Consider the following 288,358-nt stretch of genomic DNA (forward strand, 5'->3'; position numbering starts at 1 on the left):
CCCTAGATTGTGTCCCCTAAGCCAAAGCCACCACATTCAGCCTTCATCCAACCTCTGTCTCAAACATGAATCCCAATATGTATGGTTGACACAATTATCCTTACAAGTCTTGTTTAAGAAATACGGGGCTAGGAGATGACTTAGGCAGTCCCGGGCTTGCTACACAACCCTGAGGACCCATGCAAAAGTCAGGTTCTGCCTCAGGGGCCTGGAATCCCAGCGACCTGATAGCTAACCAGAGCAGTGGAAACAAAGTTCCGGTTTAGTGAGGAGACTTTGTTGCAAAAGATAAAGGAGGGCCAAGGAAGATGGTTCAGCTGGGAAAGGTGCCTGCTGCTGAACCTGACTGTAAGTGTGATCCCTGGAACTTACAAGGTAGAAGGAGAAAACAGCTCCTGCAATGTGTCCTCTGATAAACACACACACACACACACACACACACACACACAGACACACACACACACACACACACACACACACACGTGTGAGTGCACGTAAGTGTGCATGCTAAGTAAATCAAAATAAGTAAAGGAAAAAAAATGTGGACACCAATAAAGAACGACATCCTGACATCAACCTCTGGAGCCCTTCTTCTGTTCACAATTCCTACTCTAGCTATATTTCTCAAAGCAAGCAACTCAAAAGACAGAGCACTAATGCAGATTCCTCACAATTGCCTCAAGCCACGGAATCAGGAGCTCTGAGGGGGGCAGAGCAGAGACTCTACCTTCCTGGTACCTTCCCCTAGTGACACCTATGCACACCTGAGTCAGTAGCATCTAGTTCGTCAAAAACTTAGCTCAGATCTGTCCTTCTCTTTGCCTCGAGCTGTGTTGACAGCAGGCAGCCCCCTTTGTCATCATAACCTGGAATGTCTATCTTCTTTGCTGTCTGGAGGGGAGTTCCCTCAGCCTGGGCTTCTCACATTCTAAAATCCACCCCAGTCTTCTCAACCCCCTGCTCTGGAGTTTCAGTGTTCAGCCCCACATCCCTAATGATGTCAAAAGGCACTGGGATGAGCTTCCTTTCTTTATATTCCACATTCATATTTATCTGAATTTCAACAAAGAAAATTAAACAAACTGAAACCATCGGATCCAAACGTGGGACTCTATAAGGCAAAGTGGGGCTTGGGAAAAGATTAGCACAAGGAAAAGAATCAGTTTGGGGTTTTTATTGTTTGAGGCTTGTTTTTTTTTTTTTTTAATATTAAATTATAGCTCAGTTGGTAGTGAATGAAAAGTCTTGAATTGGACAAACTTTGCTCTGCCTTGTCCTCAGCTCAGCCGTAATTATGCATTTCACAGCCCTGAACATTGGCGCTTTCCATGCCTTTCTGCCAGCGTTGCCCAAGCTTGGCACACCATGTCCTCTGCAGGTATGTCTTTGAACATGACCTACACTTTTACACTCAATGTGCATGCTGCCTTCTTCCAGGAGCCTTCCTGGATTCTCCCAACCCTCCTAGCACAGCCTGGTTTTGAACTTCCAACCTACTTTAGTACCACTCATTTGGAACCAAATGACCACGCCAGTGTCTATATGCAGCAGTTTAGTGTCCTTTCCCTAGAGAAATGCAAGCCCCTTGAGCATAACCTGTGGCCTCTTCTTTATCCCTGGGTTCCTTAAAATGGTCGAGTTGCTAGTAGGATTTGATCACATAAGAGGAACTCAGTGAACAGGTGAGTACAGAGCCAGCTGAGATATTCCACAGTAAAGAGAGGAGCAGCTGCTTTATGCTCTCCAAATGTTCTACACATCCGATTTCTTCAGGCCAGGTTTCAGAGCCATACCTACAAATGGACATGTCTCTTCATTTCTTCCAAGAGGGGAGCACAAAGGTTTGAGCGCAGGAAATTCTCCCTACAGCTGTGATGCTGTGGGGGTACTTGGGTGACAGACATGGGGAAGGTGGCCCTTTGGCACTTGTCTCTGTTTCCAGCCTGGTCATACGTGTTGCTGGGATCCCCATATTCATCTCAGAGAGCAGCCACAACATCCCTGAGTCAGAACCAGCTCCATGGTTTGATTCATTCTTTGGGCTGCTCTCGGTCTTGTTTTTAATCTGTCCAGTGCCTGTCATATCCAATTCACACTTGCTACAAGGCAGAAGAGATAATGATTTTGAAAGCACTTTACGTTATCGCACACAATAAAAATGTCAGGGCCACAGCATATGAATCTGCAGGGCTAATAAATAGCCTGGGAGGCCAGACAGGCTGTTCCCCACTGGGCAAACAGTGAGCAATAGGAGGTGAGGGATCAACCTCCAACCCACCTGTGCTCGCCATGCGACCTTGGGTACCCACTTAACTTCTCTGGAACTCAGTGTCCTTGTCTGGAAATTTTGCCTGTGCACTAGAAGATCTGGTCTAGAGCCAAATCCAGCATAAATGTAAGAGCCTTGGAGAATAGCTATCAAGCAATGAGCTAGATTGCACACTTCCCTAGAAGAGCTGAGGATCTCTGTGGGTAGCATCCTGTTCTGCCCTGCGTCTGGAGTAGACCCCCATTCAGTGTTACCAGAGACACTCTGAAGCAGCCTTCCAACTGGAACATGCATGTGGAAAACATGGACCTGCTGTTCACCTTCACTGTTCTCAGCCCACTGTTTATTCCTGCTTAGCACCTCCTGCAGATGCCCCACCTTCCTGCTACTCAAAGTGTTCTTCCCCTTTTTATGCAAAACCACAGATGCTTAACACTCAAGTCTGTTTCTGAAGTTAGTAATCCCCCCCCCCCCCGCCCCTTTGGGCATCACCATGGATAACAGTAAAATGACAGGGGGCCAGAAGGGAAGGAAAACTGAGTTCAGGATCCTACAGTTTGCCTGCTGTCTAACGTGGAAGGCACGGATCTCTTAGAGCTCCTCGACTCATGTGGTTTACTAGGCTTGCCCTAAGAGCCCTTTAGTAACCATGGTTCCCAGAAGGCTCTATCACAGCCGGGAGCATAAAGGAGCAGTTTCCCCCCGCCCCATTCCCCCTAAAACTCCCTGTCCTTGAAAAATACGTTTAAAAATATGCTGTAAAGTGATATGCCAAGGACATGTGCACCCTTCTGACCCCTGATATTCATGAAGTTATCTGTGTTTCCAGCAGAAAGTGATTCTTCTGCAACTCCTCAGTAGGCAGCAGAGACAGCTCTGTGCAAACCAAAGAATCTTGAAAATATAGTCATCCCATAGCAACACTTGCTCCAGATAGAAACATGCAACACATCTGAAGACAGAGCCATTCATTTCCTAATTTAACATTGTTTCTCCAAGAAGAGACCGGGTGGGGGAGGACTGCTTTCTCTCACCGTCCAAGTGCCAAGGTTGAATGCATTTGGTTGAAGGTATATGGGCAAGGCTTTTTTTTTTTTTTTTTTTTTTCAAATTCCTAATACTTGACAGTTATAATCAGTTAACAATTAACTCAATTTCAGAAATAGTGTTTGATCCTACAGTGTCTTGGCAATCAAACCATGGAAGCATGTCATCTTAAGATTCAGAGTCCTGACTTCCTATAATCACGAACAGAACCCTTTTTTAAAATACAGCATTCTAAATAGATGGGCAAAACTAGCTGGCCTGGTGTTTCTGGGACTCAAACCTTCTTCTTGTATGTCAGCAGACGAACTAACCAGTGATTTAGGAACAAGGGGGGCTTTCCACCAGAGGGATCTATAAAGCTACTCACTGGGCTACCTAGAACAACGCCAGGATGCACAAGAAACCTCCAGTCTGAGCCCCACGTGTCTCTCCAAGGACGGAGAGACTCACCCACACACAATCACTCAGCCAGCCCACCAGGCACAAGCAGAAGGTAGCAGGTGCCCTCCGCCAAGCTTTGCACCTGCGTTCTGGGGCTCTCCCAACTTGCAAGCCCCCTGTACTGCCCATTTTCCGGAGGGCACAGAGGGGCCAAGGGACAGTGCCCACTTGACACATCTCATATTTCTTATCCTAATGTGTATGTCTCTCCAGCTACGAAATGAAACGTGCCTCTTTAAGGAAATTCACACACACACACACACACACACACACACACACACACACACACACACACACACCCTTGAGCCCCATGACCAATCCTGAGGCAGCAAGTCTTTTCCTGGGACCCCGGGCTCCTGGACGTGGAGGGGCTGGACTCACCCAGTCCTCGAAGTGATGGCTCCCATTCTGCAGCAACTCCTCGAATTGGATGGTGCAGTTGGCCACGAAGTCGTCGTAGCCTATAGGAGCATCATGAAAGACAGCCAGCTCGATCTTGCGCCCATTGCACACATCAGTGACGAACTCATCGTGCCAGGCCGGGCTGTTGGTCTTCTGCTTGGTGGCTGTTTGGCCGATGCGCGAGTCGTCCACGTTGAGAGCAATGTAGGGGTCCAGAAGGAAAGTCTGTGGCCGGGGTCCCACTGCATGGCGTAGCGACCAGGCTGTGGGCTTCAAGCTCACGGCCTCGCAGATTTTGATCTTAAGAAGGCCATTGAACACTACCATGGTCGGGGCAGGGAACTGGAGCCGGGGTCACTCTGTCCGCCCCGAGGGCAGGAATGAAGAGCAGGCAGCAGGCGCGCTGGGAGCCTGGGGGACTCCTGGGTCCCCTCTCGCCCCACCCCACTCTCTCGTTACACCTTGTGGCGCTGCGCCCTGGCGCCGGCGATTCTCAGTGAGTGCATGTATTTCCTCGCCGGATTCCTAACGGAAAACAGGGAGGGGGGAGAGCTGGAGACGTCCGTTTTTGGAGCAAGTCTCTCCCCCCACCACCGGAGACACCTCCACGGGGGGAGACGAGCTGTCGCCTCCGCTGCAAGCCGCGGGGGCTGTCTCGCTGCTTCGCTGGTTCTCCGGGTCCGTGTGCGGAGAAGCAGGCGCCGCGCCCGGCGCTCACCTACCTTTCCGAAACATAATCCCCCGGCAATTTCGAGTCCCGGAGGGGGAGGGGGCGGCGGGACGGGGCGGGGACGAGAACCGGGGGCGCAGATTTCAACCCGGATCCTCTTCGCCCACCCAGCGCCTGCCTCGGACAGCGCGGGGCGGAGGGTGGACTGAAGGATGTGCAGTCTATCCGGAGGGATGCATGTCGAGAGGAAATGGTCCTCCCCGGAGCCAAATTTTTTAAAAATCCACAAGCCTCACAGTCAGCCGGGCCGCCGCCTCCTGGGCCAAGCAGTGGAGCACAGCAGCCGGCGATCGGGAGGCGCCCGGCTCCCGGGATCTCACATCCGCGCGGGCTCGGGAGGTAGAGGTGGCCGCCACTCGGGCTCGGGGCGCAGGCCGGCACCCGGCGGTGCGCAGCGCGGCGGCGGGGCAGGGACTGCGACTCGGCGCGGCCCCTCCTCCCGGCCGCCGGCGCCCGCCCGCCCGCCCGCCCGCCGCGCTCCCCGCGTCCGCGCTCTCGGCTGTCGCCGGCTCGCCGCCCGCCAGAGCACTCAGCCCGCGATCTCCTTCCCTTGATCGCCTCGCGAGCGATTCTCCCTCCCTCTAATGCAGGAAATGCGCAAAAGACGTCAGTCTGTGTGAGTGTGTGTGTGTGTGTGTGTGTGTGTGTGTGTGTGTGTGTGTGCACGCGCGCGCGCGCGCGCCACTGTTTGGGGAAATAGAAAGTTTTGCCGGTTGGGGGAGCAATACGGGAAAAGTGAGCTGAGCAGAAAACAGCAGCGAGCCGGCCAGCCCGGTCCGGTGGCAGCGACGCGCGAGGGAGCTGAGGGAGGACTCCGCCAGGGTCCCAGGAAGGTGGCGGCTGGGATCTGGGGGCGAGTGTCGCAGGCCGAATCTGTGCGCCTCTGGTCCGCACTGGGAGAGCCGGGTCTGCACCCAGAGAGCGGGGAGGCCGCGCATCTCTCGCTCACTCTGCTGCCAACACTATCTTTTAGAGCCGGGGCTGGAGGAATGGAGGGGGTCGCAATGTCCCAGAAGACTCAGCACCTTTCCCCACTCTGCCTGAACCGCGGCGGTCACCAGCCGCCCGCGGTAGAGCTGGCCTGTCTGTCACTCTGTCCCGGGATTCTCTACTGTGCCGCGGTGGGGGAGGGGGAGACCCGGACTGTTGAGCTCTTTTGCTGGGTGTGAGTTTTGAAACCTAATTTTCCTCTTCCTTTTCCTTGGGGAGATTTTCGCCTCTGGGGATCTGTCCCGGACTTGCTCCGATTGCAAGAACTTGTTGACAAGTGAAAGCCTGGTAGAACCCCGGCCCGGCTCGGTTCGAGTGTCTGTTTATTTCTCAAAGTGACTCCTCCTACACATGCGGGACCTCGCGTGTGCCCCTTAAGGGGACGAGGCTCGGATCCACGAGCTGACAGCGGGCGTCCGGGCTGCGGGAAAGCCAGCTGCGCCCTCCTGGGGGCCGGTGGCTGAATCCATGCTAATTTCCTCCATAACCTTTAAACTCTCTCTCTGGAAGCGGCGGCGGCGGCGGCTGGTCACGTGAGGCGAGCCCTAGGCTGCTGGGGAAGAATTTCCTCCGCCCGGGATCGGGACCCGGGAAGGCGGCGGGCGGGAGACAGCCCTGAGCCAAGGGGACTGGGTAGAACCTAGCAGGGCCGGGCGGAGTGCGCCAGGCCCCGGGAGCCGAACAGCGGGAACTTCCAGCCTGCGCCCGGGAAGGGGCTGGTCCAGCAGCTCCGGGCTGTGTGAGTGGAAAAAGAAAACCTCCGCCCTCACTCGTGTGCCAAGGCAAGTCCGGCTGTTTGTAGGGATCGTGAAAAGCTGGGTGTTTATCTGGCAACTCTGATAAGTGTAGACCAAAATGTACAAACTGCATCCCGTCCACTTTTTCCTCTGTGAAAAAGGGTTATCATTCCCTGTGGCTTAAAGACGAGGCAAGAGGCAGTCTCCAGGAACGCCATATCAAGTGCAGTACAATCCCCACCACCACCACCACCACCACCACCACCCCGGACACAAACACACACAGCTCAAGAGTTTCACTGGCATCTGGCAGATCTCCTCCCAAAATCGAAGCGTGCAGTCACGCCCCCCCCCCCCCCCGCCATTTACTGATATTAGTTGGAGAAGGTCCTGTTGCATGGGATAACTTGGTGTACAGATGGTGATAAAAATGCAGCGTTGGGGACGATTATGATCTTAAGATCACTAACACTTAAAAATAATAATTTTAAAACTTCCTTTCAGGACATGCAGTATTTAAAAAAAAGTAATGGCGAATGAGAATTTATCTTCAGAATGTGTGTTTAGGAAGCAGACCCGGTGCTAAAAAACAAAACAAAGATTCTAAGTTTAAAGAATGCCAAAAAGCTCATTAAACAAAAGAGTATTTAAGTCATTTTTTAAAAAGTAAAAGGTAGTGTGAGGGCTGGAGAGATGGCTCAGAGGTTAAGAGCACCGACTGCTCTTCCAGAGGTCCTGAGTTCAATTCCCAGCACCCACATGGTGGCTCACAACCATCTGTAATGAGATCTGGCACCCTCTTCTGTACACATAGTAAATAAATAAATCTTTAAAAAAAAAAGTAAAAGGTAATATGGATTTCCAGGAAGAACAGAACATGCCATTTTTAGATCATTTTAAATAGTTCCAAACGTACAATTTGCTTTACTTAGTTTATTGCCACCCATTAAGCTTTTTACCTGAATGGAATGTTTCATTTGCCCTACCCTAGTCCTGGGCCTGCTAGGCAGTCAGCAAGTCAGGGATTTCTTACACTTAGAGATCTTGGCTTAACTAGTTAGTGTTCCTGACTTAACTAGTTGGTGTTTCCTACGGTCTTGCTAACTTTACCCATCAGACCCTATCTGACACGCAGATAGACTTGGCCTAAATCCCTTCTTTGGGGGCATATTAAACAAGAAATTAGTTTGGCATCAAAGAAACAATGTGAACTTTTGGTATAACTTACCCCTTCCCCTTCTCTCCCCCACACCCTGCTTCCTGCAGGCGAACATATTAAAAACTTAAAATATAGGAGTCATTTGCCATCTCTATGACTACCTTAAAACAGATAAGCCACATGCTGCCAATACTGTTACCCTGCATCCTGGTTAAGATTATAGGAGAAAAAAAAAAAAAGTGCCTATCTCTTAAGAGACTATCCATGTACAACAATCAGACTGCCACTCTCGAGGGTAAACAGTATTAGTCTGCTTTCAATTACAGGTCTTTTGCACGGGGAATACAAAACACTTGGCGAAAGAAAGAAAGAAGAGAGAGAGAGAGAGAGAGAGAGAGAGAGAGAGAAGAGAGAAAGAAAGAAAGAAAGAAAGAAAGAAAGAAAGAAAGAAAGAAAGAAAACGCCAGTAGTATATTGGATGCAGCTTTATATTAAAAGGGAACATACTGGTGCTCTTCATGAAAGCAACTGCTCTCATTATGTCCTTATTCTTAAACAAATCTCCCAACTTCCCACTCTCCAGCGTAGCCACAGGAAGATTCCCCAGGAACTTTATGAATATGGGAGACAGCAGCTTGTCAAACACCCCTCCCCCACTCTGATTTCAAAACAGGGTCTCTTGTAGCCCTGGCTGGCCTAGAACTCTGGCTGGCCTGGAACTCCCGGAGATCTTCCTGTCTCTGCCTCCTAAGTGCTGCGATCAAAGGCATGTGCCACTACAGTATAAGGGAGCATTATTAAATTTACCTGGAGGGGAGATCCATCTAAAATAAGCCGCTTCAGACTACAAATGAAAAGGAAAACAGGCCCTTGCCAGCTAGGGCTTAGAATGTAACTTCTGATCATAATTACTACATGGTTCACCCTTCTCTTGGCCCTGTATACAATGTAAAGGACAGGAAGGCAACTGTATATGCATTGAGTAAACTGCCCTTTTAGATTGTAACCATAGTCTGGTTATTTCATAATCTTTGAGAGAGGGCAGAAGAGAGGAAGAACAGTGAGGTAAGAATGTAACAAAGACAATCAAGCTGGGGGCATGGAGAAAGGACTGATATAATATAGTACAGTGCAGTAAGCCTACCCAGGGCGGCACAGTCCATGTCGCAACCACAGTTCCAGGAATAGGAGCAGCATCCCTTGCCTGCAGGGGCTTAGGGAAGTATCATCACTACCAGTCCCTTTGAGCCAGAATTCCATCAGCAGCAGACAGGGAAAGACATAGGAGGCAAGGAGAGCAGACCATGAAGCATGGGGGAAGGAGCATCTAGAGTGGCTTATTCAGGAAGGAACAGGAGGCAAGGTGGGTAGAAACAGGTCCTAGGGCTCGCAGATGGCTTTGAACTTCTTCCCAGAGAGACATTGAACATCCTAGTGGTTGGGAAGTGTTGCTAGAATAAATTCTTTTAAAACACAGTTTGATATAACCCAAGGGTGTAACTCAGGGGTAGAGCCTTTTCCGAGTGTGTTTCAGGGGGGCCCTGGGTTCACCCCCTAGAACTGCAGTGAGGAGGCACAGAGAGGATAGCAAATGGATGTTTTTCTCTTCTGTAACTTTGCCCCAGCAGACTCACCTCAAAACAGGGTACCAGAGATTCACAACTGAAGATGATTTGCACTCTGCTCAAGAACAAAACCTTCTGTGGGTGTTGTTTAGATCTGCTAAAGGCAGCAAGGAAGGAGGGGCCAGAACCTTAGAGGCGTGTGTTAAAGTCTGTGTCCCTGCTGCTGGCCAAGTCTTGCCATTTAAAGGCACTTAATGGGCCTCGAAAAGGTCACCATGATCAGTGTCTATCGTCCATCCCTCACAGGCTCCACTGAGAAGAATTCAGCCACCTGGGCCTGGGGATGGCACACACACTGGCAGAATAACAGAAGCCTTCCCTGGCCTTGCCAAGCCAGCTCCATCCCAGCTCCCGCACACTCCCAACTCTGCCCTAGGCTCTCTGTGGGCTGGCTTCTACCTGGCCTACCATGGCTAATTTGGGCCCTGGCTCTACTCTGAACTCCGTTGCTGTAATTCAGAGGCCAACTTTCACTTGAACCTGCAAGGAGATAGTCACCCTATAAAGATTAATGGCCACTCCATAAAGATTTAAAAAATGTATGCAGGGAAGTGATAGCTTGATACCTGCTTTCAATAGTTCCCTAGAATGACAGCCCACTATCTAGGACTGTCTGCTCCTTTTTCTTATGTTGTTCTGTGTCTAGAACCTTTAAATACCCACGAATCCAAAGGTCTTTACTAAGGACTTGCTATGTAATAGATTTCAGGGATAGAGGGCTGGGTATGTGGCTCAGTTGTAGAGTACTGGTCTTGCATGTGGGAAGCCCTGGGTTCTGTCCTCAAGAACACACCCACCCTCCCACTCCCCCCCCCCCCCCCCACACACTCTTCTAGGTTGGGTGCTCTGGAGAAAATAGCTGTTGACTAATTCCTCCTCAGCCAAGGAGATGACTAGATCATTTCATTTCATTGTTTATTACTCAGGGTGGAGGCGTCATTGGTTTAGATGAATTCGGATGTGCTGCTGGCTGCCACAACATGGTCAGCAATCCCCAGGTGGCAAGACATGTGACACGTTGGTGGGAGCTCTGCCCCATCTAGCATCACCCTTGTCCCTGTGTCCAAGCTCAATGAACATAGCTGGTGACAGGCACAGAGCAGGGGCTGTCTGGAGGGTCTTCCATAGGCAAAGAGTGCTGGGAAACAACTAAGTCTCTGCTACTCACCAGCTGATAGCTAAAACCAGTAACATAATGTGACCCCTCTCATCTGACTGCAAGGGGGCTGGGCAGTTATACCATCTGCACAGGCAAGGCTCTGGAGTATTGAATGAAGAGCCCTGGAGACTGCTTTTGATATTACTCTCAAATGACCAATACAGTAAGTCTGTATCCACTGTGGTAGATAAAGAGCTCAGCTGGTAAGTGTCATAAAGAGTGTGGAGCATGGTCTCAGCCATGATCACAGCAAATTTGGGGCTGTCTGGTCCCCAGTGGACCTGAGCCACCACATAGTGAAGACATGGGTGACATGGGAAACCAATGTTCCCCCACCATGCTCCCTTCTTTCCTTCATAGGTCACTCTACAGGACCCAGAGACCCTTAATGCCACACTAGAACCAAGACAAACTAAGGAGACAGCCATAGAGCTGAGGGGACTTGTTTGCTTCTCTGCAGGATATGACAGAGAACTTTATCTATCTTTATTGTTAGGAATCTGGGACTAAAGGAATCTGAGACTTGCCAAAAAAAAAAAAAAAAAAAAAAAGACAACAAAAGAAAAACACTAATTAGAGGTCTACACCCAAGTATTAAACCTCCTAGTTAAATTTACTGCTAAATAAATAAATAAACAAACATTGTCATACTGGAACCAATACAGCATCGTTTAATGATGGCAATGTCAGTTACATTTAATTCCTTAGTAGCGATATTTCTGCATACCCAAGGTCTGGGCTTATCTTAATTTATTGATTCTAAATCAAACTGACCTTATACCAGTATAATATAATTCTTATAATAAAGTACTTAATATATTATGATAACGATATACTTATGCCCAAAGGGTCAGTGGAGTTCTTGTGTTGTAGTGGTGGCACACACCTTTAATCCCAGCACTCAGGAAGCAGAGGTAGTTGGATCTCTGGGAGTTCGAGGCAAGCCTAGTCTACAGATCGAGTTCCCGGGCTACATGAAGAAAAATCTAGTCTTGAAAAGCTGGGCTGAGGGGGACTTAAACCAAAATAACTCCTCTCTCTCTCTCTCTCTCTCTCTCTCTCTCTCTCTCTCTCTCTCTCTCATTCAAGACAGAGTCTCACTGTGCTCTGGCTGGTCTGGAACTCACAGAGTTCCTCCAACTCCTGACTCCTAACACTGGGAGCAAAGGCATGCACCACCCTGCCTGGCATAACCTTGTTATATTTGTGCATCTTGACTCCTAACACTTCTAGATACATCAATGTCGGCATATGGCTTCTGACACCTGTACAAGTGTAATAGATGCTCCCATTGGCTTCTCTGCCTCTAGCACACTCTGGACATCTAGCTGATCCATTTCTACTTTCTCACCTACCTTTCGGGATCAACAAGGGCTCCAGGGTAGGGAATATTGCTGTTTATCACTGATAAGAATCAGGCACAATAAATGTATTACCAGAACCTGTTAAATCTACTCATTCTGTTGCTAGACCTTCCCTTGGTAAAGGCCCTGGTCCTCCATGGACAGGGCATCCCTGTCCAAGCTGAAGCTAGGGCCCCCTTCTGGAACTCTCTACCACTTTCTCCTTTACCTCTTTATTCATGATAGAGTTATTTGATGCCTGTCTTAATCTGTTACTTCCCCAAAAAAAGGTTTAAAAGTCCAGAGACGCAAGCATGACTCATTTTGGAACTCCCAAGTATCCTAATGATTCTTCTGTGATAATGCTACTGATAGGGTTCTTAGGGTGTCAAGAGTCAAACAAAAGAACTTTTTTTGTGTTTCAAACAAAAGGACCTTTTTGTATTGATAACCTTTGCTCTAGAAACTTTTAAAGAAAAAAAAGGGGGGGGGTGTTATCAATGGCTTTCTTGTAAGTTCTCCATTGTTTCTCCAAATGCCTGTTTGGCCTCAGTTGGACCAGAGAGGGCCTGGGCAGCATCCCTGGCCAGCGCCCACATGCCATGCACAGCTCTGTAAGCCCATGGCGCCCTCTGGTGGACGCTGGCACAGTCGCTGCTGTGAGTTGAGCTGAGGAAGAGGACCATCCCTTTTTGCCCTGGTTTGCTCTGGCTTCTCTCTGTTAGATGCTGAGTACCCCACCCAGTTCACAGTCCAAACCAGCAATGAACAGATTGGGGAACGGAGTCTAAAGGAGGTTCCAGAGGCTCTGTCATCTCGTGCTGAGCATCTGCACAGTGACTGGGCAAGGGAAAGAGTGCTTTTTAACTCTACCAGGGCTTTTGGAAGAGGCACCTAACCCAGGAGAAGGTGATCCTAGGAGAATTCTGCTCTCATGTCACGTGTACGCCATTACCCTCTCTTTCCCCCCACTAGTCGCCATCTCAAGAAAATGCTGTTGTTCTGAGATGCGGTCTCATTCTGTTAGAGAGGCTGCCTTAACTCAAGTCTTCCGGCTGGCCTCGAACTTCTGATCTTCCTACTGCTGTGCCTCCAAAGTGCCCGGATTGGATATGCACCATCATGCCCATTTTTCACCTACTTTGGATACAATGCTTTTAACCCTTCTTCACTTCACATTTCTCTGCTGCCTCCGCTCAGCCTCAGTCCTTCCTCCTCCCATGTCTTGAGTTCCTTATTTTCACTGTCTCCATTTCTGCACTGCCTGCCCTCTGCCCACCCACGGTGCTCACTCTCCCATTTCCACTGTCCTCAGCCCCGGTTTGTAGTCTGCACCTGACCTGATGGAGCCGAGCTCTGCAGAGGACGATGTAGGGTCCCCTCCCTCCCTGGTTTCCATGACATCTGAGCTCTCCGTGCTCTCCCCCACCTCCTGGCTTCTCTCCTCTTGTTTCTTTAGTTTTCTCTTTTGGCCTTCCTCTCTAGTGCATCATTATTCCGCAGGCATGATGCTGAATGCCGGGATAAAGGCTCTCTGGAAGAGGGGAGGTGGAAAAAGGACTGGAGGATGGACAAACGTCCCACCAACTGCACAGAGAACTGAAAATGAGAGTTAACCCAGTGTGTGTGTGTGTGTGTGTGTGTGTGTGAGAGAGAGAGAGAGAGAGAGAGAGAGAGGCAGAGAGAGAGACAGAGAGACAGAGAGACAGAGAGACAGTGGGACAGAGAGAGATCTACAAGGGGGCTCATGAGAGGGGAGGAAGAGATCTTCTGAGAGGTGAGAAATAGGTTTGTGGGTGGCATGAGGTAGGACAGCTGGCAGGGAAGTAACCGCAGGAAGAAAGGGAATTAGAAGGGAAGAGGCACCAGTGTACACAGGGTACAATGAGTGTCACATGCACATGAAGGTGGCAGGATAAACCTATTACTGTGTACTCTAACATAAAAAGTTAATTTTTCTTGTAAAAATTTGTTGTGGCATTTGTTTTGTGGATGTTGGAGTCAGAGGGCATCTTTCACTGGCCACTTCCTTCCTTCGACCACATGGGTCTCCACACTCCAATTCTTGTCATCATCGGGATTGGGGGCAGCTTGCCGGTCCTGAAAAGTTAACTTTAAAAACAAGGAGGGGACTTAATCTAATGTGCTGGCTGGGTTTGTTTGTTTGTTTGTTTATTTGTTTTGTTTTTTTCCTGTAAACTTGACACAAGTTAGGGCCATCAAGGAAGGGTAGCCCTAAGGGTGCTAACCAGTAGAAAGACGACACCGCAGTTAAGAACATCTAATGTCTTTGCAGAGAGCTGGCATCACCCATGTCCAGATGTGTGGGAGTCCTAGACCTCTAGACACTTGAGGCCTCTCTCTCGGACCAGGTTTGTCTACTACATCTAAGCCACAACCAGAGGCTCCCAGGACATCTTACTGCCCTGTAGGTGAGAGCTGATGCCAGGTCGCTTGCTGGGATCTTCTCTTTACATTCCACTGCAACCTGGCCTGTGGATGCTGGAGCGGTCAGAACCTGACCCTCTTCCCCACCCCACTATCCCACCTCTGGGCTCTTGGGTCTCTCAGGGTCTCTCATGTTCTCACCTCCCAAAGGCACTTCCTTTTCTGAATCCATCTTCCTTCACCCTCCAACCCTCCCCTCCTGTCTTTTGGAATCCGTGGCACTGCGCTCGGGTTAATGTCTGACCATCTGACCAAGGAAGCTTTTCTAGGAGGCTGAGTCTTTCAAACAGTCATAAACTGACCAGGAAAGCAAGGCTGATTGAGGCTGTGTTCTTGGAGGGTGGGGACAGAGGACAGGGCCTTTCTTCTGAGAGACCCAACATTTTCCCAGAGATCTCAGGGGAAAGCCAGCAGCCCTGTCTGGGATGGTCCTAGTAACCTGTAGGACTTGACACCTCAGGGCCATGCATTATGAGTTCCTAGGGGATCTGGTGAGGGGAAAGAAACGGAGGCTTTCCTTGCCTTCTCCAGAACTCCTACCAGTCCCCTTTCCTCACCCAAGTCCGGCACATGGGTTCTCTCCAACAGGACTCTCTGGTCCTACCTGTGAGTCTCAGCATTGACAAAGTTCTTCGAGAAGATTCCATTGATCCCCTCGCTGCAGCTCTGGAGTCTCAGGTTGCCATTGCTGGTGTCCTGGTTGCCATGGCTGGTGTCCTGGTTGCCATGGCTGGTGTCCTGTTGCCATGGCTGGTGTACTAGTTTGCTTTGCCCTAGAACAGTATTTTAGCAGCACTAACATGGCTGAAGCCTCACTGCCCTCATGAGCGTACTCTTGTGGAGGAGTACTCTCGCCCAGGGCTGGCTTCTGATTTGCTGCTTTGTTTACCCCTTCTGTCCTTTGCTCCTCTCTCCCTCCTCCCTTCCCTTCTTTCCTGTGGCAACAGGATTTTACTATGTAGCCCAGGCTGGCCCTCCACTTAAGATCCTCCTGCCTCAGCCTCCCAGTGCTGATTGATAAAATTAAAAGCATGTATCACCAAGTCAACATCCTTTTCCTTTCCTTTTCTTCTCTCTCCCTTTCTCCTCCCTCTCTCCCCTCCTTCCCTTCCTTCTTTTCTGAACATGTACTCTACCACTGACTTACAGACTCAGCCTCCGTTCCTAATTTTTACCCCTCTTGCATTCACCTTCCCAAAAGGCCTATTAAAAGTGTTTAAGCTTTAGCTCCCATGAAACCTGGGTCCGCTGTGGCCTTTCTCTTATTCCCATTTAAATATGGTTGGTCCCTTCCAAAACTCATACCGGAGTTTGTGATGGTTATTCTTGATTGTCAACTTTACTGACCTCGGAATCATCATGGAAACATACCTCTAAGGACATGTATGAGAGATCTTTTCCCCCAAAGGACTTGACTAAGTAGGAGGGCCCCACCATGAATGTGGGCCACATCATTCCATGGGGCCAGTCTCGGACTAAATAACAAGGCTACAGTGAGAGAGCATCAGAGTTCCTCTCTCTGCTTCTTGAATGCGGGCATGATGTGAGAAGCCACCCTATATGCCTACCGCCATGATGGATTGAAGACAAGCCCTTCCCTCCTGGAGGTGCTTTGGCCAGGCATTTTGTCCCAGCAACGTGGCTAGTAAAGAGTTGAATCCCCATTGTGAGGGACTCGCCAGGTGAAAGAAACTTGATTCAGTACTGCTATTTAGAAATGGAAACTTAGGGAGGTGGTTGGGATTAGACAGGGCATCAGGGTGGATCCCCCAATTGGATACTGGCGATTTAAATTTTTTAACTTTCTTTTTTCCGTGTGTGTGTGTATGTGTGTGTGTGTGTACGTGCAAAAGGACACAAGAGGTTAATATTAGATATTTTTCTCTACCTCTGTTTTATTTATTTTCTCTCACTAAACCTGAAGCCCACTGCCACTAGACTTTATGTGAGTGCTAGGGATCGGAATTCAAGTTCTCATGCTTCTACAGCAAACATTTTACCCACTGACACTACCTTAGTATTGTTGTCTTTATAAGAGGACACACACACACATGCATGCATGCATGCACATGCACGAACTGATGCACACACGCACGCATGCACGCGCACATGTTTGATCTGTCTCTTGTCAAGTGTCACCTCCAATTGATTCAGCCAATCAAGAAGCCCATTCTCCTGATGTTGGAGTAGAACTCTGAGACCAAATAAGCCTCTTTGCTCTACAACTTCCCAGCCTGTGACAGTCCGTTACAAGCAACAGAAAACAGAAATGCTACACCATGGCTGGCAAGCTCCTTGAATTGGAGACTGTGTGTCAGATTCCTTGGGACACTGCTGGTGTCTTCAGCACATACTAGGCTCCCAGTAAACACTGGAGAGATGAAAGAGTGAAGAGAGACGGTCCTTAGTGTCCACTTAGCTAATGTCTCTCACAGAGAGTCCTCAGCACCGTCACCAGGGCAAACCAACGGCTGGCCTGGAGTGCCTGTCCCTCCAACATAGCCCAGTTGGATGTTTGGGACTTTGTTCTGGGACCCTGAGTAAACTACCCACCACTTCAAGGGCCTCAGTATATAATCAAGTGTAGACCATACAGAATGACCGGCATGTGGAATTAGGGATAGGAACAAGTAACTCTTAGGAAATGCCCTCCCTGGGGAACATTTTGTTCTTAATCCCTTTATCACCAGCTGCCAGCAACTTCTTCCCCTAAGGTGACTCATGGAACACAAAGGGATTTTCCTTGGGTCTGGCATCCTACTAAGGACAGCCACAAGCCCAGGTCTGAGTCGCCCCCACCCCCTGCTCTGCTCATCCCTGAAATAAGAGACGAGGCTGCAAGGGGAAAAATTCAAGGAACCTATGTAATGATGAAAATTAAAACGTGAGAACCAGCATGGCTCGACAGCTTCCCTATGCAGCCGAGGCCAAATTCTCCCATTGTCTCACCTAAGCCCTGTTTGTGCGTCTCCCTAGGATGACTGCCAAGAAGCAGTTATTTCCCGGTCCCGCACAGGACAAACCACAGCAGAAGTAAACTGAGTCACGGGCCAGAGTCGACAAGTGGTAATAAGAACTGTAGCCCAAGTCCGTGTCCTCCCCGAGCATGACCTCGAATCCCTAAGCTTCCACCCAGACTGGTGAGATGTGCCCCTCAGTTATCTGCTCAGAACCGGAGTGCAGCCGTGTAAGAATGAACCGCGATGCCGCACAACTCACCTTGTCGTCGCTGTGGGTGGTCTCCAGGAACATGCCACAGCTTAAAAATCACCAGCAAATGTGTTAGGGCACATACATGGAGGGTGGGGTTGGAGAAGCAAGCCTTTTAAAATCATTTCAATACAGGTTTCCCTGCTCTTTCACGGCAGTGATAGCAAACCACTATTGGCTGAGACTCCTAATCAAAACAGACCAAAGAAATAGTATCGCTTAATTTCTCTAAATTTTTTAAATCACATGTTAACATTATAATCTGAGCTTTAAAAAATGAATTGTTATAATTGCTGAGGTTTTAAGATTTTAAAAGTTGGTTATGTATATGTGTGTGTATGGTGTGTCTGTACATGAGTGCAAGTGTCTGAGGAGACCAGAGACTTCAGACTCCCTCTGGAGCTGAAGCTGGAGCTACAAAGTGGTTGTGAGCCACCAGAGGTACTGAAATTGGACTCTTGTCCTTTGCAAAGGAGTACGTGCTCTTAACCTCCGAGCCATCTCTCCAGCCTGCAACCAATGATACCCCTGCGCCCCACCCTAGAACCAACAATTCTCCTGCTCCACCCCCGCCCCCTCTCACACACAGATGGCCTTACCTCTGTATCCCCAGCTGACCTGGATCTCAATGTATAGACCAAGTTGGCCTGGAATTTGAGATTTGCCTGTCTCTTCTTCCTGAGTACTGGGATTAAAGGCCTCCTCAGGCATTGTATGTATGTGGTACACAGACATACAAGCAGGCAAAACACCCTTTCACATAAAATAGAGGAAATCTTCCATTAAAATAGTATATTACATTGGTTGGTTTTAAAATGTTGGACAATCCTTGTCTTCCCAGAATAAAGTACACTTGGTAATAAGATACCGATTGTTATATATTTCTCTTTCCAGTTTACTGTAACTGGAGTTTTGCTGTGTCCTGCCTGGCCCGCGATCAGGACAAATTTCTTCCATTCATGTCTCCCAAGTAAACACACAGAGGCTTATATTAATAAAAACTGCTTGGCCATTAGCTCAGGCTAACTACTGACTAGCTCTTACACTTAAACTCAGCCCATTTCTATTAATCTATATGTTGTCACATGTTCCATGGCTTTACCTGTGTGTCATTACATGCTACTCCCTGGATGGTGGGCTGGCATCTCCTGACTCAGCCCTCCTCTTCCCAGAATTCTCCTTGTCTGCTTGTCCCACCTACACTTCCTGCCTGGCTACTGGCCACTCAGCATTTATCAACCAATTAGAGCAACACATGTTCATAGCGAACAGAAAGACATCCACAGCAATTTACCAGTGTCTTGTTGGGGACTTTTGCATCAGTATTCTTGAATGATACTGATCTAGTTTCCCCCCTTGTTCTTATTTCCAAATGTAAGCATTTAGTGGTTGAAATGTCCCTCTGAGGGCTGCTTTAGTTACCTAATTTTCATTTAGTTCTATAATATTTTTAAATGTCCCTTGACATATTTTTCTCTGATCCATGGATCAGAGAAATAAATAATTGAAAGAGTCACAGATATCTTCCTGTAATGATTATCCTAGTCATATATCATATATTATTTTAAATATAAATTGAGGTTTATTTTATGATCTAGGATATAGTTTGTGTTAGTGATGGTTCAAGAGCTCTTGAAAACACTGTAGACTGAGCTGTCAGGATGACTCCGTTGATAAGGATGCTTGCTGACGGACCTGATGGCCAGAATTTGTCCTGGGAACCCACATGGTAGAAGAGAACTGGCTCCCACGAGTTTTTAATCATCACTGGTGTTTTGTCACACCCACAGGAAGGTTGTGGATACAACACAGGAACCCTGGCTCCGAGCTTCAGGGCTTCCATAGGAAGAAGAACACATTTGGCAGATTCATCCCCTCAACTGAACCTGCCCGGGTGATCCAGGTAGCTGGAAAATCTGGAAGAGGTGAGAAAGAAAGCTGGGGACAGAGAATCAATGCCTTTTGTACAAGTATCTCATGATTAACTGGGCCCCAAGTTAATTAAGTAAGAAAAATCTCACTTGAATCCCATAGGGACCACCTAAAATAAATAGTAATTGTGTACATGGAAACAGAGGGTCATGGGTGGGGGGAGCATTACACACATAATCGCACAGTTCCGAAATGTGGGAAACAGAGTCAGGTCGGTCTATTTGAGTCCATGTTTTCTAGATTAGGGATTGCTACCTTCGGCTGGAATCCTGAAAAGTCTCTAGAATGAGGTCAAAGGTGGCTGAGGACACTGGCAGTGACACCAGCCTTCCCCGGCCTCCCTGGCAGCTTTAGCCGCTCCAATCCCTCTGGTCACTCTGCTCTGGGTTTGTTACTGCCCAGGTCTGGTGATGGGCACAGGTATGAGCCAGTTACCTTGCAGAGGTTCTTGCTTTTGACCTTTTCTAGCCTACATCCCCCAGGCCCTAGCCCACACCCTCTGGTCCAGAAAACAGAATATCCTGGAAAAGGCATATCTGTCGTGTTTGTACTGGGCAAGGAGGTCTCAGGTGTAGATTAACTGGGAACAAGCCCTAGTCCCCCTTTCCTCAGCCCTTGTGAACAAAAAAAAAATTTTTTTTCAATGAGCAACAGTTAAGCTTTAAAGGGAAAAAGTTAAGCAGACAATTACCATAGAAACACAATGTCTCAATCCCTCAATTTCCTGGTTATCACCTATTTCTCTCTTATATCCCACAGTTTAGGAAGATTATCCTTCCTTTCAACTCTCCTATCTTCTTTAGACAACAATTGTCCTTTACCCAAGAAAGGAAACTGTCCAACTATTCAATTCTCAGATCAAGTAAACACACACTTGTTCCTTGAGTTAATAAGCATGGTTGAGAAGAAGCAGGTGGAGAGCTCTATTTGGGAAAGGATTCTGGAGATGCACGTTAAGGCTGGTTTCCTCTTCAGTGGTTTGTTTGCTCTAATTAGCTTTGAAGTCTATCAAAGGCTCCTCTGGTTGCCTCCCAGACCCATCAACTCACCTACAGCTCAATTTCCCTATGCCATTTCTCTTAGAACAGGGAGAAGATCCAAGTTTCCAGGTCCCTGTCTGACGAGTTACCAGCTGTGTGAACTGGAGCGAACCCCTTAATGTCTCTGAATGCCAATGTTTCCATCCTACGAAGGAAGCAAGTCATCTCAAGGAGGCTTGCGAAAGCATTGAAAATTCCAGAGGCCAGTGCAGATGTAAATAACAGCTTTGTGAAAAAAGAAAAACAAATAAACAAACAAAAAGTTGTTCCTCCAAGATGACAGCTGTTGTTTATTATGTATACAGTATTCTGTCTGCACGTCAGAAGAGGGCACCAGATCTCATTAAAGATGGTTGTGAGCCACCATGTGGTTGCTGGGAATTGAACTCAGGACCTTTGGAAGAGCAAACAGTGCTCTTAACCTCTGAGCCACCTCTCCAGCCCGAGAGAACATTTCTTTGTATTTCAGGTAAGAGCTCATCTATGAGCCACTCCAAAATGTAGGTGTGTCCTAAAACTGTATCCCAAACAGGGAAAAATGCCTTCTGGTGTCCTGAAGGAGCTAGCTTTTCTTTCTCCACACAGACTTCCTAGAACAACACTGCCGAGCATCATGAAGCCTCCCTCCTTCAGGAACCATCTGTCAGTTCTTCCTAAGGATGCCCTTCTCATGTGGATCAATTATGTTTGTTAGAAAATGGCTCTGAAATGAGAATCTGAACATGCTTCCACCTAGCATTTTGCCTGTTAGGTCACACAGGAGGTCTGACCTTCATAGCCTGCAAGTCTCTCGTACACACACACTGGGGCCTTGTTAGACTCCCTCATCCCAGACAAGACACCTGAAGTGCACTCCCCACCATCTTAATTAGCTTTCTATTGCTATGAGCAAGGCAACATATAGAAGAATTTATTCTGGACTTCCAGATTCAAGGGGTTAGAGTCCATGACCAACATGGCAGTAGGCAGGCAGACATGGCCCTGGAGCAGTAGCTGAGAGCTTACATCTCTTCCTACAAGTACCAGACAGAGATAGCTAACTGGGAATGGTGGGAGCTTTAGAAACCTCAAAGCCCACCCCCAGTGACATACTTCCTCCAACAAGGCCACACCTCCTAATCCTTTCCAAATAGTTTCACCAGCTGGGGACCAAGCATTCAAATATATGAGCCTATAGGGGCTGTTCACCTTCTAACCACCACACCCACACAACAGAACTTCCAGTTCCAGTGCCCACCTGATGATGGTCCTTGGGACACACTGAGGTTGTCAAGGTCCCTTCAAGTGTTCGTGGGTTAGTCTCCTGTTGCTGTGAAATAAATTGCCCTAAACCCTCATGACCTAAGCATACATCATATTGTTCTCAGACTCAGGAATCCAGAGATGGTTTAGCTGGGGGGTTTTACTCTGGCTCCATCATGACGGCCCAAATGTCATCTGATCTGGAATAGATGGAACCTAAACCACATTTCATCACTTCTGCCAATATATCATCGCCAACACAAACAAACTCAATATCTTCCAGATTCAACTTGGTCTGTCAAATCAGAGTCAAATGTAACTGGTAGACAGTTAATTAAGAATCAATACATAGTTGGGTGTGGTCATCCATATCCATTACCCCAGTGCTCAGGAAGCTGAGACAGGAGAATCACCATGAGTCTGAGGCCATCCTGTACTACACAGTAAGTTCCTTGTTAGCCTAAGCTACAGAATGAAGTCCCATCTCCAAAAACCAAGCCAACCAACCAACTAAACAAAGAAGCACACAAAAAAAACAATAAATGCAAGCCTTTTAAAGAAGGCAAAACAAAATGAAAGGAACTACCTGTCATTACTAGTATTGTCCAAAATGAAATTTCAACCCCGTTTTATTCAGCACCTTGGCATAGTTGGTGTTCTCATACATCACTCAAAGAATGGGTGAAGAGAAAATGGCACAGGTCATTCATTTAAGTCTCCTTCTGCTACTTGCCCCAACCTAGCAATGATGTAACATTTCCTGCCAAAAATGTTCTTATTCTTTGTTGATTTATGTTATTTTATTTTATCCTCTGGAAAGAATCTCAAGGATTAAGACAATCTGGAGAATACAAGTATGTATGGGAATATAGGTAAGGAACAACAGAGCTGAGAGGATTTCTATTGCACTTTCTTTTCTATCTTGCATTTCAAATTAAGCTAACTATATTAAGAAATGAAACATTCTGAGCTCTTGCCTAGCAAGCTCAAGGCCCTGGGTTCGGTCCTCAGCTCTGACAAAAAGAAAAAAAAAAGAAATGAAACATTCTGATAACAGATCCTAAATTAAAAAAGGACAATTGGACAGAAGTCTTTTGGACCCTACTAGGTTGTGCAGATCTCTTCAGTTTCCCACTCGTTCTTAATGAAAGTCTGTCAACACAGAGACAGTAGGATTGTGTTATTGTGTACACTGTTCTTCACCCAAAGTCTAGCACGATAGCTGGCCAGGGACATACTCCAGTTGATATCATCCCTTCCTCCCAAAACACCAGTCTCCTGTAAATGCTAACCAGATCCTTACTGGTTAACAATTAAGTTCAAATGTAACTTTGACCCATTTTTTTCTTTACTTTAAAGTTTGCTACAAGGCATGGAATACTTTCATATGATGTTCTACTTTGATTAGCTTCTGGCTTCCAGAAGAACCTTGAGCAGTTTCTGGGTTGGGGACAGGTAAGAAGAAGAAAAAAAAAAAAAAACTTTAATTGGTGCCAACACACTTGCCAACAAGTCATGTTACCATGATGGCTCAAACATAGAGAAGGGATCACAGGCAGTGACTAGAAGACTCAGGCGTGTCACTGATTCATGCCTATTGATGGATGGTATTTACCTGAGCAAATAGCCATTCCACAAGCCACTCCGAAGGTTATAGACACACAGGTAAGGTCATATTAAAGTGAGCAGAATTAGTCTCAGTCGGCCTGAGACGGAAGGATAACTGATGTCAGGCCTCAAACAGTAAAAACATTTAATAGAGTTGAAGAGGAATTTGCAAGGCCAGAGCTTTCCAACTTAGAGATGGAATCCAAGTCAGTGCTAGTGGGTGTGGGAAAGGGCAGCTTCTGGGGCAATTAGCGTCAATTCCTGCTGGCTCTTGTGGTTCACTCTTATCAGCTGGCCAACGCAAACCAAATCAAGCATTAAGGCTTTCAAAAGTAAAATGAACAACTTCTGTGGCTTATGCAGCTGCAGTATAGACAAAATTTCTAGACTTAGACCAGACCTACTTTTCCATAGATTTACTCTTTAACTTGATTGGTCATTTAGGGCTGGGAACATAATGTTTGCCGGGTACACATGATGAGGTCTTCAGTTCCATCATTAAAAAATAAAAAGAAGTTGGTATCTTAACATGGAACAAACATGAAATGGTTCTTTCAGTGATTTTCAAAGTTAAAGAATAGAAATTTGGGCAGGCGGTGGTGGCGCACGCCTTTAATCCCAGCACTTGGGAAGCAGAGCCAGGTGGATCTCTGTGAGTTTGAGAACAGCCTGGTGTACAAAGTGAGATCCAAGATAGGCTCCAAAGCTACACAGAAAAACCCTGTCTCGAAAACCAGAAAAAAAAAAAAAGAATAGAAATCTGTTCTAATCTACAGAATATGTAGTATTCTTACTTAAATACTAGGACATAAATACTGCTCCTACCTCTGCTTGCTCTTTCTTTCTTGTGTGAGACCGAGCCTCATGTGTCGTGTGTCCCAGGCTGGCCTTGAATTTGATGCATAGCTAAGGGTGATTTTGAACTGAGTTCCCGCCTCCTCTCCTCTTCCGACTGCTGGGCTTAAAGACATATACCACCGTGGCTGGTTTTACGTGATGATGCTTGAGATCAAACCCAGGGCCTCATGCATGCGGAACAAGCGCTCTACCAACAGATCCACACCCCAGCCCTTTTTTGTGGAAGAGCTCCAGGGTCCACTGTGGCTCCCCCCCCCCACACACACACCGCACACAGTCTACTCCGTGAGACAATTCTCCCACGAGCCTTGTGCCAGATGTCTTTGTTCTTCCGGGGCTACTTGGCCCCTCTCTATAGCCTCTTTGCTACCCCAGGAGCCTGCCATTTGGAACAAGGGTGTCCACCAGGTTTCTTCTCAGTTTTTTCCCTACAGATAGTGGGCAGAAAATCAAAAGAGGGGGATTGGATAGTGGTATTACTTCTCGTCTACTTTTAACAATCTAGGTTGCTTGTGTCCTTAGGCCAAAAGCCACTGTTTCTCCCCAAGAGGCCAACTGTATAAGACTCCCTGGAGCTGTAGTAAGCATTCCCTCCTTTTGCCCTTTCCTGCCCAGGGATTGTAGTAATATTCTCTTCCTTCCCTCTGTGATCTCTTCACTCAGTTCCAGACCCTTGCAAACAGTTTGAGACTCTGACTAATAAACTCTCCTATAGGAGATCTGGCTGAAATTTGACCAAATTAAAAAAAAAAAAAAATATGGCCTCTAAGCCAGGGATTGAAAATGGGTGTCTGGTAAATGGGCCACATCACAGTCATTGAACTCTGATTAAAAGGCATGTTCCCTGAGAAGCAGGGGTACAGCTCCACGTTAGAAAGCTTGCCTGGCCTATGTGAGCCCTTGGGCCCTGGATTCAAGTACTTTTTATGGGAAGGATCTGGAATTCAGGCAGGATGGTTGGTGGGGGTGGGGAGCAGATGTCATTGTGCTTGGAAAGCCATGCAGCCTACATCTGGACGGATCAAGCAGAGGAACTTGTCACAAGGGAACAGTATTTTAAATATTCTGCTAATGAAACTAAAGGTTTTTATTTCTCCCAAACCAAGGGACTGGAACATTATTCCAATTTCCACTGGGATGCTAACAAATCTCATCAGGGAGCCAGACCTACAACTCAGAAAACTCATGCAAGATAATGGCTAGTATGGATTTGTCTGCCAGTGACTAAGGGGCCTTCTCTCTGGAAGAGAAGTCCTTTAAAAATATGACATGAACCTCAGAGGTCAACATTATAAACATGAACTGTTTCAGATGGAAAAATGATTATCAGAAAATTTCACTGCCAATGCCAATAGCTAGGAAAACAAACAAATGAAAATCAAATGATAAGCTGGGGAAAAGATTCATAATCCATATTAAAGGGCCTTTCAATGATCCTTTCTGGTGACTTCTTCCATTCTACAGGGTTTTGAGGGAAGTTTGCTGACTTTTTTTACACTTCACTGTTGCTGGAAATGTTGCTGAGTCCTTAAAACACAATCATACAAACAAAACCTCAGCTGTTTTTGTACAAAGCATCTAACAGCTACCATGTGTTAACCAGCTTTCTGTCATTGTGATTGAAATGACTGAAGTCACGCCATCTTGTCCTGATCTTACCCTAGCTTGACCTTACGTCTGCTTGGGTGCTTTTTAGTTCCTGACCCTGAACAGTCACACTTTGGCAACACATTAGGAACTTTCCATGATCCTGACCATGGTCCAAATGCATGACCAAAATATCTACTTAACGTATAGCACAAACAAATGTCACCAGGTTCCCCTGAGCTACACCTGACAATAATGTCACTGTGGGTTTTGGCTTTAAAAACTCTGTACCCCTGAATTTTGTGCCAAGAGTTTTTCTGAGGCATTAGTCTGCTCCAGTTTAAACAAAGAACTCTAGCACAGCCTTATATACATGGTGATCTGTAACGTTCTCACCTGACCTATAGCATAATAAACATTGTGGACAACTCATAAAGAGAAAAAGTCTGTTTTGATCACAGTTAACAGTTCTAACCCATGGCTCATTGACCACATTGCCTGTTGCCTTCCAGTAAGATAGGACATCACTATGGGGATGTGTGGTGGAACAAAACCATCAACAGTCTAGCCAACAAGCAAAAGAGAGGGAGAGAGGGTCTGCACCCCTTTCAAGGCCATATGCCGATGACCTGAAGACTTCCGGTTAGGCCTCACCTCCTAAAGGGTCCAGCATCTCCCGTTAGTGCCACTGTGGGGATCAAACCTTTACCAAGTAGACTTTGAGGGAGATTTAAGAACCAAACTACAGCTTGAGGTTCTCCTGCCCATCCTTTGGTGAAGATATAAGCCAGGAAATAGCTCCCTTCGGCCAGAAAAGTCAAAGAGGGAGACAGAGTCAGGGAGGCAGCTAGAATTCAAATGAAGAGCTGGGAGGCAGGGGCAGGGAATCACCATATGAAAGAGTCTCCAATGATGGTTCTTCTGTGCATAAACGTTGAGAAACATTAGCTTATGACTTCTGGAAACAGACTGACAGTTACAGGAACTGTAGACCTGGGGTCTCCAAATTGACAAATCTCACAGTAGGAAGTTATAAATGGCCCTCACACATGCAATTCCTTCTTCTTCTAAAGTCTAGCTTCAGCATCCAACAGCAGTTTTCTGATGAACTATCTGGACTTCTTCATATTCAAATCATGGGCTTGGCAGTTTTGAATCTACCTGCCAGTGACTCTCTTGAAGGACCCTTGGATATGTTCAAATTTTCTTTATAAACAAAGAGGAATTGTTTTTGTTGTTGCCTGACTTCTATGTTTACTTATAGTGGCTGACTTTTTCCTCGGATCTCCAGGCAAGCTTTAGTTATTAAAGCACAAATAAAATATCACCACATGGTGTACAATAGCATTATCCCACAGCAAATATAAATCAAAATGCTAAGACAATACTTTTAAGTATCTAATGGCATGGTAAAAAAAATGATATGCTCAAAAACATGACAATATCAAATTCTGGCAAGGATATAGTTCAAGACTATATTAATTACTTTTCCATTGCTATGAAGAGACACCATGGCCAGGGAAACTTATAAAGGAAAGCATTTAATTTGGGCTGATGTTTACAGAGGGTTAGAGTCTATGAGTATGGCAGTAGCTCAGAGCTTACCTATGATCCATAGTCTGAGGGAAGAAGGAAAGATGGAAGGATGGATGGAGTGAGAGAGAGAAGGAGAGAGAGAAGGAGGGAGGAAGGGAGACAGAGGTAGATAGATAGATAGATAGATAGATAGATAGATAGATAGATAGATAGACAGAGACAGAAATACACACACACAGAGAATTGGGATTGTTATGGGCTTTTGAAACCTCAAAGCCCACCCTAATGACACACCTTCTCCAACAAGGTCACACTTCTTAATCCTTCCCAAACAGTTTTACCAACTGGGGACCGAGCATTCAAATATATGAGTCTATGGGGGTCATTCTCATTCTTAATTCTTATGCACTGCCAGTGGGAATGAAAACTATTGCAGTTACTGTGCTAAACAACTTAGTAGTTTCATATAGAATTAATCACATATACCACATACTCAGAAATCCTGTTTTTAAATATTTATTTACTCAAGAAAAATGAATACATATGTCCACACAGACACATGCACAGGGATACTCAATCAGCATTATTCATAATGGTCTTGAAGTGGAAATAATTCAAATGTCCATCTGATGAATGGATAAACTACAGTGACCTACAAAGTGGTATGCAACTGATTTCCAAAGGAAATGAACTACTAATACATGCAGTGAAATGCATTAATCCCAAAGGCATTATATACATTATAACAGCCTGAAATGATTAGCCTATGAGATTCTAATTCTATGGCACTCTGGAAAAGGCAAAATGATCAAGGATAGAGAGCAGATCACTGATCCTGGCTGGAGGGCCCTAATTACAAAAAGAGTAGCGTGTGTGTGTGTGTGTGTGTGTGTGTGTGTGTGTGTGTGTGTAGGTGTATGATGGTAGTGTCTCATAACTTAACCAAGGATGCTGTTTATTATACTGTTGTCTGATATTTTATTTGTGTTCTGAAAAATAAAGCTTTCTTGGAGATCAGAAGGCAGAGCTAGCCATTTGCTAACTATAGAGGCCAGGTAGTGGTGTCACACACCTTTAATCTCAGCATGCGCGAGGAAGAAGCAGGAAGATCAGGAGTTCAAGGCCACTCTGGGCTACACAGTCAAAAAGAGAAACAAAGCCAGGCAGTGGAGGCTCACATCTTTGATCCCAGCACCAGGGTGGTGGAGACAGGAATATAAGGCAGGTAGAGACAAGATCACCACCATTCAGTCTGAAGATCCATAGAGACAGGATCCCCCTTAGTCGGTCTGAGATTTGTAGAGGAAAGAAGTCTCTGGTGGCTGGCAACTCCTGATTCTGCCCTTCCTCTTCCCAGCATTTTTAGTTTGGTTGCCCCCACCTATACTTCTTGCCTGGCTATGGGCCAATAAGCATTTTATTAAACCAATTCCAGTGACAAATCTTTACAGTGTACAAGAGGGTTATTCTACAGCATTTCCCCCTTTTTGTCTAACTAAAAAGGAAGGTTTAACTTTAACATAGTAAGATTATATACAAGAAACATAGTTATTAAGTAAGAATTACAGTAACACTATCTAATCATATGTATTTGGCAAAATTAGAGAAAATACTTAATTATCTATCTTATCATGGTGAGTCTAAAGTTTTGTATCTAATCTCTATTATAACTAAAGAAAATTGTAATTATACAACTCTATGTGCTTGTTAGAATAAAAAAGTTGAATTTTAGCCTGATATGATAATGTACTTCTGTTTAGCACTCAGAAAACACTGAGGTAGAGAGATCACAAGTTCAAATCCAGGCTGAGCTACAGAGAAAGACTCTGTCTCTAAGAACAAGTTGAGATTTACTTTATGTAAATTATAACTTAGTGAATTTGGCTTAATAAGTGCACATTTACTTAGACATAGACTGATCTGATATACAATGTTTTTCTGAATTGAAATTCTAGTTATATGAATACTTTAGTATTAAAATTTTTAGTATAAGAATTCCTCAATTTTTCAAATAACCTTTTAAATAAGATTTGTTATTTTTATTTATGTATCTGTTTGTGTATGTCCCTGTATATGTATATGTATGTACACATGTGCAGGTTCCAACAGAGATCAGGAAAGGGCATCAGACACCCCTGGAGTTGGAGTTACAGGTCATTGTGAGCTACTTAACAATATGTGCAGGGAACCAAACTCAGTTCCTTGGTGAGCATAGCAAGGCTCTTAACCATTGAACTATCTCTCTAGTCCCTTCAGTAAATGTTTTTCAGAATTATTTGCTAAATTTGCTAAGCTGGAATTTGGGCCCAAACTACTAGATATATCTAAAAACCCAGTTCAGTTATATAGAAAGCCCAGATGTGTCCCCTTATGGTTAGTCTAGACAAAACTAACTTAAGTCAAGCCCCATTCACTATGCTATACCATTCACCTCGTCTCTGCCCCTCAGTCAGCCATGGCAGCATTAGGATCTGAAGGAGCCCTTTAGGGCTCCCATGCTTGGGTCTCAGACTGTTTAGAGGACTTAGACCTTGGAGATAATCCCTAATGAGAAATTTACCAGGAGGAACTTGTACAATATGTCTAATTGCAACCAACCAAATGTCTCCTACCATGCATGTTTGCCAGACAAGTGATGAGTGGAACAGTGGACCCCACAGTAGGTACAGTAATTTATCTACTGTTTATGGTTTTTTTGTTTTTTTTTTTAGCATTAGCCCACAGAGATCAGAAGAGGCACCGGGTCTCTTGGAACAGGAATTATAGTAAGTAAGCTCCTATAAGCTTAGCTATCTCTAGAGCCTCGGTGAGTGTTAATTTGTTTCTAATTGTATCCAGTACAAAATACTTTGGTGTATATATATAAAGAACCGGGATAACACATTGCAAATTCCAAGTTTTGGGCTCAAAATAGAAATTACATTCTATAATATAATTCAATGTGTAGGTCTCATCACTCAGTTTATGTGAGAAATTTAAACGTATGTAATCCTTTTGATCCCAGTTCCTTGAAAAAGCTGTACAATTAACTTCCTTAGGTTTAATTTATGCCTCCTCCAGATGTTTAATATTTAATCAAGGCTCAGGATTTTGATTCCTTGAATCTTTCTTCTTTTATAAAGGAGACTAACAAGCTTTCAGAGGTTAAAAATTGGTCTTAACGTTAGGCTATCACTTTTGGATTACACTGATGCTTCTGGTCTGATTGAAAGAGTAACATGAGAGGGCACAGGCCAAGTTTGAGAACTTCGTCCATCAGTCCAGTTTACTTAAGACTTAAAAAAGGTATACCAAGAAACTCCTTTCTCATTTGTGAGACAGAGGACAGTCTCATTTTGTGTACCAATCTCTAAGATTTTTTTTCAATAAATCTCTAAATTACTGGCTGAATTCTTCAAAGAAGTTCACTGGGCCAATTTATTTTACTGTCTGGGGCTGAGAGCTCCTGATGAAATGGGAACTAATATGCACATTCATGAAATAAGCCCCATTTCAATTTGTGCATTGTATAACTTGAAACATTCTTCCATTATGACAATTTATAGTTGCCAGGTCTCCCCAGAGAAACAGAGCCTAAATGATTGATATAGATAAGATACGTAAATAGGTAGGTAGATAGACAGACAGTGGATTTATTAACGGAGTCGGTTCATGCAATTATGGAGGCTGTCCTGCAATAGTTGATCTACAATCCAGACAATCAAGGAAGCTGGAAGCATCGCTCACTCTAAATCCAAAGGCCTCAGAAGCTAACCTGGGAAGCTGGTGAGCAAAAGGATGAAAGTCCTACTATTCCAAGGTTATAGACTCTGGAGTATAGCATCCTGAGGCAGGATAACAGGGGTGTTCCAGCTACAGGAAGCAGAGTATTTCTTCCTTCCTTCCTTCCTTCCTTCCTTCCTTCCTCCCTTCCTCTCTTCCTTCCTTCCTTCCTTTCTTTCTTTTTTCTGTTTTTTTTCCCCCCTCCGAGACAGGGTTTCTCTGTGTAGTTTTGGTGCCTGTCCTGGATCTTGCTCTGTAGCCCAGGCTGGCCTTGAACTTAGAAAGATCTGCCTGGCTCTGCCTCCCGAGTGCTGGGATTAAAGCCATGTGCCACCGCCGCCCGGCTCAGAGCATTTCTTTTTCCTTCACCTTTTTTGTTCTATTATGACCCCGAGACAATTAGGCAGTGCTCACCCACATCATATGGAGGATCTCTTTCGTCTGCTAAGTTCAAATGTCACTGTCCTTGGGGAACACTTTGACAGGCACACAGAGAAATAACTCCTTTCCATCTAGTGGGTGTCTGTTAATTGAGTCAGGTGGACATGCAAGATCAATTATGACACTAAGTGATTGACCCTCAGGACAAAATTGTTTGCATTTTCACAAGTACAGTGTGTTTTCAATGATAGTCGTACTTTCTGTGCAGCAGGAGTTTCAACCATGTTTCTAGTACGAGGGAAGGTTTTCTTTACTCTGGTCTAGGGGTTGGTCTATTATTTTACTGAGAATTATTTATCAATCATTATTTATTACCATACTGGTAGGAAATGGGGTAGGTTTTTTTTAAAAAAAAAATCAAGGCCTAGTTTTTAGATCCACGTAACATAGAATTCAGTTGGTAGAGCAGCTGTGTCTAAATTAAGAATTTGTGTTTGGCTGGAGAGATGGCTCAGAGGTTAAAAGCACTGGTTGCTCTTTCAGAGGTCATGAGTTCAATTCCCAACAACCACATGGTGGCTCTCAACCATCTATAGTGAGGTCTGGTGCCCTCTGCTGGCATGCAGGCATACATGCATGTGGTACACAGTATACATACCAAATCAATAATTAAAAAAAAAAAAGAATTTGTGTTCACATGAAACCAATAGAGAACACAGTTTTATTACATTTTGAATGGACAGATAGGACCTATTTAGTGTTGGGGAGGTTCAATATTTATAGAGCAACTACTAGATATATCTAATGTCTAGTTCAGATATATAGAAAATCCAAATATGCACGCCTTTAATCCCAGCACTCTGGAGGCAGAGGCAGGTAACTCTTGGTGTGTTTGAGGCCAGCCTGGTCTACAGAACGAGATCCAGGAAAGGCGCAAAGCTACACAGAGAAACCCTGTCTCGAAAAACCAAAAAAACCAAACCAAACCAAACCAAAACAAAAACCCAAATATGTTCCCTTATGATTAGTTTAGAGCAAACTAACTTAAGTCAAACCACATTCATTATTCTGCCATTCACCTCTTCCCTGTAACTTGACCAGCCAGGACAGCATCAGGACCTGAATGAGTTCTTTTGAGTTCCCATACTTGGCTTTCAGACTATTTAGTGAATTTAGTCCCTAATGAGAAATTTTCTAGGAGAAACTTGTATAAAGGTTCTAAGTATTGTAGAGGCTCCCAGAGCTGAGACAGAAAAGACCTTTGCTTTAGGCTGGTGGCATATGGATTTCTTATGAAGCAAAGTAGATGAATGAGTTTGAATCCCGGGTCTACGACTTAGTGTGTGACCTGAGGTGAATTTTCTTGCCTTTTTTAGTTTGTCTTTCTCTCGTGTATAAAAATGGGATTACAAATTCTCATCTAGTTCCTATGTGAATAAATACACAGGAACATGCAAAAAGAGTTAGTTCTATGCATAAAGCGGGTAGTCAATAATGGTATTGTTATTATTTAATGTTCTCCCCAGAGATATCAAACCCAGAGAAAGATTTGACAAAAAAGATAATAACACACAAATGGTAATAAACCAGTGAGGACCATGGGACGGTGAGCTGTGTGTTTTGGGATAATAAAATAAGTAACATTCAGATAAATCACAAAAAATGTTCTAATTTCTTCAGGACTTTATTGCATAGTCTCAGGTGGGTATCCAAAGAATCCCTGTGAGTATAAACCAATGAATTTCTTGGAATTCAGTACTTAAGATCCAAAGGTAAATAAGAGATTGGGCAAGAAAAGACATTTTAATGGTGGGGCCTGATTTGTACTTAAGTGATTACAAATTCCCCTTGACAGTTTGTGGTGGGAGTGGCTCCCTTGCAAAATTCCAAGGGAAATGTCCTTTGGATAGTCTTGTTTGCTTTTGGAGTAAGCCACCTCAGACATATTTTAGTTTTAGATGATTCTTCCCCAACATTTATTCTTCCCAGATGTCTGATGTCTAAAACCTTACTAGTTTTATTACTTTAGTATTTTTTTTTTTCTATATTCCAATTGGAAGGCAAATAATCCTGTGGTTGGTCGAAGTTCAACAATGTGCTGGTCCACACCCACTCTCCTCCTCATTGTGTAGTGTGGCTATTACTACCTGCTTAACTCAAGCCACGAATCTAGCTGGCTTGCTTGGTTTGTATCAAGTTTCTAGAATTGTTTTCAAATTTCTTCAGGGAATGAATCAAGTAGAAATACTTTGTAGAGCCAAGCCTTTAATCCCAGCACTTGGAAGGCAGAGGCAGGTGATCTCTGAGTTCAAGGCCCACCTGGTCTTGGTCTACAAAGCGAGTTCCATGACAGCCAGGGATATACAGAGAAATCCTGCCTCAAAAACAAACAAGCAAACAGAAGAAAGAGACATACTTTGTATAACAGCCATTCACCTGGACCCTTACTATCTTCTCTACCTTAAATGTGTCTGGCACATTGCAACACCAAAAGAAACTGAATACTAAATAGTACATTTAAGACTTGATCACCTGCATTTTCATCCTGTAATATTGTGTTCTCTGGCAAATAATAATAATAATAATAATAATAATAATAATAATAATAATATTGCAGGCCTGTGAACTGAGGAGCAGACTGGGATTTCAGCAGACAGTTTTGGATCTTCTAGAACTAATCGCAACAGGCAACGTAAGACTGGAGGTTAAGAAAAAAAAAATGTTCCAAAGAAATCTTAGGAACTTATCTCTAGTGGCCAATGGCTTAACACAATTTGGTTTACTGAGTTTAAAAAGAGCCCTGCTGTTCTTCCTATCACAAAAATTATCTAGCAAAACATATGCTCTTAGGATGGATCCGCAACCAAGACCCACTCCTGGATCATTTCAATACCTTGCATTTCATTACCGAGTCCCTGGTAAGGAGAGATAAGTAGAAGAAAGCTATTTTCTAGACTCTTCTAAAACAAATCCATCTTAAAAAATTTTAAATTACATTTTACTCACATATATTTTTATGTGTCTGTGTGGATGCACATGTGTGGAAGTCAGAGGACAACTTGATGAGGCTGGTTCTCTTCTCACCTTGTGGAGTCTGGGGTCATTAGGGTTAGTGCCAAGCACCTTTACTCACCGAGCTGTCTTGTCAGCCCACCCATGTTTTTTTTTGTTTTGTTTTGTTTTTTTGTTGTTTTTTGAGACAGGATTTCTCTGTGTAGTTTTGGTGCCTGTCCCGGATCTCACTCTGTAGACCAGTTCGGCCTAGAACTCACAGAGATCAGCCTGGTTCTGCCTCCCAAGTGCTGGGATTAAAGGCATGTGCCACCATCACCCAGCACTCCCATGGGTTTTTGATCTGTGAAATTATTATTTGAGACAGAATCTTCTGTAGCCCAGGTAGGCCTCCAACTATGTAGGTGAGGATGATCCTCCTATATACCTCTCAAGTGCTGGGATTCCAGGCCATGCTCTGCTTGATCTATGAAATGCTAATCTAGATGAACAACTAATTTAGTTCTCTAATTTAGAACTTGATTTCTTATGTTGTTTCTGCAAGTTTAGAGTTTAGTGGGGCTGATTAAAATGATGGCACTGGAAAAGATGCATCATTTTTAATTTCCTCTGGGAACTGACTTTGAAATGTAGTCAAAGTAGGCAGGAAGAATTGCTGGAGAATTCTTATAAATGACCAAAAAAAAAAAAAAAAAAAAAAAAAAAAGAAAAAAAAAAAGAAAAAAAGAAAGAAAGAAAAAGAAAAAAAAAGTGGGATTCAGGGTATCACCATGGGTTTAAGATTAGTCTCCTTCCTAACCCAGAGAGCATGGGAACTTTCTGTGGTTTAGGGTGTAGCTTCTGCTATTTTATTCACATGGGAACTATGCAACAGCTTAGGCATTTGATGTCACAAAAGGGACAACTAAACAAAAACCTGCCTCCTCGTGGACAAAAAGTTCTTTAAACCTAATTTAATTAAAAGGCAGAAGCTATGTTTGTGTCAGAACAACTTTGTGTTGTTGGTTCTCTCTTTACATGGGTTCCAGGAATCCATCCTGGCTTACCAGGCTTACTTGGTAAGCAAATTTATCTGTCACCTGAGCTTGATCACCAGCTCTATTTTTATATTTTGAGCAAGGAAAACAGGGATATTGAATGTAAAGGAAAATGTGCCAAGGCTAGTTTATCAGGGATGTGGTCACTGCATTTTTCTCGGGACTCTGAGTGTGAAATTGGGCAGGGTTTCCACTCTCTGAGAACGACCTGTGTTGGTCTCAAGTTAACAATCCAGTGACTATTATTTCCATGTGCTGGGTTGTCTTGACAGGTTGGATAGAGAGAGGGGCTGGGGAAACAGGTCCAGAGGCAAAGTGCAATTTGTACAAATCTAAAAAGTTTCTCAGAGGGCTCGGCTTCCAAATGGATGTACTTGGCAGTATACCAAACTGCCGGAGACCAGAGTAAGATGCAGATGACTCTCCAGCTAGTCTCTCATTAAGCAAGGTTCCCCATGGGGTAAATGAGGACTTACCAAAGGCAGAAAAATTCAGACATTTCATAGCGTGGTGCAAAATCTATTATTTCACAGTTTAGAAAACAATGAAATACGCTATAAACATCCTCGTGGACGTCATTTAACGTTTTAAAGTGACAATAGAGCCTAACTTTCTCTCTCTCTCTCTCTCTCTCTCTCTCTCTCTCTCTCTTTCTTTTTTGTTTGAGACAAAGTTTCTCTGCCTAACTCCTTTTCATTTCCCACTACAAATGAATGATGCAATGAAACGAACCATTTCTGAGTAAAAAAAAAAAAAAATAGATGAGTCGCGCTTTGTGGCTGAGACAAGATGACTGTGGCGTGTTCGAGGCCAGCAGGGGCAACGTGGCGGGAGCGCTCCAGCAGAAGTGGGCTATAGCGTGAGATTCTGCCTCAGTTCGACAACAACAAAGAAACCCCCAAAGCAAAAGTTAAGGGTGGGTGAAAAGAGCGGAAAGTAGTCCAAGGGAACCCAGAAAATAGAAAACAAAGAAGCGGGCGCTCGTTTGCCAAATCTTTACCTCCTCCCTGGGGTAAGGGCGTACCCCAATTCCCTGCAGACTCAAGTTGCGCCCCGCCCCGCCCCGGTAGTCCGCTCTGGGAAAGCAAGGCGGGACTTCCGGCATTTGAAAAACTTCCGGCGGGAACCGGAAGATTCTGCGACAGAACTCCAGTCTACTGACTCGCCAGGCCGGAAGGTGAGGTTTGTGTCTGCCCGGGCGGCAGTGCTTTGGTCTCGCTCGAATCTGTGTCCGGGCCCCGGTATTTTAGGGGCCACTTAAACGTTGTGAGTGCTCGTTTGGGAAGGAACAATTTTTTAAACCAAGTTTTGCTACCTTTTAGTATCAGCGGTCTGTCTCAGGATCTACACCTGGAAAATCTGTCACCTGGCGCGTCCTTTAATTGCACAAGCTGTTAGAGCATGACAGGCGTGAGAAAGCCAGGGCGAACTTTTTTCTCTACCCCATAGAGTCGGAGGTGAGGGAGGAAGCCCTGCCAGATCGCGGTGCTCGGAATCACAGCTTCAGAAGTGCCCTGGGCACCTCGGAGGCGCTCCAGCAGTGGAGGATGAATGTCTAGGCAGCTTGCCTCTGTCTTCTCACATGGCAGCTTGTCTTTAATATGCCATGAGAAACGAGGATAGTGTTGGTATTTGTGGCTCTGAGTTCTAGGACCATTTCATCCCACTGGGTCTCAAGATTCTCATTCATAAAAGAACACAGCAGGGCTTTCTCCTCGCCAAGGCTAGCTGCAGCTCTCCTGCTAGGATTTCCGTTGTTGGCTTTTTTTTTTTTTTTTTTTTTTTTAATCACTTGAGGAACTCTGCTAATATTTGAAGCACTTTTGTCGGTTCCCTCAGGGAAACATTTAGATGCCTCTTGAGTTCTCCCTCTTTTCTCTTAGAAGTTTACATGCTGTTTTTCCTTTTTACATATTAGTGGTGTGTGTGTGTGTGTGTGTGTGTGTGTGTGTGTGTGTGTGTGAGAGAGAGAGAGAGAGAGAGAGAGAAAGAGTCTTTTCTAACTATTTTCACTTTCCAGAGTTTATAGTTTCCACCTTAGTGACCTCACAACAACCTCTAACTTGGATCCCTGCAGAGATAAAATAATTCAGAAGAGGGACTATTTCTAATCACTAAAGAATGGGGGCCTTCTTATGTGTCATCATCTTTTCCAAATAGCGGTGAATGTTGTGCATGCACTGCCTAAGAGTGATAGAAAATGTGTTTATTTTCTGTACAGAGACCATATTTGCACATATATTTATTCAGTAAAAACTTACAGATCAGTTATTAAATTCTGGGCCCTTGGGTATTGAAGTAAAGCAAGCGTTTCTTTTTCCCCTGAATTTACTAAATTGAGGGGATCAGACAGAAAACAGAGTATTGTACTTTAAGCTCGTTTTATATACTACTACATACAGGATAGAAGGGGAAAAACAGGATAGAAAAACCCATTTTAGGTAAAAGAAGAAATGTGGGGTGAGAAGTAGCCAGATGTTTGGAAATAGGATTAGAGTACTTCAGGTAGAGTGGACCTGATGTGGTAAAGATTCATGGGGACTGAAAGACGGTGATTAGAAGCAAGCAAGTAGATGAAGGAGTAGATGGGGTTAGGAATGGAATGTGTCAGCCCTGAAGAACGTCTTAGTTTTGATTCTGCAGAAGCACAAGATGGAAAGTCACCGAGTGTTTACAGAGCATTTTAGGAATGATCTCAGGGAGATTGGGTGGTAGGGGCAGGAGCAGAAGAGCTTGAAGGCCGCTGAGAGGTTACTGAAGCAGTTAGGCAAGAGCTAGAGACTGCTGTGGGTTGTGTCCCGTGTTACCCTCCAAATTCATAGATTGGGAGGTACCTTTGCAGGGTGATTTGGATTAGATGAGGCCATAAGGGTGGGGACCTCCGTGATGACACCAGCATAAAAGGCAGAAGCAGAGTAAGCTCAGCCATGTGATGCCTTCTGTTTTGGGATACTGCAGAAAGAAGGCCTATTCCCCAGTCTCTGGAATTATGAGAAGGAAACTTGTTTTAATTAATTACCCAATCTCATCCTCTGCTATAGCAGTAGAAGACAGACAGAGGCTAGGGGCTCACTGGAGATGCTGATGAAATAAGATCTATTTTGGAGGGAGAATTCATGTTATTTACTAGTAGATTGTATATTGGAAATGGAGAAAGAAAAGATTCTCAATTTTGGCTTTATAAGTGGCTCTTTGGTGAGCACAATCTTGATTGTGAAATGTGTGTACATATGTCAACATTTAGCAGATTTGAATATTTTATTTATCTACTTATTGAAGAGGTAGTTCAAACTATGTGCTTAGGGAAAACTTTAAAGGCCCATGGTTAATCTAAATATTAACTATGATGGTTAATCTTGGTTGCCAATTTGACAGACCTGGGAAGAAGGGGCCTCAGTTGAGTAATTGCCTCCATCTAATTGCCCAAAGGCATGTCTGTCTGTGGAAGAGAGCCATCCCACTATGGGCAATGCCATTCCTTGTACAAGCAATGTGTCCCTTATACAAGCAATGGCTTGGCTTGTATAAGAAAGGTAGTGGAGTGAAAGTCTGGGAGCAAGCCAGTATGTGGTTTCAGCCTCCAGCTCCTGCCTTGAGTTTTTGCCTTGGCTTCCCTTGATGGACTGACTATAACCTGAAAGAGGAAATTTTTTTGACACCAGTTTCTTTGGTCATGGAATTTATCACAGCCACAGACAACCAACTAGGGCATTAAGCTACCAAGGATTTGCCTTTCCTAATTTAAACACCTTCCTTTTAAGGCTGAAGTGTAGCAACAGACTTGGCATATAGTTATGTGTTTTGAATTAAGATATAATAATTCTCCCTTTCAAGACCCCCCAGTGGAAGTCTGAAATGTTTAGTAATACTAAACCCTACATATACCACGTATCTTCCCACGTATATATACCTCTGGTAAAGCTTAATTTATACATTAGGTACATTAAGAGATTAACAACTACTAACAAGACAAAATAGTTTTAATTATATTGTAATAGAAGTGTTAGCATTGCTATTCATGTTTTGGGGCCACACTTAAGTATACAGATAACTTGAACTCAAGTACTGTGATATGTTGACAGGTGAGATGACTGCTGAGTGACTGACATGTAGGAATTAGTGTGTACAGATGACTGCTGGGCAGGGGGCTAGCTAATTTGTGCTCTTGGCTGGATAGAATAGGATGGAGGTTTTGTTTTTTTGTTTTTTGTTTTGTTTTTCAAGACAGGATTTCTCTGTAGTTTTGGTGTCTGTCCTGGATCTCACTCTGTAGACCAGGCTGGTCTCGAACTCACAGAGATTCACCTGGCTCTGCCTCCTTGAGTGCTGGAATTAAAGGCGTGCACCACCACTGCCCAGCTGGATGGAGATTTTTTTAAAAAGGTTTATTTATTTATTTATTATGTATATAGCATGAATGACTGCAGGCCAGAAGAGGGCACCAGATCTCATTACAGATGGTTGTGAGCCACCATATGGTTGTTGGGAATTGAACTCAGGACCTCTGGAAGAGCAGTTATTGCTCTTAACCTCTGAGCCTTCTCTCTAGCTCTGGATGGAGATTTTTATCCTGCTGCTTTAGAATAGTGTGCAATCGAAACCTATTGATTATTTATTTTTGGAATTTTCTGTTTAGTGTTTATGGACTTGAGTTGACTGAGATAATTCAAACTGTACAAAGCCAAATTTTAGATGGAAGTGGTCTGATATTACTGTGTTGATTGGGATGATCACAATGGTTGTTAAGTGAGTGGAGTGTGGGAGGGATGCTTGATGGGGAGCTTGGCATGTTTAGATTGTTTTTCCATTGTTTTCTTTGAAGCAGGCTCTCATGTAGCACAGGCTGATCTTGACCTCTGATTTTTTTGCCTCTTCTTTCCAGCACCTTTAGATTTTTATGCAGGGACCAGGTCCTCCAGGGAAGCATCTTCCATGGAGGACAAGAATCTAGCTGGTGGCTGTTTGTTTGTTTGTTTGTTTGTTTTTTGAGACAGGGTCTCATGTATCCTAGGCTCATTTTGAACTCACTGTGTAGCTGAACACAGCTTTAAGGTCCCTATCCCTCTGCCTCCACCTCTCAAGAGCTGCCCAATCACGTTTGGTTTATAAGGTGCTTGGGATCAAACCCAGGACTTCATGCATGCCAAGCTAGCACTCTCCCAACTGACCTATATCCATCCCTATCACTCGCTGGTGACTTGGGGGTTTTAGCATTCAATTGGAATGGTTTGTATGTAAATAGTTGCATTTGTTGTCTTCTAGTCTACTGACTCTGTTCTGGAAAATAAACTCCTAGACTTTTTTGTGGGTCAGTTGCCTAGTAACCTGTGGGCTAGGGCACCTAGAGGAAGATCCTTTTGTCAAACAGACACATTCAGCCCCAGATCTCTCATCCTTGGTCCTCACAATTTCAGCAATCACTTCTGTTGTCTGTTTGTCCTTCCTCTTTCCTCCTTTCTTCCTTCCTTCCTAACTTTTTTTTTTTCCAGACTGGGTTTCTTTGTGTAGCTTTGGAGCCTGTCCTGGAACTCACTCTGTAGACCATGCTGGCCTCGAACTCACAGAGATCTGCCTGGCTTTGCCTCCCGAGTGTTGGGATTAAAGGCGTGAGCCACTGTCGTCAGGCTCTTTCCTAACTTTTTAAAAAGTAAAAAAAAAATCTTTTTTAAAGGTGAGACTAAAGGCTAAATTGGTTTGGTTCTAAAATGTCTCAATTACTGGCTTGGGATTTTAATTTTTATCTAGTAAAATCTGTGAAATCTTTTTGGCTTTGAGTTTTGAGATATGCCTGCACCATCTGCATTTTCTCATCCTATTCAACATTTTAAAGAGTTACCTTTGCTTTTTGTAGAACTTTTAAAGCTTTGTTTCATGTGGTTTAAATCATTTGACATTTTAGATCGTGGTTTGCTCCCTAGGAGGGTATGGAAGTTAAATACTTGCTTTCCTTCAGAGGAGCAGCTGGTTGTCTTGTTCCCATTTACAGAGTGAATGCATGTTCTTCCCTGGCTTGGTTGGAATTGGCACTCTTGTCAACCATCAACTTCCTCTTACTTATTTATTTATTGATAGGATCTTAGTGTGTAGCCCTGACTGGCCTGAAACTCTCTATGTAGACCAGGCTGGCCTGGAACTCTAGAGATCCTCCTGCTGCTGCTTCCCGAGTGCTGGGATTAAAGGTGTGCCACATTCCTATTCAGTTCTCTTTTTACATTTTATTTTTATTGTGGTAAATTGTCCATAAGAAATCCTATTTGCCTGTTCCCTTGTGATAATAGCTAGAACTACTTACTTGAGGTAGGATGACCCTATAACCATAGAAATTCCTAACAGAGTGAAGGACGAGAGGGGAGAGTGTCCTGTGTGCAGCTGGGAGGAAACTGTTTTCCTTCTGTCCTTCTGTTTCTTTCCTAGCACGGTCTGCCTCATTAGTTCTGCACTCACTGGATGGAGCTGCTGAGAAATCATGTTCCTCTTTGTGACAACTGGTTTAGTATTTGTCTGTGGTAGTACTTCCTCTTATAAGTGGTGTTAGAACCAGAGACTTACAGTATCCCACTGGTCCAGGGGCTCGTCTCAGAGATTCCAAACATGCTAGTCTAAGGCAGTTTTTATGGCTTGACAGACATTTTTGGGGGTAATAAATGTTATCAGTTTAAGTAAGTGTATTTGCTAATTGTATTCTGTGATGTCTCTTGTCATTTGTCTTGTTTTGTGTGTGCTGAGCCTTTGAATATGGTAAATATTTTTGGTGGCATAGTGGTTAATCGTTTATATTGCAAGAGGATGTTTGTTTTGTTTTAGGAATAACTTTATTGTTTACTCAGTTAATTGGCATCATTTGTTCGACTCCTAACTTTGTGAAGATACTTCTGCTTTAATGTCATCAGAAGATACAGAAGAGAAAAAATATTTCTTATATTTGACAAATACTTTAATAGATGACTTATAATTTGTTGACTGGTAGTGTCAACATAAACTGATACTTGTGAAATACTCATTTAATTTTAAAATAAACTTATTACCCCGTAGCATCTTGTCTTTTTTTAAAAAGATGGCCCCACACTCCTAAGGCATTTGAGGCTGTTGGAAGGCTGCTGGATCCTCTTCTGATCAGCAGGCTACATCCTATGGGAAGCCAGTGTTTGGGCTTGTGAATAAACCTTATGTTTTTCTCCCCTCTATGGCATTTGTAATAGCAAAACTTTTGGAGTGTTAGTTTTGAATGGAGAATCATTTTGTAGCCAAATGAAGTGACAAAACTATTCATGTCACACTGACTTCATGTTCTATTTCTTCCAGATGTCCTTATTGCCAAGAAGAGCAAAAAAACAGGCTCAGAATGTGGAATCCCAAGATGAATTTTCTTTCTTCTCTGAGTTGTAAGCATATTAGTATAATATGTTGTTGCAGGAATTGTGACTATTCTGTCACTTAGAAACCTAAGTCATGTGGGTTGAAGAAATGTGTGTGTGTCCTTGTCATTTATCCATACAACAGCTATTTGTTGAGCTCCTGCTCTGATCCAGGAAAGAAAATAGCTAACTAAACACATTACATAATATTTACTCTGGAACCAGGCTGAAGGAGGGCATGCTGTTGTTTACATTGCTTTAGAATTGTGCTCATAATTTTTACAGCATTGCCACTGTGTGTAGTGTCATCTTTTGTTGTGGGGGCTACCTGATGCTTTGTAGAATGCTTAGTGGCATCTGTGGCCTTTTACCACATAGATGCAATAATCAAAAATGTCCTTAGATAATGCCAAATGTCCCAGGGGCTCCAAATCATCCTCTACTGAGAATCTTTGCTATAGAGTGTAGTTGGAAATGTCCTGTTCTGACCTCCCAGTCTCAAATAACTGACTCAGAGGCTGAATATGAATTATAAATATTGGCCAATAGCTCAGGCTGGTCACTAGCTAACTCTTACATTTAAATTAACCCATATTTCTATTGATGCTTTGCCATGTGGCTCATGGCTTGTTACCTCATTTTCTACACGTCCTGCTTTCTCGCTGACTGGCTGGCTGACTGGTTGGTATTCTCTTTCCCATCGTCCTTAGTTTGGTTGCCCTGCCTATACTTCCTTCCCAGCCATTGGCCAATTAGACTTTTATTAAACCAATTTGAATGACAGATCTTTACAGTGTACAAGAGGATTATTCCACAGCAGTAGAGTACCATATAGCATATGCCTCTGACATTTGTAAAGAAATAAGTGATTGATGTTAGTATTATAGCATTATAATACTATTATAGATAAAATAATAGTATTATAAGCATATAAGTATTATAAAGTGTAATAGTATTATAAGGTAAAATTAAAGCAGATCAGGGGTTAGGAAGCATGCTGTGTGTTTGTAGTAGGAGAGCATTTTGGATAGAGCAGTAATGGTATTATTTGGAGGATATGCCAAGAGATCCATATAAGATTTTCTAGGTGCTGTGGCTTGGATAAATGTCCCACAAAGGTCACTACCAGGGTAGTGGTATTTAGAGAGAGTACTTTTAAGAGTTGGGGGCTAGTCTGAGGCTCTTAGGTCACTGGAGGCAAGCCCTCCAAGAGAATTGTAGCACCTTGGCCTGTCTTCTCCTAGTTTTTACCTCAAGATGTGAATGTGTTTCAGCACATGTTCCTGCTTTTGCCACCTGCTGTTGTTAGCAGAGGCACAAGCAACGGGGCCACCTGATTTTGAAATTGAACCAAGACAGAGAGATAAATAAGCTGTTTATTAAGTTTATGTCAGTATAGTGACCCAAAGCTTACAAACATGGGAGTGCACTTTGGAGTAAAGATTTAGATTATGTTACAAATAGAGAAAACAGCAAATACAAAGACTTCAAGACAGGGATGAGCTGGTGTGTTTGGAGACCAGCAAGAGCAGTGTGGTCAGTTTGGAGCCATCATATCAGAGAGTGACAGGAAATGAGACTGGAATTGGTGGGATCTAAGAGTCTATGAGGAGGTGCTAGGACTGTGTTTGACGTAAGTTGGAAGCCACTGGAGGGCTGTGGGCAGCCCTCTGACCTCATCTGGCTTACGTTTGTAAAATATCGTTACGGTTTCTTGGTGTCACAGACTATGGGGACAAGAGTAGAGGTATTAAGATGAAGCAAGGAGGTTGGTGTAGAAGTGGAATGGTGAGAAATGGTCCAATTTGGCATATTCCTGAAGGTGGAGTGGAAAGATATGGTGATGGTTACAGACTTTCTGAGAAGACTGGAGGAATGGGGAGTGTTAGAACCAAGAGTTCTGTTTTGCACTTGGCAAGTTGGTGGTGATTGCTAGACATCTAATTGAACGTGGATCTGCAAGGGGAAATGTCAACTTGGAGCTATAAAATTGAGTTTCCTGTTATGATCTATAGGATAAGACAAACTAGAGAGAGAGAGAGGGCTGAGGACTAAAGACTGGAGAATTTCACCATTTCGAGGTTGGGGAGAGAGGAAAAGGTCCAGAGGACTAAGGAGAGGCGTGGGAAAGATGTGCTTGCTGTACAGGATGCATGAGTGCCAGGCACTGCTGACAGCTCTCACGGCGCGGGGGATGAGCATTGACTAGCTGCCTTGAGCCACTTGCTGTGTAACAACTGATTTGGGGCGATTGTGGTTTCTCTATAATAATGAAAATAAAATCCTGTACATTTAGCAACCTACCCATGTGAAATACGGTTAGTTCGAGGTCCTGCGTGATAGGTGATGATACAGGAGGGTAGAAGATGTCCTGTTTGGTTGACAGTAGGAGGGGACTCTAAGTTCTTTTGTGTTGCCCTTGCCTTTTCCTTTCCGCCTTCCCCTTCCCTTCTCTTCCCTTCTCCTTCCCTCTGTGTGTGTGTGTATAGGGTGTAGGTAAACATGGTCAGAACTTGTGGTCCTCCTGCCTTCAGACTCCCAAGTACTCAGAGGACTGTCTGGCAGAACACAGGTTTAAATGGCGGTTCCCTTTGACTCTACTGTTGGAGGGGTTTTGGTTTAGTCTCAGGCTGCTTACCGACCTCTGAAAAGAACTCTTTGATGATGTCAGTGCTTTGGCCTGCCATCGTTAGGTTTTCTTGGAACATAATTTAGCTGAGAATTCATCCAGTGAGGTTCTTACCTCTGGACAGAACTGAGACCCTTCAGGAACTCAGACAGCCTCACTGTTTAATCTGAGGTCATTCTTCCCACCTGTACTGACCTCTTTAGGGGAAATAGAGTGAACCAGATGGGCGGAGGGCTGTGCTCTCTCTGTTCCTGATGTGGGTTTGATTCTTGTTAGACAAGCAGTGTGGCTGCCCCTGACCCAGTCTATTCAGGGCACAGAGCTGTGGAAGGAAAAAGAGTCAGTAAAATAGTTAGCTGAAGGTCTTAGTGATGGCTTTTTATGCAGTTTAGGGTATTTTAAAAGCCATTTCTCAGTCCTTTCATTGGGTTGAATAACTTAGTACATTTTAAATGGATTTGATTGGCATTTAGGAACCTAAGTGCTTTTTACTGTTAAGACTGAAAGGCTCACATTGACAAAGGTGCGACATGACCCAGTAAGTGCCTTGAGGTAATGGTTGATTTTCTGTGTCACGATGGTGTGTGTGTGCTTATCAGGTGGGGGAAGGAGAGTGGAGAGACTCGTTCATGATAGTGTGTGGTAGGGAGAGGGCTCTGATTACTGTTCACTTCTTAGTAATAATTGTGCATAGCCTGTGCCCATGTCACTCCACTTCCAATTATCATTTAAGAATCATATGCCTCTTTTGACCTTTGTCATTTGGTTTCATTTTTTCCTGGAAGTTCTCCTGTCAATTTACTTCTAGGTCATCTGGCTCTGAAGAAGATGACAAGGAAGATAGTATCTGGGAACCTCAGAAGAAAGTCCCCAGAAACCGTAAGCAGCCTGCTTCCAAGGAATCCAACCGTAAGCAAAGGCCTCGGGTGAAGAAGAACACCCCTCCGATGGATGATGTATCAAAAGACGTGGCTGTTAAGGAGGAGTTGGTAGGTGGTGTTGCTAGATGTGGGGAAGGCTACTGTATTTTCCAGATGGGGAGGGACAGTTCCTTTTTCTTTATACAGAATAGGGCAGAACATGTAAATGACAAAACTTCAGGGCAGTGGTATCCCCTGTCTCCGTCTCAGCTAGGTGAGGAAGTGCTGGTTTGGATCGTGATGTCAGCAAATATCTGTGCATATTGTTAGCCAGGCAGCATGCTCAACATTTCACTCCGAAGATCTTGCTTGATCCTTACAACCATTGGGAATGACTGTGGTAACTATCCTGATTTTATAGATAAGAAATCTGAGGCAAGAAATGTTAAGTGACTTACTCATAGAACACAGCTAGTGAACGAGGCAGCTTGGTTTCTAAGTCTGCAGTTCAAAAGCCGATAGATATGCCTCTCGGGTACTTTTATATCGTCCATGCTTGCTAGAATGATGTATATACACGGAGTGCTGTTTTAATAATTACTACTTAGAATAATCATCAAAAGGAGGCTGAAGTGAGGATTAAATAGTTAGAAGCGTGCCTGATGAAGCATGGACTGGGAAGAGGGACTAGACAAGCCCATTTCAGTTTGTTGATTGCCTCTGTGGTCACGGCTCTCTCTGGTCATCAGAGTCACACTTGCAGGTCATAGTCGTGTGGAGTTAAGGTGTCTGAAGCAGCCATCCATCACACAGCAGGCTCTCTTATCATTGGGGCCGACACACCCAGGATCTGTTTGTTGACTTTGCTTTGCTTTATTATAGATAGAAGAAAGCTGATCATACTTGGTTTTTTGTAGGTGTTTTTTTTTTTTTCCTGTTTCTTTGATGACTTCCTTTATGGTAGATGCATTCTTTAGTTATGCCAGCTCATAGGACTTGTAGACTCGTCATTTTATCTTCTTATCTCTGCTTGGATCCATTATGTTTTGAGTGCAGGTGTAGTACTCAGAAAACTGCATTTTCAAGTATACACGTGGTGGTTGGCCTTGGGTAGAAGTGTCCTTACTGTGGTTCTCGGTACTTACTGTCAGTAATTCTGGAAAAGTCCTTGATAGCAGTTTAATCTTGAGTGAAATGTTCTTGTGGGTTGTGTTGGTACCATCTGTGTCTCTTGAATGATGGACGGGCTAGCCTGTGACTGTAAGCCCCTGGAGGGCAGCCCTTGCCTGATCGCTACCACCCCCAGTGCTGAGATGGCGGTCAGGTAATGTGGCACATCGGTAGGAAACAGTGGTGGTACAGATTGCTTCCTGGGTATCTCTGTAGGCTGCTGGGCAGGCCCCTCCTAAAGAAAAAGGATGCTGGCCATGGTGCTGTACACCTGTTATCCTAGCACTTGGGAAGCCGGGGCAAGAGAATTGCTCAGAGTTCAAAGTTAGTCTGGGCTCCATAATGAGTTCGAGGCAGCCAGGGCTATAATGTGAGACGCCATCTCAAACAATATAAAAAACAATTGAGAAGAAAACTTCCTGCCTTTGGCTGCTGCTGCTCTGTTTCCGGTCCCCCATTTTCTGTCTGAGCAGGTGGCAGGTGTAGTCTGCTGAATTTTGCAAGCATGTGGATGCTATTCTCCCTCTAGATGGTTGACTTTGATTGTATTATGTTTGTTCATTTATCAGTTTATTTATTTATTTTTAAGTCAGGTCTCATGTAGCCCAGGCCAGCCATATGACTGAGGATGACCATGAACTTCCATTCCTCTTGCCTCTACCTCCCAAGCTCTGGGATGACAAGCATGGGCTACCATGTCTGTTTTTTATGAGGTGCTGGAGCTCAAACAGGGCTTTGTGTATGCAGGGCATGGATGCCAGGCAAGCTCACACGCAGAACTGAGCTGCATCTCTAGCCCCCGGCTACAACTTACCTTGTTTCTCTGGCACATGTAGACCTATCGTTTACATGTTTTGTGAAGTTAAACTTTATATGTAAAGGATCCACATGCTATTATAAGAAACAATAGCGAGGGATTCCATATACCCTTTATCTAGTTTTCCTCAATGGTAAAATTTTAGTGTCTATGTTAGTGTAGTTAAGTATAGTGACCAGGATATTAACACTGGTAAAATCCTTTGTTTATTTAGCGTTCTCTGTTTTCCATGTCTTTATTTCTGTGTGGGTATTGGTATTTAGCACTGTACAGTTTTATTACATGTGTGGGTTTATATTACTATTGAAAAGATCTCTCATGTTGCCCTTTCTTTTCTTTTTCTTTCCTGAGATAGGGTTTCTCTGTGTAATCCTGGCTGTCCTGGATCTCACTGTGTAGACTAGGCTGGCCTTGAGCTCACGGAGATCCACCTGCCTCTGCCTCCCAGGTGTCGGGATTACATGTGTGCAGCACTGCCGCCCCCAGACTTCATGTTGCCCTTTAGTATCCACACCACTGCTCCCCCTCCACCCGCTCATCTCTGACTCCTGGCCAGCTCTGCTCTGCTTTGGAAAGTTGTATAAATGTACTCATTTGTTTGTAACTTTGGGATGGGGTTTTCCCAACTTGGCATAGTTCCGTGGAGATGCATTGTAGTTGTTTTTATATGTATTGATAATTTGTTCCTTTTCACTTCTGAGAATATTCCAGGGCAGTTAGTTTCTAATCTTGTAATTCTCATGGTTTCTTTTTGTGGTTTCATAGAATAGCCCTGTACCTATTGTTGGTGCCGATTTGGAAGAGAAAAATCACAAATTGCATATGACAAAGACTCTGAAAACTGCAGCAAAAAAACCAAAAACCTCAGGTCAGAGGGCTAAAAAAAAGTTGAAAGTTGATGAGGAGACCAGCCAGCCCAGTCCTTTAGAAGGTGGAAATAACAATATGGAGACACCATCAACAAGTACCACATGTGAAGATGTGTGTAAGAAGGAAGAAAGTGAAGACGACTTCACATTTGGTCAGTCCCCTCGAAAGAAGATGAAGACCGAAGTGTGTCCTCAGGGGAGGCCTGTCAAGTTCCCCGAAGGTGCCAACAGCATTAAAGAGGAGGTGGAGATGAACTGGGACATAGTGCAGGTGAGTGCAGCCTTGTGTCACTGTGTGCTGTGAGTCCTGGACTGGCACACATCTCTGCTCACTAAGGGAAGTGCTGGCAGTTTGCAATTCACTTTTTCAGTTTGCCAGTGATTTCTGGAATCAAGCTTTGGCCACTATTTCTGTTCTTGGCTGTACTGTTTTGTAATCTGGCTTATCAGCAGCGGCTCTTTTGCTGAGAACTGTGACTTCAGTCAAGAAAGGTCATTGCCATGGTTCGTTGTTGCACGTCATGGTGCAGGTATTCACACCAGCAGACGGAGGCCTCAAAGGCTCGTTGCTACATTTTTGTTTTGAGTTTGCATAGTATTTATCCATAGAAAAAGTATGACTAGGTCATTGGCTGTTCATGCGTTCAATATATTAGGAATAAGACCCAGCAATGTTTCAAAGACAAATTCTTTAAGAAGTCTAGCATGAGTGCTGGGCAGTGGTGGCACAAGCCACCCTGACACCCAGGCAGATCTCTGTGAGTTTGAGGCCAGCCTGGTCTACAGAGCAAGATCCAGGACAGGCACCAAAAGCTACACACAGAAACCCTGTCTCGAAAAGCAAAAAAATAAAAATAAAAATAATCTAACTTGAGGATTTCTCCAGGTTTCCTTTCCTTTCTTTTCTGCCTCCCTTTCCTTTTTAGCTACTTTGGGGGATGATAGAGGAGACTAGAAGGGAGGCTCATTAGCAGTGAGCCTTAACCTTGTCTGCTCCAACACATTCTGGGGCCATATCAGGGTAGATGAGGGTGATCTCTTCCCTGGATGTCCTAAGGGCATTCTAAGTGGACTCTGCTGTAAATAGCTGCTGTAGCACCCAGGGCTTTTGGGGTTTAAGACTAGGGCTGTTGGACACTCTTGTTCTTTAGAGGGACATGTTTTGGGCCATGTTGCTTTTTTTTGTTACCTATAGACTGTCACCAGTAGTTTTTAGTCATGTTTCTTCTCTTTAGCACACTAAGGCGTCTAGACTGTTGCCTTGCTGATTTCTCTGTCTTTTTACTGAAATGCACCTTGCAGAAAGTCATTGAGAAACAGGTAAATGGCTTTCTAAGTTTTTCTTGGCATTATTCATTCAGATCTAGTAGACAGTGCTTTCACAGAACAGGTCATAGACCACCGCACTGAATTCATTCTGAAGACTTGAACTTCTTTAAACTCCCTCCTTGGTCCAGAGCTGCAGGGGCAGTGGACACGCCCCACCTCCCTTGCCTTGCTCTTGATTAACACTGCTCAGCTGATTGCTTTTACCAAGGTAGATCCACCTCTGGTAGTTGACGATGCACAGGAGGAAAAGAGGGTTTCAAAGTCCTTGAAGTCTGTGACCTTTCAGACATGGTAGTAAGTCATTCAACTAAAGAGATGCCTTCTGTAGGACACTTTGCTTTCTGTCTTGCCCCCTCATCTTTGTCATGGGAAAAGAGATGAATATAGCCCCATCCTAGCTATTTTTCTCTCGATTACAAGGCATAGAAACTTAACTTTCTGTTATAATTTTACATTGGTTTATTTAGAGTGTTGAGGGGGGCAGGATTCTGTGAAGATGATGTGATAGGCTGCCTAAAAGGATGTCCTTCAGGTGAGATAGGTGTCTTTAAGGTCCAAAGAATGTAAAGCTGTGAATTTCAGTGATGACTGGACTCTTGTGACAATTTACACACACACACACACACACACCCTGCTCAGGTGTTTGCTTACAGGTCTGTAATCGCTGATAGGTAATAGGTTTGTCATTTATTTATAATTGACTTCATGAGCTAGGCTCCATACTATGCACGTTAGTATATATTTTTGTTATCATTGTGCATTAGAAGAAATAAATAGGTAATCTAAAAACATCAGTTATAGTCAGGAGAATAGACAGAATTCTTATTTGTATAGTAGAAGCTAAAGAGAACCTATCTGAAAGTTAACAAATTACTGACAGCTAACATAGTGTGGGAGTTCATAGGTTGTATCCTTTTTCTAACAGATAGTTGATTCCAGATTTTGAGAGATTTTGTTCTGAAATGTGTTAATGTGAACTTTTATTCTTTCAATTTTAAATGTTTTTGTTTCTTTGAGGCAGGGTTTCACTCCGTAGCCCAGGCTGGCCTGGAACTCAACTAGGTAGCCTTGGTCCCAAATTACTGATTCTGGGATTATATGTGGGAGCCACCATGAGCACCAGCTTTATATTTTCTGTTAGCAATGGTTACTTGAGTTTGCTAGTAAGTTCTCTAATGCTGGTGAGAGTGCATTAAACAAGGCATTTTGTAGTATACGCTCTCTCCTGGAGAGAAAGGAGGCATGAACTGTCTAGAATGAGGAGGGAAGCATGATGAGGAGCAGGTACCTGGCTGCCAGCGTGAGGGCCTAAGCAAAGCAGCAGGACTCTCCCTCACAAGCCAGAGCAGCAGCATCCATTGTTCATCCCAGTATCAGCCGGAAACTCGCTCACTCGTTTTAAGACCTAAGGATCATTTCACAGCCATGGCCTACTTGGAGGGTATAGATATACTAGTTTTTCCTTTACATTCCAAGCAGTTTTCCCTCCTGTTAAGTGGAAATGATTTTACTTTTAGTTGAAAACAAATTTTAAATATAATACATTCTGATCTCTCTTTTCTCTTCCCTACACCTTCTCCCAGATCCTTTCAAACAAAACAAACAAGAAACACATCCCCAACACAAAACCACAAAAACAGAAACCAAATCTACATGCATAAGACCAATAAAAAAAATGCCCAAAACAAAAATGGGACAGAAAGTCTACAAAAATGCCATTGAATTAGTTTTGTGATGGCTATCTACTCCTCTTGGGCATGAGGCCTACCCTGAAATGTAGTTCATATACCAAGTGAGACTCTGTTGGAGAAAACAAATTTTTCTAGTTGTTATCACTTGCAGATAGCTTCTTGGTTGGGGCGAGCCCATGTCCACTTGTAGCTGAAGGCCTGCTCTCAGGGAATCTCAGGGAATCTCAGCTCCGTGTCTGTGGTTTTGGAAGGCTCTGTTAGAGCTGGTTCACCTCTGCTGAGCAGCCTGTTGGCAGTGGTGTTAGTCAGTCATATTTCAGGTAGAGAAATTACCCAGGAAACCAAGTGGGAATTTACATGCTTATTTCTTCTAATTTAACCTAACAAACCCTTCCCTAACTTTAACACTCCAGGCAGTTCTTATTTTCTACATGGACTTCCTTTTCTATGCTTTGTAAATCTCAGCTCCCCACACTAAAAACAAACAAACACAAAAGCCTTCGTGAGACAGAAAGTAGTTTTGTCTTAAAACTGTATTGCACCTTCCAAATGTAGCTGAGAATAGTGCAGGTGGTGCAGGACAGGTAGTGAGCAGAGTCGGTAATACAAGTCAGAGCCAGCTCTCCCCAGTCAGCCAGCTATGTGTGCATTGGGGGTCGAGCGTCTTGAATATTTACATAAAGATCAGACTGAAAGAAATGTCTTTAATGTGCACACCTTCTTCCACAAAATAAATGTCCAAGTTTCGGGGGTGAGCCTAGGCAGGTGCAGCAGCTCCGTGGACCGTAGTGACGTTGGCTCACTCAGGGAGGAAAGCAAGCAAACCCTTTTCGTGGCTCTTTTCCCTTTGCTTGAAGAGATGGTAAGAGATGAAGTGCGTGCAGACGAAGACAAAAGTAGAGCAGGAAGTGGCGGGAAAAGGGACCGGTGTCTGAGCTGGTGACCCCACTGCCGTTCTGCGTTTGTATAGGTGCAGTAGTGCTGGTGGATGGAGCCCCTTTGCTCGGGAGAGGTTAAAATAGTGTTTGTATTATTGTAATCTAGTTGGTGGTATTGTTTCAGGCTTTAACATGAACAAACCTGGATGTATTCCATACACATATGAGGTTGTCTAGGATGTTCAAAAGTCTAACCAAGCTATTTCCAGACTGTAAACAACAGAATCCCTTTTCATATGCTTTTTCAAACCCCCCCCCCCCCCCAACCTCTTTTCTGATTTCTGGCAGTGTATTTTAGATGTTCCCACTCTCGTCTTTACATAGCATTTGTGACACAGTGTCATAATGAACTCTCTGGGTCAGGTGGTGAACAGTAGGAATCAACGGCTTTTCAGAAGGGAGCTGTTCAAGTTGCTGACTTGATATGATTCTGAATAGAAAATTCTCTCCCTTTTACTCAGTAGTGAGCCATTGAATTTGATGTTCACTCTTTTAAAGTGCAGATGTTGCCGGGTGATTAAAGCTGTAGTGGATTTGCTGAAGCCCAAATGTTCTCTTTTTAACTGAGGAGATGGGCATTTCCCCTTTAGCGCTCTTGGGACACTTGGGGAATAGGCATCTTTCTGGATGTTTCCGACAGCTAGAGGGCAGTGTAAAGGCATTCTGTCTTACCTGCTGCAGTGCTCAGGAGAGCAGAGACAATTTAAGTCCTCTGTACTTTTGCCTGATAAATCCTTCGCTTTGCATACAAACTGAATTTTTGAAGAGGAATATGGCTAGTGGGACTTGGGGCAATTTACTTCTTGGGCTCAAGTTTTTGTGTGTATAAAATGAGAATAATATTCGTCTATCTCATATACTTTAAGTGAGTTAATGCTGAGTGTGTAAGCACTTAGAACGTAGTAAGCCTTATATAGGTATCAGCGTAAAGCAGCAGCACAAGTCAAAGTCAATATTAAAGAAGTTAGGGTATTCCTCCCTGCCCCCCCCCCGCAGTTCTTTCTGACTGTTCCTTAATAAACACACACAAGTGAATACAGTGAATACATAAGTAAACACGTAATTAATGTGAGTACTTTAAAAGTGAAGACTACAGCCCCTGCCCTGCTGTCCACACCATGCAGGCATGCTCTCTGCTTTCTGTTGGTGTTTGCCTCATTTTAGGCCTTACCCTAGAGTTTCTGACTCAGTGTATTTTAGATGGGACCTAATAACTTTCATTTTCAGTTCAGACTGAACTACTACTGTAGTCCACAGAGCTCATGGGTTCCCAAGTGTAGCAGGTACAAGTTGACTCGGCAGCTGACCTGGAGCCATGAGAGATCAGATGTTGACTGGCTTCTTTCCCAGTTAGCTTTTTGGAGAGAGGATTGGTTTTTACTTTTTTTGCTATGCTGAGAATTACACCCAGGGCCTTATGTATACTAGGCAAGTACTTTTTCACTAAGCTGTATTATAACAGGTCTTTCTTGTCAGACTTTCTTTGGACTGCCAGCCCCCAAATAATGACATGGGGACTTCTTATTAATTATGAAAGCTTGGCCTTAGCTCAGGCTTGTTCCCAACTAGCTCTTATAACTTAAATTAACTTGTCTCTGTTAATATATGTTTTGCCATGTGGCTCTTTACCTCTCCTCCATTCTGTACGACCAACTCTCTCTGTCTGACTGGCAAAATCCTCATGCCTAGATTCACCTCCTGAGTTCCTCTCTCTGCCTGGAAGTCCCATCTCGGCTCTCCTGCCTAGCTATTGGTCATTCAGCTTTTTGTTAAACCAATCAGGTGCCTTAGGCAGGTGAGGCAAAACATAGATACATCTTTGCCCAATGTAAACAAATATCCAGCAACACCTGGGATTTTTTTTTTTAAATGTCTTGACCATCACCGGATTAGCATGGCCTAAGATGCTTTTGAGTTAGAGGCTAAGAAAGCCATCATGTTCAAGAGTGGAGGCTGGCAAGCAGCTCATGGCTAAAGGGTGTGGTGAGCCTCAAGAGTGAGTGAGAAAGCCCAGCATGTCAAGGGAACATACTTTGGCATAGGTTTTTTGAAAAAGACATAGAAAGAAATGCTTTTTACAACTCAAAAAATGGTAAACAGTGAAAATCTGGAAGTTAGTACATCAGGATAGGGGCTTTTTTCTTTCTTTTTTTTTTTTTTGAGACAGGGTTTCTCTATGTAGTTTTGGTGCCTGTCCTGGATCTCACTCTGTAGGCCAGGCTGGCCTCGAACTCACAGAGATCCGTCTGGCTCTGCCTCCCTAGTGCTGGGATTAAAGGCGCACGCCACCGTGCGTGGTAGGATAGGGGCTTTTGAGAAGGGTAAATATATTATCTTATTAAGGAAATAATTATTCCCTCCACCTCTTTCCATGTTTTCAGGTAAATCAGCTTTTCTGGGGTTTGGGAGGTAGATTCCTGCCAGGTGATTGATAAGGCCAGCTGAAATTAACTTCTCATGGAAGAAACAATAGAATGCAATAGTCTAATCTCTGTAGCAGATCAGAATATCATATCTCCCAGGGCCAGAGGTATTCCATTCTTTTGGCCAGGACACCTAAAGAGGGAAAGTCGCGGTTACCAGGTCAATGCGGGGTGGGTCCAAAGCCAACCATGAGGGAAAGGTCTGCCCTCAGTAGCTTCCAAAGCTACTAATTCCTGTCTAACTGTCTAACAGTAGAGTGGATTCCAGATGCTTCGGGACATGGGTGATGGTTTTGACCAGTTAAATGACGTGATCTCGTGTTTCCCGGGCTCCTCCTGGGAATAGGAATGGATGAGATGGAGGGCCTGCAGGGAGAGAGGTTAAAGGCCATCTCAGTGACAGAGGCTGGAGTGAGACCACTGTGGGGCTGGCGAAAGGAAGAGAAGGAAGGGTGTTGTGCGACTGGAGTTGACTGATGGGACTTTGCGTCTGGACGGCTTTTCTAGTTTGAGCAGGTAGCACCGGAGGAACAGGAGGCTGTGTAGGTCTGAGAGGAGGGTCACTTTAAAATACGGGTGGACATGCCCAGTGGGTTTCTGGGAAACCGTCTTAAATAACTGGCTCTGGGTCTGGTGGTAATGTGGAGGAGAGTTGAGCCTGGAGATGTGAATTTGCTATCCTCACCAGAGATTTGATATCACCTCTTAGAATGACTGCTAAGATTTAGGATCAGTATTTAAGATGCCTAGAAGGTGAGACATTTTCATAGTCTCTGGGGTTCTGCCATTTACTGCATCTGTTGTTTGGGAAACAGTTCTGTCATACCTTCTGGCAGGAGTTTCTTCATCACCATCATCATCATCATCATCATCATCATCATCATCAGATGATGATGATGATGATTTTAGATAGGGTGTTACTTCATAGCCCAGGCTGGCCTCAAACTCCTGGCGGTCCTCCTGTCTCAGCCTTCCAAGTATTGGGATGACAGGCCTCACTGTTTATCTTTCTTTGCAGGTTTTATCTGAGAGAACTAATATCGAACCTTGGGTTTGTGCCAACATCATTCGCCTTTTTAATGATGACAACACAATTCCCTTCATTGTACGCTATCGAAAAGAGCTCATTAATAACCTCGATGCCGATTCCTTGAGAGAAGTTCGCCAAACCCTAGAAGAGCTTCGGTGAGAAACCCGAGGGAGGAAGGGAGGGGTGGGTGGATCCCATGGAGACAGAGGCTTGAGTGCATGAGGGGAAACGAGAGGAAATGAGGACTGTTGGGATGGTCCAGTGCTCTGTTTTTATTCATCGCTGTCAGTTAAATGCAGTCCTCTTTTGCCAGGGCAAGTCGGGTCTGTCTTCTTACTTAGGCCATGCATGCCTAGGCTGCATGCTTAGCTTGGGCATATGTATCTATGGGAGTTGATGGGCATCTTTTTCATTGACATGATTGGCTGTAATGGCAGAATCGGGACTGCTAACAGGAAGCTAGACATGTTATTCTAAGTCTTCACCAGCTTGTATAACACCATCCTCTTACCACTCCAGAATCCCCGATGGAGGGTTCTTGCCAGTGTAGTTAGTCTTTAACCTACAATGGAGCGACTTAATTTTGCAACTTCATGATCATCAAAACCATAAGCATTCAATAGAAATTCTACTTTGAATGTTTTAAATTTTATTTTTTTTTAATCCTGGGCTGGCAAGATGCTATAGTGACTTTTACTATGCTGCTCCCAGTCAGCCATGTGATCGTGAAAGAAAATGATACTCTACGGTACTGCCAGTGATTTTTTTTTTAGGATCAGATATTGCCTTAGTTTCTTCTTCTATTGCTGTGATAAATACCCCAACAAAAGCAACTTCAGGGAGAAAAGGCTTATTTTGTTTGCAGTTCCAGGTTTCCATCACTGTAGGGAAATGAAGGCGGCAGGAGCTTGGGGTCAAGAGCCTTGGGTTAATATATGAAAATGTTGATACTCAACTCCTTCATGCTACCAATGCCACTGCTAGGTAGATTTTGTAAATGAGAACAGGTAATGAAGTAAGATTGTGAGTATGACATACACAGCAGGATTGCATGTTCACAGTGAAAAAAATATTGGAAATTAGAGGAGCTGCTGGGCCTGCCCTTCCTCTTGCCTTGTCTGTGTATCTTCTGTATTGATTCCTAGAATCAGCTCTTCTCCATGGAATCCAGTTCTTTGCCAGTGGAGAACAGTATTTAGAAATCAGTTCTGAGTGCTAAGTGTGCCCATCCTGAGCACCACTGCTCCAGCAGCAGTGAGCATACCTAATAGTCTAAAGAGCCAGGTGTCCAAGTGACATTCTTAGGATTTCAGTGCTTAGGAGGAAAAAAAAAAGATGAGCTGGGGCTAGCTTGTGGTAGAGTGTAAAGAAGCACCCAGAGAGTAAGAGGGGCAAGCCAAAAGCATGTAGCAGTTAGCTTGAACTTGAGCAGTACATATGTCACAATGGTGAATTATAACCACTAAGTAAAAAATAAGAAACCAAGTCTGTAGTGATATGAATAAATCATTGAACACATCAGAAGTTTAGTGAAGAATAAGATAGTCTCAGAGTATCCCTACACAAAACACATATTGGTTACAGAGGGGAAAAGAGAATACTTATATCAGAAACCACAGTGTTATCTTCTTTGTTAGTAATAGGCTACACTGTAATCTTTTGTCTCTCAAGGAGGTGTAGTAAAAAGAACAGTCTCACTTGCATGCTATTCCTGCCAGGAGCCCTCAGAGTGTAACTGTAAGGTGACATCCCAGGAGCCCAGACTTGAAGACACTACAAAGTAATGAGTAGGAAGCATTTTAAAGTCTGAGATTTTGAAATCCAAGAGAGCCTGGAACATTGCTTCAACCCAGAGATTGTGTCTAACAGCCAGCTATGCTAGTGAGAATCCATGAGGCCTTCACCAGCACTGTTGCTGAAACCTTAAAAGACCTCAGGTTGGGAGGGAGAGCATAGTGATAGATCAGGGTTACCTGCCGGACACTGATGGGTTTATTGTGATTTATACATTATTCTTTCTTGGAAATGCATCCTGAAGTATTTGGGGGTGAAGTTACTGTCAAAGATAAAGCAGTGTTGTGTTATTTGTTTACTTTCCCTGCACCCTTTCTGTAATGTGATTATAGAAATTTTATTTTAATTTATTAATTTCAGGGCAGTTGCAAAGAAGGTTCATAGTACAATCCAGAAAATTAAGAAGGAGGGGAAGATGTCTGAGTGCTTGCTAAAAGCCTTGTTGAACTGTAAAACATTTGAAGAACTAGAACACGTGGTAAGGAACTTTATCTTTTAATGTAACATCTCTTAATGCCTGAATGTTTATGATATGGGATCTTTTTAATCACTAAGAAAGAGAACACTGTAAAAAGCTAAAGCCATTGGCCACTGGTATTTAGTCATCGGGGTTTTTATCTTTAGTTGGTACATATTTACTGAATGGCCTTTTGTGTGTGCTTGCCAGGAACTTGGGTTTACACATACAGTAGTAAATAGTTCTTGCCCTCAAGGAATTTCTAGTCACGTAAGGAAGGAGAGTAGATTGTACAAGCGTGGAATGCAAAGGAGATGACACAGCTGGAGACCAAGACATGAATTCTTTAGCCTGTAGCTGGCACAGCTGCCATGTGGTTACTTGCTAGTTTTTACATCTGTGTGCTTAGTCAACCACAGGTGGAAAATATTTGAAGAATATTGTCTGTATTGAACAGGTACATACATTGAAAAATTACCCACCCCTAAATAATTTAGTCTAACCAGTGTTTACATAGCACTTACATTGTCTTAGTTATAAGTAATCTAGAGGCGATTTATGTTTACAGGATGCAGTACCTAGGTTGTATGGAAGCACCACTCCCTTTTCTATAAGGGACTTGGTATTCACAGAGGCCAGTCCCTCATGGATTCTGTGGTAGGGTTGTTAGAAGCTATGAGCCTGGAAGAATTCACTTTAGGAAGGGTTTGTGGATGAGCATGTCAGGGTTGACCACTGGGAAACAGCAGCTTTTGAAATTTAAGTGAGGAGGCCAAATCTAAAGGACATGTGGGAAAAAATGATCAGAGATGTCTGAAGGGAATCTGGAGATGATGGTATGTGGAACAGAAGGAAGAAGGCTTGCGAGTGAGGTGATGAGGAGTAGGGAAACTCAACATCCAGACGATGAGGTTTTAAGATGAGTAAATCCAAGCAAAGATTTCATAGAAAATTATAAAGATAAAGATCTGACACATAACACCGATATTGGTTGTAGTATTAAGGCAACTCCACGTAGTTAAAAGGGAGGTTTATTTTGTGGGGTAACTTACAAATGAAGGGATAGGTTACAGGGTCCAGGAAAGGTGTAGCTCAGTCCAGCGTTGTTCTCTGGAAAACGCTGCTCAATCTACCTACCTCCTGCATCCAGGATCCAGGAACCAAGAGCGCCGGCACATCCTGATCTTCAGGTCTTAAGGGCTCATGTCTTGACCCTACCTACAAGGTGTGACGACAGTTACCGAAGCCTCAAGGGGTGTAGTACTTCCAGGTCAAAGCTGGACCAGCTACCTACTACACACCTCCATAGTCTTAGGTAGTTAATATGAGTTCATCTCTGAGGGGAGAGGGCAGGGCAGAGAGAAGGATTTCTGTTTCATTCTTAGCATGCCCTCTAACCCTTCAGCCTTGTTTTCATTTTGGCTTTGAAAACAGACTCCTACAATATGTTCTCTGCCTTTTTTCCTAGTCTGCTCCATATAAAACAGGGAGCAAAGGCACCAAAGCCCAGAGAGCAAAACAGTTGGGACTGGAAGGAGCAGCATGGAAACTTCTGGAAAATCCAGGGCAGCTCAACCTGCTTTCCTACATCAGGCCTGATGTTCAAGGTACTGGCTTCCGACACGATGTCAGCCCTGTTGCTGCGTAGCGTTTAGAAAGCAAATACTGAAGTCCAACATGTTTTCACTAATGACCGTATGACTGTCTGTTAACAGCAGGTAAAGAGCAGGTGATTGTAACAGATGTGTCCTGGCCAACCCTTGGCTTCTGACAGCCTCCCCACTCTGGTCTTTTGCCTGTCACGCCTCTGCCATTCTTCTTCATTTGCAAGTGTATTCTCACACACACGTTTCCCCAGTTCTGCTTGCTCTTTCATGAAGGCATAGTTTGCAGGGTCTGGGAAAGGGATGGCGCAGTCTGGCGGTGTTCTCTGGAGAACTCTGCTTGGTCTACCTCCAGCGTCCAGGGTCTGGAACCAAGAGAAGCCTCGCCTTTGGATCCTGGGTCTTCAGCGTCCTCTCTCAGCCCCGCCTTGTAGGCGTGACCATTACCAAAGCCTCAATGGGGGTTGGAACTTCCAGGCCAAGGCTGGAATGGCCACCCACTGCATCTCCCCCTTTTGTCTAAATAAGAAGGTTCTAGCCTAATACAAGAGTATATACAAAGAGATGGTTATCAAATATTGTCTAGGAGTAATGAGGGATAATGACCTAGATAAGATGCAACTACAATCAATGCAAACAAATAGAAGGTATTGGTTTTATTATTAATTTATTAGTCTTTTAAGAAAACTGACATTTTACTGTTAATTGAAATCACTCCATATCCCATGATGATAAAATTCTCCTATTATCTTTCAAAGCCTTTGTTTTATTTCTGATATATTTTTTTAAATCAAGTAACTCAGATCTCCTCTTCAAAAAGAATTTTAGTACTTCTGGCATGCACAAAGTACAAATTGGAGCCTGCTCTTATATTTCTAAGTAATAAGGGGACTTTTTCTAAAATTTGCTTTCAGCTGTATTCTGGCCTTTTCATGTGAGAGAGAATGAGACGGGGCACAAGAGAAAGACTTAAAAGATTACTGTTCTTGTTTTTTTGTTTTTTTTTGCCTTACTGTTCAGTCTGGACATGAATTTGCTGTTTTCTTGCCTCATCTTCAAACTGAAATTACAGATTTCTCAAAAACATGGATTCTTTTATGTTTAAATAATTATATGTATTAAGATATACAGTGTTTTGATACATATGCAAAATAAAGTACTTTTTGTAGTCAAACAAAACTGACCTGGAATCAAATTAATATGTGTATTGTCTCACACAGCTACTTTTTTCTTCTTTTGGTGGTAAGAGCACCTAAAATTTATTTTCTTCACCAAACTCCAGTATGCTATATAATGAACGAAATCCTTATGCTTGTGTGTTAGATTTTCAGGCTTATTTAGCCTGTACAACTGCGAGTTAACTCTAACTCTACCCTGTATTTTCCATTTCACTTCTAGTTTCTCTTTGACTTTCTGTTGATTCTTCAAACTGGGAGATGAACATGTCAACAGGGGGCAGTCTATGATAACAAAATCCATACCATGTACAGAACGATGGAGAAATACAGTGCACCAGCCATATTCCAATGGATGGGAATTTATGATCTTAAAAATTGAGTGTATGTGTCTGTAAAATATAAATTATCTGTTCACAGAAGCATGCACATTTTAATGTTTGAGAGAGGACAGGAATGTAAAGGATTATTTGAAGTTAGAGGTAGATTAAAATTAAAATTTTGTTTAATTTTTAATGCTTATGTGTAGTTATATTTTCAGTGATTTACATTTAGTTTTTTAGTTTTTCCTTTGCTATACTTTGCCTTATTCAGTTACACTCTTACAAAGTCTAATTCCGTTTCCTCTCTGGGCCCGGTGCTGAGGACTGGATCCAGGTTCCTGTGCATCATTTCCTTTGGCAATCCAGGCTTTTCTTCTACTGATAGCATTTTGTATTTAACGATGGCTGGGTCTGAGCAGCCACTGTAGTGGGTGGGGATGGTCTGCCCACCATGGAGAAGAGTTACAGGAGATTTGCTGCCGGTTTTTTCTTGTGGCTGATTCTTTGCCTTCTGTTTCCCGTCTTTGGTATAGTGGTCTCCTTGATTCCCAGGTATACTGCATTCCTACCGAACAGGCCTTTGATACCCATCTCTCTTAAAAACTTCTTTTGTTCTCTGACAGGTTCATCCATATAGACAGAGACCATATGCACCTCAACTCCCTACTCTTACTTCCCTGGAAACCCTCAACATGTGCTCGTCCCGCCTTCGTCCCTCATGTTTCCTCCTTTTGGTTTTGCTTTGGTTTTTGTTGCTGTTGTTGTGTAACTCACTGTGTCCATCACTGCTGCCTGCTGGGATAGTGACTGATCCTCTTGGCCTGACCTTTGCAGGTGACCATAACTGCAGTACAGAGTCCTGAATGCAATGGCCGTGGCATGCCCGACAGCACTTCCCAGCGCTCTTCTCTGTCTCCACTCGCATGCTCTCTCTGCTCCACTTTCCTGGTGTCTGAGATCTGAGATGCACAGGGTCCGTTAGAGGGTGAGCACTCCGCGGTCCTTACTCTCAGCACTTAGATTAGTGTGGAGTCTCCATGAGCTTCAGCCCCCTGCAGAGACTCTTCTCCGGCCGAAGTTAAAAGCAACACTAATCTGTGGTGCGGACATCAATCCTGACCCGTATCCCTTTGGATTGTTACATGTGGCGATATATGGGATGAATGATGGTTGACGCCGGGTACTGGCACTTCCGGTCATGTGACTAGTTCAGGGCCAGCATCGACACTGTTTCTTACAGACGTGGGGTGGCCAACTTTCTCTTGGCTTTATTCTAACTTCAAATACAGGAGCAGTAAGCTGGGAGCTCACACCCTCAACCACAGTGTGAAGCACAGAGCAAACTGAGTGTAGAGTAAGGCTTTAACTCTCGAAGCCGATCCCAGTGAGCACTTCTTCCAGCAAGTGTTCAGAGGCCTGAGCCCAGGGGGACATTCTCTGCCAAACCACCACAGGCCACTTCTTAAATTTTGTCCAACTGTTTCTTCCTTCTTGCTTCCCCTTACTCTTCATGCTCTCCACATATACATGGTCACTCTCAATTCTATTGCCATGTTGGTTTTCTCTAAAGAAATATTTTAATAATTCCATCATTCATCAGAAATATTTTTAGAAACCATATATTTTTGGTTTGTGCTCTCTCTCTCTCTCTCTCTCTCTCTCTCTCTCTCTCTCTCAGTAGAAGACATTTCTTACTTGCTACAGACTAAGAACTCAATCTGAATGAAAACCTATACTATACCGAAGATAGGTTTTGTTCTGGGATCCCAGCATCTCTGTGTTGATGGGCCTGATGGCGCTGGTGCTGTGAGAAGGCCTAACTACAGACGAAGTATTAAGAAATGCTGGCTTAAATGTCTCAGATTCTGTCACTGTTTAGATTTGATTATTTGATTTTCTGGTTCACTGTTCCTTCTTGGTCTTGATTTTACTGAAATGCTCACCTTGGAGCCTGTAGTAGAACAACCAGGAGCGGGGGCTTTTCCAGCGTGAACACAGCTTTTCCAGTCTTTCTGGCTAGAGCAAACAGGCATGCAGTAGGAAAAGGCTGCCCAAATGGCTGATGACTTCTCCCTCTCTCTTGAGAACCACTACTCCAGAGAGGTAACTTAGGGACTCCCCTTAGCAGCGATTTTCAAAAGCTTTTGTCAGAATCATCTTTGATGCACCCATCGTCTGAGAATCTGCAGTTTTGACCCAAGGACAGTCCTTAGACTAGCATAATTTAAAGACTTTTGAATGGTGTTCTTCCATGTGATGAGGGTTCCAAAGTCCCTTTGTTGCATCCGACTTGCCCTTTCCTTCTGTTTGCTGCTTGCAGGAACAGTTTTCTTTGTAGGCCACTTTTAGTAGTGACTTATCACCTTGCTGCTTTGATTTCTCCGTGAGGATGCTCTGAGGTGCTTGGCTTGTGTGATGAGGATGCTCTGAGGTGCTTGGCTTGTGTGATGAGGATGCTCTGAGGTGCTGGGCTTGTGTGATGAGGATGCTCTGAGGTGCTGGGGGCTTGTGTGATGAGGATGCTCTGAGGTGCTGGGGGCTTGTGTGATGAGGATGCTCTGAGGTGCTGGGGGCTTGTGTGATGAGGATGCTCTGAGGTGCTGGGCTTGTGTGATGAGGATGCTCTGAGGTGCTGGGCTTGTGTGATGAGGATGCTCTGAGGTGCTTGGCTTGTGTGATGAGGATGCTCTGAGGTGCTGGGGGCTTGTGTGATGAGGATGCTCTGAGGTGCTTGGCTTGTGTGATGAGGATGCTCTGAGGTGCTGGGCTTGTGTGATGAGGATGTTCTGAGGTGCTGGGGGCTTGTGTGATGAGGATGCTCTGAGGTGCTTGGCTTGTGTGATGAGGATGCTCTGAGGTGCTTGGGGCTCCAGGTATTAGTGCATAGTGAATAGTTTTCTTAGCTCAAGATCATCCAGGGAGAATAGTAGCACATGACTGCATACTGTGTGCTGTAAGCGTTCTAAATCCTTAGCATATACAGGTTTCCATATTATAAGGTAATTTGTCACTGAATTTTTCCCCTCTATAGAAATTCTTTTAAAATGTAAGTAGAATTCTTATTAATTTCAATTCATGTTTCTTTACAGTAAGTACTACTTCTGTATTACCACAAATTATTATAACATAACCAAATAGGTATTTTTATCTTTTTTAATTATGCCAGAATAAGTTTGTTGTTCTGTTCTCTTTGGTTTTTCTACCTTTTACTCATGAAAACTATGTTCACAGAAAAAAATACATATGACATTCAGTGTTTCTGTAATTCAGTCCTTGATATAAATCAACAAAAGCAAAATGCAAATGAAATAATAAAGATGAGAAGTGAGAGAACACAATGCAGATGCGCTTTTGTCAGCATCTGAGTTGATTCCACAGGGCCGTGCTGTGTCTGAATTAGCCAGTGGAAAGTGCCTGCAGCCATTTCACAGACTGCCTGTGGACGGTTCACTGGGAAGATGAATACCTAGTATTGCCTTTATGAGATTGAGAAATTCAAATGGGTCACTTACAACCTGAAAATGCCTCATGCTAAAATAGCAATATTAATAAAATTGCTTGAAAGGGTAAATTTTTGTAACCCATAAAGTTCCATATTTGGGATATGATTCATGAATACATGTTTCTTACAACATTTAATCTTTGTAACTACATGAGGGAAATAATGATTACTCCATATTTATGGGAAACTGAGGCAGAGAAGGCAAATAACCTCTTCCAGGTTCCAGAATTGTTAAGTGGTAGAGCCAAGAGTTAACCAGCTGAGTCCAAAGCTGTGTGCATGGTGTGTTAGGCAAGGGCCGGCATATTGCTTCTAGAGATGTGTTTCTTTGGGTATGGAAGTGAGTCACTCCCATGATGCCTTTCTGTCCTAAATTTGTTAATTTAAGGTTTTTATATTAACTGGAATTTAGTTTAATATGTCTAATTATAGACCTTACAGCCAATCTTATACTTCCTGCTTCTGGTCTCCCTCTACCCTCCTAAAGGCCTTTCCGAGCTCAAGGATATCGAAACAGGAATACAGCACATTTTAGCAGACATGATTGCTAAAGACAAAGATACACTCGACTTCATTCGGGACTTGTAAGTAATTGTTTTGGTGGCTTTCTGCTTTGTGGGACTCATGCTATTAAGGTCCCATGGTTAGCGTTAACCCAGTGTTCATTTGAAACTGGTTTTCAGGCTTTTTTTTTTTTTAAACTAGAATTCTTTGTTCAAATGACAAAGCCCTAATATGTAAAGTAGTTAAAGTTGTTTTAATTGGATTATGGGAAGGGGCCTATCAGAGGCTCTGATGAACATAGTTTAAAGCCAGTGCTTGACATGGTGTGTCTGAGAGGGGTGGATTTGTGTTCCTTCAGAGTAGGTAGTATTGCTTTTGCTGTGTGGGCTCCGTTTACAATTCATTTCCAGGATTTACCTGTCGTTCGTTCGTCCTGTGTCATTGTGGTGAGATATCTGATGTAAACAACCTAACGGAGCAAAGTTGACTTTGGCTCACAGCTTCAGCGGGCTCAGGCCACCATGGTCGAGAGGCGTGGTGGAGCCGAGCAGTTCACATGATAGTGGCCCAGAAACCTGAGCAAGGGAAAGCAGTGCTAGCTGGCTTTCTTCTTTTCCCTTTTATTAACCGTCTGTGAAATCCATCCCTCATCATGGGACGGTGCTGTGCACATCCGTGGTGGATCTTCCCCAGTCCTTCCTCACAGGCATGCCAGTGTCTTAGGCGTGCCTCACTAATCTCTTGGGTGTGTTTAAATCCAGTTAAATTGATAAACCAATCACTATGCCTGAGGTTGGGTTGCCTTGGCAATGTGTGATGCCAGGTGTGGATGGAAATACTGACGGAAGTGCATAGCTCTGGAGAGAACAGCTGTGGCATCACAGTCTAGCTTATGAGGTTAGAAGAGGCTTTGTGAGAGCCCACTGGGGTGACCGTTTTTATCTCCTCTTTCACCCTGTATCCACTAACGCCTGCAGCCCCAAGCACCTCAGAGCATCATCATACAAGCCCCAAGCACTTTCCTCCCTCCCTCCCCACCCCCTTCCTTCCCTTCATGTGCCCGATTTGTGGTTTTGGTTGTGAGCCTCCCCTTTAACAGCTAGGCATCTCTCTGACCCAGTTGTTTTCAACCTTCCTAATGCTTCACTTCTTTAATAGAGTTCCTCATGCTGTGGTGACACCCAAACATTAAATTATTTCATTGCTACTTTATACCTGTAATTTTGCTATTGCTGTGAATTATAATGTAAATATTTCATACACAGTCCTGAAGGGTCAAGGCCCACACGTTGAGAAGCACTGCTTAACCCAGTGTACCGTTTTATAAATTGTCCTGGTACTCCTTTTGGCCCTTCTTTTTTATCTTTAAATTGACTGTGACTGCTGAATTCATTAGAGAAGGGTGACCAGATGATTGGTTTGATTCTCGTCAATCATTTCAGTCTTTTCTGTTCATAGAGACTATCTGAACTCAAGCATTTTGGATGGTTTGTGTTGGTGTATAAATTGATTTTCAGGGTCTGTGCTAGTATGATTGTTCAGTTGTTTTGAGACAGGATTTCCCTATTTGCCCTGACTGCCCTGGAACTTGCTATGTAGACCAGTCTGACCTCTAACTCATAGAGTTCCCCTGTGTTGAAATTAAAGATGTCTGGCTGGCAAAGAGTACTTTTGATAGGGTAGTAATGCCAGTTTCTTATTTGTGCATCATTAACTGAATTTCATTTTGTAATGGTTTAATGTTTTTTTTTCTTTCCTTCATTTCATATAAATGTGTAAAATGTAAAGCACACATAAGTGTTTGTTTGTTTTTTAATATTTGTGTATCTGATCAGGTGCCAAAATAGATACATTTCTATCCAGTCATCTCTTGCAAAAGTTTCCTCAAAAAAAGTAAATGAGAAAGATGTTGATAAGTTTCAACTTTACCAGAACTTTTCCTGCAACATAAGAAACATCCACCACCACCAGGTAAATAAGAATACTGCCTCTGATAGTGATCTGATAATGATAATACTTCATTCAGAATTTACATGTTTTATGCCAACTATTTTATTGACTAGTTTGTATAAAACTTGTAAAATAGTATCATAATTTTCTGACTTCACAAATGGAGAACTGAAGACCCCGGGACATTAGTGACACTGAAAGTTTTCTCTAGAGCTGACAGTGTGACAACCCAGGTGACCTGCTCTTGTCTGGTGAGGCCCATCAGCCCCGCTTTCAGTGCGCTGAAATGTGAGCGCAGGTCCTTCCCAAGACAATTGCAGTCCAGTGCCTGAGTGAGGACACAGTGTAGGTGGTCTCATTTGGTTTTATGAACCATAGTCATCATATCTCAGCCTTCTAATGTCATTTTCAGCTTATCTACCTAGATGTCTATTTATTTATTTTACTAGATGTGGTCGTAGGCTGTATTCTGTGCAGAATGTAATTTAAATAGCACAGTGGCAGGAGAGGCATGACAATCAAAATAGTACTGGTTTATCTATTTACATAAGTAGTTACCATAACCAGTGTTCTTTATTTCTTTATATCGCTTTGAGCTGTAGTGTTTTGTCATTCCAGCCTTAATGACACTAATGCTTCATGGAGAGCAGGTCTAATAGAGTCAGACTCCCATAGATTTTATTTGACTAGGGAGTCATAATTCATTTCTCTTTTAAAATTTAACTGTAGTAAAACGTTCATAGTACAAAATGTACACTCTTCACCGTGTACATGACATTTAGTGATTTCACAATGTTGTGAACCAGCTATCCCCAAATTTGAATGCTGTTTTTGATTTGAGAAATCTGATGCCAGTCTAATTCCCTGTGCCCTATGAATGCTAAAGATGTCCTGTATTATTTCATTTCTTCCTTTTATTGGTTTTATGGTTCTTTTGCGAGGCAAGGGGATGATGGTTTGAATCAGAAGACTGCCAGTATTCTCCCAAGGCAAAAGTTCTCATTGATCATTTTAAAATTATTTTTTCCCTGTCTACATTTTGCGGCCTGTGTAGAGAGGCTAATGAATTCTTTACCTTTTGTGTGATCATTATTTGATTATTACAGTGTACCTTTCAAAAACTATGGTTATGCAAACATGAACTCACCGTTTTTCTCATTGGGCATGACATGCAGAGTTCTCACTCACCCCACAAATACTTCTTGAGTACTTTATGTTGTGGCGGCTTTTGGAGCATAGAGAGGACATGGCCGTTGCCCTTGAAGATTTGAAGTAGTTCACTATTTTTTAAATACTCTTTCATTTTTATTTGTATAATTGTTTTACCTGCATGTATGTGCACCACATGACATGCCTGTTTGCCCACAGAGGCCAGAAGAGGAGACTGGGTTCCCTGGAACTGGAGTTTACAGTTGGTTGTAAACCTCCATGTGGGGGCTGAGAACCAAGCCTGGGTCCCCTGTAAGAGCTGCAAGAGCTTTTAACCACTGAGCCAGCTCTCCAGCCCTGTTCCTTTTTCTCTAAGGTTCCTTATTTTACCTTTTTGTCCACTGGATTTGTCATAGGTGATGAAACACGTAATTTATAATGTTTAGGTGCAATGTAGCTATTTCCCCTAGTAATAGACTACAAATACAGGATAATAAAACAGTGATTTTTTTTTTTTTTTTTGGTTTTTCGAGACTGGTGCCCTCTTCTGGCCTGCAGTCATACATGCTGTATACATAATAAATAAATAAACCTTTAAAAAAAGGCTGTTTCTTGGGCTGGAGAGATGGCTCAGCAGTTAAAGGCTAGGCTCACAACCAAAAACAGTGATTTGTAATACTACCTACAGTGAGGCTGAGGGCATAGTTCTGGTAAAAAGTGGTTGCCTAGAGTGTGGGAGGCCCTGGCTTCTTCCAGTCATTATTGCGCGCGCACACACACACACACACACTGTACCAGTGATCATATAAATTTACTAAAATTCATTTTTCAGAAATGACTTTGGTATCATATTTTGTCCGTGTGTGTGTGTGTGTGTGTGTGTGTGTGTGTGTGTGTGTGTAAGTAATACTTTGTTTCATACATGTCATAGCTGAGTTAGTGGATGAATTTACATTTATGAATGATACAGGCTTCTGGAGATGACAGTGCTCAGGCCTGAGAAAGCAGAGTGGTTTTAGAACGTTAGTCTGAAAAACACTCTTGTGTCTTAAGAACTTGTAGGTTCTTGCGTGCCTGAGGGCTGCTGCCGGGTCACAGATAGTTTCTAGTCTCTGAGGTAGTGAACCCTCCTTTTCCCTTCTGTGTAAATATGTCAGAATCTCACCCCTCCGGAGACTGACGGACGAAGTGCCGCAAGGCTGTGGGCCGCAGCACTGCAGTAAGGAGCCGCCGTCGTCTAGGTCAGTTGGCCCTGTCTCTTGCTCTCGTCCTCTGCCCATCAGTCCTCAGCTCTGGACCGACACCCCAGCCTGCCTTCTTCCAGGAGCCCTTCCTCCTCTTCTTCCAGGAGCCCTTCCTCCTCTTCCTCCTTCTTCTTCTTCTTCCCCTAACTTTTCCTCTTTCCCCCCCCCCCCCCCCCTCCTCCTTCCAGGAGCCCTTCCTCCTCTTCTTCCTCCTCCTCCTTCTTCTTCCCCTCCTTTCCTCCCCCCCCCCTGCTCCTTCCAGGAGCCCTTCCTTCTTCCAGGAGCCCTTCCTTCTTCCAGGAGCCCTTCTTCTTCCAGGAGCCCTTCTTCTTCCAGGAGCCCTTCTTCTTCCAGGAGCCCTTCCTTCCTTCTTCTTCCAGGAGCCCTTCCTTCCTTCTTCTTCCAGGAGCCCTTCCTTCCTTCTTCTTCCAGGAGACCTTCCTTCTTCCAGGAGCCCTTCTTCTTCCAGGAGGCCTTCCTTCTTCCAGGAGGCCTGCCTTCTTGTTCTTTTCTGGTGCTTCTGTCACTATTGACCTCCTTCCTTTGCTGATTTTGGTCTGACTTCCTTACTGCTATTTTCTGTAGTAATTCTGCCTGATCCCACTACAGAGCTATAGCTTAAGTTTCTGCCTCAATCTCTGATTTCTGTGTTTAAGAAAATATGTTCAACTCTCAGTTGGAGTGTTTTCATCAGGAAGGGCTGCTGGATTTTATCAGATGTCTGAATCTATTGAGATGATCATGAGCTCTTTTTAGTCAGTTGACATAATTCAATATATCAATTGGTTGTAGGGAGTATGCCTGTGTGTGTGTGTGTGTGTGTGTGTGTGTGTGTGTGTGTGTGTGTGTACACATGCTTGCTTGATGCGGTCAGTAGGATTCCTTGGAGCTGGAGTTAGAGGCAGTTATAAGTGCCTGATGTGGGTATTGGGGACCTAACTCAAGTCCTCTGAAATAGCAGCAAATGCTTTTAGGCACTGAGCTGTCTCTGCAGCCTCTCATCTTAGCTTTCGAGATAAGGTCTCTCACTAAACATGGAGCACATTGATTTGGCTACACTGGCTGGCAAAAAGCTCCTGAATCTTGCCTGGCTCTGCCACCCTGGTGCTGCCATTACAGGCACAAGCCTCTGTCCCCTGCCTTTATGTGGGTTTGAGCGATCTTAACTTGGTTCTCATGCTTGTGTGGCAAACACTTTTCCAACTGATCCATTTGAAGAAAATACAAATTATTTTTCATATGTTCTTTTGTAAATAAAAAAATAAAAATGATACTGCTTTTGGCTATAGGTGCTTAATTTGTTTCATAAATGTAGACTGGTTAAGTTTATCATTGTTTCATTGATTATCTGTCTTTGCCATGTGTTTGTGTCAGATTCTGGCCATTAACCGTGGAGAGAATTTGAAGATACTGACAGTCAAGGTCAACATTTCTGATGGAGTGAAGAATGAATTCTGTAGGTGGTGCTTACAAAACAGGTCTGTTTATGTCTATCCATAAAATTTACTTTCTAAAATACTAAACTGATATTATTGCCTATTGATATGAAAAGATGTATATTCTGTTAAAAAGGCAAGTGACAACAATGTATATTATTTCTATTTTGCATTAAAAAAGTAAGTATGGGACAGAGAAATTGCCCAGTGGGTAATGGGACTTGCTGCAATGAGTGTGGTCCCTAGTGGGAGAGTACCAATTCTCAGGAGTTGTCCTCTGTGTGTGTCTATTAAATTAATGTTAAAAAAAGTATGTTTGAGACACATACCTAGCTAGAAAATAATCTGTGAAAGGGATAAGAGATTATAAAGGATGATTGTATCTGAGGAGAGGACTTTTCCTTCAGTATAGTCAGGTGCTTTATAAAGCGATCATTGACAACATGTATGTGATTTTGGTTCCATAATTATTATGGAGTCAAAAAATCCCTATTACTTACTGAACACAAAACTAAAGAAGCAGCAAGAATAAAAGTAGCTGCAAGACAAGGAAAAAGAATGCCCAAGAAAATTCACAGTGACTAGTGCTGTAGAGGCTTGGGTAGGCATTAATGGGCTTCTCAGAAAGCCTGAAAGCATGAATCCCAGAACCAACAGGTAGTGCTCCCTTAAAGAGAGCCCCAGGGAGGCTCTTGGGAAAGCACTTGGGAGACCTTGTTATCATGGGATACCAGGTGACAGCCCTCACATCTCACAGCCACTGAAGACTCTCCACTGACAAGATGCAGCAATACTGACGGTTCTGACACAGTGTAGCCCTGAGCTAATAATATGTGAGTTTTCAACAGCAACAACACCACCACCTTAAAAATCAGACCTATAAGAATGAGAATATAAAGAAAATATTTTCATGTGGCTTTGTTGTACTTCAAACTCTTTTATTGAAAAAAGGAAAACATGTAATAACTTTGGTGCAGCCTAAGTGCACAGTATTCAAAGTCTCGAGCCATGTCCTTAACCTATACCATCACTCGGTGCTCACTGACTCACCGTGGAAGTGGAGAGACCTGCCAGCTCCACGTGAGTGAGTACCTTGCCCAAGCACACTGTAGGTATAGCTCTGTACCATACTGCTACTGGGCCTGTTCTGTGTGTAAGTGTGCTTAGGTCTGTAAGTCCCATTTTGTTAGACTTGATGCAGTATATAATGTAGTGACAAGCTGTACAGATTCACAGTCTGCCAGCAATCGCCCATCCATATAGGCTCATGTAGGTGCACTCTGTGAGGTTTGCACAGTGACAGCATCACTTAATATATTCTTCAGAACCCACCTTTATTATTAAGTGATATATAAAGTATCTTGTTATGCCATTTGAATATTTCATAAAACATGTTTTTCCTTGTGAAAAAAGCAAATTAACAAAAATGTCACCTATACATTCATGTCTGATGTGTTTTATCTGCTAAAAATTGAAACACTAATGTAATTTATATCATATTACAGTATAATTGAACAAATTATATGTGATTTATCTAAAATACTTTGTACAGTAAGGCTATTGAAATAATGATTAAACTTACCAGATGTGTTAAAAAAAGTTAATTTTTAAAATAAAACTTCTCATCTGTTAATAGAAGCTTTGAAGATACCAGCTATGTTTATATAGACTTTTAAAGACTTTTAGTTTAAATTTTGCTTTATGTCTTGGAGCCTCACAACAGCCTATTTGAATGCTACAGCAGATTTTATAGCTACCATTTGGTTGAGAAAGCCAATGCAAAGACATAAAGTGACTCACATTGCTGCTGTTGTGGATTTTGTATATGCTGATTACTAGCCCCCTTGGGAGAGCTTGCCGGGAAATCTACTAAAAAGTTAGATCAGATGTTCTTTAGGAATTAGCACTCTCCTCAACATCATTCTTATGTCAGTTCGATGGACGCCAGTTTGCTTAAAACCAATTCCATCAAGGAACAGCTTGCTGAATATTCAAATAATGCTATGAAGGCAGCTATCAAGTCAAATAGGGGTCTGTGTTAGTAGATAAGTTGCATAAGCAGTTATGCTGAACCCTTACAATAGCATTCTGTGTAACTATTTTGAAGATATTGAGATGGAGCTAAAGTTGAGATAGAAACAGAAGGTTAAAAAGACAGTGTGTTAGCACTCAGGAGGATGAGGCCAAAGCATTGTGAGTTTGTGGCCAGCCTGGGCTATATAGTGAGACCTTGTCTCAAAAAAGCAAAAACAAACCAAACCAAATACCACCCCCAAACCAAACTCAAAACAATCCAAAGATGATTTGTAGTGACCATTTACAATAGCATCTCATTGGTAATGAGTCATCTGCTTATGTGTGTAGAAGGAAATATCTGAGGTGATAAATGGTTTACCCCTTAGCTCTGATGTGAGACTTTTAATGTTCTGTCTTATGTTTTTCTGTGTAATTATAATGTTTTAAAGTATTTTATTTGTTAATAATTTCATATATTTATACAATTTATTTTGATCATATTCGCCCATCATTGTCTTCCTTCAGCTCCTTCTAGTGTCCTCTATTCCATCTCCCTCCCAGCCGCCTTCGTTGTTATTAGTAACCCTCTGAGCCACACGTGTGCTTCACACACGAACATGAGGATAGGGCCATCCATTGGCATGTGGACAGCCTACTAGTGACATCCTCAAAGGGTAGTGACTGCCTTTCCCTTACCACTATCTACCTCCATAGCTCCTCCAAGGTTGGGGCCACACCCCCTTTCATGCTAGAAGTTTGACTGGCTTGATTTTGTGCAGGTCACCACAACTGCTGTGAGATGATGTGTGCAGCTGCCATGGCATGTTCAGAAGTCAGCATTTCACAGCTCTCCTCATCTCTGCTTTTACTCTGCTCTCTGTCCACTTTTCTGTGATGTTCTCTGAGCCTTGAATGGGGGGTGGGAACTCAATACAGTTGGTCGACCTACAGCTGAGCAGTCATAGTTGATCAGCTTGGCACTTTGACCCATTCTGAGGCTCTGCGTTAACCACTCCCTGCTGCAAAAAGAAGCTTCTCGGACCAAAGTTGGGAGCAATGCATGAGTATAAATATATAGAGTTAGAAGGTAGTTTGACATCATAGGTTCCTCTCTAAGGCCCATGATCTCTTTAATCAGAGACTTTTGATCCAGACATGAAAGATTTTTGATATGTTGTGTTTTCATTTTCATTCAGTGCTAGGATTGTTTTGTATTTTCCCTCTTGATTTCTTCAGTGGTTGGGTTATTCAGTAGTGTATTGTTTGGTCTTCTGGAGTTTGTACTTCTATAGTGTCTATTGCTGTTGATAGGTAGTTTTATTCGATTGTGGGCAGGTAGAATACAGTGATAGTTAAGTTTTCCTATATATAATGAGAATTGTTTTTGTCCTATTTAACATGGCTGGTTTTGGAGATGACATTTACTGCTGTAGAGAATTACTTAGAAAGAACCAAGAGCAGAGGCAGAAGATGATGGCAGCTTAGACTCGGGTGCTAGCAGTGGGGAAACCGTAGATGGATTTGAGCAATCTGCAGGATTGGCTGGGCAGAATTGACGCATTCTTATAACTTGAACAAGCTAGATGATGGCATTCTTTAGCATTATACGATAGCATGTTCAGTGCTGCATACTTATGGTAAGAATGAGTTAACGAAGATTTTGTTACTAAGTTAATTGCAATAGCAAGGATTTAATGAGTACTAAACATGGTATGTAGGTCTGGGCCCATAGCAGAACAGTTCCTCATTTGGACGTGTTGCTGGTAAGAGGGTAAATGTGAAGAGAATTCTGAGCTTGTCAGATGATGTGAGAGTCCAGTAATCCAAGTTTCTGTTTGCTCTTTAAACAAAAACATGTGTGCGGGATGGTCTCAGCAGGTTCCTGCTCATGACTTGGATTGTGTAGCAGCAGTTCCTTTCTGAGCTTACAGAGTTGTGTGTCTGACTTGTTGAGTAGATTTCTAGTGTCTGACCTGTGCTGCTGTTCTTCCTATAGAAACAGGTTTAAGGGAAACCGCTACCTGTAGCCAGTTATGTAAATGTAGAGCCATGAAGGTTGACTGGAGAGAGCCTGTCATTTTCTTACCTAGGAAAGTGAGGAAAGCATACATCTTTGCCAGAGTGGAGGCTGTTTCGTTGTATATGGCTGAACAAAGTATGTTTTCCTTGTCAAAAACATGCAGTTGAGGGCATAGGTCTTTTCAGTTATTGCCAATCTTTCCTTTCTGGACCATGCGGGCTTTGAAGTTTTGTGATTATTCTTATTATTCTGGACTTTATTGAATGTGGAATTTGGGGTTGGTGAAGTCTTGCAAAAGTTTTTCAGAGGTGTGTGCCCGTTGAGTTATAAAAATAACCATTAGTTTTTGAAATGGCATCCCATAATCAAATATTTTCCTACCTGGGCTATGGTAAGAAACATGGCTGTGAGCTCACTGTATTGTTGCAGTACTGCAGTCTACTCAGCGCAGTAACTAGGTCCCGGGAGGACAGTGAAGGAGTCGACTTGTGGAAGAAACAGAAAGGGATCTGTGCAGTGTGTGCAGTGCGGCTAGCTCTCCCCTGCAAGATTGGTCTACAGGGGAGCTAGCTGAGTGGGCGTAAGCAGTGCAATGCATGTACAATGTAAACATTCCCATAGCCTCTTCACAGGGAGAAGAGCAGAGTGCTCTCAGCTATGGGAGGATCTTGTGACTTGAATGCTCCACCAGGGGATGTGGCTTTAAGACGACAGTTAACAATCATTTCTAGCTTTTTTGAAAAATAATGGTAAAAGTTTGGAGCTTAAAGGGAACCACCCTTGTAGATATTGTATGTATACATTATACAAGAAATCACTCTGTTAGTCCTCTAGTGTCTAAGCACTGTTCTCCTAGCATGGTGTCCCGACCCAGAACTATGTTCTCCTGACTCACCAACCGTCATTACATGATGTAATGTATGAGACCCTTCATGAGCTGGCCACTGCCAGATTTTCAGCCTCATCTTCTCAAATTGATGCTATCATTTGAATACCTTAGCATTATGAACTTGTTTGTGTGTAGTTAAGGCTGCTTAACTCAGATTTTGCTTTTAGCTAGTACAGTGTATTGCTCTTATCCATACTTCTGGGTGTTCTGCATGTTTGTCTTTTTAGATTTCTACTTTTGCATCTTTATGGTATACATTGTATATGTGTTTATTTATTTTGTTTTGAGACATGTAGTTCAGGTGGGCTCACTATGTAGCTGAGGCTATCCTTGAACCCCTAGTCTTCTTGCCCACAAGTGCTGGAATAGCAAGTGTATACCACAATGCCTGGGTATAACACTTGTCTCCTGGATAGCAGTTTGCTGCTCTTTGTCTCACTGTGACCAAAGCACTTGGCACAAATGACTGACAAGAAGAATGGTTTACTTTAGGGTCAGTGATCAAGGACTGTCGGTCCATCAGGGTAGAGGTACTGCATATGATGGCAGGGGAGCAAGAGCTGGTCTCATGGCCTCAGACCAGGGGGCAGAGAGTAAGCAAGGACGGGGAAGTACAATGATCAGAAGTCTACCAGATGACCTCCTTTCTCCAGCCAGGTCCCACTTCCTGAAGGTTCCACAGCCTGCAGAGTAGTGTCCAAACCTGGGAAGCAAAAGTGCTTGAAATATGAGTCTATTGGGAACATTGTGGGTTTAAATAGCATGGGACTTGCATGTCTGATTCTTACCCACTTCCTTCCCACCTCTCAAGTAGGGAGGACTGTGGGGAGTAGCAGATTTTTGGTGGAGAGAATGATGTATTATGTGTCTGGCCTAAAAGCACATTTGTTTAAATTCGAAAACAAAACTATATGTTGCTGACCTAACATCCTCTAGAAGGGTTCATTTATTTGCTATTGTGTGATCTTTAATGTGTGTTCACTGAAGTTTCATTTCCAGCCTAAATTATGGAGAGGAGATTACCTTAAGGTACATTAGCTTTATTAAAAAAGTATTCATACTTTGCTAATGGCTTCTGCGGAAAAGGGCATTGAAGGGAAATGCAGAAATGCTGGGGGTGTGTGGAAACATGGAGCCTATGGGGCTAGATTTGTCCTGATAGTTTCTCTTTGCCTTTCTGTTCTTTCTCCAGTGTCTAATTAGTTATATTCAGTGTGCATACATGCTCCTGGTCAGGCAATGTGGCCTGGACTAGAGGTCAGCCAGTGTGCATACATGCTCCTGGTCAGGCAGTGTGGCCTGGACTAGAGGTCAGCCAGTGTGCATACATGCTCCTGGTCAGGCAGTGTGTCCTGGACTAGAGGTCAGCCAGTGTGCATACATGCTGCTGGGCAGACTGTGTGGCATGGACTAGAGGTCAGCCAGTGTGGCCTGGTCAAGGAGGTCAGTGTGCATACATGCTACTGGGCAGACAGTGCGGCCTGGGCAAGGAGGTCAGTGTGCATACATGCTGCTGGACAGACAGTGTGGCCTGAGTAGGAGGTCAGTGTGCATACATGCTGCTGGGCAAGCAATGTGGCCTGAGCTGGAAGTTAACTAGTGTTCATGCATGCTGCTGGGTAGGCAGTGTGGCCTGGGCAGGAGGTCAGGTTGTCAGCAGTATCCAGATGAGGTTCCATAATGGTGCCACAAAGTTGAAGAATTCTCTTCTTTGTAGAATTGGGATAACTTTGATTTTATGGGTTTTGAGCTAAAATAACAAAGATTTTATTTGTTTATTTATCTTTTAAAATGTATTTAAACAAGATTCACTGCGGGGTTTGTTTTGTTGTTGTCGTTGTCATATGTACTTAGTTTTAAATTGTGTCAAACTTTTGGACAGCACTCACCACTGTCCCTCATCTGAGGATGTAAGATGTGGGGAAGAAGAGGGTGAAAATCATTAAACATGTAAACCCTACTGTAAGTGACAGAAACACCTTGATCAGTGGCTTGCACAACAAATGTGAAAGGAGCCTGTGGAAGAGGTGACGGAAAGAGCTCAGAAGGGGGTGAGACCAGGGTCCGCTTAGGATAGATACTTGGGCTTTAGAGGAAGAACCTAACTTTGAATTGCATTGGCTTTTTGTTAATTTGAGATATATAAGGTTTAAGTCAAAGTTTGCTGCCGAGAACAAGAGAGCAGCTAGAAACAAGGTCCATACAGGTCCTCTGTGCCGCCTCCTTTCACTCTCATAGAAGAGAGGGGGAGATGGGAAAGCTGCTACAAGGAAGCACTAGCGGCTGAGTGGCATTGCATGAGCAGCAAAAGTGCCTTTTCTCAGAGCCCTAGAGATGGGATTCAGGAGTTAACAGGCCAGGCCCTTCATGGGGCTGTCTTCTGCAGCTTTCTCCTGGCACAGAGTGATAGGGAGACAGGGCAGGCTCTACTGGATGACTTTATCTAATGCTGATGCTCTCCGTAGCCCCATCACAGATGCCTCACAGGAGGGCTAGCCTTCCAAATGTGGTTTTGGGGATGGGTGAAACTCAGTCTCTAGTGCTGTAAGGATGGTTTCGTGTCTTTCAGATGGCTCAGGAGTTTAGCCTTCACTAGTAATATTTGGAGAGGACAGTCTCAGCAAATTTGAAGGCAGTAGAGTTTGTACAGTGAATTCTAGGGCCTCTAGTGCTATTATACACAGAGAGATCCTGTCTCAAAAAAAACAAACTCCTCCAAACGAAACAGCAATCTCCCCCCAAGAGATGCTCCCCTCCACATGTCACATGATACCTTTCAATGCCACAGCCTCAGCACCGCCTCTCCCAGATTATCCTTCTGTGGTTTCGATAAAGGCTCTCCCTGACCCCAGGTCCCCTCTTCAAGCTGCCCTTTCATGGTCTCTCGTTGGCAATTCAGTTTTATCATGAGCTTTTCCTTCTTGTAGGTGGAGGCCACGTGGCTTCGCACGGCCAGAGTTAATGAAGATCTTACATAATTCACTGGATGATGCCTTTAAACGCCTTATTGTTCCTCTCCTCTGTCGAGAGTTCAGGTATGTATCCTGTTTAATTCTGTGTACTGTTTACCATTAGGTATGGTCTTCATGGAGTATGGAGAAAATGTTTGTTAATATGAACCAAGCCAAAGAACTTAGTCAGACCAGGTGTTCAGTGTGAGCCTTGGTATTAATTTGTAGATTCATTCTCATGCATAGATCTCACAGCATTCTTCTTAATTGTGATACACTTTTTAGTCCTGAATACAGTGTCGACACACCTTCCGGCTCTGCATTGCTGATGTTGCAGTTTGACAACCATGCCAAACCTGATTTTATTGATTAGAGATCTGGCTTGGGAAAAACAAACTGAGAAGTTAATGGAGAGGTTACTTGGAAGCATTTGCTGGAGGTAATAGAGCCAAAGAAAGCATAAGGAGCTTGTGAAGAGTGAGACAGTCTCACTGTTGTGAGGAGAGAAAGCAATTAGGCCTGGTCCTCTCCAGTGGGAATCATCTGATGAGCAATGACAAGCACTGAGGAGGAGACTGAAGGAGCTATGCCAGTGGGCTCATGGGAGTTCTGTGGATAGCCAAGAAGATGCAAGAGCCTTGAGGTGGCAGACCCTCACTGTCTTGATTTTCTCTAGCTGTGTCTTGGTAGTTAAGTTCCAGACTGCACGGTTTCATGCAGTCCTTCGTGTGTACTGTAGAGCATCACTTTTTTTCTCCTTTTGTTTCTTCAAGACAGGGTTTCTCTGTGTAGTTTTGGAGCCTGTCCTGGATCTCGCTCTGTACAATCACAGATCAGGCTGGCCTTGAACTCACAGAGATCCACCTGCCTCTGCCTCCCGAGTGCTGGGATTACAGGTTTGCGCCACCATTGCCTGGCAGATCCTCGCTTTTCTTGAAACTTCAGCCAGGCTCCCTGGGAATAGTGGTATTGAAGCTGTCTGGTCAGCTCACTGGGCTTTCTAGCCAACTGGTGTTTTACTGTTCCTCCCTAGTACATTAGGTCTCTGCGTTCAGACTGTACAGAACAGGGAACGAACATCGGAAAAACAAGGAGCTTCGCCGCTCAGTTTCTGCTGCCCCATGCCACTCTACCTTTGGAGCCTAGGTGGCCTACAGATGCTGCTCTGTTTGGAGCTCTATATCATCTGTGTGATGTAATGTCTCTTCTTTCCATGCTGTGGCATAAACTTGAAGAGATCTGTCTTTTATTTATCCATGTATCTATGTGTGTGTGTACATGGTACACATGCCGGTGCTGGTGTGCAGTGGCAAGAAGAAGGTGGTGGATGTGCTCTGTGTCCTGCACATGCTTCTTTGAGGTGGAGTCTTTCCCTGAACTAGGGCTTGTGTTTGCTCTAGGCTGGAAGCCAGCAGGCCTTAGTGACATCCCTGTCTACACCTTGCTTGGGTGTAGCTGGCGTGAAGGCATTCAAGACACTTGGCTTGTTATGTGTGTGGTACAATCCCAACTCCAGTTGCCATGATTATGTATGTAGCAAGTCATTCATTCTATTTTGAAGGGGAAAACAATCTTATGTACATTTTCAGTGTGATACTTCTTTTTCTTTCCTTGTTTTTCCCTGTTTCATTCAGCATCCAGTGGTATTCTGACATTTTGCTTTGAATGATTTTGTTTTGACTAAGCAGTGTGTGGGATTCTGTAGGACACAGTCCTTTTTTGATTTGCATTGTGGATAAACGAGCTTGTTCCTCTTTTAAAACACCTATGGTAGAGCAATATAGCTTCTTTTAGTTTCTAGTTAGTTTGCAGACATTGTCCAGAGCTGGGTCTCCTTAGAACAGCAGCTGAGAAGGGCAGGCAAATATGGCTGTACTGTTGTTTTGAAGAAAAATAGTATGTTTCTTTAATTCAGAAGAAATTTATCCTAAAGATAGAAAAATTGATTTCTGTGGGTTTTGTTCATTTTGTTTATATTAATACTTCATTTCTGTCTGGGCTATGGTTCCGGTGCATGTCTTCAGCCAACATGCCTGGGTTTCTGTGTGAGTGCTGAGGACCTGAGTCAGACCCCCATGGCTGCTTGGCAGCTACTTTACCCAATGAGCCATCTCGCTGCCCCACCTGACCATCTAAAAATCCCATCTCATTACTTCACAGTTGTCTATGTAAGATCCTCCCTCAGGTCTGTGTGCCCAAGGGAAACTTGACGCTCTTCAGAAGAGCCTGATGACTTGGGGCCGTAGGGTTTTATCTCATTCTTCAGTTGCTATGTCCTTGCCCTTTCTCTTTCTCTTAGCATGTGAAATCACTTTCTGTTTCTCCAAAGAGCGGTGACCCTCCTGTGCCACTTGGGTAGTGTGCGGTGTCTTCTCCAGGCCATCCCTCTCCTGTGCTATACTTACTTGTGCAGCTCTCATGCACCTGAGCTGCTCCTGGCTCGGGCCTAGCAAGCCTAGCACCCCCAGTGATTCAGTCTCTCCTGTTGATGGTTCTGCTTCTTCCGTCATGCAGCGGTCTTGGGGCAGCCATGGGGCCTTTCACCTTTGGATCCCTTCAACCAATCCAGGCTCCTTGAAAGGACTGCCAACCAGTGATTTCACAATGAATGAAGCTCAAAAGGAAGACCTAGACATACTTGTAATGATACTTTTTGTCTTGTTTGCAGAAGTCAGATAATTACAGTGAAATATTAGAGAAGATGAGAGAACAGTCTTGACAAACAAAATTAAGCCAGAGAAGCAAACTGTAGCAGTGTGCATCTTCACATATGGAGTTAATCCCTCCCCACAGAGAACCCAAACATGCTTTGAATTACTTTGAACTCAGTTTTCTCATGGCCAATGACATGTATTTATTTGGTCCACTAGAGAAGAAATACTTGTTATGACATCATTCTTAGGAATTTCAAGAGATGACACATTGAGAACTTCAGATTTCCAGCTGCCTTTAAGCCCATCATTGGCTTATATTTTCATCCTACAAAGTCTTAAAAGCCCACTTGTAACAGCTTCTGGGTAAAACAGAGGCATCATTACACGAGCCTGGTTCTGTACTAGCTCTTAGGATCTGTGGCATTGTTGAGTGTCCGAGAATGACAAGCAGGTCGATGTGGAGAGGAATACAGACAGTGGCATTGGGACATAACGTCAAAATACTGCACTAAAGAATGTTGTTGTGGAAGCTGCCTGTGGCCTTGTCCTTCTTGTTTTGTTTATAATTTTAATCATCTGATAAGCTTTAATTTGACTTGCAAATCTCTACAGGCCCTTTCATGTATATACATGCATATTTAACTCGTGACTTGTGTATGACTGGGCAGCTTCAGAAGATAGGTGTGAAGACTCAGTTTGCTTCAGAATTGTTTATGGTGGTCATATTGCCATGGTTAGCAAAGGTAGACTCAGTGTAACTCAGGGATGGATGTTTACCCCAAGGACTCACTGCACAAAACAAACGGTGCCCATTTTCTGGAATGAAAATTTGGATGAATGAAAAACTAAGTATTTTTTGTGTCATCCCCCGCCCTCCCTGCATTTCTAAGAGCCAAACTGTCATCGGACGCAGAGAAGCAATCGGTGCTAATGTTTGGACAGAATCTCCGCCAGCTCCTTTTAACGAGTCCTGTTCCAGGGCGCACCTTGATGGGAGTGGATCCTGGTTACAAACATGGATGCAAACTGGCCATCATTTCTCCTACCAGTAAGTCTTCAGCTTGAAATAGGAGACTTTGGGGATTGATCCCAAGTTTCACTTCATAAATTTCTTGAAGATTTGGAAATAATGTTTGTTTTTGAGGCTTAGAAATTGTTTTCTCATGGGGCGATGGGAATCAGGGTGTTTCCCTTATTTCTGGATCAGAACTCTCACAGACAGACCATCATTTCCCCTGTGTGTCAGTGCAGAGAAATATATTGAGCATTAACTAGGGTCAGACCTGAACTCCTTTTTTCCTTTCCTTTCCTTTCCTTTCCTTTCCTTTCCTTTCCTTTCCTTTCCTTTCCTTTCCTTTCCTTTCCTTTCCTTTCCTTTCCTTTCCTTTCCTTTCCTTTTCTTTCTTTTTTTTTTTCTTTCTTTCTTTCTTTCTTTCTTTCTTTCTTTCTTTCTCTCTCTCTCTCTCTCTCTCTCTCTCTCTCTCTCTTTCTTTCTTTCTTTCTTTCTTTCTTTCTTTGACAGTTTCATATATCCCAGGCTAGCCCTGCACTCTCTCAGTAGCTAAGGAGAACACTGGCGAATTTTCTGCCTCTATAGGTGCGTGTCATCATACCTTGCATGTGTGGTGCTGCACTTCAAACCCAGGGCATGCTAGGCCAGCATTCTCCCAACTGAGCTATATAGAACCCCGGGTGCTCAGACTTGAACTTTTAGCTCTTATCAACTTTAGTTCTTTATGATGTATTCTAGTTATCTATATCATAAGATAATTACATATGTGTACATGGTAAATTCATATACATAATTATCAGATATTTTTACAGCTGTGAATATTTAGTTAAATTTTTTTTTCCTGTCCCATATACTTACCTTCCTGTGACTTTTCTTTCTGCATTTCTGTGGTTTTTTTTGAGAACATCTTCATATTGCCTGAGAAGTTCCATGTTATTACTTTTTTTTTTTTCTTTTCTTGAGGCAGGGTTTCACTGCCCTGGCTGCCCTGGAACTCAGAGAGATCTGCCTGCTTCTGCTTCCTGAATGCTGGGATTAAAGGTGTGCACCACCACACCCTGGCTTCTATGTTGTCTTTAAAAAAAAAAAAAAAATTATTTATTTTATGAATATGAGTGCTCTGTTGACTTTATACCAGAAGAGGGCACCAGATCTCACTATAGATGGTTGTGACCCACCATGTGGTTGCTGGGAATTGAACTCAGGACTTCTGGAGGAGCAGCCAGTGCCCTTAACCTCTGAGCCAGTCTCTCCAGCCCTGTGTTGTCTTTTTTTTTTTTTCCGAGACAGGGTTTCTCTGTTGTAGCTTTGGAGTCTTTCCTGGAACTTGCTCTGTAGACTAGGCTAGCCTCGAACTCACGAGATTAAAGGCGTGCGCCACCGCTGCCCAGCCTATTTTGTCATTTTTGAGTTAGTTGATGAAAAAATTTCTCAGTTTTTGTCTGAAAAGTTGCTTTTGTTTTCATTTTTAAAGATTTTTTTATGGCTAGATTGATTAATTGGTAGTTAAAGATACTGTTTCAATTTTTTGGCTGATAGCATTTTACCCTCTGTAATAAGCCCAGAGTCTTTTAAGTGTTCCCGTTAAAAGGAATATCCTAGCCCAGCAGAGGCAGAGGCAGGCAGACTTCTTTATTCAAGGCCAGCCTGGTCTACAGAGTGAGTTCCAGGACAGCCAGGGCTACACAGAGAAACCCTGTCTCAAACAAACAAACAAAACCAAATAAATAATGACTAAAAATAAATAAAATGAAAGTCATGTGCTTTTCCTTCTGGTGCTAACCTTTCTCTGTGATTTTCAAAGTTTTTGTGTGGTATTTTTAACAGTGTATATGAGTCTTCATGAATTCCACTTCAGATGCCAGTATATTATATCTCTCATTTTTTTCTGTTTTTTAATGTTTTACTTAATTTTTTACTGATTAGTAATTTCCCAGCCTTCTCTAATTTATTGTTAAATCCATTTGTTTGAGTTCTTTATCTAGTTTTTCAATTTCTCTTTGGTATGTAGTTATACATTATAATTCTCTGGTAGCGTCTTTCTTCACTTTTAATTTTGTTGTCTTTGATATCTCTCTGCTTTGTTTCTCCGAGGACATCTGTTCTGTGGGCCTCAGTCTGGCTTTCCATTTCTGGAGTGCTTTCTTCTCTTATTCTGGCCTTCTGCATATCGTCCCAGAGTTGGTACTACATGTGCTGCCCAGTCCAGAACTTGCTTTTCCTTCCATATGAAATGAATTCTTGTTATTTCATTCATGTGGTTTTACGATTCTGCTATGTATTACACTCATAGTTTCTGTAATATTATTTTTTTAAATCTCATTTTCATATATCTTGCTCTGTTTTGTGGCCATATTATGCTACACTTTATTTTCTGCTTTAAAATAAAAATCTTTTTGTGTACACTTTGTCTATCATTCTTTTGTTTCACTTAGTTTTACATAAAATTGTATTTCAGGTACTTTCAAGAAGGTCAGCTGGGTCAGGACAGGCTTCTTGGTGTTTAAAACTAACTTTCTTGGAAAAACAACAACTTTCTCTTGTTTGTTCAAGTCTTTCGAAAAGCCAGCTGTCACTGGGGTGGAGAGTGGGCATGATGGGTTCTGGAATGGGCTTCTTTGATGCAGTCTCGTCTTCAATGCAAGTCCTTTGCGTTTTTGAGCGTGACTTGCCCAGTGTAGATGGGGCTCCAGCTCTTTGTTTTCACTCTGATACTTCCTCCTCTCTTAGCTTCCAGAGTCCAGGAGGAGGAGTTTTTCCGTCTTCAGAATGGTCCCCGGCAGGCTTTGTACTGGGGCTGTGCTGGCGTCCACTCCTTGTCAGCCTGGCTCTGTGCTCTCCAGTATGGGAGCTCCTCCCTTGTGTTCCCACATCCTCTGTTGCTCTCCTCTGCTCTGTCCTCAGATGCTTCTCGCGGAGGTCTTCTAGCTATGCTGTGACATCCCCACCTGCTTGAGTTTTTGGTTTTGTGGGGATTGTTACCCCTATTAAAAATATAGCTGTGGGGTTTTGCTTTTTGTTTTTCTAGTTGTCATTTCTTTTATTAATTTTTCCCACATGTGGGAAGAATTGACAATCTCAGTATTTTTCCTGGACCCACTGAGATGCTTGTCCCTTACTGTGCCACTGTGATAAGTTACAGTACTTAGGTGTTTTCCTTATTCTTTTTGAAACAAAACGTCACTGTGTAGCCCAGGCTAGCCTTAAACTTTCTATGTAACCCCAAATGAGATCTTCCTACCTTAGCTTTCTGAGTCCTGGGATTCTGGCCCAGCTAGGTGTTTTGTTTTGCTTTGAGAATGTAAGATTACACTTGTTTTCAAGAGAACTTCAAGTTGGCCATGCTGCCTTCTTCTGGACCTGTCAATAGATGACTTTTCAGTCTTGTGCTTAGTTGTTCCTAGAATGTGAAACACAAATGTTGTCTCAGTCTGTGTTGGTAAAGTTTGGTTCAGAATTTCTGTTTCGTTTGCTCTGGGTCTCCTCTCTTTTTAAACGTTGTAGCCTGGTTATGTGGCTTCTTTATTTGTAATATATTTGTATTTTCCTTTTATTAATTGCTACTGTTTGAAAGCATTGTTTCTTACAAATATTTAACTTGAAATTTCATTGATCCTTTCTGTTACACACTTCCTTCTTCCCCCTTTTTTTCATTAACTAGTTTTGGTGAGGGTAACTGGCCTGGAGCTTGAAGCAGTTTCCGTAGCTCAGTCTTCTTAGTGCTGGTTTGTATTACTCATTTCTTACTCTCTACTTTCTTGATGATTACCCTATGACCCTTCTTACTAACACGTCATTGTGTTAGCTCATTTATTTCTGTTCATGGAGTGATCATCCTGAAACGTTTTATTTCAACTAAAAATTTTATTTAAAAATAAAATACTTTATGTATAATGCAATAGAAAAAGCCGGAAGTTCTTAAACACACAGCTCAAACAGATAGGATAAACAAGTTTATGGCTCAGCGACTGGAAAGGAAAAGAAGAGTGTAATCGGGCCTACTCTATTGCAGCTGGGCAGTGAGTGTCAGCTGTGACTGCTGTCATGGTAGGTGTTACTGAAAACCATTCCTCCTGTGGGTGCTGTAGCCGAGGACCCAACTAGAAATGGTTTTGTGAGGAACAGGGGAGTTCTTTTACTTTGGAAGTAACAGTTTTTTCGGAATCCCTAGGAGAGCCTGATCGAGTGAATGTGAATGATTCAGACTGCATTGTCATGATCTCTTTTACATTTTAATTTGTGTGCGTGTGTGCTTGTACACTTGTTCCTGGAGGTCAGAGGTCAGCTGGAGGCAGTCTTTTCTCTTCTCCCACTGTGTGGGTCCCAGATCCAACCAAGGGTTGTCAGGCTTGGTGGCAAGCATACTTACCTTCTGAGACATTTCACAGACCCTTATTTTAAAAGATAAGCCAGTTCCATTTTCTGTTGCGACTTGCTTAATAGAAACACTAGTGAGTTATAGTTTGCAAATGTCTTTTTACAACCCTCCCACCCTCCTTTTAAGGTCAGATTCTTCATACTGATGTGGTTTATTTGCACTGTGGACAAGGCTTCCGAGAGGCAGAGAAGATCAAGAGGCTTTTGCTGGATTTCAAGTAAGAAAACTACTTTAGTAGTTCAGCCATCACAGGTCCCTTTGAACCTCCTAATTTGGAGTGTGGGCTTAAGGGAAATGCCTAGGGAGAAGGAAGGAACCTGGTGCACAATGCTGAGCCAATCGGTGGACGACTCATACGTGGAGACAGTAGGGAAGTGCTTTGCCCTCTCTCTGTCCTCTCTCTAGTAGAGGTGATGATAGGGGTACCTGGGAAATCCTCCCTATACCCTCCTCCCTCCCTTACTTTCTCCCCTGAAGAAGGGATATTGTATTGGTTAGGAACTTCAGAAATTAACATTGTATGGTTTAGTTGTATGTCTTGATTCTGGTTTGGAATGAGCATGAGTTTACTTCTGTTTATTTTGGCTTTTTGTAGACAAGAAAACGGCTGCCTGTCTGTTGTTAAGATGACAGTGAACCTTTCCTCTCCTGCCCCCTGTCAGCACAGTGGAGAGGTTGCACGGGTAGATGCAGGATAAGAGTCGGGTGTTGAGCACTGTTCTTCCATAGACTTTCTCGGGCTGGTTTCAGAGTGGCCTTGAACTCATTCGGGTTTCATTCTGTTTCTCCCTTGAAGCTGCAGCACGGTGGTGATTGGAAATGGAACTGCCTGCCGGGAAACTGAAGCGTACTTTGCTGACCTGATAATGAGGAATTATTTTGCACCATTGGATGTCGTTTACTGGTGAGGACAGTAGGAGACTTGCCTTCTTGGAGGGTGTGGAACTTCTCAGGCTCCTCTTGTGATGTGTTTTCCCTTCCTTTTGAAAACCTGTGTCTTGTTGCCTCCCAAACTGTCTCTTACTGTTAACAGGACTATTGGAGGACTGACTAGAACAGGGCCTCAGCCTATCAGAGCTCAGTTTACTCCCATGGAGTCTCCCAGACTGTAACGAATGAGTATGGTGGAGTACCAAGTTAGCAACCACTGACTGTGGATAGCTTACCCTTCTGCCAGAACGCTGACCCATTGTCCCTAGAACTGAGAGCCAAGGTCACTGTTGCCAAGAAAGTGTTTCCGGTGTTCATTCTCATTTCTCTTCCTGAAGCATCCCCATTCCATGTTGGCTGGGGAGCTGCTATGAATTAGTCTCTTGCTGCTTAGGCCTGGCCTGCGTTTCAGAGTTCTGCTTTCCTTTTTCAGTGTTTTCTTCTTTCTCTCTGGGCTCAGGCAGCTAAGTCTATCCTTCCAGTGGATAGTGAGTCCTAAGGTTCAGTTCTGGGCAAGAGAAGTGGCTAGTACTGAAGGAGTCATGCTCTAAGGCCATCGCTTTGGCTTGGTGAGAAGTCCCATAACGGAACAGTTGAAGGGCAGGGCAGAGACAGGGTCAGCAAAGCAAATAAAAGCAAACCTCCCACAAGAAGAATTCTAGGGTTCACTTATGAAGGGCTGAACGAAGGGCTTAGTAACCTGTGTGTTGAGAGTGCAGTCAAAATAAGCCAGGAAGTAAACGCAGGGTAACAAACAGGCTTGGAAGAAGGTCAGGGGAAGTGAATGTGCCATGGGAATGTGGTTCAGGAAAGAAGCAGATTGAAGAGTGAGTTGGATTCTTTCCCCTCTGCTGCTGTTAAGTTGGCTTGGGCAGCCTGCACACTTTCCTTATTCTGAAAACTGCAAAGAACACCAGGACTTTTGAGAAGCTGACTGAATCCCCTGGACGTAGCTGCTGGTTGTCTTTATTATAGCCCATTTCATTCTTACCTGTTCATCTTAATCTGATGTAAATATCCAGGAACAGGTGTAGTGATTATCTATACAACTTAGGAATGTTGGTATAGACCACCAATCCCAGCACAGGGAGGCTGATGCAGGACAGTATCTGTAAGACCCTGCCTCAAAAATGCCAAGGGAAAAGTAGTGAAAACATACTGAATTTGCTCATGGAGCATGCCTTCATTGAACTGTAGTATGTATTGGGGAAAATGAACCATGAGGTCACACAAATCTGGATTCATTGATGGAGTAAAAATCAGTGATGTTTAAACAGCCGTAATTAATGATAAGCCATTTGTATATGTACTAGTTGAGATGTGTAAGTTTGTAGAAGTACGAGGTACATAGATTTGCGGTGTTGCTCATGTACCAAGCTGTATTCCAGAGACACTGTAGAAATGTGCAATTCTATTACACGGTATTAGAATGCCTATGCCCTGACACATAGGTAGTGTGTTGCTCACTCTTCATTTGTGCCATCCCTCTTCAGAATACTGGAAATTCTCGGGTAGTTTTGAATCTTTGTATGGGGCATTGAGGTGTTATTCCTTAGTGTTCTAGTAGAATCTGTGTGCCAGCCCTTTATCATGGGATTTGGAAATCTTTAAGTCTTGCAGCTGTCTAATCAGAATTTACAGTGAATGCTTGAGGAGAGTCAGCTTTGATTTCAGTTTGTGGTCATTTGCCAGTTTAAAGTGTCTGTGGAGACCTGGTTTCTCACCTCGCGTGACTCACCATTTGTCCCATACTTGCTCTGTCTGTCGTTTTTTGTAATTTCCCTTATGTATTTCTGTAATCTTGTCAGATTCTTATCATCTGCCCCTGAATCTTTCCAAGACATCATAGTGAAGCCTTATCCACCGTTCCAGTACATTCCTTATCCACCGTTCCAGTGCTTTTTATCTGGATGTGCTGCCACAAGTTAGGATGTGCCATGACTTCTGTCCTGCCTTACCCTCACCATGACCACTCACCCTCTCTCATGTATTTCTTTCCCCACCCTTGATACTTTGTAAACCCTGGTACTTCTCCGTACCCCGGGGAAATCATCCAGGGGTTCACATCATAACTACCAAAGGGGGAAAAATTAAACTGGATCCCAGTGGCAGAATTTAACTCTAATTCAATTGGTCACTTACATTTAAAGTTGGACAAGTCACTGAAAATTCATGAGATGTTGTAGACTTCACTTATAGTTTATGATAGAATGATGTGTTTTCAGTTTTATGTCACATAGTAGGCACTTGCTTTTTTTTTTTTTAACTGATTAAGTCAATTTATTAAAATAGTTGACTTAAGCATCTGCAATAGTGACTTCAACCTCCACTCCTGGCTCAGTACTGATGGAAGTAATTTGTCTAACAATCTCGGAAGGACTGGGTAAATGGTCACTTGTGGGTTCTTGGAAATGGTCCTGTGTCTTAGAACCTTCACTGTACCTGGCTTTCTTTTGGGTCACCAACCAGCTCCCAAATCATGACATGGAGCCTTATTAGTTATGAATGCTTAGCCTAGCGTAGGCTTAATTCTGGCTAGCTCTTTTAAATTAACCTGTTTTCTTTATCTACCTTGTGCCTTGGGGCTTGTTACTTTTCTTTCCTTCCATTTGTCTGTTTTACTTTCCTTCTTATTCTCTGTCTGGTGGCTGCCTGGCTGGTTGGCCCCAGGCGTCCCCCTCATTCCCCTCTCTTTCTCTTGTTCTCTGCAGCCTGGATTCCTCCTCCTATTTATTCTCTCTGCCCGCCAGCCCCACCTACCCCTTTCCTGCCTAGCTATTGGCTGTTCAGCTTTTTATTAGACTAATCAGATGCCTTAGGCAGACAAGGTGAAACAAATGCAACACATCTTTAAATAATTAAACACACAACCTTCCATTGTTAAATAAATGCAACATAAACAAATGTAAACACCTTTACACAGTTAAAGTAATATTCCACAGCATAAACAAATGTAACACATCTTTGCCTAGTTAAAATAACATTCCACAGCTCTTCCCCACAAGGTGGTTTTCTGGTAGTGTTTCTCAGGTCTGGTTAGGCATGTGCACTGATTTCTTTCACTTTCAGGTTCTTTTCCTTTGTGCCTCTGATCAAGTTGGCTCACAGCTTCTCTAGGACTTCACGTTGAGGCTGGTGAGGTTCCGTGGGCATCTTTCCAGTATCTTTAAAATCCGTGGCTGTGGCTCAGCTTCCTGACTGACTTGTTGCTCAGCAGGAATGAACATCGGTGAGTCAGGATGAGCAGAGGGAACAGACCTCTGCTGCACACACCACCACTTCTCCTAGGCACTTGTTTTTAATGTTGATTATTATTTCCTTTCATGTTATAGTGTCACATAATTACTTTCAAATGTTATACTGTTATATCATTTCCCTTTTTATAACAATGATACACTGTAGAAATGCTCAGCCCTTGGGAGACATTGTGTTCACATGTGTGCAGCAAGTGTTTACTTTGCTGACATGTCCTCAAATCAAGGGTTCATGTTCTAACACTTTCATATTAAGCTCATTACTTATAGGTTTACCTGGATAAACCTAAATCTCGTGTGTGTGTGTGTGTGTGTGTGTGTGTGTGTGTGTGTGTGTGTGTGTAGTCAGAGGTCAGTGTTAGGGTCTTCCCCTTAGTCTACACCTTTTTCCGTCCCTCCCTCCGTCCCTCCGTCCCTCCCTCCTTCCCTCTCTCCCTGCCTCTTCATTCAGTTCTGTGTGTGTGTGTGTGTGTGTGTGTGTGTGTGTGTGTGTGTGTGCTCCCACCATGCCTGCAGTGCTCACCGAGACCACAAGAGGGTATTGGATCCCCTGAGACAGTTACAGATGGTTCTGAACTGCCATGTGGGGTCTGGGAATTGATCTCTGCAAGACCAACAAGTGCTCTTTACGGCTCAGCCATCTGTCCAACCACTCCATATTTTGAGACTTTGACTCTCACTGAACCTGGAGCTAGACATTGGGATGGATACGCCAGGTAGCAAATCCCTGGGATTCCTCTGTCTCCATCCATCCTGGCATTGGGGCTACAGGCATATGCCACTATACGTGGATTTTACATGAATGCTAGGGATCTGCACTCAGGTCCTCAAGCTGGAGCAGCAAGGTACCTACTATAGCCTGTTACAGACTATTTATATTTATTAATAGTAAGCATTAACTGTTTTGATCAGCTAAATCTCAAGACTGTTGACTTATTATAGGTTGAAATATTTCTTTTCTAAAATGCTTGGGACTAGATGTGTTTAAATTTTGGATGTTTTTAAAATTTTGGGATACATCCCTATATATATTGACATATCTTGTGACTAGGGCTCAAACAAAAGGCTTTTTTATGTTCTACATATACCTTATACACAAAGCCTAAAATAATGTGCTTATGCTTTGACCAGGGCCTGTCCCATAAAGTGTCATGTCAGCATCAAAACATTTTATGTTTTTAGCCAGGTGGTGGTGGCGGCGGTGGTAGCGGCAGTGCATACCTTTAATCCCAGCACTCGGGAGGCAGAGCCAGGTGGATCTCTGTGAGTTCGAGGCCAGCCTGGTCTACAAGAGACAGACTTCAAAGCTACATAGAGAAACCCTGTCTCGAGGGGGGATATATATATAATTTAGGGTTTATAGACTTTATATTTTCTCAAAGATAGATGTTGATTTTGGGAATGAAACAGTGATATGGTAGAGTTGTATAATTGAATTGTGAACTAACTGGAGCTAATGTTTAATGCTTGCTGTCTTATATTTTCATCTCCAGTTGGCAAGCTTTAGCTAAAGATTGCTCTAACTCACAGCATTGTGTATCTTTTGGAGCATCACAGATACATGAGTCACTCCAAGCCTGTTGTCTAGAAATGCGGAACTGTTCGTGCTGTTGTTTGACTTGGTGTTTATGTCTCTGTCCTGAAAGCTTTACTGTATGCATGGGTGTTAGCGGGCGGATCTCAAAAAGAAGAAATAACTAGTCTTGCTTCCCAGTGAGCACTTTTATTAGCCAGAGTTGGAATGGATTGAGAAAGTACAGTGTGTGGTGAAAAGGAGCAGAGAGGTGCTGTAGCCAGGTCTGGGGATGTGGTTTGGAAGTCAGTTGTAGCTAGGCCTGCTTAGTGAGGGACAGAAGTGGCCAGATCACACTGGAGGAGAGCCCTGGTGGGAGGCGTGGGAAACACACCAAATGCTCTTCTTCCATCCCCATGGGCTAACACCTTTTTACAGGAGGAAAACATAATTGAAGGAATCATAACTTTTTTGCTTGAGGTGAGTTGATGGTCCTTCTGGAAACTAACAATTATAGGGAATTGGATGGGCCTTAAAAGGTTAGCTCACTTGGGGAATAAATAAAAGACTTTAAGATGAAAAAGTCAACATTAAAAAAAAAGAAATCTTTCTATGTCAGTCAACATGCCCACAACATTTACACATCACTTCCAATGCACTTTTGTGTGATTACAGCCAGCTGTAGTCATGCCTTACTTGACAGCTGAGGTTCTCTGATTAGGATCATTTCAAAGGAAGCTAAAGCAAGTATTTCATGCTTAAGCTTTTGCACATAGCTTTATTTCTTTGGAATACAGATCTTTAGAATGAATTTGTTCTTCAGACATTTCCGTACATATTCCAGCGCTGGGGCAAAGCTCTGCGGAAGCCCTTCCCATTGTCCCTGCGTGAAGAGTGCTGGGACAGCAGAGCCAGTGTGCTAGCTCCTCCTGCACTGCAGTTCTCCTCCTCCTAAAGCACTGGCCAGCGAGGGCCCTGTTGTTTACAAACACTGCACACTCAGGCACCCAAAGGATGAGAGCTAATCGGAAGAAAAGACAGCTTTTTTAAATTATGAAATATCTCATTGTGCCATTGCTCCCAAAGCAAGGCTTCTTTACACACTTTTTCCTTCCATTGCCTCACTGCAGCCTATCTGTCTAGCCATGTAACTGATACTTTGAAGTTTGTTTACTTACTTAAATTTTAAAGATTTATTTTTTAAAATTAATTTGTATGTCTCTCTGTGTGTATGTGACATATGTGTGATGGTACCCATGGAGGCCAGAGGGGGCATTGGATCCTCTGGAGTTGGACTTATAGGTAGTGTCGATCAGCTTAGTGTGGGTGTTGGGATGTGATGAGTTGGCTCATTGGGTAGGTAAAGGTGCTTGCTGTCAAGCTTGACAACCTGAGTTAGATCTTCAGGTCCCACAGAGTAGAAAGAAAGATCCAATTCCTGCAGTTTGTTCTCTGGCTTCCACATGCGCATTGAGGTACATTTGTACATGTATCCACATATCCTGTTGCTTAATGAAAATTACATTTTATTCTTATATTTAAGTCTATTATTAGGTATGTTTTATAAGATATATGTTAATTTCGGCTTTTTTTCCCCTTTTCGATAGACTTTTGAGGATAGCAAAATAGTTTAATTTTGATGAAGTCCAGAAGTTCAACCTGTCAAATTTTTTGTTTGTTTTTCAAGATAGAGTATTTCTGTGTAGCCTTGGCTATCCTGGAACTCACTCGATACACCAGGCTGGCCTGCCTCTGCCTCCCAAGTGCTGGGATTAAAGGTGAGCACTGCTGACACCACCACCACCCAGCTGAAATTTTATAGTTTTAGTAAGAGTAATTAAGTCTGTCATTTAGTGCTTAAAGAATTGATATTTAAGCTTTAATTTCACTTCTGGGTTTCCTCTCTAATGGTCTACTTTTCTCACACCTGCTTAATCTTGCTTGCAGGTTTTAGTTCCTCATGAATATGTTTCTAGGCTTGGCTATGTCTCCTTAGTCATGGCAAGCGTGGTGTTGCCTAGTTGTGTGAGGATAAGTCAGTCTTTACCGTCTGTCCTAACTGCTGGTTTGTTGTGCTCCTTTGTTCCTCTGCTGTTCAGTTTCCACTACAAATCCTAGTTTCCAGGGGCTTTTCTGTGTGAATTCACCGAGGCCCAGATTGATTGTGCGTATTTTCAAAGATTTGCATTTGCTACTGTTGACTCCCGTAGACAGGGCTAGTTGGGGTCAGTTTGAGGGTTGTTTGTTCATTTGTTTGTTTTTTTCTGACCACTCAGGTAGCATGAATTTAGCCTGCAAACTGGAGAGCTGACTTAGGGCTCTGGATGCTCATCAGTGATGTCTGGGACAAGGTTTGAGACAGTGTTTTCACTGTGATCTTGGACACAGGACATAATGAATTAATTTCTATTTTACCATTATACCAAGGGCTTACCCTTTGGGGCCTCAGCTTTCTAGGGGGAGAAATCTCTAGTTAGCACCTTTGATGGACCTCAGATTTTGTTTATTTGTTGGGGTTTGTGAATCTCTGGGAAGCCATGAAGCTAGAACATGAAATTCATTCAGTTCAGCACCTGCTCTCAGCCACAAGCTTCAGGAAGAGGCCTTCCTGCATGTACTTCATCTCTTCAATGTGAGACTTTCTTTCATGCTGACCCATAGATGGTGGATTTGTTTATGACTTTTAGTTGTAAGTAGCAGGTTAACACAGGTGTGTAATCTTTCATACTGCCCAGAGAGAAAAGTCATAGCTTTTGTTCTCTGGCAATTTCAAATTTTTTCATTTCATAATTATGTTCAAATAAAAGTTGTTTTTTTAAACTCAGAAAAATGCAAAGGAAAACAAAACTATTTTGTAATCTATTACTCAGAGATTGGCATTCATATTCTACTAGATTTTTCTAGCTGTTTTATTTACATACTTGCTCATGCTACAAGTATTTTCAGGAGGGAGCCCCTCCACCAAATCCCAGTCATTATTAACATGTCTGAATGAATTCAGGGTCATCCCTGGCTGAATAATGGGTGCCCAGCAGAGCTTTTCAGTCTTTTTTGGTCATTAGAACCACCTCATCTTAGCAATTGAAATGTTCTTTACCACAATCACCAGAGCTCCATGGTTGATGAGTTAGTTCTAGGGCAGGTCTGCTTCCCTCCAGAAAACACTAGTGTAGGAATTGGAAGTTGTCCTTACCTCTTTTTCTTGGTGTTCCTTTCCTGTTCCAGTCTTAGTAGCTTGATCCCTTTAAGCAATGGCCTCAGAATTTACAGGGATAGGAAAATTTTAAAAAATGTGTTTAGGAAGTAGGGGTGGTTGTAATCTGGAGCTTGGGCCCTCTGGGTGGATCAAATATAATCACTGGTCTTTTATGAGGTATTTCCAAGAATTTTTTCTCTTTGCTTGTTTGCTTAGATTCCACCCACTAGGAAACTTGGTGTGTCCTCCATTGGGCCAGTTGTGACCCATTTAGGGATCAGGCTTCCAACTGCTTTTACTGGGTCATTTTGTGTCTCATGACCCTTAGACAGAATCTCTTGAAAGCCTAACATACATACTTTTCCATCCAAGCCCATTTTATTCCATCATTCTTGCTTGTCTCCTCTCAAAGGAGGGAGGGCCTCTAACATTTCCTGAGCACAACTCTTGTTTCTTTTTTGAGTCCGTCTCTCATAAACTTGTACTAGCAGTAATCTGTTTCTTCTTCATCTTGCCCTCTCTGCCATATTTTTCTTCCTTTGTCCTTGGAGGAGTGGTCAGCTTCTTCAAAGCATGTTTATAAAGGTCTCCATAGTCCAGGGAACATAGATGACTCTCCTTACTGTCCACATGAAGACCTCTGTCATGACATGCATTGAGTGTGATGCCCTTCCCCTTGAGATGTTGATGTAACGAAAGCTGCAGCATTTCATCCTCCTTCCTAAAGACAGTTCCTCTCTTTAACACCCCAGACACAGCCATGTTTTAGGACAAATGTTTCTGATTGCTTTGTAGCTTTTATCCTAACAAACACATCTCATGATAGGTCAGGACATGTCACTCAGCACCCAGGCTCACAGACACAGTTCTGTGTGCTATAAAGGAGAACAGTAAATAACATCAAGAACTTTCTATTGAGAACAGTGGTTCTCAACCTGTGGGCCGTGACCCCCTTGGGAGTCACATATCAGATATCCTGCACATCAGAAACTTACATTGCAATTCATAACGATAGCAAAATTACACTTATGAAGTAGCAATGAAATAATTTTATAGTTGGGGGTCACCACACATAAGCTGTATTAAAGGGTCACAGCATTAAGAAGGTTGAAAACCACCGATCTAGAAGGTTTTATTCTAGAGGGGAAAACGTACATATAAATATGCATGGATACACACACACACACACACACACACACACACACACACACACACACACCAGTGCATGAATTAGTCATATATTCCACATGGAGAATTAAAAGCAAGGGAAGAGTATAGAGAGGGGCAAAAAGTACAGGCTTCAGGTGGAGGAGATGCTCTCTTGGTGATCTTCAGAAAGCCACCTACGCTGAGGGAAGGCATGTATGAATGTATCTGTTCTAATTTGGCCATATTATATGAGCTCTCTAGAGCCATGTTTTACATAATATAGATTACAGTCCATTGGTGAAAGCTAAAAACCATTTTAGTTGAAAAGAACAGAAAATGTGTATCTTATGCAGTAGGCCAAATACCATCTCATGACGCCTTAGCTTTCATGTATGATTAGATGCAAGCTGGGTTGTGATATGCAGTGCGTTTGTTATTTTTACTGGCACAGTGAGACAAGTTTGAGAATCACTGCTGTATGGAATCCAGCAGCCCTTTAAAACCTTGTAAACCTGGAAGGCTGCTAAGAGGAAAGTTGGCCCGCAGCACTCTTTAATGAGCAGGTGGGAAGGTGTTAGAAAGAGAGTTTGGGCTGCTTTATAAAATGACAAAAGATGCTCGCTGTGAAAGCAACAGGTCAGCAGTTCACAAAACACAATGTATAATGCCAAGGCAGCGAGACTGCACCTGTGCCACCACAAACTTGCGACCCTTTCCAAGGGTTCCTGGGAATTTAAATTAGCCATAGAATTGTCTCCGTAAGATCCCTCATGTCAGAACACTTCCTAAACACGTTGGTTAGCGACACGTCAGGGTTTATTGTGATTTCATTGCAAGAGAAAAGGCTTCTTGTAGACCAACTGAGATGAACTCTTGGGAGTAGGATTTTATTCAAAAGAGAATATAAAATTGTTATTGTAGAAAACCAAAACTGTTTGGGTGATTGGCTCGTGGAACAAGTCTATGTCCTTTAAAATGTATCAGGTAATTGCTTTAAGCAGAGTATTAAGAGTGCTGTAATTTTTTTTTTTTTTTGTAAAAGAGTTTGAATTTCCTGTGCTTAAAATAAGATTGGAACACATTTTCTTTTACATTCAAACATTTTCTTTTGACATCTGCTAGCGTTTAGTATCTGATTTAGCTCTTATGTATGTAATCATGCTGTTTTATATGCAAATATTCCATCATGTTCTGAATAGACTACATTGGCTTCCAGGGCTTTGCCACTAGGAAGAAAAAAAAAAATAGAAACTAGAAGTGAAAACCAATTTACATGTACTGACTGCAGACTTCCTGCCAAGCATGACTTTTACAAAGACATAAACAGAGCTGAAAAAAGTATAAGTAGCCAAGATGTGTGTAAGAGGGGATATCAAAAATTGCTCTTAGAGACTAAGGCTTAAGGCCCAGATGCTTTTACTTTTGCTCTCCTATGTGCTAAGTGTAACATAAAAGGCTTTAATGATTATCTTGAGGGAGAGAGAGTACTCTGCAGATCCCACTGCGTGTAGGTAATTCTGATGGCTGTAAGCCTCACCGATGGCCAAGACAAAGTAGGATTGCTCACCTCTCCTCAGATTTGGGAACTACATGACTTTAGGCTGCAGATAGGAGTGAGTATCACAAAAGAAGACAGGATTGCAATTACAATAGGATGAACTCTTTAAGATAAGAACGTTTTTGTGTCTTATTTCATTGTCTTGTGCAGATGAAACGTTCCGATGTTCTGGGTGGATTTATGAATAACAGTGTGAAAGCACAGTGTGTTACTGAGGTGTTGTGGGAACTGGAGAAAACGGCTGTTACTTTGCTGTTCTGAGAATGACTATTGGGTGAGCTCCTGTCAGACATACTGCAGTAATCTCTGAAGTCATCGTGCTTTAGAAATTGAACACCAGACTTAGCAGACACTTCCTCTCTTTGCCACACTCTTTAACAGTCTGTCTAGACCCTGTGGACAAACTAGAGGTGTGACTATGTGGCTTCCCAAGGAATGCTGATTAAGGACTGGTGTGAGGGCTGCAGTGCCTTGCCACATCCATGGGGCCGGTTATTGTAGTCAGATATGGAGGCATGCTTTTCAAATCTATGGACACTGAGATCAACTGGAGTCAATACTTGAAAATTTGAAAGGCCGTAGATTTTAGATACAGTCTTAGTGTGTGAACTATCATTTGGATAAATGACTTTTGCAGTGTGAAAGGGTATTTGGTGCAGATTTGGTGAGATAATTTCTAAGGTTTCTTTGATTTCTGATTGTGGGCAATTCTTTCAAACACCATAAACCATCTGAACTTTCTCCTCTTGCTTTAGTTGAAAGAAATTTGCTTTCTAACAAACTACTGAACTTTGCTGTACAACCGAGGTGTATTTGGCTGTGTAAAACCCATGATGCTGTTTCCTGTGAGGAAACATGGTTGCCTTCCTTCTTTCTCATTACTCATTACCCTTCCCTGCTTTCCATGGAGCTTTCTCTGTAATTAAGGACATCTCATGACGTCACTTTATCTTAGGCTGGGCTCAAACTTGTGATCCTCTTGCGTTAGCCCTCCTAATGCTGAGACCACAGGCATGCACTACCATGCCTGGTATGCAATCGTCTTGGGTCTTGGGATGGCCTCCATTGTTTTATGGGTCTCAACATGGTCATTATAAGTCATGACAAGTTAAGGTGATGTGGTATTTCAATTCTGTGTTTTTCTGTAGTCATAGCCTGGGAAGATGTAAGACACTACAGAGTTTTGTTTCCTTTGACATCTCAGCATTCTCTCCATTCCCATACTTGCCATAAACACTGGCCTCTTAATAAGGCTTCTTGTTGGAATATTTGTGCTATTTAGTCAATTTAAAAATAAATCTATGTTCCTTTTGTTGAAGGGCCAGGATGCTTTTAAACATATGTAGCTAAATAGACTGCTTAGCAAAGTAGAGTGGGAAAGGAGGCATAAGGAATAAATAGTAAGAGTTTTTTCAAAATAATGTTTAGATTTTAATTCAGTTTGACAGTTTTTGATCAAAATAAACTGTGTTTTATCAGTTTTGTAGCCCATGTGTTTTTTTTGTGTCTTGAAGTCCAGTTTAAGTATCTGCAGGAGTTGCTCCAGCCCACCCTTGACTGCATCCCTTCTGGAGATCTTGGTTTATTGACTTAGATTAGAACTGGCCTGGAGCCCGGGGATGGTCACTTTGCATCTTAAGGTTTCTGGTTACAAATCTGCTTTTGTTGCCAGTTCCAATATAGATTCTTGATTGTTTTTGTTAGTTTTATTGTAAGTTCTTGCCAAAGATACAGGGTAGTGTAACCAAAACCGATGTTCTATTTAGACAAGTGTACATGCTGTAACAGAATGTGGATGTCAATTGAACAGCAAAGTGTTCAACATGACTATAGTAAGTGATGAACTTGGAGTTTTGTTTCTGATAACCTTTAGGTTATAGAAGAAATAGTGCTCATTTTCAACAATTATTTTATAGTATTCTCTGCATTCTCAGAAATAGAAGAGTGATATTCTTGGTAGTGCTGGGAACCATATTCTAGGAGATGGAGAGCCTGTCTTTCAGGACTTTTAACAGCCATTCCATAGAGCCCAGTGCAGTCCGTGCTGGGTTCTGTGACTGAGGGAACACAGGCATGTAGAGCAGGGGGCAGATGCAGAGAGTAGCTTTAGCTGTTTGCTCATAGCTCCTCTGTGAACCCCGTGTGAGGGTCAGTGGTAAATAATGGAGCCATTTCTACCTTGAGATAAGCTCTTAGCCTGTTCTCGTTCATGTTGTATTCTTTTCTGTGACACTGGACACCTTGCAGTTTCCAATCACTTTTGAAGAAGAAGTGTTCCATTGATCGTTTAGAAACATATAGGTTGTTTCATAGTGCTTCTGTCTGGGTCACACTGAGTCACTAGGTTCTTTCTGTTTGCAGCTCGTGTTAGAATAATTTGAATTTGCAGGAATCGTTTGCTAAGATCTTTTTCATTTAGCCATAGGATTTCTAGGTTTAGGGAACAGAAACTCAGAGTTGAAAATAGGAGCTCTTGAATCCACCTTATTTATGGTTTTTGGTGTGGTATGGTGGGTTTTGATTCTAATGGGTTTTATGTGGCTAAATCTTTGTATTAGGTACTCCTAACTTAGTGAAATACCACTTTTAAGTTCCCCACATCCGCACATTTCTAAGGTTACACCCAACTTAATTCCCATTACTTTCTGCTTCATGGCACTTGCATATTGAAGGAACCCTAACATTTGGGTTCACATTATGATAATGAGGTTTCCGGATTAAAGGTGTCACAGGTCTAGTTGCAGAAGAAAGTTCAGAAGCTCTTGTAAAGCTTGCCTGATTGGTGGGTTGAGGTGCTTTTATTTATTCACTACTCATGCAGCGTTAATCCGCATTTCATCAGGTACCTACAGTGCTGTAACTCTAGACGGCAGTGACCTTGGGTCTTGATTGACTTCAGCTCCGTTTTCTTTATTAATGTGCCATGAAAGAGGTACATGAAAGATAGCCAACATCAAAGCTCCTTTTAAAGAAAAATGGTTGATAGGAATTCCCCGTATTTAACATTGTCTGTCAAGTGTTTCAGCTGGTTTGCATCCTTTTACAAGCTATTGCTTGCTGCATTAAAGAACATTTCAAACAGTTGTTTTAAGTGTTCAGGGGGTGAGGTGGGGGGGGGGTGGTAGGGATGGTGGTGGTGGTGCTGGTGGAGATGGTGGAGATGGGGACAGTCCTGAATCAGGAGAGTAAAGGGGAGGCTAAGAGCATCCTTTTCCAGCTGTGCTTCTCCCAGTCTGATTTTATGTTTTCCACTGTGTGATTCTGTAGAGCAAGCAAGTAACTTGGTTAGCAGAAGGTTGAAAGGGTGGCCCAAGAAAGTCCTCAGACTTATGTGACAATAAATAAGATACTGTCAGGAGTTGTTGGAACAGTTGAACTTCACAGAGTGTAATGTTTATTCTTGACTGCTTCATGGGAAACAGAATCTGAAGGACAGAAGAAGTGGGATCCAGAGAAGGCTGGCATGCATGTTGTGGGCTGTGTCTCCCATAGGTACATCATTTAGAGGCTGGAGTCCCCTGGGAGTCAAGTGTCCGAGGGTAGAACTTCTTGTAGCTAAGTTTTGAGCTGGTTCTTGTTTTTGTTTTGTTTCAGTTTACAACTGTTGATGGCTTTTTTGTCCCTACCTAAGGAGTCATGTAAAAGCTGTTTACTTCTAAGGCTCCCCACTTTCCCAGGATTTATACCCTCGTCTTCACTGTTGCCTTTCTTCATCCAAAGAGTAGAAAATAGACATTACGGCCTATTTTAGAAAGTGAAATGTATTTGCCTTCAGACTTTTATTTTGAACATACCAACATAATGCTGACTTGTAAAAGTCATTCACAATCTATTATAATAATATCTCTTGTTAACAATGTGTATTTGTATGTAAGTAAGATACTGCAAAATTGGTACATATAAATAAACATTTAAAAGATGTATTTATTTTATGTGCCTATAGGAGTTTATATATACCATGTGCACGCAGATGCCAGAGAAGGCTGGGAGAAGGTATCAGATCCCCTGGAAGTGGGTTACAAGAGATTGTGGGCTGCCGGATGGTCCTGGGAACTGAACTCAAGTCCTCTGAAAGCCTTCCGAACTGCAGAGCCATTTCTCTAGCCCCCAAATTTCTTTCTTTCTTTCTTTCTTTCTTTCTTTCTTTCTTTCTTTCTCTCTCTCTTTCTTTTTTTTTTTTTTTTTTTTTTTTGGTTTTTCGTGACAGGTTTTCTCTGTGTAGCTTTGCGCCTTTCCTGGAACTCTCTTTGGAGACCAGGCCGGCCTCGAACTCACAGAGATCCACCTGGCTCTGCCTCCCGAGTGCTGAGATTAAAGGCGTGTGCCACCACCGCCCGGAAATTTTCTATATTTTTATATTCTATAATTTTATGTGCACTTATCTGCTTATTTTTTTCATGTGTGATGTGAAAATAAATTTCAATCAAGACCTAGTCTTTGCAGCTTATTGAACCAAAGATTTTGGCTTATAGAATATAAGACATCCACACTTGAATGACATAGAGGAGTTTAATAATCACCTTTTCCAGAAAAGCTGATTATTTTTGACCATCTGTAATGATCAACACAAAATGAACACTGAGGTCTCTTTTTGGGTTTTATGAAAGGGGATAGCCTAGTCTAACAAGCATATGTGCAGTTTATTTGCCATCAAAAACTCTGATGAAGAAAGGCAAGTGGGAGAGGTACACCCTGCTCACTTGCCAGTAAAGGAGGTGTAGAAGTTGTTGGCGTCATTGCCATCTTCTATATGTGGCTCTTTGTCTGTCTTGAAAAGAGTGGCTTCTGGGGTCAGAAAAGACGCATGCTGAGGTTAGCTAGCAGGATGGAGGCTGAAGGCTGAGCTTTTTCTATCTGTTCCCATTGCCCTTCAACCCCTGTACCTCTAGCTAATAGTATAGGATATATTGTTCTTTTGTTTTTTGAGACAGGGTCTCAGTGTGTAGGCTGGCCTCAAACATGATTGTATTGCTTCATCCTCCAGAGTGTTTTATTATAGTTGTGCCCCATCATGCCCCACGAGAAGTTTTGACTTATAGACAATGAATCCGTGAAAGTATTTTTTTTTTTTTTTGGTTACTGTTTATTTATTTAAGATTTTGGATTTTTTGTGTATTCTACCTTATTGGTGATCAACATAGTTAAAGCACATAAAGTCATCCTAGTGTTAGGTATGTTGTTTTTCAAACATATTAATTACAAAATTATTCTAGATTGGCAGGGTTATAATAACTATGGACTAGGAAGTGATATTTCTTAGCTGCTTGATGGTAAGCGACTTGAACTTGCAAATGAGCCATCGGCTTAGCAGTTATCAGTGTATTTCTGGCAGATCCGTATGTCCACTTAGTGTCTTAGCTGCGTTTCTCTACACTGTTATTGAATAGCTGACAGGCATCCTAAGGAGGAAGAGTTATTTTAACTCTGGTTTGAGGGGGGAGGGTCCACTGTGGCAGTTGGAAGGCGTGGAGGCTGGAATGCAAGGTGACTGGTAATGAGGAGTCCACAGTCAGGAGGGAGAGATGAATGCTCATGTTCATCTGGCTTCCTCCTTTCCCCTGCTATCCAGTTGTGGATTCGTTTCCCGCTGCTGCCCACATGCCTGTGGGTCAGTCCTCCTCAGCTACCCCCTCCCTGACCCTCACAGGCTCACCATGTCATTGCCTACAGTGCTGCAGAATCGAGTCAAGTGCACAACCGAAACTGGCCAGTGCCGTTAGTTGTTTTGTTCGCCTAAAATTAGTACAGTTCTTTAAAGCATTTTATTTCTCCCTTCAGCTTGTGATTTTCATGAGCCTAAGGACCACAGAGGACCACAAGAAGTTTGATAGGCCTCCCTCATGCATTGTAGGTTTGAGTTAGGCATTTCAGCATTTTGAAACGGCACTGCTGCGTTCATTGGAATTGTCATTTTCCATTGGGTATTTTAAGTCACTTTCAGTAATGTGTTTAAGGTGCTTCGGTATTGCCAGAACTTGGTGTTCTGTAAATGCAGAGAAGCCTTTGTAATGTCTTCAGTAACAGGAAACACTTAGGGCTCCATCCCCAACTGAAGCATGGCTTCGAAATGTAGCATTCAGTGCCTTTCTTCTCTTCAGCCTCCTGGGCGGCTTTTCAGTTGGCATTCACTGCTTATTCAAGACAAAGTCAGACACCTGTTGTCTTGTCTCTTCTCCATTTTGGGGTTCTGTACCTGCCAAGCCTTTTGAGACCGTCTTCTGTCTACTTTCACTAGGAAATGCTAGTTTTAGATGATTTATACTTCAGTGGGAGACACAATAAGTAAACTTTGAACCAAAGTGTTTTTTGATTTTGAAGAGTTTAGCTGGGAACAGAAAGACCCTTCATGTTTCCCATCTTTCCTGCAGATGTCTCTCTCTCTCTCTCTCTCTCTCTCTCTCTCTCTCTCTCTCTCTCTCTCTCAATTATTCCTTTGCTATTCTGCATGGTGGCTCCTTTTTACAGATAGAACCCTATTGTATATACTATTCTGGGACTTGCTTTTTCCTCATAAAGATTATCTCAGGGACACGTACTCAACTTTTCAGATCAGGGATTGACATTTTTCTCATTCCTGAATCTTGGCAAGGAGACCCCAGGAGTAGGTAAAGACAGCTGGCCTGCGGCTCTCTCAGGACCGCACTGGGCTTTCAGGTTTGATTTGCTCCTACACATCTTCCTTTATGTTCCTGTCTCCCCCACTTTCTCTTGGTTTACCTTTCCTTAGTGAGAGCTGACAGGTTTGTGCTCAGTGGGGAATGTGAAATGCATTTGTCTTTTTGAATTCCCTATCTTCCTGGAAGTTTGCCTTTTTGGCATTTTATAGAAGTGAAGTTATTTCCTTTGAATTCTCGTCTAAAGTTGAGTGCTCAAGATCATACTGTAGTGTGACCATGGTTTTCACCTTTGTTAGGACATTCAGGAACCTTTGGATTAGAATAGACAGTTGCCTTCTCTTTTGACTATCAAAATTCATCTGCTCATCAATTAAGCAAATACTTATTGAGACCTCAGTCTGTGTGCTAGGTTCGGTGGAAGTGAAGGTTGATCAAATCATGTCGAGTGAGTGCCCACGGGACTTCAGCCCAGCAGCAGCTCCTGAGATCTAACTTCCTGGTTCCCTACCCCTGTGCCGTCCTCTGAGACAGCATTGCTCTGCAGCTCAGCTGGCCTCCTTCCGAGCTGTGTGACTTGTCGTGTTAGCACGTGTCCTGTGCACTCTTCACCTCTCTCTCACGGTTAAAGTCAGCACATGTCAAGCACTTCCCTTGGCCCTCCTGTGCGGATTTCCTTTTCTTCATAATCTTTGCTCTGCTGCCATTTATCACTTGACCTCTGACTCTCTTCATCTACAAAGTGGAAATAATAAGATTATCTATTTTGTAGGGTTTTGTTGTTGTTTTTGTTTTTGAAGATTAAATTGAGTAAGGCACTAAAAATACTCAGAATTGTTCTTGGTATGTAGTGTGTAATCAATAACCATGAGTTGCTATTATTTTTATTAAATGTATAGTGTGTTTATTGTTCCCACTGTTTCCTCCTTGGAGTTATCTTCTTTCATCCTCGACCTATCACAGCCTGTCCAGAGTCCTCAGAGCCTCTTACACATTCCATCCCCTATGAAACCCTCCTAGGTATTTCCTGGTGCAGTTAACCTCCCCCAACACTTTTGTCTGTACTTCTGCTGATACACTTCATGTCTAATGTTCGTTATACTTATACCTGTTATGTAACTGTTACATGAGAGATAATTTATAACAGTGGGTCATTTTGATTCATTCTGTCAGACTAGTAACTGCTTTGCCCAACTTGACAAGTCTTTCATTTGAATTCATTTAAACTACCTCCCTCTTTTGCCTGCATATATTCTCTGTCTCTCTCTCTCTCTCTCTCTCTCTCTCTCTCTCTCACACACATACACACACACACACACACACACACACACACACACACACACACACACACCCTTTTAGTAAAGACATCCTCAGAGGGCTATGATGGATACAAAACACAGGTATGCTTTCTAAGTTAAAACCTTGTATTGTTTACATATTTTGAAATATCTTTGAAAATGTCATAGAGGGGCTGAGGAAGGTAGCCCAGCTGGTAAAGTGCCTGCCTAGCATGCGTAAGGTTCGGGGTTTGACTCTCCAATACCACATAAACTGGGTGTGGTGGCACACACCTGAGGCTCATCACTGGGGAGATGGAAGTGGGAAGGCTAGAAGTTCATAGTCATTTTCATCTACAGAACTGAGGTCAGCCTGAGTTACTCAGTATCCTGTCTTAAATCACCAAAACAAAGGAAGCAGTGGTGTTTAATGGACTGGGTGCCCAATAGTTGGTTTAAGACAAAACACTATCAGCCCATTGAGAGCCCCTTGTCTGTCTTCCTTCACATTTCCCATCTCTCCTGCAGTGACCTCCCTCTCTTGAGTTCTGTGCTCATGGTTCCTTTGCTGTTTTGCAATTTAATGGCTCCTTTTTACAAGTAGAACCCTGTTCCATGTGCTATTCTGGGACTTGCATTTTCTGGGTGAAGATTATCTTGCATTTGTTTTGATAAATGCCTGTGTCTGTGATTTCTTCACTTTCGGTATTGCCTGCATAACTCTGTGTATTTTTCTATTTATTTCTATTTTATGGAGATTTGAGTTATGTTTTTTGAAGGCCTAAGTTATTTATTTTCTAAATAATAGTTTATTGAGATAAAACTTTATAGTTCTTCCATTTGAAGTGTACAATTCAATATACTTACACTTGAAATATGCAATTCAGTAATTTTTAATATATTCACATATAATGTAGTTGGCACAACTGTTGATTTAGAAAGCATTTTGATCACCCTAAAAAGAGCCCTTGTATCCTTTGCCATCACCCCTCCTGATCCCTGTCACTTCCTCCTGTCCCCAAGCAGCTGCTGTTGAGGTTTGGGTGAATTAAAGCTCTATTTCCCTGGGTGAGACATCCTTAGCTCCTTAGAGGCATGCCCTTCCCTCCTCTCTTTCCTGATTCACTGCAGGCTCTGTGAGCATGGCGTATCTCTCAATTTATTTAGATCCACTGTAATTTAGTTTAATAATGCCTGTTAGTTTCAGAGTATGAGTTTTTCACTTCTTATATTAAAGTTATTCCTGAACATTTTACTATTTTTGCTGCTGTTGTAAATTAGTTTTTTAATTTTGTTTTCGGATTGTTCTTTGCAAGTATGTGGAAATACGGTTGGTCTTATATTTATAATGGATTATTTATCTTGCAGCCTTGCTGAACGTATGTTATGTGGTTTTTGATTCCTTTAGATTTCCTATTTCTAAAAATTTGATTTTTTTTTTTTTGCATGTGTATACATGTGAGTATGTGTGTATTTGGGGCTCCTTTGAATGTGCATGGGCACATGTGTATGCATAACTGTGTGGAGGCCACAGCTCTCTCAGATTTTCTTCTGACTCATCAAACACTGTTGTTGTTGGAGCTATAAGATCAAGAATGTAATGTAAATGTGTTCACTATACTTAAGGAAAGAAGAGTGTGAATGACTTCATCTTTGGGGACACATGAAATCGTACTTAATCAAGTATACCTTTTGTAGTCCTAAAACGCCAGTACTTGCAAGCATCACAACCCAGATAAATTCTTTGTCTCTTTAAAATTTTCCAGTCTGCTGCCACCTCCTCTTCCTCTCCCACCCGGAGGTGGATAAAGCCAAATCTACTGATTCTTCTTGAGACAAAAGATACAATGCTACCTAAAATTTTAAGAGCTCACTCTTACTGTTTGTAACTTGTTAGTTCATTAACATAAGCCAAATAAGGCACACAGACCTTTATGCGTAAATAGACTTAGTTCTTTGACTATGGCCGACTCCTTTATATAGGAAACTCTCCGGGCATTTGTTGTTGTTGTTGTTGTTGTTGTTTGAGACAGGATTTCTCTGTGTAGCTTGAGCCTTTCCTAGAACTCACTCTGTAGACCATAGAGATCCGCCTGCCTCGGCCTCCCGAGTGCTGGGGTTAAAGGCGTGTGCCACAATTGCCTGGCTTTCTGGGTATTTTTTACAGTCTGTGCCTTTCCAAGCCATCGCTTTACAGTCCACAACATAAAGAGGCTGTTTCCTTGTTTGGTTCTGAAGAAAGCCAGGGCGGCACACCATAGAAATCTACACGGAAGATTGCTACTTTTCCCTTCCCTCTACTTCCCAGCAAGGTGCTGTGGATTAAGGAAATGAGAGATGTGACCTGAGGCTCTGAGCCTCTGCCAGCCTCTGCCAGCCTCTCCATTCTTCTTCCTAAAGCAACTGATTGCAGGGGCTACCTTTTTAGCTTGAGATTAATGTACAGAACTGTTTTGCCTGTTTCTTTTTTTGAGGTAGGATCTCATGCTGACCTCTGCCATGTAGCCAAGGCTGTGTTTGAACTCCTGACCCTCCATGGCCTCCCCCAAAAAATGTTGCTGTCACAGGCATGTACCACCACCCATGGCTTCATCGTGTTCTTTGATTCATCTTTCTTGAGAGCATCTCAAACAGCGGTGTTCAAGTACACTGAGAGGTGACAATGGTGGTAATTGCTTATTTAGGAAACTCTTTGAAGGGGCAGTGTCGACCGAGCTAATTAACAGAGTCAAAACAGAGCAGAGTTAGAGCTGTGTGCTCGATATTTTGCTAGTTTTGTATCCCTGGGTAAATGAGCTAACCTTCAGTTTTCTGACTTGTAAAAATGGGGGTGATAACAATACTAATAGGATTATTATGGGGTCTATATGAATGCATTTCAGTGAATCTGAGATGCTATTAATTTAAGACATACCATATTTATACAACTATAAAACCCTGCCTATTAAATTGTCATTGCACTTTCTCATCACCAAGAGCTTTTTGAATCGTCTAGACATAAATTTTTATCATAGATTACTCTTATAATAAAAATGTTAAAATAAGATCGACCAAATTATTTTTGAAACTCTATATGTATTCAAAGACTCGGTTGAGAGTGAAGTTTGCCTTTGAGTCAGCAGGCGATTTCTGACAAATTAATGCAGCAAGGCTGAGCTGTAGACTTGCTCAAAGCCTGTCTCAGCAGCCCCTCTTGGCTCTGAAGTTGCTTTCATCTTTTCTGAGGCATTGAACAGCTTTTCCTGCTCTGGGTTAGCCTACTGTAACCTACTTGTTATTTAAACTGGCCACTAACCATAGCAGTTCACAATGAAAATTCTCACTAAGAGAAAAAATTGAATCTTAGAGAAATTGAAATTAAGCAAGTGTATGAGAAAGCAATAGGAACACTCACAAAAATAGTACAGGTTAACAAATAAAATAGATGTCAGAATGGAACTGATTTTGAAAAGTTGGAATAACCGTGGCAAAGCAATGGGGAAAATATGGTCTAATGATGTTTGAACTGATCCAATAAAACATTTAAGTAAGGTTCACTACTGCAGAGAGTTGGTGGGCCAGAGACCCTCGTGACTTCCTTCGAATTCACCCATCTTTCTGGAAAGCTCGTTATCTGTGAGTCTCAGCTTTCCTGCAGCTACAGTGCACACCACTAGCAGGCTGCACACAGCTGCTTTACTGTTAGCTTTTGTCCTTGTGTGAACCAAGGACTAGTGAACACTCGCTAACATGTAGAGCTCCACAGACGAAAGGAGCACGTGGCCACATGTGCACTGCTGTGTATCCGAGGATAGAGCAGTGCCTGACACATGGTAACTCACTTGACTGTTTGATAACTCATTATTCTACATAATCAGGGGGATGGGTGCTAGAGTATTTTGTTTTGTGTTTTTATTTGTAAAATGCCTTTTCCTTCAGAGCCACTTTGTAATTTCTTTCAGCATATATATTTACATATATATTTAGCATTTTTTAAAACAATCCTTGTTTTGATGAAATTAGAATGTATCTTGGTATGCCTATGTACTTTATATACTAAGAAAATACAAATTTTACTGTTGCTTTTGAAGAAATATGGGTTTGAATGGTAATAATCCAACAAACACTAGAGAAATTTAATATGTACTCCACCATCCAGGAGTAATTGCCATTATTACATTGGTGTAATATGTATATTACAGGATTCCAGATTTGCCTCTATGATGCAGGTGTGTTTGTACTTAACATTAGCAGTATCCATCTTTTTTGTCACTAATGTGTTGTTATACATAGCATTTTCAGGGTTCGGGAGCAGCATTTTACTATATTTATTTTATGCTTAATTTTCTTAATATGGACTCTTTGACAGAGGCTTAATCACATGATTTTGCCATCAATCAAAATAAAACCAGCTGCTAATTATTTCCATTTTTTAAAAAAAGTAATAGTGTTGTATAATAATAGTCTTGTATTCCTATTTGTAGATTTAGAGTGTTCATTTTGTCCCCTTTTAAAGAGTGAATGATTCTCCTTTTAATCTTTCTTGTAGTCTGTGTATTCAGTAGTTTATCCTCAAATCCTGTTTTTGAAGTGAACATAATTGGCTCCCAATACTTTGAAATGAGCTCCTCAGAGATCTTTGCACTGCGTTTAAAGTCGAGGCTGCACGCTTGGCTAGGAGGGAGTGGTTTTAGTGGGGTAGAAAAGATAACTGACTTGGAGGACAGGGCCAGGCTTGCTGGAGATCACAGGTATACCCAGGCGCTCCCTTTAGTACAAGTGTGTCTCTGTGACTGAGAAGATGGGTTTATGGCCTGCCTCTTTAGGAGTCGTCTTCTTTAAGTGGTCAGCAGTGACCTTTCTGTGGAGATAATTTAGAAACACCACAATATTTCCATGCTCTTTCAGATGTTGCCTGATTGTTTCCATCACAGAATTTGTTTTGGCCCCTGCACTTACCTGTTATGTCAGTGATGAGGTATACAATAGGAAGTAAGCCTCTCCATTGGTGAGAGGCTGTCATGCAGAGTCCCTGCCTCCATAGGAGATGGCGTAGTCTTCAGTCTAAGCTTAGACCTCTGAGCGGTACAGTCCTGAGTTTGGACCTCTCCTCTGTGCCTTGTTAGCTAGCTGACTTTGGACAAGATGCTTAATCTCCTCCCCTCACTTCAGTTATCTAGTTAGTAAATGAAAGTAATAATCCCTGCTTCCCAGGAGTCTGTGGGTCACACCAGATCTTTATATCTCAATAGAACAAGCAGCTCAGAGTAGTGGCCAAGAATCTGGGCTCTTGGATCAGATTGACATTTGCTGATCCTACCTGTGTTAGTAACTGTTGGTGTAACCTTCATAGTTCCCTGACCTGAACTGCTTCCATTTCCTCATGACAGAGGCTAGCGACAGTTTTGCTGTGGAGGTCTTAAAGATTGATACACATATATTCTTATTAACCAGTGCATCATTTAGTTGTCTAATTATAGTAGACTCTAGAAACTGTTGGTGCTTGGTAGCAAGTAGGAAATGTCTAATGCTGTGAGGTTCCACATTTTGTGTCTAGTAGGATATGGCTTCATTTGCACTTGTTCCTACTCTATCCCAAATTGGTTTCCTTGAACTACCATTAATGTCCAGGTATCTGTCATATCGTTTAGTGGTGTGTTTTCTGACAAAGAAAATAATTCCCTTTAAAATTAAGAGACTAGAGGTTTGAATAAAGATGTGTGGTGAAGAATGGAGTCTTAGCTATTCATCATTTAAGACAGACTTGGAATGTTGGGTTGAAAATGCTTTACAAATTGCCAGTGCTATAAAATTTGTAAGGTGTAAGATAGTTGCTAATAACTTTTTAAAGTGCTTGAAGTAAAATGTGGAACATTTTGGAAAGTATTTATCTCAGAGACACTGAGATGAAAACAGATACTTCCTTTGGAAAGTCTGAGTAGACTTGGACAATTCACTAGTTTCCATAGTGATAGAGCCAGCAGGGCAAAGACAGTCCCAGCTTTTCCCAAGTCATTTTCTTTTCACCATGGACAGTCTAGAAGTGTGGCGTATTTATTTTCTTCTTAGCCATAGATTATTGTAGGCATGAAAGAAAACTATTTTCCTGCCTCATTTTACCATGAAAGCCAGCTAAAGTACCTGTTGGCATATGTTTCTGAGTGATATTTGTTTGTGTTTTTCACTTTAAGAGATAAGTGTATTGGTAAAATAATCTTTCCCCCTCCCCCTCATAGGTGAACCGAAAGATAATTCTTTCTCACATTGGTTTCTTGCTGAGAGCCGTCCCGGTTTAATTGTAGGATTGATTCTGTCTGGATTGTTTAGACTTGCTTGTTATGCCGTTCTCTGCTTTCCATGGCGACTCCCACTTGCTCTTTGGTGCGGCAGTAGTTTACCACATGTAGAATGTGCTCTCACTTCCTAAACTGGGGATTTGGAGACAGCCTTTCCAAATGGCCCATCGCGGCCTCACACTGGTGGTTCTTCTGTGCACTGACATTGCAGGCATGTGCTCCATGCCTGGAAAACTACTACGAGTTTTAGATGGTTGTTTCTTTGGGTATTATTATGGTTTTAAAAAAGTCAGAAAGCTTGCCCTAGTCAGAAAGCTTGCCCCTAGTTGATGATGTTGCACTTTATACTTGAGCATTTGTATTGGATAGTAGTAAGTCAAGTGTATCCATCCATCCATCCATCCATCCATCCATCCATCCATCTATCCATCCATCCATCCATATCTATATATCATGTATACCATGATGTGCTTAGAGAGGAATAAAGGTTGATTTTAGTAAATTCTTTAATTCAGACTTTATTGTAATAGCCAATGAGTGTACTGCTGCATACTGAGTACCTATATACCATTTCTCATTTAATTTTCACCGTGATCCCGAGTGTGTCTAGGAAACTGAATTGCAATCTACTGTGGATTGAAGAACTAGAGGAAGGGAGACTGGAGGCCAGGCCCTACATCCCAGCTGTTTCCCTGTAGCCCTCTCACCTTCACCATTCAGATATGGTGGTGGGGACCAGAAGGTCTGACATGAGAGTCAGTAAGCCTTTTCCCTTGAACACAAAAACAAACTTCTAAATGAGGCTCAGATGAGTTCGTATGTTTCTTGGCAGTAAGATATTTGCTTAACTCAATCATAGTGTGAGAAAGGAGCCAGAATGCCTTCAGATCTGGTTCAGCTTCTCCTTCTCTAGAAGGGATTGGAGATGCGGCCATCAGGCCATATGGACTTTGGTCTTGTATAGATCCTGAATCTCTTTCAAATAGTTTAAAAATTATCAAGGTTGTAGAATGTAATACCTCCTCAGAATCTTTCATCTTTAACATTTTGGAATTCAACATAAACCTAATTTGTCTCAGTGCTATTTGAAATTAATTATTTCATTAACGGGTCGAGTGTTTTGTTTGTTTGTCTTTTGTGCATTCTGGGTGAGTGGATCTTTCAGAGAGTAATGTAGCCTTCAGTGTATGATAATAAGGTTTGTGTGTCACGTCATTGTCCTGACAGTTTTTGAGCCTGTGATCTTAGCTGGTGTCAGGAAGTGGTCATTGGGAATTGCCTGTTGGCTATCACTATTATGTAACATGGAATGTAGGGAGAGGTATGAAGTCTCTTCAGCACATCTGGTGTGCTGTGCTGTGGCTGCAGTTCTGCTGGAACAGAGGTTGAGAGTTACAGAACAATGGCGTGACCTGCAAGGAAGGCGTCTGGAAGGGAAGCTTGGCTGCTAACTTTCTGGCTGGGTTTCCTGAGGGAGGTGTGTGCTGCAGTGGGAGCTTGTGAGCCCTGCTGTGTGCTTGGCTAGTCCTTCCCAGCAGGGGCTTGCACTGCTTCTCACTTCCTGGACAGAAGCTACATTTGGGTTAAGGTGTAAGCGCTCTCTTTCTTCCAACAAAACATGAAGGATTCGTGTTTCCATGATTAGCATAAATATGATACAGGCATACGGAAAAGTATTGTTCACTTGCATAAATTCTCAGTAGACATGCCGAAGTTAAAAGCTCATGAAAAGAGAGGCAAGCATTTGCTTTACCAATGGTCCCTTTGCATTGTAAAAATTTGACTTTGTAGTCAGATAGTTGATGAGCTACCAGCTTGTATATAAAATGCATTGAGAAAGAAATGTGGGTTATGAAAATTCTTCAAAAGAGTAGATTTTCCTGGACCTCCCCACACATAAAAGGGAAGCCTTATATTCGAGTCCAAAGTCTCAGTTGTCCTACAGAAATAGCAAAGAGCTCAGTTTAAAAATTCCTGAATTTGGTGTTCCAAAACCAAGTTATTGAACGTTTTTAAGGTATCTTTTGTTACCGGATAGGTAAAATTTGGCATGTTGATGAGCTTATCCTGTATAGATGCAGATTGTCTTGTCATTGAGTGAATAGTAGCTATTCTTCCTTACTTAACCTATACTGAATGTTTCTGCAGCTGGGATTAGTTCAGCAGGAGGACTCTGAATACACACAGGTCATGCAAATGAAGGTAGACCAAAAGCGTATGCGCTGTAGGTAGAAGAGCTGGAGAACTGGGGTAAATACCCTGGAGACGTCGTTTGCTTTTCTTTAAGTAGCCTTCGGGTTTAGAAACTCACTTAGGAAAGCCATGTCCTAACCATGAGTACCTCTTTGTCACAGCCATGTTCTCCATTCTAACCTGCTAGAGACGGCATGGCAGTGTACCTCAGGCTCTTTGCAGGGTAAGGTAGAGCAGAGGAAACAGCCATGCTGTGCGTCTCAAAGATCCCTTGTGTGGGTATTTAAACATGAAAGGAGATTGGTGTTGAAGTGTGTGATTGGGGCAAACATTAGTAATTGGAGTTGGCTGTTGAAAATAATTCTTTACATCACTGGGTTCTCGCAGTCTTGGTGAGGGAAGTTGACTGACTGAGTAGGAAATGGTCTGTTTGTCATCACTTGAGCCAGAGCAGGGAACCCTGCTACCTAGAAAGAGACCTTAAAAGGCATCAGCAGAGACATGTGTGATAATTCAAGTCAAGGGGCTTTTTATGAAAGGGATATATGCATGGAATGTGTACTCTTGAGTTTTTCTAGTAACCCTGCCCCTTCCCACAGTGAGGACCTCTTTGATTATCTGGCATAGCATCAGGTGATTTTTCCACATTGTAAGTTAGGCATCACTTGGACATGCTTTGTATAAAGTCTTACTCTGAGAGTCTTATTTTTTGTCCTTTACTTGCCTTTTCAAGCCTTAGAAAGAACATTTTAGAACTTTTTTGGGGAAGATTGTGGATAATAGTAGGTTTTTTTTCTAGTACTTGTGTACTATAAATTATAAGTGTACTATAAAGCTTCCCCCATCCCCCAACCTGTGAGTAAGTTAACTGCCAGAGAATGTGTCTTAAGTCCACAAAGTAGGTTGCTCGCAAGTGGACACCTCAGCCCTGTAGTGTGAGCAATGTGCAGCTTTTGTAAGATAAGGTGAGGAGAAAATGCTGTTCTTAGAGGGATTGACTTGTTATTCAAGGCAGCAGAGAACATAAAATGACTTGTGGGGTTTCATCTTCTCAGAGCCCTTCTCTAACTTGAAACTCAGTTGGTTACTGTGCGAAGGGACAGGTGTACCCACCTCGTCAGAAGAGTGAGGAGGCTTCATTTGACTCGGGTTTGTTAGTTCACAATGCTCTTGCATATTTGGTTCTCTAGCCTGGGCTTCTTACAGTTCTGTAATCCTAGGCAGTCATTCCCCATGAAAACACTTGTGTTTCTCCTTTTCCTTTGTGTTTGTTCATTTGAAAAGCCTTTCAGTCGGAATTGCAGCCCTCGTGTGATTATAGCTATCAGTAGCACTTAAACTAACTGCTGCGATGAAACTTTCCTTTTTGGACCTGACTAATTTCACGTACTAATAGAAATGCACACCCCTCCCTTCAGAAGCCCATCTTTGCTAATTGGTAGCTGCTCTTTGGATTGAGCTTGGGTTCCTTAGGGACAACATTTGATAGAATAATTTTTGACATTTTAATTTGACAAGAAACAATTCAGGGAACAAATTTAGACATGTGCCTGAAATGGAGGCTTCTCTAGCTGTGACTGTGAACTCAGTGTGGGAACTGCCTTTGGAAGTCCCCGCTGCTTGGCAGGCTCTTGTTTAGGTGCCTCCCTCAGTTTCTCTTCTGTCGTTGGATGTGTTTCTGTTGGTATTCGACTATGCATGGAACAGCTAGTGTATTAAGTCCTTTGTGACGAAAGCTTTCCAGAAGGATAGGAAGTTGGTGTATCTACAGCATAGAAATTCTATACCATGCTGTTTCCCATTAGAAAACGTTGCTAGTTGGTATTTGAATATATCATGGTTAATTTTTTAAGAATATTTATTTTTAGTTTATGTGTACGGAGGTTTTGCTTGCATGCCTGTCTGTGCACCACATGCATGCAGTCCCCACAGAGGCCAGAAGAGGGTCTCAAGCCCCTGAACTGAAGTTACAGAGGGTGAGCTGCCATGTGGGTGCTGGGAATTGAACGCAGGTCCTCTGGAAGAGCAGCCAGTGCTCTTAACCACTGAGCCATCACTCTAGGTTGAAATTTTTTTAATGGGTTCTCATTTCCTCCCTCCCTTCCATGTCTCCTATCTGCTTTCCTTCTCTTATTCTTTTTCTCACCCATGTAAGTGGGGGAGGGCTAACATCTTCGGTGACCATTGTGGCAGGCATACGACTATTAATTGCCTTTTTTTCCTATGAAGGCTTGGGGTATAAATAAATTTTATTTTTATAACTGTCTTAGTTAGGGTTCCTATTGCTGTGAAGAGACACCATGACCACTGCAACTCTTATAACGGAAAACATTTAGTATGGGTTGGCTTACAGTTCAGAGGTTCAGTCCATTATTTTCATGGCAAGACATGGCATCGTGAGGGCAGACATGGTTCTGGAGAAGAGCTGAGAGTTCTACCTCTTGATCCTCAGGTAGCAGGAAGGAACTGTGTCATATTGGCCAGACTCGAGCTCATAAGACCTCAAAGCCCACCTCCACAGTGACACACTTCCTCCAGCAAAGCCACACCTACTCCAACAAAGCCACACCTCCTAATAGTGTCACTCCCTATGAGTCAAGAATTCACACACATGAATCCATGGGGGCCATTTCTATTCAAACCACCACATAGAGTCACTTTTCAATTACATTTAGCATTCCATTCATTAAAATTGTTCATAAAAATGCCACTATTCTATAAGAAAAAAGAGTTAGCATAGTGTCTTATGGATGTTTATATTCTAATTGCTTTGTTTTTAATTTGCAAATGAGATGTGTTGGAATATGACTATAAGTGTTTTAATATTATTTTAAAAGGTTATGTTACTTAAATTTCTAAAAGTTTGAGTTAGAAAACTTGAAATTAGCACAAAAACATTAATGGAAGCCCCTAGTTATAAAATGTTATGTTTTTGAGACAACATCAAGTTGTTAAAAATTTACTTTGCAATGAAGAGTCATACTTTAGTCAGATTTAGGGGAAATAAAAATAACTGTACAGGTTCTTCCAGCCATTGTCCATGGTTGCTGTTGGTGGGCTCTCCGGCTCTGGGGCCTCAAGAAGTCTGAGTTTAAATTCTTGAGGGTCAGGTTATATTGCAGATTTCTACACATTGTATTAAGTACATGTTAGTGACAGCTGTAACTTTTCCTCTCTTCTCTTTGGAAATTTCTAGTATTTTAAAACCTTTTCTTAATTTCCAGAATATATACCTTTCTCTGCTAGTAATGCTATATATATGAATAAAAGTTCTGTGACAATCTATTGGCCATATTTTAACTACTTGGAGTAGGAAACTCAGAAGGGACAGGTAAACATAAGCTTACACAGCAAAGTATGTTTACCTCTTCATTGGTCAGAGCCCCCTACCCTTTTTTTTTTTTTTTTGCCACTTTGTGATTTTTATCTTAGCACTGAGAATTATTGAGATAATATTTTATTTGCCAAAAATTAAGTCCAAGAAAATAAAGTTTTAAGATTGCCAGGAAAATCTAAGAAGACATTAGAAAATGCTGGTAGCTTGAAAGGAAAATGGAATGTCAGTGGATGTGTTTTTGTTTCAGAGAATGTCTGTGACTTTAAACATAGCATTTTGTACTTTGGTTTCATCAAGGAGATGGCTGTGAGTGTCATTAGCCTCACAGTATTTAAGTGCCCTACTTTGTCTGCTCTTCTAAGGAAACTGGAGAACTGATGATTGTTACTGTGACCATGTCTCAGCACTGGGCTTGAGTCTGGCTCATCTTTGTCCTCCTCTGTCTCATTGGCATGGGCATCAGTGTGACTCTAGGACACAGTTGTCCTCCTGTGTGTCATTGGCATGGCTTGAAAGTGGCCATACCTCAAGCAGCATCCCCCAGCTTTCCACCCACATTCATCTTCCAGTAATGAGCACAAACTGGTTCTTATCCAGGTTCATGAGAAAGCAAGAAAAGAAGAACCTTCCATTTTAATGTGTAAAACAGAAAAACAAGCAGTTCTGGGAAGTCTGGAATCAGCAAAGGGTATAGGAAAAAAAAGACAGCAGACTTGGAAATATAAACCTGCAAAGTACATGGTGAACATGAAATTAAATTAATTCAGAAAAATCATCTTTATTTTGTTTATTTATGTTTAATTTTATTTAATAATTTGATTTTTGAACTCTCTCTCTATATATGTGAGAGTATCTTTAATCTTTATATGAATGCAGTTCTATGATAGTTGGTGTTTTTATCTGTTTCATGGTATGTATTTTATTTTATTTGTGTGTGAGTAAGCTTGTGCTTGTGTGTGTATGCATGTAGTGTACATGCATATGCAGGGGTGTGTGCCTTTGCATGCCTGCGTGGAAACCAGAGGAAGAGGAAGAATGTTCTCCTTTGTCACTGTCTACCTTCTCCCCTTGCAGCAAGGTCTCTCTGGATTTGGAGCTCCTAGCCCCCTTCCCCAGCAACCTTCCCTTTACCCTGCTCAGTGCTGCCCGTGCAGGCACATGCGGCCATGTGAGGCATTTTAACGTGGGTGCTGGAGATTTGAACTAGAGTCTTTGTTTGCACAGCAAGTGCTCTTACCTACCTAGCCTTCTCTCCAGCTCCCATGCCATCGATCTGAACTAGCCTCAGAAAAAGATCTGAAAGTATGATGACAAGAGATACTTGTGTAACTGCCCGCTGTTGAAGAACCGTGTTTGCCAGCTGATTAGACCCCAAGATGAAATTCTGGAAGCTGGACTGAGTGTGCCTATGGGGAAATGGGTCCAAATGTACGGCAAATGCATGAAGGTCAGTGATGCAGTCATGGAGTGAAAGCTGTGTCAAGGGGAAGAAAGAAGCAGTTCAAGAACACATTAGAAGACATCTGAATCCTGATGCCCTTTCACTGAACCTGCTGTATGGTAAAGCATCACTGACCTCAGGCCAAAGAGACCCCGCCTCTTGTTTGTGCTTTGTCTTGTGAGGCGTTGCTGCGTGTCATGTGGGTTTGGGACACTGGTCTTAGATTCTAATTGGGTACAAAATCCTAAATTATACTGAAGTTACTTTTTCCATGCGTGGGTTGTATCATTAACCATGTACTGCTGAGCTGAGTGTATTCACGTGTGTTCGGTTTGGTGGACTTGACCTGATGCGTTGATGGTGAATTCGCCCCCTGAGCAAACCTTGTGTCTGTTCCCAGGGTCTTGAGCTTTTGTAACCCTTCCACCACCATTACAGTTTCTGAGGTCCAGCTCAGAGGGGAAGCACAGTGGAGGTCTTGCCAGACTTGTTTGGGGAGATTCTGGAGAAAGATGGCCGGGAGGGTGGACTTGAGGGGAAGAGTGCTAATCCAGAGAGTGGGTTTTTTTGTTTTGTTTTTTTTTCCTGAACCTTGGTTTTACCACTAGGTTTCAGATGATACAGGTTTTATTCCTTTTTGTTGGTGTTCTGTTTCAAAGTAAAGTTGTCTATGCTGCATACTTGCTCTATGGCCATGAATATGTCCGTAGTCGTGTGCTTAGGTCCTTTTGGTGCTATTGAGTCCTATTGTCCAGTGATGCCAAAGCCATTATAGTTGGTGTAGACACGATCTGTTATCTTCAGGAAATGACAGTTGCTCACTGACACACTTCTCACATGTCCCTGTTGTCAAGTGACACAAACTGTATTATGTAAGTGTAAAAGATTTGTATTATTTACTTTAGAATAACAGAAGATGACCTTGAGAAAGTAATACCCACTTGTAGACTAAACAAAGAGTTCTCCAACCATTTTCCTCTGCCTAAGAAGGATCTAGTTGGGACAAATTGTTATACAGACAGAATATGCGTGCATATATATACCTTTGCATTCAGTGTTTTCCCCCTTTTTATAAGAGCCTTGAGTTGAATGTTTCTCTGGACAGCTAAGCCTTGGCAGCACAGCCCTGTTCTGAGAGTGACATCTGGCCCTGGGCTGATGGAACGTTGTCTGAGCTTTGCTCTTTCCAGAATGTGCTTTCTGGCCAGCTTCTGTGGCTCTGCCATGACCACATGCTGCTGCTTCTCCTGCCTTCCAGCTCCATGTCTGATGCTAAGGCGTTTTGACACCTGCCATTTGGAACCTGTACTTGCTGGAAAATGTCAGGATTTTCAGATAAGATGAAGACAGAACTGATCATCCTCCCCTCCCTGAAGGAGGCTGAGGGCATTTGTCCGTGCATGAATTGCTGAGGGGTGCTGTTCTCTTATTTTGGGAGAGCTTACACAGAATTTGTCCAAGATATCAGTGTGTTTATGTTCTTATTCTCCCTTAGACCTCTGGTATGACAGTAAAATGCTGTTTGGACAAGGAAATGCTTTAATAGTCATTTCTGGATTTCATTAGATAAATGGTAAGAGATCAGACAGGAGTTCCTTTCCTCACTCCTCGTGGTTATCAAAAGCCTGAGTGGGAAGCTGCAGCTTTGGAAGCTGGTTACCGCTGTGGTCAGATCACCATCACATCCACAGGTCCTTGCTGGTCCTCTCTCTCCCCTTGTTCTCCTTCTGTCCTTCAGCGTTTTAGGACCACAGAGGAGTTTGTAAGTTAAGGCAGGAAGAGTGATAATTTCGTGTGTTCCTCAAGGTTACTGATGTTTAACTGGTTGAAGAAAGGAATTGAACTCTGGAGTAAACGTGGAAGTTTAGAGAACTATTGCTGCTATTATTGTTGTTGTTTTTATTATTATTATCATTATCAGTAGTAGTAATAGTTTATTCTTACCTTGCAAACTTAGGAATGAATTATAGTTGGCTATATGCAATTGAATAAACTATTTCCTAAGTTACATTTACCTTGAATCTCAAGTCTAACTTAATCATAGTCTAACTCAGAGTAACTTGGGAAAGACGCTCCCATGACTTCAGTCTTTCAATAAAAAATTTTAAAAAAAGTAAAAAGTTGAGAGGATACTCTGAATGTGTATTGCTAACAATGAAATATTATTCAGCAATAAGAGAAGGCATTAGAACATGAAGATTGAAGAAGCTAGACACAGAAGACCGAGCATTGTATGCTTCCATCAATATGAAGTGTACAAAAAGGAAGCATGTAGAGAGGTTATATTGGTGGGTACCTGGGGCTGCCAAATGAGTGTGAACCACACACATAATTACTGAGGACCTGTCTGAGATAGATGCATTCTCCTGTGCGTTTTATGAAATGGAAATCAGACTTCAATGCGATGGCTTAATTAATAAATGTCCCCCATACTCGCTGGCATTTGAACACTTGCTCCTCAATTGATGGTGCTGTTTTGGGGGGCTTAGGAAGCATGACCTTACTGAAGGAAGTGTATCAATAAAGGTGGGCTTTGAGGTTTAAAGCCCATGTCCCATTTCCAATGCACACTGCTTTCTGCTTGTGGTTTAAGATGTGAGCCCTCAGTTTCCTGCTTCTCCTGCTGAGCCTTCATTTGGCTGTAATGAACCTTCACCTTGAAACCATACGCCCAAGGAAGCCTTTTCTTGTATAAGTTGCCTTGGTTGAGGTGTTTTATCACAGCATTAGAAAACTACTATGCTTAATAAAACCAAAACTGCGTACCCAGGACCAGTAGCACCAGCATTGCCAATGAACTTGTTAGCAGTACAAATTCTCAGTTTCTGTGGAGCAGAAACTCTGAGGGTAGGGTCCAGCCACCTGCGTTGAAGCAAGACTTCCAGCTGGTTCTGATGCCGGCAGCAGTTTGAGATTGCTACTCTAGAATCTAGAGAAGTTGACTGGAGATGTGGGTAGGGTATTGTCTAGTTTGTGTGCATTCCGTCTACCCTGTTCCTATAACTACAAAAGGTTTATATTAAGGGCTGTTCTAGTAGTCTTAAAGGAAATTACAGGGCAATGTGAGTAAAAATAAACTTCTTTCATGTTCTTGATATGTTCCCCCAAGAAGCTTTATGGCTGTAGTGTTTGTGTACCATATGTTAGTCAATTTCTGTGCTTTAGGCTTGCCTGAGTTAGTGAACATAGCATAAACAGGTTCATTTGCCATAACAACAGTGGAAGTTTAGATCCTTGAAAGGAATTACTTCTCCTAAATATTTACACAGTGCAGTGTAGCAGAGCTAGAAGTGTGCAGTGATGCTGGCAAAGTGAAGATCTGGATATTGATAAAGAGTAAGTGGAGCAGCTGCCTGGACGGAACTGTCATCCTCTCCTCCTTCACTCTGCAGCGGCATTTCAAAATCCACACTTACAGAGAGGTTTGAGCTTGGAGAGATCTCATACATGGCTGTGCTTTGAGGATTCTTTTCAGCACTGGCTGGGTAGCCAGCAGGAATTCTGATGGAGGAGACTGCTGTGGCAGAAGGTAGAATTTGTACTTAGAATTCTGCTCTCGCGGGGCTTGGGAAAGTTGATGTGTGACCTCTCTGAAAGGAGGCTTAGGTTCCTTTTGTGGGGAAGTAGAAGTGTAGTATGGGATAAAACAGCTTGAAAAGAGAGGAGCAAAGGAGGTGTGGGAGCCAGAGCATGGAAATAGTAAATTCAGGTCATTTGTCTGTGGAATCCTGGTTGTGAACAGTTCGGTTAGGAAAGTGTTAAAGGGTGTGGTACAAACCATTGTTGCCTCTGAAACTTGATTAACTACAAGTGGAAGGTCTGGGTTATTACTGCTGGCTCTGCCTTTCTCTCTCACTTTCTATCTCTCTTTTACAGTGCCCTCTGCTCTGTGTGCTTTATTGTTCAGACATGTCTCGGCCGCAGCCCAGGCTGCCTCCTCCTCACTCTTGATTGCCCACCCAGCCTCCCCAGTGCTGAGACTGCCTGTGTCTCCTCTCGCTCCAGCTGACTGTGGGTCTCTCCCAGTCGTTTGCTTAGGGTTTGCTTTACTGTTCTAGCCAGACCGTTAACTGCTCCGCCATGCCTGTGAGGGGTTATTTTACCAAGGGTAGCCTCTGGGCTTGCACCACACTTTACAGTGGGTAGCCTACCCTGCGCTTGGGTCCTGGACTACATAGAAGCCGGCTGGGCACGTATACCCATCCTTCTCTGCCTCCAGACTGCTGGTAGAGTGCAACAGACGGCTCAGGCGGCTTCCAGTTCCTGCTGCCAGGACTTACACCTTCGTGAGGGGCTTGTACCCCAAACTGAGAACCAGAAAAGCTTTTTAGCTGCTTTTGACAGGGTGTTTTTATCACAGCAACAAACAAATTAACCAAGACATATATATTTAAGATTGAAAAATAGAGTGAATGAAGCAGATTTACCCTCAGTTAGAAACATTTGATTGCCATTCTCAATGAATATCCAGATTCATCTCTAAATTAAAATCTAATCAGAATAAGAAAATGCAGCTGATCTTTTATTATGAGCAGGTATAAACTGAGTACATATGAATTTATCGTTTTAGAGTTAACTATAAATCAGGAGTGTCATCATACTTTTGGGTGTGGTGAGGACTTGCATGTAGGATGCATGTTTTCAGGTCACAAAGTATTGCTCAAGAACATTTGACTGATAGTTAGAGCATCCTCAAGCCTTCAGAGCTTCCTGCCCTCTGATTTTTGTATGGTGTCTGTGATGACCCTGGAGCTGTGTCGTTCTGCTGTAGTTTCTCCACAGATAACTGAGCTAAGCTGCTTTTCCTGTACCACATTCAGCAGGCAGGACCTGTGCTTACCTGTGGCTGGCCTTGTGGCTTGCTTAGTGGTGTCATGTACTTTTTTATGACAATTTCATGCTAGCTCATACATAGGTGGGGGTTGGGGTGAAATATTTTTTGAAAGGAAAGATGATGAAGGTGTGGGAGAAAGAATTGCTATACTTACTGTGGAAGGTATGCAGGAGAAACAGAAGCACTTTGTGTTTCTGCTCTCCATCTGCAACTGCTGGTACCTCAGAGGAGGCTCTCAACTTAGCAATAGGGACCAGCTCTCCACCTCCTTAGTCTTTCAATTTGACAGTTTGCTTCCCTAGAATGGCACTTGAAGGTCTGTCCCTTGTGGTATCAGTCTTCGACCCACGAACAGCAGTAGATGTAAGTGTGATGCTCAGTGCATTGTGAGACGTCGCTGTAGTTCAGTGTGTGAACAGAAAGAAGCCTGTGAGGCTGTACAGGAGATTCTTTGCTTGAACGCAGGGCTTTTGTTGGTTTGTTTGATTCTTTTAAAGAATAGATTTTATTTTTATTCATGTGTGTTGGTGTAGTGTCTATACCATGCAGAGGTGCCTGTGAAGCCAGAAGAGGACATCAAATCCCCTGGAGCTAGAGTTAGAGAGCATTGTGAGCTGTCTGATGTTCTACCCGCTGAACCATGTCTCCAAGCCCTACAGAGACAGTCTCATGTGGCATAGACAGGGCTCCAGTTCACCATGCTGACAAGGCCAACCTTCAACTCCTGTGTCTCTTGTATCCACCTCTCAAGTGTTGGGATGACAGGCTTGAGCACAGTGCCCAGCTTTTTTAATTTATTTAAGTTATTTTGGGGCTATTTTGTTTGTGAATAGCATGAGAAGATTGATGGCTGGTGCTATGAGGCACTTCAAACTACAAATTCAAGTTCTGTTTGGTCCGTGTTAATGTTGAGCTGCCCTTCTTAGGCTTCTTTTTGCCTAGAAAGTGTTCTTTTCATTCCCTGTGCTGTGAGACACTGCAGGACAATTAGTCAGGGGAACTCGGTTCTATTGAAATTGCTGTGTAGGCAGTTGATAGGATTTCCATCTTCGGGAGTACATGGAGGTCTAATGAGTGGTATTCTCTAAATTCACCCAGACTCACTGTGGGGCCTGCATGGTAACTGACCATTGCTAATGTTGCTCTCAGGAAAAGGATCATTGTTGGAAATACTGCTAAGACTTTTCTCCGGTGGTATTTGAAGAGTTGCTCCTGGCTTGCCTACCACCAGATGGTGCTAGTGTTACACACCTAAAGACAAAAGCAGCTGTGCTGGTGAAATGTGGAGATGAGGTGTCTGTTCTTTCTTGTTCTACCCTTAGTGCTTTCTTCGTACACTGTCCTTCCTGGGATGCTTCTGAATGGATCCCATGTTTAATACTGTAATCAGCGAGTGGGTTGAGCCTCGGTGATGACAAAGGATGGGAACTTGTCCTTCCTGTAAAAGTTGGCTTGCTGCATTTGCTTCCCATTTGGCCTGTGTGTCAAACTGACACCATGAGTTTTCTGCTCAGTGACCCTCATTTTATGCAGCCATTAAAATACTATGTTTATGATCATCCAAAGCTTATGTTCAGAGGTCATTACCAACAAAATATGTCTATCCAGATTTAAGTTGAAATAGAATATTTTAAAATTTGGTTACATTTCAAAATATTAGCCATTCCTTATCAGTTAGCAATTATACTTAAAATTTAAGCTTTTTAAAAATTACAAATAAATATTACTTGGCTATTGCAGAAAATAAAAGGAATAATTTCTGTTTAGATACTATTCACATGGTACATGACTTTTTTCTTTTTGTTTATACATCTCTTTAAAGCTCAACTTTTTATGGCCGTATAGGTTTTTTTTGGTTTTTTTTTTGTTGTTGTTGTTGTTTTTTTGGAGCTGAGGATCGAACTCAGGGCCTTGCGCTTGCCAAGCAAGTGCTCTACTACTGAGCTAAATCCCCAACCCTATGGCCGTATAGTTTTATTGTCAGTTTTTCATTTAATTATCATGAATATTTTACTGAAGTCAAAATCTTTTAGATAATAATTTTGATTGACAATGTAATTTTCTATTCATTGAACCCTTTAAATTATAGATATTTTGATTTTCATTTATTTTTGGTCACTTCTGGACTGTGAACAGTGCTATTAATTTTTTGTGTTTCTTAGTTTATTTTGTATGAATTCTAAAAATATAATTGCTAAATCAAGAAGAAGAAGGGATAGTTGTTGTAACTTTTGCTCGTTTTTATTTTATCACCAAGCTTTATAGTTAATTGTCCTTACCAATGTTTGAGTTTTTCCCCACCATCTTCCTGATCATGAGCAGATTGCCTCTGTTTTTGTTGTTGTTGTTGTTGTTTGGGTTTTGAGATGGGGTCTCCCCACACAGCCTAGACTGACTTGTGATCTTCCTGCCTTAGCCTCCCCTGTGGTGAAGTTACAGGTGTATACTACCATGCCCAGCTAAGTAACTCTCTGAAATGGTAAGCCCCTCTAAGTAAAGGAGCTTGGCTGTATGTCTTAAGCATTAAATTCTAGAGCCTGTTTGTGGAGCTTGAGTTTGGGGTTTATTACCTGCCCTTAAAATATAACCACTATCCATTCCTACTTCATAATAGACTACCTCATGGCCAGAGCAAGGGATCACTATGTTGTTAGTGTTTTTTTTTGTTTTTTTTTTTAAGGGATAGTAATAAAATAAATAAAATAGAATATAGTTAAGATAATAAAAGCTAACACAGTGGAGTTGGACCAGACAGACAAACAGCAGGAAAAGGTCCCCAGAGAAGGCACAGAATCAGAGACCTAGTGCTTCCGAGGACTGAGATTCATGTGCTCATTCAGTTTCTCTATGAATGTTTCCAGTTTTGGAAGAACTGCATTTAGAAAAAGTGTTTTGAAGACTTGAGTGCAATTGAAGCTTTTCAGCGTAGCAGAGGTGTGATATGTATATTTTAAGTAGACAAAAAGGAGCCACAGTCTTAGAAGCACTAAAGAGACATGGTCTGTATTGTTAGAGGAATCATGCCCTGGATGACTTCTTTTTAAAAAATCTCAGTAACTACATTTTTATTTAAGTAAATTACTTTTGAATTAAATTCTTCCACTAATGTAAGGAAGCAAGTAATTTATTTGAAAATCAGAGGAAACAGCAAAGCTATTTTCACATTTGGAAAATGGGGAAGAGATTCACGCTGAAGCTTGGTGTAGCCTTTCAAATGAATATGAAAACTGTTAGTAACTTCAGGAAAAACTAACAACCAACCTTTTCTTATGAAGCAGATCTCACTTCAAAGAAGAAAGCACAAGGCACCACACTTTCTTCACAATCTGAGTCACTAGGACAAGTGTTCACAAGACTTTCTCAACATACAGTCTGCTGTGTCAGAGCTGAGAGATTTTTCAATTCTGAAATTGAAGTATCTCTTTAAGAAAAGAATCAGCTGTTGATTTATGGTGTATCTTATATAAACAATATCATTGACTTTTACTTGAGGAATTAAAAAATACAGTATTTTTACTTAGAGAGTTTGGGGAGAATTTTTTTTAGTGAATTGAATGTAATTGTTTTTATATTGTAAGTGTTTGACATTTTAGGTTATAAAGGTGCGGCTTGACTTTTTTTTTTTTTTTTTAAATATAAAAAGACACAGAAGATCCCAAAATAGTGTTTAGGTAAAAATATTTTTTAAATTACCTATTTAATTTTAGAGAACCAGCATACTAGCATGCGGATTGAGGGAAATGGAACTCCATGTTGGTTTCAAAATATGCCTTTGTATATTACAAGCTCAAGATGTCAAATATCTCCATTTATGTGTTTGTCTTAGCTGTATACTTCGAAGGACCTTCCTAATACTGTGAGATTCTTAAAGTATTAGCTCATTTGCAACTTTCTTACCTAAAATTCTTTCAAATAATAAGTTTTGGTTACTCCTGTTGGCTTTATGGTCAGCTATATAAACTAATCAGATTGCTGTGATACTGAGGCTGGTTTATACTGGAAAGGAATTCACTTTTTAAATAGAATTCTCAATACATCCTTACACATGATGCTTTTACAAAGTTCAATGTTGTTCTCTTCATATTTCTGAATTTTACAATCCACTGGGATAATTCCCTGAAGTTGACTGGGAGACTTCCATTAAACAGAACATGCCTGATAAATCTGACATGCATTACACTGAGTGTCTGCACTTGACCTCGAAACAGGAATGAAAAAGTGGGAAGGGGCGTTATAGTTTTGTTCTTAGCAAGTTCTTGTGGAGAAATGGTCACCAGTCTGGTTTGTTTTGATTTTAGACACATACACATCTTAGGTCCATGTATGTTTTATATTGGAGTAATCAGTGTTGAGGTTTATCTGTTCATCTAGATTATTTAGCATTCTGACCCATAAATTAGTATTTGACTATTTATTGGGCCCATACTATTCAGTAAGTATGGCATATGAAATTTTTACATTTTTGTATTGATTTAATATTAATGTTAATCTAAAATCTTTGGGTGCAATGTGTCACATCTGTTTTGTATTCCTCTGTTTAAAAGAAGTGGCAGTATGGAATTTGGGAGAATATTTATTATCTGAGTGTTTTTCTTTGCAACAGTTTCCCCTAAGTTTATTGAGAATTATAACCTCCAAGAGACAGTGAATCACTTGGCAAATTCTCAAGCACCCAGCTACTGAAAGCCACAGTTAATTAAAATTTTAATTTATCATTTAAGTTCCCTTCACTTAAATAGCTATAACTTTGGAAATTTCTGGAAATAATGTAAAGTACATTTGTGGAAAGATTTTTTAAAATATTATTTCCTTTTAATAATGGGTACAGGCTGCATTTCATTGATTGATAAATTTTTTTAGAAAGGACTTCATTAGGTTAGTGTTGGTTGTATTGAAACGGTGCTTTCCATAGCTGGTTACTGGATAGTGTTCTCCTGGGAGTTTCATAACCCTTTTGGAGATGATGGATTTCCTTAAATAAGCAGTGAAAGCACCAACCCATGTTCCTAGGGCATGGTATGCAGAAACACAAGCATTTCACATGTAGTTTCAAATAAGCCCACTTCTCACTCTGTGGCCATTCAGAAGCTGGGTAGGAAAGCGCTGTACTGAAGCTGAAGTTCCACACACACTGAGATCCTTCAGTCCATGGGGTTTACATTTTTAGATTGTATTTATTATTTTTGTGAGAACATGCAGGCATGTGTGCCTTGGCTCGCTGGTGAAGGACAGAGGACAGTTTTCAGAGGCCAGTTCTCTGCTTCCACTTCCTTTCTCGGTGAGTTCTGCCATTGAATTCATTGAACTCAGGTTAGTCGTCAAGCTTGGTGACATGCTTTTATCTGCTGACCCATTTCACCAGCCTGTGTTTCCTTCGCTTCATTTATTTAATGTTGCGTTTTGTCCTCGATCATTACATAGTAGAAGATGAGGATAATCTAGATCCTATGTTGGAGGGGAAAGCACAATTTTCTTTTAGATTAAACTTGGTCTCAAATTAAGGAATTTCATGATCTTGGACATACTTTAGATTCTAAAGAAACAAATTCTTTTCTCTTTGGGTCCTAGGTGAAGATGTGGGGGGTATGAGATCTTAGGGACCTGTTGTTAGGAAAGTGGGTCTTAGGTGAGGCGCTGGCGGAACTGTGCTGTCATGTTAATGAGAGCAGTGCAGTCCTTTAGCAGTTCCTCAGTTGTGGTGGTCCAGAGCTCACACTTGGGGACAGGCGGTTAGGGTACAAACCCAGTCCAGTTGTTCATCAGCTGGAACCGTGAACACATTGCCTCTGGCCAGATGGAACATTTGAAAAATAATGTTTCCACTTTCTATCTTTTCAGTATTGTCAGTGAAGCAGGGGCCTCCATCTACAGTGTCAGCCCTGAAGCCAACAAAGAGATGCCCGGACTGGACCCCAACCTGAGAAGTGCAGGTGAGTAGCCATGTTCCATCACATGGCATGGGATTATGATAGTCTGGATTTGCATATGTGACCAACTAAATATTTTACATACCATGAAAATGTAAAAGGTATGCCACATGTATAAGACTTGGTGCATTCGCATGCATTATACTAAACGAGGAATTATGAAAAAACATGAGGAAGAGTACTCTTATGCTTTTAGCTACCTCTCAGTACTCTAGAATTAATGAACACTTAACACAAAAGTCTTATTAGAATTAAATGTCAGAGTCAATAATAAGGGAAATAGAATTATTATAAAATAATTATTATAGCATTTTCTTGGCAGTAAGTAGCATAAACATTAAAAATGCAATGCCAGTGTATAAACATACATAGACTTTTGTTTTATTGCTAAATGCTTGGCAACTGAATATTCTCTCTTGGCCTCTGATTGAGGCTGTCATGGTAATGCATTGCCTTAAAAAGTGTGCCTTTCTTTTATTTGTTCTTGATTGCTTTGATGTCTAGGACGTGGAATAGTTAAAATTTTGTAATTGGACATTAAAATACTTTGAGACTGAGAAAGTAATTGTTATAAATAAAGTTTTAGAATAGTAGTTTGCTATGTATTGGGGGATAGCTATGCTATTTTCTTAAAAATTAATATTTTAATTTTTGTCCTTAAATATTTTCACTGGCTTTAGGGTTGTTTTTTGTTTGTTTTTTTGTTTTTTTGTTTGTTTGTTTTTAACTCTATACCTGGAAATATTTTTGCTTTGATCCAAAACTTTAAAAAAATTTCTTTGGCCGGGCGGTGGTGGCGCACGCCTTTAATCCCAGCACTCGGGAGGCAGAGCCAGGTGGATCTCTGTGAGTTCGAGGTCAGCCTGGGCTACCAAGTGAGATCCAGGAAAGGCACAAAGCTACACAGAGAAACTCTGTCTCGAAAAACAAAACAAAAACAAACAAACAAACAAAAATTCTTATTTTAAATCTGAAAGACCCTGTTGCTTCTTTTAGATAATTGTTGAAATGAGACAGTTCCATGAGTAAACTATCTTCTCAAATCGTGCTTCTTCTGTGATGGCTCCCTATCACAGTAGCTCCGCCTTCTTCCCATGCACTCACTTGCTGCTTGCCTTAGAACAGTGCCAGTGATGACCATGGTAGCACTGGGAATAGTCATCAGTGTGGAAACTGCTGATTCTCATCTCTCTTACTCAGTGTGCAGGAACATCAAATGTGGTGCTTTACCAGGATTATTCTTCCCATTTTGCAAAAGGAGAAATTAAGGCTTAAAGAGGGTATACATTTTGTGAGTGTGCTTGTAATATTTATATGTAGAATTTCTGAATAAATGATAGTTTCTTTATTTCAGGAAAAGGTAAAAGAGCTCTCCAAGTTGGCTTTATCTTCCAACAGAGTGTTAGAAAGAATACTTTTGTCACAATTTCTGGGAGGATATAGTCCCTTGGGCCTTCCCCCTGCTAAAGAAACTACTGTTTCTTGCTAAGTACTGGCCCATGCAGGTGCACAGGTGTGCTGGAATTAGAGTGAAGCCAGATTACAGTGTCCAACAATGCCCTCTGCAGAGAGGGCTAGAAGAAGACAGTGCTCTGCCTACTCCTATTACTCTGGTGTCAGAGCATACCTAGCTGTGTCTTCAGTTGTAACGGACTGCAGGTACACCTTTTATCTCAGCCTGCATCTATGCGGAAAGTGATGAGATTTAATTTATTGTCAGGATACTCAAGTCCTCAAAGTTTGTCCATGAGGAAAACAGTCAAAGAAGCTTGGAGTCTCCAGTCTTGGTTCTTAGGACCAACTTCTTTTTTGAGCCTTATTTTTGTCCAACATCTTGCTGATCCCTGGTAATTTGTGCCCAGGATGGTTTCTTATTTCATTTCAGATCTCAGCACCTAGGTGTGGACTTTACCTTTATCCTCTTTTTTACTTTAGATATAATTTCTCCCCAGATGAATGTGACTGAAGTTTGATGCCTGGCATGGCAATGTTGGTAGATGATTGAACCTTAGAGAATTGGGGCCTAGTCCTGGGTTGATTCAAAAAGCTATCACCTTCAGAATGGGCAAACACTAGTCTTCTAAGTGGGTGCATTTTTGTAAGAGTACATTCATAAATGCCACATCATGTTCTTTGCCCCTTCAGCATGAGATGTTTTTTCTCTTTCCTCATATCATAATCCATTCAGTCCTCACCAGAAGCCAAATAGATGAGGCAAATCAATTAGGCTTTCTAACTCTACAACTGTGAATTGAATTTGAATGGCCCTTGTTTTAAAATTAATGACCCAATGTCGGGTATTTTGTTATAGCAACTGAAAACAGACTGATATAAATCCTCTATAATTTTGCTGTGTATAACAGAATTATAACATTTTATAAGCATTAAAAGGTATCTGAAATAACTTTCATAATGACATCCTTATCGGCTTATTGAAAACAGTTGTTCTTGTATTAAATGTGTGTGTCCCCTACAGTAAATACATTGCACATAGGAAATGTTAACATTGAATTGATAGAACTAGTAGATTTCTGAGTTAATACAGGAGAGTGAATATTGCCTTCATTTTTTTCCTTACTTCTGAAATTCTTAAAAAAAAAAAAAAAAAAGACAGACACATGAACAAATAAAAACAAGGGCTAAAAGAATGAGACAAGAGAGCAGCAGCAAGTTTTGAAACCTGCAGCCTGACAGATGAGGCATAAGTGAGCCAACCAGCTCCAACCAAGTGGAATCTTAAGATATCATAATAGAACCCACACAGTCAGCTAACCAGAAGATTGTGGCACACCTACTGATTCAGGCATTGCTGTGGAGCACTTGGGAAGTACGTTGGGGAGGGTAAAGGGGAGGTCTAAAGGAAGAGGGTTGGTTGAAAGTCTGTTTTAAAAAGTGATGAAAGCTGGGCGGTGGTGGCGCACACCTTTAATCCCAGCACTCAGGAAGTGGAGGCAGGCAGATCTCTGTGAGTTCGAGGCCAGCCTGGGGTACACAGTGAGTTCTAGGAAAGGTTCCAAAGCCACACAGAGAAACCCTGTCTCAAAAAACCAAACCAAAACAAAAAAGCCCCCCAAACCAAAAAGTGATGAGACAGTTTAAACATAGAAGTCCTACTTGATTTGGCAGTTCTTTTCCTAGGTATGGGCTCAAGCATGGAAAAGAAGACTTCAAGCAAGTACTTGCACACCAGCGCTCACCAGAACTCACCACGATAGTCAAAGGCTGCAGACAGTCCCAATGTCGACTAGCAGATGACTGCATAGAGAAAATACCATATTCTTTTAGCAGAATAACAGTAGTAGGTTTTCCCCCAAGGCCCATGACCTACCTAGTCTCAGGTTCTTAGCTACTTCAGCAGTGTCAGGTGTGAGTGACAGGTTCCATCTCATGGAACGGACTTTCAATTGAATCATAAAGTGACTGCTTACTCCTATAACACTTGTGCCACTATCACACCAGTACGTCTTGTAGTCACATCACTGTTTCAGGTAGCAGTGTTTGAAGCTGAAAGATATTGATTATAACCTTTCTCCTCTAGTAGCATGCAAGGGTGCCTTCAAATACCATGAACACTAGTCAGTAGAGAGCAAGCTTTTAGTTAGACACCAGCTGGACTTCTCCATGTTAGATGACATATTTAACATATTGTTTTCAGCAATAGGGCCTGAGGTTGTAGAGAGTAGCCAATAGCTTTGGCAATAGCCTGCGATGTTTGGAGTGTCCATGGGGCCCCTTTGGCCAATGATTCAACAAGATGTAATCCCATTCTTGGCACTGGAGGTTACACTTGGTGACAAAAGATATCTTGGCACATTGTCTCCTCTATTATTTGGTAACTCCATTTAGATTCCTTTCTTATATGTAAGCAATAGGTTTCCATACATCCAGGTTTCTTTATCATGAATTGTGATGGTGTGGATTAGAGCCAGTAGTTAGATTCCAGAACAGACTCTGTATACCCTGCAGTCATATTTAAATCACCCAAGTGTATTTACTAGCCAGCATAACATGATTGTCTTTTTATAACATTTTAACTTCCATTTATTATTACTAGTGTGCTCTTAATAAGAATATTAGATATGTCTATTGGTAACAATGCAAGATTATTTGGAGCAAATTCTTTAAAGCAAGAAGCACTCCACCTATGCTTTATTTAAAGAATGAAAAGATAATTGTGTGAGAATAGGAGAAAAATATTTTATTTTTCTGAATCTGTAGTCTTTTCTGTGTGTCTTAATAATGCCTGGGAGTCTTAGCCAGGTGTGGTGGCTCATGTCCATAATCCCAGTATTTAGGAGGCTGAGGCAGGAGGATTATCATGGCCACAAAGTAAGTCCCAGGCTAGCCAAGGTCACAGAAGGAGACCTTGTCTCAAAAATAATAAATAATGCCTGTGGTCCTGGTGATATAATTAGGTCTGAAATATTACATTCATTCCTTTTTGCATAGAAAAAAGAGAGAACTTTGAAATTTAATTAAATTGGAGGTGGGCACTAGAGGGATAGGATTAAGTGTTTGTATCATGAGGAACTAACCTAAGTAATTATCTGAGTACGCTTTTCACATTAAGTCATACTTGTTTTCTGATTCTGTTTTTTCAGTTTCCATAGCAAGACGTGTTCAAGATCCATTAGCTGAGCTAGTGAAAATTGAGCCGAAGCACATTGGAGTTGGAATGTACCAGGTAAAGCAATATGGATCATTTAATTTTTGAAATCCACCAATACAAAGAGCATGTTTAAACCTGGCATTGTGTTTAACCATTACTTGGAAGTAGATTTTCATTTTCAAAAGTTATACAGTTGATAGGAAGGTAGTTAAAAGTTGCAGCTATCAGGAAAAGAGAGAATACTTGTTTTTCTTGTCTTAATTATTTTTAAATTAATTTAAAGGTTTAAAAAATTAGCTGTAGTCAGATTTAAAGACTTTGAAAACACTAGGCCAGGCATGGTGGTGTAAAAACATTACAACTAGGTACTTGATTTGGAGAGCTGGTCTTTTCAACTCTGTTCTAAAAATGGAGGGAGTGTGGGCCATTTGGCTGTGTGCTCTTTGTTTAAACCAGAATGAACTCGTGCTTGTTTCTGGCCTCCCGGGAGAAGTCTCTGGTATTTTCTGTGACCTTTTCTACATTCATTTCTGTTTGGTCGTTAGTAGTTTTCAGGTTTGACCAAGAATAGTCTAAAGTCCTCTAGCTGTTGCTTCAATGTCATCATTGTGGTTTTAGTAGATATTGTGTTTTCAATTCCTGAAGTTTCATGTATGCACCGAAGGATTGAGGACAGCTGTAAACCTTGGCCAGTTGGAGCCACGGTGACATAAGAATGGTATAGAGAGCTTACGTATATGGAAGCCAGCAGACTCATGTCAAAGTATTCTCCTTTTTGTTGAAATTCTTTCCTAAACTGTTCGTGTGATATGTGCTTGAACTCCTAGACTCAGGAGGCTGAGGCAGGAAGAGTCCTTGAGTTTATAAGTTCAAACCCTGCCTGGCCGATGTGCAAGTATTTCCCCCACTCTAATTTTCATGGATTTGAGTGGTGCTACATTATATTTCTTTTCTACAGAAGGGTTATAGTCTGTCATGAACTACCAGAAATGGGAGAAACTCTAGAAATCACCCAGCTCCACCCTATTCTGTAACAATATGCCACAGCCAAAATGCTGTGCCCCAGAATCACACCGTGGCAAGGTTTGGATTGGCATGTCACATACCCTGAGATTCCACTGAGAGTAGTAGCATTTTATGCTAGCTGGCACTAGAGCTAACTATGTTCCTGTGCTTTTATTGTTGATTCGGTTGAGAGATGTCTTTGAGATTCGTTATACACTGGGATATGTCTGTATGCATTTCCAGAGAGGACTAATAAGGGAGAAAGGTGTGTTGTTTTTGTGGGTGACACCACCTAATAGATTTAGAGTATAGCGGAATGAACAGAGAAAGGAGGGGGAGGCCAGACAGCACAGGCATGTTTCTCCATGAGGCGGGCCATGTTACTCCACCATTCTCTCCCTGTCATGATGTACTGAAAGTTCGGAAACCTTGAGCCAAATAAATCTTTCCTTAAATATAGTTTTGCTCAGGTATTTTTCACAGTGATAAAAGTTTGACTACCAAAAGATGTTTAACTGGACTTGTTTATTTTGAGACAATAGTCATTAAGGGATCACTAGAAATACTTGGTATCTAGAGAGTGTTTTGTAACATATGCAGATGAAGTTTTGGAACATCGCAAGGTCATAGGAAAGAAATCTTTCAGATTTATGGAACCCAGGGAGCCTACCAAGTCTTTGACATTAAAGCTGCCTTTAGTCATTAGTAGAGGACTAGCCCAGGCTGGAATTCAGAAGTAGTCTTTAGTGAGTTTATTCCAACAGCCCTGAGAAGTCACAGGAGAGTTTTAATCAAGGTAATGTCGTGGTTTTTATTTTTAACCATTGACTTGTTGAGTCTGGTGAGAATAAATGAAAGCAGACAAGGAAAAGCAGGGAGGCTAATTAAAGTAGCTGTTAACTGGCCACGTGAGAGTGCTTGGACAGCACGGATGGCAGTGACCATGGGAAGGAGTCTGTGTTGTAGGGACTGCTTGCAGTAGGGAGAGGAATTGCCAAGGAGTGTTTAGAGTTGTTTTGCTGGGTGTTTTATGCCTTGGTAGAGACCCTTTATGGAAAAAGATCATTGGTTCCACCTTGAACATTGGTTTGAGATGTCTAAGAGAAGTAGCCATGCTAATTCAGAGTGCACATAGTTTAACAAATAACGAGAGTGATTGAGGTGCTAGACAGAACCACTGTGTTCTTTAACTGCACTACCACACCCCAGAGTATCCACACCCCACATTCCTTGAGATAGCAGGAAAGATATATGCATGTGAGTCTGTACCCAGGGAAATGCATATTGCTGTGAGTAGCCACAAAAATAAGAAGGAGTCCCATCAGTAGGTAGAACTCAGGAATTTCTGAAAGATATTAAGCACGAATAATAGTATAATTATATAATAATTATAATAATAGCATATTATAAATAATAGTATAATAATAATAATAATAATAATAATAATAATAATAATAATAGAAAAAGCCTGCTGAAACTATAGCCCAGAACACATACAAGTCATTTGTTAACACAAAAGCTTGAAACCAGATGATGTGTTAGGGAAATTATTTGCCATAAATTTATATGTATTGTATGAATCTAAAGAGCCTGTCCGTAGCATATCACCATTAAAAGTTCAGGCTTTTGAGCCACATAAACTTGCAAGTGCCTATTAGTCCAGGTACTGGAGTGATTAGTAAGAGCTCAGAACTCCTCTAAGTACCATAGCAAGGCCCGGTCTCAACTACAACAACAAAACTCACACTTTTAAGGAAGATTTATTAACATGAGGACTCACTCTTGATGTGATGTTTTCAAGTTACACAGAGTTGGTAATACAGCAGTATACTGGGTTTCAAAATGCAGCTGTGAACTTCTGTGGAAGAAGAAGACAATACCTGGGAGGCTGGATATGATGAGAGCGTTTCAAATTGTCTGTAATGAATATGTATTTTACTGTAAAATACATATGTGCATTTCTATATCCTAGCCTATGGACCACGTAATGTTAAGTCTTCAGGCAATGTATTTTCAGTACAATTACAGTAGGCCTGACTTCCTTTTCAGTTGGGTGCACTTTGTGATTTGGATGGAATTTCATCCTGATTTAAAACACAAGAACAGCCAGATAAACATTGCTGACTGAGAAAATGAAAGGTGCTCACAGAAGTTAGACGAACTAGCAGAAACTACAGTGTTACTCCAATGGAGACTGAAATGCTTTTGCTTTAACGGCAGCACTCCACTTCTTGTCTGAGAAAATGAGGAGGGTTGATTTTAAAACACATGCCTGTCATTATTTCTGCAGAGCAAGGCAGCCAGTGTGGTCGAATGACAACATATCCTTGATTGACCCCTAAAGACTTTGCTGGAAAGTGGCTTGGTGCTGCTCCCAAGAAAACACTCCCAGGCGAGAGAGAGCATGATGACGCATGGCTGCCTCGGTTGGGCTCTGTGGGATGTGGGGAATGATGGCTTAACTTGGCCTTGTCATACCCTGAGTTTAAGTTTAAATAAGTTGAACTTACTGGTTCTGATTTCTTCTTGGGACTGTGTTCTTGCACTTTCCCACTCATTAGCACTTGCTTTGGCCAAGTGTCTGACCAGCGGAGTAGCAAGGACTCAGAACAGCCCTCTTTCCTCTTCTTGCCCTCCTGTTAGACCATTCAGTGATGTTACAGATGAAATCGTTGTGCAAACCATCCTTAGGCCTCACTCCTGAGGATGGGCAAGAGTCACTGTAAAAGGAAAGGCACCTTGCCATGGCACCACACGTCTTTTTGGTAAACCTTCACAGGTAGCAGTTTGCATGTTCTCTTCTCCCCCTCTGGGATCAATTCTGGGTACAAACAAATGAATCCAAACAAAACAGGCAGCTCATCACGGAAAAAGAACTCCAGCACTTCCAGGTAACCTGCAGAGCTGCTAGGTGTGATTTTGTTTAGGTCTATAGAGGTAAGGCTTCTCTTCTTTTTGGTGTCATTTGCTTAGCTATTTTAAAACACATTTGAACTGCTGAGTAATGTGTTACTATAGAGTGAGACTCCTCTGAGTCTACCCAGAGTTACCTGGATGACTTGCTTAGATCTTCACTGTCATCATTATTAGCACTGACACTAAAGCAAAGGAGAACACTTCCCAAACACTGTGCTGAGTGGTTTGTATCAGCTTGATGCAAATCTAGAGTTATCGCAGTTTCTTCAGCTGAGAAAATGCCTCACTCGGACAAGACTGTAGGCAAGTGTTCTTGATTAATAATTGATAGAGGAGGGCCCAGCTTACTGAGGCGGGCCACTCCTGGGCGGGCAGGTGGTCCTGAGTTCTAAAGAGAGCAGGCTGAGTATACATATGAGGAGCAAGCCAGTAAGCAGCACTCTTCCACGGTTTCTGCTTCAGGTCCTGCCTCCAGGTTCCTGCCTCGGCTTCCCCTAACAACAGACTGTACCTCTGAACCAAATAAATGCTCTTATCCCCAAGTTGCTTTCGGTCATGGCCTCTGTCCTAGCAGTAGAAACCTAACTAAGATAGACACATAGGTAGTGTCCTGCAGTCTTTCGGTCATGGCCTCTGTCCTAGCAGTAGAAACCTAACTAAGATAGACACATAGACACATAGGTAGTGTCCTGCAGTCTCGTCCCTTGACTAAGCAGGACACGGCTGACCTGCTTACAAAGATACAAAAGACATTTAAAAGAGCTTAGTCAGAGCTTTCTCCACTTGTGACTTAACTGAATGTGAAGGACTAAATGACCTTGACAAACAGTGTGAGCCAAGCTCATATATTATGATTTGTTCATTATTACTCAAAATTTTAGTTTTAAAAATTAGCTCCTGGGGCAGGAGAGATGGCTTAGTGGTTAAGATGGCTGCTCTTCCAGAGGTCCTGAGTTTAGTTCCCAGCAACCACATGGTGGCTCACAACCATCTATAGTGGGAGCTGATGTCCTCTTCTGGCATAAAGTCGAACATGCAGATAGAGCGGTCGTATACATAAAAATTACCTCCTGAGTAATTTTCTTATACCTGGGTAAAGTAAGCTTCCTACACTGAAATATTAGCTTCAGTTTTTTTTTTTCAGGCAATGTATGCATACCTAAGTACCCTGGTGTAAAGTGTTAGTAGTATTTGAATAACCTCTTACAAATAATACTTTGAGTTAACAGTAACATATCTAATTTCCTTTATCTGGTATTTGCTTGCCCTTTGCGTGTCATTAACTTTGGTAGTAAACCACACTTATGCCAGTTTCTACTTTTGACTTTTATATATTAACATTTAAATCCGTTATGAGTTATAAAACTTTAAGATATTTTCAGTGTTTAAAAACTAGTTAATATGAATATTGAAAAAAGTCACATTATATTAAAACGTGACTATAAAGTGAAAGATTAAACTACACCAGAATCTAAAATGTTCTCTGGGTCAGAAAACAATTTGAGAGGCCACATACAGGGAGAACAGTGACAGTCCTGTCCACTCCTTGTAGGCGTGTAGAGAGGTGCAGCCGAGTGCTGCTGCCAGAAGTGCAGGGCCGAGAAAAGTCCCTCGTGCTGGTGCAAGGGGTCGGGCACAAGGAGCTCCTTGAGACACTATTACAGGCCTGTGTCCTTTGTCTGGAAAATGGAAAGAGAAACTAGTATAGTGTACGGACACTGGTGTTGTATGCTGTCAAATGACCCAGTGAGATACTGGGATATAAGAGAGAGAGAGAGAGAGAGAGAGAGAGCGCGAGAGAGCGAGCCAGCAGTGGAGTGCACAGCAGTGTACAGATGACAGGAATCTAAGATGTAACAAACAGCACTGTCCATTTCTGGCTAGCTGTGCATAAAAATAAAAGGACAGGCACAGGAGCTTAAGCCTATAGCTTCTTTGAATGAAGCGTGGAGGGGGAAGCAGGGATCTGGACAGGCACACCAGGAGGGTGTGCATGGTCTCTCTTCCACTGTGTTGTACTCTAGAACATTTGTTAAGTGTTTCATACTATTAAAAATATGTAGAAAAATTGAGTCAAATGCTAAACATGCCTTAACTTGGCAACTTGACTTTCAGTCTGTTTTTAATTTCTCATACATGAGAGAGTTAAAAGGATTTTTAAAATATATAATCAGAAAAGTAATCTTCATTTTTCAGTGAAAAATGAAAAAATTTATTATCATAGATTGTATTTGTTTTCATAATGCTAATATAGATGTTTTTCTTTGAGACCTAATCATCTTGTACAAAATTCAATAGTCTTTAGTGCTTGCTTTGATACTGTCTTGAGAAAATGTTCTTCTCATAAGCACCATCTTCTGTGAATTTTGTGATTAAACATCATTTCTTTTGCTTCTTTGGTAACTTGTAGAGATGTCACCCAGTTAAGATTCTAGCATTCATTTACTGGGCCACTGATGTTCTTCAGAGTGATGCCCTATCTGACTGCTCTTCTATACTGTGAGCTTTATAGCACTACCCCTTTCTCTTACTCTGAATGGTCTGAACTAGAAATGTTAAGGTTGAGCAGGAAATCTTTAAAAAGAAAACTAATGACAAATAACCCAATTCATACCATGCTCCTCAGAGATTTGGTTTTGCTTGGTCTGGGTTGGGCCTCACATGGCAACATTGTGACTCTGGTATCCAGGCCCTGTGGGATCCCCAGAAGGTGCTCAGGATTGCCATAGAGTTGGTTTAAAGTGCACATTCTTGTGTCCTTTCAAGACCTATAGGATAGGAAGTGTGGGAGGAGGAAGAGCCGTACAGCCTGCTTTGTGGGCTTAGGTTTAGGAGCCCTGGTCGGTCTCTCATGCTTTTAGTTTTGGATGGGGTGTAACCTGTGGAGGCCTTGTTCAAATGCAGACTCTGGTTCACTGGGGTTGGGGTGGGCAATGAGATTCTGTGTTTCCAATAAAGCACCCAGATTATAGCAAGACACCCTGCTCAAATCCTCCCAGGCCCCACCCGAGTGCTGCCGAGTCAGAACAGGATTTTCCTAAGACTTCTAGTGCCTTGACTGTACATTAGGATGTCTGTAATGTAGCAGGGTAATTGGGAATTCTCGTCAGGTAAGCCAAGCATTGGAGGAAGCAAACAGTAATATTATATGAACCAGCACAAGAAATAAGTGGGATACTAACTTAAGATACACCTTCATGGTCCTTGTTGAAAATGGAAGGAGGGAGAGATGAGAAGGCTTTATTGAGGAGTATTTTATGTTCAAATTAAGGAAGACTTTGTGGTGCACAGATAACAGTAGTGTACTGTACACTTTGGACAGAAGCAAGGGGTCTGGCTGCTTTTACCATAAAGAACTGATGTTTGAAAAGACAGCTATAGTTAACCTGATGAAGCATTGACAATACATACATTTATCAGGCATCCTCTAGTACCTCGTTAATATGTACATTTTTATGTATTGGCAAATAAGTTTTCAAAATATAAGGTTAACATAAAGAAACTTCAATGCTGACTATAACAAGAATAGTTGGACTCGTATTAGAGGAAGAAATCAGCAGTGAATTCAGGACTGAATGGGAAATGAATATGATAGAGACACGTCTACAGATCTTTAAAGGTCAGAACTAGAAGGACTTGGAGGAGGGAGAAGCTGGGGATAAAGGAGGAGAAACCGGAGTATGTGAGGAGACGCATCCAAGAAGGCAGAGCCTGAGCAAGGAAATGGACATGAAGAGTTTGAAAGCTCATGGTTGTGGCTCATGAGAGGCGTTGAACCCAGGACCTCCCACATGCCAGGCAAGTGTTCTACTATCCACAGCCACTTGTACGCACACAGGTGTGCATACGTGTGCACACAAGATACATTTTATCAAACTCCATTCAGGCAAATATATCCTCTTGTTTTCCTTTAGTCTTACATTTTGACCCTTAAAAGTTTTCATTTCTTTCTGTTCATTTTACAGGTTATTTCATCTCTTTGATTGTAGAGGTCTACTTCTGTAGCTTGAACCATTTCCCATCAGAATGTTGACTGCCAGAGAGGGGAGTGGCGGGGGGATTGTGCATGTACATGCATGCAGGTGCTTCAACCATAGCATTTTCCTTTCGAGTATTGATACTCATTTCATTGATAATTATGGTAAACTCTTTAAGATGACATGATTTTAATATTTCATAAATAGCCTTCCCATCTCACACCCCATTTTAGTAAGTTATATTGGGCATATCCCTTTTTTAGAGTCTTATTTGTTAAGACCTTAATGACCTGGAGATGTTTTGTCTCATTCACATATGGTCTACACTGATTTTGAGCTTTGCTGTTTTTTCCCCACAGAAGATTTCAAGCCTTTGGATTTAGTTCATAGTAAGTGGCTGGCCTTGCAAAAGCTTTGTTTACATGCCTCTAAATGTGATTTGTCCTAAAGCTGAGGTAGTGACATGAATAACTAATGCCACATTTTGTTTTATCTCTTTGTCATTATAGTATTTCATGTTCTGTACATGGAGGCAGTACTAATTAACCTTTTAAGAAAGCAATTCTTTCTTTACTAAATCTGCCATTTACCCCGTAACCTGGGGTCATAAAATGTCTTCTTAAGGTGTTTTATAGCATTGTTTCCCTATGGTGAATTTCAGTTAAAATCAGAGGAAGCCCTGAGTGTGTGAAGTCCTGAGTGAATGTGTGTTGTTGACATGAGCCAGCCATGTCTCCAACCCCAGCCTCAGACCCATGGGGAAATGGCAAAGCCATCCCTTGGAGTGAAGCACAGAGGAAAATGGCAAACCTTCCCTTCTGGTTCATGTGTGGATGTTGATAGTGTATGCAGAAAATGTCCACCATAGCTTCCAGATGTTTACAGATTGAAGACTGCTCTACAACAGTCTGCCCCTACCAGGATTAGACAACCCTGCCCCCTTGATCCAGCTGTGTGCTGTAAACCCTGCTCCTGGCTGTCTGTAATAGCCACCCTCTCACTCAGCTGTGTGCAGTAGTCTCGCCTCTGTTCACCTCCATATAATAAACGCGCAAGCTTCTGGGATGCCAAGGCTTCGCCACCAGAGAACCCAGACCACCTCTTCCCAGCTTTTCTGTTCTCTGTGTCAGTCACTCTGTCTTCTCTTCATTCCATCATTGCCTCCAATCAGGCCAAGTCCCTGGAGGCCGATTAAGGGATTGGTAGAGAGGTTAAGAGAGGTGTGATTTTTCTCTGCTCTTAGTTAGCCAGAGAGAATCTTGCTGGGACAGGGAAGAGCTGGTTTGCACAGCCCGGCTCCTCTGTTTTCTGTGTCTTAGAGAATGACTAGGGAAGGAAGGGTTGCTGTTGATGAAGGAAGTGAGGTCCTTACACAGGCACACACATGTACACACACACACACACACACACACACCCCTTGTCATTCTTCCCCACTGAGTACTAATCTCTCTCCAAAGAAGGACTTCTTACTGGGACGGAAGGGAGGAGTGCTGTGCCAGTGTAAGGAGCCAGCGAGTCAGTACTTCTCTGGACTTCACCTAAAGTGTGCTTATCAGAAATGCCTTCATCCCAGTGGGCTGGCTCACTGCAGAGGATCTCTGCTTTAAAGCAGAACTGTCTGTCAAAATAGAAGTTTATTGGCTCTCTTAACTGAGCCTAAGAAAGTTTTAATACTTGAATTGGTTGGATATGGACAAATAGTATATATACAGTAAACTGCTTTAAGATTACTCTAAAATTGCCCAATTTGAGTATTTATATAGATACTCTGTTTTGCTGAGTTTGGAGATATAATTATGTCTGGGTTACTGGCATACCATGGGAGCATCTTGAATGTAATTTTTAACAGGCAAAAAAACTATCTGCAATATAATAATATTCATGGGGTGAGGGTGGGGTTGAGAGGCTATTGGTATAGTGGTATACATGCCTCACATGTGGAATGTCCTGGATTCAGTTCCCAGCACAAGTACTATAAGATTATATATTTCTACTAGTTAATTAATGACTGAGAAGAGAGAAGATGTGTAAATATGAAAAAGGCCACTTCTGAACTGGTTATGTAAAACTGTATATTTTGAATTTATGGTATCTAGTACATTCAGAAATGTCAATCATAACTTTGTATGCTGAGGGCTGTTAATCATTGTCCTTAAAAAGACAGCACTGGTGATTATAATAACTTGAGATTCCATTCCATCTTACATCCAAAGGAAGGTCTTATCAGCATAGTGACGGCACATATTAAATCCATGCTCCTATAGAAAAGATCCGGGTGTAGAGGGGTTAGAGGAACCGTGAACCCTACATCTGCAAAGTGATTATAGTGTGACACAGTGCAGGAGAGCTGGCCAAGCTGAGTTAGCGTGTGAGTTCACCAGTGGCATGTGACACTACCAAATCCATCTTTTGTGGATCGTGGCATTGCAGTAAGTATCTTTCCGGTAGTCAGAGGAATCCAAAGGATTCCCAGTAAATAGACTGTGTGAATTTATGAAAGTTAAAGTTCTCTTTCCCTCTCAACTAGTCTCAATATTTAATAGCATTTGCCAGCAAGAAAGTTCATTTGCTAGGAACTGTAGAGGATTGTCTTTTTCAGTCCACAGGAAGGAAAGCATCCGTTGCCTGACATTTTAAACAACTGACTTTAGGAAACACCTTTGCTTAGAGGTGAGAGTGCTACTTGCCTGATGCAGGACACTGTTAACCAGGATGAGATGTACTTTGTAATAATCACTCGCAGATACCTAAGGTGATTGTTTATAGTTTTAAAATTGTATGCTAAAACCTGCCTGCTTTCAAATGTGTAATTGATGAAAAAGAAGTCTCCTCTGATGTGTCCAAGTCTTTTGTTTGATTCTTTATTTGGAGTAAATGTGCCCAGAAGGTATGAGTACAGTTGGGTTTTGTTGGAGGGGCATAGACTTTCTGAGGCATGATGTGCAAGTGTTTTTAAATCTCAGAGGTGTGATTATGTCATAACAGCCCTAACCTCCGGGCTTGCTTTATTACTTTTATTAAAACAAATCTGTATGGGGGTGCTATGTATATTTTGGTGATGAAGGAAATGAGGTGGCTAATTTATTATGTGAACAGCACTTTCAACTAACCGCAGCATGATTCACTGAGAGTGCGGTGGAGAAGCCCAGCTCTGCAGACATGTCTGCTGTTTGATTTGTGGACCTTAACTTTCAACACCAGAGCGTGAAGTTTATCTACAAAACAATTCTTTTTTTTCTGTAATATTTTTGTCTAATTTTAAACTTGAAATTTTCCTTCATTTTATTGTGAGCACTTATTAAATCTAAACCAAACAGTCCTTGCCAATGACCTCAGGGGAAGGTGGGGCTGAGAATCCATGTGTGGGGCCATTAAAAAAGTGGGTAGCATATCTTAATGGTTTCCAAGCCCCCTGTGTGTACCACAGAAGAGGCCTTGGTAGAATAAATTGACACTTCCAGGCTTCAATAAATGAAGATAACTGTAGAATCAGATAGGAGTTGGGGGAAAGTCAGGCATCTGAGGTCTTCCCCTTCCTACTCGGCATCCGCACACAACTACAGTGGAAAAGTCTCCTGCAGGAGCCCCTGGCAAGTGTGTATTTGTGGCTGGAGGGTGGTTGTGGGAAGACTGAGAGCCTTACACCACACAGAGGTGTGTGTACTACAGAGTGAGGTAGGAAGAGGACCTGAGCATCTAACAAGCTCACAGTGCATATAAAGCTCCTGTTGTGTACTCATAAACAGCCATTGAATGGCCAAGAAAGGTTGTTTTCTTTGGAGCTGAGCCATGTCCAGCATAATCTGGTGATGTGAACCTGCCTAGGTGAGTGAAAATAGGTCATCTTTCCAGGGCAGTGTTTGAAAGACTCTTTCATTTGCTAGATTTGCCCAGTAGCACTCAATTATAGACTGATATATATTTATATAGAGAGATATAGATATAGATATATATTATAGATAGATAGATAGATAGATAGATAGATAGATAGATATAGATATATATCAGTCAGGCATTGTAGACAAGAAAAATGAAGGCATTTAATATCTAAGATATCACCGGTTTCCATGAAGTACGAATAACAATCCCTTTTCTAGTTTGCCTTGTCTTTGGAAGTTAGCAGACCGCATTTCTCTTCAGAGTCCTAAATTTACTCCAGAAATGATGACATACTTTCTGGGAAGAGTTGGCAATGGCAGAAGACACAGCATTTGTGGAGTTTGAGGAGTGTAGAGGGCAGTGTAGGCTGCAGGCACCTGGACAGGAGCTAGAGGAACCGTGAACCCTATGTCTGCAAAGTGATTATAGTGTGACAGAGTGCAGGAGAGGTGGCCTGACATGGGCAGGCAAAGGTTGACACACTGCTATGTCAGTAATGACACAGCCCCAGCTGTGAGAGAAATGTAATCTTAAAAGAAGTTGAGGAGTAGGCAAACTTTATTTTAGCCATACTGATTGGTTCTCCTCAGCTCCCATGTCTTCTCGCTAGAAGAAAACCATTTCAGACAAATTCTGGGAGAAGTCACTGTTGGACAGTATGTGACTAGTAAAAGTGGGCTTCTCTTCATAATGTTTTTTGCTATACTTTAGAAGATTGAGATGTAACAGTTATTCTTGGGAATTTTTTTAAAGTCTGGTAGTCTTCTCTAGATCCCCACAACTCAGTGCAGAACATCACAGCTGTTTCTAAAGCCTGAGTCCTGGAGAAGACTTGATTCCTAGCGCACCTTCCGCCCTTCCCTTTGCCCTGCTGGTCTGCTTGCTTAGTGTGAGCCTTTGCATTTCTTCTTTCTGATAGGCTACAAGTGGCTTCCTGAAGAGTGTGTCCCCTAGCCCCCTCATTCCAGCACCTCGTCCCCATATGGTTTGGAATACAGACAGGCTTTTTAAAGAAGTGATCCTTACTTGAAATTTACAAAGATGTGTGTTAACAAATTTAGGCAGCTTTTTGAGTTTTTAATATACAGATTTGTGGACGTGTTAACAAAAGTTAGCAGCATTAGCTGCACCCAGGCCTGGTGCTAGCAGTAGAATGCAGACCATATCCAGCTGAGTCTGCTCTATGCGCACGGCCTGGACTAAATGTCACCTTGCACTTGTGAGTGAGACAGGCGGGAAAGTTTTGTGGGAAATGTTATATTTATCATTAAGTTTGTCAAAGGAAATTTGAATTCTAGGTTAAAATTCTTGGTTAATCATTGTGTCCGGGGCACTGTGTTCATTGACCTGTGCCCATCTTTGCAGTTGAATAGCTTCAATTCAGGGTGTGTTTAATCAACATTTCCCTGAGAGCTAAAATTCTTACACAGACAGAGCCTGTCTTAAACTTAAATTACATAAACATCCTCATGGCACCATCCTCATTTTAGCGTGGTTCAGTGGAGAGAACACAGCCTAGAGGCATCATGGCTTTACCTTGCCATGTCTCCTTGGGGAAATAATTTCACTTCTTCATGCTTTGTTGGAAAATTAGGATACCTATATGTTTTCTAGAAGAATGTTAAAAAGACAAAGAAAAAGTAGACATGAAAATGCCTGAAGGTTCAGCAATGAGAGTGCTTTTGTTTCTTAAGAGACATTAAATAAATTCCATTCACTTTAGAATTCTTTAGCCTTTGTTGTTGTTGTTGTTGTTGTTGTTGTTGTTGTTGAAGTCCATTTTATTCCACATTCATATGCTAAGCTTATCAGTATTCATAGAATCATTTAATGTCAAGGTCACTCAGCTCATACTGGCACACACAAACATGTTCATTCCTGTCTGCCAAAAGGGAGGACCGCAGAAGCTGTAAGACAGACTTCCAGAACAAAGGACCAGAGCGGCAGCCTTGCATGGTCATAATCCAGGAACGAGGAAGTGAGGCCTGGACTTCCTCTCCCCAGCAGTAGTAATGGCAGAGTGTCTTGCACAGGAGAGATAGGCGTTTGGAGTAGAACAGGAGCATGTCCGTGAGACTTGTGTTAGTGTTAACTAGAGACTCCCATCCAAGTCTGTAGTGCTCTCCTTGTTATGCGTGGACATTTGATTCTTCTGTTGTGGTTCAGATCCAGTGTTTAAGTTGACTCTCTCTACCGGAGGTGGGAGGGAAAGAGAGTAGAACACTTGAAAACAAACACAGCGGCCGCTACATCAGAAACAAACTCCCTAGTTCGCTGCGACCCACGGTCCGCTTGTGCCTTGGCAATAAAAAGCAGCTATTTGTTTGTTGACAGCCTGCCTCGCCTCTCCCATAATCAAGCTGTTTCTAATCATGTAATTACTAGCTCTTTAGGGTTTAAGGCTTGTAGATTTATAGTTGGTTACACAACGTTTGCCAAACGTCACCGTTTAGATTAAAAAAAAAAAAAATAGTGATTCTCCTGGAGTCATTCTACTGAAATATGAATGTGGGTTATAATAAAAGAAAGGTGCCCGAAGAAACTTCCGGCATACATTTTGAACTGAGGGAATGCATGTTTTCTGAGAGTGGTGGCAGTGGGGGTCTCAACGCTTACCTTCTTGAGAACCCGTCGCCCGTCTGGAAGGTGTTCTGTTTCTGCTTACACAAATGTAGTTAGTCTGCAGACATTCGGACAGTAGGAAAAGCTTATTTGGGATCCAGAAGGCCATCTTTGCTTGCCCGCTGTCTTTTGGACATCTTCCCCTAGAACTCTGTTCTGATGGTGAAGCCAGGAATGAACAGGAATGAAGTTAAATCAAAGTTCTTTGCATCTGCAGTGATGGTTTAGCCCCCGGGGTCGCTTTACCAGTTGACAAGAACCTGAATGTGCCTCTTACTTGGACAACGTTTCCAGGCTGTTCTATAAACAGCCTCTTGGCTCTGCACTGCTGAGAGTCCCATCTGACCTGAGGAGGCTCTGTGCTCTAGGAAGGTGAGTGGCTGCTGGCTCCATTTAATTTTCCTGAAGAATAAAACCTAAATGTTTCTGAGCAGTTTCAGTCACCTCTCCAGACTAGATGTCGCTCGTGGAGAGGAGGCGCTTTAGAGCATAACCTTTGAGCTGCAGTGTGACCCTCTCCTACTCCTCAAGAGTGTCTTCCAATTGCTCTGCAGTTGGCTTGATACACTGCTGAAACACAATGGTGGTTAAACTACCCGAAGCAGTATTCTCCCGCCGGTCATAAAGGTATTATGGAAATTGATTATTCTCTGTATAAAGACGTATTTTAAAAGCTACAGTGAATAGTCATTCTTTTTGTGGGAGACTAACTAGGAAGAGGAACACGTTAGTTTAAAATGTGTGAAAAGTCAGATTGTGAAATTCATATTTTATAGTATATTTTCATTATGCTCACACTGTATCTGTCATCTCAGGTTCGCTCTTTTCTAAAAGTGTGAATCAGAAAAATATTTTACTTTAAAAATATTTGTCAAAATTCTTCTCTTGCCTAGCCGAGCACAGCTGTTAATGTGAATTAGACCATAAGTGATGTCACCAGGTCCCCGGTGACAGTTAATACTTGGGGGTCATTACCAGAATATGACACACTCTGATTTTGTGAGCTTTATGACACCGAGAAAATGACGGCGTTTCTTCAAGCTGCTTTTAAACTGTTTAATTACAGTTAACATCAGGCTTTAGTCCTTATCTTAAACACTAGCTGTATACCCCTAGGTTGGAATCCAAAACCTAGAAGAGACTGCTCCTGCTGTGATTGCAGCGGTAGGAGGTGGGGCAGGCTTTCTCCTGCATGCAGCTGTACATGCTGGGGCTCCCTTAGCCTGGCCCTGCTGCTTTGGTAGTGCTCAGGTGCACGGTTCAGGCAAATGAGTCACAGATGATCCATTTAAAGGCACGTTAGTTACTGCTTGGATGTCAGGGGAAGTAAATCCAGTTGTAATTTTGAGAACTTCATCCCCAAATCATTTAATGCTGTATTTCATATCAGCTTCTCCAAGTTTAGGTGGATAAACATCAATCCGCTAAAAATAAAAAATGTGCAAATCCTGACTCTAATGGCCTACTTGGGGGAGTGACAGGGTGCTAGGAGACATCACAGGATATTATTATACCTTTTTATTTCATTTTCTGTATTAGATGTTAACTGTTTGGTAATACTTTCTCAAAAATTGTGCTAAAAATCCATTGTTATCAAGCCATTAAAAAATACTGACTTATTATCCAGTGATTAACATCCATGGCCCTTGTTTTTGAATCAGATTCATAAATATATACATTTTCTCTGTCAGTCATTGTCTAGAATTTCAATTTTGCTCTGCTTTCCATTACATACCATGAATTATATGAAATTAATTTAATCGCTACTACAAACAGAAATTGAATGTGCCCTAATCCAGAGTTACGTTGTTTGCTTTTACAACTGTAAGTCATAAGTAATTAATTTTCCTTGGAAAATTAATTCACTTACCATTCCCAGTAGCATCATGTGTTGACACAGGGTTCTAGGTAGTTTAATATTTTTTTTCAGCATGCTGGCCTCAACTTTAGAAGACCTTAAATGAAAACAAATTAAAATTTACTCAACTGAATATAATTTGGGTTTATTTAAAATAAGTGTTGTTATTGCTGTCATCCAGGTGATGACTCAAAAATTATATTCAAACTTTGCAGATTCTCTACTAGTATATTAACACATCTGAAAACTCTATCTTTGAGAATCTGTTTATATGATGGTAGTTATTAGCATGTTCTGAACAAACATTTTTCCAGGACAGCATTAGTGCAGTATTTGGGAATGTTTGACAGTCATTTGCTGAGCACAGCAGATCCAGGAACTTACTTGTTGGGCACTTTGGCCACCTAGCTGACTGTCATGTCTGCATCTCACAGAGCTTCTTTTCCAGATCTTTCTACCTCCAGCTGACTGGGTAGAAAGATCTCTGGTACGCTCATCTTAGGACACGAGAGATGCCTGTCAACAGCAAGTAATGGTTGTGCTGTTCACTGCGCCCGTCTGATTCTTTATCGTTCCTGCTTAGGACCCTTCCCTCCCTCTTCCCAGAAAGGCCAGTGTGGAAAATGAAGTGAGTAAACGTCTTCCAGCTAAAGAAATTAAGTTCCCCACACTGCTGCTTATATTTGGGGAACTCAGAAAATATGAGCAAACCAAATTTAGCTTCCTTTTGCGTTTGCCAGAAGGTTATTTAGTAAGGTGACTTTTTCCCCCTGGTTCATAGAACTCTATAAAACATATAGTGTTTATAACTCTGTTTATGTTTATTTAAGTCACTAAGGTGAACTCCAGTGATGGTGGCAGTGTTACGTTTTAACAAGTGGGGGCTTATTTCATAAATGTGCCTTTGTGGCGATAGCTGTAAAAAGGCATGAGGTTGGCCGTGGGGTGCTCTCTCTATGCCTTCTGCAAAGAGAATTGGCTGTTTAATTCCAGGATAAAAGAAGCCTGAGAATACAGAACCAGCTCTGTGTCGTATCCCTTCTGCTCAGTGTTGTCCAGCCCTTTGCACTGTGCAGATTGTCCAGGGAGATGGTTTGCTTGCTGCTCTCACTGTAGGCAAGCAGCAGAGGAGTCCCTTCCTGGAATTATTTTCCTCTTTCAGAACTAGGAGTGTGGCTTTCTTCTTTATCACCCTCAGACCTGATGAAAACTCTTTATATGTCAAGTCATAGGTATGTCTGTGCTCTGACCCAAGTACAGACAGTTACATGGTCATGTCGGTGAGGGAAAGTGATCTCTCACACATAACTAAAGTGGGAATGAAGGATAATGATTATTTGAAAACTTCCTCTTGCTCCCTGCCATCTTCCTACAGTGTGGTTACGTGTGCATGTTTTGTAATACTGTATGCATTCTTTATGCTGTGTCTGCAATGACCTTATTCTGTAGTGAATCAAATAGGTTTCCTTTATCTCATTTTGAAGTGGGAAAGTATTAATAAACATTTTTTTGCCTTCACAGCATACTCTTAGAAAATTAAATTCAAATGAGAGGAGTTTGTCTTGTTGGCCTTTGTTTACTTTTTTGGAATGAAATGGGTATTTTTAGAGAAGTTTTAATTTTATCATAAACTAAGGCAATCCAGGGATTATGTGTACAAACACGTCTTCAGAGTGTGGAAGTAAGAGGTGCTGAATTGGAGCTACATATATTTACCTAACATTGGCAAATAGAAAGTTTATGTAAAAGTTACACAATCAAGAAACAAAATTCAGACAAGCGAAATTCTCTGTTTTCCCTTAGTTCAGGTTAGAATAGAAAAAAGCAAGACTTTGTCATAGAAATATAAATTTTTTAAATTTTCATATCATTAAGATGATACAAATTTTATAAATTGGTAACTAACAGTTATAAATGTGTCCAAATTGTCATGTGTGTCACACGCCGACAGATAAATGAGTATCGTGCAAATGCTCAAGATCATTAGCAGAATCTGGCTTCTGTTTGGCCAGGAATACTTTATTTTTGCAGAGTGTAAATAGTTATAACCATTCTAAAGCTGCCCCCTTAAGTGTGGTAGAGGGGAGTCTGCAAACCCTTAGTGCTTGCCAGAGAAGGGTAGTGATGTTTTATAACTTGTAACTCTTCAGCGGGCCTTCCAAATGGCACTGAGTGGGAAAGTTAATTTGTGCTGAAAGAAAACTGCACGACTGTTCATGCTGTTTCTTCCAAAGACCGAATTCGAGTATGTTTTTACTTCTACTCACAGAAGTAATAATTGAATTAAGGAGATACATAGGAAGGTAAAGTGGCAGTTTGCCTCCACCTAAGACTAACAAAACTCTCCCAGATCCGTCAGACTCAATTATGTTCCCATGATTATCTTATATGACCTGGATTCTACACAGTGATAGTGGGACAAATTGGGTTACACATTGACTTACTAGATGCTCAAATCAAATCACCAACAAGGTAGGCTACAGTACTGTGCTGAAATACTCACGTGCCTGTTGAGGCTGCCCACCAGCTTGTGGTGCAGAGACTAGCTCACCTAGATAGGCTTTTGTGCCTGCAGCCTCCTTTGTGGTTTGGGAGCATCTCCCGTCTGATATATACAAACATGTTTTCAGAAGGCTTTGTGTTCATGGACGAAGGTGGGACAGTTTAGAAACTGCCCCCTGGCTGGCTGGAGTAGACTGGAGATTTGTTCATTGCAGTGGGAGAATGGCAGAACAGGAGAGAAGTGGAACCCTTAGATCATACCCTGTCTCTGGGCTGTTTCATGTGTTCCAGTAATACAGAACTTTTTTCTCTACTATAATATTAGAAGAACAAGTTTTGAGTTGTGATTTTTTTCATAAACCAGATTTTCAAAGTAGAACTTCTTCCCAAACTTCACCACTAACATTGAGTTTGTAAATTTTAGGATAAAGGAACACTAGTTAAGAACCTTTTTTTTTTTTTTTTTTTTAACTTAATCTTTGTGAAATCTATAGAGTGCTGGAGTATGGGGGTTTTGCCTTTTCCCTCTGTTCATATAAACAGAGTGGAGGTTAATCTATGCGCCGATTCCTCTTCTGTGCTGATTAAAGAAACATATTGTTGGTTAGCAGCAAAGTTGGACTGACTTTAACATTGTTGTTGACTGTGTATGCTGTAATGTAGAAAATAACTGGAGCGATGTGAAATGAAGTGGATTATTCTGTAGGAAGAGGACTTCAGTCTGCTGGGGCCACCAAGGAGCTTGGTCATGATTGACAAGCATCTAGTGGAGTCTTTTCTTTCTCTTCCTCTCCCGCCCCCCCCCCCCCTTAGCAATGTTGAAGTCAGTCAAAGTATATATACAAAGCTGAGTGAATACCAGTTTCCCCAGTACAGGGGCTGTTTTTTCAGGAAGTCTAACTCAAACCAGATGTTTTGCCTAGATCTAGAGTTTGTTGCTGCCAAGTATCTCATCAGAGGTCAGAGTTCTGGGCTCTGGGCCCTGCTAGAATTCTTTCACAAATTGCTATTCGGTGAGGTTTTAATCCTAATGGAAAGAATAATGTGCTTGTAAAATCTGCAGTTATTACAAACACAGTATACATATTGTGAACTTCAAATGACTACATATTTCACTCCCATAAACACAGTGCAGATGGATGCCTAGTGTGCTAGCTTTAGACGGCTAACTAAAACCTAGTATACAGTGTATGCCACGCTAGCCATTTGCATTTGTAATATCCCAGTGACAGCAGTGCCTGTGTTTGGGGGACACTGGCGACAAGCTCCTGCCCTCCACCTTGACTTTTTTTATTTTTTAACAAGATCTACAACTTCATCCAGCCATTTGAACACACAGGAATTGAAAGCACTCCGAAATAAATGTTAGCTATTCTCACAGGAAGGTCTGTGAACGTGACAGTGGTAAGTGAACAGCTCTTCAGGTAACTCAGAAGACTCCATCGTGTCAGGATGCCAGTGTCCATGTTGAGAAACACGTCTGTTGATAACAAAGGCATTTGCTCAGACTTCTTTGAAATGGTGACTGTGATTGTGACTCCTGGGAAAGAAAGGAGATTCGTGAGATTTATCAATATTGTATATTTAATACGGTAGATATTATTAAGTGCTTGTTTAGGGGTCTGTTGTCCCTGACCATACACCCGAGAGAAATTCTGAAGTGCCTGAAGTGTCAAGAACCCTATTTGGCCAGTTGGTAAGAGTGTTAATTAGACTAGGCCTACTAAAATTAAGTCTGACGTTGAGGTAAATGTGGCCAGTTTTTTGCGTGGACAGTATAGCGGAGGTTCACATTTGTGAAAAATAGAAAATTGAACTTAAAGCAAATAAAGACAAATTCTAATGTCTCTGAATTATGCCATGCCATTCAAAAACATCTTTTACTTCCAGTAGCTTGCAGTATTTATTTGGAGATCAGAATCTAATTTCCGTTTTGTGTGTGTATTTAAGTGGCACCAATATAGGGCGTACTAAATATGTAAGTGCAGCTCAAAGAGGTCCTCAGGTCTGGAGATAAATGACAGCAGTGGGCTCGCAGACTTCTAATAGGATGTGTACAGTAGGGTAGTGCTCCTAAACTACCAGCCCTGCTTCATGTCTATAAAAGAAGATTAACACCGAGACCCGCTCTGCTGCACAGATGGCCATTCCATTGGTGCTGGGAGGGTCACCATCTCTATGAACTGACTGCCATAATTGCTACCAGCAAATGAAGAAAAAATATTAACGAGTGATACAGAGATTTTGTTTGGAAGATCTGTAAATCTGTCAATTTCTTTAAAAAAAAAAAAATCCTTCTCCCTCCTTCCCCTTTCTTCTGTCTTTCCCTCTCTCCCCCTTCATGTGTGCTGCATGTGCGTGTATCTCTCTCTCTCTCTCTGTGTGTGTGTGTGTGTGTGTGTGTGTGTGTGTGTGTGTGTGTGTATGCGTGTGTGCATGTGTGCGTGTGTGCGTGTGCGTGTGTGTGTGTGTGTTTCCTGGAGATCAAATCAAGGGCTTGAACTAACAAGTCATAGACACTACCACTCGGCTTCGTTTCCTACTCTAAATGTTATTTTCTGATTGATCTTTTTAGTGTTGTATACCTCTGAAGATACATGCTTGGCAGATCTTCCACCTAACCATATTTCCTGTTGTGCAGTTAGAACTTGTTTTTTAGATTTTTCTGTATTATATAATTGCCTACAAGAGAATCTTTCTTGAAGAAAGGTTTAGTATTGATTTGTAATGTTTTTATTGTCTTTGATATTCTGAGCAATAAAATAATGTGTGTTTTTTATATGTTCATAAGCTTCAGTTAGTAGATTGTTCTCCCCGAAAGCCAGGGGATACCATCATCAATCTCTGTAAACAAGTAGAGAAGAAATGTCAAAACTTAGGTCTACAGTCCATTTTATGTGGCATAATCATTCAAGTGTAATTTAAAACACAGTCTGAGACTATGATCACATAATGAGAAACAAACAATTTCATATTAATGAGAACCCATTTGCCAATAATTCTGTCATTTGTAACTTGAATCAGTCATCACCCCTGCAAATAACCCTTTCAAGACATTATTTGCAATTTTGTCCTCTGCTTTCTGTCCTTGATGTTGTGAAAATGGCTGTCTACTGTTACAGGAATGAAAAGAGATCCCATTCAAACATCTTTTGTGTTTCCACTTTCAGTGAAAAATGTTTTTCAAACCTGCAGCTGGTTATTTCTGCAGGAGTTCCCACTTATGCTGGGATTTGATTGACATTTTGAAATGGCAGCTTTTCATGAAAAGCTGTTAACTTGTAGAATTCAGTTATGGCACTAGGACAGACTGACTTTGTTCTGTGGCTGGGACCTGTCCAAACTAAATAGAACCCTGCATCTGAATTTAATAGTCTGCTCGGCCAAGATAGGGCACTTTGCCTTTTATTTTTCCTCCAAGACTGATGCTTCTTATGTGTACTAAAATGAGTTTGATGGATATTCATCCCAGCATCCTTCTGTTCTGTAGCTGCCTTAATTGACATATAGTCATCTTCTTGTCCCCCTCCTGACCAGAGTCTAATGGACCAGGACAGGTTTGCGTTTTTAGTTGTAATACTAACTGAGAAGAACTTCTTAATTTACAACTAACATAAAAATTAAAAAAAAATATATTTTAAGGGTTTTTCTTTTCCTGGTATAAAGGACCTAAAACTTTCAAATTACACTCCTCCTATGGTATATATTTGTTCCTTATGGGAAAGTGTGTTACACATGGTTATACAAATCTATCTGGTGTATGATACTGTACAAATATAGTTCAATATTATCCATCTGCTTATTTAACCAATAGACAGTTTCACGGACGGTGTACTGGGTAATGAAGTACATGAACTATGCTTCACAGGAACTTTTTAATTCAGTGTCTTCTTATCTGTAACTGCCAGTCTATGAAGCTGTTAGCTGCTAAGGGCTTTTCCCTGCTCCTCTATTTGATCTCTATATAGTAACATTCTCATGAGGTTAATGTGAAAATGTGTCTGTTATGCTTTTCTATGGCCCTCTGCTATCTTTTAGAAAATGTAGATAAAACTGTTTCCCCTCCCAAGTACTCTTGTTGTGTTACATGAAGGCTGCTTCCGTTGAATATCTCTATGGGACAGTTTCAGTTTTCTGTCAAGAAAGAGAACTAGGAAAGATAATCGCTATCAATTCTTATACTTTTAGTTAGTTAGTTAATTAGTTAGTTAGTTAGTTAGTTAGTTAGTTAGTTAGAATAGATTTTGCATTATTGGCCATGCTGGCCTTAAACTTGAGACATTCCTCCTGTCTGGGCTTCCAGGTGTTGAGACTTTAGGCATGTCCCCCATGCCCAGCTTCTAATTGCCTTTGGAAGCCTGGATTTTCAATTCAGATTGCTTACCTGAAATTTCATTGGAATAGCTGACTCCAGAAATCTTACTTAATTTGTATTACTATAAGTACTTAACATTGCTGGTATACCCTTAGAAAAGAAACATGCATACCTATAAGAATATGAGCAAGGGCTCCACAGCATGCCTTTGAGACTGTTGGTCTGAGATACAGTGGCTAATGTTTTTCCTTAAGTCCAGTTCAGGACCAAAGTTCATTGAGAATACAGTAGTTCTTATCCACTTTTATCCACAGGGATAGGTTGGGAAAACCCTAGATGATTCTTAGATCATATGTAGTAGCAGACCCTATATCTGTGTATATATGTGCCTTATTATTTCTATACTGACCACAACCATGTTAAAAATTTTAAGTTCTAAATTGAACATAGTGAGAGACTAACAATAATAGTTGTGCAGACTAACTTTACACTGTAAAATATATGAATATGCTCTTCTCTTTAAATCCTTTATTTCACATTTATTTTTTCACTTTAAGGAAATACTTTATATCTTCTCTTTGTTATATGTAAATTGCTAGCATAAATTCTCTTATACATTAGCTGTTATTAAGTGGAGTAAGGGTTTCCTGGACAGAAGCACTGAGGTGCTGGGACAAGCGATCTGATACCTAAGACAGCCACTGAACAACCCAACAGACAGACAGTAAATACAAAGGAACCGTCCATGTCCAGGGACAGGCAGGAGAGAGAATTTGAAACTGAAGGATTTTTCTTTTATTTCTGAAAATTTCCATTTAAATTTTGGGCCAAGATTAACCACCAAACTGAAGCTGTGGAGGGCACAACTGCAGATAAGGTATACTTGTATTCCTTGTATTGAACATGAGAATTTTAATATTCTTGTATTTTAGTATTCTACCCAAGGTTGAAATAAAGTTATCCATATCCAGATGTGTTAATTGTCAAGGATTTCAGAACATTTCAGAAGCCTTATTAATGAAAGCGATGCAGCTTTGAAATTGCAGTCTCTCTGTGCCTCCCAGGACTTTAAACATCTCCAATTCCAGCGAGGAGGGGTCTGTATTCTCCCCTAGTGACTGATTAAGTAACTGAAGCCCAGCAGACTCAGCTCCATGAATGGCAGAGCCAGGTTTGGAAGCTGAGTCTACTTGGATTCAAATGTGTGTGCTTAATAGCTAATTCACATGTAGAGGTAGATGCTAATACTCCTAGGACAGATCACTTAAAACAGTTGCTCCTTGCTTGGTGGCAGTGGTGGTGCACACCTTTAATCCCAGGACTTGGGAGGCAGAGGCAGGTGAATCTCAGAGGTTAAGGCCAGCCTGGTGTACAAAGCGAGATCCAGGACAGCTGGGGCTACATAGAGAAACCCTGTCTCGAAAAAACAAAACCAACCAAGCAAACAAAACACAATTGCTCTTCTTATTTATTATACTGCAAGCAAAACAATACCTAAGGTTCCTAATATTGTTCTTTATACTCTCATTAACCAGTATCCTGTTACTTAATTATTTTTAACTGACTGTTGTACAATATGTATTGAGATATAGAGAAGAAATAAAGCTTTTTACAGCAAAAAAAAAAAAAACCCCTGATATACATGTTATGCCTATACTAAGGAACAGTGTGCTTATTCCATATATAAAGTGATGTTAGCTTTAAATTTGTATGGTGCAGTGTATTGAGACTCATAACCTGGACGGCAAGCAAGCTCTCTGGTAATCCTTTGATATATTACCACTGCCAAAGCTTTGTGTGCCTAATGCCTGTTATCAAAAATGCATACTTAGTATTCCTGTTGGGTTTTCTTTTGGCAAAAGAAGCTGTTTTGTAGATTCTGGTTAGAAGGAAAAACTGGCTTCTCTGTGGAACAAAACATAAGTATGTTCCAAAATTTGTAACAACCTCATAAAGGCTAAGTCACTTCTTTTCAAGCCCCATTTCAGAAATGTAACCCACCCTTCTAAAAGTAATTATTTACAAATCATGGGGAATGGGGTGAGGGGGTGCCCTCTGAAGTGATCTCTGCTGTAGACTGTGTAAAGAGTTTATACAAGTGCATATTCCACTCAGTACATGGGAAATTAGGGAGAAGGAAACGGCACCTGTCTACTCTGGTGGAGAGTTATGGGAGGTGTGTAAATGTTTGGCATGTTGAAAATATTTTACTTTCATGCTTGAATGATAGTTTCACTAGATACAGACATTGGGATTGAAAATAATTTTTCCTTAGAGATTTTCCTGCACACATTCTATTATCTACCATCAGTCATATCCATGGTGATTTGATTTGCATTTCCCGCAAAGAGTAATCTGCACTTGGAACTTCTGAAATTGGTTGTTGTTGTGGTTGTTTGAATGAGAACGCCCCCCCAAGCTCAAATATTTGAATATTTGGTCTGCAGTTGGTGGAGCTGTTCGGAAATGATTAGGATGTATGGCTTTGTTAGAGGAGGTGTGTCCCAAGGGAGGGGGATTGGTCTTTGTTTTTTGGTTTTTTTTTTTTAATTTAAGCACTGGTGTATGCGTGTATGTCTGTGTGAGGGTGTCAGATCTTAGAGTTACAGACAGTTGTTAGCTGCCATGTGGGTGCTAGGAATTGAACCCGGGTCCTCTGGTAGAGCAGTTGGTGCTCTTAACCACTGAGCCATCACTCCAGCCCCGTGGGGGATTGGTCTTCAAAAAGGTTTCAAAAGCCCATGCCTTCCCAGTGAGCTCACTCGTGCCCCTCAACACACACACCATATGCTTTTGCATAGATATGTGAGCTCTCATACTGCTCCATGCCTGCTGCCATGCTCCCTGCCGTAATGGTCATGGACTCACCGCAAACTGTAAACAGGTCCAGTAAACTTATTCTTCTATAAGTTGCATTGGTCGTGGTGTCTCTTCACAGTGGAAAAATGACAGAGACTAGAGCTAGTAGCAGGGTATGGGCGATTGCTGTGACGGCCCTGACCATGCTATTTTTTGGATTGATGTGGAAGACCTTGGGACTTCGAATTAGGAAAGCAGTTGAATGCTGTATGTGGGTGCTTGGAAGACAATAGACTATGGAAGCCTAGCCCAGGAGGTTTCGATGGGAACTGTAGTAGAATATTATTTTAAGGTGTTTTGTTTATTACTTCTGTTTATGTTAAGTTTGTTGAACTCTGAAGCTGTGTTACTGTGCCTGTCTAAAACACCTGATGGTCTAATAAATAGCTGAACAGCCAGTAGCAAGGCAGGAGAAAGGATAGGCAGGGCTGGCAGGCAGAGGGAATATACAGAAGGAGAAATCTGGGGGGAGGAAGAGAAGAGATGGAATAAAAGGAGGAAGTAGTCAGAGAAGGAGGAGGACTCCAGGGGCCAGCCACCCAGCTAGCTACACAGCAAGCCACAGAGCAAGAGTAAGATTTATAGAAGTAAGAGAACGGGAAAAGCCCAGAAGCAAAAGACAGATGGGTTAATCTAAAGTTAAGAAAAGCTGGCAAGAAACTAAGCCAAGCTAAGGCTGGGCATTCATAAGTAATAATAAGCTTCCATGTGTGATTTATTTGGGAGCTGGGTGGTGGACCCCCCAAACAGCAAAAACAAACAACAGGGAGCATTCTTAGCAAAGGGTCTGGATGTTTTGGCTGCTTTTTGCACTTTTTCTAAGAATCTGCCTGAGGCTAAGTTGAAGAGTTTTAGACTAATTTTATTGGCAGAGATTTCAAGATATCCTAAAGTTGACTGTCATTTGGTAATTAGTGATGACTCCTATGCAGGTTTACAATGAAAATGAGCAAGTGGAACAAAAAGAAGTGTAAAATGTACAGTTTGAGGAAAAAAGGAACATCAGGAAATTTAATGTTGGAGTCAAGGCTTCTGCTGACACCCCTCCCCCCAAAAAAAAGAGATCAAATGCCAGTAAAAGAGAGTGGTGATCCTGGAGTGAGACCCCACCCAGCTAATCCTTCAGTATATGAAAAGAGCTAAGGAATTATCTGTTCCTAAAGAGCATCAATAAAGGGAACCATAAGCAAATGTAGTTCAAGGAAGGGGCCAGATTTCATTCTAATACACAGCTGAACTTGGCTGAATAGGCTGTGTGTGTGTGTGGTTCTGATTTTGGAGTTACGTAGGATACAGGAGGAAAGGGGTTGTGGAATCTTCCTCCACAGTGAAGAAAAGCCGTTGAGACCAGGTGGATGGCAGGGGAATCTTGCTTGGGGACCCAGAGGGGCCGCTGTGTGAAGCTGTGAAAGTGAAGCCTGATCATGTTAGCAATCTCAAGATGTTGGGATGCCAGACCTGTGAGATAAGTGCCAAGGAACACTGAGTACAGGAAATGCAACCAGCCCAAGAGGGAAGAGTGTGTTACAGTCAGCAAAACTGGAGGGCAGACACATGAGACACGGAATTTGTCCCGCTGAGTTTTGTTCTTGCTTTAGTAAGTAGTTCCTCACTGTGCCCTTTTAGAATTGTGATGTATATTCTGTGCTATTGTGTGTTGGAAATGTGTGATCTACTTTTTGGTGTTACAGGGATTTACACAGTCTTAAGTTTCAGAAGAGACTTTGGACTTGTAAACTTAGCTGAGACTCTAAGTCTATGAGGACTTTTGGAGTTGTACAAAATACATTTTGCATTATGATATGGCCATAAGCCTGGAGGGGGGGCAGAGAGCAGGGTGTGATGGTTTGAGTTAGAATGGCTCCCATAGGCTCATGTATTTGGATACTTGATCCCCAGTTGGTGGAACTTTTCAGGAAGGATTAGAAGGTATGACCTTGCAGGTAGTGTATCATGGGAGGGTGGGCTTTGAGGTTTCAAATGCTCATGTCATTCTCAGTTAGTGTTCTGTCTACTTCATGCTTGTGGCTCTAGATGTGAATTCTGAGCTACTGCTCTAGCAGCATGGCTGCCTGCTGCCATGCTCCCTTCCATAATGGTGATGGATTTACCCTCTGAAACTATAAGCTCTTTCTTCCATGAGCTGCTTTGGTCATGGTGTGTCTTCACAGCCAAAACACAGTGAATGAGACATTGCTGCTGCTCTTTGTACCTTCCCATTACCTTTTCTTTTTCCATTTGATGGGATGCATACTTCTTGGGCGACTCTCAGGATCTAACAGTGTCCTTTCTGGGAAATTATCTTTTGCTATATTTATGGGGACTATTTTTGTATGGTCTAACTCTACCATGTGCTTTGTCTCTCTCCTCTTTACAAATAAATGTTTAACTCTTGGTTTGTGGTAGTGGTATTGATATTCTTAGGGAGCCCTTCAGCTTTTCGTCTAAAAGCTTTCTTTTGGTAATCCTGTTTCTAATTTTTAAAAATATATTCATGAGTTCTAGTCCTCCTTTTTGGTGTTCTCATTTTTTAGCTATAATACATTTAATTTTCCCTTTTCCCTGTTGTCTTGATGTCTCTTAGAATGAAGATATTTCTCAGCTTTTTATGGGAGTCTGGTGTTCTCTTCCAATTTAAAAATCCAGTCATTGGTGAATAGATGTAGTACTAAAATGACTCCTGCTACACCCATAGATCAGTGTATCTCTCATCCCTCTTCAGAAGAACTTCTTACTGTAGATGGTAATTAGCATGAACCTCAACTGGCCAACATATGGAGAATAAGGAACTATGAGAAAGACTCAACCCCAAAGAGGGTGTATGTATCACTCCCCATCCCTACAGAGGCTCAGGGATCTTCTTGGAAGATTTCGAGAGCCAGGCATGGTAGATGGCTTCAAGGAAACAGTGTCATTTGGACACAACAGGCTGGCTATACCTATGACCTCAACAGCAACTGTGACAACATAGACGAGAGCTATGCAAGCTCAGGCCAGACCAAATCCCAGCACTAGCTGAGGAGCTGTTGGCATTTGGTGGCTGCTAGGAGACAGGGAATTGGTTCTTTAATGCGTACACATCCCCATTCCTCTTAGATGGAGGAAGGTGGAATAAATATTTTACATGCTGCTTGGGGTAAGTCTTGTGGGTGGCATGGTTGAGCAGCGCTCCTGCTGAGATTCATGCCTTAGTTGGAAAGAGGATCTTTGATATGTAGCTTGTTAGAATAAGGCCATAATACTTTAGCATGGGCCCTGATCTGGTGACCAATGCCCTTATGAGGACAAAGTCCTCCTGACACATAAGCAGAGAATACCATGTACAGAAGACAGGGACTGCAATGGTCCCTATGAGGATCATGTTTCCTTGGCTACTATTTCAACACTGCACAAAGGCTGGACTCCTGTATGAAGCCAGCCCAATAGGCGTCAGTCTTTGGCCTGTTGGTTCTTATCCTCCTTGGAAGGCAACCATTATATAGCCTGACTTTGAATAAATGCCCCAGTCTTATCCAGTATGGCCTCTGACACATCCCAAGCCAGAACTCTGGAGAGCATCTACCTGACTTAGAAAGCTCCTCCTCAACTCTATTCCCACTGTGAATGCACAAGCTGCAACTTCCTTCTTAAGGCACTTAGTGCTGAGGACCTGAAGCAAAGTCTGTCCTGTGCTGTTGACATTTTCTAGTGTAGTGGCAGGTGTACTGTAGTGGATTGGGCGAGGAAAACTAAAACCCTGGTACTATGTGTCCTTGTCTCCTGCATGTTTTCTTCAGCTTCACTGGAGGAAAGGTCTACAGCTTCCATCTTGAAATGTAGTCCTTGCCCAGATGGTTTATAGGTGAGTTTTCTGAGTGGTTGAGGATTTTGTCTGATGCCTAGTAAGAGCCATTGTTAAAAGCAAGTATTGCCCAGGCATGGTGTAAGTCACTGACAGTGAGTGGCTTTTTTCATGTCCATGCATTGGTTTCTTTCATGCCTTTCTAACTTGGGTTTTGTGTCTTAACTAGTGCTAACTCCTCCTCTGGTTTCTCTTTACCCTCAAAAGGTATGGCGTCTGTAATTTTACATTGTAGAGAAAAACCTGCCTCCCTGTGACCCCTAACCTATGCAGTAAATCCTCCAAAATTAATTTTAGTTCTTTCTGATCTGTGCCCATGTGACTCTCCTCAAGACTCCATTATTAGACTCTGACAGCCTTTTAAATTTGTAAGTGCCACAAATATGTCACCAGAGACTAATGGGTAAAAAGAGAATTCCTTCCCGGAGAGGATATGGGTAGAATATTTCAAGTGGCAGATCTACATCAATAATGTTAATGTTTATGGGGTGTTGAAAACCATGGAAGTCTTAAGCCAGAATCATGTTCAGCTGAGTCCCAGAAATTTTGACCTCAGAAGCCAAGATACATTCCATTTATTCCAACAAATGTTTGTCAAGTCTTTTGCAACTGTTTGAAAGAATTGTCATTCTCTAGAGCTCTAAACATTGATGGTTTTGCTATGACATCAGTTAAAAGCAACAGAAGCACTTGCTTTTGTGCCCAAGGTGACTTTTCTCTTTCCCTGAGTTCCTAGATCAAAGAGCCAATTTGCTCTGTGCTTTTGCTTTTATTTTTCTTGGTCCTGTGGCAATATTTTTTTAATTTATTACACACATATTTGTGTGTGTGTGTGTGTGTGTGTGTGTGTGTGTGTCTGTCTGTCTGTCTGTCTGTCTGTCTGTCTTCATCCACACACATGTGGAGGTCAGAGCACAGTTTGCAGAAGTTAGCTTTCCCTGTCCATGTGTGGGTCCTAGGGATCAAATTCAGGTCATGGGGATTTGTGGCCTGCACCTCTGACTGCTAAGCCATCTTCCCCGCCACTCTGACAATATTGAGAAAATTTGCATCATTCTTTCTGATTGTTTTCTGGCCTTGTTTTTGTGTCAGAAGTTTGTGTTTCCTATGCAGTGAGCAGCCACAGAGCCAGGACCTTTCCTTTTTTTTTTTTTTAACTGATACCAAGAATTGCTTCTGCTTTCAGGCAGAAAATGTTAGTGTGTTTGGGAGACTGAGAAGTACATTCAGAGTAAATTGAAAAAACATAAGGGAAATCACCTTGAATATGATGCCAAGTAGCATGTTTATTTTTGCTATTTTTAACAAAGAGGATAAAAAAACTTTTAAAAATTACCAATTTTTGTCTTTGTATTGGCATAATCTTTGATGTTTTTCTTGAAAACTGCTAACAAAAATAACTATTAAAAATGAAGCCATCATAAAATTTCTCTGAGAAATTAAAAGCTCTTAGGAAGGAGGAAAAGGAAAGGAGAGAACAAAGAAAACCATGATCTAAAAACTTAGTATAAGTTCACGCCATTGCAAGCCTTACAGTCATTCATACTGTAGATGCTAACAAGCTTATCTCTTTCCAAGTCTTCCAGGAGGGGTTGCCTGGATAGTGGAACAGCATGGGGGAAACTTCACATTACATAAAAAGTCATTGCTATACAAGTTGATGAGATGAGAGGTTTCTTAAACCTACTACAGTGAAGCCACTAAAGCCATCACAATGAAGGGTAAAAAAGAGAAGCTGATTCGTAGGACGTACTTAAGTGGCGGTGAGATGATTCTTCTCCCATTGTAGCTGATGGCACTATGTTAAAGAGTGTTTCAGCTGGGTGGTGGTGGCGCATGCCTTTAATCCCAGCACTCGGGAGGCAGAGGCAGGCGGATCTCCGTGAGTTCAAGGCCAGCCTGGTCTACAGAGGGAGTTCCAGGAAAGGCACAAAACTACACAGAGAAACCCTGTCTCAAAAAAAAAAAAAAAAAAAAGAGTCTTACTAGGTTTCGTTTTAATTTATGTAATAATAGGCTAGCAGGAACTGTCTGGCGGCTAAGTCAAGCAGCTCAGAAGCTGGAGGCCAGCCTGGGCAGCTTAGCAAGGCTCTGTAAGAATGGAAAGAGCGGAAAGGTGGGGGATAGCTTGTGAGAGAGTGCAGGTGCTGTCTTCCAGCTGCCTGAGTTCTGATGACTGCACCACTCCTTAGTGACAATTACAGACTGTAAGATGTTAGCATTGAGAAAGACACACATCTAAGGACTGGTAAGCCCATCCCTTTTATCTAAAGAAGTTAAAAATCTCGTTAAGTGACTTGTCCACCACTAGTTAATGTTCTCTTACCCTCTGCCTTTTGTATCTGCTACACAGCAGCAGGCTCTAGGTGTTTTATTTCATGGACTAGTAACATCTCAAAGTCTTTGGTGGCCTCCAGTGGCCAGGGTACTTGTCTGAGATCCCTGACTCCTGGTATTCACACCCTGATCTTATCTCTTCCTCCACTGTACCAGTCTTTCTACCCAGTACTTCATAGGGGAAGTGGTGCTGTGATTCTGAGACCCAGTTATCCAAGATAATCTCAACTTCAGTTAACACCGCTTTCATCCTTCCTCATGGCTCACTCCCCGGGAAGGAGGCTCCCAAGTCATGTGCAGCCATATGCAGTAAGAACTGGTGCCTCTGATGGCAGCCGCAGCCTCTGGGGAAGTTCTTGCCCACAATTACAGAAATGAGCCATCTTGTGAGGAACCTTTAGCCTGACTGTCGCTGCACCTTGATGGAAAGCTCACCCTCCTGAGAGGCTCTGCTAAGCCTTCTGTCCTGAGAAAATAGGCGCTTGCTGTGAGTGGCCGGGCTTCATTCGGGTGGTTTGTTACACAGGAGTACATAACTGAGGCAGAGGGGCTGTGGAGATCTGATGCATTTCTAAAGTTTTCTCTTGTTTGAGAAAAAGAAAAAGAAAAAGGACCGTCTTTGCATCAAAATAACACGGATGTCATAATTACACAGGGAATGACAGTTATTTAAAGGGGAATTATCTTGTTGAAAAACTTGTCCCACTGTTCTTTTTTCTGTTTTTCTATTGAGCACTGACAACTTTCTCATCAGCTGGCATGTACTTCATGCTGAGTTTCAGTTGCTGACTTCCACCTTTGCCCTTGGTTTACCCTCAGATACTTTCTAGATAAAGGAAAAGACTGTTGTCTCCAGAACTAAACCAAGTGGTGTTTCCTCTTCTTGTGACAGAAAGGGCGGTTCCACATGAAGACACTGACTGGTGTGCAGCCCCTCTTCTTTGTCACTAAGCCTACAATCTGAGATCTTACAAAGACCCTTGGACATTACAAGTTTCTGTTTTTCCCATTTTTATTTGGATTATGTATTGTCTTATTTTTTTAGACAGAGTCTCAACTTTGTAGCCCTGACTGTCCTAGAACTTGATTTGTAAACCATGATGGCCTTGAACTCACAGAGATCTGCCTGTCTCTACCTTGAGTTCTGGGATTAAAGGTGTGCACCACATCCCCTTTTCATTCTTTAAAAGGCAGTTGTTTAAAATCAGATTTAGAAATCTCATCAAGACGTGTAATTCCTCAGAAGAAGAAAGACCAAAAAACAAAGCCCAGTTGTTGAGACACTTCCCTTCCTCTTTTTCCCTGGCTCTGCTGTGCGTGTCCATACGTGCTCACCTCCATATACATGGCTCCTCTGTGAAGAACCTACCAGGAATGGCAAGGGCCCAAAGTAGTCATTTCCTTGGAGGAAGAAATACATCTGTCATTCATAGCTGAGTTGCTTAGGTGGCTAATCATAATTATTTTCAGTGTGTCAGATAAAATGGTACAATTGATCCTTCTTAGTGACGAAGGATAGAAAAATTAGAGGGAAGGAGACAGGAGAAAGTAAATTATAGTTTTGTGATAGATCAGACGGGTACCCTGTCAAAGCAAGTTGCCATGTAGTGTCTTTAGAAATCACTTTTCTTTCTTTTTCTCCTAAAATTGTACATAGCTACCACTTACGTAAGATTTGTAATACAGAATTTTAAAGGTTTAATCTATCATAACCTTTAGTCATAGCAAGTCTTATGAGTAGAAAATATTATAACAAAAAGGTATTCTGATGATTATTTTTAAAACTTGCCCTTAAAAATTATAAGCTAGGTAAAGTCTGTGAGGTTTCTTTGTAACTGAAGCAAAAAAAGCTGGGGTCTATGAGTCCTGTATAGGGACATCGTGTTTAAATGCTTGGGCTCCGGAGATGGGGCCTTTGTCTTCAGCTACATTGCCAGTGTGAACACAGACTATTTACCTAACCTTCCTGTGCCTCAGTTCTTCTATAACATGGAAAACATCTACTAGTAAACAATGTTAGTGCTTTCTAGATTATTACTTAAAATGGGTCATCTCTGAAGACTTACGTGAACTCGGCAGCCTTGTGTGGCTTCCTGCAGCACTTTGCCTTCTGCTCCTCATGTGAACAACTCAGCAAAGTGGTGGATGTCATGGGAATCCAGCCCTGTTACAGTCACCTACAGAGTACCTGCCGTTACAGATCAGGCACCTGGTCCAGTGGCTGCCACTGGATGTGTATAACGACTCTGGAGGCGGTGCTTTATAAAACAGTAGAATGCCACCTCCTTCCTTCCTTTCTTTCTTTCTTTCTTTCTTTCTTTCTTTCTTTCTTTCTTTCTTTCTTTCTTTCTTTCTTTCACAGATGGGTTTTTCAGAATCATTTGTACATAGCAACTGTAGGAAAAGTTGTACTCAGGTTTTTGGTGACTTTCTTGCTTACAGAGTGTACATTTCCGCTTTTGTCCCTCGATGCTCTGGACCCTTGTCCTGCTATACTGTGCCTCCTTCTAAGACTTTCATATGTTCTTCCCATTTGCAGAACAGGTGGTCCATCCTTTACATCTCTGAACTCCTAACCTAAATACCCACTACCTATAGCTTGTAAGTTTGAGATCTAATAGGAATCCCAGACTTATGCCTAAAAGAGAACTCAGCCTCCCACCCCAGTTGAACACAGTCACCCAATTAGTAAAACTGTAAACCTCATTAAAACTTCACTATATTAAAAACCTGAGACCAGCCTCAACTCTTCCTAGAGGCCACCCACAACTCCTTGCCACCTGGGTGACTACTTATTTCATCAACATTATTAGATCATTGTCTTTACCCCATAATGTCACCTCATCTTAGGATTGACAGCCACATGCTACTCAGAAGCAAACCATGGGTCTTTCTTATAATCAAGAGGACTCAGTTACAGGCGGTGAGTGTCACTGAAAGTCGCCTTGGGAGTTTCAGTTTCCTTAGTGGTGGCCTGTGACTATGTGGGGTTTGTGGGTTTGTTTTCCTTTTGCAGTGCTGGCATGGAACTCAGGTCCTGGTGTAAGCAAGGTATGCTCTCTTTCCCAGTGACAGCCCTAGTCCTCCGTGTGACTTTTAGACAGCAAGGCTTACACTGCTTCCCGTTAGAATGAACTGCGGTGAGCTCTTGATCCTCCATTCAGAACAGCACACGCTCCTGACAGTGCTGCTTCTGTGACTCAGACAGTAGTGCTTCAGTGTTAGGGTGCACACTATGTTCCTGTCCCTTTTGTTTCTTCTCAGTGTCAGGAAAACAAGGGACCCTCTCCAACAAAACTGGAGATCAAGTGCAAATTCATCTTAAAAACTAAACTTACTTACAACAATCTGCTCTGAACTGAGCCTCACACTGATAAAATAGTCTCCTCGGTGGTTTGAATGAATGCAGTGAATGAGGATCTGAGCCCAATGTGGCTGATCTGTGAGGACAGTGTTCAGTTCTTATTTCCGAGGAGGTGGGAACATCTCTATTCCTTTTCTGAATTCTCTGCCCTTCCCCTACAAGCCATCACTCTGTAGGACAAACAGTGGGTATGGTTTTGCCTGATCCTGTCATGACCCATGAAGATAATTCTGGGAAAGGGTTAATTGTCAGACATGAATTGTCAAAGGAAGGAAAAGAGGAAAAGACCGCATGGTCTTACCCAGCTCTCACTAGGCTGGAGCTTGATGTCAAGAGCAGGCATGAACTGCAGACTCTCCTGCCCTGGCCTCCTGGGAGCCAAGATAACAGACAAACTGTGCCCCGCAGAAGAATGGGTATAAATGCAACACTTCCATGTCAGAAACCAGACTGTCTCCGCACCTGCCGGCTGTCTGTCTGCGTCCACAGCTATTTGACTGGTCTAGCAGTGGCACTGAGTCAGTTTTACTTGGTATGGGTTGTAATGCCCCTGATTATGGTAAGGGTGTCTGAATGAGTTCTGAAGACTGACTTGAGAGCTGGTCAGGTGAGAACTTCATAGTATTTCTATGTATTTTTGCTCCAGATCTCCCAGTTGCTTTTGTCTCTTGATTTGCGTCAAATTAGTGAAATTAAAGAAGATTAATGGTAAGTGAGTTTAAAGACAGTGTTTAGTTTTCTTGACTTTCCAGGAAACAGACGGGAGGGTTTGCAGTAAAGTACCTGATGTTGTTCTGACTGGGGTGGGAATTAGCAAGAACACTTTAATCTAGAACCTCACCCAGAAACCATTCCTCTAAAGACTTGGTGAGTATGGAATGCAAGGGCCCGTGCTCAGTCTTAATATAGTATATTAGAACATCTTGGTTTTTATTGTAAAATTTTGCTCTCCATTTGCTGCTGATTATGCCTGCTAAAGAGTTTTCTTGCCAGGTGGTGGTGGTGCACACCTTTAATCCCAGCACTCAGGAGGCAGAGGCAGGGGGATCTCTGTGAGTTTGAGGGCAGCCTGGTCTATAGAGCGAGATCCAGGACAGCCAGGACTGTTATATAGAGAAACCTTATGGGGGGGGGGGGGGTCTTTCTAATATGCATCTGGACATAGTACTGCCATACCCTCAAGCTGTTTTAGGACCAGTATCTCTTCTTACTTGAGTCAACTCTTTTGCTTTAACTTAACTCTCAGCTCCTGCCAGAAGAATCCAAAGGCTGAAAGGCAAGAAATGTGCCCCAGTTGCCCCTTTTCTCCATGCAGCAGGCAGCAAGGCCTTAGGAGTGGAGATGCAGACAGTAGTCTGCATGGCAGCTAACACAGAAACCATCCTCAGCTCCTCTAGTGCTTGATGAAGAACAGAGGGAGATGGCAGGATTCAACACAGTGGGTACCAGATACACACTTTCCATAGGTGTGCGTGTGGCCTGTTCATTCCACAGAGGAAACCAGGAAACCAGAGGGCAGAGTGTTGGAGCCCAGTGTTCACTCCCAGCCATGCAGAGAGCTAGGCGAGCTGCAGAATTGCCGTAGAGCACAGGAAGCCCCTGGGCTCCATGCTGCCGTGTTAGCTTGGAGAAGGGATACACAAGGCAAAGGGCACCTTGCCTTCGTGTCTGTGCTGCAACTCTGTGGAAATGTGCTGTCATGGGTCCAGTGCAGGCAACAACACCCTTTGGGTTCACTGGGGAGAGTAAGCCATCTTTAGTAATCATAGGCAGAAGCCAGCTGATAGCCAGCGATGTGTGTGGGCGCTTGTGTGTATGGGACATGCATTTGAGGAGAGAACATGTGACTTTAGAACTTAGAGATGTCGTCAGGGAACCTTATTTCCATATTCAAAAACAACAAACCCTTGCATTGGTTCTTTCCAGTCACGGCCACCTTAGGGAGACAGTCACACACCAGGCTGTCAAAGTGTCTGTGCCCACAGAGGTTCCCTCTACCTCCCATAGTCTCAGATCAGGTTTTCTACATGCTTTTAGTTTTAGTTTATTAGAGGAAAAGTCTCTGTTGTGGCTAAATCTTTTCACTCTCTTTTTTTCCCCTGAAGTTTGCTTTTATGACTAAGCCATAAATCGCTAAAAATAAAGATTTACAGTGGAAATGTCGACTCCTTTGTGTTGTGTCAGGTCAAAAATCTGTCACTAATTGGTGGGCATTTGTTCATACCTATGTCATGAGCCAAGATTATGTTTTAGCTGGGTGGCCACACATGGGGCAGGTAGGTGTGGTCCAGTTCAGATGTGTTAATGCTTTCCTTGTTATGATCAAGTAGGTCATACAAAGCATTGGTTTGAGAAGTCTGTGGGCAAGGCAGGCATTTGGGATTTATGGGCCTCTCCTGAGCCAGTGTTGCTCCTCTCTTTTCTCCCCTGTATCATCCTGTGTCCACTAGGGGACACAAGAGCACCTGCTGCAGGACAGAGTGAAAGCCTGAGTTGGTTAAAATGTAAGCGCTGAACAGTTAGGATAACATGGGAAGACTCTGTTCTTCTTTTCCTGTTCATAAAGAAGCTATACTTTTGTTTCCTTCTGTTACCATGGGGAACTTAATGAGATGGGAGCAAAGCCGCAGCTGACTACAGCTTGTGCACCTAACTGCCCCTTTGCTTTGAGTTCTTGGTCTGGAAGGCAGTGACAGCCACGATTCTAGTGTTGAAAAGAACAACTTTATATGGAAGAGATCCTCTTCAGAGTCAGGGTGGGGGTTATCTGGGGAGGTCATCTACAGTCATCCCAGTGGACAAAGCCCAGAGTTCTCCATCTTACACCCAGGCACGTGTTCTAGAGCTGTGAAACCTGAGCTAAAGAGAACAGAGTTTAGTATCCATGTTCCCTTCTAAACTGTTAGCTTACAAAGTCAGATCTCTGAGCTCACAGTTTAGAAACTTAGGTTGGAGTGGTGCTTGTTTATAGTTAGTTGTGTGTGTGCTGTGCACAGGAGTGGAGGCCAGAGGTCAGCATCAGGTATCTCCTTCTATTGCTTTCTACCTTATTTATTGGGACAAGATCTCTCATGGAACCAGAACTCATCAGTTTGGCTAGGCTAGCTGGCATTGCAAGAGAGGGGCACCCAGGCTTTTTCTGTGGGTGCTGGGGACCTAAATTCGGGTCCTCATGCTTACATAGCAGACAGTTACTGACTGAGCCATCTCCTCAACTACTTAAAATTATTTTAAAATTATAACCTATGTGTTAAAAATACAAAAATTTTAAATGATGGAAGACAAATCTGTCGTTTATTCAAGCATTTATTTCACTAGACCATAGCATGAGTGTTCCTATTGCGAATTAAGGTCTACAGTTGTTTTCTTTCCGTTTCCTCATCACCTCAGTGCTCCTCTCTTCCTCCTCTCTTCCTCCTCTCTTCCTCCTCTCTTCCTCCTCTCTGGCTTATTGTGGACAGAAAAGTCAAAGAGTTTGGTTTTCAACTTTCAATTATTGGATTTCCATCTATAGTTCTCTGCATATTTCCCTTAGTGGTTACGGTGGGTCGTAATATGTATCCTTACTGTCTGGAGTGGCCAGCGTACCCACTGCCCCTCCTTTGTTTTCACAGACATGGGTATGTATGTGTCACATGTGTGACGTATATCTCCAAGTACCATGTTACTGCTTCTACTGTAAGTGCTCCTTTATCTTCCAGCTAAAGTCACACACAGACTCATGATTTTTTGTATGTCCACCCATTTCCCATCTGTTGTCAATTTTCTTTAGTCGGAAAAATTCCCTTTAGCATTTTTTTGTACTGCGGGTCTGCTGGCAGCGAGTTCTCATTTATCTGAAAGCACCTTTATTTTTCCGTTATCTTTGAGAGATAAATTGGAACTTGACAGGGTGTTTGTGTTTTCTTTCCTTATTCTGCACTTGGAAGCTGTCATGTCCTGTCCCTCTTGTTCCTGAGAATCCGGCCGTTTCTCACGCTGTTCCTCCGTGTACTGTGCGCCCTTTCTCTCTGCTCTGCTCTCACCGTCTCCCTGTATGTGTTCTTTAGAGTTCGCCTACAGCATCCCTAGGTATAGTTAGTTGTCTTACTGTTCTTGAGGTTCAGCATGCTGCTTGAATCTATAGAATATTTTTCAGAAGAATTGGAAAAATTTCACTATCAGTTGCTCATACTTTTATTCTGTACACCCTCTGTTCTGATGTGTCCATGACACACACTTCTCCATTTTAATTTCTGTGCTGCAGGTCACTGAGGCTCTGCTGTCTCCACCCCATCCCTTCCTTGTAGTCCTGTTTTTCTGATAGGATAATATTGACTGATCGATGTGTTCAGCAGTACATTTCTCCTCCAGTCCACCTTTAAACTTAATAACTTTGTTTCTATTTATTTTATTTTACTTCAGATACATTTTTGCAATCTTGTGGTAATTATGGCCCCCTTCTCTTCTATTTTTCATCTGTTTGTTTGCTTTTTGTTGGTTTGTTTGCTGATAATCATATTGGTCTCTTCATAGCTTAAAGCTTCTTTAGAGTCCTTATCTGCCATCTGGGCTCTCCATCCTAGGCTGTTGTCTATTGAATGACTAATGATCTCTGTTACAGATCACATTGGCTCGCTTTTTGTATACCTACCTGTTTTATTTTATATGGTGGACACAATGCAAACTTTGTTTTCTGTCGATGAAGTAATTTAGCAGCTGCTCAGACTGAATCTGATAGGAATTTTGAGAGGTTTTAGGTTTATAACAAAACTAAGCAGAAACCAGAGGGCTCCCATGTGTTTTGCCCTGCATAGAAGTACAGTCTCAAACTATTAACATCCTGCAGCAAACATAGTAGTGTCTTTATTGCATCTGATAAACTAGTTGTTTAAACATATTGTTACATTGTCCCCAAGTCCATAGTTGAGGGTATTTATCTGTAAACTTGGACATCGGTGCAATGGTGTGTATCTGTACTCTAAAATCCTGCAGGACAGCTCTACCACCCTAAGAAGCCATCTGTGCTATACCAGTTCATTCCACTTTCAGCCAGCCAGAAGCACTTTTGCCATTTTCTATATAAGGCAGCCTTTCCCAGAACATGGATTGGAGGCATTCAGTGGGGTAGCCTTTTGAGATTCACTTCCAGTTCTAAGCAGTGTACATTAGGGTCTGTTCATGTCTTGTCATGATTTGCTAGCTCATTTCTTTTTGTTACTGATTAATATGTTACCATCTGGGTGTACCACCGCTTAACCATTCGTCTACTAAAGAGCATCTTGGTGCTTCTAAGTTTTGGAAATTACAATGAACCTGAAAGTTTCTGTGTTGATATAAGTTTTCAGTTCATTTGGGTAAGGACCACGGAATAGAATATTTTAATGTTCAGACCTTGTTAATGCTTTGTTTGATATGAATTCCCCAAGTGACACAATGTGGAGCTTCTTGCATATGCTTACTTAGCATCTGTGTATCTTCTGTCCATTTTTAATAATTATTACAGAATCTTGAGTTTCTTATACTTTGTTGTTGTTAGATATAACTTTTTCAGATATTTTCACAGTGTGTGGCCTGTCTTCCCTTTTGTTTTTTGGTGTAGTGTCCTCTTCAGAACAGGTTTTAAGGTGACGAAATCGGCTTGTCACTGTATGTATTCCCACTGTAAGTCCAGTCACATGGTTTCTTGCTCCCCTGGGACTGTTGAAAGGCTGAAGGGTTTCAGATTTCACATGCAGGTCTACGGTCCACTTTGAATTGGTTTTGTGCCAGTTTTAGTATTTGTCTGTGTCTCATTGCTATAGCAACAGTTCATTGAGGAGATGCTCTTTGCTTCACTGTTGCCTCCGCTGTTCCTTTGTCAAAGATCAGTTGGATGCACTTACATGGGACTCTTTCCGAGCCTTCTGCTTCTCCAGCCTGTTTTGTTTGTTTGTTTGCTTTTCCCACTACCTCATTGGTTTTCATGACTGAAGTTTTATAGCAAGTTTGGTCTTGTCAATTTTCTAGTCTTACTTTTTTTTTTTTTTTTGGCGAGGGGATTTCGAGACAGGGTTTCTCTGTGTAGCTTTGTGCCTTTCCTGGAACTCGCTTTGTAGACCAGGCTGGCCTTGAACTCACAGAGATCCGCCTGGCTCTGCCTCCCGAGTGCTGGGATTACAGGTGTGCACCACCACCACCCAGCTACTAGTCTTACTTTTGCCCTCAGTATTCTGTTGGCCATTCTGAGTCTTCCCTTGTCTGTATAAATGTTAGGACCAACTGGTATCCCTAAATAATGTGCTACAATTTTGACTAGTATTGCTTTGAATTTTATAAATCAAAATGGGAAGAACTGACATCTTGACGATATTAAGTTGTCCCGTCCATGAACATGAAATAGCTTTCACTCATTGAATTCTTCAGTGTGTCTTGTCAAAGTTTTGTGATTTTCTACACACACACACACACACACACACACACACACACACACACACGAGGACAGGGAGTTTTGGGCTAGGTTTGAACCTAAATTCTTTATTTCTGGACTGCTAAAGTAAATGGTAATGTTTTTTTAATTTCAGGTGTTATTCATTCACTGATTATAGAAATGTGACTGAACTTAATATTACCTCTACCCTGCATCTTTCCTGTGACTTCAACAAAGGCATTTTAATTTTTTCCTTTTTGATAAACCCCTCTTTTTTTCATTAGCTGGGTCCTAGAGGATAATGTTAAGAAGAGGAGTCCTGGATTTGTTCCTATATTAGTAAGAAACCTAGTTCCTAACATTAACTATGATGTTAGGTGTAAGTTTTCCTAGTGAGTTCCACTTAGATAATATACTGCATTGCCTGTTATCTAATATCAGCTGTCACATAGTAGGTGTAGATATGACAGGATTTCATGACACCAGACAGAAAAGTTTCTGGAGATTTGTGAGCTGAATGGAGATTCCCAAAGGTACATTGTGTCCTGGAAACAGAGTGAAGGAATCTCCCTGAACATCTGTGGATACTCATTTGATGCCCTGAAAGGCTAGGCTTTTAAAATGAATCAATTTGTCTTGTGCAGAACAAATAAGTTGTAGTACCAAGGATTTTTTTGTCAGGTTGGCTTGAATAATTGATTCTCACTAAATAGCAAAAGCTCATGCAAGCTGCATGCTTACTGCCACGTTAGCAAGCACGTTAGTGGTGCCAGCATCCCTTCCATATGCTTCACCAGGGGGATTTGCAGAGGCTTCCTTCTGTGTTGTTTTTCTTCTCCTGACCACTGGCCATATTTCAGTCTGTTTCCAGATCCTGAAAAATCCCTCTGGTGCTGAAAGACTAGTGCCCTTTGCCATCTTAATCCCAGGGCCCCATAAGCACAGTGAGCTGTTCACCGAACAGTTTGCTCATTTAAAGCACAGAACTGCTCAGTGGAGTCGAGTGTCTGTGTTTTAAGGAATGTGCTTATGAAGAGCTCTTCTCCTTATTCTGCAGAATCACTTGTCTTGTTGCATGTATCAATTCTGTGTGATCGGATAGAGCTAGAACCCAGTGGCTCCAGGCTCTCTGTCCTGTCTGTCACAGGGCCTCTAATGCCCTTTGTCTTCCCTTCTGTTTTCTCAAATGGTTCCCATTCTCCTGTCACTTCTTTCATTCATGGGTCACTCACACACTCCCCTGGATGACTCTCAAACTGCCATGTGTCAATCAAAGCAAAGCAGATACAAGAGGAGAACATAAGGGGCAAACTTGCCTTGCTTCAAGTTAGGTGGCTTTTCCTCATATGGTGCTGCTGTTGTTTCATTGTTCTGTTCTGCACCTTAGTTTCTGGCTGTATCGTGTATTTGGGTCATCTTTAAGGGCCAGAAAGGGACCTGAGGATAGTAAATAAAGACTAAAAAATACTGTGCCAGAAAACCACATGGGAATAAAATTGAAGTTTAGCGTGGGACCTATAAAGTGAAATTTTGTTGCTTTAGAAGCTGAGTCTCCAGTGTTGCATCTGGAAGGGCTTTTTAAAAAAATAATTGTGAGATAGTTTTGGTGCTTCAGGAGAGAATAAAGCAAGCAGTTTGATGAACAATTCTTTAGAAGTTTGTGGTAAAGTAATAATAAAAATGTGGATTCTGACCTCAAAAAAGCTGACTAGCATAAATGACCATTTATAATCCTCTTTTAAAATCTCATAAATTTTATGTAAAAATATAATGGCCCAAAAAGTATGTCCTTGAATTTGAAGAAGTCTGTTTATACAATTCACATAACTTGCCAAAAAAAATGCAGAGTTGGGTGACTTCTTTCTGAAAATAGAATGGCCATTTTTCCTGGCACGGGTGCTGGGGCCTCTCGTCTTGGACCAGTGAGTGCAGGTAGTGCTATGTGTGTTCCTCGGCAGCGGCAGCAGCGTTATTCAGCAAGTCTCAGCAGAGCTCTTGCAAGCACATCACTTGGCGGCACTGTCAGCGCCTAGCTCTGCCAGCACACTGCCTGGGAGAGAGGATGGCTACAGACACCTCTGCTTCAGCTGGTGTTGGGGGGCACAGTGTGGTACCTTTAGGATTCCCTCCTCCCCAGACAGACGGAGGATGTCAACCCCTTCCTGAGCAGAAAGGTGGAGGAGGAACTCATCAACAAAGCCCATGATGAGTGTGGACAGCAGAGCTTGTGCAGATTCTTGCCTAAGATGCTACTGAGGGAGACATTTCAGCCCAGCATTGCTGTCATGGACATTTTTGTAGATGGTATTTTGGTGAAATAGCTGGTCTGCTCTGGTTTTCATTTGGTTGGTTGATGGTTTTTGGTTTTTTGTTTTTTTTTTTAAGTCTCATAATATGTCGCTGTGTATTTCTATTTTCTGTCATGTATTTCCTGAGGCCCCTGTGGAGGGACTCTTAGATTGTACACATAATTACGCATGTGCACATGCAAACAACACACTCACCATTAATTTGTATTGCTGTTTCCCTGAATAGATTCTCACTATGGAGATAATATGTGAAGTCATAGAAGCACTCTGTCGACTGTTGTGAGAATTCAGTTAGATGACCTTATAAAACCTTAAGGAATGCCTGACTGTAAAAGTTCAAAGGTGTTTGGTAGTATGCTTCTTGGTTTCATCGCCTCTGTCTTTCATGCTAGACTTTCAGCCCTAGATAAGGCATTTGGTCAGAAAAACGTTAGTGGACTCAGCTCAAAGTGGCTTCAACAGTAAGGAAATCTATTCTTCTTCTTTATTAAGCAGTAAGGAACTAGTGTTGCCAGAAACCCAGAGGAGTGAGTCCAGAGCCGGTTCATTCTTTGTGTGCATACCATCCTCAGTGAGTTGGCTTCTCTCAAGGCTATCCTATCTCATGGTGCAAAGCTCCTAATGGTCCCTACTGAGGACTAGTGGCCTCTCAGTCTAAGCCCCTAACAGATTTACCCTTACATCTCACTCAGCAGCATTAAATAAATAGAACAGAACTAGCATGACTGCCTTACACTACTGCTTTTCTTTCCTCTGGAACCATCGGAGGAAATTATTTTGTATTGTGGTCACAATACCCACACACATATATTTGAGAATATGTATATGTCACTCTATACAATGAAATCTAATTTTTAAAATATCTTGAAAACAATGTAATAACCTCTACCACCTGCTGTGGTTTATATATTAAATACACGGCAAAAGGCACATGTAGTGAAGGCTTCATCCCCTGTCTGGGACTGTCTAAAGACTAGGACCTAAGACCTAGCTAGAGCAAGTAGGGAACACATGGGTGTCATTGGGTGCCATATCTGGTCCTGGGTCCTTTCCATCTCTCTGTGCTTCCTGATTGCTGTGATGTGAACTGCTTTGTTCTCTTATGTCCTCCCCACCACACTGAGAACCATGAACGGAAACAAATCCTCCTCTGAGCTGTTTATGTCAAGCATTTAATAGCACGGTGATGTAAAGGCGAGTAACACACTATTATTATAAGATGAAGCATTATAATGTATATTTAGTAGCCAAACACACAAATATTAGGAAAGATTTAATGTAGATAGGCTGTTGGTGAGCTTTTTCCGGTCCTGAATATGTGAGGGCACTGTTGTGCAGCTAATTGACACACTCAAGCTTTGTTCATTCACTTCTTAGATTCACACTCATTAATACCTGGTGTAGTAATAGGAATAGTAATTAATCTGCCTGAGCGTCATTAATGTGTCCAGTACTCAATAGAAACTTGTAAGAAATGCGGGAATAATAGGGTTTGGGGATCGTTAGAAACCATCTTGGAAGCTGCCTAGCAAAGTGTGTAAAGATAGGTCAACTAAATTTAGTTTATGATCCCAAGTTGAATTCTGGATTGGTAAGGCAATTCTTTTTGTTTTGTTTTGTTTTGTTTTTTCTCTTTTTAATTTATTTAAAAATTTTTTCATACAATATATTTTGACCCTATTCTTTCCCTCCCAGTTACAATTCTTTTTTTTTGTTTGTTTGTTTTTGTTTGTTTGTTTTATTTTGTTTTGTTTTGTTTTTTGAGACAGGGTTTCTCTCTGTAGCTTTGGAGCCTGTCTTGGAACTCACTCTGTAGACCAGGCTGGCCTCAAACTCATAAAGATCCCCCTGGCTCTGTCTCCTGAGTGCTAGGATTAAAGGCGTGCACCACCACCACCCAGCTCACAGTTATAATTCTTTTTTTTTAAATATATTTATTATTATTTTTCCATTTTACATACCAACCCCAGTTCCCCCCTCCCTCCCCTTCTCCTGCCTCCTCACCTCCCTCCCACTCTACCCCTATCCACTCCTCAGAGTGGGTAAGGCTTCCCCATGGTAGTCAACAAAGTTTGGCATACCAAGTTGAAGGAGAGCCTAGCCCCTCTCCATTGTATCAAGGCTGAGCAAGGTATCCCACCACAAGGAATGGGCTCCAAAAAGTCAGTTCATGCACCTGGGATAAGTCCTGGTCCTGCTGCCAGGGACCCCACAAACAGATCAAGCCACACAACTGTCACCCACATTAAGCGGGCCTAGTTCGGTCCCATGCAGGTTCCTGAGCTGTCAGTCTAGATTCAGTGAGCTCCAACTAGCCCCGGTCAGTTGTCTCTGTGGGTTTCCCCATCATGATCTTGACCCTTTCTTCTTCTTCCTCCTCCTCCTCCTCCTCCTCCTCCTCCTCCTCCTCCTCCTCCTCCTCCTTTGAATGGGTAAGGCAATTCTTTACATAATGGTTAGCATACTTCAGAAAACTTGAATACAGGCTGTGCATTAGATAATTTTGTTGTGCCAATAAGTTTCTTGCTTTTAATAGTTGTATTGTGAATATGTGTGGCAATGTTCTTGCTATTTGGAAAGCACGCTAGAGTGTCTATCTGATGGAAGACTATGAAGAAGCTCTTTTTACTTGTGTGAACTCTTCTGGAGAGGCAAATGTTTATTCACCAACGACAAACCAAAGCGATGCTTTCACCCAGGCTGAGTGTGGTGAACCAGTGAGTTTATTTAACTAGGCTGACATACTGGAGCTTGCCTGATGCCCAGGCAGTGCGTGCTTGAAAGCTCGCACCTAAATGTGGGTGACAGCTTCCTCGGAGCTGCATGGATGGGACTCCACTAAACTCACACATTCCCTCCAAAGACCCCTGGGAGCCCAGAGGGTTATTACATCAGCTGGGAGGGAAGTGGAAGAAGTGGCTGCAGCCTTGGGTGCCCTCCTTAAGACGGCAATGGCGTTCTGCCCTGAAGCTAGCGTTACACAGGGTACTTCCTTCTGAATCTGAAATTAAACGTTTAAACATGTCATGGGTTGTTTGCATTCTAAAAATGTGTGTATCTGGTTCTTGAGTTCATGCTTACTGAGTGCCGTGTAGTAGGTTTTTTCTTTGAAAAGTTAAAAATACCTTTTTTTTTTTTAATCCCTAGTCACTACCACAATTAGAGGGCAGTATACCTTATGTATTGAAAAGGAAAGGACAGAGCTACAGCAGAGGAAGACCTCAGAAATGTGCATCTAGTTGACAGACATTACATTCACCAATAGCTGCACCTTTTGCACACTGGCTCTCACTGCCTTCAACAAGAAGGGTTCCTGGTTAAGCTGCTGTCCTTTGTCTCATTTGGTTTGCTAGCAGCATGTGCACCTATTTTCATAAGGGCTGGCATTTTCCTGTGGTGTCTCTGTCTGGCTTTGGGGTTAAGTTAATAATGGCCTTGTAGGATGAGGTAAGCAGCTCTCCCTCCTTAATTTAGGAGATTTTGAGAAGTATTGACAGTGATTATTCTTGGAAATATTTAGTCACATTCACCAATGAAGTACCTGGACTCAAGGTCTTTTTATTGGAGGAATTAGAGTTTGAATCCCTTGATAGGTCTGCTCAGGTGTTCTCTTTCTTTCTTCTTGGGTTCAGTTCCTACCGATTTTGTTATTTTTTTTTTTTTTACTCCTTTGTAGTTTAATTTATATTGGCTGAACAATGTACTGTTTACATTATGTAAATGTCTGATTAAGTTTTATGTAAAGTTATATTTAAACCACACAAAATGTGCCCTCCATAAGAACTGCCTTGCTGCATGTATTTGATCCATAATGCACTTTTGGTAATAATACTTCGTCCACACCTTTACCAATACTTGGTCTTTTCCGCCGGTTTTATTTCAGTCTTTTTGGTTGGAATACTCAAAAGTGGTTTTGTTTGTTTTTAAATTTTGAAGTTTTAAAGCTGGCATCTATAAGAGCATCATTACCAAAGATACACCTTCAGTCTATCAGGTTTTTTTTTTTCTCCTGTTTCCCTTTGTATGTGGTATATGAACGTGTATGCGTGGTTTAGAATGTGTGGAAACAGATTCCTTAATTTCAGCTTGGTTACATCTGTTAACAGTGTGCTTAAGAGGAATAAAGGGATTTCCCATGGTGTGTGTTAGTCAACTACCAATAAATATGGGCAGAAATAAAAGTCTACAAATGGCATCTCCTTCATTTTGATTGCTACTTCATCTTTGTCTTTTCAGCACGATGTATCCCAGACTTTACTCAAGGCAACCCTGGACAGTGTTGTAGAAGAATGTGTCAGCTTTGTGGGGGTGGATATCAACATCTGCTCCGAGGTTCTGTTACGGTAAGACAAGCGTTTGACTTGTTAGCTGAGAGAAGGGGGCATGTATATAAAGTTGTCCAGCATAAAAAATCTATAGGTTTATGTGTTCCTGTAGAATAACCAGAGAGCAAGGTGTCATTTAAGGAAAGAATTGCAAGAGTTCACATTATTATTTTTAGTAGTGCATGGCTGAAATGGTTCATGGCAACCACTGGCTGCATCATTGCTGCTGATAGAACTTAAATAAGGTTGGCATGGAAGAGGGCCGTTGTCTGCACAGTAGATGCCCTCTACTGGCCTAGTCTCTGACATGCACCTGTCAGGGCTGAAGGTGACCAAAAGGCGAGGGCTTCTGAAGGGTCAAGATGTATCACGAGTCACCTGTCAACACTGACTGACTCTTTTCCTGGCAGTTAGAGAACAGTTCCTCTTTCTTTCCTTTTCCTTATTTTAGTTCACACTCTTGCTCTGGATGTACAGGTCTGCTGGTGCACCATGAAGTTCCTGGATCCTTCTCACCAAAACTGTGAGAGTGGGAAACACCTTCCATATTCTAAGATACCACTTTCTTGCCAAAGCCACGAAAGTCCTAATTCCGTGCTTGGAACTGTGCAGTGGAATTAGTGTTCTCTGTAACAATAAGCTTTTAATCGAAACCAAGCAAAGTCCTCATTGATACAGTTTTCAGGCCTTTATGCCAACCATGCCATTCACAGGGAAGTTCCTCTCTCTAGTTCAGTGTTGTATATCCACGACCCTGCAGACCAGAAGATTCTAAAGGACTGCTACATGACGCCCTTCTCTAAGCTGAGCCGAGATTGTTACACTTTTGCTGGGTCTGGAGATACACAGACTGTGAGCCATGCAGAGGAACTGAGGTTCTGCTGCTGCCTCAGTTCCTAGCATCACGCACACCGACAGGCTCGTTCCTGCTGTGCATTTCCTGTCATGTCCGTCTTTTGAGTAGTGGCTGGCAGGGTGTCATTGCAGGTGATGTTCTGGGCCAGCGACTTGGGCCATCATCTTTTTAGGTGAGAACTTTCTTCTTTTTTTTTTTTTTAACTTTTATTTCTATTATTTTATTTTACCTTTTTTTTTTTAAGGCATATAGCAGGACTTAATGCCAACAGAGCCAAAAATATTATTGAGTGGCGAGAGAAGAATGGGCCTTTCATCAACCGAGAACAGTTGAAGAAGGTGAAGGGGCTCGGTCCAAAGTCCTTCCAGCAGTGTGCTGGCTTCGTCAGAGTCAACCAGGACTACATCCGGACACTCTGCAGGTGACTGCAACGCTCATGCCGCTGGTGGTGTCACCAGCCTGCTCACAGCTAAGTTCTAGCTGCCCCTTGTCCATTCACTCCCCCCAGAGGGGTTGATGATGCTCTGTGCTCGGCTGGGAATACAGCAGTCAACAAGGCAGAAAGCGCCTGTTCTCAGGGCATCATATTTTAGTGCTTGGAAAGGACAATAAGCCAACTAGTCAAACAAGTAGATTCAGATGGTAAATAAGAGCTGTAAAAATGAAGAGATTTGGCATTGTCCTCAGGGGCCAAGCAGCTGCTTTAGTTACATTACGTATTAGACAGTTATTTGAGCATAGTGAAAGGGCCAGCTGCACAGGGATCAGTGCAAGTGTCCAGTGTGAGAAGACTGGTGGCAGGGCGGGTGTGATGTGTTCACAAACAAGGCTCAATTGCATGACTGCAGCATGGAAGGGAAGGAGAGGGAACCACGTGACTGCAGCGTGCAAGGGAAGGACAGGTAGAGACTTGATGTAAACACATCGCACTGCTGACTTCACACTGAGCACCAGTCAGCAGTCATGTGGACTGAATCAAATCCTTCTCTTCTGGTCCACGTTACCCCAAAGCAAAGAAACTGGATAAACTTGGTATCCTTTATGGACATGAAGCAATGAATAGCCTTTATGCTTCTGTTCCTCTGGGAATTCCTGCTTCACTGATAAGTTTTTCTCCTCACAAAATTGTAGTAAAGGCCATGCAGAAACAGTTTCATTGTGGGGTAGGTTAAGCGAACGTCAGCCCCACATGATGGTAGATTGCATTGCAAGGCTCAGTCATGAGCACAATAAGGAAACGGTTGGGTTTTCATTAGTGAGTGGAGCAGAGTAATTTCAAATCCACTGTAACCTAATTGGAATTTAGCTTATGATAAGGTGACATTTTATGTACTGGTAGAAGATGGATATAAAATCACAGAAAAATAAATGTAACTCAGAAAGTTGATGCATGCCGAGGATGCTGGCGTCCTAACTCACTCTTATTTTCAGCAAATTCCAAGTAGATCATAACGTTATATGTATAGAGGGAAATTGAATGTATATCAGAAGACATGGGAGCTCTTGCAGAACAGCGGGGTAGTAGGACTTCTTCCAAAGCAGATTACAGAACCTTGAAGCAGGGGCTGGCGAGGCAGCTCAGTTGGTGAAGTGTAAAGTGCTGCGGAACCAGCACAAGGACCTAAGTTCCAGTCCCTGGCACCACGATAAAGCCCAGGTGTTGGCGGAACAGTTGTACCCTGGATGAAGATGTGCTGCTGTGATTGGTATAATAAACAGCTGAATGGCCAAAGCTAGGCAGGAGGTGTAGGTGGGACTTCCAGGCAGAGAGAACCCCCGGAAGAAGAAAGGCAGGGTTGCTAGCTAGACGTGGAGGAAGCAGGATGTGCAATTCAGAGTAAAGGTAACTGAGCCACATAAAAGAACGCAGACTAAAAGATATGGGTTAGTTTAAGTTATAAGAGCTAGTTAGAAGTGAGCCTAAGCCAAGGCCAAGCTTTCATATTTAATAATAAGTCTCCATGTCATTTTTTGTGAGCTGGCGGCCCAAAAAGAAAAGACTGTCCATACCCAGGAGACTGCACTCACTGCAGTCCCATGCTGGAGTGGGGAGAGGGGACAGGGACATGGTGCCTGCTGCAAGCCTGCTGCCCTGCTGAGCCAGTGAGTCCGGGTTCAGTGAGAGGCCATATGGGGAAAAAGTGAGAAAGTTTAATAGAGGAAGATGCCTAATAGCCAGCCATAGCCTCCACATGCACACACATGTAACACACACACACACACAAGACCCAGAAGCCAAAACTGAAAAGTGCTGAGGATAAAATAATCCTTTTTTTGTTAGCTTGTGTTTTGAAAGCTTGGTCAGAAAGTTCAAATAGTATTTTCAAAGCAAGAAGTGAGCTTGCCTTCTCACTTGTTAGTGTTTCTTGTATTTATTTCCACATTGTAAATGTAATTCTATACCATTTATGTGTGGCGTTCACTGCTAAATACGAGCAGAAGGCTTATGCTGTATAACTGTTTGAAAAACTGTTTGAAACTTTGTTTACTCATACCTCTTTCCAGGTATTACATACAGGTTTCTATTATTTTTCCTGTCATTTTCTACATGGCCTGTGTAATATTTTAATTAAATTATAGATGGGCTATAATTTAATGTAATCATTGCCTTATTGGTAAACATTTGAGTTGTTTTAAAGCCTTATATTTTTTTACTGGTATCAGTACTTGAAATTTTTGTGACTGTTATATCTTCTAGACAACCCAGGCCTTTAATAAGAACATCATATCCATTGCTACCTCAGTGATCTTTGCCTTGAAGTCTTCTGACGCTCACATTGTTGCTTTGCTTGCCTCTACAGAGTGTGTTTGCTGGTCTTTTCGTACCTGCTGTGGCATTTAACTGTTGCTGTGCTTCTTGTAGACACGTAGTTGGTCTCATGGTTTCCCTCAGTCTGACTCGGATGCATTTGTATGTGTTGTTTTCACCCATGGCACTGATCCTTCTGTCTTCCATATTTTTTTTCCCCATCATGCTTTCTCCTCGTATCTCTCCTTGTTTTCCTGTCACATGTCTATCTAATCAGCAGCTCTGTCCCCAGAAAAAGGCTAGAAACTTAGGACTTCCCCAGTTTCCCAGCCTGCTTCTCTTTAGCTCTGTTGCCCTTCATGGTGAGATGTATGCATGGGCACAGGTGCACGTACACATGCATACATACATACATATACATACATACAGTAGCATTATTTAGATTTTTATATATACATGTGTATATATGTGTATATATACATAAATATATACACATTTTAATAACATTGATAAGTATTTGTTTAATGTTACTTTTTGATTCTGTACTTCCCAGTGTTTCTATAGTACATATTATTGTATAGGTTTTGCTGAAGTTTTATATGTTGAGATGTTTTTGGTTTGTCCTCCTATTGAATGCTGGTTTGACTCTGCATTCAGGGCATTTTCTTTACCCCTTCAAGGTTATTTGTCTATGTTCTGACATCTCCTGTTGGCAGTGTGAAATCTAATGTCAGTCTGATTTGGCTTGCCTTTTCTTTAAATACTGTGTTTGATTTTACTCTCTTGAAAGCTATTGTCTTTTTTCAGATAGATATTCTGAAGTGTCCTGTTGCCATGTCAGATGTGAATCTATCTTTGTTGTCTCATTCTGCATTCAGTAGGTTCTGTTGGGAACTTGTTTTCCCTCAGCTCTGAGAAACCATCTTTTGTCTTACTGTGATGGTGATGATTTTACCTATTTCTTCATTTCCCCTAGAATGCCAGTTGTGTGAACTGAATCATAACAGAAAATGTATTAATAGTATTTTAAGCAAAATGTGGTGTAGATGTAACCGGCTTGTTAAATAAGAAACACAGAACTGATTGCAGAGTTAAAAACCACGAGGTCAGAGCAAGAGCGGGAAACCTTACCCTTCACTGCTTCTGCGGTTCTTCCTCTCCACAAGAGACCTACTTCTGTGCGTCCTGTCTATTTAAAGACTTTCTGTTCTGTTTTCTCATTGGTTGTAAACCCAGCCACATGACCTCCTCATCACTGCCTGTTTGTACAGACCTCCAGGTCTTCGATGGTTGGTATTGAGATTAAAGGCGTGTGTCTGCCATGCTGGCTGTGTCCTTGAACACACAGAGATCCGCCTAGCTCTGCCTCCCAAGTGCTGGGATTAAAGGCGTGCCCCACTACTGCTCAGCTTCTGCTCTGGCTTGTTCTGACCTCAAGGCAACTTTATTGACATACAAATAAAATCACATTTCAATACAAATAAAATATCACTATATTTCCCCTTTTCTATTTTAATAAAAAGAAAAAAAAAAGAAAAAGTTATAACTAATATAAGAAAAACTATATACAAAAGTACAATAACTATATATACCATATATACAAACAATAAATACCTAAACAATGTCTAGTCCATTTGTATTTGACAAATTCAGAGAAAATAATTCCATTATCTATCCTATTTTGGTAAGTCCAGAATGTACCTGATTCACTTTTTATCCTAACTTATATTGCCAACGGAACTGTCTTATAACGTCTTTCAAATTTATACACTTACAGCTCTTAGTGAGTTTTTCTGAAATCCTTAACAAAGATAATTATAACTATAACTAACTGATCTTCAACTCCCTCAGAGACCCAAGAAGGAAATAATACTACCTAATAAAAAATAAAAACAGGAAGTGCATGCAAGCAGCTTCCAAAAAAAATGTGAGTTGACAGAAACAGCCAGCTGTCTGGACAGTCACCTGAGGTTTCTCCACAGTGTTGGGGCATCATCTTCAGCCTATAGGCTTAGCGTATCTGACAGACTCTTTTGTGAACTAGGATGTATACAAGGTCAACAGTTTGACCTCACATTTGGTGAGAGCAGTCCATGTACCAGAAACACCTGAATTCCATTAGTGTCAGGTCATGATTCAGGATTTTAAATTCTGGAAATTATTGATGTTTTTTCAATTCAGCTGTCCATTTTTCTTGGCTGTGTATATGTGGCTTCATCTCGGCATCCCGTTCTCCACATCCCTCTATTAAACACCAGTCTACTATTGAGAGGGGTGAGCTTGGTTATTCTTCAAGAATAACTGTTTCATCTGCTGTTCCATTGCACATCAGAAGCCATCGGCCCACTCCCTGTTCAGCTGCCTTCGAAGAAAAGGGCATGGTACCTTTTCCAGATTGCAAAGATCACTCACTTCAGGGATGGTGCCATATTGTCCTGGCTTCAGAAGATGCCTTTTGTTAAAGCCACAACCACACTTGTTTTGGCAAGAATTGGTAGTCCTTGGTTTCATGTCCTGTCTGTCCTGTTTGTCAGCAGTTGATTAGAGGATACTTTGTTGTCCAGTGGCTAACTTTTGCCACAATGAAAGTTAACTCCATATGCAGTTTCTTCGATGCCCATATTTTCTCTGAAGTAGATTGGTACTGCCAGGAGCCAACATGTCTCATAGTCATTGCAAAAAAGAAAAATTCTTAAGTTATTAAAACATTTTAAATGCCATACTTTGTAGATCTCTGAAGGGTTTGAAGATGACCTGTCTATCTAAAATATATCTGTTTGATCTTGAAAACACACCTAATATGACTACAAGTTCAATTGTAATGTCTAACCACTAATTTTCATTTCTATATATCCTAATAGTTGGTAATACTAACATTCAAGGATTAGCAAATTGCATTACATTGTTAAATGAATGGTATAAATACAATATCTTGAGCAAGATTAGAAATACGTGTATGGTATATTCTAACAATCTTAATGTCAATAATAATTTGTATACAATATAAAGCAATCCAATCGAATGTAAAGTATTTAAAACTAGGAATTGTCTTTTTCATTTTTCTTTTTTTTTTTTTTAACAAGCACCTTTTGCCTAGCCCTTTTCCTAACCCTCAACAACAACTTGTAACCAACCCTCCTAAACAATGAAAACTATCCCAGACCCAAAACCCATAAAAAGACCAAAAAACCACCCACCCCACACCACCCCTTTGGGAATGTGGGCGTCGTATTCTTAAAATAGCTTCCTGCTGGGTATGGGCGAAGTTATCTTTATTCTGAAAAGAAAAATTTTGGGTTAATTGACAAATTCTAGGAAAGGTAACTATATTCTTTGTTATCCATAATGCCAAAGTTCAGGGTTTATCTCAAGTCCTTATTCAAGTAGTCTTTGAAACCGGATCATCTCAGCTAGCCATCTCAGAATTGCTCTAAGCACTTTGTAGTCCAAAGCTGATCTGTAGATGATGTTTGTCAGCTTAGTGATATTATTTTCCACATGGAATTGTCGTTGTGGGGCCCCATCTTCTTCCTGGAGATTTCAATTGATGTTAGGCCTGGCCGTGATTTCCTGCAGAAAACTGAAAAGAGACTCGAACACAAAGACATGTATAGGCAGCTAATCGAAGCCTTTTCTCTAGAATTAGTTAGTACTCTGTGTGACCATTATTATGTTAACAAAGTTTAAAATATATATCTTGTAAATTTTGATATAAAATTCATACTTTAAGAAAAGTTTAAAGAATCAGAATAGAATCAAAGAATTGAGATTAGTAATAGAATAGTCCCTTAATTAATTTGGTTTTCCTCCTGTCCCATGTCAGAAGATGGTTCTTTCTTCTGGTATGATACAGGAAGTTTTCATTTTCCTTTTAACAACATGCTTGAGTTTAAAGGAGGAGAGAGCCATTCTCCAACTCCAAAATCAGCTTGAAGCTTTAATTGAACTGGGACTACAAGAAGACCAAGAGTATTAATTTTTTAGAGAAGAGCAGAAACAAACATTTAGAAAGATTTATGAAATTTTGTAGATGATATACCAATAGGCCATTTTACTCTTTTTCCTGGGACAGATGATTTGCCTTTTTCTTCAGTTGTCTCATTTGTCCAGTGTTCTTCAATGTGGTAGTTTCTATGCAGTGAATGGTTGCTGTGTGTGTGGTTTCATAGCAGGGGACTAAGTGCATGGTTAATTACATTTCTTTGCTTTTCTGCCCCATTTCCTCACTTTTTATCCTGATTTTTCCCGACTGCAGTAGTCAGCCCACTGACTCTTCAGGCCAGAGCCAGGGAGCTGCCACACTCACCAGTGAGAAGCTGGGCAAAAAGAAGAACAAGGCAGATGCCACCCTCACTCCAAACCCCCTGGACCAGACTTGCATCCATCCGGAATCCTACGACCTAGCAGTCAGGTGAGCCAGAGGCCAGCTCCAGAGCTATGCATGTACACAATGAGTTTTGTACAGCACATGGACTTTGGATGGGCATAGTGGGAGCTGAGACACAAGGCCATGCTGAACATGACAGCGGTTTTCAGAAGTTCCTCATTGCTGAGCTGGTCACACATTATTTTATTGCTCTTCCTGGAGCTGGTTCTAGGGGAGAAGTGTAGAGCGGAAGAAATTGCATGGCATTCTCTATTTGTTTGGGAAATTAGTGTGACTCACTTGACTAGTACCTGGTATAACTTGTGCTCTTTGAAAGACAAAGCCCTTTTTTAAATCATAAACAGCCAGCTTTCCCAAGAAAATATGTTCTGTTGGGTTACTAGAGTCTAACGTACTTTTAGTGGAGACACATTAACAGAGAACAGTGCTGAGATTATTTCCACTACAAGAGAAGCTTTAACTTCAAATTTTGTATTATATTTGTTTGTGTACACATGTGTGGAGTGGGGTCAGAGAACAACTGAGAAGAGGAATCAGCTCTGTCCCCTTCTACCATGTGGGTCCTAAGACTAGAGCAGTCATCAGTTGGGCTTGGCAGCAAGACTCACTCACTGACCCATTTTATTGACCCCAAAACAACTTTTGTAGTTGCATGTTTAATTATCTTTAAAGCTTTCAGTTAGTTCAAAACCTGTGACTTGATATATAACCAAAAATTCCTAAGGTTCTGACTAGATTATTCAGTAGTGGATTTAGGACCAGTTTGTTCTAAGTTTAGGATCTGTAGATTGCATTGAAGTCATTTGTATTTGCTCACATTGGTAAATATCATTGGCTTGCTTCCTTCATCAATATCTGCTATTATAAAGGTAAAGGAATAACTCAGAAAAGGAGATAAGAAGCTTGTTCACCAACACCATGGCAGTCTGCACATCCCTATGTTTGATTATGAGAATCATTGGCACATGCAGAGAATTCTTCTACATCTGCATCTAGATATTAGCATATCCCTGCAGCTGCCTTTCTATACATCTATTCATATCTATCCATCTATTTGTCCACGAACCTCCTTAGGTGCTGCAATAAGAATAGTGCAGGTAGCTGTGTGCTTTTCACTAAATTCTTCATGCATAATATAATAACTCCTTAGGTTTTTCTCTTGTAAAATTAACATAAATTAAATTTTAAGTGTACATTTACTGACTTTTGGAAAATACCTGTATCAGTGCAACCCAAAACTCTTTCAAAATTAAAAAAACAACTACAACAAAAACTATTGTTTCCATCCCTGAACATCCCCTTCTCTTGAAGCCAGTCCTGCTGAAACCTCCCAGGAGTTTGGCATAAATAAACTCATTGCTCTTAGAACTTCTTAGAAACACTGCCATACAGATGTGCTCACCGAGTGTCCTGGACACTGCCACACAGATGTGCTTACCGAGTGTCTTAGACACTGCCACACAGATGTGCTCACCAAGTGTCCTGGACACTGCCACACAGATGTGCTCACCGAGTGTCTTAGACACTGCTACACAGATGTGGTCACTGAGTGTCCTAGACACTGCCATGCAGATGTGCTTATCAAGTGTCCTGGACACTGCCACACAGATGTGCTCACCAAGTGTCCTGGACACTGCCACACAGATGTGCTCACCAAGTGTCCTGGACACTGCCACACAGATGTGCTTACTGAATGTCCTGGAAACACTGCTACACAGATGTGCTCACTGAGTATCCTAGACACTATCATGCAGATGTGCTTATGAAGTGTCCTAGACATTGTCATGAAGATGTGCTCACTCTGAGTGTCCTGGAAACACTGCCAAGCAGATGTGCTCACCAGGTGTCCTAGACAAACTGCCACACAGATATACTACCTTAATTACTATTGAATTCAAGTTATTAAATTAGCAAGTACAAACAAAATCTGTGTGGGGGTTCTAGACTATATGTATTTTTCTATAATTTTTAAAACCAACTTGTTAATTTTCATTAAAAAATAATACAGGTAAGGCAGGCATGGTGGCACACACCTTTAAACCCAGCACTCAGAAGACAAAGGAAGGTGGATCTCTGTGAGAATTCAAGGCCAGCCTGGTCTATATATCAAGATTCAGGCCAGGTAGGACTACTCAGTGAGTCCCAACAAACAAAAATGTAAAAGTTAACTAATTCTGTTTTTCTATTTATTTAGGCCTTCTTTCATTTTCCTAAGCAAAGCCTTTAGTTTTCTATGTACAACTGTTACTTGTGATGTGCAACTGTGTGGTGTTTTCAATGATGTTATAGATGCAGCTCTAATTTATGGCTTCTCTTTCCCACTGTGTAAAGCTGCAGTTGATCTTTGTGTAGTGTTCTGCACTGCAGACCTGTAATCCATGTACTAGTGTGTTTTTCTAGAGTCCATAAATTAGGTGATCAGCAAATAGACTAAAATTTTAATCTTCCTGTTTTTAGTTCTTTTTCTTGCCTGTTGCAATGACCAAAACGTTTAGTTTAGTGCACAGAGTAGCATGAGGCTGTCCTAGGGTTTCTGTGGCTATGAAGAGATAACATGACCACAGCAACTCTTATGCAGGAGAACATTTATCTGGGGTGGCTTACAGTTCAGAGGTTTATTAGTCCATTATCATTATGGTGGACATGGTGGCATGCAGGCAGACATAGTGCTGGAGAAGGAGCTGAGAATTCTATATCTTGGTCCAAAGGCAGCAGGAAGTGAACTGAGTGTAGCTTGAGCAAAGGAGATCTCAAAGCCCACCTCCACAGTGACACACTACCTCCAACAAGGCCACACCTACTCCATCAATGCCACACCTCATAATAGTGACACTCCCTATGAGATTATGGGGCCAATTACATTCACACTACCACATTCCACTCCCTGCCCCCCTCATAAGCTTGTAACATTATCATAACACAGTATGAATTTAGTCCAACTTCAAAGGTGCTTGTATTCTGTCACAGACTCAACAATGTTTAAAAGTCCAAAGTTCAAAGTCTTTTCTAAGATCCATGTAATCTCTTTACTGTAATCCCCTATAAAAACAAAAATTTAAAAGAAAAAAAACAGATCACATACTTTCAACATATAACTCTGACATCTTCATGGGAACCTAATTAGCATGTTATATGTACAAACCAGTCTTTTTCAATGTGCATTTTTGTGTTTCTTTAATCTATTTGTAATATGGTTTATAAGATTTTCCGATTTGCTTTTATTGTAAGTGTATATCCCTCTTATTTAAAATCTAGATCTTTTTTCTTTGGGTAAGTAACTGTAATTCAGTAATAATAGTTCTTAGCAGTGGTTCCTTGTGATGAAGCCATAGAGATAGTATTGCTTTGCCAAAGACTCAAAAGCTTCTGTGGCTCTTCACATACATTGCCAAGTAATGTACTAGCTTGTGATGCTGTCAGCAGGGTTCAAGCCAGTGCAGTCCTCATTTCCCCTGGTAGCAGGCATTTCTGCCAGCTTTCACAGGGACCCGTTTCCACCTGTGAATTATCAATGCCCATCTGGTGACTTCGCTTCTCTCTGCTTCCTTTGGGGGTGGCCTATTTGCGCAAAATCAAGACAGTTATTGACTGTTTCATAGGAAGTTTCTTTTACATGCAGTCTTCTCTGACCTTAAAACTTTGGAGATGAAATGAGTAATGACCTAATTACCCTTGGTGTGTTTTCCAGGTTTGAGCTGTAGTAGTCATAGCTGACTTTCATATAATTCCTCTAGACGACTCTCAACATAGACAGTTCCTACTGGCAGGTACTCCTACGAGTCGTAACCATTGAGCCATCTCTCAGCCTCCCAAATGCTTTTTTTTTGGAGCTGAGGATTGAACCCAGGGCCTTTTTATCTGTGCTTGATTGAATCTTTGCCAGCAGCACCTGCAGATGCAGAGACCTAGCTGTACTATTCTTATGTGTTTGTGTGATTCTTTCTTAGTTGTCTTTTGGGTTCTTGGTATACTGAAGTCTACCATTTTGTATTTGCTCATAATGCTATGGCTTGGAAATAGGAATGTTTAATGTTGATGAACTGGAATTTTTTTCTTCCTTTTATGTAAAATGGTCCTTCTTTTAATACCCTCATCTCAGGCAAGCCTGGTGTATAATTTTTTGATATTCCTTATGGGTTCTAATATTTACTCCATGGGTTTTGTTGGTGTGGTTTTCTTCACCACTTGGAATGTGGTAGGGCTTGGAGAACATAAAGATGAGCAGAGGTAATGTACCCTTAAAAGAACACACTAAAACAGGATAGAATTTAACCTTAGGAGCTACAGGGAAAGCTCATTTCCAGACAGGGCTGTCCCGTGTGTTCATGCAGATGGTGGGACAAAAAGAGGGACAGGCTGATTAACAGGCTGGAGAGCAGAGAATGTAGTTCCAGCTAGTTTCAGGACTTGTTGCTAGACCAGTGAGAACAGACATTCATTGGTTACCTCCTCATTACCAGGCATTTTAGATGGACCATGGTGTACACACCTCACAGCAACCCCAGGAAACTGGTGCAGCTGCTCTTCCCGTTTCAGGCTAGCCAAGTCTCAGAGGGAGAAGGTGAACTGCCTGAGATATAAGCCAGGTCTCCTGTCACTCAGAGCCTGAGCTGTTAACTGGATCAGACCTTTCAAACTGAATGCTGTCACTGTGGTCATGGTCTTTGTTTTTTTCAGAGCTGAGGACCGAACCCAGGACCTTGCGCTTGCTAGGCAAACGCTCTACCACTGAGCTAAATCCCCAACCCCAGTCATGGTCTTTTAAGAGTGCTGTTCTCTGAATAACACTGTGTGGTGTTCAGAAAGTAAGGTGTCCCATAAGGAAAATGAGCGAGTATTAGAAGTATCTGCTTTGGATGTTCTCTAGCATCCTTGGCTGATAGCATCCTTCCTACCTCTCAAGAAAACATTCCCCATCTGCTCAGTGAAGCTTTACCTGTTTTTTTATTGAGGGGTCTGCAGGAAATGGATGTTCTCTAGAGAAGACACAGTTTTACACTATTCTGCTGAAGATGTGTTTCCTGGATGTTGCAGTAAAAAGAATTCCTTTGCTTTGTGTTTTAGAATTAAGTAAACAGACAATAGTGCCCACATTTGCTTTCTTCTTAGTTAAGAGAAGATAGAGGAACCAGAATAGAGGGACCTAAAGCCAGAAGGGGTTTGTCAGAAATGTGAGGACAGAAATGGCGTTTAAATGAAACATGGTGGAAAAACTCACACCCTGGAAGATAGACGCGAACCTAGAGCTTGAAAACCAACATCCCTGCAGCCCTTTGAGAACCCTGTCTTTTCTATTCCTGTAACTTGTTTCCAGGTCTTTTCCTACTCCCAGGCGGACTTCACTTCCTTCCTCACTGAAGAGCATCAAATACCCCACAGCCTTTCTTCTAGCTGTGCCCTTCCTTCTCTTTATTCCTTCTGCCCTGTCTTCCCTAGCAAGTCTGCTCCAGGATTCTGTTTCTACACCACTTCTTTCTTGCCACTGTTGAAAACTCTTAACTCTTAATAGTCCACTGTGTAGTGGTCTCTGAGTCCTGACTGTTCTGCCCCCAAAGTAAGGAAGGAAGTGGCAACTAGGTGAATAACATTATTTTAGCACTATGAAATTCTAGGACTGCCCTGTGTCTATTGTCTTCTCCACCTTGCTTACTGCTATGATCCAGGGTCCTCTCCTGAGAGCTAAAAGCAGCAAACATCTTCTAAGTTCTCGTGAAGAGACAGATAGAGATGTTTGCTGCCCATTGTACCTGTTTCTCATACCAAGTGTCTTAAACTGTCTGCCTCTATTCTTACTCTTCTTCCTGTCATTCCTTTTCAGTTTTCTATCCTTATTCCTCCTGTGAAATTGCTTTCTCAGCCGGTGACCTGCTTATCAGAACCATCCTTAAACCACTTACCCGTGCTGCCATATTTGACACCATCAACTTGAGGCTACCAGAAGGAATGGGTCTGAATATTTAGTGAGAATCGTAGCTGGGTTAAAAGCTGGAGTGACAAGATGAAAAGGCTGCCGTTGTCTGCTGTCTTAGGAATCGACTGAAGGGCAGAGGAAGAAGTGTGGAGATCAGACAGACTAAGTTCAGTGTCCAAGTCAAGAGATGGTGCTAACACCCAGGCGGCGGCAGCAACGCTGAGCCCTGTGCACATTCTCTATGGGTTTGGAGAATACAGCCGTAAGCTATGGGTGACAAGACAGTATCAGCACCAGGGACAGGTGTGGAGGGCAGAGGGGAAGCTCACTGTTAGCGGAGAGAAGGAGGTGCTGAAAAGCTACCGAGTGATCCCATGAGATCATCACTGTGCATGGCTCCTAAATTTACTCTTATTTGAAACCGCTTTTGTAGAGCTCAGACTGCATCCAGCTACCTCCTCAGCAGCTCAAGTCTAGCATGTTGAAAGTTCAAAGCCGGATCTCTCCTGAAGTCCTGCTCTAACCACAGCCTTCTTCATGTCAGATCATTTCAGCTCATCCTTTCAGTTTCTCAGTACAAAAACTTGGAATCGATCTTGTGAGACAGCTCTTATCAAGGACTTACTGTTAGCGATACCTGTGAGCTCCATAATGGCCACTTACTAATTATTGCCCTCTAGTCCAGTATCTGAGTGTTTTATCCCCTGCATTGTTGAGAACATAGGTCATCTCTATTCATGTTTAGTCCTACATACCCTATTGCAGTGCGCTACATGTCTCAAATGATGAATAAAATCATCACCAACAAAATTCATACGGTAAATACTAGAACCAGTTTTTAAAAAAAATAGCAGGGGATGGAGAGATGGCTTGGTGATTAAGAGCACTTGTTACTCTTCCGGAGAACTCTCAATTTCCAACACATCAGGTGGCACAGCCACCCCTAACTCCAGCTCTAGGGGATCTTTTGGCCTTAGTGAGCAACACATGCACTTGCACACACACACACAGAGTCATGCACACAGATAAAAAGCAAGTAAAAATAAAAGTTTTTAAAAACAAAGATATATTAAACTGATCTTGGAGGTCAGGAGTCTTTAAAAAGACTCATTTTGCATAAAATCAAGAAAAATAGGATTAGATTTAAATTTTGTCATTAAACACCTGATTTAACTATTTTTCTACACCTTATCTTACATATTCGCAATAGACTTGGATGGCAAAAAAAAAAAAAAAAAAAAAAAAAAACCCACAGTGTGATAGCATAGTTAAAGTTCAATTGTTCTTGAACCCGTAACATAAACAATGCATCTGAAAAGTTGGCATCAGATTTGTTAGGCTGGTGGCAATTAAGTTAAAGATTATTTTGGGAGGCTGTAAGCTCCCGTTGGCTAGGGACTTGGAATCTGGCTTCCCACTGTATCCATGGCACCCAGCAAAGCCTGATGGAGCAGCTGAAGGAATAAATGACAGACTGGAGAATGAAGGGAACTATGTAGAACACTGAGGACATGAAACCACACCAGTGACCTTTCACGGAGCAAGGTGAAATGTTTAGCTTTGCTTCCAGCATTTTTTTTTTTCTGTAGTCTAAAAAACCGTTGAGATCAATGTGCAAGTACAGCTGTTGTTAGAGCACACTGGGTCATCTTCCCTGGCATTCTTGCCTCATCAACATATCTACTAAGTACCTCTTTGAGAATCCCAGTGTGCCAAAAGGGTTTCAGCCCTCCAAACAGGATCCCATGCACCTTCACGGAGCATTCTGTCTGCTTCCGGTGCCCTCTCAGAGTGTACAGACTGGACAAGCAGAGGAAAGCCAGGGAGCATTTCTTTCTGCATTTTTTGTTGTGGAGAAATCCTTACGTATCCACATGTGAGTAGTTTCATTGTGTTGGATGCTGTAGCCGTAAGTACAATCAGTGCCGCCTTATGAGTAGAAGCAGGCCCAGCAAGAGCATGTGTAGGGCTCCCTCCACGCCTCCTCTCTTTGTCCTACTATTTCGGTTGTCTAGGAGCCCGGCACATATCTGATTTCCCTTGAGCTGGGAGAGAAGGGAGCTCTGGCCGCAGGTTCTGCTGAGCCCTCTGCATCACACGAGACCTGGCACTCACCCAGAGGCTGCTGCGTTAAGAGTCCGATGCACTGCCGATAGTTAAGCTCCAACGCTCCTGTGCTCAGTTTAACTTGAAAAATGCCAGGAAATTTCATGTCAAGACTCACTCGGCACTCATTTTGATAAAGTGTATGCTGTCTCCATTTGGGCCATTAGGGAGAGCTTTAGAAGACTGGTTCCCAGTAGAGCCAGTGTAGCAGGAGGAAGGTAGGCGTGCTGTGGTCGTGTGCCAGGTGGGCAGACTTCAAAGAGTCCTTCCTGTCAGCTCAGTGCCCAAGTCCTGGAGCTGTGCAGGTTGCCTTACTACCGCAGATCTGCCTGTTTCTGTCTCTTACAGTCAATGCAGCAAAGTGTTCTTTGAGAGCGTCAACAACTGTGAATTTAAAATTCCATCTAGGACAAGAATAATTACAGAAGCATGGCAGCCTCCTTCTGTAGGAAGGGGGGCACTTCGGTACAATTCCCTCAGTGAGGGCCGTCTCTGCTGCCTGAGATTCTCTCTCAGAACAACTGTTTGTAGAGTCGCTGTGGCCTTATACTAAGTTGTGATCAGCTAGAAGTGAAGCGTGAGTGTGTGTGTGTGTGTGTGTGTGTGTGTGTGTGTGTGTGTGTGTGTAAAAGCAAATAGGTGGTCCTGGGAGATAACTCACAGAATAAAGTTCTTGACACACAAGTGTGAGGACCAGAGTTTAGATATCCAGAACCGAGTAAATGCCAGATGGGGCATAATAGCTGACTTGTAACAATTCCAGCCTTGGGAAGATGGAAACAGTGGGTCCCCAGAGATGTGGGCTTCGAAGACTAGCCAATAATAGATAACAGTTTACTTAATCTAAATATCCCACTGTGTTCCCAGGAAGTTATACTCAGCATATCAAAGGTGCCTTCACAAAAGGGGGAAATGATGGCAGAGAAGCTGCCTGCTGAAGAAATGGATGAGCAGACCATGACACCTCTAGAACTACCATACACGTTGTTCCAGCACACAGCCCGTTAGGCTCTGACAGAACTAGTGGAGGGCCCAGGAAGTGAAGGGCCGGACCGCCTGTGCAAAGCCCACCTGTCACCGCACATCCCCGGCCTTGGTTCTCCTGTCTACTAAATGAGTAGAATGGTAGCGCCGGGCTCGTGTGACTGTAAGTTAATGCATGTCCTGTGCTTAGCTCCTGGAACACAGCAGTGTCTGTAGTGATCACTGTTATTTTTACTGTCATCAAGGAGGTGCTGTCAGCTAAGCTATAGAAAAAAGCAGAAGTCCCAATGGCTTCTACAGTGGTGGTATTGGGGGGCGTCTTGTTCTCCTTGGTGATCTGGATGTAATTTGCACATTTAGCATTGTTAATTAATATAATACCAGCTCCTGGGACTGAAGAGAAGGCCAGTTTCTCTGCTCTATGTGTGGAGAACAGCCTGCTACTCCCAAGAGAGGGGAAGAGAGGGAGCTGCAGGCCAGCTGTGGAATTGTGCTAGCTTTAGAATCTTCCACTGTACAAGTATCTGTCTGTCCTTCTCCTTGTCTGCTCTCGCTCAAGTCTGGAGCCTGGTGCTCAGGAAGGTATTGATTCCATCTCCTGTTATCTCGCCTGCCTGCTCCCAGTCAAGCTGTCTTCTACTTCTGTATCCATAAATGAGCTGCATCAACCTCCCTTCCCCACGACGACAGAGTGTCCCCAAGCCATTTAGAGGGCAGCCAGAGACTTACTGAAATGGTGGATGTTAGGAAGCTTCTGCTAGTTTTGGGAAAGGAGTCATTGACAGTTGGCCCTATGGTACAAAATCTGTCTCTTAGATGTCCCTGTCACTTGGGCTTGCTCCAAGTGACACTGGAGTGGCTTGCTTCAGCTTTTCCTTCTGTCAGCCGCCTATGTGCTTCTGAATACTATTGCTTTGTTTGCCCTCCTCTTTCAAATAGTCCCAGGCACTAATCCACATTATGGCTTTACAGGCAGTAAATTAAATTATATTAATTCTAAACACAGTGGTTTTGAACTATATAGAGGCTGCAGCCTTTGAAACCACTAACTTAATTTTGCTCAGCCCTTACTCAGTAACTCAAAAAGAGCCAAAGTTTCTTTCTTTCAAATTTGGTTTAAAAAATAATAATCAATTGCTCCCAGGCAGTAGTTCTGGGTGCCAACTTTTATCTGCAATCTGACTCTTGTCTGCACTGAAGCTCCTCTAAAGTCAAGGGGTTGAATGTTAATGAAGATGTGAAGGGCTGTAACTTTCACTTTAGCCCCTGCCCTGGGCCTCAGCTGTGTGACTTTGTACTAGTCACTTAATCTCTCGGGGTTTGATTCTCTTATCTGCAAAGCTACATCTGCAATAAGATTTTCCAGAAAGTGAAATGCATGTTTTATTGAGCACTTTGAAAGTATGCGCCCGTCTGAACATGAAGTCCTGCCTGAGAGGACAGGCGGACGGGAAACTGTCGAACCCGGCCTCTTCTTCTCCGGCTCCTCTGCAAGCTCAGTCAAGGCCAAGGCTCTGTTCTCTTGGTGTAGTATCCCTCTCTCCGCATGAAATCAGTGTTTACTGAACAAAGCTAAGCATGCTTTTCCAGTGTATTTTTAATTGGCCTCAGCATTTTGTCATATTCCTTTGTCACAAGGCTTTGATTTTAGCAAATCCTCATCATTTGAGATAGGGTGTGTATATTTGAGAAGGTCTGGGCTCCCTGGGAAGGAGCTGGTCAAACTGGATGCTGTCATCCTGCCTAACCCACCACTGGGCTCTCGTGTGTGGAAAGTGGGCCAGTGTCTTTAAAATTGTGAGAAAATCTCTCTCTCTCTCTCTCTCTCTCTCTCTCTCTCTCTCTCTCTCTCTGTGTGTGTGTGTGTGTGTGTGTGTGTGTGTGTGTGTGTGTGTGTGTGCGTGTGTGCCCGTGGCTTTTAAATCAAGCTATGATACTTACACAGTGTGTGGCTCACAGCAAGGTGTTGGGTGTTCAAGAATAGGCGATCGATGCTGTTTATGACACTGGTTATCGCTTCGCCTGTCTTAGGTGCTTCGGTTAAACTGAGAGTGTCATCTTAGCTGTCTCGGAATGGGTGACTGTCCTAATGCTTGGGCTTCCAGGGCGGCACGGAAGACAGTTAGCTGGCGCTGCTTGTGGAGTAAAGTTGCTTCCCTAGACTGAAGTGCTGAAGCATGTGAAGCTTTACTGAGACCGCGGCATGAGAACAGGCTCTCTCCCTGCAGCTACTGCGGCATGCAGTGCGTTCTGCTCTGAGCACTGTCTCGCCAGCCCTTCCTTAGACGGAAGGAAGTGGCTTATGGGTCTGCAGGAGGTGAGCAGGCGCTCAAAAGCCCGCATTCCTCAGTCCATGGCAGCGGTTTCTTGGTGCTCAGTGATGGAGGAGACATTCTAAATGGTGCCACAGAAAGACTCTACAGCGACCCCACTCTGGCCCAGAAAGTACAATCCATCTAAAACTGCACTCACAGGGCAGAGTGGGAGAGTTTTCTGTAGCAGGAATCTTAAAAGTTCTTATTAATAAAATCAAACCTGAGGCCAGTTATTGGGGTGAACACTGGAAGATCAGCGAAGCAGAACAAGCCATAGCTTCCTCACCTCACCAATTCCTCAGCTGGTCTTATTTCCTCAGACTGTATGCAAGCTTCTGTAGCCTCATCCCAATGGCTCTCAGCTGAACTGCTGCTCCAAAGCCTAAAAGCTTAACCAGCCAAATGCTTAACCAGCCAAAATGCTTCTAGTTTCTGGTCTTCACACCTTACATACCTTTCTGTTTCCTACCATCACTCCCTGGGATTAATGGCTCACTTTCTGGGATTAAAGGCATGTGTCACCATGCTGGCAGTAACCTTGAACACACAGAGATCTGCCTAGCTCTGCCTCCCAAGTGCTGGGATTAAAGGCATGTGCTACCACTGCCTATCCTCATGTTTAATATTGTGGCTGTTCTGTCTCTGACCCCAGATAAGCTTATTAGGGTGCACAATATTTTGGGGAACACAATACCATCACAGTTTTCACAGCAAGCCCCATTATATTTTTCAGGATATTTATCTCTACTCCTTCTGTGGTTGATTAAATGCTAAGAAAACCCACTAAAACACCGTTTCCATTGTCACTCTGCTGGCTTCTATAGAGCAGGTGGCAGCTCTGGGGCCTTCCATAAATGCACTTGACTTGGATTTTCACCTGCTTCTGGGGTTTGTACCAGCACAGATTTTTAAGGATTCTGCCCAGGTCTGTCTGTGTCTTGGTTTACCCAGGAGAAATTTGAAGGGTTCTTAGTGATGAAAGTGCAGTTCCCAAGGCTGTCACCTGGTGTGATCACAAGACGTCTGATATGGTCAAGTTGGCACCTTCTCCATCAAGCCAGCCGGAACTCACTGTGCACAGTGCACCTGCACCCACCAGCGTGGGTGGGCAGTGGTGGAGACGCAGCAGGTCTGCTTTTCTGCCACACTGAGTTCGAGTTTCTTCTCTCCTCTTTACAGTCATAGATCTGAATCTATCCAAGTATCTGGGGTCTGTAGAGCAGCAAACCATTACCGAACTTTGAGACAGTGTCCCACCATTAAGCACACCCCCAGTCTAGAAGCCAAATCTCCCCACGTGGAATTTCTCCACACATCAGCAGTTGTGACCCACCTCTCTGTTTCCTTCTCTTTCCTGCCCTAGTGTTCAATGTTTTACTGAGTGACAAAATTCCTATGAAATGCAACAACTCTCAAAGTCTCTGAAAACCATGGACTTTTTGCTATGGTAGCATGGCTGGCGCTCTCTCTCTCTGTCTCTCTCTGTCTCTCTCTGTCTCTCTCTCTCTCTCTCTCTCTCTCTCTCTCTCTCTCTCTCTCTCTCTCTCTCTCTCTCTGGGTTGTAAACTGTATGTGCTCTTTTTAAAGTGATGGTGTTATATCACTGAGGTTCTTGTGTGCTCTGCAGGGTGTCACATTGCTCTATGTAACAAACCCCTCCAATCCTAAATCCCTGTGCTGGAAATGATTACGTAAATCTGAATGGCCATTTCCAAAGTCTTATGAATCTGGAGAATTTCTTACTCTTGGGGGGAAAAGTTTTACAAAGATTTTTTTTTTTTTTTTTTTTTTTTTTTGTGGAGAGAGACCTGGCCTTTGTTGCAAGCTTCTGTTGAAAATCTCAGCAGCATTAGCTTGTGTGGCTTTGTGTTTGAAGGGTAAACGTGGTCTCCACTGCGAGCTCTGTGTTTTAACTTTGTGCAGATGTGTGCTAAAAGAACATGATGTGCTTATTTGTTGCATTTATGCTACTTTCTTACTTTAAGTAAGATGGATGAAATTACATATTAAATAAAAACAGCAGCTCCAACAGCAGTCCTTAGCAAATGGAAAAAGCCGTCCAGAGACAGGAGGAAAATCAAGACTATGGCTTTAATAACTCATTGACTTGTGAGAACTGTCCATTTAAAAGCTCATGTGTGAAAAGTTTTTTGTGGGATTTACTTGGTGTTAACTGCCTAATGTTTAGACGTGATCTGCCATTAAATTGTGCTGATGTGATATAACCCAACACATTGTGTTCTCTCTTACCAAATACGACAGTGATTTTCACGGGCACTCAGTGGCCCAGACACCTGTGTGTGAGATAAGACTCCAGTGACTAGGAGGGGCTGCGTGGCCCTGGGCAGTCTACTAAGCCTCCCTGCCTTTCTATTCTCTGCATTTCAAGGTTGCTGGGATCCAGTAAGAGTGTACAGCCAGCAGGACTTCCTAGACATGTCGTTAGGGCTCATTCTGGGTTCCAGGCCTCTTACAGTATGCATTTTCCTTTTGTGCTTTGTGTTGGCCTTAGTTCTCAGTTCCACAGGGAAATTTGGAATCTGTAGAATCCTTTTCCTGAGCAGCTCCTGAGCATGAAGTATCTCCTCCTATCCTGGGCAGCCAAGCATATCTGAGACCCAGTCGGGGTGAGGTCCACCCCAGTGCTGGCTCCGGTCCTCCCCAGTTCTCCTCCCTTCCGTTGGCTTTTTCTGTGTGGCCTGGTCAACTTTAAGAAAGTTTTCAAAATGCAAGAACTACTTAGCTTTGTTCCTTCGTTGTTTAAAAATAGGGTTGATCGATACAGAGCATTAGCTGGAAGCAAACATGATGCTTTCTTATTGATTTCAGTGGCTACTGCCCTCGGGCTTCTGTGAGGATGAAAATGATATGTGAAATATACTCCCAGGTTAAACAGACCGATTTCCTTCTTACCGCTTTTTTAATGGTTGATTTTGTAGCAGTTGCTCTCTCTCCAATGTGTGTATGTACTTGTGCATACACACATACAATACAATCTTAAGACTCCAAGTGGCCTGCTGAGTGCGTGTTTGGGGAAGATTTCTGCCATATCTATCCATCCCAAAGTCCACTAATTCTAGGCACCTTAACGAATGGTTAATGGTGTGAGCCAGAGTATTGAGGAGTTGGAAGGTACTCTACATAGTACCAATTGCACACCAGAAAAGGCAAACTGGTGAGTGCCAGGAAGGCCTGTCCAAAGAGCAGGGGTTATTGAAAAGTCTGAGTCGGAGTTAGCTGTGGGCAGGAACTGCCTGTGTCATCTGTCTGTCAATCAGAACTCCAGCAGCTGGGCCCTGTCACCAGCCCATGGTGCTACTGTCCATTAGTCAACACAACACACTGGCTCCTCTCCAGCTGCTGGGGAAGCCACAGACATAGACTGAGGAGGTAACTTGCCCAGGCCTCCGGATGATGCTCATGTCCAAAGAAGGTTATAAGCATCACTCCTTGTCTTCCTAGACTGCTAACCAAAATATATCCTCAAGAGAATTTGTTGGATGCTGAAGGATCTTTTAAAATAAAAAATAGGGCTCTAGAAATATAGAAGGATTGCACATTTGAACCCAATAGACACCCTTGTTAAATGCGAGGTGAGAGGCCTTTCCCACCAGATAACAAGGGGAGTATCAGCACCGGACTATCACTGAAGAGGTCTGCACTGCTTGAGCACAGTGCACACAATGCATGGGAATGTCGGGCAACCCGTTCTGCACAGTACAGCTGCCTGCCCTGTGGGCTAGATGCAGAGACAAATGGACAGCAGTTTCCTTCCCTTCCTGTATTCAAGAGGCATTCTTAGAGGCCAGAATTTGAGGCATTTGTGTCACTATCTGTCTGGTTGCTGCATTGACATTTGTAAAGTGCCATTAATCCTAGGAAATGGAACTTAATGATGGAGAAACACATCCAGCCAAGGGATGTCAAGAAAGGGAACCGTGGCCTGGAACTCAGAGGAAACTGGAGGGAGCTGCATCTTAACCATCATTTCTTTGTTTTGTGTTGTTATGTTTTTGGTTGTTATGGTCAGCTCAGTAATTGGGTAGCATATGTGCAAGCAAGGGGATAGCAAAATTGCAGTATGTGGTATATGAAGTACATAAAGAACATTCAGCTTTAGATTATATCTTTGATGGTTTAGTTTACTTGCTTCCTTTTGGAAAAAAAATCATTTTTTCTTTCACACACACACACACACACACACACACACACACACACCCGCCCTGTGCGTGCCTTTTATCCTGTTGCTGTGGGCTGTGTCCAGGTTCTCTTATGGATGCTGCTTACATGTGCTATTACTGAGCGTGCATGCACCCACGCCTAACTGCCCTCTGGTGTTTATTTGCCTGTTGAACACTCCATGCTTTTTAGGTAATCTCGTTTATGTGTGGCTCAATGGCATTTGTGTCATTGACTTGCAGTCTGGCAGGTCACCCTCCCATCACACAGAGAGATATACACACAGAGCAAGGATATGGAACATGAGCAGAGTGTTTGTTAAAGGATGGCAGTGCTGACACGTGCCATGTTGGATTGTGGTATCATCAATAGATTGTATTCAACTGTTAATCCAAATTCAAATGTTTTCCTAACTAATTGTAGGAAACATGAGGGAAATATAGATAGACTTATCTAGAAAATACATGTGACACTAAACGGTAATGAAAACAGCACACAGTAAAATGTTTTCTGGGCCGACACTGAGCATGTGCTGCACTTGGAAAATAGCACAAGAGCTTAAATACCCCTCCTCCCCCTGCCCACATGCCCTTCAGCTAAGTCACTTATTACAGCATAGAACATACCATAGACTCTTAGTGAAGACCAATCGATGTAGCAGCCTGAGGAAGAGGATCTGAAGATGACCTGTGCAAGGAAGTGTCAAAAGGAATAGCACTGACAAATGTTGGGCTTCTCTTCCCACTGAAGGTTTTTGTCATTCATTGGAGGGACACTGCATGAGATTGGAAAGCCTGAAATGCAACAGAAAATAAATTCATCTCTTGGAAAAGAAGGTATAGAGAAAACAGCAGAGAGGTTACAGACGACTGCACACACCTTACAGGTCATCATCGACGGTCTGAGCCAGCCCGAAAGCTTTGACTTCCGAACAGGTAAGTTGAATGTGAGTAGTAGCCTGTGCCTTCATGTAGTTCACATCATCACCTTTGATCCTCACAACATCGAATGCCTGAAGGAGAACAGAGTCTGTCATCCTCTACATGAGAGAGCTGAGGGTCAGCGTTGGTCCTGCAGTCACTAGAATCGACACATGGAGTCAAATGGAAGCAGGGCTCTGACTCCTTGCCTGCTGTTGATTGGCCAATGCACTAGGCTAGATGGATCTTATGTGGTGTGCTACTGTGTGCATGGAGGCATGCTCTCCCCGAGTGTCCTATAAACTGTCTTTATGTTCCATTCACACAAAAAGTGAATCTTCTTCCATAATTGCAAGGTTTCTGGATTCCGTGTTCCACTGCACAGTGAACAAATAGGATGATATCTCTGTGTTGATCGTCCTCCTATTCAGAGTACTCTTGGCTTTCTGTGCAGGTAGAAAGTGAAGGAAGTATAATAGTCAGAGTTGTTGAGAGGGATGGCCCATTGAGACAGAACTGCAGCTGGAGAAAATAAAACCCTGAAGAAGACCCGTGGTATCACAGCCTTCCCGATGTCCTTCCTGTGAAGTGGCTGTTCCCATAGACAAAACTGCCAAGAAGCCTGCTTCTCTCTATGCGGATTCCATGGCTGTCTTTGGCAGCAACACTGTGATCAGTGTCTCTCACACAGGGTGGGATTGGTGACATGCCTGTGCACCACCTGATGATTGACGAAGATACTTTAGCTCCAGGTGGCCTATACTGGCTTTTCCTGTCCATCTTGGTTTTCTCTCAGTGTTGAGGGTCTCAGTTACACTAGGGACTCTAAGAGAGGAACTCAGCTAACCCAGCGGGGCGGAGGGCCTTCCCTGGTTAGCCTCTTGTTGGGCAGAGCACAGCGTGTGACAAGTACAATTGCAAATAGGTCTCTGTAAGCAGACTTTGCAACCAGCTTTTGCCCTAGCTAAGTCACAATTTTCAAGATAGTTGAAAATTGTCATTTTACTACTGAACACGTTCCCAAGGCAGATGACTCATACTTTGGAGGTGGGGAGCATTTTGTATTATGGTATTTGTATTATGTTTCTTTTCTCCATTTTCTCAGAAGTATTTCCTGCCGTAATGGCCTCATTCTTTCCTTACCCTCATCAGGCTTCAGGTTTTTTCAGTGATGTAATCAATTCCTTCTTGTTGAAGTTCTCCTTGCAAATTGGTTTCCTTAATTAGGAGCGAGCTGCTAACAGTGGCCTGGCTGCATGTGCTGCCTTGGCCCTCAGCCTGTTAACATTTGTGTGTAACAGAGGATTTGGGTTTCTCCGTGGCCCAGGCTATCTTGGGGAGTATGTCGATGGTTCTTGACTCCGGTGTTCATGCAGGTAGACTGAGCAGCTAATCGGAGACCTTGGCATTGGCAACAGCTCCACTTCTGCAAGGAAAACGGGGAGAGTTTCCAAGCATGGAAACCTGCCTCCTGGGCCTAGGGACCACCCTGCCCTGGCCCTGGGGACCACCCTGCCCTGGCCCTGGGGACCACCCTGCCCTGGCCCTGGGGACCACCCTGCCCTGGCCCTGGGCGCCTGGGTGTGTTTCAGTTGGCTTTGAGAGGCCTCACCTGTGTGGGTCGGGTTCCCAGAGCTTTCCCGCTTTGAAATTCAGCATCAGGTGAAATCCCAGAGTCAGTCCCCACATGGGTTTGCTTAAGGAGGACAGTGAGGTTTAGGGTTTACAGGGTTTTCTCCTGTGTAATAGGAGTCGGGGTGCTTATTTCTAAGAGATCCTGATCTTAAGGTGGTTGGGGTGAAGGAGGAGAAGAAAGGTGACCAGTTGTTAATACAAATGTAAAGGATAACTCAACAAGTAATGAGGGTGAAGCCGACAGCTGTGGAGGAGGGAAGGGACGGGGAAGGGAGAGTGAGGCTCAGTGAAGGAGAGCCCAGCCAGAATGTGTTCTGTGTTCTCAGAGTCAAGGCTGGGCCCTAGGGAAGGGGCTGAGCCCATGGGGGAAATGCAGGCCAGGGTAACTCACAAGCCGCACGTAAACTCTTCCTCTCAAAGCTTTTGTTGTTTCATTCTGTCTGGAGCCATAGTGACCGTTGACCACTTTGTCTCACCTCTCAGAACCATGTATAGTGGTGGGCCAGGAAAGGGCTGTAAAGACCGAGAGCGGACCTAGGTGTCTTCATCTTTCTGTATCTAGCATTAGGCTGAGCATCTGGCCACGCGGTAGTGATAGGAGGCAGTAAATATTCAATCAGCTGAACTGGAGGAAGAGAGAGAAGGCTAGCTCTGGCTGGTGTGGGTTTCTGAGCCATAGGTAATCGAGAGCCTGTACATCCTGATTGAATAAATGTGTTGAAATAGAAAAAAACTGATTCCTGCATTCCCGGTTTGTGGGAAGAAGTAAAGAGAGAACATCTGATTTCACCCACATTTGTCCAAAAGCTAGTGGAGTTTCCACCACCCTGAAACAATTTCAGAATCCATGGACAGAAAGCTGACTCCTACTCTCCTGTCTCCAGGGTGCTCCTTTCTGAGCATCTGTGATTTAGTCTGGTGTGCTCACCCAGCAAAGGTACACTCTGATATCCTTTGCAGGAGAGAAACTGAGATCATCTGTCCAAAGCCTTACAGACTGTGCTCATGTCCACATGAGTGAGATAGACTTTAGAGAGAAGAAAATGTCTGAGAAATTGTTCTTGAACTGTCTGTGTCAACTGTTCTCCCAGGATATATTTTTTTTTAAGACAGGCCTGTGTCCTCAGCTCCTTTTGTCTCTTCCCTCAAAGACTAATATTGATCTGGGCATCTGTATCAATCAATACACAGCGAACGCCAGTCCTCTAAGTACAGTGCCTTGGTTACAGTCACGTTTACTCTCTTTCCACAGATTTCGATAAACCTGACTTCAAGAGAAGCATAGTGTGTCTGGAAGATCTGCAGGTGGGGACAGTTCTCACCGGCAAAGTGGAGAACGCCACTCTGTTTGGGGTTTTTGTGGATATAGGAGTGGGCAAGTCGGGGTTGATTCCTATACGAAACATAACAGAAGCAAAGCTATCTAAAACCAAGAAGAGAAGGAGCCTGGGGCTGGGCCCTGGAGAAAGAGTGGAAGTGAAAGTCCTCAACATTGACATCCCCCGATCTAGGATCTCGCTCGACCTCCTTCGGGTGTTGTGAGATCCCCACTGAAGGCCAAGCACTAGTGTGTTCCCTCGTTTCTCCTGCTGGACAAGGACACGCAGCTAATGGAGCCTGGCAGCAGATGAGAGGGAGTCCTGGGTAGAAGTGTCCATCACACCGTCCTGACTTCTCCTTTGAAAACAACAAATGGTATCCTCACCTGGCCTTGTTCGCAGCCGTTTTGTTACCGGTTGTAACTCCTCCTGGACCGCACTGTCTAGCAGGTGGCTTCACTTCTCCCTGCTAGCATCTGCTGTCTTGGACCTGGGTGGAGTGTCTTCTTTATTTGAAATGCATGGTGTTGGTTGACACATTAGGACTAGCAGTCTTTAATCCTGCCATCTTATTAGTTGTTAAATTAGGATTTTGCACATAATTCATAATTTTGTAATAATTTTTATTTTCCTTTACCAAACCAAGCAAAAATATACCAGTAAAAGAGATTATCATGTGTTTATGACCATCAAATGAATGATTCAGTGTGTTCTTCAAAAGAACATGTGTATTGAACCCTACAATAAATGACTGGCTGGTGACTTTGGTTTGCTGTGTTCATTGAGTGAATGCTAAAAACCACACTGAATTAAAGATGTAGTTTGTGGAACTGTGTAGTTTGTGGGGAAGAGGGAAAATTCTGGAAATTTCAAAAATTACTTTAATTGATTTAGCATATCACAGAGAGCATATTCTTTTCCTTTTTGGTTTTTCGAGACAGGGTTTCTCTGTGTAGTTTTGGAGCCTGTTCTGGGTCTCACTCTGTAGACCAGGCTGGCTTTGAACTCACAGAGATCTGCCTACCTCTGCCTTCCGAGTGCTGGGATTAAAGGCATGTGCCACCACTGCCTGCACATACTCTTTTTTTTTTTTTAACTGTCAGGATTAAACTTCAAATCGGGATAAAAATGGCCTTAGAAAAGACTAAACAGATCAGATGAGAAGTGTCAAGAACAGTGAAGGAAGCGCCCCCGACTCTGTTCTTGTTCAGTGGGAAAGGTAAGTGTTGCATGACAGCTCGGGGTAAATGAGCTGAGTGGAGCCCACACTGAGCATTGCTGCTGCGATGGTTTGTGTGCACAAGGACCTGACTGTCTCCATGGCTAATGCGTGGAGGATGAGTACTAAAGTGTGGCCAACCCTGTTGATTTGTCTTGGGCAAATAATCCTTTGTTTGTAAGTAAGCACCCATTAATTATCCTTGCAGACTTCGGTGCTGGTTCTCTTTGCCATCAGGATGCCCAATTTGGGATCATACAGTCACCCAGTGGGAGTAGTCAGGAGGTAATGTATCTCATGGCAGTTCCGCTGGTAGCTCTCTGTTCTAACTAGTGTTCCTGGGTGTCTTTGAAGTCCTGGTGCTTTGCTGCTGCTTACTGGTTCTCACCTGGCAATGAAAGTCATCATTCTCAGTCAGTCTTCCTACTCAGTTCTTCCCAGTTCACAGTGCAGCGAGTGCTGAGTGATGTCCCAGGATGCTCTTGGGAAGGAGCTCCCACTCGTGGGCACTTTGGATGGAGGAGCCAGGGCAGCTCTGAACCCTTGATGGCCACGCCTTCACGAACATGGAGGGGACTAGTATGTGGTGTCCTGGAGAACACTGCAGTCAGCGTGTCTTCTGCCACTTTTCTCTCAGACGTGGTGGGAACTCTATAAAGCCCATCCTAGGAGAAGAAGGTCCATACCTCATTCATCATTGCAGCTTACTGATACATACGGGTTGAGAGTTGGAGTTAGGTTGGAGACAATGACTATAAATGATACTTTTGCAGAGTTTGGCTACAGAGGAGGGGAGAAAAGGTGCAATGACTAGAAGAGGAAAAGGAGGCCAGAGAGTTTATGCATTTTTAGAAAAAAATAAATAATGTATAAAAATTAAAATGAGTTTGATACAGAAGATGGGAAAATCACTGAATGATGTCCTTGACTGGGTGGGGTCCAGTGGAGTCCAGTTCACAGGGGGTGGTTTAAGATAAGGACGCAGTAACAACTGAACTGTCACCTGCTGTAAGAGGGAAAATCAGTTTTCTCGTATAAAATGGCACAGTCTATCGACCACTTCAGGACAAGCCTCATGTTCAGGAGTAACTGACCAACATATGATGGACAATGGACTCCACAGGGGGTTTTGTTTTTGTTGTTGTTGTTGTTGTTGTCATTGTTTTGTTTTTGTATGTGAGCTTTTATTTGGTTACAATTTGTTTTTTGTTTTTCTTTTTTGATGTGGGTTTTACTTTTTTCTTGGTTTGGGGGCGGGGTTTCTGTTGTATTGGGTTTTGTTTTTCTGAGAAAGAACTTAAAGTTGGGTGAGTGAAGAGGGAACAGTAAGATCAAAATATATTTAAATTTTAAAATTCTTTTAAACATGAAAAAATAAAATAATTTTTAAAAATACAGAGTTCATTTATATTAGTAGGAGAGGAGATGGGGTATTTGAGCACAGAGGTAGGAGTAAATGGATCCAGATCTCTGGATTTCTTCTATTTTTTTTATTTTATTTAAATAACTTTTTTTTCACTTATTGTACATACTGACTGCAGTTTCCTCTGCCTCCTCTCCTCCCAGTCCCCGTCTGTCTCCATTCAAAAAAAGGCAGGTCGCCCAATGGGCTTGAACAAAGCATGGCACATCAAGTTGAGGCATGACCAAGTTCCTCCCCTTGCATCAAAACTGCATGGAGAACAGGTTTCTAAAAGCCAGCTAAGCACCAGGAACAGGTTCTGATCTCACTGCTAGGAGCCTTACAAAGAGACCAAGCTATACAACTGTCACATGTTAGGGTCCTGGAGTTGTCCCACAAAAGACCACTGTCCACATATGCAATCAGCAAGAGCATTTATTATCTTGAGAGTAAAGGTTCCAGCATGCTGGGGCCACACATCCAACACAGACAAAATGGTGACCCCGAGAAGCTCACAGCCTCCTTTAATACACAGCAAAAGGAATTCTAGAAGCAGTTCGGTCATCCTATCTATGATTGGCTAAGCAAGCAAAGGTTACATTAGCACATCTCTGATTGGCTAGGGCTGCAACTCTTCCATCTTGGGGCATATTTGGACAAGTCCTAGGATCTGTCCCTATTTGGTCATTGTTTTAAGATATTGCAGGGGACTGGCTCAGGCTTAATACATGCAGTCCCCCATTGTCCCTGTTGTCAGGGGCATTGTTGATTGATTGTCCTTTGTTTGTGGCTTCCTCAGAAATGGCTTGTCTAGTTTCAGGAAGCTGGAACCGAGGCCTAGTTTTTAACCAGGTTATTAGGAGCCTGTCATGTGTTTCCTTGTCCCTCTCATCACACACAGAGGTCCTCAGTCGATCCTATGGAGGCTCCCTAACTGTCAGTCAAGAGTCTATGAGCTCTCAGGAGCTCAAGTCAGCTCTCTCTGACCCCCTGGCTTATACGCTCCTTCCTCCCTTTTTTTCAACAAGACTCTCAGAGCTCAGCCCAGTGCTTGGCTGTGGATCTCTGCATCTGCTTTCTTCAGTTACTGGATAGAGTATCTCTGATGACAATTAGGGTAATTACCAATCTGATTATAGTAGATGGCCAGTTTGGGTACCCTCTCCACTATTGCTAGGAGTCTTAGCTGGGGTCATCCTTGTGGAGTCCTGGAGGTTTCCCTAGTGCCATGTTTCTCCCTAACCTCAAAATGGCCCCTTATCAACATGTCTCTTTAGTTACTCACCCTCTCCATTCTACCTCCAACCTGCCTCCCATACCCAGCCCACTCAACCCTTTCCCTCAAGTTTCCAACCCTCCCCTTCACCGCCACTTTTCCCAGGAGACCCCTTCAATGTCCCCTTCCCACGGGAAATCCATGTGTCCCTCTCTGAGGACTCCTTATCTAGCCTCTCTGGGGCTGTGGATTGTATGTTGATTATCCTATACTTTATATTCACTTATGAGTGAGTACATATTATGTTTGTCTTTCTGGGTCTGGGTTACCTCACTCAGAATGATTTTTTTCTCATTCCATCCATTTGCCTGCAAGTTTCATAAGGTCATTGTTTTTATTACAGCTGGGTAATATGCCCGTGTGTAAATGTGCTACATTTTCCTTATCCATTCTTCAGTTGAGGGGCATCTAGGTTGTTTCTAGTTTCTGGCTATTACAAATAATCCTGCTATGAACATAGTTGAGCAAGTGTCCCTGTGGTATGATTGAGCATCTTTTGGGTATATGCCCAAGATTGGTATAGCTGTGTCTTGATGTAGATTGATTTCCAATTTTCTCAAAAACCACTATATTGATTTCCAAAGTGGCTGTACAAGTTTGCACTATCACCAGCAGTAGAATGTTTCCCTTACTCTATATTCTCTCCAACATAAGCTGTCATCAGTATTTTTGATCTTAGCCATTCTGACAGGTGTAAGATGGTATCACAGTCTTTTTGATTTGCATTTTTCTGATTGCTAAGGATGTTGAGCAATTGTTTATATGTCTTTCAGCCATTTGAAATTCTTCTGTTGAGAATTCTTTGTTTAGATTTGTATCCCATTTTTAGTTGGATTATTTGGTATTTTGATGTCTAGTTTCTTGAGTTCTTTATAGATTTTGGAGATCAGCCCTCTATCAGATGTGGGGTTGGTGAAGATCTTTACCTATTCTGTAGACTGTTGTTTTGTCTTATTGGTGGTATCCTTTGCCTTACAGAAGCTTTTCAGTTTTGGGAGGTCCCATTTATTAATTGTTGATCTCAGTGTCTGTGTAGGAAGTATTCTCCTGTGCCAATGCATTCAAGGGTACTTCCCACTTTTCTATCAGGTTCAGTGTGACTGGATTTATGTTGAGGTCTTTGATCCACTTGGACTTGAGTTTTGTGCAGGGTGACAGATATAGATCTATTTTCATTCTTCTACATGCAAATATACAGTTATGCCAGCACCATTTGTTGAAGATGCTTTCTTTTTCCATTATATAATTTTAGCTTCTTTGTCAAAAATCAGGTTTTCATAGGTGTGTGGATTTATGTCAGGGTCTTTGATTCAATTCCATTGATCCACCATTCTCTTTTTATGCCAACACCAAGCTGTTTTTATTACTATATAGCTCTATAGTAGAGCTTGAAGTCAGGGATGATGATACCTCTGGAATTTCCTTTATTTTACACGATTATTTTCGCTATCCTGAGTATTTTGTTTTTTTTCCATATGAAGTTGAGTATTGTTTCAAAGTATGTGAGGAATTGTGTTGGGATTTTGGTGGGGATTGCCTTGAATTTGTAGGTTGCTTTTGGTAAGATTGTCATTTTTACTATGCTGTTGTTTATTTTTTCTCTTTTTGGGGGGCCCACCAACCAGCTCCCAAATAAATCACATGCAGATGCTTATAATTACAAATGTCCAGCCTTAGCTTGGTTTGTTTCTAGCCAGCTTTACTTAACTGTAAATTATTCTGTCTAGCTTTTGGGCTTTTACCTTTCTCTATTTCTATATACCTTTCCTTATTTCTTACTCTGTGGCTTGCTGTGTAGCTGGATGGCTGGGTGGCTGGCCCCTGGAGTCCTCCTCCTTCTATTGCTCCTCCTTTTCTCCTTTCAGATTTCTCCTTTTATATAGTCTCTCTGCCAGCCAGCCCCACCTATCTTATCTCCTGCCTTGCTATTGGCCATTCAGTTCTTTATTAGACCATCAAGTTTTAGACAGGCACAGTAACAGAGCTAAACAAATGCAACATAAACAAAAGTAACACACCTTAAAATAATATTCTGCAACATTACTATGTTAATCCTACCTATCCATGAGCATGGGAGAGTTTTCCATTTTCTGATATCTTCTTCAATTTATTTCTTTAAAGACTTAAAGTTCTTGTCATGCAGATCTTTCACGTGTTTGGTTAGAGTTACCCCAAGATATTTTATATTATTTGTGGCTATTGTAAAGGGTGTAGTTTTTCTGATTTCTTTCTCAGCCTATTTATCATTTGTATATAAGAAGGCTACTGATTTTTTTTTTTTTTTTTTGGTTTTTTTCGAGACAGGGTTTCTCTGTAGCTTTGGAGGCTGTCCTGGAACTCGCTTTGTAGACCAGGCTGGCCTCGAAACTCACAGAGATCCACCTGCCTCTGCCTCCCGAGTGCTGGGATTACAGGCGTGAGCCACCACCGCCTGGCCAAGGATACTGATTTTTTTTTTTTCACTTAATCTTGTATCTTGCCACATTACTGAAGGTGTTTATCAGCTGTAGACGTTCCCTGATAGAATTTGGGGGGGGGGGGTCACTTCTATAGACTACCATATCATCTGTAAATAGTAAAAGTCTGAATTTTTCCTTTCCAATTTGTTTTCCCCTTGATCTCCTTTTCTTGTCTTATTGATCTAGCTAGAACTTTGAGTATTATATTTAATAGATATGGAGAAAGTGAACAGCCTTGTCTTGTTCCTGATTTTAGTGGAATCACTTTGAGTTTGTTTCATTTAATTTGATATTGGCTGTTGGTTTGCTGGATATTGTTTTTATTATGTTTAGGTATGTCCTTTGTATTCCTCATCTCTCCAAGGCCTTTACCATGATGGGATATTGGATTTTGTCAAAGACTTTTTCAGCATCTAATGAGATGATCATATGGTTTTTTTTTCTTTCAGTTTGTTTATATGGTGGATTACATTGACAGATTTTCATATGTTGACATCTCTGCATCTCTGGGATGAAGCCTACTTGGTCATGGTGGATGATATTTTTTATGTGTTCTTGGATTCAAATTTGCCAGTATGTTATTATATATTTTTGCATCAATGTTCATGAAAGATATTTGTCTGTAATTTTCTTTCTTTGTTGCATCCTTGTATGGTTTGGGTATCAGGGTAACTGTAGCCTCATAAAAATAATTTGTCAATGTTCTCTCTGTTCCTATTGTGTGCAATAATTTGAGGAGTATTGGTATTAGCTGTTCTTTGAAATTCTAGTAAAATTCTGTGCTGAAACAACTTGGTGCTGAGCTTTTTTGGTTGGAAGACTTTTAATGACTGCTTCTATTTCTATGTCCTTAGGGGCTATAGGTCTATTTAAATTGTTTTTCTGGTCTTGAATTAATTTTGGTATGTCATACCTATCCAGAAAATTGTCCATTTCTTTTAGATTTTCCAAAGCTTGTGAAGTACAGGTTTTTGAAGTATGACCTCATGATTCTCTGGATTTCCTCAGTGTTTGTTGTTATATTTCCCTTTTCATTTCTGATTTTGCTAATTTGTGTATTCTCTTTGTGCCTTTTGGCTAGTTTGGATAAAGGTTTGTCTATCTTGTTGATTTTCTCTTTGTTTCTATTGTATTGATTTCAGCCCTGACTTTTGATTATTTCCTACAGTCTACTCCTGGGTGAGTTTGCTTCTGTGTGTTCTGGAGCTTTCAGGTGTCCTGCTAAGTCACTAGTGTGAGACTTCTCTAATTCTTTATGTGTTCACTTAATGCTATGAGCTTCCCTCTTCGCTTTCACTACATCCCATAAGGTTGGGTGTGCTGTCCATCCATCTTCATTGAATTCTAGGGCGTCTTTCATTTCTTTCTTATTTCTTCCTTTACCCAGTGGTGATTCAGTTGAAAGTTGTTCAGTTTACATGAATTTGTAGGCTTTCTGTAGTTTATGTTGTTGTTCAATTCTAACTTTATCCCATGGTGATCTGATAAGATACATTAGGGTTATTCCATTTTTTTTTAATCTGTTGAGATTTGCTTTGTGACCAAGTATGTGGTCAGTTTTAGACAAGGTTCCATGGGATGCTGAGAAGAAGGTATATTCCTTTGTGTTTGGGTGAAATGTTCTGTAGATATCTGTTAAGTCCATTTGAGTCATGACATCTGTTAGTTCCCTTATTTCTCTGTTAAGTTTCTGTCTAGCAGACCTGTCCATTGGTGAGAGTGGGATATTGAAGTCTCCCCCTATTAATGTGTAGGGTTTGATGTGTGATTTAAGCTTTAGTAATATTTCTTTTACAAATGTATGTGCCCTTGTATTGGAAGCATAAATGTTCAGAATTGAGACTTCATCCTGATGGATTTTTTCTGTGATGAATATAAAATGTCCTTCTTCATCCTTTTTGATTAATTTTGGTTTGAAGTCTATTTTGTTAGATATTAGGATAGCTACACTTGTTTCTTAGGTCTATTTGCTTGGGAAATCTTTTCCCGACTCTTTACTCTGAGGGAATGCTTGTCTTTGAAGTTGAGGTGTGTTTCTTGTATGTAACAGCAGGATGGATCCTGTTTTCATATCCATTCTGTTAGTCTGTGTCTTTTTATAGGTGAGTTGATATTAAGAGATATTAATGACCAGTGGTAGTTAACTCCTGTTATTTTTGGGGGGTTGATGGTGGTTGGGGCAGTGATTTTTGGGTTTCCCTTTTTTGGGTTTTGCTGGTGTGAGATTATCTATCGTCTGTGTTTTCCTGGGTGCAGCTAATTTCCTTGGGTTGGAGTTTGTGTTCTAGTACTTTTTATATGGCTAGATAGGTTTAAGTCTGGTTTTGTCGTATATGTTGTTTTCTCCATCTATGGTGATTGAAAGTTTTGCTGGATATAGTAGTCTGGGCTGGCATTCATGGTCTCTTAGTCTCTGCAAAACATCTGTCCAGAACCTTCTGGCATTTTGAGTCTCCATTGAGAAGTTGGCTATAATTCTGATAGGTCTGCCTTTATATGTTCCTTGGCATTTTTTAAAAAATATTTATTTATTTATTATGTATACAGTGCTCTGTTTGCATGTATCCCTGCAGGCCAGAAGAGGGAGCCAGATCTGATTACAGATGGTTGTGAGCCACCATATAGGTGCTGGGAATTGAACTCAGGACCTCTGGAAGAACAGCCAGTGTTCTTAACCTCTGAGCCATCTCTCCAGCCCTGGCTTTTTTTTTTTTTTTTTGCAACTCTTAATATTCTTTCTTTATTCTGTATGTTTAGTATTTTGATTATTGTATGGCAAGGGAACTTTGTAGTAGAATATTATTTTAAGGTGTGTTACTTTTGCTTATGTTGCATTTGTTGAACTCTGTGAAGCTGTGTTGCTGTGCCTGTGTGAAACACCTGATGGTCTAATAAAGAACTGGCCAGTAGCAAGACAGGAGAAAGGAGAGGTGGGGCTGGCAGCAGAGAGAAGATATAGAGGGAGACATCTGGGAAGAGGAGAAAAAGAGATGGAGGAGTGAGGACATGTAGCAGCTGGAGAAGGAGGAGAACTCCAGGGTCAGCCACCCAGCTACACAGCACAGCAAGCCATGGAATAAGAGTAAGATGCGCAAAAGTAAGCAAATGGGGGAAACCCAGAGACAAAAGGTAGACGGGATAAGTTAAGGAAAGCTGCTGGCAAGAAACTAATCCAAGTTAAGGCCAGGCATTCATAATTAAAAATAAGCCTCTGTGTGTAATTTAGTTGGGAGCTGGGTGGCAGGCCCCCCAAAAAGTTTAACCCCCAATAACAATTTGGTGTCCCAACATGGGCTATATTTCCACATAGGGCTTAAGAATGCTAAGAGGGAAATAGTGGAGATATGGCTCCTTTAAGAGTTTCAGCTGGATAGTTTCTGTGGGTCAGTAAACCCTTGAACAGTGTACTTTAAGTAGGAACAACAAAAAAAAAAAAAAAAACCTAAGTAAAAATGCCTGGCATAGTGCAAGCATTGGCATTCTAGAGCTCTAGGAAGGTCAAATGCAGTTTCTGGTCAGACAAACCTCCAATGTGGCTGCAAGTTTCATGGTTGGTTTTCACACCCAGAGAAGCAGGTGGAACCAGTTGAGAGCCACAAGCAGAGAATCCAACTATAGGTTAGCAGTCTAAGGTTTGCTTGTATGGTCAAAAAAGGCTGAAGATATACAATAAAAAAGATCTAGAAGGAAAAACCTCTAAACAGGTTACAGTGTGTTTAACAATGTGTGTAGGCTTAAGAAACAAAGAAAAAGAGTATCATCATAGAAAACACATGAATAGTTTTTATAACACAAAGTCTTTAAAGACAGAGTAAAAGGAAAAAGCCATATAAGATGGGAAATACACAGGTAGTCTGAATCTTGTATGTTTTTTGTGTTGATTTTGAAGTTTTTGACTGTTGAAAAGCAAAGGATAGCTACACAGAGACCTGGAATTGAAAGAGGCACTGTTGAAATAAATCATCCTGCCGGGTGGTGGTGGCGCACGCCTTTAATCCCAGCACTTGGGAGGCAGAGGCAGGCGGATCTCTGTGAGTTTGAGGCCAGCCTGGTCTCCAAAGCGAGTTCCAGGAAAGGCGCATAGCTACACAGAAAAACCCTGTCTTGGAAAAAAAAAATCATCCTATATACTTTAGGAATGCCTTAACTTTTAAAAAGTCAAAAAAATTATTTGTCTAATGAAAATCAAATATGCTTTGGAGTTTTGTTCCCATAGGAGATGAGAGGCTGTAGATTCCTTCAGTGTTACTATGGATCAGGTTTGATCAGGTGAGACCTCCTGAATCTTGAAAGGTGATATCTATCTGCAAAGATTGCTGCTGGTATTCCCATCACTTGCCATTATCTGACATTTTCTCTCTGAGACCCTAAAGGTACTTTGTCCACATACATCAGGAAGCAGTATGGAGAAAACTATGTTCACATTCCCAAGAGTTGGGGGTGTGGCTCGTTTTTGGTCATTTGGTGGGTTATGGATGCTTCTCATCATTTATTGGGGTTGTTTATTGTTACTGGTATTGGCAAGGGAGGAAATTATGCAAGTGGTATTACATTCAGGGATTTCTTTGAAAAAAAAAGGGAGGATATAGGAATGATAGGATAGAAGGGTAGATTGTTGAATCTACTATAAACTAAGGGACAACTATTGATCTCAAGTGTGTTGTATTTGTAAGGACTTTTGTATATTGATATAAATTTAAGGTAAAATTTGTTACAACACACTATATATTTCTACTTTTGTTTAAAGGATTTTTGTATGTTAATATAAAGTTATTTTTGTTACACTGTGTATGTTTCTACTTTTATATAAAGGCTTTTTTGTATATCAATGCAAATTTAAGGTTATTTTTGTTACTACATATGTACATATGTTTCTGCTCTTGTTTAAGGAATTGTACCTATGCAGTTCATTTAAAAATGTAAAGTAAAGTTCTAGTTTTTGAGAGCTATTATTATAAACTATGTAGGACAATCAAGAAACATAGTTCATAACAATCAAATTTGCAGATATGTTAGGTATGTTTTCTAGGTTAAATAAATACATTTTAAATAGATGGTCTTCCAATACTTCAAAGATACAGAATATAGCATTTAAAATGTTTTGTTAACTTAGGATTTTTCATGACAATAAGACACATTTGCTCCTGGCAGCACCAATTTACTTCAGAGAAGATGAGGGGCATTGAAAAAACTCCTTATTGAGTTTGTTTTCATTGTGGCAAGATTATCCACTGGGTAAAGAGACTGTTCTTGCCTTTGACTGCTGACAGTGTGCTGTGCAGACTGGACATGCATGACACAGAGGAAAGTGACTGTTGAACTTTGCCAAAACATGGCAGGACAGTCCTTCAAAATTCCTGCTTCACCGAGAAGTCTGCCAGATACTATGGGCCTCTAGTCTGGAGATGGATGCCCCAATTTTGCAGAAGGAACTTTGGGTGACTGTCCAGGCAGTCAGATGTCTCTGTCATTGCTAAAGTTTTGGAAGTTGTTTGCAATGTGCTTTTTGCTTATTCAAATAATATTATCCTTCTGGGGTCTTTGATAGAATTGAAGACTAAATAGTTATACTTGCAGTTTTCCTTAGTTATGATAGAGAGTAAATTAGGTATAAAACTTTAGATTCGTTAAGATAGGATGGATACTGGAGTATTTTCTTTTAAGTTGCCAAACACAAATGAACTGGAATTCATTATATTGTGAATGTAATCTTTACTTGATAATTGTTCTTATTGTGTACAGTCTTATTATGTTAAAGTTAAAACCTTTCATTTTTGTGTAGAAAGGGATATCTGGATAAAGATCTTAGTGGTTGCAAAGGAATGCAGGGATAAAATATGGAGACTTAGACTGTTAGAGGCTGTAGAAGATGCCTAGTGATCCTGCAGAGGGCCCAAATTTAGTTTCCGACACCCTGTAAATTCAGCACCAAAGGCTCCAGCACCCTCTTCTGGCCTATGTGGGCACATGGGGTGTTGATGCACACAAATATAGATACACATAAATGGAAATTTAAGATCTCAGGTAAACTGATAGAAATGGCACAAAAACCACAAGATTTGGCTATTTTTGGAAGGTGGCAGTAAGCAAATAGGATTTCCTTATGAGACAGACAAAAGTCAAGGATGGTTCCAAGGCTTCTGTCATAAGTAGAATTGGTATCTACTGATATGGAGAGATCTGAGAGGAACAGTTTGAGTAAGAAGTTTATTTGGCATGCATGGAATTTGAGATGCTCAGTAGAGTATATCCAAGTGGACATGCTAGGTTAGGTAGTGTCTTAGTTTCTTTGCCTGTTATTGTGATAAAAATGATCCAACAAAAGCAACTTAGGGGAGAAAGGGCTTATTTGGTTCACAATTCCAGGTTTTAGTCTATCATGGCATGGCAGAGAAGTCACAGTGGTGGGAGCTGGAGAGAACTGGTCACATTGTCTGTAGTCAGAAGAATAATGCATGCATACATGCTAGCTCAGCTCACCTTCATCATTCATATTGTCCAGGACCCAGAGCCCAGGGGATGGTGCTGCCCACAGTAGGCAAGTCCCCCGCATCTTTTAACATAGTTAAGAAAGTTCCTCATAGATGTATCTACAGACCAACCTAATCTAGACAGTTTCACAGAGCCTCTCTTCCCAGGTAATTCTAGAATGACTCAAGTGGACAATTAAAACTGACTATCACAGACATTTAACTATCTTAAAGTCCATAGGAGAACGGTGGGAAAGCCTATAACTAGTTAATGTTATGAGACTGGATGAGACCAGTGAAATGAATGAACACAAAGCAAACAGGAGCTTCTAGAAATCCATGGCATTCAGTCATAAATTCTCAAATCTCCCCTAAGACTAGAATTTATTTCTTTTGTACTAGGAGGATGCTGATGGAAAGGAACAAAGAAGTAGCCAATCAAGATGGTCTGGCCCGTTGGTAGAGGCAGACTCAGTCCATTGAGCAGGTTCTAGGAAAGGTAGAGGGGGTGAAGAGGTCAGGAGCCACCACCGAGCTCTCTCCTGCCTGGAATGCTGGTTGTGCTAGCTGCCAGGCAATGGCGAGAGCTCAGTGGGGATGGGATTCATCCTGGCATTTTAGAGAGCCCATTTGGATGTATACCATGTGAGAGAAATCAAAACTCCTTCATTTAGACTGGGAATTAGGTGGATTCCGTAGTACATGTCTGCTATGGGATGTTCTGTACGTCAAATGTGTTGCTCTGATTGGTTAAAATAAAGTGCTGATTGGCCAGTAGCCAGGCAGGAAGGATAGGGTAGGCAGGACAAAGAGGAGGAGAACTGTGGGAAGTGGAAGGCTGGGGGGAGACACAAGGAAGATATAAGGTACTGGTAAGCCACAAACCACGTGGCAAAGTATAGATTAATAGAAATGGGTTAATTTAAAATAAAAGAACTAGATGACAAGAAGCCTGCCATGGCCATACAGTTTGTAAACAATATAAGTCTTTGTGTGCTTACTTGGTTGGGTCTGAGCGACTGTGGGCTTGGCGGGTGAGAGAGATTTGTCCTGACTCTGGGCCAGGCAGGAAAACTCCAGCTACACAGGTCACTCTTCCCAGCTGTATCCCTTTCACCAAGAAAACTGCCCCACATGTAATAGGCATGCGCCTAAAGATTCCTGTTTATAATAATACACTATAAAATGTCAAATATTTAACAACATAAAAGATGACAAAAATTATAAAACTTTACTACTGAATATAAAAACAAAGAGCAGCTACTTTAAGGTTTACTGGTTCCTGTGTGGCAAGTGCTGCATGGTAAGTAGGCTGGTTCTGGGCTGGAGAGACACCGACTGCTCTTCTAGAGGCCCCCAGTTCTGTTCCCCGGACACGCAACCTTCTGGACCTCCAGCTCCAGGATCTGATGCCCCTCTGGCCTCTGTGGGTAACGAGCACACACTATACACAGACACAAAGTGATCATTCTTTAAAATTAGAAAACATTGGTGCTTCAAAAATAGCACCTGTAAAAAGCAGATTATATAGGCACATTTTCCCGAAATTCTAAATAGCTTTTTTCCCCTGTGTGTTAGTTAGTTGTTTAAATTTATTTTGAAGATTATATGAAAAGCCAAACAATACTTTAAAATAATAATTCAGCTGGTTTTGAGGAAAATGTCTAATATTAAAGTATATTCACAATAAAACTATTAATAAAAGCAGTATATGTAAACAAGTGGTATTTTGAATTGGGACAAAATTATATTGTCATATCACACTTTAAAAAATTCCAGGTGGGTTATACATGAATAAAATTTCTTCTAAAGGTTACCAGAAAATAAGAGCTTTGAGAAACCTTTGAATAGTTGTGTGAAATACATGAAAAAGTGTGGGAAAGCGTGGATCTGTGAACCTAAAAATTATACTCAGAAGGACATTCCCAGGCCATTGTGATGGGGTCCTGTGCCAGGTGCCAGGAGCCATGGATGAAGAAGGTATCATTGGAGTGTGTCTGCAGCCTAGTGGACCTGGAATTTAGTCAGATTCACTAAGTTCAATATTGTGGGCACTCTAGAGTTTGCCAGCCTGCTGGCCCCTGTAGGATATTGGTGTCCTCTCATTGTGCTGGAAGCCAGGAGACTTTAGGAGGCTTAGCTCTAGGTTAATAGAGTACTTGGGTGGGGGCAGGAAGGTCTATATTTCTAACTCCGACCTCGGAGTTAACACTTGCATTCAAATTGGAAACTGCAAGAAGGGACGGGATGGAAAAACCAGATATAAATTCAGTCTCCTCGTTTTGGCTTCCTGCCTAAAGCCAGCCATAATTATGAGTTGGGTTTTATTAACAGATCATGGAGAACTCCTGAATGACCGGGCTCCTTGCCAACGCCGTCTGTTCCATAGGAAGAAAGATGGGGTTTCTTCTCACTCACTCATCTTACAGGGCGAGGATGGCTAGCACAGGCTGGGTTTCTTATTTAGGCAAGAGCGTTGGCAGACTCAGGTCCTAACAGCACTAATTATATTACCTTTTAGAAGTTAAGATCACCCCCAGAAAAGATGGGCTGCTTCCTTGCCCTGGAGTAGGCCTCTGGATAAAAACTGTGATGCCCATGTCTCAAACATCTTGGAGGAGAAAAAGCCTCATACTGAAATAAGGAAAGTATTAATCTAAATGCCACAGAGCAGTACCACTGAGCTTTTTGTAACAGAATTGTCATCCAGCAGGCCTGGGATGTTCTACAGCCCGATCCTAGCAGGCAAATTTACAGGTAGAGAGACAGCAGTGAGGAAGAGATGGGGCGGGGCGTATATGTGGTAGCTTTACATCGTTGGAGAACCAAAATTCAAGAATCCTGTTTTAGCCAAGCAATCAGGCAAAGTCCAATTCTGGATTTATTGCAGTACTTTTCAAAGCATTCATGTAACGTGTGTGAGCTTGATGCTTACTAAACACTGTCACAGCAAACAAAGCTTTCCACCCCTTACGGCAAGGAGGGGAATCCAGTGCAAGGCAGCCTGCGTTTGGAAGTCTCTGTGAACCAGTGTCTGTCCCCATGGATAACTTGACATATGTGTCCCAAGGTCAGTTTCCTCAGTAATGAAGAAGGTATCACTAGAGAAACAAGTGTTCTTAAATTATTTGCTTCACACTGCCAAGGGATTCATGACGCTAGAACACAGCATGTACGTTTGGTCACATTTGTGGAATTGGTCCTTTAATAACCCACATGACTGAATTCTTGGTTATGCTGCCATTTTCCCTAGCACACACCTGAAGACTTCGAGGCCGTTTTGTCTTATTTTATGACCCTTTTTCCTGATTAAAAAAGGGACACACTGTGGCATAAAATGTACAAATAATGAAATTAAAACATCCGCAACGTGGAAAGTAGCAACTTTTATAGTTCAGGTACTTCCCAGATCTTGTGTATTCCTGTAGTAGATTGGTGTCTTTACTGGTTTGCTAAACTGGGGTTATTTCTACTCTTCTGCTTTTTCTCTCTAAAATGGATGATAGTTTCATATCAACACCTACATATCTGTCTCATCACGGGTCCAGGGTGGAGTCTCAAAGGTCCCTCTGAGTACTTGTTCCCCAGATGGTGACGCTCTTTCAGGAGGCTGTAGAGCCTTTAGGAGGTGAAGCCTATATGACAGAATAGGTCCTTAAAAACTGGACCCTTGAAGGTTCCACCTGTCCCTGGTTCTGCCCTGTGCTGGCTACTTCCTGCCATAATGTAGTCCTTAATACTACCATAATGGGTTGAAATGTGAACTCTGAGCCCAAACACCCAAACCTCCCCTCCCTTAATTGTCCTGTTAGAGACTCTGTCACAGCAGTGAGAAGAGGATTGTCTATGGAAACAATTCCTGGGAACGCTGGTCTACCCTCCTGACCGTATCGTATTGCCAAGTCTAAGCGCATTTGGATGTCCAGGGCTGAGGATAACTATTGTTTTGTGAATGTCTGTCTCAGTTCTGTGTGCCCAGTGTGTGTGCTGATGCAGGGTTAAGATGTGGAATATGATGCTATCTTAGTTTGGGTTGTTGTTGCTGTGAAGAGACACCATGACCATAGCAACTCTTATAAATGAAATATTTCATTGGGGTGGCTGGCTTACAGATGCAGAGAGGTTCAGTGTGTTATCATCATGATGGGGAGCATGGTAGCATGCAGGCAGATGTGGTGCTGCAGCTGAGAGTGCTACATATTGGAGTCAATAGCAAGTCGACTGGTTGTCACACTTGAGCAAAAGAGACCTCATAGCCCACCCCCACAGTGACACACTTCCTCCAATTAGGCCGTACCCTCTCCAAGGAAGCCATACATCCTAATAGTACCACTCCCTTTGGGGGCCATTTTCAAACCACCACAGATGTGTTATTTATTTGGGGTTGTGCCATTTAAAAAATGAAGGTCAAGCCTGGAAGAAATCTTTCAAGAGTAAAAATGACACTACCTCCTACGTTTCTTATGAGTCTTGTTACTGTGACCGAATGCCTAACAAAAAGCTTAAGTGAGGAAGGATTCGTTTGGGACTCATACTTTAAAAGTGGGTGCAGCCCTATATGGTGGGAAGGCATAAAGGCTGGAGTGCAAGGTGGCTAGTCACATGTCAGAGAGCAACACATGCTGGTGTTCAGCTTGCTTCTTTTCCCCTTTCTGTTGCTTCAGGAACCTCAACCCATGAGACAGGACTGCCTACATCCAGGCTAGGTCTTCCCTTTTCAGTTACATCTCTCTGAAATGCCCTCACAGAAACTGGCAGAAGTGTGTCTCCCTGGTGATTTCTAAATCCAGTCCAGTAGACAAGGAAGATAACTATGGCACTTCCGGTTATGGAGCCCCTTCTTTGAGTCACTCCTTAATTGGGGACAATCTCCCTTCCCATTCCTCCCCATTCCTCCATCAGATCCCAGGGACCATCTCACCCCAGATGAAATCTTGTCAGAAGAGTCTTACTGACCTCCTAGGCTGGCTGCATAAATCAAGCTCACCATCAGGGGCTCTCCTTTGTGCCACAAAACCAGCCTTCCCTTCCTAGCCACTGAGGTCCCTCAACAGCGTTTAGTTAATGTCTTCCTCTGCATTCTTCTTGGGGGTTGTGACCTTGGATGTCCACCACCATTGATGCTAATCCAGACATCTTCACCCTTTCATCCATTCCTCCTCCAGCTTTGACCAACTGTACATTCTCTATCATCTTCCGTTGGTTCCCTCCTCTCCCCCAGTGTGTTTACCTCAGGCTCTCTCTTAGCTTATTTTCTGTAGAAAATAGAGCACAGAGAAATCTCACACACCCAGGGTATTTTTGAGGATTACTATCCCAGAGCAGGAAAGGGAAGAGAAGATTGAAGAATCCAGGAAACAGAAGACAAACACAAAGGGCTGTCACAGTCTCACAGGAGAACCTGTCTCAGGACCTGTCTTAGGGTCTTAGTCATTGGGTTGGAAAAAGTTATGTGAAATGATGGTGACTCAGAACAGAAGGAAGAAGCAAACGTAAAAATCACGGTATTTATTCACTATCTTTCTGGCTGGTCAGTGCTCACCTGACCACACACTGGCTACCCATCTACTTCTAGGCTTTACTTCATGGTTTCTGTGGACAGCAAGCAAGGAAATGGGTTCAACCAGCGGGGAGGGGTACTAGAGGCACTTGGAATCCTCCTGGCAATGGTTGTGATGGAGGCCATGCTGGAGTCTGGGTCTTGTTCCCTGTCTTCATGCCCGGCTAAGGTGTGACCGCAGTAGCATCCAGGCTGCCCATGAAGCAACCGTTTGAGACGACAGGGCTGGAGGTGATAAAGGAAGGCCACATGCATTGTGAAGCCCATAAACAGGACCAGCACAAACTCTGCTACGTTAGACTTGGTCTTCCCCGGCACACTTAACTTTTGTAGATTATGGTACCCCACCACACCATTCCCCTCCATCCCTCCACCCAAGCCCCATCATCCCTTGTCCCCATTCTGTACTTGTCGACCTCAGCTGCCACCCATGCTACTGGCCCCAGGTAGTCCAGCCCACGGAGCCTGTCCAGCTTCACTCTTCCCTCGGTTCCTTCTGCCCCACCCCCAGCCCCAGCCCTCTGGGTGCTCTGAGCAGCTGCTGCACACCCATGAAGGCAAACGAGGAACTTGGAGCAGTAGGGAGAGGGCTTTGGCTCGGGCTCGGGGAGAGTTTGGCTCCTGTGTGATTGATACTGGAAGCTGTTGTAGCTGAAAATGGATGTGAGTCAAGGGCCAAGAAAACTAAAGCTGACAAATGGCCCTTAACCCACATCTTTCAAAGAGGAAAACACTCTCCATGTCCTATTCCATCCCCAAGATAAAAACATCAAAACCCCTAGGAGAGGATATGCAAAACTAGACCGGGTATGTCTAATTTGACAAAGGGTTATTGCAAAATAAATTGCTCAAAGCAAAGCACAGAGCAGGAGAGTTCCTTTGGTCCTTGGCCAACCCTTCATTACTGAAGTCTGCTGGCCCCAGCAAATAGGGCCAGGACCAAAGAAAACAGTCTGCAGCCACGCTTCACCTCCAGAAACTGGACCCTGGGCCTTCATGTTCAGTTAACAGTTTGACTGAGATCAAATATACACAACATACCATTCGCCCACTTAAAAGGTACTTACAAACAAAGCAGGGCATGGTGGCACATGCCTTTACTCTACCACTTGGGAAGCTGAGGCAGGAGGATTCTTGAGTTCAAAGCCAGCCTGGACTATAGAGCAAGACCCACTTCAAAAGACAACATACCAAAACAATAATGGAAGGCACGAGTGTATCATAGAGTTCTGCAGCTGTTACCACAGTAGTTCTCCAGAACGTTCATCACCTCAATGGTCTTGCTGTCATTAGCAGCTGCTCAACATCTAACCATCAATTCCAGCTCCAGGCAATGACTAATCTACTTTCTGCCTCTGTGGTGTTGCCATTCTGGACATGTCACAATTTATTTTATTTTATTTTATTTCATTTTATTTTATGAGACAGGTTTTCACTATGCAGTCCTGGCTGGCCTGGAACTCATTCTATATAGAACATGTTGGCCCTGGGTGCAGAGATCTGCCTGCCTCTGCTTCCCAGGTGCTGAGATTAAAGGTTTATGTTACCACACCCAGCACACTCTCCATTTTTACCAGCAGTTTATACAGGTTGCATTTTACACATCTTCATCAACATTTGTGATAACACGTGTTTTGGCATTATGATTTTAACTTAAATTTGTCTCACAGACAATGTCATTGTCCATGTTTTGGTGTGCTTACTGACTGAACGTCTATCAGCTTTGAAAAAATGTCTGCTTAGTTGCTGGCCACTCTTTTAAATTAGGATACCTTACTACTTTGGAAGCATTCTTTGTGTATACTAGAGAAAGGCTTCTCTTCAGACATACAGCTTTTACCAACTGTCTGTCCTTTTGCTTTCTTGATGATGTTTTCTGAAGCGTGTTTTTAGTTTTCATATTTAATTTATGTTGTTTTTTAAAATTTTGGTTACTTTGAGCTTTTGGTGTTGTGTTTAATGAACGATTGCCTAGTCCAAGATCCCAAAGACTTATGACCATATTTTTCTTTTATTTTAGGATTTTAATTATTTGAAGCCAAGTGTGGTGATGCTATCTGTACCTGTTATTCTCATGTTCAGGAGGCTGAGGCAGTGGGATTATGAAATTAAAAGACATGGCCAAGCTACAGGTCAAATCCTGTCTCAAAAAGCAATCTTTAATGATTTTAGCTCAGACACTCAGATTTCTAGTCCACAAACACAGTGTCTATTTATGTATTGAAGAAGACAGAGGCCTAAACTGGTTCTTTAGGATGTCAGTATCCAGCTGTCCAGTCACCCCAGCACTACTTGCTGAAAAAAATATTTCTTCCTTGTTTGTCTTAGACATTGTCAACAATCAGTTGACCACAGTGTGCGGTCTGTATCCTATAGACCAGTTCTAATCCACAGACTAATCAGTGCCATATACTACCCCCTCTTATTTTGTTTGATACATTTTATTTTTTATTAAATTTTTCACACAATATATTTTGATCATGTTTTTCTCTCCCCCAACTCCTCCAGATACTCCCCATCTCCCTAACAACCCAACTTCATGTTCTTTCTCTCTCTCTCAAAACAAAAACAAAACAAAAAACTCCACAAAAACACAAAGAAATGCAAATCTAAACAAAAAGACCAACAAGACAAAAAGAAACAAAACGTCCATAAAAATACCATCCAGTAGCCTATTTTCTTTTGGCCAACTGTTCTTGGGTATGGGGCCTGTGCTGGAGTGTGGCTGATGCACCCAGGGACTCCACTGTAGAAAAGTGATGGTCAGTAGCATATACCCCTGAGTACTGTAGTATTAGAGCAAATTGGGAAGTATGAGTACTTGTTGTTCCTCATTCTCAAGAATATCTTGGCTATTCTAGGATCCTTGCATTTTCTTATAAATTTGAGGATGAACTTGTCAGTTTCTGCAAAAATGCCTGCTGAAGATTTGGTAGAGATTCTGTTGTTTGTATTGACCAACTGGGGACTATTGTCATCTTAACAATTTTAAGCTTTCCAATCATAAACGTGAGATGTCTTTCCATTTACTTATTGTTAAATTCCTTTCAAAATGGTTTTGTTGTTTATAGAGGGTAAGTTTTGCATCTTTGTTTCTTTTTTCCCCATTTTACTCATTGTGATGAAATTGTAAATTAGGCTGTCTCTTATACTTATTTCTGTACACTCGCTGCAAGTATGTAGAAATATAATTGACTTATTACAGTCTTGGTCTTGTATATTACAACCTTGATAAACTCATTTATTTTTGGTGGATTTCTTGGTATTTCTCTATTTATAAGATCATACCTTAATTGAATAGAAATAGTCGTTCTTTTTAGTTTGTTTTAGGGGGAATCAGTTGATCTCAGAGCCTAGTGCAGTTGAGAAAAAATTGAGGGTAGTCATTCTTGCCTTGTTCATAATCATCAGAAAATGTTTAGGTTTTTTTTTTTTCATCATTATGTAAAATATTAGCTGTAGAGGTTTGTGGGGAGTATGTGTGTGTGTGTGTGTGTGTGTGTGTGTGTGTGTGTGTACCCTTTGTGAAGTTTAAGGTCTTTCTTTTTCTAATTTTTTTTTTTTGTAAGGGATGTCGAATTCAGCATTTTTCCTGCATCTTGAGATTGATTAATGCAGGTTCTGATCTCTAGGCTTCTAACACAGAGTGTTAATGCTAGCCCAACTCTAATTCTACTGATCATGGCATATGTTACAGATTTTGAATTGTGCCCCTAAAAGTCCATATATTGCAGCCCTGCTCCCCAGTGCCTCAGAATATGACCTCAGTCGCAAATAAGATCAGAGCAGATGTAATTAGTTAAAATAAGGTCCTATTAGATTAAAGTGGTTCCTAATCCACCATCACTGGTACTGTTTTAAAAGGAGAAGATTCTTCGCAGACAGAGCTAGGGAGAATGTAGTGTGAATAATGAAGTTAGGCTGGCATGTGCCACAGAACCGTGGTAGAAGAGAGTTCTAGAACAGATCTGTAGCTATTCAGTGCAGGCATTTGCCTTCCAGAGCTGATCCTTAAAACACCCATTTCTGATAGTTGTTACAGAAATCCTGGGAAACTTATATGATATATGATCCTTTTTATATATTATTGCTTCTGGCTGGCTAGTAGCTTGTTGGGGATTTTGCATCTATATTTGTAACAGATGTTGACTTGTAGTTTTCCTTGGGATACATGGTATATCTTTGTTTGGATTTATATATTCTTGGTGTCTCTCCACACTTGCCATCTTCATCTTAATTTAGTACAACTGACTTCAGATTACAGACTTAATCTCATTGAGATACAGAAACATTATCAATCCTATGCAACTCTACCATCTCTACTCTTTTGTATAATTTGTGTCTTAATGTGTTGTACCATTACATCGTATGATGCTTACCACTATATGTGTTACAATCCCAATTGTACATTGGTATAGTTATTATTCCATATCCATCAGGGAAACTAAGAAAGGAATCTAAGTATTTATCTGTAAGATTTGTTATATTAACTTTCATATCTATCATCGTTGCCTCTCTTCCTTTATATCTTAGACGGTCTACTGAAGTTTTTAGTGGAACAAAAGAAATGAGAAGGCATTTTGATATATCTGATACTCTAGGTCAATTGCTTTGGTTAACAGACCACTGCGACTTTAAAATCAGGATGCGTAGACACTGACTCAGAGTCAGGGATGGCTAGTTACACGAATCAGGACTTGTGATGAGGAGAGCAGCTCTATCCTGCAGCTCTATCCTGCAGCTCTATCCTGCAGCTCTATCCTGCAGCTCTATCCTGCAGCTCTATCCTGCAGCTCTATCCTGCAGCTCTATCCTGCAGCTCTATCCTGCAGCTCTATCCTGCAGCTCTATCCTGCAGCTCTATCCTGGACCCAGGAAGGGAATGGTGCCTGGTCTGGTGATTTGAGAGGCTCAAAAGCAGCTTTTCTCTGTGGAGAGCATGATGTCCTAGCAGGTAAAATCCATCCCAGGCCACGGTGTTGAGAGCACATTGCCAAGCAGTTCTGTGTGACTAGCAAAGAAGCAGGGCTCCCAGTGCACGTGGCCCTGCAGCTGTCCAGGATGAAGTTACAGACCGATGGAGAGAATGTAGAATTCCCTTCCTCTTCCCGGGGCAGGTGACCTTTCAGAAATTAAACAAATCAACTCTGTCCTCAGAGGAAGCAGGTTTGACTGCCTTGCTTCAATAGACTCTATTGTTCCAGGTCAGTCCATTCATCATTGATGTTCCTGCCAGGAGGTTTTGTCGGTGAATTTTTTCTCTGGAGTAATTTTGTAAGATCTGGATTAGGCCTGCCACTATGTGCAATAAAAACAAAAACAAACCAAAGGACAGAGAGTGTTCACCCCTAAGCATAGTGACAGCTGTGATGTCAGAGACGGCATGCAGGGGTTAGTCTAGACAGAGAGAACCAAGGACCGAATAAAGGTTGGTAGTTAACATTCACTTGCAGAATGCTCAGAAAGGTGATCCACGATAACAAAAATCAACAAGTAGTATTGAAAGTTTTAAATCTTTTCAATTAAAAACAAAGTTAAAATTAGAAAATGCAACTTTAAGAAGAAAAGAAAAGAAAAGAAGGGAAAAGAAAAGAAGGGAAAAGAAGGGAAATGCATCCTATCAAAAAATGCCATTTTGTGCTGCGGATTTTATATGACCTTGAGTGACCCCAGAATCCTCAAGCCAAGAATATGGCTTAGAATAACTGTGCTCTTGACACCTGCTGAAAGGAACACAATCTGAAAGAATTCACTCAACCAAGTTCTAGGGATGACGTCAGAGTCATGAATTTAAAAACAAACAACAAACCCAAACAATCTAAGAGTGAAGAAGATCTAACAGGAAAAATGAAGGTGGGAATAAGACCTGTACAATGAAGCCTGTGCAAACCAGAATTACTAGACACAGATGATTTGTTTTGCTAAAATAAAAGAAATAAAAATGAATTTTTTTAAGATTTATTTATTTATGTATACAGCATGTATGAATGACTGCAGGCCAGAGAGGGCACCAGATCTCATTACAGATGACTGTGAGCCACCATATGGTTGCTGGGAATTGAACTCAGGACCTCTGAGCCATCTCTCCAGCCCCAAGAAAAAAAAATGAAGAACTTTTAATAGAAGACCTTTTATTTTTGACAATGTGTCTTGATCAACTCACGTTTCCCCCACCCACTTCTCTCAGGCACAACTAGCAGTCCTCTTGACATCACAATCTCTCCTCGCCTTTCATTTCCCTTTGGAACCTACTGAGTCCTCTTAGTGTCCCGGTTGGGATGTTGGCTGACCTGTTGACTTGGTCTTGTTCAGGTCACCATGGCTGCTGTGAATTCATGTACTCCTCCCATCCTCCGGCTCTTCCTGTATTCTTTCTGTTCTTTCTTCACAATGTCCCTGAGCCTTGGAGGTGGTGGGGATTGATGCAGATGGCCCATTTAGGGCTGACCATTCGGTCGTCATTTATTGTCAGCACTTTGACCAGTTAGGAGTCTTTGCACTAACTGCTGACCGCTGCAGGAGAACCTTCTCTGTCCGAGGTTAAAGGCAGCACTAATCTGTATGTATAAGCATACATATTTAGAAGGCAGTTTGACAACATGTCCACATAACAGGACAACAATGGCAAGCTCCTCCCTAGGGCCTGGGACCTCCTGAACCATGGGCTGTTGACCAGTTTTGCATATCAGGAATGAATTCCATCCTATGGAGTGGGTCTTAATCTACTCCAAAAGTGATAACCCTCATAACCTTTGTGCCACTAACATATCAGTGAGCACATCTTGCCTAGCAGGTAAGTACTGCAGCAGTCCTCTACTAGGCAGGCCCACTACTGGCATGTCCATTGCTAGGTAATAGCATTGGTAGCTGTTCTACAAAATGGCCTGCATAGAACCTTCTGGCAATATAAAAGCTATCCAGAGGGAAGGAAGTTTTCAGGTTGGTTCTGGCTCGATTTCTCTATGCTAATTACCATCTAATTACCATACTGCAAGAAGAGTCTCTAACAAGGGTTGAGTGATGCACTGATCTATGACTATAGTAATATGCGTTAGTGTCAGAGTCCAGCTCCGACCTGTCAAAGGGTTCTTGGTGGGAGGAGAGAGGAATGAGGAAGTATTAGAAATACAGGCAGAGAAGACAAGAAAGACAAACACAGGATAGCTTTGGGAGGGCCCTGGGTCAATACCCAGCTGCCTAGACTTTATTCAAGATGGCCCTTTTAAACATCAACAAGGGGCAGGGCAAATGACCCCCCCCCCCAGGTTGAGGTATAAAGTACAAACAAGTGTAGACCTTTTTAAACACCTGGTACCCACACCTTTGGCCAAATCATCCCATTATTAATGCAGCCCTGCTGGGCAAAGCAAGCTCAGACTTTCTGACCTTGAGTAAGGCCCTACAGGGGAGCCTCTGTGGGCCCCCACACATTAGGAGCCATTTTACTTCTTTGTTCCTTTAGCACAATAATAGTATGTTTTCTGTAGGGCCCCATGACCTGTCTATCTAGTCTCAGATTCTTGGTCACTTTAGCAGTGTCAGGTATGGGCTCCATCTAATGGAGTAGGCCTTAGATCCAACCAAAAAGTGATTGGTTACTCCCATAAAATTTGTACCACAATTGCGCCAGTATACCTCACAGGCAGGTTGCTGTTGTAGGTCACAGAATTGTACCTGTGTGATACTGGTGAATACTTTTCTGCTAGTGTGTAGCATATCTTCCAGTATCATGAATGCTAGTCTCAAATTTAAAAGGTTTGTAGACTTATTTAGAAAGGGTTGCCATCATATTACCATTATTTCCTTATTTAATAACACAATAACACACATCTTTCAGGTTAATCCCTAAGAATTCTATCATGTTTCCTGCTACTATAAATTGTATTTTTTTTCTTCTATCATATTTCTAGGTTACTATTACTTTTTTGTTTTGTTCTCAGTCATTTTGTTAAATTATCTTACTTTTCTTAATGGGTATTTTTTTTTTTTTTTTTTTTTTTTGAGACAGGGTTTCTCTGTGTAGCTTTGCACCTTTCCTGGAACTCACTTTGTAACCCAGACTGGCCTCAAACTCACAGAGATCTGCCTGGCTCTGCCTCCCAAGTGCTGGGATTAAAGGCGTATGCCACCACCGCCTGGCTATTAATGGGTATTTTTAATTGACTTACCAAACTATCTGGCACAGTTGCATCTCACCTTTAAATGTATTCATCTTTTCCTTTTCTGCTCATATATATTTTTCTTTTTGCTTCTCTAATGATCTTGACTTGTACTGTCCACACAAAATTAAGTAATAGTGGTAACGTGTACCCTTGTTTGGTTTGTGACTTTAGTGGGACTCAGCATTTCACTGTATGTTTTATGAATTTTGATATGAAATATATATATTTTTTCATGTTAAGAAATATGCATCTATTAGTATTTTACTGATCTTTTTAAAGTAAAAAGGTGTATTCAGTAATATTAGATGCAATTTCAGCAATTGCAGGAGTGTCCATGTGATAGTTCTCCTTATATGTATGTGCAAGTCATACTGTGATGATAGGTTTCTTAACATGGAGCCATCTTTGAGTTCTCTGTATGAGTGTTGCTTCATCATGATATGTATTTTAGTAAGGTGCCACTGGAATCTCCTGCTAAAGTTTTCTTGTAGTTGGAGTTTTCTCCAGTCCTGCCCAGCCCCATGGACCCCACAACCGCTCATAAAATAATCACCCAGAAGCTTATATTAATTAAACTGCTCGGCCATTAGCTCAGGCTAACTACTGACTAGCTCTTACACTTAAACTCAGCCCATTTCTATTCATCTCTATGTCGCCATGTGTTCCTTGGTTTTACCTGCTGCCTTTACATGCTGATCCATGGACAGCAGGCTGGCATCTCCCGACTCAGCCTTTTTCCACCCAGCATGCCCTTCTCTCCTTGTCCCGCCTACGCTATCCTTCCTGCCTAGCTACTGGCCAACCAGTGTTTTATAATTTCATCAATCATAGCAACATATATTCATAGCATATAGGACAGTCCATAGCATTTTCTTTACTGGGTTTGAGGATTAAACTGTTCCACTGTTGATTTGATAAGATTTTTGACACTTTTCTTCCTATTTTCTGGAGCCATTTAAGTAATATTATATGTTCCTTTAAAAGATTTAATAGGATTCAGTTGCAAATTTTTCTACAAATTAGTCTATTTGTATTTGTTCTTCTTATAGAGTAAGTTTTGATTGTATTTCCAAATCTCTGTATCTATTACATATACGTTCAACTCTCTAGCCCTAAAGCTTTTACATTTATGAATTCAATCAAACACAGATTCAAAATGTTTTAAAAATATTTCTTCTGTGTTAAATATGTTCAGATTTTTTGCTGTCATTCTTCTATTTCTTTCTTTCTTTCTTTTTTCCTTTCTTTCTTTCTTTCTTTCTTTTCTTTCTTTCTTTCTTTCCTTCTCTATTGGTTTTCAAGACAGGGTTTCTCCGTGTAGTTTTGGTGCCTGTCTTGGATCTCACTCTGTAGACCAAGCTGGTCTTGAACTCACAGAGATCTGCCTGGCTCTGCCTCCTGAGTGCTGGGATTAAAGATGTGTGCCAACACTGCTGGGCTTGTCATTATTCTTAAATGGATACAGTGTAACAGTTATTGGCATGGCCTTTGTGGGATAAATCCAGAGACTATTTTCTCATATAAGAGAGGGTGTGTATAAGTTAGATGCAGATGCTATGCCATTTGTACAAGGGACTTGAGCGCCTTCTGTTGGTACCCACAGAAGTCCTGGAACAAGTCTCTCACAGACACAGAGGAACAAACATGAAGTTGAGCAAGACATTACCTTACAATTCAATGTTCTCAAAGTTATGCTTTTTTCCTCCATATTCATATTTAATATTTTGCCATATCTTTTTTTTATCATTTGACTAGCTCAGCTAGATGTGTGCCTTTTCGTGTTCCTTAGGGACACCCCGTGTCCTACAGCTTCCCTCTTTTCTAACTTTCTGTCATTTTTATCTTTGGAAGTCATCTTTTGTTCTTAAGGTTAGGTAGGGTACTAATTTTTTCTAACTCATTGAACTCTTAATTATTTCACTCTATACTCTTCTTTCCATGAATAGAGCTGCCCAAAGTAGTTGTTTTGTTTTCTTTTGTTTTTAAGATTTATTTTTATCTTATGTATACTAGTATTTTGGCAACATGTCTATAGGTGTACTAGTGTATACCGGGTGCCAAAAATGGGTGTTGGATTCCCTGGGTCTGGACTAACAGACAGTTGTGAGCCACTGCGTGGGTACTGAGTCCTGAACCAAGTCCTCTGCAAGAGCAGCAAATGCTCTTAACTGCTGCGCCATCTCTTCAGCCTTTCCTAAGGAGTTTTAAAGGAAGGATTCCTATATTTACTCTTTGAAGATTTGTATGTTTGAAACCACCTACATGTTGTCTTTATGCTTGAACTAGACTTTGGCTAAGAAATAAAAATTCTTTAGTCATAGTTTTCCTGAGGTTTCTTAAGACTGCACATTTCTACAATGCAGAATATTGCTTTAATGAAGCTGAAAGCCAACCTCATCCCTTGGCCTTCCCCTAAAGCGGTTTGATTTTCTGTCTGAATGACCATATCTTTGAAGTGCAGTAACTTTATTAGAGAATGTTCTAGTGCTGATTAACCTTTGCTAGATCTTCCTGGAAGATGATGAGCTTTTGAAATTTATAGATTCAAGTATCTTGTTTCAAGAGATTTTCTTGAATTATACTTTGAATTTTGTGTGTGTGCTTGATTTTTTTTTTCTGCTGTCTTCAGAAAAACATGTAATTCATCTGTGACTCTTCCTTATCAGTCTCTCACACAGATGAATGTTTTTCTGGAATTCTTCCAAATGTTCCTTTTTCCTTTACTTACTTTGGTGCCCTACATTTCTTTAGCTTCTTTTAACACTAACTGTTGTTTGTATAATTTACATTTTTGTAATGTCATAACTTTTTCGTAGCTTCTCAGATTCATGCAGTTCAGATTTGTCTTCTTGTGGCCTTTTCGTTTCTTTCCTTGGTCTTTTTATCTGTGCTTTGTACTTGTGACCCACAGAAACCACTTTGTCACTGTGTCCTTCACATCTCTGTAAAGCTGTTAGATTTTCAACTATTCCACAGTGTCTTTTCCTGGCATTTGCTGGATTTGTTTTCTTATCTGTTCTGAATATTTCCCTTTAAGTAAAGTATTTTGTCTCCTGATTCTTCTTCTTCTTCTTCTTCTTCTTCTTCTTCTTCTTCTTCTTCTTCTTCTTCTTCTTCTTCTTCTTCTTCTTCTTCTTCTCCTCTCTCTCCTTCTTCTTCTCCTTCTTCTCCTCCTCCTCCTCCTCCTCCTCCTTCTTCTCCTTCTTCTTCTCCTTCTTCTTCTTCTTCTCCTCCTCCTCCTCCTCCTCCTCCTCCTCCTCCTTCTTCTTCTTTTAGGTTTTATGGAAACATAATTCACATGCAATATAATTGACCCACTTACAGTACACAGTTAAAAATTTGTGTGCCTTATGTATGAGTCCACATGTATTTATGTGTGCATGTTTGCCCAAATGGACATGTGAGTGCAGCTAGAAGCTAGAGACTGACAGCAGGTTCCTTCCTCAGTCCCTTTCTGTCTTAGTTTCTGAGACAGGGACTCTGACTGGACCTGGTTGACTATTGGGGGGGGTCTAGGAATCACTTGTCTCTGCCCTCTGCTTCTGGCTTTGCAGGCTTGTCTTCCAATGTCTGCATGTGGCTTTTGTGTGGGTGCTGGAGATCAGAACTCAGGACCTTGTGCTTGAATTGCAAGCATTTTACCAACTCAGGCATCCCCCAGCCTCACCATCTGAGATTTTTAAATAACATTCACAAACCATTCCTAATTTCTTTTGCCAAGTGGTTTTCTTGTGGATAGGAAGTATAGAAAGGATGTCAGGGACTCCAGACACCCTCTGAGCCAGCGGGAAGCTCTAACTCACAGGGAAGCCCTGTGTGTAAGTCGGCTGGAATGTATCTTAAGTACAAATTCAGACTTTATAATACTTTACTTACAAGAATTGGTAGTTCTTCTGGACTACTCAATAACCTTACTCTCTCTACTTGCTTAAAGGTTATCTCTCTGCAAGAGCCTCCTATCTTTGTGATTTTTACAAAGAAGGGAGAATTCTATGGCCAGAATGGAAATTATAGCCCTAGCCCTTCTTCAGAAAAAGAACGTTTGTTTCTTGGGCGAAGTCACTAACTTGGAAAATTGGGCACTGCTGTTTGTTTGAGATCCACAGACATGAGTGCCAAGTCTAATTTTCACTGTGGCACAAGACTATAGATGGTTCATGCCTTCTTTCTTCTGATGGCATTTGTCTCTATCTTGTTTTGGGTGGATTTTTAGAAGACACAAAAGGTCAGGGGGATCCTTAGCTCTCCATCTTAGAATGAGGACCTGACCACTTAGTTCTCTTCTTGGCTACTTCTCGAGTCCTACTCATCTAAACCTCTAGTTCTGGCCTTTCAAGTTCAAATTACTCATACATTTACCCACAGCAAAATAAGAAAGTCAACCTATCTGTGGTTCTCTTGCCCGCCTGTTCTAATTTTGCCCCTCACCATCTGGTATTATTCTGTCATTCCTATAATGCTGAGATTTGAGGCAACTGTGGGGTTTTTTTTCCCCTCCAGTTTTAAAAACTGAAAAAAATACCATTTGGTTAAATTATTATAGACTGTGAAAATATGATGAACTGTGCCTTCAAATACAGTTACTGGAAATTTAGCGAATGAAACAAAACCCCATGTTACTTACTGTTGAAGAGAAGGACATTCCAAACACCACTGTATCCATCTTACACTCTGAGAAAATTAATATATATTAGTTGGCCATCTTTCTTATACATCAGTCTGTGCTTCAGGAATTTAATTGCCTTTTTCTCTTGGTTCTTCTATTGTATGCATTCTTTATTTGTATAGCATTCACCAGACTCTTAAAGCATCTCTTCTTTTATCATACTAACCCTTGACAAAATCCACTCTTTGCTTGGGAAGGCAGACTCTTGGGGCCAGTTGAAGTGAGCTCTTCTCGGGGCCTACAGTGAACATCTTTAAAGTCATACTCACAGGTAGGGGCAACTGGTCCTTGAAACGGACTTTTTCTTTCTCGCATTGCAATTTTTTGCATTTCTTTTTGTTGTTGTTGTTTAACCAGAACATATCCTTGTGGTGATATTGTATTCCCCGAAATATTGTGCACCCTAATAAAACTTATCTGGGTCAGAGAACAGAACAGCCTCTAGATATAGAGGCCAGAAAATGGTGGCATACATGCTTTTAATCCTATCACTTGGGAGGCAGAGATCTGTGAGTTTAAAGCCACACTGGAAACAGCCAGGCGTGGTGACTCATGCCTTTAATCCCAGGAAGTGATGGCAGAAAGCAAAAAGGTATATAAGGCGTGAGGACCAGGAACTAGAGCTGGTTAAGCTTTTAGGCTTTTGAGTAGCAGTTCAGCTGAGGTTCATTCTGGATGAGGACTCAGAGGCTTCCAGTCTGAGGAAACAGGATCAGCTGAGGAATTGGCAAGGTGAGGAAGCTGTAGCTTGTTCTGCTTCTCTGATCTTCCAGCGTTCACCCCAATAACTGGCCTCGGGTTTGTATTTATTAATTTTTTAAGATTCATGCTACATATCCTAAAGATGTCTTGAAACATACACAATGGCTGTCCATACGTTGAGATTTAGATGTCTGAAAATGTCACTCGTCTACCCTCTCTCTTGACTGCTAAACTGAACATAGAATTCTAGGTACCAGTAAGTGTTTCTAGTATGTTGTAGAACACTATTCCCTGGACATGACATAATGCTAGAGTGACTGTTGTCCCACTGTGTCTGATGTGCCCCGATTGTGCAATAATCAACACATGAGAAACAACACCTTCAGAATGAGCAATTTGGTCATTTTAATGCAATTTGGTAACTTCAATGTTGTATGTACCCACCCATGACTCCATCCTTTTCCCTAAATTGCCTCGCTTTGGATGCCTTTTGGTGACCTGTTGGTGGACCCGTTTCTCCTATGCCCTTTCAGTTTTTAATTCTAGTAAATTTGTAATGTCAGCTGCTGTGTTTCAGCCTGAGATCTTACCTCTGATTCTTTTCATCTTTGCTAATTCCTATGCTCCTTCCTCAGTTATTTTAAATTCATGCTCGAAAACTCCAAGATCTGTGTCATCCACTAGGCTGGCTACTCTGCAGCTTTCTGTAGTCCTCCGTTTGGGTCATTTGGTTCTATCTCTTTGTGTGTCTGATAATTTCTTGATTTAGGAACTAATACATGAAAACTATACATACATACATATATATATACTGTGAGACTCAGCGAAACATTGTCATTTTCCAAAGACTATTCACTGCTATTTGCCAAGGAGTTAGAGCTGAGACAGACAGCTTGTGGCCAGTCTGGGAAGAGTTCACATGAAATGGTGCTCTGGTCTTTTGCACAGCCATCCTGTTTCCCACCTGTGCATATACCTATGATGCTTCCCTGAAGGACCATATCTACAAGGTTGGCCTGTATATCCAAAAGCCACCTGGAATTGCATAAGTTCTGACTCTATCCAAGTCTAAATATCACAATGCACCAAGCATGGTGCACACATCAATATTCTGAAGGCGGGAGCAGGTAGATCTCTGTAGTAGAATATTTTAAGGTGTGTTTTGCTTACATTGCATTTGTTTAATGCTGTGAAGCTGTGCTAATGTGATTGTGTAAAACACCTGATGGTCTAATAAAGAACTGAAGGGCCAATAGCAAGACAGGAGAAAGGATAGGTGGAGCTGGCAGGCAGAGAGAATACATAGAAGAAGAAATCTAGGAGGAAAGGATCTAACTGGCAGCCAGAGAAAGAAGAGGACTCCAGGGGCCAGCTGCAAGCCATGGAGTAAGAGTAAGATACAGAAGTAAGAGAACTGGAAAAGCCCAGAGGCAAAAAGTAGATGGGATAATCTAAAGTTAAGAAAAGCTGGCTAGAAACTAAGCCAAGCTAAGGCTGGGCATTTATAATTAAGAATAAGCCTCCATGTGTGATTTATTGGGAGTTGGGTGACAGCCCCCCAAGGAAAGAGCCAAAAAAACAACAACAGATCTCTTTGAGTCCCAGGCCAGCCCGGTCTACAGAGTGAGCTCCAGGTTATCCAGGGTGATGTAGGAAGAGCCTGACTCAAAAATAAAATTAGCCATCACAATGCTTTGATATATGTCAAAATATACAATTGAGCTCTTTCTTGTAGAAGATTCCTCATTCACACCATTTCTGTCTCCCTGGAGCCCATTTCCTTGCTTCTTCTGCGACATTTTATCCCAGCACAACATCTTTACATCTAAAAGAAACTGTTTCTCACCCTATCATATTTCTCTGCAACAAAATCCACATGTAAATTAAAATGTAGTTGTTTATAATTCCTTCTATCTATAAGCCCTCTAAGTATTCTTTTTCCTTTGAACCAATTCCCAAAATTACTAGCAGTGTACAATCAAGCCAAGTAAATGTCCTAAATAATGATTATATTTAAAAGTAAATGTTGGCTAGAAAATTATCACTTAGTGATAATGGGTAAAGCGTTTTCAAGTACTTCACCTGGCAATAGCTAATATGACTGATTTCCCCACCAAGGCAGCTTCAGCATCAATTCGACTCTTTCTTTTGGTTTTTATAGATATAAGAGCTAGGGGCCTTTTTTTTTTCCTTTTTAACTTAAGTAAGTAGACAGACATAAATGTTTTAATGCCACCAAAGATTTGGACATCCCCATTCCAGAATTATACAGTGATAATACAAATTATTTTAGGTATTTGTGACTGATAACTTGATCCTTTCATTTTGTTAAGTAAAATATTGTGTTTCTCAAGCTTTAGAACCAACCAGTTCTTTCAGTTTCTGGTTACTTTGCCCCTCTTCCAAACCTTTTCAAGACTTACCAAATCTCTATGAATTATTCTTTCTATTTTCCAAAGAATCTCTTACCAGTCACAGAGTTCAAGAAAGATTGACCTAATGTTGTGAATGAAGTAGCATCTGGCTGGGTTTCTGCCTCCTAAGACAGCTTGAAATGTCTTAAAAAGAAGACAGGTGGAGAGTTTGAACCTTGACAAGATTGGTTGGTAATTCACTTAATGGTTTGAAAGGAGCATGTTTACAGTTATGATTCTGACATGATTAGAAAAGCATATCAACATGGAGATGGAGGCGTTATCCCTCATTAAGCAAAATCAGCCACAGAAAGTTTGGGGTATCATGTTTTAGTGTGTGTTTAAGGAAAATTTTATCCTACGCCTATACAGAGGAAGCTGTTCTGTCTTACAGAATGCATTTTCAACTCCTTTGTGGAGAGCACTGGGTCATCAAGAAGCAGAGGGCTTATAAAGAGTTAGTAACTGCTGCTCTATGCATCATCTACAGTGGAATCTAGACCATATCCCTACTACTAACATCCATATCTACTAAGTGCACAGTGAAAAAGAATAATTGAGTGGCCTGTGATTTATGTATTTGTATATACGCCCAGAGAACAGTGAGCTTATTGTGTTCCATAATCTATTGGCAAAAGGTCAACTATTCCCCTATTAGTTTGAATAAAAGTTCAAGAAACCATTAAATGCTAATTTAGATGTATTTACTATCTCCAGAGGCAACAGGGACCTGCCCCAAGTATTGGGAAGTTAGTGTGAGATTTGTTCACTTCTCTAGATCGTGGGAGATGCACCTTCAAGGACCAAGGGATAAGTGGATGGAAGCTTCTCCAAGTTCAGATTCAGAAATGGCACATTGTAGACTGACACATCACTTTGATGCTCAAAATTCTCAGATTAATGGAGACAGGATAGATCATGTTATGATTTTTTTGTTGTTCTTTGGTTTTTCAAGACAGGATTTCTCTGTGTAGCTTTGTGCCTTTCCCAGAACTCACTCTGTAGTCCAGGCTGGCCTCAAACTCACAGAGATCTGCCTGCCTCTGCTTCCCGAGTGCTGGGGCTAAAGATGTGCCACCACCACCTGGCAGGATCATATATAAATTGATTTCCTGAATGCTTTCACAAGATTCTTCCTGGGGTGATGTAGTCTTTGGCAACAGTTATGGATTACAAGAGGAGAGAGTCACAGACAAAATCCATGGTCTTCCCTGCCGCCCCTCTCTCCAGTGAATTCAGAATATGCCAACTGAGGCAGAAGTTTCAATCATCTTTCTGTTTTTCAGAGTTCAGCCTTCTCATGACCCTATTACAAGTGAGGTTTGGTAAAAAGAGAACAACATCAGACAAAGCCAAAACAGGAAACAAAGCCTGGGTCCTCATCCTTGGATGTTTCCTTCTTTGCCCATGTCTTCTTCTCAGCCAGGGCTGTAGGGATGGAAGAGCAGACTTCCTGCTGGCCCGGCATCAGCTGCTGGAGCAGGTCCACTGGCCCCTGTGTAGCAGACAAAGCCCTCAATTTGAGAGTGGCCAGAGCCTTTGGAATCGAGCCGGGCCAAAGAGGTTCAACACTTATACCAGCTGCTTTAAGGACAGTGGGGATCTCAATCTCTACCTGAGTTGTGCAGGGAGGGCAGAGTAGATACAGTGAGCCCAGAACCCAAGGCCTCAGAGGCAGCGTTGGCACTGCCATGTGCCACGTCAGTCATTGGATGAAGTAAGGGCCTCTTCCCAAAGAGGCCTTAGCTTCCTAGGGAGAAGCAGGCACAGTGGCCGCAGGTGAAGAAAGACAATCTTACCGACTCGGTGTGGGGTACAGCCCTTCATTAGAGGATGCTTTGCCAAGACCGGTGATGGTGAGGGACTGTGAAAGTGGAGATGGGGAAAATAACCCACAGAGCATCTCAACTGCAGATGTGTTTCCTGTCAGGTCAATTTTTTGGAAAGAACACGTATGAAAATTGAGAGGCTAGAAATCGATGCTCTTTAAACGAGTCAAGCTTGCACATCCCCAAGAGGAGCTTCTGCCCGAGGGTGTACACACTCAGTTAAGATACTAACAGAGCTAAAAGTGAGGGCAAAAATGAAATGAGAGCAGACTGCCAAGCAGCAAAGCTTTGAGGGAGAGATGGCAGCTGAAAGAGATAAATCAAGTAGTCTATGCCAAGAAAGCATCAGGAATAATAGAGCAAATAAATATTCCAAGGTTTAATTCAGATTAAAAAAATTCCTAAAAGTCTAAAAGTTTATGAGGAAAAAACACTAAGAAATACTAAGCCACAGCAGTTCCCTTGGAGCTACGAACTCAAAAACTCCTGAACTTCAGAGAATGCTTTGGAGAAGTGGGCAAGTAAAGATGGGTTACTTGTGGGAAGCTAAATTATGGAGCTTATGGGACATGCTCCACAGTGACTAAAAGATGATAGAATGCACCTTCTTGAGAAAATGTGACCTGGGACTTCTATCGCAGATCAGACTATGACCCTAAAGTGAAAACCAACCAACACATTATTTTGAAGCATCTGGGACACATTTGAGGATGCCTGTGTCATTGAACTTTATTGATGCATAAGAGGTGCATTTTAATCACCTAGAGAAAACTGGAGAGCTACCACAGCAAGATGACCTATTTAACTGCAGGTATAAATCAAAACAAAGTTGAGTTTCTGATTATAGCAGAGATCGTAAATATAAACCAAGATACTGTGAAAATGAAATGAAATAACGGAGGTTGGGAAAAGGGATAAAGACATGTTTTAAATAGAATAAAAGCTTAAATGCTGGGAGGTCAAATGATATCATTTAATGTCAGAGATGTAAACATCTTTTTATACTTATATTTAAAATTTTATGGAAGTAAAATATACATAGTAAAATACAGAAATTGTACATATCCACACTGTTAAATTTCACAGGGAAAACATATGAATATACTTATATAAAAAGGACTCACCCAGAAATAGGATATTGCTAGCACCCAGAAGCCTTCCTCAGGCTTCTTTGCAGTAACTGCCCTCCCTCTGAATATCCACTCTACTAGTTTTCCAGTAAATGCAGTAGCTGTATCTTTATGTATTTATGTAAGATTCACATGCTATGTTGTGTCTTATCTCTGTTGCTAAATATGTTTGTCAGATCCATTCATGTTGCTGCGTACAACAGTAATTCATGCATTCCGTACATAGAGAGTGCCCAATGGTTATCACTGTTTACCCACTCCACTCCTGACAGTCACGGATTGAATAAGAAGATGCTATGAGTGACTTTGCTATGAATATTTTTACACCCACTTCTTGGTGAAAATATATCAGCTTTCCAGCTGGAAATAATTATACAGAAGAAAGTTAAGATGTTTAATGTTAAAGTAAAATCTTTGCAAAAACATTAACCCCATCATACAAAATACAAGTTCATCATCAACAAAAACAAAAACAGCGTAACCACAAAAAGAAAACAGAAGAGAAGAAGTAAATGGGCTGAAATCGAGTAGATAGTATCTATCATTACAAATCAAGAAACATATAATAAAATATTTACATGACAAGTTATCTTAATTTTTATAATATTCAAAACCAAATTGAGGTATTTTCCTATATTGAAACTAGATTACTTATGTAAGGGGAGTCTTATGTATCCACAAGTTTGGTTTTCTTTCTTATTTAAATAAAATGAAACATTAGAATTTTGTTTGGAAGCATGGAGATAAAGGTCAAGAGAATGTTAGAGTAGATGTCAAAATAATTGAAAGAAATTATCTCAGACAGTTGGGGTGGACTGCCTTTGGTTATATGTCTCCTAGGATTATCCAGCTTTTTCCCAGGACCCATGAACTATTTGATCTGTTTGATACTATTTTAGCAAAATTAAGGGTTTGGCTGTCTTTTGCTCTTTTAGGAAGGCAGCTAGTTCTCCATCAAGGAGATTGTGAATCGTGCAAATGCATCTCACCAAACCCCAAGTAATCGTGTCCCCGACTTCATTTTGTTTTAGCCAGATTCTAGAAATGCCCTCTGCCCTCCAACAGGGGAGACTGAGTCAGAGAGGCGTGCTGGGATGAGGTCTGTGGAAATCACACTGCCAGCATGAGTCTGAAGCTTGAGATCAAGACCACCCTACTCCAGGGAGCAAAGGGAAGAGAGAAGACCAAACATTCTGAAAAGGCAGATTCAAGATCAGCTTGCTACTTAGGAATTAGAGGATGTTGAATACATTCTCAAGTTTATTCTCACCCCAACATCAGGGCGACTTGAATCATTCTTAGTTCATTCCGAATACATCAGAGAGAAGTGAACTCAAAAAGATGTTGTTGTTGCCTCAAAGCATGCGAAGTTTATATGAAAATATTTTCAAGGGAGAGTCCAAAGTTTAAAAGTACATAGCCTAAAGTGAGACAAGATAAGCAAGATGGAAAATGAATCCCCTTTATGTAGGTTAAAAAACGTGGATGGCATTGCTTACACATGCAAGGAGCCAGGCAAGCCAAGGCTAGCTGTTGGGCCAGACCCTTGAATGCTGAGCTAGGAGACCAGAAAGGTCTCTGTCACTGAGAGTTGAGTTCATGCAGACATAGGCCAATGAGGCAAATTCCTCCATCACTGTCTGTCACTGGCACAGGCCTTTCTTTCTTGCCTTGGGCCTTTTTCCACCTCTTAGATGGAACCTCACTAATTTGTCCGTTTGGGGATGGATTTAGTATGTGCACCACAGGAATGGAATCAGTGGGACGATAAATGCAAGGGAATTTCCACTTGGGCCTGACTCTGGCTCCACATGGCCCCTGCCCATAGGCTTCGCCTGGGATTGTGTTTCAAGCCTTGCCCTATGCGTTTACAAATAAAATCAGGCTGCTCTGGGCATGCTTGTGAGGCAACGCCTGGAGGCTCCATGCTTGGGCCAGAGATTGATACGGTGTGTGCATGCCTGGGCCAATACAGCCCTTTTGATCTATTTCAGCCTCCTGCTTTGAGTGATTGATTAAGTTAGGGTCTCTTTCAGGAATTCTCTCCTCTCATGCCTCCTGCCAAATGTTACTCTGCTTTTATGCCACAGATTGTTCGGTTCCACGTGGATAAGTGGAAACTGTTTCTAATATGCAGTCTGCTCCCTGGCTCTTTATATGCAGCCGGTTACCTTGAACTTGCTATTTTGCTTTCTTCTGGTCCACACCCTCTTTCCCATCATCAGTCACATGCACGGTTTGGGCCGTATGGTTAGCGAGCAGCCTCGCTTCAGGACTTCCTCCTCACTCTCACTTTGGAGTGATGATCGTGGGGGACTCAAAGGTGATACCATTTGTCTTACAACAAGCCACAGCACGTGTTTACAATGTAAGTAAGTGGACTCACACCATCTTCTTTTGGCTGCTGCAGGAGAATGGGACTTCCGTGCAATGGGATCTGTAGGAACGGAGATGCAACATATTTCCAGGCCCCTCAGACTTCCTGTCCGGCAGACCTGACTGCAATTCTTCCCTCCATGCATAATGTTGGCTTGTGGTATTAGGGTCCAACCTGAGTCAAGAATAAGACTGACATGAGCAAGCACATCCAAACGCCACTTGAAAATTCTCCTTCCGCTTTCTCAGCCTTACCTTCCCCAAAGTGACCTGTCTTGTAAGGTACACAAGCCTGGCCTCCAAGAAAGGCCACACTCAAAGCTCTTTCTTTTGTTTTTTGTGTCCTGCACACAATGTCTGGGACTTCAGTCCATATAGACTAAGCCTTTCCTTCAGTTCGCGTGCCTGTCAATGAAGTCCTGTTTGGATGTTCAGCCTGCCTCAGCCTTGCTGCAGGAAATTGGAGCTGAGGCAAAAGCTGGGTCGGAGCTTTTAGGAGGGATGGGACTTGTCTTCACCACTGTTCTGTGCTGTGAAGAGGCACCGTGACCATGGCAATTCTGAAAGAAGAAAGCATTTAACTGGGGGCTTGCTTACAGTTTCAGAGGGTTAGTTCATTGTCACCATGGTAGGGGGCAGATAGGCATGGTTCTGGAGCAGTAGCTGAGAGTTTTACAGCTTGATCCACAGGGGGGAGAGAGAGAGAGAGAGAGAGAGAGAGAGAGAGAGAGAGAGAGAGAGAGAGAGAGAACAGAAGACAGAAGGGAGAAGACAGAAGAGAGACTGGGCCTGGCATGGGATTTTGAAACCTCAAAGCCCACCCCACTGACACACTTCCTTCAGGAAGGCCACACCTATTAATCTTAATCTTTCCCAAACAGTTCTACTCGCTGGTGACTAAGTGTTCAAATATATGAGCCGTGGAAGCTATTCTCATTGAAACCACCACAGGACTTGCAGGAGAGAATCAGGAAGGCAGGTTCAGTACCCTCCCTCCTTAGCACACTCTTCTAGTCCCACTAGAACAGAGTTTCATTCTGTTATGTGCTATGGAATATTCATTTGAGACATGTAACATTTGTTTATTCTGTGGAATATTTATTTGATGATGCAAAAATGTGTTGTATTCTTTCATGTTGCATTTGTTTAACTCTCTAAAGCTGTGTCATTTTTGCCTGCCTAAAACACCCTTTGGATGTAATAAAGAGCTGATTGTCCAATAGCAAGGCAGGGGAGAGAAATAGGTGGGGCTGGTGGGCAGAGAGAATAAATAGGATGAGAAATCTAAGGAAAAGAGCAAGGAGTGAGAAAAGGAGAAGAGGACACCAGGGGCCAGCCACACAGCCACACAGCCACACAGTCACACAGCCACACAGCCAGCCAGCCAGTCAGTCAGCCACAGAGTAAGAAGGAAAGAAAGATGTATAGAATAAAGAAAGATAAAATACCCAGAGACAAAACATAGTTAAAGAGAAACTGGGTAATTTAAGTTAGAAAGGCTGGCTAGAAATAAGCCAAGCTAAGGCTGGGCATTCATAAGTAAGATAAGTCTCCGTGTATTTATTTGGGAGCTGGGTGGCAGGCCCCTAAAGAATGAAAAAAAAAAAAGCAAAAACCAGCAAAACCAGCTACAGTTATGGGAAGTAGGAATTCTTATGATCTAGAATATCAGACTTTGCTTTTGGCAAACTACTACATACACACACATACACACACACACACACACACACACACACACACACACACACACAGAGTTTTTTAATTACCCATGAAAATTATTGTATATGTGATAGTGAGAATATTCGCTTATCTATTCATACACTAATTACTCATTCAACATGTGCTCCTTGGCCAGGCCTGGTGACAGAAGCCTATAATCCCAGCATTTGGGAGATAAGGTAGAAGAAAGAGCACCACAAATTCAAGGCCATCTTGCTTAGTCTACTTAGCAAGTTCCGGGCCATCCAAGGCTCTAGGGCAAGACCATGTCTCAAAAACAAAACAACCCAAAGGAACTGTTCCTCGAGTATCTCTCAGGTACCAGGCAGAATGTTGTTTAATGATGCAAGGATGTGTTGCATTCCTCCAGTATCTCAGACAGAATCAGGCATTGGGGACATAAGAGCCGATGATATAAGTGTGTGTATTCTCATGTGGATCTGTGCAAGCATGGTACCCAGTGCTAGAAGATTCTCAATACATGTGAAAGGAAAGATCCATTTGGGCGTTGATATCTACAACCACCAATGATACAGACTGGAGGAGGAGGAAGAGGAGGAGATGACAAGGGCTGATGTTGGGAACCATGGAGGGAATGCAGTTGGAAACCGTCAGATCAAAGCTGGACTTTGGCTGGGCAGTGGTGGCGCACACCTTTAATCCCAGCACTCGGAAGGCAGAGCCAGGAGGATCTCTGTGAGTTCGAGGCCAGCCTGGGCTACCAAATGAGTTCCAGGAAGGCACAAAGCTACACAGAGAAACCCTGTCTCAGAAAAAAAAAAAAAAAAAAAAAAAGCTGGGCTTTGCAGACCGGCAGGCTGTCACTGGTAAAGAAAGAAAAGAGGCAGTGGAGGTGAGGGAAGGGCAAGGTCAAAGGGGGACCCTTGCCTGTGCTGGGAGTGATGAGACAGTGTAGAGAAAGGGGGGGCACATCTGGGGAAGAAGGCACTGGAGAGTCCTGGAAACTACTCAGGACCTAGAGGGAGGGACTTAGCCAGCCTTTGTCACCACTTCCCAAGGAGGACCTAGACTGTAAATAGAAGAAACACACTTCCTTCAAGCTGGAATAGAAACCGGTCCAGTGCTGGGAGCATCTTGGAGGGACAGTAGATTGGAAACATGAATCAGAGTTTGGAAAGCTGCTCTGCTGTCCCAGAGCTGTGAATCCTAGGTAGGTGATTCTACAAGCCCCACATGCCTACAGCCTAACCTGGTGTCTCTCAGTCCATCCAAAGCAAGCAGCCAGGGGCAGGGCTGAAGGAGATCTAGATCCCGGGCACCCTGTGGAGGGTGCCACCACCACAGGTGTCCACAGTACAGGATGGAGGAAGGATGCTACCCCAAACTAGTCCTGGCCACCAGACAAAGCAGGGGCCCAGACTTTGAGAGGATGATGCCTTTGAGTAGCCAATCAACCCATCCTGTTGCCCTGGGGACCCTGCTCCACATCATGTGTTTCCTACTAGCAAGAACAAACTCCCTGCTGGAAATGAATGTTCAGTTTACCAAACAGGGAAGGCAAACAGTAGATAACAAGAAAACAAAACCAAAACAAGCATGAGCTGAGCCGTCTTTGTCTTTTTATGTTTTGTCTTCCAGGGGAAGCATCCCCGCATGCAAATCATTTTGTATATTTTGACTGATTGCTGGCAAGATAGAGAGACGTAAATATTTCTGGAAGTGGACATGGCATAAACATGTCATTAGCCAGGCTGCAGCTCTGTATGTATGTGAGAGAGAGAGCAAGTGTGGTTTGAAGAGATGTTTATGGTGCCTTCAGTCAACAAATGCGTCTCTCCATTCTCTGATAAGTCTTTAAAGATTGGAGCTTCAGACCTAGGGATGAGAGTCAGGAAAGGTTTGGGGGGCTGGAAGAACATTCCAGACTTTCAGCATTAATTAAGTTAGGAGCTTGCCGTCTGCATACTTGCTCCTACCCTCTGATCATCTTTCTTAATTTTTAAATTGTAGGAGGCACATTTAGCTGTCCCCCACAAAGCTGTTGCAACTTTAGGAATTCCAGCTGTTGCCCAGCTCATCTTAATGACAGTATTGAACAACCCGGCTGCGGGGAGGAGGGGGTGTCTGACCTCAGACTCCACCAGAGCCCAGGCTCATAAAATACATGTAAATGGGCCACTGTGACATTTTTTTTTCCTTTCCTTTAAAAAAGTCAGACCTTGTCCTGCAGAGGCCAGACTCCAGCCTAGGAGGATTGCACGTAAAGACGTTAGCAGCTGAGTTGAGATGGAGTGTTTTCACGTCTGGGATATATTGCTTTGTCTAACAAGGCGTCCCAGCAGGCTTCCAATTGTGGTGTCTCCAGACCCTCCCAGCTGCACAGGCTGATTGACAGACTGTGGGCAGATGCGGTGCCAAACTCCAATAAAGAGAGGGCCTTGGGAAAATCTAAGGCAATTATTGATGGGCAGCAATCCACTAATCAGACAATTTCAAAATTAATCCCATATTCCCTTACTGTATTAGCTCTCTTTCTTGTTTGTATTTATATAGCAAATTCATGACTTCAGTGAAAATTCTTCCCTCCAGCCCAATTATGTCTCTCCGAGGGCATTAAATTAAAAAACACGAGATATTGAAAGTGGCTTGCAATTAGTTCCTTTAGTTAAAGGTTCTGTACTTACTTAGCAACAGTGGGGTTTGTAACAGGATGTGTAATGATAAAAGTAAACACTCCTATTTTCTCCTCTCCTTGACAGGGCAAAGGGGCTGGTGAGGGTAACATGCTGGCATTACTGAGGGCCAGAGATAATGGGTTAAATAATTGTGATTTGATTTTGGAACTGATTATATTTGCATAAAATCCTGCTCAAATGCCTTGATAGGCTCCAATCCTTTCCAGATACTCTGCCCTCCTCCTGGCCGTGGTCCATCCGGGTGGCCTCCTTGGACTTTCCAGTGCTTCGTTAAGGGTGTGGTATTTTTACAATCAGAACACACATAGCAAGCCCCAGTCAGTTTCTATTACAAGGTTTCCTATTCGGGGCCAGGTCCAAGTTGAGATAGGAGTTCTTTAAATACACAGTGAAATTTCACAGATTTTTTTTTTCCAGTTGCTTCTCATAGAAGTCAGTCTCTCTACTAACCCCATCCACTCCTGCATCACCTTTCCCTACCCCTTTCTGTCTTTGTTAGGTTTGTGGGGGAGGGGCGCAAGACAGGTGGCATCCTCCTTTTGACACTGGGGGTGGGGGGGAGTCCCTTCCGGAATCTGTCACTCTCCCATCTAAACTGAGGAAGGCCAAGGACGGGTGCAGCTTAGAAACAGCCAGGGCCTTGCACTCGCATGGAGCTTGGAGCTGAGCTCTGCTTTTCCTTTGAGCTTGGCAGCGCCTCCCTGCAGCCCGGGCCCTCCCACCCCCCCCCCTCCTGTGCTTTGGCAGGAGAGACTAAGGCAGCTCTGATCCAACTTTGAATTCAACAGCGTCAAGTACCATTGGATGCTCTTCCCCTCTGATGCCAGCCCTAGCTACTGAGCACTCACGGCAGAACTCCCCCGTTGCCCGACTTTCCTTTTGAGCCTCCAACTTATAAATAACGAACGACATGAAGACTTACAGGGGTTTTTGTTGCTGTTGCTGTTGTTGTTGTTTTTACTTTTATGAAGTCTTGTCCTACTAGCTCTTAGAACTTAAATTAACCCATATTTTTATTTAATCTACATTCTACCACGTGGCTTTTCCCTTTCTCCCACTCTGTGTGTCCAGCACTTTCCATGCCTCAATGGCGTCTGTCTTGCACCTAGATTCACCTCAAGTTTCCCTCTCTGCCCAGAAGTCCCGCCTGTCTCTCCTGCCTAGGTATTGGCCATTTAGCTTTTTATTAAGCCAAGCAGAAGGTGCCTTAGGCAGAAACACATCTTAACAGTGTAAACACATATTCTGTGGCACCTCTATCTTATGCCTGGAGTGACATTGGTAATCAACCATGAAACTCCTTTCTAGAAACAGTCTCATCAACTTGGAAGCCCAGGTCTAGATGAGTGCAGTATCTGGAGCACCAATCAGCTGGGTCAAGGAAAAGGAAGAGATGGAAAGATGTTGAGGATAGTGAAGAGGACTTCCCATTACAGATGTTGGGATGGAGAGCAGGAGGAAGGGAAGAAGAAAGGAATGAAAGGGTAGAGTGGAGAATATCCTGATTGTATGAGGAACCAGCACTCAAAGGGGTTAAAAGGGCAATATTGGAAGGAGACCCAACCTGTGCCCCAGAACTCTCTACCAACACTCAGAGTGGCATATACCCTGGCCAGGACCAAGTCCCTTATCCAAATGCAGATGCTAGGCTCAACTGCCTGTGCTTTTGTTCCTGTTTTTGATGGCCTTCACAAAACGCCAGTCTCGAGACAAATCCCCTGACCCTGAGGCTTGCTGGTCACGTGCTGCAGGGCTTCCCTGATGCCATCATCTGTGGGTCTCACGGTGGTCATTCTTAGATGCCTGGTCTATCTCTGGAGCATCCTGTGTTAGCGCTCTGTTGCTGTCATAGAGGAACCAGCTTAAGAAGAGGTTTAGTACGACTCAGTAGTTTTAGAAGTTTCAGTGCCTGGTTCACTAGGCCTGGAAGTGCATAGAGGGGCAAGCTGCTTCCCTCCAACAGTAAAAGAGAGTTGAGAAAGAGGCCAGGAACAAACTGTACTCTTTAAGAACACACTCTCAATTACCTAGTTTTTCCAACCATGCCTCCCTCTAACATCACCACCACCACCACCAAATAACCCACTAAGCTATCCAGATCAATGGGTGAATCCATTCTTGAGATGAGAGTCTTCATGATCCAGTCACCTCTCAGAGACCTGCCTGCTTCTGGAAATGGCTCCACTGGTGCCCAAGGCTGTTTGGCTAAGAGTGTTCAGTCTGAACACAATACCCTCCCGTAGTCATCACTGGAGAACTATTTCCTTGATCACTACTGCGTGCCCCAGGCCTGCTAGGTGTCGACGCCACATTCTGCTGTTGCTTTTGGTTTCCTCCCAGGAGCTTCTGCGTCACAGCTGAGGCATCTACTTCCGGGCTCTACCCTGATTCTCCTATCCTTGTGACCAAGCAAAGAGATGGATTTCCTGGAAGGTGAGGAGGACGTGAAGCCATGCCTTTATGTTGGTGCTAGCCTGAGGAGCAGACATTACAAAGTTTCTCAGGGGAAACGAAACCTTTTTCTCCCCTAGAAAGAACCTCCATGGTGGTGGTGGCGACAGGCGCACGCCTTTAATCCCAGCACTCGGGAGGCAGAGGCAGGTGGCTCTTTGTGAGTTCAAGGCCAGCCTGGTCTACAGAGCGAAAAACCAAAAAAAAAAAAAAAGAAAAAAGAACCTCATGAGGGCCACATATACGGCTCAGCAGGAAAAGACACTTGGTGCCAAGCAATGTGAGTTCAGTTCCTGGAACCCACATGATAGGAAAGAACCAACTCCTACAAGCTGTCCTCTGACCTCCACATTCTCTCTCTCTCTCTCTCTCTCTCTCTCTCTCTCCCTTCCTCCCTCCCTCTCTCACACATAGATAGATAGATAGATAGATAGATAGATAGATAGATAGATATACAGATACATGTATGTTTACAGTACCTTATAAGAGTTACAAAATGACTAAGCTGGAGCTAAGGGTGTCGTATAGGGGAACAGCACATACATAGGCCACACACCAAATGACTAGGACAGGTCAGAGCTTCAAGACCCGTGTCCTGTGAGAGCTACGAAGAGAACTCATTGAGAAGGGGCTGAGGCTGCAAGTTAAGACTAAGCAGAAGCCACCTCAAGGAGAGTGAGCAAGAGTGTTTCTGAACAGCCCTCAAAGTGCAATGAGACCAGTGAGCTGAAGGTCTGATGTGGTTTATCGAAGGATGTGGTTCCTAAAAGCCAAGTACTTCGAAAGACAGGCTTTTGCCAGCTGTCGGTGACAAAGTTGTCTTGCTGGGGTCCAGGCAGAGGCAAGACAACAGTTTGGCAAGAATGTCATTTCAGAGCCTGGGGTACACAGGACAGCACTGGTGACTTTAAGGTCTCTCTCAGCCTTAGCAAGAGATGATTTGGTGCTCCTGAAGAAGCAAACCTGAAGCCATTATTTCTGTAAACTAGATCAGATAACAGACTGGGGTGGGGTGTGTGTGTCTGGATTTTAATCCTTCTCTGACACCTCCCAGTTAGAAGTTTTAATATGAACTCCTCCATGCATGCCACTGGCCCAGTCCTCACACAGCGACCTCCGTGCCTCCTGGCTGCTCACGGTAACTGCGTCTCAGGCCCACTAGCAAGTATTTTGTTTGTTTGTTTCCGCTCTCCACAGGGACAACATGCACCTTTGCGCCGTCCTATCTGTCCTCTCCTCGGGAAGTCTGGACGACTTGTCACTGCCCGCATGATGCCTTCCTGCTCACCCTGCTGCCTGTGGCCTGGCGATTCTATAACCACTGCTTCTCTGTCCTTGCGACCCCGGGCAGCCAATGCTCTCATGGCTCCTTCACACACGCTCTCCCTTGGCTTCCTCCTTTCTATCACCCCACATCCCAACACCCAGGTCAGAGAGCTCTCAGCTTCTTTACATCTGGCTTTAATTTAATTTAATTTAATTTTTTTGACCCAACAGGTTAGATGCCCCTAGAATCTCATTCATTCACCTTTATGTGTAAAAGCTGCAGACCTTCACGAGAAGTCTTCTAAGTAGAGCAGACGTTCAGGTCAAAGGGAGGAGACAGACATAAACAAACAGGGACTTCCTGTCCCCTTGTGTTTGCCATGGTTAATGTCAGCGGCAGGTGAACTCTGGGGGGGGGGGGGGCGAAAACCGGAAGACCCATTTCTCAGAATCTCTGTGTGTGAAACTGTGTCTCTGACCTGTGGGACACGTCTCTGGAGGCCCACAGAGTCAGGAACGCCGTGCATGTAGAGGACACCAAGGACTGGAAATGGCTCCTGGCTATGATGATGTGAAACTCCACTGGTCAGCTGGTGTCTGGTTGGAGGGAAAGTAAAAGGTGCTAGAGTTTGAAGGCCAGAGTATTAGTACAACCTTGTCCTCTTAGCTGAGGGATCCTGGCTGCGGGGTCTCAAAATGTCCTTCCACATCTGCAGGCTCGTGGCAGCAATGGATGGCTTCATGGCTGTCTCAGGGACCAAATGAGAAGGTGATTTGCAAATTATAAAGTATTAGGAAAAGTTTTATACTGCACAGGCTTTGCCTTTAAAAGATTTTCTTTTTTTTTTTTTTTTTTTTTTTTTTTAAGTTCTGGTCTCAGACAACAAGCTGGTGAGGGGGCCTTGTGCCAAGCATGCTCACATGGGTACAGCAGGAGTGAAGGCTGAGTGTGGGTCACTGAGAGGACAATACATTCTTTTTGAAATTGAGATACACTTCATGTAGTATAAAAGTCACTGCTTTAGGGACTATATTTCAGCAGCTTTGAATCTAATTCCTTCTATGGACAAACTCACCACTAATTCCAGAACAGTTTTATCAACCCAAGTAGAAATTCCTTGTCTGGGGCTAGGCATGCAGCTTGGCGGATAGAGTGGTTTTCCCTAGCATGCCCAAAGCCTGGGTTCAGTCCCTAGCACCACATAAGCTGGGCATGGTAGTACATGCCTGTGATATCAGCAGGAGAGATGGAGGATAGAGAATCTGGAGTTCAAGGCCATCCTCAGCTACATCGTCTAGACTGATCTTAGACCCTGTCTCAGAAGAAGAAAGATTAAAAAAAAGAAACCTCATGCCCATTGGTGTGGATCAAAATTATAGGAAAAGAGGATAGCAACCATGACTCCATTTTCTTTCTCTATAGATTGTCTCTGCTAGACATTTCATATAAATGGAGCCACAAACTATGGTATGTGTTTTCCCAGTCTACGGCGTTTTTTGCTAGTCCAGTCAGAACAGGCTAAAACACACCTGGAGGAATCGCTGGTTGTTGAGCACTGTGACGGTTAACTGTTAGCTTTTTGAGACAGGAACTTGCTATACATCCAGGCTGATCTTGACATCGAAATCTTCCTGTCTTGTTCTCGCTGAAGCAGGATCAAGAGTGTGCAGCACCCTGTTCCACATTTCTTTGTGAGGAAATCAGGAGACCTTTCCACAGAAGCTGTGTCATTGAGCATACCCTCCAGCAATGCCTGAGGCTTCCAATGTCTCAATGGGTGTGCCAACACTGTTATTGTCCAGTTTCCTCTATTATTTTGGCCTATTCTGATTCTGATTTTGTTTTTCATTTCCCAAATGAGGTAATCAAATATTTCCTCCCTCCTTCTCTCCTTCCCTCCCTCCCTCTCTCCCTCCCTCCCTCTTCCTTCCTTCCTTTCTTCCTTCCTTCCTTCCTTCCTCCCTCCCTCCCTCCCTCCCTCCCTCCCTCCCTCCCTCCCTCCCTTCCTTCCTTCCTTAAATAAGCTCTCACCCTATGGCCCAGGCTAGCCTTGAATAATCCTGATCCTCCAGTCAACCTCCTGAATGCTAGGATTATAGGTGTGTGCTACTACACACAATTCAAACTCAACATGTTCTTTTTATATAACCTTCTGGGGCTCAAACCCAGGGCCTTCCTTGACCATTTACTCTTAACAGAACTGAGCTGTTTAGAGACTATCTTCAAAGCGGCCAAAGGCCTCTATAGAAACAGAAGGCTTGAGTTTTTTGTTAGTCCCCACTCTGCTCAAAGTAGCTAATGCCAAATATGCCTCTGTGTTCCAAAGACAGTGCTACAGACTTGGGGAGGGGTGGGTGGGTAGTGCCACTGTCCCCTCTGACAGCTGTGGAATCAGAAGCTTAGAGATGCCAAACAGCCTGCCCAAGGGCATGACAGTGAGTGACAAAGTGACTTCAAGACATGTCCCAATCCAGCTTCTTACACAAGATGCCGTAGTGACCCTCTGTCAGAGAAACAAGCCATGCAATATTCAACACGTGGGGCTGGCAAGGTGGCTAAGCAGGGAAAGGTGCTTGCACCAAGTCTCATGACCTAAACTTAATCCCCGGAACTCACATGGTGGAAGGAGAGAACCAATTCCTTTCCCATATAATAAATAAAATGTAATCACTTTTTAAGAATTCAGCAAATACTTCCCAAGTAGCCACTGCGTGCCTAAACCTGTGCCTTTGGTGAAACTGCTTCCTGAGGCCACTCAGAGGCTGGAGAGTTCTGTGCTTGCTGGTAATTTTTGTAGAGTGAAGAAATGAGTTTTATAATTTTTATTTGATTTAGCCCTCAAGTTGTTAACACCTCCAATATGGAGGAGCGGGGAGGCTCGTCTATAAATATCAACTCCCAAAGTCACAATGACACTTTCATATCCAAGGGCTTAATTAAGCTGTTGACTGGGGAAGGATGACACCTCCTCGTTGGTAACAAAAGACATGTCTGTGGGAGGGAAGGGCTGTCCAGCGACTACTCCTGTAATTTGTAACCTTTGGAAAGACAGAACTAGACATCCTGGGTGGTATGGGGATAAATCTACCACAGAGCAGCCTCTCTGCAGGCACACAGGGAGGCACCTGACATCTCTGTAATAGAAGTCAGAACAGCAACAGACATATTTACTGACAGTGCCACTGTCAGAGGTAAACTGAGTCTGGCAGCCATGGAGTGTCTGTCTGTGGTCAGGAGACTCTGGTAAGAGAGGACCACAAGCAACCTTCCCAGAGGAGAGATGAGAAGCCAGTCCCTTCTCTGCCCAGCACTGGCTGTGCTGTGAGTTGTTGGGATGTGTCAACAACCCTTCACTGGGGGGCGGTTTCGAGGAACTGACTTCCCTTAAGCTCTGATTGCAAGTAACGGGCTTGTTCTATAGAGAACTCGGAACCAGTGCTGAGAGCGAGTAAAGTACTGGGGAGTTTAAGCCGAGGTGTAGAACCTCACTGTAGAACTCAGTGAAGCAAATGGATTTGAGGGGTGGGGGAGCAGAAGGGATCACAAGCCTGGAGAAGAGGCTGCCTCAGCAGAGCCAAAGAGCACTGTGGGAGAGGAAAGGTGCCACCAAGTCTGAGAGCAGAAAGTGAATGAGTGATGGGGGGCCAAGAGACAAGGGAGGTGAAGTACTGCACAATGTGGGGTGTCCTCTGAGGGGATGATGTCGCCGGAGCTGTGGCCAAGCTGTTCAAGGCTCAAAAGTGATGATACCGTCCTGCAGTCACCAGCAACAGCAACTGCCTTTGAATCCAATATTGGGTTGCCAGCTTTCTCTGAAAGCAAAATGCAGAAGTCTGGTGCATGTCCATGCTTCCGAGTCAGCCTCAGGAGAGGCCAGAACTCCGTTGCCCAAGGAAGATGAGGACGTTGGAATCTGCTGTAGGGGTGACGCAGAGTGCCAGGGGTTCATCACTACTACACTAAGCATCTACCTGGCTACAGGCTCTCCAGGAGCAGGGGAGGGCTTAAGCAGAGGTGGCCTGTAGACAGACAGGGTTGACGCGGACCATCTAGACTGCATCCTGCAACATGTGCTGCAGAGAGCGTGGGAAAGAGAGAATCTAGGACCAGTTCCTCAAGGTCTGCAAGAGGGCATTTTCACCGGCTCCTAAAGTCATCTTAAGCACTGAGAACTAGCCCAGAGTCCTGGTTGATCCCAGCTCCCCACAAGAGCTCCCAGGAAGCTCCCCACAGCCTGCCTGCCCCAGACACTGCATCTCAGAAGGAAACCAGCCACTTCCGATCAAAATGTTAATAAAAATGAAATCCCTGAGCAGTCACCGAAATTAGCGGGGGTATGATTGAAATGCCAAGGCAGGTCTTGTTATTTTTATGAAGCCGTGAATAATATAAGTATCCAATTGATAAAATGTTATTAAAGCTGACAGCCCTTAAGTGATCTAAGTGGTAAATATTGAAATGAGGTCTCTGCAACACTGTTTGCCTGGGGGGGCCTGCAGCCGTAATAAGCATTGAACAATGATTCCACCGGCTCTGGGGACCTGCAAAGCTTGGGGGAAGCAAACGCTCTCTTCCTCCTAAATAATTAAACCAGGATTCCAGGAATGGATCCCAGGTCCTTGTAGCGGTTTGTTAACGTCCAAGGGAGCTGCCTTCAGGCAAGGGCTCTGTAGGGATGGCTTTCCTCCAACTGGGGGCAGCAGGCAGCAGGCAGCAGTGAGGAGGCTGGCTCCCCCTCCCATGGACCCCAAGGAGCCTGTGTGGAGTGAGCCGCATATTTTAGTCTTTATTTATAATATAAACAGACTGGTGCACCCTGAGGGCAATGGATGGTTGATGAGCAATGGGGCTGCCACGTGGGTTTAAGATTTTATTAGCACTGTTTAGGAATAACCACTAAGGAGAGCAATTTAGAAATTCGGTACCATCGTGATCATTGGATCCTTAAAGAAGAGCGAAAGGCTTCTTCCTACGCGTGCACACTCTCTCTTGGAACAAGCAGGCAAGGCTCTGTAGAGTCTCTCATTCCATTCTTAGTCAGAGCCAGCTAAGCTCAGGTCACCTAGGTCTTCTGCATGTGGGCAGAAAGGGAGACTGGAGAACAGGGTACTTCTTCGGGGGTTAGAAGAAGCAAGCGTGAAGCTGGTCTGTGAAGGGCAGGGGCATGGAGATGTAGATGGAGCCACCGCAATGATGTATGGACAGTAGAGGTAGTGTAGTCCTAGTCACAGGTCTAGTTTCAGCTAGGCTATGTCGTGCACCTGCAGGGCCTGTTAGGAAGTATGGGTAGGGGACATAGGGTCTTCCAACCCTGGGAGCCCTGCTCTGGATGGTGACACTGCCCTGGGACACCAGGGCCAGGGGAAGATGGGGAAAACTGTCTTTGAGTTACCAACATTCATGCTGAGTTCCCAGAGTCTTTAAGTTGATGGGTGTCCTCACTTGAGCCAAGAAGTCAGTATTGAGAGACTAATGAGGAACAGGTTTTTGGGTAGGAAGTTGAAATTACGATGATTCAAGAGTTATTTTCATGATGGTTTTCAGAATCTGTTTTATAAGTAAACTCAGGCCCTAAGAAGATAAGCAGTGTGTCCAGGTGTAACAGCAACACCCCCTACCCCTCTATCCCCCATCCTTCACCACTTCATCCCCCACTCCCCCACCCCCCAGCACTGAAAACAAGTACTGTTGACTTTAGGCTGAGGGGGAAAAAAAGATTTTGGAAAACTATTTCCCCTAGTCTTGAGTTGGACTTTACTTTCCAACCAACTGCTGCTTTTGAAACCTCTTCTGGGTTCTCCTGAAGCTGAAGAGGGCCCTGTCAAGCTCACCTCTGGGCCATGCCACTTTCTGCAAGGCCCTAGTGGAGGCAGTGCATAGCTCAAGCTCTACTGGGAGCTGCCGCCTCCTCCCCAGTGCAAATGGTCGTTTCTGCTCTCAAGTGTGGCACCACCTTCCAGATAATGGTAATTGCTCTCCTGACCTCCGACCCTTGACACCAGACAATAAAAGTAACACTGGTCCCTGTAGGAAGACCTCCCTACATGACCCAGGTCTTTCATATCTGTGTGATGATTTAGTTGTTATGAACAAACTCCTAAGACCATTGGCTTAAGGGTGGAAGAATTTTACTTTTGTTCACAGTTTCGGAGTGTTCATTCAGGTTACGCTAGCTCGACCTCATGTGCTTGGGCAGAACATCATGATGGTTAGAGTCTTTACCTCACAAGATCAGGAGGTTGAGACAAAGGACAAGGAGCAACCTTCAAAGGCACACTGCCTGGGACCTCCTTCCTCCAGTGAGACCATACTTCCTAAGGTTCCACGACCTCCCCAAACAGGGCCACTAGCAGGAGACCAAGCATTTGACACACGAGACATCGGTTCACACCCAGGCCCACTGCTGCTCCATGAGTAGGCAGGGTAGGTTTTTCCAGGTGGCAGTTGGGATGCTAAAACGATGGTAGTTAGAATTCCAGACAGAATTCTAAAGCAACGGATGCAAACCTAGCTTTGTTTCCCAGACCGGTACCAAGATATTCTTTCTCCCATGACCCGCTGGTGGCTGTTACTGCTGAGGGTAAGCGTGGCCTGGGGAATGTGATGCTAAACACCAGACCTCACATAGCAGAATTCTGTCTGGAGGGGTGGGTGTTCTCTTGTATATATAACCTAGTGCCCCCGGCCTCACCTTAGAGGCCATTGTTTACCTCTGAAAAGGAAGATTATGGGATATTTGAAAGACATAAATGCAAGTTCTCTTGTGGGTAGGCAGTGGCTTCGAGTGTACATGGGGAAGACGGAGCAGCTGGCAAATGCATCTGAACAACAGTGAAAACTTCCAGCTCCGGGGATCCTGCTCACGTGTCTTGGTGCCTCTTTAGGCCTCTGTAAACAGCAAATCAACTGAGCGTTGGTCTTGTTTTCATAGCCATCCTGCACACTGGGAGTATTGGATAAAGCAGACTTTTTATTTAGTTCCTGACAGGTAATTAAATTTTGCTCTACATTGGTTTGTGACCCAGCCAAGAAGCCGGGAGTAGAATTCTGAATGGCCCTGGCTATTTTCTGGAATATTACAACTTAATTTTGCTTCTCAAGTTGCAAGTAGAGGTTTCAATACCGTGGAAAGCTTGACTCACACTTGGGGCTCCAGGTTGGAGATTTCATTTTTTCCAACAGGAGTTGTTTCTCTTTCTCGAACATGAAAAGCCCCATTTCTACATTCTTTCCAGAGCAACAAACTGTGGGAAAAATGAAAAGTTACAGAGTTAGGGAAAAAAAGCAAGCACCTGGCAAGAAAAGGAATCGGATGCCTTCCACAAGACCTGTTTCTTTCGGAATCGAGAATTACTTGATCGACAACAGAAAGTTCTGGAATCTGTGTTCACTGCAAATGGAAATAAGAGTTATCAGGCATCTGGGAGTTTCTGTAAAGATCTTGTGGGATTGGGTGTACAGGTAGGGCCCACTGGCCTGATGGGTGACCTAGGTCATGATGGTGTACTTCTCTGTACACCTGGACCACCACCTCACCCCCAGCATGGCGGCAGCAGCTCGCTGGTCCTATTCCTTCCTGGTGTTGGGTCTAATCATACCCCTCACCCTAAGAACACATGAAAGAAATTCTAGGGCCTGTGAGATGGCACAGTGGGTAAATACACCTGTTGCCAAGCCTGACGACCTGAGTTCAATCCCCAGGACCCACATGGTAGAAGGGGACACCTGCAAGTTGTCCTCTGCTCACATGCATGCATGCCACATGCACCCCTCCCATGCACACACACAAAATAAAATGTAAAACTTTTAAAAAGAAAAGTAACCAGAGATTCTTGCCTCTAGGCACAGGCTTCCTTGAATGGTCATTTCTTGAGTTCTGTTGGAGCCAGGTCTAAGACACCTTTAGGATCCTCTTGATCCAATGGCCTGCATTTCCACAGTGATGTCCAGGTTTATCCTGTCTGCATGCAGTGACTACTTTCAATCTAAGGAGCTGGTATCTCCTTAGTATTTGAAAATTCCTAGTACCACCTCCCTCTGAGTCTTCCTTCCTTCCTTCCTTCCTTCCTTCCTTCCTTCCTTCCTTCCTTCCTTTCTTCTTAGTAACATGGAGCATCTACTGAATATGTTTGCATTAGCCAATCTATTCTTTAGGTCTCTTCAACTGCATATATAATATTTTTTCTTTACATGCTGACTTATCATTTAAGACAGGGTCTTACATTGTGTAGCCCTGGGTGGCCTAGGACTCACTATACAGACCAGGCTGGCCTCAAACTGACAGAGCTCTGCCTGCCTCTGCCTCCCAAGTGCTGGGATTACAGAGATGTGCCACCATACCCAGGTACTGCATGCTGAATTTTGAGAACATGTTTTGCTTCCATGCTGTAATTGACCATTTTTCTCTTTAACTATACCCATCCCATGTAGAACTGATTTTATTCAATTGAAAAATTTCATGAGCCAGAGGCTTTGAATTTTTTTCACGTTTTCCTCTCTGTCTTATCCTGGTTTATCTTCCTGTTACATAATTTTTAAGTGCTAATTTTCTTTTACCTCTTTACTTAAATGTATTTATTCTAAATTGCTTTGAATTTTCAATTGTTTTTATTTCATTTGAAGTAAATTTCTTTCCTTGTGGGCTTTTTAGGAAGTTTCTGAGGGCTAGTTTTTCCTCTTGTTTTGGAATTTTTGCTGGCAAGCTTATTTTGAATGCAATTCCTCTCCCCCACTCACTTATTCCCTCCCTCCCTCCCTCCCTCCCTCCCTCCCTCCCTCCCTCCCTCCCTCTCCGACCTTGCATTTACCTCCACTGAGCAGTTTTGCAGGGGTCCTGTGCCCTGTCCTAGGTGTCTCCTGTAAGCCTGGTATTTATTATGGCTTTGGCCTCCTACCCTGATCCTGTGGGAGCTGGGCCTGGGTCCCGACTTCAGGAAATATTATTTCCCCGACCTCTCCAGGAAAAGCAGAACCTGTAATAATACTCCTCAGTGCAATTTTTTTTTCTGCCTCACTCTTGAGTAGAGAAGCCCTCAAGCAGCCCCTGATGTTTTAGACCATGGTTCTTGATGTAGCTTTTGCCTCTGTGGACCACATTCTGGGCCTGCTGACCAGCAAGAGCTAATCTGTTGTCTGTTTGCTAGCATATCGTTCTATGTACTGTGCGTTCTCAGTGGTATTTATCTAGGTTGGAGCTATTGGGCTCTATCTTTGTATTCTTGCTCATATTTTAGCTAAAGTTATTGTCTTTTGTAGACAGAGGCCTCCAGGTATGATCAAATATCAGCATATTGGTGGAAAGTTCTGGAGAACAGCTTTCAATCTTTGCACAAAGACATAGGAAAAGGAATTCTCACGTCCCCACCTCTTCAGGGAGTTCTGAGGCATGGTGATTGCCCAGGGTTGCTGGAAAATGTCAGCAAGTACTTGGTTTGAAGGACAGGAGAGAAAAGGCACGTGGCTGAAACAGAAGCAGAATTCTGGAAACTTCGTTGTTGGAAGGAACATCAAAAGTCTTCAGACCTTACCCTTTGCTCCCTGTCCCATGATTCTACTCACAACATGACAAGGGCTTGTCCACATTTGGAAAGGCTCTCCAGGAGAAGGGCCTCCACCTGCAGACACCTGAAGGCTGTCTCCCTGTGGTCCTCCCAAGGTGCCATATGGAAAAGTTCAAGCATTCTTCCACCTGGCACATGTAAATGTTCAACACTTGCTCTCTACAATTATTCCTGAACACCATTAACCCACCCAAATTCCCTGTGCATAGCTCATCCCGTGCTTTCCCCCAGAAGTCATATCATCTGGCAGTCTGCTTCTGCTGCCTGGAGTTTTCTGGCAGCCTCTCGGAACAGGAACAGGACCCATGGCAGCCCTCCCTTCTGCCTGCCAAGGGGAGAGCAGCTAAGATCAAGAACAGCTTTTCCTCTCTGAAGCCAGTGTGACTGGGGGATGCTGGGGTTCAGGAAGCAGCCGCTCTAGAGCAAATCAGCCTGCAGTTCCAGGCTGAGTGGGCGAGGACTGAGAGGTAGCCTGGCATTGTATTTGGTATGTGTTGATTGGCACCTTCGGAATCCTTACATTCTATTCTAGCCTTGGGGCTGAGGTGCACTAGTTTGGGTGTATGGAAAACATCCCAACGAGTCAGTCTGAACTTGGGCCTCGGTTATACAGGGCTACTCTTGGTCCAGTCTTTTCCTACCTAAAAGAAATACTGAGCTCCAGCTCGTCACTCAAGCAGAAAAGCTCCCATGACAGTAGCAACTATTCTACTAATGTACTTTAAAAAAAATTGTATGTGAGTGGGGGCAAGTGCATGCCACACTGCTTGTGTGGAGGTCAGAAGGCAACTCTTGGGAGTTGGCTCTCTTCCTCCACCACAGGTTCCAGGGGTTGAACTGGGGTAGTCAGCATTGCATGGCAAATACTTTTACCCACTGGGCCATCTTGCCAGCCCTTCCATAGGTCTCTTTAACTCACAGAGCTGTGATCAGAATTACATTGACTTAATCAGTATGCACCAGGCATGTGTGCTGAAATATCATGTGGACCCCATGAATATCTGTAGTTATTACACATCAATTAAAGACAAAACCGACAGTTGGAAAGTTCTGAGATTTTGTTATTAGGATATCCCAAGTTTAAATCCCAGTTCATCCACCACATACCGTTAACTTATGAAGTCTACAATTTCTCTGATTCTTTTTCCTTTCTGAGTCTTAATATGTCTTGTGTAAAGTGGATTTAATTGTGTGCATGTGCACGTGTGTGTGTGTGTGTGTGTGTGTGCGCGCGCGCGCGCGCGCACGTGCACATGCACATGCTTCACTTTTTCAAGTCTGTCCCAAAAGACAGATGATTTTGAGTTAGAAAAGTATTAATATACTGTCAAATACACCACTAACATACATTTATCTAATATTCTTTTCCTTTAGTTACTCTCCAGTTTCTTCATTTTATTCTTTAAGAATGATGATGCTTCAATCATGGCTTTTTCAGAATCAAACAAGATCATTTGGAAATCACAAAGCAGTTTACAATAGTTTTCATCCTCATTATTAGGAGGCATATATGACATGGTCTGGGCTACCTTTCCAGCCCAGTAGAGCCAGAGCCTAATGCCTGCCCACCTTCTTCAGAGGCCAGTAAGGGAACAGAGAGATCAGAGGTGGCTGTGGTATTTCTCCAAGTAGACAGAGTTGGACATGAGGTTTTTTGTTCATGCCTTTATTCAAGTCTACTTACTAGGGACTTCGGAAATGTGTGAAGCAATGTTGTATGGGTCTGAGAAAATAAATACACTCCAGAAATCAGTTCATGTATGGGTGTTCATGACAGATAAGTCTGTTCTTCGCTCAACTATGATCTAGAGAAAAGATATTCAACCCCCTCCATCTCTGTCTCTCTCACTCGATTGACAGTTCACTGAGTAGCCCCAGCTACTCTCAAAACCATCATCCTTCTGCCTCAGGCTTCCAAGTGCTAGGATTACAGGTGTGTAATGTCCCTTTAAGGTTGGGATTTTAAAAGAAAAGAAGAGACAATGGAAACAGGCAGGCAGGAGGGCCATTTTCTAAGTCCTTAAATACTGCATACATGGACAGCTTCTCACAGAATGACAGCAGGGTGGTGTTCAGGATCTGTAAAACCCTCAAAGCCAGTCTGAGTTTATCAAGAGGCCTAAGGGGATGGTTGGAGATTTGAGAGCCAGCAGAGAACGGACCAAGGAGACTTGCCAGGCAGGCTCTTGAAGTGGGAGCATTCCACATAGGTGTGCCAGGCTGATTCTTTACAGGCAGAAGCCAGTGATAGCCTCTGCCATTTCTCCAGGGCTGGAGGTACCGGGGCTGCTGAGCACATTTGCAGATTTGCAAGCGAATGTATGTGCTTTATAAACGGAGCGGACGCCTTATGTTTCTGATTGATGGGCCATCAGTTGCACAGTTGTTGGGCAGTGATTGACTTTCCAACCCAGCTGCTCCAGCTGTACCACAGATGCTCCTTGTCTGAAGTCAGAAGGCTGGTGCTGTAAGCCACAGAGAAGATCCCTAATTGGAGTGATCCCTGAGAAATCGGCCATTGTGATGGCTAACAGCCATTAATTTGAGGCTTTCCTTGGGGTGCTAAAGTACAAGCTCTCCCTTGGTAATTGCCATCCCCAACTGGATTGGTGCCATTTTGAAAGTCACGATGGTACAGATGGGACCAGGCTCAATCTTAACTCCTGCATGCTGTGCTGAGCCAAAACTCAATTTGTAACATTTTTATCTTATTTTAAAACTCAAAATTAACGCATGGTCTTAAAACACATAAAAAGGTGAAGGACCGTGGTGAAAGTCAACTGCATTCTCATAATTAGGGGGCAACAGCAATCTAATAGTTGGGTGTGCTTTTCTTTGGTGATTTTATTCTATGTGAGTGTAACCTAAATGTTTTCCAAGTTGGGAATCCTACTTCAAACATAATCTTATATCTCGAGTTTTATCTTTATAACTGGGAATGCAATCTCTGCCTTTGAATAAAAATAAAGTTGCTGACAAAGCAAACAATAAAAAGGTATGCTTGTATTCAGGGCAAGAACTGCTTAACAACAGCCTGGGCAAGGATAAGACTGTGGAAGATAAGAAGACGTGGCATGTAGACCCGCTTCACTGGCATTAGCATATACGAGGTACCAGATCTAAAAAACAGTGGGACAAATGCCCGCCCACCATGTAGATCATTGGAAACAATGGTATAATCAAGTATTGTCATTATTACTTAAGATAGGAAAAGGTCATAAGCCTGCCAGCTGCACACATCTATACCGTCTGGTTAATTAGAGATACTCCTCATTTATTAGAGCAGACCCGTGGGCTACCCATGCTCAGCACTCTCCTTGGGTTTGAAGACCTTTCCTGCCTGCAAATAGGCTTGGACCAGTAGCTCTCTGGATTCTTCCAGCTCCAACCACTGCCTTTGCTGGTGAAGAACGTCCATGTGCTTCTTAAGGTCCTTCCCACTTTGTCCATTCGGTGACTTTGGAGATATTTTCTCATACGCCTGTGGCCAGAACAGACCACTTCAAAACTGCAAGGCTTCCTTGAGCTGCAGAGAGACTGTTGAGGTGGACACTTTCTGTCAGGAATGCTGTCCCGGGTGGCATGAAGTTCAAAAGGCCCCTACAATCTGCAGACCCGAGTAACGGGGTGGGGTGGCTTCCAGGTGCTGACTTCTCCAGAATCTCCCTTGAAGATAGTTTATTTGCATATTGCTGTGGCGAGTGCACCCAATCAACACCCAAGCCAGGACTGGCCTTCCTGTGACTTGTCTACACCTGTCGGTGACAGAACCACAGTGCCATTATCTGAAATGACAAATCACTTTCAGGGCTTTCTGAGTTCTTAGAATTTTCACCTCAGGAAAGCAAATCAAACGCACAGGAGTTAGCTGAGTGCCACAGCACACTCCTTTAATCCCAGCAGGTGGACCTCTGTGAGTCTGAGGCCAGCCTGGTCTACATAGTGAGATCCAGGACAGCCAGGGCTACAAAGTGAGACCCGGTCTAGAAAACAAAACAAAAACAAATAACACCCTCTTATCCCCCAATCCCCCTGCCTACCTCCTATCCCCCCCTCCCTCCCACCCCACCCTATCCCATCCCACCCCACCCCTGCACAGGACTTGAGTCTCCAGCTCTGATCCCTAGGTGAGTCTGAAGGCTGGTGTGTAGTGTGTGTGGCTGGGGAGGGAGCAGGCCATGCACACAGCTGTCCACCCCGAATGTCCGGTTAACACAGGAGAGGAAACCATTTCTCCAAGTCAGAGCCAGTAAACGCCTCCCTGAGAACTGAGGCCTCAAACTCAGGCCTGTGGGGTCTTACCTGCCCAAGTCCTCACCCAGTGTGCTCAGGTGAGGGGAACGAGCAGACAGAATGAAAAGCTCAAACTGGCTGGGCCCAGGGCCAGCCTGGCCCTCAGCTTGGCCTTTCAGGCCTAAACCAGGGTGCAGGCGCAGTCAGGGGGACCCGGGCCCGGGGGGGGGGGTGGGAGGTTGTTTGGGGGGGGAACTTGGACCCGGTTGCTTCGGGCTCCCGCGCAGGCGCAGGAGAGGCCTGCCACCCGCTCCCCCTCAGCTAACAAAGGCGCTGCGGCCCTGCAGCCTCCAGGAGGCCGGCCTCCTTTGAAGCGCACAGCCTGGATTATTTAATATAATGGAATAGTGCAACTCGACCCATCAGAGACATAAATTTCCAGGTGTTTTACATTTGTTTTCCCCGTCAGAATGGTAAATGACGGATAGTAAAACTCAGCACAGGTCGTGGCTGTGGGAGCAGAGCCAGCCTCGGGCTGCACTGGGTCGGCTCTGGGGTGGGCCTCGTGGTCCAGGCAGTTGGGAGTTCACGGGAGAGGGGACTCTCCTGGGCCGGAGTCTCTGAAGCCTGGAGAAGGGATTCTGCACCCAGGCTGGCCATGGGCCTTTAGATTGTGGAGAGTCTCTGGCACCTAAATCTCTTGCCCCAGACATCTGTGCAAAGCAGCCAACAGTCCCTCGGCCCCCCAGGTTAATTGAGGTGCCAGTGCCTGTAACACCCATAACGAGATTTCTATTGCCCTTGCCAAGTTCAATTATGGACGCATCTGCTTTCTGATTTTTCCAAGATGGCTTGATGCCCCCCCTCCCCCCCCAACTACAAAGGGACAGACTGTACAGTAGCCCTCTGCAGAAGGTAAGAAATTCTGCTTGCTTTTTCCAGACTCCTCTTTTGAGATCTGTCAGATTCCATAGGGTGGCTGCCGAGGATAGATGTTACCCCCAGTGATTCTAGAGAAATCAGATCCTTGGTCTCACTCTCCACAAGGCCCTTCACCCCTTTCCCTTCAAAGTAATAAAGGATGTTGACTTTTTATGAGGTGGGCTCCCCTGCCTGCTACTCAGAAACCTACTGTGATCTGTCACTTGGAATGGAGAAATCATTTCGTGTGTATTTCCTGAACAGGAAGCACCAGATCAGAGAGGTGGAAACCCCAGAAGTTAGTTTAGCTGAGGACATGAAAGAGAGGGAAAGACCTACTTATTACCAAGGCGATTATCATTCCCTACTTTTTTTTTTTTTTTTTTTTTTTTACAGACAGGGGTGCCTTAGGAGCCAGCCTCCTATTGACAGTTATATATGCACAGAGTAGCATACTCTGTTGGTCCAGCTTTATACCTGAACGTACAGATATGTGGATATTGGTGGAAGAACAGGGCTGAGAATTAGAACACAGAACCAACCGTGAGGCACTGAGGGTCGGTAGCCCTCTGGGAACTTAACCACTGTTGTCCCATTGACCGGAATAGTGTTCAAAGCCGTAGCTAGCAGGTGCCAGTGGAGAAGATGGTCATTAAGATCCAAGAAGGTCAGGGAACGACAACCCCTTCCTGGCTTTCTGGCTTTTTGAAGAAGGTTGACCTTCAGCATGGGGTATGTGAAGGTAAGACAAAGAGAAAGGTAAGGTACAGATGTATGCAGATGAGGACCAGTGAGAGGTGACATTATGGGGATCACAGTCCAGCAGGGTAGGACCTTGGCATTCTGAGAAAGTTGCTAGTCCCCTCATATCTCTGCTGTTGAGTTTTTGGCCTGCAGTTGCTTCTGGTGAAAAACCCCCAAGATCAAGAGGGTGTTTGGAGGTCAGCATCTCTAGAAGCCGGAAGCAGTGATTAGCAGATCAATTAAGGTCTAGCCAGTCATCGGATTATACAGAGTGGCTGTTAACTGAAGACAGACCTCCGAGAAGGCTGACCAGCACAGCTCTGCTAACCTTCGTGCTGACCGCTACAGCTCCACAGGCCAATGTGTGAAACTGCATCAGCTCTGCCCTGATGATGACAGACCGTAAGAAACCGAGGAGGCCACAAGTCAAACAAATAATTTGGTTGACAAATAGGAGTATAAACAAGACCTTGATAAATGAACTTCCTAATAGTTCTCTGTTTATTGACATTAGCTGAGCTTGGTCATTAGCCCTGACGTGGCCTATATATACTGTGTAGTATAACATCTATTCATTCCGGGACAGCTTTTGCACATTTTACCCTGGTGGTTTATGCCTCTGAGTCTCATGTTCTTGGCTCCAAGAAATTGTTATGTTCTCAGGAGAGCTGACCCTGCACCTCGCCTGGGCAAAACAGTAGAGCTGGCCCTGGTGGTGTGGGTGCAGGTGAGCTGGCCCTGAGGGCATGAGGACAGGAAAACTGACCCCATTCCTTCCTGCCTGCCGCAGTGGGTGAGCTAGTCAGGACAATGCTGGAGAGCTCACCCTGTTGGTGTTGATGAAGGAAAGCTGGCAGGCTCACCAATCCAGGCTCAGAACAAGGGCTATGAGTTGGCCCACCCCAATATCCACCTCATCTATAAACTGCTAGGGCACATGAAGGGGTCGGAACTGCAGACCCAAAGCTGCAGGATCTCATGACACAAAGCAACAACAGGATATCCAAGAGGAGGCCTGGTATTGAGGGTCTAGCAGAAACCAGAGGCCTCAAACCAGACCAATGATGCATCACAACGAACACTTACAAGTAAAGATGTATGGACTCAAGGGTACTCGGTGTGAATCACTCTATCACAGTACAACATCCTTGCCAAGGCTTTGTATGTGTGTTTTTGGTTTGTTTTTTTTTATTTTGTTTTTCTTTTTAGTTTTGTTTTGTTTGGGGGAGGTTGCAAGGGCAGAGAGCAGATATAAGGGACAGGGAGGTGAATGGGATCAGGATGCATGCTGTGAAACCCACAGAGAATCAATTTAAAAAGATTAAAATTTTACATAGCATTTAGAATTTCATGTGAAAATACCTTTTTGAAGTAAAGTTATACACAAATGAAAAAAGATTGTTGTGTGCTTACTGAATGAAAAGTAATGTGAATGGGAGTCGGGAAATAAGAGAAGAGAGTCTCCAGCAGCATCTTAATCCTGGTGGTCCATCTGTGGATCAGGGTCTAGCTCCGTCCACTGTACCTTTCTTTGCTTTCGTGACCCCTCTCTCTACCCATTGTGTCCCCATGGCTTTCGTGACCTCTCTCTACCCATTGTGTCCCCACGGCTCCATCCCTAAGCAAGTGCAGAATGAGACAGTGGGTGAGGATGCACACTGGAGTCTCCCACCAGGACAAAAGCTTGCTTCCCTGAGTATCTTGACCACAACTTAGAATGCTCTGGGGGCACTCAGCCTTGCCTCTAATGGCCCAAACCTGACAGGTTTGCCCTGGGAAGGCGCCTAGTCTATCATCAATTCCTGCCCAGTAGAGCCAAAGAGATGGCTTGCCTTTGCTTCCAGAATGTACAGGGGCCCTGTGGTCCCAGGCCAAGATTCTTGCCTGGGGTGGCTTCGTGTGGAGTGTTAGAAACATAGGGAAAAGCAAAGGCAGAAAGGGGTTGAAGTTGTAAATGCCAGCTGTATTTTTATTGGTCATCTGCAACTTCAAAGGCTTCCCTACTTTAAAGGAGGCCCAAACAGGTATCCAATCAGCTCTCTGAGCTCCCAGCCTTGGATGCCTTATTGATTTTCAATGTGGCTTGACTCCCAGGTGGGCAGACTTCAGAAATCCTGTGGATTTTCTCTCTGTCATATTTCCATTCCTGTAGGTCTCCATCTCCAGCAAGATTCTGGGCAGAGTGGAGGGTAGCGCTGCCTTCTTTGGCTCTTCTCACCCTTCCCTTGGATAGGATTTCCGATGGCCAAGGGCTGCTTCTGTGGGGTTGTGTCTTGGGGTTGCACGGAGTGGTACCAGATGCTGTACCAGATGCTGTCAGGTGTGAAGGAAGAGATCTGGTGCTTGCCATCAACCTATCTAGCGCATTCTGAGTGCAACCACTCGGAAAGGTGTGACAGTGATGGACAGTGGAGCTAGTCACTGATGCCACTTCCCCGGTGAACACGTACCCTTCAGAAAGGACCCCAACCTCCCAAGTGTTTACTGAGCTATCATGTTCTATGCCGTGGGGAGAATGAATACTTACTGGATGCCCACTATAAGCCAGGTGCTCCATTAAGCTCATATTTCATGGTAGCTTTACTGAAACCCCATGTAAATTCTATACAGCTTGAGGAACCCAGTTATTTTTAGCTTCCTTTACACAGAAGGAGACAGGATTGCAGGGCCTTACTAAACTTGCCCAAGTTCACTGAACAAGTAAGTAAAGACTGAACGGGGCTGCCCTCACTGCCCGTGCCCACCTGGCATGTGTGTGCTTATTTGTACTGTGGAGAAGTGGGAAGAAAGAAGAAACATTGCAAGACGGCCATCTTATTCGTTGGCAGATCATACATATTCATGTAGAATAAATAAGCAAGAGGAGACATGTATGTGGACACGTGACAATAACAGCAAACACTTCCAGGGCACTTGGGCTACCAGGGATGGCTGAAGTGTTTCACCAATGTTCACTAATCCCCACGAGGAAACTGAGGTACAGAGAGCTTGGGTAACTCTCCCAAAGGAACAAGGCTGGGCACGTCAGACTGGAGATTCAGATATCAGGTGTGTCTTGAGTACAATCCTTGGTTGAGTTTCAGAACAGCCCAAAAGGGAGAGGATAGTGTAGATTGACCAATGCCTTCTGCGGAGAGTTCTGCCGCCTGTCTCCCCATATTTAATTTCTCAACAGTTGTGAGGATGGATGGATGAGAGAGCAAGTGGGTCTCCAGAGTTACCCAGACCACACCCCTGCAAGGGCTTTCTCTAATGTGAAAAGGGAAGTGTCTCAGCTAGTTGTAACAGTGAACAGATCTCTGATGGGAAGACTCTTACCTGGGACACACTGGTCTACGAAAGGTCTCCTAGGCAGGCAGCTGCCTTCTGTGTGCCCTGGCCACTGGGAACTGGGAAAGAGATTTTTTTTTTTTTTGGATATGAAAGAAAGCAGTAAGGCAAGCTGGGTCCAGCTCCCAGGGGTTTCCCCAGTGCCCTGGCACAGACAGGCCTTCTGCTAGGCAGACTGCCTGGGCCAGCCATGCAAAAGGAGAGGCCTTTGAAGTCACAGACCACCAATAAAATTGCAGCTGGTACCAGGAGCTCACAGGGCTCCAGGCGTGAGATTTTACACCACAAGGGGCTAAGCCAATGCTGACAGGGTTGGAATGTGCCCTGGACTCCTTTTTCTTGTGCAAAGAGTCACTAGGGTGCCTCCGACCCTGGCTACTCTGTCACCCAATCAATCAAGGCTACAGTCAAAGTCCATTAGTTACCATAGGGAGGTGAGAGGAACAGCTTGCGATGGAGGTCTAGACCCAAGACAGATGCATACGTAGAACACAGCCATAGTGCAGGCTGCGGGCAGGGGAAGGGGACAGAGTGGGCATGCCTGTGGTTGATATATGGCAAATGTGTGTGGTGAGGCATGCCTGTAATGCCAGTTACTCAGGAGACAGAGGCAGAAGAGTTTGGGGCAGCCTGGGCTACATAATAAGACCTTGTTTCAGAGGGATTAAAGGGGGCTGGGGAGGTGGCTCAGTGGTTAAAGTACTTGCTATGTAAGTGTGAGGACTGGAGTTTAGTGGACAACAATCCACTAAAATGCCAGGCGTGCGTGGCGTGTTGTCCATAATTCCAGCCTTGGAAAGCAGAGACAAAGGACCTCCCAGAGCAAGCCGGCTAGCAAAACCTGCCATATTGCCAAGTTCTGGGTTCCACTGAGAGACCCAAGTTACAATTAACATGACAAAGGCTCTCAGTGGACATGGAGCAGTAAATTAGTAAGTATAACTAACTGGATAGTGAGGGAGACATCTTTAAAATTAAGCTTATAAAACATACATGGCCAGGAGGGGCTTGTCGCCTTTCAGGTAGTTACCATGTGATGTCAGCATTCGCTGGGGCATGCAAGCTTTGCTCGAAGTTCTGCCTTGTCCAGAAAGGAAGCAGGTGTGCTGGGCAGTAAAGCCCCATTACTGCTCTCGGATATGCTAGAGAATCACTTGATGGGACTCTGGTTTTAGAAGAAAGGTCATATGCTGCCTGTGGTTGTGACTGGGGAGATAGATGCTCAGTGTGTGGGGAATCGTTTCTTTTGTATTTACCACATTGTGTGAAGGAAGGTGAGCAGCCTTGCATTAGGTTAGCTGGCCCGTGAGGACAGAGGGATGGGCGTGTGGTTTTGTACTGCTCTCCCCACCCTCCCAACCCCCGGAAGCCTGAGGTAAGTGGAGGTAGAAGTTCAGTCAACTTGGAGCCTTGCTGGGTTGCAAAACCCAACCACTTCTGTTCCTGAAACTGAAGCATGGGGTTGGTGCGGCTTAAGCAGCTGTTGGCTTAGCGAAGGCTCAGGCCTGTGTTCTGCCACAATGGTGGTGAGCCCACAGAGGAGGTGGGCTTTGGGGGCTTCCTCCTCACCTATGACTGGTTTCACATAGCCACAAGTTGATTGCTGCTAAGCCGGGGGCATTGGCGAAGGCTGCCAGCCAGCACCTTCGGGAACAGTCTGCAGGTGTGAGGATTACGAATATATGAGAGCTTTCCATGTGGCAGTCTTTCCTTGCGGAACTGGGAATTGAACCCAGGGCCTGGTGTATGCTGGGTAAGTGCTTTACCACTGAACCACACTTCCAGCTCTGTATGAACTTTGGTGTTAGTTTTCGTTTTGTTTTATGGTTGGAGGTGACTAGAAAGTAAAGGATTTCAAATGTATTATTAAAAATAATCAACCAAATGCGCCATAAGCCTGACCTGAAAATAATCATGTTCAGTACTTAAATTCATGCCTGGGCACCTGGTAATGCACCAGGAATGAGGCCTCTGCCAAGCCAGGCAGACCCGTTCACACTCTCCACTGGCCGCACAGACATAGCCGGGGAGGTCAGTGCACACGGTAGGGGGTCCCATCAACGCAAGCAGCTTTGTGTGATGATTTTGGAAACAGAATAGCAGGATATTTTTCCTTAGGAACGTCTAATTACACATTTGCTTACTTGCTGTGGGCTTAGATTATACTATATGAGTAATTTCATATATTGTTCCCCTAACCTGCTTTTAAAACCTAACAGTGTAAGGATTCTCTCTTTCTTAAACATTCTCTCAAAAACAGTGTTAGAGGATGGATGGGATTCCACTAAGTGAAGCACATAAATCTGGACACTAGGACTATTGCTTTTTCCCTTTTTGTAAAATGTAGGGTTTTTTTTTTTCTGACAATTTCACATGTGTACATACATTATATATGCATATATATGTGTGTGTATAATGTATCATAAGCATATCCACCCAGGTTACCCTTTCTTTTCCACTTTCCAGTCCTACAGACTCCCTTCTTCCCAACTGTCCACCTTTTACTTTCCTGTCTTTTTTGCGGGGTGTGCAAGGTCTTGTGTGGGTAGACAAGCCATTCATGTTCATCCAGCGAGTCACAGCCAGACGATGTTTCAGAGGACACCCCACCCCCACCCCCCGCCACCCACCCACACACACCCACACACCTGCCACTCTTCTGGCCTCTTTTCTCTAATGTTCCTGGGTCCAGTTCAGGACCGAGAGCTCAGCAGCCATTTATTCTCTGTCTTTGGACCAGTTAGGAGTCTCTGTACTAGCTCCTGTCATCCATTGCAAAAAGAGGCTTCTCTGTCCAGAGTAGATAGCTGCGCTAGTCTAAGAACATAAATATTTAGAAGGCCATCGGGCTTGTATTTATCCAGCTTTACATCAGTAGTTCCGTCCTGGGTCTTACAACATCCTCAGCCATAGATCTGGACTCGGTTTATAGTACCAGGTGCCTGTTTCTTCCTGCGGAGAAGACCTCACCTCCAGTGAGAAAGGGGTTGCTTGCACCTTGCCTGGCAGGTCAGTACTGGAGTACTCAGCACCCACCCCCAACCGCTGGGTGAGATGGTCGATGCCTTTTCCTTTCCTGCAGCCTGCACAGAACCTTCCGGCACCATGAGTGCCAGCCAGCAGCAGGGAGGTTCCTGTTCTTAGTTCCGGCTTGACTCATCTGTATGTTCATCCTGAGTGTGTGGTATCCTGTCATCAGCAATGGGGGTCTTACCATCCAGTTCTGGTGGGCGGGCGGGAGCGATGACAATAACCTTCATCATTTTGGAAACCCCTGGAGAGGGGGGGCTCTCTGGCTAATCACTCGAAGGGAGCTAGCCCACACTTGGCACAGGAATTCCAGTTTAAGACACCTGGCTACTGAGAGCAGCACTGTCCATTCATCCTGGGTACCTCTGTTGAGAGGTTTTTTCAGTTAATTAAATCTCATAGTTACAGTATAATTTAGTATGTTTCTGTTTGGCTTTTCCCTATATCCTAAGTTTTGGTTGACCCCTCCCCCCCCCGGCCCCATCCCTGTTTAAACCATTCCAGCCCTGATATCTCCCCACTCCACTCTCATATCACAGTGCTCCTCTGTCCTTTCGTCAAGGTCACACCCCCACACCTTTGACTACACCCCATCCCCACCTCTGACCTCCCACGGCTCTTTTCTTACTCTGTGGCTTTTTTTTCTTCTTATATTAAGATGGAGTCCTTCAAGCAGAACTATTGGGCTAGATGGATGATGTCTCCATGACAGGTTCCCTCCTGCTGTTCACGTGGTCCTGGCTTGGTGGCCATCTTCAAAAGGGCCCATTTTTGTGTGTGTCACACTAGCTGTCAATCATTTTCATCCCGGGAATGGGGTGGGCTCAGACCTACACTGCTTCATGGCTGGGGGGCTCCTACTTGGAATTTGGTTTTTCCCCTGTCCCGTTACCACACTGGAAGATGGGGTACCTTTTCATGTCCAGACTTTGCCTCCATCATCTCTTGCTGACTTGAACAGGAGCCTATGGGTAACTATCAGTGACCCCATCTTGGAGCTTGAGCCCCATTGTCCAAGATGGCTCAGTAGGCCTCTCTACCTTCCACGGAAGTCCTGACTTGTCGGTCAGGGAAGGTACACAGAAGAAAGGGAAGCCTAGGATCTGAGCGCACAGGGCAGCAGGACTCGCCAGCCACAGGAGCTCACAGACGGCTGGCACAGTCGTCTCCAAGGAATAGGCAGTCACTCCCTGGGATCTCCCGATCACTCTGGCCCCGGTGTCTCCCCCCCCCCCCCCAGTTTTCACCAGGAGAGCGTTCTGGTGATATCCTTGTTCTTTGCAGATATTTAAAAAATACACAAACAATCATAAAAAAGAGGCACATAGCCACCAGGAGAAGAGTAAAGAGCCCACATGGGTGTCTGAGGTAAACATGTCCAGTTCCCTCTAGTGTGTTTGGTTTGAGATCAAGATCTTTCAGACTCACAGTTTGCTTTAAAAATGCTTTAAAGGTTTAGCTATGAAGTCGCGTCTCAAGCATTCACAGTGGCTGCATGTTCTCCATACAGAGAATGTTCTAGAACTTCCTTGTGCATTTCCCTTTTGCTACCAGATTTATGTGTTTCCTTTAGGTATAGTATTTCCACCATCAGTTCTCATATGTGGTTCAGAAGAAAAGATGTATCACTGTAGGCAGTGTGGAAGGCCATTACTTGGAGAAGGTCCCCTGCCTGTGGCCATTTCCTGCAGAGTGAGGGCAGAGATAAGCAAACAGCTGGGTCTCACGGAAGGCGAAGACCCCCACAAAGATGTCTGTCTGAACCTGTGAGCTGTTACTTCACATAGTTAAAAGAGCATTGCAGCTAGATTTAGCTCCAGATTTGGAGCCAGGAAAGTGCCCAGGGTTCTCCACCTGAGCCCCATACAGTCACCAATGTCTTCATAAGAGGGAGACATAAGGGTCAGAGTTGCAGAGGATGGTGTGATTGCAGAGGCAAAAATGAAGAAAAATATTTGAGGATGGTCACTGTTGACTTTGAAGATGAGAAGTCAAGGAATGCAGACAGCTTCCAAAAGCTTCAAAAGTTCGAGTTCCAGAACTCACATGTTTTCCTCTAACCTCTACGCACATTGGGACGTGTGCGTGCCCCCTTCCACATAAATTCAAACGTGGTAAACACAGACACGGTACCCTTGAGAGCAGTGGTGGAGTTTCCCCTGCACTGCCCTGGACTGTCCTGTGAGTTCTGGGGTAACTTGCATTCACAAGTTACCCCATGTGCATTACAGGCATTCCCACTAGCCCTCAGAGTTGACCCATGCTGCCGGGCATCATTGGCTGAAATCTGAACCCACACCATACATGGAGTAATGCTGTTCTCAGGAAATGAATGATTTATTTATTTTCAATCTGAAGTTTAAACACTTGAATGTACCTCCCAAGACGTTACCTGGTTCAAAATACTGCAGAGAATCCACAGGGCGCTCAGAAGCCAATTGCCTCTGGGGCCACCTGCAGGGAGCCAGCCTCCCACCCACCCAATGCTGAAGGAATGACAGAGAAATGGAAGGCTAGAAAAAAAAATGTCATTTAAATCATATTTAAGGTATGGCTTTGCTGCTGTCCACCAAGGTTACTCCAGATGTCCGTGAGTGTGAAGGACAGATGTTGTATACTTCCTGGGAATGAGGAAAATGAAAGCCCCTTCCAAATATGCTAAAGTGTTGGTGGCACACTCTGTCCGGGGCTCTCTGTTTTAATAAGAATCACTAGTCATAAAAATACATTGACTGTTACTGTCGGAAAATAAGTACCTTCTTTATTTTTCTTAGTGTCAATTTTTAATCGTTAGTTTTGAAAGCCTGATATCATTTACCCCTGTAATATCCCTTTTCTGAACCCAGTTGCTTCTCTTTGATCCATCCAGGTCTCTGTCCACTGTTCACTGGGCAGATTTGCTAGTAGGGGATCTGGGGCTCAGTCTTGCCGGCTGTGAGTATCTTGTCCCAATGCAGAGCTCCCATTAGCCAACCTCACAGGCGGCTATGAGACCGGAAGTCCAGGCTGCATCTCTGCAGGTAGGCTGCAGATAGCAGCAGTGTGGGAGTGTGCATGAGTGTGTGCACACTTGGCTTAGGTGTGAGAACCTGTGCTATTGAAGGGTCATCATCAGAGATGGAAACTTTTCTATCAGTTTCCCTAGAAAGTGCATGGATGGGTGAGAGCAGCCATGCCTCCCATCTTCCTGTCATGTGTCCATGAGATGGTTCTGCTCCTTCGTCATTACCTCCAAGTCCGGATGCCATCTCTCTTATTCTAGTACTCCCACTGGACTTGCTCAGGGGTTGGTTTCAGCACCCAGGAAAGCAGGCTGCCTCTACATGTTGGAACTCTAATCTCTAAGCAGAGAGACAAAGCAATTAGACATGCTTTAACTTAGACACTAAAATTTGTATCTGTTACAGTAATACACATACACATTGCCACGCCTTCACTGCATCCAGTGGCTGCTCTGTCCCAGAATGCCTGCTGTTTTGTAAGCTCCTTCTGTTTGTCCTAGGTATGGAGGCATCAACATGAGTTCTAGTTTCATGACCCGCATCTCCTGTTGCCTGTGAAGGTGTTTGTCATGGCTTCATCAGCGCTTAGCAGTGAGCCTGTCTGGGCTGTACCTGGCCCTGATGCTCCTTGCTTTTTATGTTAGAGCATCGTGTTCCAGGCTGGCAGCCTTGGCATTCTTGTTGGGTGGGCTTCCCTTTGTGTCTAATCAGCTGCTAGGTCTTCAACCAGTTCCAGATCTCACCCTCCACCCCTCTTCTCGCCTTCCTGTCTTTAAGTCTCTGTGTGCATGCCTGTGTATGTGTTCCTAGATACGCGAGTGCGTGTGGTGTGGTGGTGTGTGTGTGTGTGTGTGTGTGTGTGTGTGTGTGTGTGTGTGCCTGTGCGCATGCCTGTGTGCCTGTGTGTTTGTGTGTGAGTGTAGCTGCAGACATGCCATAGCACTTGTGAGATTAGAGGACAATCTGAGCATCTTACATTTTGTTTTCCGCTGCATACACCACGCAACTGTCTCGCGAGAATTCTGTCTATCCCGTTGTCCTGTGAGGTATGCTTTATGCTACCATGTCCAGCTTTCCTCTTGCCTTTCTGTCTGCCATCTACTCTCTCACACAAATAATTTATTAGCTGATTACCCCTCCCAACTGAATCAACCACCCCAAGATATTGATCTTCATTGTCAACCTGACTAGATTTGGAATCACTTAGGAGACACACCTTTAGGTGCATCTGTGGTGTTTTCCTATTAGGCTTACCGGTGTAAGAAAGATCCACTCCACATGCAGGCAGCAGCAGCCAACAGGCTGGTGTTGCACGATATTTTGTTTGTGTTCTGACAAATAAAATTTGCTTGGAGTCAGAGGGCAGAGCTAGCCACTAGTTAACCATAGAGGTTTGGAGGACTGTAGAGAGAGAAAGAGAGACAGGAAGTGGTAAGGTGGGACTGAGAGGATCTCGGCCCTTTGGGTTAGAGGAACAACAGAAGAGGTAGGAAGTCACTGGTGGCTGCTCCCCTGCTTCTCTGATCTTTCAGGTTTTTGCCCCAATATCTGACTCCGCGTTTTTATTGATAAGATTAGTCAGGTTTACGTATCTGGCTGGGGTCCTGAGCATCAGCATTCACCTGTTTCTTGACTGTGGACACTGTGACAGGCTGCCTTGCCCAACAGCCTGTATCCCACCTCGGTGTTCTGTGGCCAGATTTTTCGGCTCTGAGGAAAGTGATGGATACACACTAACATGTGACTCTCACCCATTCCCTTCCAGCTCAAAGTCTGCCAGTAGTCGCCACTGCACTGGGTTTGGAATGAATCTCCCATGGCACCCCAGGCCACACATTCTGTATCGTGTTCCATTTCTATCCCTGATGGCTCTAAGCTGCCCCAAGTGCCTGAGGTCTGTTCCAGGCCTCTCTGCCTCTGCCCTTAGTCCCTGCATCACTGAGAGGATTCTCTCATGCCCCTACATTTGGTCAGGCTGAAGTGCTGCTTGTTGTGAGCCTTGCCCAGGTGTCCCTCCTCTGTGAAGCTCCCCTCTGTGACTTTGAAGTGGCTTCTTTCTTCTGCACAGTCTCTCACCCTTTTCAATGACTTTGGAGCATTACTGGGTTTGCCTTGGACTAAAGTTAGTCGTCTTGAAACCTTATCTTGCACACTAAGCTACAAGCTCCTGAAGGGCAAGACCAGCGGTCTTGGCCACCCCCCACCCCCACCCCAGAGTGTCCAGCAGAGCCCTCATCCCTTGGCCAGCTTCATAAACATTGGCTGAGTTGAGCTAGCTCCCACCTGGCCCGCTGCCAGGCTGAGAGATGGAGAAATTAAACAGCTTGCACCAGGTGGGAATCTACGCTCACAGCCCCCAACACATAATGCAACCTTTATTTCTACTCCTTCAAGGTTAACAGGATAGCTGGAAGTCCCACTGGTCATTGGACACACGTTCATTAGGTGCTAACTATGTGTCAGGCATTGGGTGCTGGGGTCCAATACCGAACAAGACAGCCACAGACCAGTTCTCGCTGGAAATTGAGCTCAGTGGTGGAAAAAAAATCTAAATAAATGGGAATTAGGTGCTACAAGGGGGTGACTCTGGGGGTGTTGGGCTAGGATACCACAGAAAGGGTGGATCTGACCTGGGCCAAAAGCCTTCCCGAGGTTCCACTATTCAAAACAGCCTGTGGGAGAGGATGAAGAAAGGAATGGCTTTTCAGGCCCCGGGAACAGCAATTTAAGTGCTGCAGAGCAGGAAGTATCAGGGACGGACAGGAGGCCAGGGTGGCTGGAGACATTAGTAAGAAACAAGATTGGCTAGGGTCAGTACGTAATGACAGGCCTAGAGGCAGGGGCATGGCACGGAGAAGAGATGAACAAGACAGGACAAGGGAGACACCTGGGGAGATACCCGAAATCCACAGAGGGGAGAAGGGAGAGCCCTGAGGTGAGGGGGTACAGGGGCAGAGGGACAGGGGAAGAAATAGGCACCTACCACCTCCTGCCCGCTTCCACGACTGCAGTGTGAGCTTATACCAGGAAGAACAGAGGTTAGCGTCATGGCCTTTTCTGGATGCTGATTTGGAAGGACCAGGTCAAGGAGACAAGTGTGCAGAGCCTGGATAGCATCTGGAGGCCTGGCCTCTCCACCCCACCCCCACCCGACTCCTGCACACACTGTGTGGCCTGCACAAGACTTGAAGTCTTTTTGGTTTTCATTTCCTGAATCATATAATGGAGTTGGTAAAGGCCCCACAGAGGGTGCCGGGAAAGCCCTTTTAACCAGGGTTCTAGACACCCTCTGAAGAGTGGCTATTATTTACACTCTCCTCCCTGATGTTGTCGCCTGAGAAGGGGTCCACGTGCGGACACAAATGCTGAGAGGAAGAGAGGAAGGGGCAGCCGGCAGCTGGAGGAAGTTGTCGCAGGGCTGGCCCTAGCAAGGTGGACAAGCCCCGTGAGCAGCAGAGGGCACAGCCAGCACTCATTGGATTAAGAGTGTAGAAAAGCAAACGTGTTCGAATCTTAAACACATCATAACTTTAAGCATCCACAAGTGTTTAAAAAGTGTTAGCTGCCATGAGCACATACATCCATTTACTAGTTCAACATCATAACCTGTTTCTTTTCTAAACACATGGGCAGGAGAACAGAGCACAGTTAACATGTTAAACACACTGACATGTTTACAATGTGTTGCTAGAAGGTGTTTAACTTTTTGTGCTCCAAAGCTAAACACTTTGGAATTAGAGAGTTGGCTAATTCCACCTCCATTTAGCTCACACCGACTGGTCCCTCAGCTTTGGACTGAGCACCTTTGAGAAGTAGGCCAGCCCTGAAGAAGGAGACGGTCCCTGGGATGAGCAGCCTTGAGCAAACTGGCCGGCTCGTTACATAACCTCAGGGACCGTGCGATGTGTTTCAGAAAGCATGTCTTAAGAAGAATTGGTTCCCGATCTGTGACTCAACGGACCCCATTCCTTTTTTCTGGTTAGGGGGAGAATAGTTTCTTCTCTCTACTCCAAGGTCCTTTCTGCCAGTAGGCCTTCTGTGGGGGCTGCAGACATAGGCCAGCTTGGGCCAGGTGTCTCCTCCACACTGA

The 288,358-nt window shown here is 42.8% G+C and overlaps 2 protein-coding genes across 3 annotated transcripts in view; one reads left to right on the forward strand and one right to left on the reverse strand.

The window, feature by feature from the left end:
• Prkce (protein kinase C epsilon) overlaps positions 1 to 5,519 on the reverse strand; it is a 485,801-nt gene extending 480,282 nt beyond the window's left edge. For both annotated transcript variants that reach the window (XM_036170614.1, XM_036170615.1), the window contains exon 1: positions 4,139 to 5,519. In XM_036170614.1, the coding sequence (XP_036026507.1) occupies positions 4,139 to 4,486 (348 nt within the window). In that variant the 5' untranslated portion in view covers positions 4,487 to 5,519. The remainder of the gene's footprint in view (positions 1 to 4,138) is intronic.
• A 31,168-nt stretch (positions 5,520 to 36,687) lies between these two features.
• Srbd1 (S1 RNA binding domain 1) lies at positions 36,688 to 212,451 on the forward strand. The gene is made up of 21 exons (XM_036170842.1): positions 36,688 to 36,732; positions 42,858 to 42,937; positions 46,348 to 46,528; positions 49,152 to 49,526; positions 56,655 to 56,821; positions 58,821 to 58,938; positions 60,386 to 60,524; positions 66,009 to 66,105; positions 67,861 to 67,996; positions 71,743 to 71,846; positions 79,657 to 79,764; positions 83,225 to 83,382; positions 87,851 to 87,941; positions 88,521 to 88,628; positions 131,134 to 131,225; positions 135,824 to 135,906; positions 184,240 to 184,346; positions 185,429 to 185,605; positions 192,189 to 192,344; positions 208,566 to 208,750; positions 211,623 to 212,451. Exons 2-21 carry the CDS (start codon positions 42,858 to 42,860, stop codon positions 211,910 to 211,912), a joined length of 2,952 nt encoding a protein of 983 aa, XP_036026735.1. The 5' UTR covers positions 36,688 to 36,732; the 3' UTR covers positions 211,913 to 212,451.
• Positions 212,452 to 288,358: the final 75,907 nt, after the last annotated feature.

Source organism: Onychomys torridus, chromosome 21 (assembly GCF_903995425.1).
Source record: "Onychomys torridus chromosome 21, mOncTor1.1, whole genome shotgun sequence".
Classification (NCBI taxonomy): Eukaryota; Metazoa; Chordata; class Mammalia; order Rodentia; family Cricetidae; genus Onychomys; species Onychomys torridus.

Coding starts and splice junctions, on each gene's coding strand:
- Srbd1 (XM_036170842.1), top strand. CDS start 42,858: ATGTCCTTATTGCCAAGAAGAGCAAAAAAACAGGCTCAGAATGTGGAA. Junction 88,629..131,133: donor CCATTGGATGTCGTTTACTG/GTGAGGACAGTA, acceptor CTATCTTTTCAG/TATTGTCAGTGAAGCAGGGG. Junction 131,226..135,823: donor CCCCAACCTGAGAAGTGCAG/GTGAGTAGCCAT, acceptor CTGTTTTTTCAG/TTTCCATAGCAAGACGTGTT.